The sequence below is a fragment of the Lathyrus oleraceus genome, chromosome 6 (assembly GCF_024323335.1).
Source record: "Lathyrus oleraceus cultivar Zhongwan6 chromosome 6, CAAS_Psat_ZW6_1.0, whole genome shotgun sequence".
Lineage (NCBI taxonomy): Eukaryota > Viridiplantae > Streptophyta > Magnoliopsida > Fabales > Fabaceae > Lathyrus > Lathyrus oleraceus.
In genome coordinates this window covers 360,882,112-361,147,313 of record NC_066584.1, presented here as the reverse complement: position 1 = coordinate 361,147,313, position 265,202 = coordinate 360,882,112, and the positions used below count along the sequence as shown (strand labels likewise).

General features: G+C 35.4%; 45 non-coding genes across 45 annotated transcripts; all 45 read left to right on the top strand.

Annotated features, from left to right (window-relative positions):
• The first annotated feature begins 74,957 nt into the window (after positions 1–74,957).
• Positions 74,958–75,031, top strand: TRNAN-GUU (transfer RNA asparagine (anticodon GUU)). The gene has a single exon. It is a non-coding gene; the product is annotated as a tRNA-Asn (tRNA).
• A 2,086-nt stretch (positions 75,032–77,117) lies between these two features.
• On the top strand, positions 77,118–77,191 carry TRNAN-GUU (transfer RNA asparagine (anticodon GUU)). The gene has a single exon. It is a non-coding gene; the product is annotated as a tRNA-Asn (tRNA).
• A 2,087-nt stretch (positions 77,192–79,278) lies between these two features.
• TRNAN-GUU (transfer RNA asparagine (anticodon GUU)) lies at positions 79,279–79,352 on the top strand. The gene has a single exon. It is a non-coding gene; the product is annotated as a tRNA-Asn (tRNA).
• Positions 79,353–81,437: 2,085 nt separating this feature from the next.
• Positions 81,438–81,511, top strand: TRNAN-GUU (transfer RNA asparagine (anticodon GUU)). Its single transcript has one exon. It is a non-coding gene; the product is annotated as a tRNA-Asn (tRNA).
• Positions 81,512–83,596: 2,085 nt separating this feature from the next.
• On the top strand, positions 83,597–83,670 carry TRNAN-GUU (transfer RNA asparagine (anticodon GUU)). The gene has a single exon. It is a non-coding gene; the product is annotated as a tRNA-Asn (tRNA).
• Positions 83,671–85,756: 2,086 nt separating this feature from the next.
• TRNAN-GUU (transfer RNA asparagine (anticodon GUU)) lies at positions 85,757–85,830 on the top strand. The gene has a single exon. It is a non-coding gene; the product is annotated as a tRNA-Asn (tRNA).
• Positions 85,831–87,923: 2,093 nt separating this feature from the next.
• Positions 87,924–87,998, top strand: TRNAN-GUU (transfer RNA asparagine (anticodon GUU)). The gene has a single exon. It is a non-coding gene; the product is annotated as a tRNA-Asn (tRNA).
• A 2,085-nt stretch (positions 87,999–90,083) lies between these two features.
• TRNAN-GUU (transfer RNA asparagine (anticodon GUU)) lies at positions 90,084–90,157 on the top strand. The gene has a single exon. It is a non-coding gene; the product is annotated as a tRNA-Asn (tRNA).
• Positions 90,158–92,250: 2,093 nt separating this feature from the next.
• Positions 92,251–92,324, top strand: TRNAN-GUU (transfer RNA asparagine (anticodon GUU)). The gene has a single exon. It is a non-coding gene; the product is annotated as a tRNA-Asn (tRNA).
• Positions 92,325–94,410: 2,086 nt separating this feature from the next.
• On the top strand, positions 94,411–94,486 carry TRNAN-GUU (transfer RNA asparagine (anticodon GUU)). Its single transcript has one exon. It is a non-coding gene; the product is annotated as a tRNA-Asn (tRNA).
• A 2,087-nt stretch (positions 94,487–96,573) lies between these two features.
• TRNAN-GUU (transfer RNA asparagine (anticodon GUU)) lies at positions 96,574–96,647 on the top strand. Its single transcript has one exon. It is a non-coding gene; the product is annotated as a tRNA-Asn (tRNA).
• Positions 96,648–98,735: 2,088 nt separating this feature from the next.
• TRNAN-GUU (transfer RNA asparagine (anticodon GUU)) lies at positions 98,736–98,809 on the top strand. The gene has a single exon. It is a non-coding gene; the product is annotated as a tRNA-Asn (tRNA).
• A 2,085-nt stretch (positions 98,810–100,894) lies between these two features.
• Positions 100,895–100,968, top strand: TRNAN-GUU (transfer RNA asparagine (anticodon GUU)). The gene has a single exon. It is a non-coding gene; the product is annotated as a tRNA-Asn (tRNA).
• A 2,085-nt stretch (positions 100,969–103,053) lies between these two features.
• TRNAN-GUU (transfer RNA asparagine (anticodon GUU)) lies at positions 103,054–103,127 on the top strand. The gene has a single exon. It is a non-coding gene; the product is annotated as a tRNA-Asn (tRNA).
• Positions 103,128–105,214: 2,087 nt separating this feature from the next.
• Positions 105,215–105,288, top strand: TRNAN-GUU (transfer RNA asparagine (anticodon GUU)). Its single transcript has one exon. It is a non-coding gene; the product is annotated as a tRNA-Asn (tRNA).
• A 2,085-nt stretch (positions 105,289–107,373) lies between these two features.
• On the top strand, positions 107,374–107,447 carry TRNAN-GUU (transfer RNA asparagine (anticodon GUU)). Its single transcript has one exon. It is a non-coding gene; the product is annotated as a tRNA-Asn (tRNA).
• A 2,086-nt stretch (positions 107,448–109,533) lies between these two features.
• TRNAN-GUU (transfer RNA asparagine (anticodon GUU)) lies at positions 109,534–109,607 on the top strand. Its single transcript has one exon. It is a non-coding gene; the product is annotated as a tRNA-Asn (tRNA).
• Positions 109,608–111,690: 2,083 nt separating this feature from the next.
• On the top strand, positions 111,691–111,764 carry TRNAN-GUU (transfer RNA asparagine (anticodon GUU)). The gene has a single exon. It is a non-coding gene; the product is annotated as a tRNA-Asn (tRNA).
• Positions 111,765–113,847: 2,083 nt separating this feature from the next.
• TRNAN-GUU (transfer RNA asparagine (anticodon GUU)) lies at positions 113,848–113,921 on the top strand. The gene has a single exon. It is a non-coding gene; the product is annotated as a tRNA-Asn (tRNA).
• Positions 113,922–116,004: 2,083 nt separating this feature from the next.
• Positions 116,005–116,078, top strand: TRNAN-GUU (transfer RNA asparagine (anticodon GUU)). Its single transcript has one exon. It is a non-coding gene; the product is annotated as a tRNA-Asn (tRNA).
• A 2,074-nt stretch (positions 116,079–118,152) lies between these two features.
• TRNAN-AUU (transfer RNA asparagine (anticodon AUU)) lies at positions 118,153–118,225 on the top strand. The gene has a single exon. It is a non-coding gene; the product is annotated as a tRNA-Asn (tRNA).
• A 786-nt stretch (positions 118,226–119,011) lies between these two features.
• On the top strand, positions 119,012–119,085 carry TRNAN-GUU (transfer RNA asparagine (anticodon GUU)). Its single transcript has one exon. It is a non-coding gene; the product is annotated as a tRNA-Asn (tRNA).
• A 2,077-nt stretch (positions 119,086–121,162) lies between these two features.
• Positions 121,163–121,236, top strand: TRNAN-GUU (transfer RNA asparagine (anticodon GUU)). The gene has a single exon. It is a non-coding gene; the product is annotated as a tRNA-Asn (tRNA).
• Positions 121,237–123,313: 2,077 nt separating this feature from the next.
• Positions 123,314–123,387, top strand: TRNAN-GUU (transfer RNA asparagine (anticodon GUU)). The gene has a single exon. It is a non-coding gene; the product is annotated as a tRNA-Asn (tRNA).
• Positions 123,388–125,471: 2,084 nt separating this feature from the next.
• Positions 125,472–125,545, top strand: TRNAN-GUU (transfer RNA asparagine (anticodon GUU)). Its single transcript has one exon. It is a non-coding gene; the product is annotated as a tRNA-Asn (tRNA).
• Positions 125,546–127,629: 2,084 nt separating this feature from the next.
• TRNAN-GUU (transfer RNA asparagine (anticodon GUU)) lies at positions 127,630–127,702 on the top strand. The gene has a single exon. It is a non-coding gene; the product is annotated as a tRNA-Asn (tRNA).
• A 2,083-nt stretch (positions 127,703–129,785) lies between these two features.
• TRNAN-GUU (transfer RNA asparagine (anticodon GUU)) lies at positions 129,786–129,859 on the top strand. Its single transcript has one exon. It is a non-coding gene; the product is annotated as a tRNA-Asn (tRNA).
• A 2,083-nt stretch (positions 129,860–131,942) lies between these two features.
• TRNAN-GUU (transfer RNA asparagine (anticodon GUU)) lies at positions 131,943–132,016 on the top strand. The gene has a single exon. It is a non-coding gene; the product is annotated as a tRNA-Asn (tRNA).
• Positions 132,017–134,100: 2,084 nt separating this feature from the next.
• On the top strand, positions 134,101–134,174 carry TRNAN-GUU (transfer RNA asparagine (anticodon GUU)). Its single transcript has one exon. It is a non-coding gene; the product is annotated as a tRNA-Asn (tRNA).
• Positions 134,175–136,260: 2,086 nt separating this feature from the next.
• TRNAN-GUU (transfer RNA asparagine (anticodon GUU)) lies at positions 136,261–136,334 on the top strand. Its single transcript has one exon. It is a non-coding gene; the product is annotated as a tRNA-Asn (tRNA).
• A 4,239-nt stretch (positions 136,335–140,573) lies between these two features.
• Positions 140,574–140,647, top strand: TRNAN-GUU (transfer RNA asparagine (anticodon GUU)). The gene has a single exon. It is a non-coding gene; the product is annotated as a tRNA-Asn (tRNA).
• A 2,085-nt stretch (positions 140,648–142,732) lies between these two features.
• TRNAN-GUU (transfer RNA asparagine (anticodon GUU)) lies at positions 142,733–142,806 on the top strand. The gene has a single exon. It is a non-coding gene; the product is annotated as a tRNA-Asn (tRNA).
• Positions 142,807–162,694: 19,888 nt separating this feature from the next.
• Positions 162,695–162,768, top strand: TRNAN-GUU (transfer RNA asparagine (anticodon GUU)). The gene has a single exon. It is a non-coding gene; the product is annotated as a tRNA-Asn (tRNA).
• A 2,088-nt stretch (positions 162,769–164,856) lies between these two features.
• TRNAN-GUU (transfer RNA asparagine (anticodon GUU)) lies at positions 164,857–164,929 on the top strand. Its single transcript has one exon. It is a non-coding gene; the product is annotated as a tRNA-Asn (tRNA).
• A 2,088-nt stretch (positions 164,930–167,017) lies between these two features.
• Positions 167,018–167,091, top strand: TRNAN-GUU (transfer RNA asparagine (anticodon GUU)). The gene has a single exon. It is a non-coding gene; the product is annotated as a tRNA-Asn (tRNA).
• Positions 167,092–169,180: 2,089 nt separating this feature from the next.
• On the top strand, positions 169,181–169,254 carry TRNAN-GUU (transfer RNA asparagine (anticodon GUU)). The gene has a single exon. It is a non-coding gene; the product is annotated as a tRNA-Asn (tRNA).
• Positions 169,255–171,860: 2,606 nt separating this feature from the next.
• TRNAN-GUU (transfer RNA asparagine (anticodon GUU)) lies at positions 171,861–171,934 on the top strand. The gene has a single exon. It is a non-coding gene; the product is annotated as a tRNA-Asn (tRNA).
• Positions 171,935–173,970: 2,036 nt separating this feature from the next.
• Positions 173,971–174,044, top strand: TRNAN-GUU (transfer RNA asparagine (anticodon GUU)). Its single transcript has one exon. It is a non-coding gene; the product is annotated as a tRNA-Asn (tRNA).
• Positions 174,045–221,872: 47,828 nt separating this feature from the next.
• Positions 221,873–221,946, top strand: TRNAN-GUU (transfer RNA asparagine (anticodon GUU)). Its single transcript has one exon. It is a non-coding gene; the product is annotated as a tRNA-Asn (tRNA).
• Positions 221,947–226,112: 4,166 nt separating this feature from the next.
• On the top strand, positions 226,113–226,186 carry TRNAN-GUU (transfer RNA asparagine (anticodon GUU)). The gene has a single exon. It is a non-coding gene; the product is annotated as a tRNA-Asn (tRNA).
• Positions 226,187–228,271: 2,085 nt separating this feature from the next.
• Positions 228,272–228,345, top strand: TRNAN-GUU (transfer RNA asparagine (anticodon GUU)). Its single transcript has one exon. It is a non-coding gene; the product is annotated as a tRNA-Asn (tRNA).
• Positions 228,346–230,424: 2,079 nt separating this feature from the next.
• On the top strand, positions 230,425–230,498 carry TRNAN-GUU (transfer RNA asparagine (anticodon GUU)). The gene has a single exon. It is a non-coding gene; the product is annotated as a tRNA-Asn (tRNA).
• A 2,085-nt stretch (positions 230,499–232,583) lies between these two features.
• On the top strand, positions 232,584–232,657 carry TRNAN-GUU (transfer RNA asparagine (anticodon GUU)). Its single transcript has one exon. It is a non-coding gene; the product is annotated as a tRNA-Asn (tRNA).
• A 2,087-nt stretch (positions 232,658–234,744) lies between these two features.
• Positions 234,745–234,818, top strand: TRNAN-GUU (transfer RNA asparagine (anticodon GUU)). The gene has a single exon. It is a non-coding gene; the product is annotated as a tRNA-Asn (tRNA).
• A 3,831-nt stretch (positions 234,819–238,649) lies between these two features.
• TRNAN-GUU (transfer RNA asparagine (anticodon GUU)) lies at positions 238,650–238,723 on the top strand. The gene has a single exon. It is a non-coding gene; the product is annotated as a tRNA-Asn (tRNA).
• Positions 238,724–265,202: the final 26,479 nt, after the last annotated feature.

Below are 265,202 nucleotides of genomic sequence, written 5' to 3'. Positions count from 1 at the left end.
TTGGAATTTTGATGAAAGAGTTATGGGCACTTGAAGTTGGACTTTTTTGCCTTTTAATGCATTTGGTCCAAAAGGACCTATAATGTTTTGCATTATCACATGTATTTCCTTTGAGATTTTGAAATTTTGTTAAACATAAAATTTTAATTAGACATCTTAAGCTTTCCAATGCATTTGATCCCACCTAAAAATCATAAAAAATTAATGAGTTATGTCCTTGGGAAGTTAACCCAAAATTAGGGTTTCAGTCAAAATGACCTATAATGTATTGGAATGGGAGATGACCTTCCAAGCTTCAAATCAATTTTTGGTGAACATGATAGTTTTTCATATTGTCCTTAAGAACATGTTTTCGTTTGGAATCATCTCCATTTGACCAACACATAAAACGTTAGGTCTCAGTGCATTTCAAAATAGTTAGATGAATTGACTGATCAACTTCTGAAGTCCATGCCTCATATCTTGATGAATTGATGATTGATGACACTCAAATAAGTTCAAATATGCATGAAATGATGAATTAAAGAACTTCCCTTGATTGTATTTGACCATGGGTTGAGGTTGCTTCAAGAGCAAGGCATTATGGTGCACAGATGAATTAGGGTTTCTCTAGGGAACAAACCTCAAACCCTTTGACTTGCTTTGATCAAAATGATGAATTGAGATGCTAGGGGGGGCATACTTGATGGATGAGAGCTTTGGGAACCATTACCATGCCTGTTATCATCTCCTCTTGACCTTATCATTGCACAAAAGATCTCCTAGAAGCTTTGGACCTTGTGATTGCTCAAGCTACAAACAAAAGATGTTAGTGACATATTTTTGTGCTTTTGGTTAGTAAACAAAATAATAAAAGCAATGATATACAATTCAAGCATGCTTGGTGATCTTAAACCACTCTCAAGAAGTCCCACCCAAAGGCAAAGGGAACCAAGATGCTAAGGATCCTTGAGGCAATGCAAATGCAATGTTATGATGCCATGAGGGATCTTAGGGACAAAATTAGGGTCTTACAGATGCCCCTATTTAAGGTCATTCTAGCCAGAGAAGTGAAGGTTAAAATCTTCGTCTCGACGGGGTAGAATGGGCTTAAATAATAACAAAGAGACGAATTTTGATCCCTAAGAGACCTCATGATACAGATGTATGCATGCAAAAATGGTAAAACTCTGTGGGGATATGCGTCCACAAAAGAAAAAGAAATCCGGAAAAACTAAAAATCCAAAGGAGTAATACACTCACTAGGGAGACAGAGACTCTGGGGGAGTAAAGGGTAAAGATGCGTGAGCAGGTCACGACTTGAGACTTGTTGAGAGACACGGAGAGAATCCATGAAATAAATCAATGGAAGGACTCGAGCCGACTCGAAAATGAATGTATTGGGGAATATGCCAATACATCCAAAGATTATCCGCAATGGATACTTCGGATGAAAATCCGGACTTAGGTGGGGAATGTCCACTAAGGACCCAGCTGAGGAAGCAACGGGATGAGGTATTACCGGTTACTAGGTAATAAGCTCAAAGAGACATGTGATCTGAACACTGGTATAAGGGTGAGAGAACAACATGCTCAGGAAGAATGAATATGTAAGACCGGTATGAGGGTGAGAGATATCAATCAACCAAACCATCTGAGGAAGACCTAGAAAGGTATATTTCAACTCAGGAAAATCTGACTCCACAGGGGACAAAAAGTCATAATAGGGAGCAGAAGGAAGGAACATCAGGGATGTCGGTTACCGGGCATATAATAGGTGACCAACCAAGGCGTGAATTGGGGAATATTCCCAAAACACTCATCAACCGAAAAGAGGGCAAAAAGCAAACTCGATTATGGGATGGACATTCGATTCCAAAACAGGGATGCGAATCTTACTCGACTGGGGAAGAACCAAAAGGCTTCGACCAAAGAGTGCATGAAATATATTATCTATTACCGTCAGAACGTAGATAATGTACTCGCATGGAATATTATCCCCAACCGGTTACTGGGTTAATAAAGGATAAATCGCCCGATAAAGAGAGGCCTCTGGATACCGAAACTAGGTATAGAATGATGATCAATCAAAGGGGAGTAACAAACATTACTGGCAACCGGTATATGAGAGATGACTTGCTGGGGATAAAATTTTCCTAATCAGAGCAATTATCCAAGAGAAAAAATATCAACACCGAATATTGGATAATGATAACTGTCAAGGAGGGGATTACATCTACCGGATACTGGGTAGAAAACCACGGAAGAGTAACCGTCATCGGTTAGGAGGAACAAGAAGGTTACCTCTGCAAAGGGGAGAAAATAGGGTTTATAACTACCGGTATGAGGGTAGAAAACCACAGACTCCGCCGAGGATAAGATGAATGATTACCGACTACTGAGCAATTATTCATTTATACCATGGAGAAACACAAGAAACAGTCTCAAGAGGCCAATTTAGGATCAAACAAAAAAGGCAAACTGAATCGAAACTCGTCCTAGTGAGGATATAACTCAACAGGGGAACCCATCCCAATATATATGTTGGGAGGAAGCGAAAACAACCGTTGTCCACGAGGATATAACTCAGTGGGGAATGTGGAAGGAAAGATAAACACTTTCTGCTTAATGGGCTGACTCTACATTGAGGGATCAGACACCAACATCTGCTTCGGGAATGTATTATCAACTAGCAGAGGAATAACAAACAAAGACATATGGCAAAAAATGTAATATGAATATCCGAATATTTGAAAATCATATGCACACATGCATGATTTATGTATGATGAATGCTGACAGACAAACATTTCTAACACAAACAGTTTCAAAGAATAAGCATACAAACATCCGGTACTACATCTCAAGAGAGAAAACCAGGTTCACCGGAGAGTATCCAATCTGCCGGGGATCAGAGATACCAGGAAGCAACAAAACCTCTACAGGGGATGAATCATCGGTCAATCCGGCTGGGGACAGGAGTTTATTGCACAGATAAAATCTGCCGTATAAGCACTTCTACTAGGGAGTCTATCCGAGGAGGTAAAGGGATTATGGGGATCAACCACCAAGTACCGTACCTACCAAGGAGATCACATCTACTGAGGAGGAAAGGTCGCTACTCCGCTGAAGGGGAGAGTGGTGAATATCTTAACAAGCATTCCACTCAGTAGGATAAACTACAAAAGGCTTTAGAGGAAAAAGATACAGTCATGCCAGGAATATGAACAAATGTCTTACCCTGTTGGAGATCATACCATCCTTGGGAGAGCACTGAGGATCTCCTAAGTATCCTTTCGTCATTGTGAATGTTCATTTTGTTTAAAAACAAGTTATGAAAAATTCGATTATTCAAAACAATGATATCTTCTCAATTAAAGCATGTGAAACGTTTGTTGAATAGAAACAAATAAGAGTGCAAATAATTGGATAAAAGGCTCAAATTTATTTGATGGAATGGTAGTCTGCAAATGGCAAGACTCCATAGATCTTTACAAGTTTGAAATTGGTGATATATATTGGAAAAGGGCTACGTTGAACATAATGACCATTTCTCCACCAATTCTGAATTCGATGTATTTGAAGCTTCGGTTGATGACGAATGAGGAAGAATCTCTGACGGGTGACAGTTGTAGAACAAAGTCTTGTCAGGATGCAGTTACTTGCCAAATCCCTAATTTTTTTTTGCCTAGATTGCCCCAGGATGAGGTACTCAATCTAGCGGGATACATATATTCCTCTTTTTTTTTTCATGTCTCTAACTTTTGCCTGGATCGCCCTTTCGGGTTTTCAATCCACCGAGACGCTCATTTTTTCCTAGGCCGCCCTTTCGGGTTTTCAACTTAGCGAGCTATTCTGTTTTTATTTCTAGGCGAAGTATTTCTTGACTGCATCTGAATTCACAGGACGAGTGAAATCCTCCCCATCCATAGTTGTAAGTATCAAAGCATCGCCTGAAAAGGCTCTCTTAACAACATATGGGCCTTCGTAGTTTGGAGTCCACTTGCCCCTGGAATTGGGCGCGAAAGACAAGACTTTCTTGAGCACAAGGTCACCTCCTCGGAACACACGAGGCTTGACCTTCTTATCAAAAGCTTTCTTCATTCTCTGCTGATATAACTGACCATGGCACATGGCAGTCAATCTCTTCTCTTCTATCAAGTTCAGCTGGTCATAACGACTCTGAACCCATTCAGCATCAGTCAACTTGGCCTCCATCAAGACTCTCATTGATGGGATCTCCACCTCTACTGGGAGTACAACCTCCATGCCGTAAACAAGAGAGAAAGGGGTTTCCCATGTTGAAGTGCGGACAGACGTACGATATCCATGCAAAGCAAATGGCAACATCTCATGCCAATCCTTATACGTGACAACCATCTTCTGGATAATCTTCTTGATATTCTTATTAGCAGCTTCAACAGCCCCATTCATCTTGGGTCTATAAGGAGAAGAATTATGATGGACGATCTTGAACTCACTACGCAGCTCTTTCATCATTTTGTTGTTCAAGTTAGATCCATTATCAGTAATGATCTTATCTGGCACACCATAACGGCATATGAGTTGATTCTTGATAAACTTCACGACCACCTGCCTGGTCACATTTGTATATGATGCTGCTTCAACCCATTTGGTGAAGTAATCAATTGCTACGAGAATAAATCTGTGTCCGTTGGACGCTTTCGGTTCTATCATGCCAATCATGTCAATTCCCCACATGGAGAAAGGCCAGGGTGATGAGATCACATTCAAAAGCGTCAGGAGAATATGGAACTTATCCGCATAAATCTGACACTTGTGGCATTTCTTCACATATTTGCAGCAGTCAGACTCCATTGTCAACCAATAGTAGCCTGCTCTCAACATCTTTCTAGCCATGGCATGTCCATTGGAATGAGTACCAAATGAACCCTCATGGACCTCAGTCATCAACAGGTCTGCTTCGTGTCTATCCACGCATCTGAGTAGCACCATGTCAAAATTCCTCTTATAAAGCACATCGCCATTGAGGTAGAAACTTCCTGATAATCTCCTCAAAGTGTTCCTATCTTTCACAGATGCCCCTGGCGGGTAAACCTGGTTTTGAAGGAAACACTTGATATCATAATACCACGACTTATCATCTTTCACCTCTTCTACTGCAAATACATGAGTTGGTCTGTCCAAGCATATTATAGTGATATTGGGGACTTCATTCCAAAGTTTTACCACAATTATTGAAGCAAGTGTAGCAAGAGCGTCTGCCATCCGATTCTCATCTCGAGGAATATGATGGAAGTCAACCTCAGTAAAGAACGTTGAAATCCTCCTCGCATAATCCCTATATGGAATGAGACCAGGCTGATTCGTTTCCCATTCACCTTTAATCTTATTGACAACGAGGGCCGAATCACCATAAACATCAAGATGCTTGATCCTTAGATCAATGCATTCCTCCAAACCCATAATGCAGGCCTCATACTCAGCCATATTATTTGTGCATTTGAAAGTTAGCCTTGCTATAAAAGGAATATGTGTGCCTTGAGGAGTAATAATCACTTCCCCAATACCATTTCCATACTGATTTACAGCGCCATCAAACACCATACTCCATCTGGAACCAGGCTCTGGCCCTTCATCGAGTGTAGGCTCATCGCAATCTTTCATTTTCAAATACAGAATCTCCTCATCTGGGAAGTCATACTGAACTGACTGATAATCCTCAATCGGCTGATGTGCCAAGTGGTCAGCTAAAATACTACCTTTAATAGCTTTCTGATCTCGATACTCAATATCATACTCAGATAACAACATTTGCCAACGGGCAATCCTTCCTGTTAAAGCAGGCTTCTCGAAGATATACTTGATTGGATCCATTCTGGATATCAACCAAGTCGTATGATTTATCATATACTGGCGTAAGCGCTTAGCAGCCCAAGCCAAAGCACAACATGTCTTCTCAAGCATTGAGTATCGAGACTCACAATCAGTGAACTTCTTGCTCAGGTAGTAAATAGCATATTCTTTCTTCCATGATTCGTCTTGCTGACCAAGGACACAACCCATTGAGTCTTCAAGAACAGTCAGATACATAATCAAAGGTCTTCCTTCCACCGGCGGAGACAGAATCGGAGGCTCAGACAGATACTCTTTAATACTGTCGAAAGCTTTCTGGAAATCCTCGGTCCAATCATGGGACTGATCTTTCTGGAGGAGCTTGAATATCGGTGCACACGTGGCAGTCATGTGGGATATGAATCTGGAAATATAATTCAAGCGGCCAAGAAAACCTCGGACTTGCTTCTCAGTTTTGGGCGCAGGCATCTCTTGTATTGCTTTGACCTTTGCAGGATCAACCTCAATACCTCTTTCACTGACAATAAAACCCAATAACTTGCCGGAACGGACTCCAAATGTACACTTGTTGGGATTCAGACGAAGCTTGTACTTCCTCAAACGCTGAAAAAGCTTCAACAAGTGCTCTACATGTTCAACTTCCGTTCTTGACTTAGCAATCATATCATCAACATACACCTCAATCTCCTTGTGCATCATATCATGAAACAAGGTGGTCATACCTCGTTGATACGTGGCTCCGGCGTTCTTCAAACCGAAGGGCATCACTCGATAACAAAATGTTCCCCAAGGTGTGATGAATGTTGTCTTCTCCATATCCTCAGGTGCCATTTTGATCTGATTATATCCGGAAAATCCGTCCATAAAGGAGAAGACATTGAATTTAGATGTATTGTCTACCAACATATAAATATGTGGTAGGGGAAAATCATCTTTCGGACTAGCTTTATTCAAGTCTCTATAGTCCACACACATCCGGACTTTTCCGTCTTTCTTAGGCATGGGCACAATATTGGCCACCCATTGAGGATATGTAGAAGTCACCAGAAACCCTACATTAATTTGCTTCTGAACTTCCTCTTTGATCTTTACTGCCATATCAGGATGAGTTCTTCTGAGCTTCTGCTTCACGGGCACGCACTCAGGTTTCAAGGGTAAGAAATGTTGCACAATATCAGTATCTAGACCGGGCATGTCTTCATATGACCAGGCGAAGACATCAACATATTCTCGTAGCAATTCAATCAACCCCTTCTTAACAGATTCTTCAAGGAGTGCCCCAATCTTCACTTCTCGCACACAATCTTCAGACCCCAAGTTGACTGTTTCCAGATTCTCGAGATGTGGCTGAATGATCTTCTCTTCATGCTCAAGTAGACGGGTAATCTCGTCAGGAATCTCTTCAACATCATCTTCCTCCGCCTCAAATACAGGGAATTCAAAGTTGGGAGATGGTGTTGGGTCATTATGTTCAATGGGTTTGATCAACCTGCATAATGATTTTGGATATGAAAAGCTTTAGAATTCAAACAAGGAAATCATTATGCAGATGAAAAGATTGATTTTATTTTTAGGTTTTATGTGATCACCAATTTCATGCAAAAAGCAAAAAGGGAAAATAATTGGAAAAACAAACATTTAACATGAATTTATTGAATGAAAATATCATTGTATTTATGCGCCAACAATGTCATGACTCCTCCTTTTGGCATGGGAGGAGGGTTTTTAAACACAATGAACATTACTTCGACTTATCGATAACTGTTGGAATATCCACAGCGACCCAATTACTGCAGATTCCCCCAGGGATGACGAAGTTGCTAGAATCCTCTTCGTCCTCTTCCAAAATGGCAGCAGCTTCCTCGCCTTGACTGGTGTGGATGAACCCTCCACTCTTGAAAAGTCCTTGCGTATTGAAAACCCCAGATGAGTAACCTATGCCAGCCCGGGATCTGTTGTCTTCTAGCTCAATCATTTTCCCTAAACCAGCAGTTGCACCACACTCAATGGACAACTTTGCATCTTTATAAGAAGCAAATGAAGGAGTTTTCTTCTCAATAGGCTCAGCAATAGACAAAGCTTGGAAAGGAGTTCCAACTTCATCCTCAGCATCTATGTATGAGAAGGAAGACAAGTGGCTAACCAGGAGAGCCTTTTCTCCTCCTACCACCACCAGTTTCTTATTCTTCACAAATTTCAGTTTTTGGTGTAGGGTGGATGTCACGGCACCTGCCTCGTGAATCCATGGTCTGCCTAAGAGACAGTTGTACGATGGGTGAATGTCCATAACCTGGAAGGTAATCTGGAAATCACTTGGTCCGATCTTGATTGGGAGATGAACTTCCCCAATCACAGTTTTGCGAGACCCATCGAAAGCCTTCACAACTACTCCACTCTGCCTCATGGGAGGCCCTTGATATGACAGTTTTGAGAGAGTGGATTTTGGCAATATGTTCAGTGATGACCCAGTGTCCACCAGCATATTGGACATGGCATCGTCTTTGCAATTCATAGATATATGTAATGCCAAGTTGTGGTCTCTTCCCTCCTCGGGGAGATCAGAGTCACAGAAACTCAAGTTGTTACAAGTAGTAATGTTCGCAACAATGCTATCGAATTGTTCTATCGTGACATCATGATCCACATATGCCACATCCAAAACCTTCTGCAGAGCCTCTCGGTGTGGTTCTGAATTTAGAAGCAATGATAGCACCGATATTTTGGATGGCGTTTGTAGAAGCTAGTCTACAACATTGTACTCACTTCTACTGATGAGCCTCAACATCTCATCACAGTTTTCTCTCACATTGCCACTCGGACAAACAGAAGTAGGAGCTATCAATGTAGGGGAGGGCTTAACAACAGGTGCTGGGTTCGGAGTGCTCACCGCATTCCCAATTGGGCGTTCAACAGAATCAGCATTAGCTTGGGGCTTGGGAGGTACTGAAAACACACGACCGCTGCGGGTCAAACCACTAACATCCGCAATGTTAACAACAGAGGAAGATGGCAAGGACACTTCTTTCCCACTTTCTACCGCGATAGCATTGTAATGATAGGGAATCGCCTTCTCAGAAGAATATGGTACTGGTCCGGTTGGCTTGATGGTCAAGGCAGGAGAGATCTTTTGCTTGCTACCATCATACTTGATGATAACAGGCTCGGGTATCTAGAACACCGGAGAAATTACGTTGACCTCGTCAGCATCTTCGTCAACATTTCTGTTTTGAAGGATCTTAATAACTCCTTCATCCAGCATTTCCTAAACATCTTTGCGCACCTGGCGACAACCTCTTTGATTGACAGAACAAACTCGGCATCTATCGTGGTCATGCTCATAATGACTATACTCACATAGCAAATGATGCATCTCGACCAGAGATTGTCGAATATGACTGACATATTTGACTTTGTACTTGCCAGGGCAGCCCTGGACCATGTTAACAGATTTCCCATGCTCGGGCAATGTGTTCTTCTTCACATTAGGACCTACGTCCTCGAAACACAGAATGCCACACCTCACAAGGTCTTGAACCTTGGTCTTTAAAGGGTAACAATTCTCCACGTCGTGGTCGGGAGCGCCAGAATGGTAAACACAGTGTAATTCGGGCTTATACCACCACTAGGGTTAGCAGGTATAGTCGGTGGGTCTCTCAGAGTAATCAACTTCCTCTCTATCAAAGAGGGATATAATTTTGCATACGTCATCGGAATAGGATCGAAGGTGACCCTTTTCCTTTCGTAACTCGTGCTGGTTTGATTACTGTTTCGAGGCTGGTAGGCTTGCTGTTGCGGACGATGCTGTTGATGCTGATATTGCGGATGTGGTTGCTGATTGTTGTTATGTTGCTGGTACTGCTGATTGTCTCTGAAAACAGGTGCTATATGAGCCACCTGGTGCTGGTTACCGGCGGGACGCACGGTCTTCCTCCTCACAGAGGGTCTTCTTGGTTTTACATGGGAGGTCACAACATGTGCCTCTCCATCTTTCTTCTTCACAAATGCCCCATAACGTTTGGCAGAAGAGCCTTCTTCTCTGGTTAGACGTCCTTCTCTAACCCCTTCTTCTAGACGCATCCCCATATTCACCATTTCGGTGAAGTCAGAAGGAGCGCTAGCAATCATCCGCTTATAATAAAAATAACTTAAGGTCTTCAAAAAGATCTTAGTCATCTCTTTATCTTCTAGCGGAGGCACGATCTGTGTTGCTAACTCTCGCCACCTCTGGGCGTACTCTTTGAACGTTTCCTTGTCCTTCTGGGACTTGGCCCTCAATTGATCCCTATCGGGAACCATATCCACATTGTACTTGTACTGCTTGACGAAGGCTTCGCCAAGATCATTGAAGGATCGGATGTTCGCACTGTCTAAACCCATGTACCAACGTAGAGCGGCACCGGACAGACTGTCCTGAAAGTAGTGGATGAGCAATTGGTCGTTGTCGGTCTGAGTCGACATCTTCCTGGCATACATGACCAGGTGGCTGAGAGGACAAGTATTTCCCTTGTATTTTTCAAAGTCAGGGACCTTGAATTTCACAGGGATCTTCACATTAGGAACCAAGCAAAGTTCGGCAGCAGACTTGCCGAAAAGATCCTTTCCTCTGAGAGTTTTCAATTCCTTGCGAAGCTCAAGAAATTGATTGTTCATAGCGTCCATCTTCTCATAAGCATTTGGGCCTTCAGACGGCTCAAAATGATAGATGGTGTCTTTGATTGACAGAACAAACTCGGCATCTATCATGGTCATGCTCATAGATGATGTTCCGATCGAAGAAGTTTCCGACGTTCAGGTCGAAGCACTTGTGGCACTCAGGCCAGTTTTCGGATGTTCAGATCGAAGAAGTTTCCGACTTTCAGGTTGAAGTACTTGTGGCACTCATGCCAGTTTTTCCGGTATTCAGACCGAAGTAGGCATTCAGGCCAGTCTCTCGGTGTTCAGATCGATATTAGTCATCTCATATTCCGGTGTCCAGTATTCAGATTGATGAGCGGCATTCAGGCCATGGTTCCTGTGTTACCATTTATTTTGGTATCCAGGTTAACATTCTTTTCGGTATTCAGACCGACTCTCACCGTACCAGACGAGTTTTTCTTTCAAGATCACCTCGTTGCCGATTCTGACAGGCATTGTTAATTATTTTCCCAGCGGAGTGCAAATTGTTCGTCTGTTCTTGGTATTCAATCACTCTTCACCTTGATCATCTGAAAGCCGAGGCTGTTCATATCGACAGGTTCACAGTGGATTGAATAGGGGCAGCTGTAACACCTTAAAATTTGCCCTCCTCTTCTTGGGACTAGTTTAGCATATTGCATTTCATATTTTAGGACATTAGGCATTGCATCTTTGCATATCATGTGAATATAATGAGGTCTTCCTCCAAAGTCTTTTTCAGAAGATAGAAAGGTTAAGAGATTCAAGCATGAGGGTCTTATTGAATTGGAGATCAATCATCTGAGGGTTGCTCTTCAATTAGGGTTTTCTTGGTTCCTCAAGGAGGTTGAGCATTATCTTATTGGCAAGGATATATCACCATCATCATGGTTATGTCATCATCAAGGGCTTCATGATTCATGCTCAGTTTCCTCTGGATTAGGGTTTTGACCACTGGTCAACCCTAATCAATTGCATTCTTCCAGTCAGGGCTTCTCAAGGAGATGAGGTATTTTTGGATGATGAGGATCACATGATCATTATATTGAGCTTACAAGGGCTAGGGTTTCATTTCTGAGCCAATTCCTCAAGCGGTAGAGGCCCAAAGTCATCAGTGCATTTTCAGGTCAACTGAGGCCTATATAGTCAACTGTGCAAGAACTGAGGGTTATGAGGTGGAGAAATGAGTTTCAACATCTCATTCATGTTAAAAAGAGGTTCATTTGTCATTACAAACATATATCTTGAAGATTTTGAAGTCAGATCAAAAGTTTCTAAAAATGGAAAGTGACCTGTAATTTCAAGTTTCAACTTGACTTTCCAACATCAAAGAAACTTCAAATGAATTTTTGGTGAACATGAAAGTTGAATATCTTTATCTCCTATTTTCAAAAAGTCCTATTTCATGGATTTATGATGAATGGTTAAGAAGTTATGGTCCAATGGTTGCAAAGTGTACATGGAACTTCAAAGTGCCATAACTTTTGACTCAAAACTCCAAATGAAGCCACTCTTTTTGCAAAATTATTGTCTTGACCTATGCTTTCCAAATCTATCATTGCATTGCATGAAAGAGGTTCACATGATCATGTGTTCATTCATATGCATTTTGGAGGGAAATTGGGGAATTTGAATTTGGTGCATCATACATGTTTAATTCCAATCCAATTATGTTCATGAAAGGACTTTAAGTGATTTTACACCTCCACATGCTACTGTTTACGTCCAAATTTTGCCATGCACCTCACATTTGCCATTTTTGGTCATACACCTCATTTTCACTAATCCTAATTAACTCATGCCTAATTTTGATTTGGATGTGATTAAGAGACCATATATAACTCAAATCATAACAGAATTTCAGATAATCACAATTTCTATATCTAGAATTTTCTCTTCCCTCCAAAATTCTCTCTCATTGAAATTCAAAATTTCTTCACACAAGGCATCAATTTCTCTGGATATTCTGGTTCAGCATGCATCATTTAGTAGGAATGGAGCATTGATTTGAAGAATTCCATCAAGATTTGTGCACATGAAGCTCATGAAGATGAACATGGAAGTTGAAAATTAATCAAGATCCAAGCCAATTCAAGAGCCAATTTGTGTACCAGACTTCACATCAAGGTTCATAGAAGAGAGCTGGATACTTTTGAGGCCTCAAATTCACCGTTTCGTCACTCTGTTCTTCAAGAGGTGTGAAATTCGATCCTCTTAATTATTTGTTTTATGCACATGATATTGTAGAGTTTACATTGCTGGTCATTCTGATATAAATTTTATTGAAAATGGATGCATATTGATTGAGTTACATGGATTTAAAGTTTGGTGCATGATTTTTCTTTTGCTCGATCCAAAGAATTTATGGAGAATTAGGATGTTTAAATGGTAGATTCGTGTTCTCCATTGAGAGATCTTTCGATCCATGTACTTGTTTTAAAATTCTGCAAAAAAAAAATGTGGCCACTGTAGCGCCACCGTTTCCACGAAGAAGACGGTGGAAACCACCGTCCCTGCACTGTAGCGCCGCCGTCTGATATGAATGCTAGGGTTTGCCTTATCATCTACCATGCGTGCGTCCTGTTGTCAAATTGTTTGGCTGTTGTTCTGTTGACTTATCCACGCGTACCTTGGACTGGTGATGTGGCTTTGCCACATCAATTAGTGAAACGGCCGTGTTTTGCTAAGTGAGTGTGTACATGGTTCGATTCTGGCTTCGTGCAATTGGAATTTTATTTTTCCCAGCGCTTGATTATTTTGAACATGGTTCGATTCTCCTCTCCAGCATTTTTCAAATTAACTTCACCATTTATTCTTTCCCTCCATTATTTTGACATGCATTTATTTGACATTTTAATTTTATTTCATCACATTTAAAAAATCATAACAAATAGAATAGTGATCCAAATTGAATGCATTTTTTCCTACATGTTCATCTTGATGTCTAGTATTTTATAATGTCCATTTCCTGATTTTATCATTTCTGGATTTTTTATGATAGCTGTTATTTGAACATGTGTGCAAATGTGACATGTTGTACCAATTGACTTGTGAAATGATCATACATTGTCCAATTGCCATGAAATTTGATATGTTAATTCCAAACATGTTGCTTGATTTTTGAGGCTTGTTTGTGAATTTTTAGCATTTTTCATTTCTGTTTTGGATACATGGATGTATGGTGTGACAATGTGTGTCACACATTTTGATGTTGATCTTGTTCATTTTCTTATACAGGCCAATTAGGCTTTTCTGATTCTAATTTTTTGCCTCATGCTTGTGTTAAACATGTTGATATCATATATAAATTTTCATGATCATTGGATGTGCTTATGATTTAATGTGCATTTTCTCATTTGAATGTCCAATTGTTGATCACATTGTGTGCCTTTGCCTTAGCCTGATCATTAAATGGATTTGCCTTATGATTTAGACCTGGTCCTTTTTAGGGCATGTTCTTACTTGAATAAATGTGCTTCATATTGAATATTGGTTGCTGTTTTGACTTTTTGCTTTGCCTTTGACCCTAGTCTTGGTACTAGTGGTTTGTACTCACCTTTTGAGCTTTGTATTTCAGGTTCAAGCATGTATCATTAATGATAGATGCAATCTCATGACTTGAGATGCAAATTTGCTTTATCCACTAACCTTTGTTGTGTTGTAGGTCACTTGGTGATGAAATCACTTGAGTTGTTGAGTTATTGACTTGCCTTGCGTGCATATTGGTTGTAACATTGTTGACTGTTTGTTGGATTTGTCTGAATGTGAATATTGACTTGTTTGACTTTCTTACAGGTACTTTAGTCGCTTTAGCTCATTTCTTGAGCTTTGCTTTGCTTGTGGTTGGCATACCACCTAGGTAATCAGCCTTCTAACTCCATGTAGTCTGGAAGCCCTGTCGTTTCTTTTGGCAGGCATTTGGCCGAAGTCCTCCTTAGGAGGCAATGACTATGTTTGTTTATATTTGCGCCAAAGACCTCCTTGTCGAGGCGTGTTGCTTGTTAAGTCCTCCTAAGTGAAGAGGAAATTGAAAGATAGAAGGGATTAACAATCAATCCCCTGTTAATCGTTGAGTCGTTCATTATGCTCGCACTACGTGCTGATGCTCTTGAACCTAACCCAAGATCCTTGTATATAGAGTCAGTCAAGTGGAGTAGGGTCCCTCATTCTGGACCCCCATGTTTTCATTGATTTAAAGCTCACCCAGGCCCGGGTTAAGAGCTATGAGGTCCAATCCTTATTACCTTTCATCTGCTCACCCTGACGGTCAATGTCAGTGGTTAAGAGCCTCATACACCCCTTCCAGTGTTGGCTTGTTTGTCGAGGTTGATATGACCCCTTGACTAAAGCCCAGCCTTGTATGAGCCGCTTGTTTGCATATAGTGTGTGATACCTGTTCACCTGTGATGTGTACTTGCTGTTTCAACTTGCTACCTGTGCGAGTTAGGTTCTGTTTAGATACCTCAACCTAGGGCTATTGTGGATTACATGACAACTATTAGGCTCGAGTTAGTCTCCCTTTTAGTTTGTTATTCCCCGGTCTCTGGTTAGGAGAAAGTTTCTCCCCTGTTAAGGGGAACTACGTCGCCCTGATTCTCATACCAGATGAGATACGTAGGCAGGAGATCGTGCGAGATCTCTCCGGGCACCCTTTTTATTTTTCAACCTTTTGTTTTTGTGCGTGTGTTTTGCTTGCAGCTATTAGGCTCGAGTTCCAGACTCCCTTTTAGTCTGTGTGTTCACCTTTTTCTTTTTGTGTGTGTTAGGAGTTGGATGTAACACCAGTGATTGGCATTTCGTTTCCTATTTGTGGTGTGCTTGGAGTCTGATGTAAGTCCAGCCATTGGCATTCGGTTTCCCGTTTGTTCGTTTTGTGTGGAGTTGGATGTAAGTCCATTGATTGGCATTCCGTTTCCTTGTTGAGTTTCTTTTGACGTCTCAGCGTCTTTGTGTTGTGTTTTGTTTCGGCGTGCGTTAGCCGAACTACGGTAGCTCTGATTCTCATTCCAGATGAGATACGTAGGCATGGGATGCGATATCCTAGCGAGCACGGTTCCCATTTCCCCGAACTACGTCGACTCTGATGTTTGTTTCTGACAAACTACGTTGTCCCAGGATGCGACATCCTGCCGAGTCCCCTTCCTCCGTCTTCTTTCTCCTGTTTATTCCAGTGTGTGTGTGCATTCTTTGAGCAGTTTATTAGCAACCTTATTCTATTCTTCTGAGCGTGGATCCCGTCGAGTACGACGGACGTGAGGGGTGCTAATACCTTCCCCTTGCCTAACCGACTCCCGATCCTTGCAATCTCTGGTCGTAAGACCGTTCCTTTCCCTTCTTCCGGTTTACTTCGAGCGTTTCCTTTCCCTCCTTTGGGATAAATAACGCACGGTGGCGACTCTGTGTCTTTTTCCGCCGGTTGTTTTTCGCGTTGCGACAGCTGGCGACTCTGCTGGGGACAAGAAGTTGACCTCTTGCTGGTCCATCTTCCCTAAGCGAGTCAATCCTAACGCTCTCTAGGATAGTTTTGGTTGCTTGTGCTGCTTTATTTATTGCATTTATGATTATTATACTGTGACTGTATATATTTGCATATATGTTTGCATGCATCATATTATCATTGTGCTGGACTCTGTGCAGGTTTGGTTCCTCTGATTTTGGGATGGGTGTTCTGAGTGGGGCTAAAACCCAGGCCCGAGTATACACCTAGGATTAGCGTGGTCTCATGTTGCCTCTCATGTTAGGTCAACATGTTTTTGGCGACGTGACATACCACAAGCCGAACGAGGTTCTTTTGAGAGAGCTCTTCCTTTGTGGAGTATCCACTTTGGTTGAGTTACCTCTTTTGAGTTGTTGACTTTGGTGACCGATCTTTCCCGGATCTTTGGTTTAGACGATCTTGTGAGAGCTACAACGGCACACCCGAAAGGGCAAACCCGTTGAGTGTCTTGTCCGATTGTCAAGACCATCATCCGCCTTAGGATGACCTGATTAGAATTCACCTGTGAGGGGAGGGTTGATTCTTGCAGATGCATGTTCTGATGGTGACTCTCTGATGGTGACTCTCTGATGGTGACTCTGGTTCAGTGTAATTATGGATATTTATTTCTGAGACGTCGGAGTTCTGTTCGTGGTATTTATCAGTGGGGATCCGTTTATTTCAGGATTCCCTGGGTTGATACAGATGATCATGTTGCTATCAAATCAGGGGTTCTCCAGTGATGATGGTGGTATATCCTCAGGTTCCGTTTATTTCGGAACTCTCAGGTTGGATTTATGGTTACTCCGTACCTCAGATGGTTGTGATCAGTTTCGAGACCGTAACTCAGTACAGTGGTTGTTCAGATGACTTGGAGGATGGCACAGTGCATTGCATTCATGCATCAGCATCATTCACATTTTGCATTTTTTCGCATCTAACTCATGTTTCTCCATATGCAGGGGACATTCTTGATTGAGATCCTGGTTGAGAGACTTCTTTGTTCCAAACATGAGGACCGGCTTGAAAGATGATGTTGTCTATAGTTTCTTCGACCCAGAGATTGATGTGCTGAGAGATATGATAGCATTGATTACACCTGACCGTGTGGGGATGTTCCGTGAGACTTATGGGGGTATTCTGAAGTTGGTTTTCAGGCTCACCGATGATGATAGGAGTGCCATCCATACTCTTCTCTAGTTTTATGACCCAGGTTTGAGATGTTTCGTCTTCTCGGATTACTTGTTGGGGCCTTTGATGGAGGACTATGTCAGTATCCTGGGTATTCAGATCAGAGACCAGATCCCATTCTATGTCACTAAGAGGTAACCTGATGTTGCTGAGATTTCTCGTGCTCTTTATTTGAGCCCAGAAGTGACTAAGGGGGGTTTGAAGGAGAAGGGAAAGTTTCCCGGTTTTCATTTGAGTTTCTTGGAGGCTAAAGCCAAGGAGCATGCTGTTTTGGGTAATTGGAGGGCCGTTTGTGCTTTGCTTGCTGTTAGCATTTATGGAATCATCCTGTTCCCTAACCAGAAGAACTTTGTGGATATTAATGCCATCCGGTCGTTTGCGCAGGGGAATCCTATTCCTACCATGGTTGGGGACGTTTATTACTCGGTCCATAACCGGAATGAGAAGCGGCGTGGGGGTTTGATTAGATGTTGTGCTCAACTGTTGTACAAATGGTTCATGGGGTATTTGCCTTCCAGAGGTTCCTTTGTCTTTCTTGATTCTACTGTCAAATGGTCAATCAGGTTGATGGGTTTGCGAGCCAAGGACATAGCTTGGACTCACAATGGTGTGGCTGGACGAGACTTCATTTACAGTTGTGGGAGTCTTCCCAATGTGCCTCTTATAGGAGTTCAAGGTTGCATTAATTACAACCCGGTGCTTCTTAGGAGACAAATGGGATTTTGCTGTGAAGGGTCCTCCCCTTGGGCGCGAGATTCAGGAGTCTTTCTACTTCCCGATTGAGGGTAATCAGCCAAAGTTGAGGCAAGTGTCTGATGAGTGGCGCGACATTCAGAGAAAGGGCAAGGTTCCTTTTGGTAAGGTTAATAGCATGTCTTTTCCTCTATTTGATGATTGGCTTAGAAAGAGGATTGAGCTCACGCATCTACCCTTTCCTGGGGGTGATCCTTGGTGTCCATTGATTAAGGGGCCATGTTCTTCTGTCAGTATGGAAGAATTCCTTTAGATGAAGAGAGAGAGGGATTAGCTGCAAGCAGAGAAGGCTGAGTTGGAGATGAGTGTTGCTAGGATTCAAATGGCTAATCAGGAGATCAAAGGGAAAATAGAAGACCAGGATAAGAGACATGCTCTGGAAGTGAAGCGCTTTGAGATAGACACCACCTTTTACCGCAAGATCAGCCAAGCTTTGGAGTCATCCACGAAGGAGCACGACATTACCAAGGAGAAGTTGGCTAGAGCTTTGAAGGTCATTGAGGATGAGAAGAGGAGACAAATCCTTGTGAAGACACAGAAGGAAGCTAGAGTCAAAGTTCTTGCCACAGAATCGGAAGCGGAGAAAACGAAGATTAGGGCTGAGAGAGATCATTATCTTGCTGAGAGGGACCATTATTTCTGACAGATGAAGATTCACCAGAAGGAGATAGGAAGACTGCAACAGGAGAACACTGAGCTCAGGTTCGCCGTGAAGTTTACCTAGATGGTTGATGATGCAGAGCCGTCTGTGGGACCTTCTTCAGTGTAGACTTTTGTTGTTATGTGTGGATTATCGTCAGGCCTTTTGACGGAATTCACTTGCTTGTATTTTCTTTCTGATTCTAGAGGATTGTAATTTGATTTGTATCAGCTTGATGTATAACTTTTGCACGTATGGTGCACTTTTGATATACAGTGGTTATTATCAGTTGATGATTGATCTTCAAGCTTTATTTGCTTTTTCTGCGCACTCACATGGCACACACATGGTTGGGTGATATCTTTGCTAAATCATAATTCTATGCTTTGTATGGTGAAACCAAATGACTGATGTCAGAATGTTGATGTCGGATTATTATCTGTCTCGATGAAGCCAGGATCGAAAGACAAAGTGTTCCTAATATGGATAGACATTGCATTCATGCATGAATCATAATAACTTGTCTTCTATTTTGCAGGTGCCGGTTTCTAACGTGCTTGATTGTTTCAGGAATCATTGCTCGCGCACGTAGAATAATTCCCTTGCACGTAGCCCGTCCACACAGATACCCTACCAGGCGCAACAAATCCAAGCTGATGGATCTACCCAACGCAGATATTCTCGAGTTGAAGGAGAAAATGGGTGAGCTGATAAACGTCATGCAAGGGTTTGCCTTGGGGAAGAAAGCACTTGCTGATAAGGTGGAAAAGCTCGAGCGGGCTTCGGCTGCCAACAGCGGTAATAATCAGGAGGGTGTGTCCAACAATGGTCTGGGTGGTTCTAAGGATGGAGGAGATCTCAGAAAGAAGACTACTGCTGGGGTGGTGATCAATAATGGTGGTGGTTTTGGTGTTGCTACAGGCGGTGGACCAGGTCCGGTGGGCAACAATCTGAAGGATAGTCTGTTTCCTCCTTTCTTTGGGGCTGAGGAGGATAGAGAGGAAGATCAGTTCTCCGTGCTGAATGAACAGTTTGGTCAATACGGTGTCCAACCACCAAACAAAGAAATTCAGGTGCTGGCGGAGAAGATTAGGGCTCTGGAAAGCTATGCTACTCCGGGGGTTGTCAACATGTCAAACATGGGGCTAGTTGAGGGGATTGTGATCCCGCAGAAGTTTAAAGCGCATGCGTTTGATAAATACAATGGGAGTTCTTGCCCGGAAACTCATCTCCAGGCTTTCGTCCGAAAGATTTCTGCTTATACAATGGACCAAAAGCTTTGGATGTACTTCTTCCAGGCCAACTTGTCTGGTGGGTCTCTAGAATGGTACACCAAATTGAGATCTTCGGATGTCAAGAGCTGGCAGGATCTTGGAGATGCATTCTTTAAACAGTATCAATTTAATGCTGACATGGCTCCTAGCCGTACCCAATTGCAAGGTATGTCTCAGAAGCCTAGTGAAGGGTTTAAAGAATATGCATAGAGATGGAGGGAGTTGGCGGCCAGAGTTCAACCTCCATTAGTAGATCGGGAGATGTCGGATCTGTTTATGGGTACCCTTCAGGGGACGTTTGCAGAAAGAATGGTAGGATGCCCGGTTACCAACTTTGCTGATATTGTAGTGGCTGGGGAAAGAATAGAGAGCTGGTTGAAGCTGGGAAAGATACAGGGTAGCGCTTCGTCGTCTGGATAGAAGAAGCCCTTTGGTAATGGCCAGCGGAAGAAGGAGGGTGACACAAGTGCTGTGTATGCCCAAAGAGGACAAGGTAGGGATTGTTACTACCAGCACACTACTGCAGTAACAATTCCTGCTGATAATCAATAACAGCAACAACAACAACCGCAACAACAACGACAGCCGTTTCAATAGAGACCGCAGAGGGCCGAGTATCAGGTGAGAGGGTGAATGACTGATCGTAAATTTGATAGGCCACCTATGACGTACTCATTCTTGCTGAAGAAATTGAAAGATTTGGGGTTGGTCCAGCTGAGGATGTTGGCTCCGTTGAGACATGATCAGAGGCCTGCCAACTATGATGAGAATGCTAAATGTGAATTCCACTCTGGTGCCCCTGGACACAATGTGGAGAATTATAAAGCTTTTAAGCATGTTGTCCAGGACCTGGTGGATTCTAAGGCCATCAATTTTGCACCATCTCCGAATGTGAACGCTAATCCCATGCCCGCGCATGGTCAGATGAGGGTGAATGCAATTTCTGAGGATAAGGGCCGAATCTGGGTGATGAGTGTAGATCAGTTGAAGACTCCATTGGCTGAGGTCAAGAGACAGTTGTTGAAGAATGGGGTCTTTCCGGGTTGTGGTGATTGCTGTGCTGCGTGCACTGTTGCCCCTAATGGGTGTGTTCTGCTGAGGGAGGCTGTCCAAGGAATGATGGATGAAGGAAGCCTCAGATTTGAGAAGGTTGGTTTGGAGAAGGAGGATGTCTCCACCATAACTATCTACTTTGATCCGGTCGATTTGTCAGCATTGACAGATGCGGCTCCAGTTACCATCACGGTACCTGGGCCTATTCCTTATGACAACGACGATGTTGTGCCATGGGATTATGGTGGAGAGGTTTACTGTAATGGAGAGAAGCAGGAAGAACAGGCTGCAGGTGAAACCACCGTTTCAAAGGTGGATAATGCCGGACCCAGTGGTTTCACTCGCAGTGGAAGGTTGTTTGCACCGGACACTTTGAGAAGTGGGGAGGGAGAAAAAGAAAAGAAAGATAAGGTCGAGGCTTTAGCCAGGGCGAGAGGGAAGCAGGTGGTGAGCGAGGATACTCTTGTGGCGACACCGGCGCCTGGTGGGTTGGAGAAAGAACTTGATGATGAGGATGAAGAATTTCTGAGGATCATCAAGAAGTCTGAGTATAAGCTTGTTGACCATCTGCAGCAAACGCCGTCTAAGATCTCAATCCTATCATTGCTGTTAAGCTCCGAGGGGCATAGGGAGGCTTTGTTGAAAATATTGAAAAGAGCCTATGTCCCGCAGGAGATAACGATCAATCAATTGGAGACAGTGGTGTCAAACGTCAATGCCAGCCATGGGCTGGGTTTCACTGATCTTGATTTGACTGTGGATGGGCGTAATCATAATAGGGCATTACACATTGCAATGGAGTGTAAAGGAGCAGTGCTTTCGCACGTGTTGGTGGATACCGTCTCATCACTCAATGTGTTGCCTAAGAAGGCCTTGGCAAAGCTGGACTGTGAAGGGTTGATCTTGAGGCCCACTGACCTGATTGTTAGAGCCTTTGATGGTTCGAAGCGGGCTGTGTTTGGGGAAGTGGAGCTCCCGGTGAAGATCGGGCCCGAGGTGTTTGAGTCTGTATTCTATGTCATGGATATTCAGCCGGCATACAGTTGCCTGTTGGGTCGACCATGGATACACGCTGCTGGGGCAGTAACTTCGACTTTGCACCAGAAATTGAAGTATATCTGGGACGGGCAGGTCATCACAGTTTGTGGGGAAGAAGATATCTTCGTCAGCCACCTATCATCGTTCAAATATGTTGAAATGGACGGTGAAATATTTGAGACGCCAAGTCAAGCGTTCGAAACCGTCAAGGTGGAGAATGCCCTTTTTGCTAAAGAAGAGAAGAAGTCGTCCATTTCTTTGTATAAACAGGCCGCCGAGGTGGTGAAGAATGGAGAAGCTCCAGGTTGGGGAAGGATGATGGATATTGTCGCCAAGAAAGACCGGTTTGGGGTTGGTTATCAGCCAGGCCGAGGCTCGTCTGGTCAGAGCAGAGGACGTCGCCAACCGTTCACGTTCACCATTGCTGGAATGCTAGATCCAGATCACATCTGTGCGGTGGGTGAAAAGATCGACAGTGACTGCGAGCTCGACTCGTGGATAAAACCGTGCGTACCAGGGATGGAGATCCAGAACTGGAAGGCCGAAAAGATCATCATTGTCACTCTACGTGAAGAGTAATATTTCCTATTTTTCAATTCTGACTGCATGAAAACCATACGTTTTGCCCGAAACGTAATGGTTCATTGTAAGGGCCACCTCATGTGTTTCATTTTGCAATATTTGCATCATTAATAAAAGGATGTTTTTTCATTAAAAGCGGCGTTCCCTGTTTTTCATTTATTTTTGCAGTTTAACAAAAAATAAAAATGGCAATGTTTGTTTTCATTTTCCTTCTTTTAATTTGCTTCGCTCCGGTTCTAAAGCAATGCATGAATCAACATTCATGCAGATGCGATGATTCTCCGGATTTCATTGATAACAATCCTGTTACACCCTCATATGACTTCGACAATCCGATCTATCATGCCGAAGAAGAAGGCGAAGAAGATTGTGAACTACCGGAGGAATTAGCCAGGTTGTTGAAGCAAGAGGAGAAGGTGATTCAACCGCACGAAGAGCAAGTTGTGGTTGTGAATCTGGGTACCGACGAGGTCAGGAAAGAAGTGAAAGTTGGGGCTGCTTTGGAGGCGAGTGTTAAGAGCAGAATGGTAGCCTTGTTGAAGGAGTATGTTGATATCTTCGCCTGGTCGTATCAAGATATGCCAGGGTTGGATACCGATATCGTTGTGCACAAGTTACCATTGAGAGCATATTGTCCTCCAGTGAAGTAGAAGTTGCGCAGAACTCGACCCGAGATGGCCATGAAAATTAAAGAAGAGGTACAGAAGCAGTTGGATGTTGGTTTCCTAGCTGTTACTAATTATCCACCTTGGGTCGCGAATATTGTGCCGGTCCCGAAGAAGGATGGGAAGGTGAGAATGTGTGTGGACTACCGGGATTTGAACAGAGCTAGTCCGAAGGATGATTTTCTGTTACCTCACATCGATGTGTTGGTAGATAATATAGCTCAGTTCTCGGTGTTTTCCTTCATGGATGGCTTTTCTGGCTATAATCAAATCAAAATGTCGCCAGATGATATGGAGAAAACAACGTTCATCACACCGTGGGGCACTTTTTGTTATAAGGTGATGCCATTCGGTCTCAAGAATGCTGGTGTCACGTATCAAAGGGCTATGGTGACTTTGTTTCATGATATGATTCATCATGAAATCGAATGCTATGTTGATGACATGATAGCAAAGTCCCAAACAGAAGAGGGGCATTTGGTAGATCTGGCCAAGCTGTTTGACCGGTTGAGATAATTCAGACTGAGGTTGAATCCGAATAAGTGCACTTTTGGAGTGCGGTCCGGTAAATTGCTGGGGTTTATTGTAAGCGAAAGAGGAATCGAGGTTGATCCTGCTAAAGTAAAAGCAATACGAGAAATGCCTGATCCGAGAACAGAGAAGGAGGTTCGTGGTTTCTTAGGTAGATTGAACTACATTTCACGGTTCATATCTCATCTAACAGCCACGTGTGAACCCATATTCAAGTTGTTGAGAAAAGATCAAACGGTCAGGTGGAATAATGATTGCCAAGCGGCATTTGAAAAAATAAAAGAATATTTGCAGGACCCTCTGATTCTGATGCCTCCTGTGGAGGGACGACTGTTAATCCTGTACTTGACAGTCCTCGAGGGGTCTATGGGGTGTGCATTGGGGCAGCATGACGAGTCTGGTCGAAAAGAGCATGCAATTTACTACCTTAGCAAAAAGTTTACCGACTGTGAAATAAGATATTCCCTGCTCGAGAAAACTTGTTGCGCTTTGGTATGGGCTGCTCGCCGATTGAGACAATATATGCTGGTTCATACCACTTTGTTGATTTCCAAGATGGATCCGATCAAGTATATATTTGAGAAGCCAACATTGACCAGACGGGTTGCGAGGTGGCAAATGATTTTGACTGAATATGATATTTAGTATACCTCTCAGAAGGCGATCAAGGGGAGTGTATTGTCTGATTACCTTGCCCAGCAACCAATTGATGATTATCAACCGATGAAGTTTGAGTTCCCTGATGAGGACATCATGTTTCTCAAATCGAAAGATTGTGAGGAACCAATCCCGGAGGAGGGGCCTGACCCTGAATCCGAATGGATTCTGATGTTTGATGGGGCCGTTAACGTGAATGGTAGTGGAGTTGATGCTGTTTTGGTTACGCCGAAAGGATCCCACATTCCTTTTGCTGCCAGGCTAACATTTGAGTGCACCAGCAACGTGGCTGAATACGAAGCTTGTATCTTGGGGATTGAAGAGGCGATTGATTTGCGGATTAAAAACCTTGTTATATATGGAGATTCAGCTTTGGTTGTGAACCAGGTTAACGGAAAATGGTATACGTATCAATCTCATTTAATTCCATACCGGGATTATACGAGAAGGTTGTTGACGTTTTTCACCAAGGTGGAATTACATCATGTGCCGAGAGAAGAGAATCCTTTAGCAGATGCTTTGGCTACTCTGGCTGCCTTGATTAAGGTGCAGTGGTGGAATCAGTTCCCTAATGTTGAGGTGGGACGTCTGGATAGACCGGCTTATGTGTTTGCTGTTGACACATCGCCTGATGATGAGAAGCCATGGTATTTTGATATCAAGCGCTATCTGGAAACTCAAGAATATCTTGAGGGAGCATCCAAGAAGGACCGAAAGACTCTGCGGAGGTTGGCCATGGTGTTCTATTTGAATAAGGATGGGGTTTTGTACAAGAGGAATTTCGATTGGGTTTTGCTCAGATGTGTCGATGACAGAGAAGCAAGCCAATTGATGAAAGAGGTACACGAGGGGTCGTTTGGTACCCATGCCAGTGGGAATGCAATGGTGAAAAAGCTGCTACGGGCTGGTTATTATTGGATGACAATGGAGGCCCAATGTTTCAATTTCGTGCGGAAGTGTCATAAATGCCAGATTTATGCTGATAAGGTGCACGTGCCTCCAAACCCGTTGAGTTTGATGTCGTCTCCGTGGCCGCTTGCTATGTGGGGCATTGATATGATCGGAAAGATTGAGCCTTTGGCTTTGAATGGGCACCGGTTCATATTAGTGGCTATCGATTACTTCACCAAGTGGGTGGAAGCAGCCTCTTATGCAAACGTGACGAAACAGGTTATTGCCAGATTTCTGAAAAAAGACATCATTTGCAGATATGGGGTTCCTGAGAGAATCATTACTAATAATGGTTCTAATCTCAACAATAGGATGATGGCAGAACTGTGTCGGGAGTTCAAAATCGAGCATCACAATTCTTCTCCTTATCGTCCGAAGATGAATGGGGCGGTCGAGGCAACCAATAAGAATATTAAGAAGATTGTGCAGAAGATGGTCGTGACCTATAAGGATTGGCACGAGATGTTTCCGTTTGCATTGCATGGGTATCGAACCTCGGTGCGTACATCTACTGGGGCAATGCCTTTCTCACTTGTGTATGGAATGGAAGCCGTGCTACCAGTTGAGGTTCAGATTCTGTCTTTGAGAGTCCTGATGGACGTGAAATTGCAAGAGGCTGAATGGGTAAGGACTCGGTATGAGGAGTTGAGCCTGATTGAGGAAAAGAGGCTGGCGGCCATTTGTCATGGGCAGTTGTACTAGCACTGGATGAAGCGTGCTTTTGACCGAAAGGTGCTACCTCGTGTGTATCACGTGGGAGATATGGTGTTGAAAAGGATCCTTCCTCCTCAGAACGATCGTAGGGGCAAGTGGACACCCAATTATGAAGGTCCATTCGTGGTCAAGAAGGTTTTCTCTGGCGGAGCCTTGTTGTTGACGACCATGGATGGCGAGGATTTTCCATCCCTTGTGAATGCGGACGCAGTTAAAAAATACTTCGTATAAGAGACCCGCTGGACGAAAAGAATAAATAGTCCAGGCAAAAATGGGCATCCCGGCGAACCGAAAAAAATAATGAAAAGGTTCGGGCAAAATTTAGGGATAAAAAAGAAAAAAAACTGTACACCCGGCAAGTCGAAAACCCCACAAGGGCGGCTTGGGAAAAAAAGGGTATCCCGGTGGACTGAAAACCCGAAAGGGCGGTCCAGGAAAAAGAGGGATTGAAACGAACAACTGCGTCTAGTATGATCGTTTGTATCTTTGGTTAAGACACCTGGAGAATTCCCGGCAGGGATCGGTCGGAAGCGTCTTGTTTAGAAGGCAGAAAGCACGGAGAGTCTGAGGACATATGGGGTGTAACCGAGTTGGAACTCGATGAGATCACGGGTTCACATTGCCATTAGGATAGATTTTCCTTTTATGCGCAATTACCTCTTTTCAGGAATTGCTTCCTTTGTATTGCTCAGTTAAGAGCCACCTTTTTCAATCAATAAAATGCATATTCAGTCAAATAATTTTGTTTTTGTTTTCATTACCGCTTTGATTGCAAAAACATCCGTTTATTTTGATAAAGAATCTTTGTATTTTGAGACATGGAGATCCCTTCCAATGCATGTTCATAAGATTGAGAACTTGAAATCTTATTCGGAAGGTTGAGTGACCTAGGTGTTGAAATTTTGGCACACCTGGGGCACGTTTTTATCTAACGATCTTTTGCAGGTGCTGTTAGATATTTTCACTCACTTGCAGGTTGTGATGTGAAGCTTTTGATAAAAGATCCCCGTGGAGTCCGATCAGGGACAAGGAGTTGAGAATGGTGAAAGGACGGCGAAGGACGTACGACGATCCTCGAGGATTAATCAAGAAGACTCTTCAAAGTCTGAAATAGAAAGTTGATACTTTGGTTTGATGGTGGATACCAGTGTTCGACGAGTCGGCAGGTGTTCCGTATCTCCCCCTAGCGGATTCGAGATCGTTGTTTTTTCCCCAGCAAGTCGAAGATTGTTGTTTTCCCCGCAGAGGGCATTGGTGGTTGTTTTCCCAGCGAAGTCCCCAAGAGGATCAAGTTTAATGGAGGTCATCCCTGGTGAGGGTTGTCTATTCCCCAGTAGCAGTGCTTTTCCCCAGTAGGGTGGAGATTGGAGCGATAGCAAGCCCTCAGCAGGGTGCCTCGAGCTCCCCAGTAGAGTCCCCTGAGGGGGATACTTTTTATGCATTCATCATTTAGATAAGCATAGCATATTGCATATCTAGTTCCGTAGCATTTCCATGGTTATGGAGCATTACGCTGAAAAAATTATCATGCATCAGCATTGCAAGCATAAGATAGTCTCAAGCCGTGGTTACCGTTCGAGAATCGGTTCTGCCAGCTAGAAGATGTTACTCTGAGGAGTTTAGCATCGTGTTGTTAAATCAACAATGTTCCCCAGTAGTGCGATACTGGAGGAAATTTCTGTCGGGCGGAGATGGAAATGATAATCAGAGAAGTTTTCGGGTTCAAGAAAAGGCAAAAATAATATAATAATCCCCAGCTGAGCGCAATTTGTTCGTTCACAGTGGATTAAGTAGGGATGGTATGCTCATGGCTTGTTATCCCCAGCATAGGTCGTTGGCCCGCGTGCCGCCTCATTTATCACGTTTCCTTATTTCTGCCGATGCTGACAGGCAAGAAGTTTTCCGATGTTCAGACCGAAGTAGGCATTCAGGGCAATCTCTCGGTGTTCAGACCGAAGTAGGCATTCAGGTAAAGTTCTTCCGATGTTCAGATCGAAGAAGTTTCTGATGTTCGGGTCGAAGCACTTGTGGCACTCATGCCATTTTTCCGATGTTCAGATCGAAGAAGTTTCCGACTTTCAGGTTGAAGTACTTGTGGCACTCATGCCAGTTTTTCCGGTATTCAGACCGAAGTAGGCATTCAGGCCAGTCTCTCGGTGTTCAGACCCATATTAGTCATCTCATATTCCGGTGTCCAGTATTCAAATTGATGAGCGGCATTCAGGCCATGGTTCCTGTGTTACCATTTATTTTGGTATCCAGGTTAACATTCTTTTCGGTATTCAGACCGACTCTCACCGTACCAGACGAGTTTTTCTTTCAAGATCACCTCGTTGCCGATTCTAACAGGCATTGTTAATTATTTTCCCAGCGGAGTGCAAATTGTCCGTATGTTCTTGGTATTCAATCACTCTTCACCCTGATCATCTGAAAGCCGAGGCTGTTCATATCGACAGGTTCACAGTGGATTGAATAGGGGCAGTTGTAACACCTCAAAATTTTCCCTCCTCTTCTTGGGACTAGTTTAGCATATTGCATTTCATATTTTAGGAGATTAGGCATTGCATCTTTGCATATCATGTGAATATAATAAGGTCTTCCTCCAAAGTCTTTTTCAGAAGATAGAAAGGTTAAGAGATTCAAGCATGAGGGTCTTATTGAATTGGAGATCAATCATCTGAGGGTTGCTCTTCAATTAGGGTTTTCTTGGTTCCTCAAGGAGGTTGAGCATTATCTTATTGGCAAGGATATATCACCATCATCATGGTTATGTCATCATCAAGGGCTTCATGATTCATGCTCAGTTTCCTCTGGATTAGGGTTTTGACCACTGGTCAACCCTAATCAATTGCATTCTTCCAGTCAGGGCTTCTCAAGGAGATGAGGTATTTTTGGATGATGAGGATCACATGATCATTATATTGAGCTTACAAGAGCTAGGGTTTCATTTCTGAGCCAATTCCTCAAGTGGTAGAGGCCCAAAGTTATCAGTGCATTTTCAGGTCAACTGAGGCCTATACAGTCAACTGTGCAAGAACTGAGGGTTATGAGGTGGAGAAATGAGTTTCAACATATCATTCATGTTCAAAAGAGGTTCATTTGTCATTACAAACATATATCTTGAAGATTTTGAAGTCAGATCAAAAGTTTCCAAAAATGGAAAGTGACCTGTAATTTCAAGTTTCCAAAAATGGAAAGATTTTGGTTCAATTTCAACTTGACTTTCCAACATCAAAGAAGCTTCAAATGAATTTTTGGTGAACATGAAAGTTGAAGATCTTTCTCTCCTCTTTCCAAAAAGTCTTATTTCATGGATTTATGATGAATGGTTAAGAAGTTATGGTCCAATGGTTGCAAAGTGTACTTGTGTCGCATTACGCGAAAAACCGGCGGGAAAACGAAACAACAGAGCCGCCATCGTGCGTTATTTATCCCAAAAGAGGGAAAGGAAACGCTTGAAGTAAACCTGGAAAGGAATGGTCTCACGACCAGAGATTGATGGGATCGGGAGCCGGTTATGCGAAGGGAAGGTATTAGCACCCCTACGCATCCGTCGTACTAGACGGGATCCACGCACAAAAGAATAGAAGAAAGGTTGCTAAAACTGCTAAAACTGCTCACAAACTGCAAACAAACACAGAAAGACGGAGGAAAAGGGAGAAACGAGACTCGGCAGGACATCACATCCTGGGCCTACGTAATCTGTCAGACACAGACATCAGAGTCGACGTAGTTCGGGGACAGGGGAAACGTGCTCGCTAGGATGTCGCATCCTATGCATACGTATCTTCTCTGACCGGAGAAGAATCAGAGCACTCGTAGCTCGGCTAACGCACGCCGAACAAAACACAGACAGGAAACCGACTGCCAATTGCTGGACTTACATCAGACTCCACACAAACAGGCAAACCTGGAAACCGAATGCCAATCGCTGGACTTACATCAGACTCCGAACCGACAAACACACACAGGAAACCAACTGCCAATCGCTGGACTTATGTCAGACTCCAACAAGCAAACAAGACACAGGAAACTAACTGCCAATCGCTGGACTGACGTCAGACTTCGAACCGACAAAGGGACTGAAAACAAAAAGGGCGCCCGGAGTGATCAGCTCATCTCCTGCCTACGTACCTCATCTGGTATGAGGATCAGGGCGACGTAGTTCCCCTACGCAGGGAAAAAGGACTAGCCTAACCAGATACAAAGGGAGACACAAACTACTAGGGAGACTACGACTCGAGCCTAGAAGTTATCATGCATACGATCCCTATGTTAAGGTTGCTATCTAACTTGCACAGGGAGCAAGCTATCCTAAACAGCACAGGCAAAGCAATCATTCACACAATTAGCACACACTATATACAAACAAAGTGGGCTCACACAAGGTTAGGCGGTGAAACACAAGCCAACTGGAGTCAGGTATGATTAGCTCTTAACCCTAACATTGAGAGTTAGGGTGAAGCAGGTGAAATGGGAAGTGAGGGTAAGACCTCACAGCTCTTATCCCTGGCCTGGGAGAGCTTCAGACAAATGAGAGTGTGGGAGTTCAGAAAGTTGGAACTCTTTTCCACATGTGACTGACACAACAAAGATCTTGGGCTATTATCCACAATGCATCAACACGAGGTGTGTGAGCAGGGTGAATGACACCCTGAATAGAAGGAGATGGATTGCACATCTCTTTTATCTGCCAATTTCCTCATAGAGGTCTTTTCCTGCTTGGCACAAAGATAAACAAACACCAGCATTGCCTCTTAAGGAGGGCTTCAGACAGGTGCCTGCCCAAGTAACAGGACAGGTCTTCCAGACTACATGAAGTCAGAGAGTTATACCTCAAATGGTTAAGCAACCAAGCAAAGCAAAATCAAGTTCAAAAGAACTCAAAGCAACTTATGTACCTGAAAAAATCTAACCCAATCAGTATACAAATCAAACAATCAAACAGACAGTCAATCACACAACCAGACAGATAAGCAAGCAATGCAACAAGGCAAGGCACAAGCCAATGAGCACAACACAAATAACTTGGCATCAACCTACAAAACAACTCAAAGTTAGTCAATATCAACCAATTAATCAACTCAAGAGAGTGAATCAATCCCATCATAGCAACGTGCTTCTTAACCTGAAATCAAATCTCAACTGTGAGTCACCAACCACTAGGTCAAGGCCTAGGGTCAAAGATGGAGCAAAAATCCAAAACAGAACATGAAATTCAACATGAATCAACCTCAATCAATCAAGAACATAATCCAAAAGGTCTCATATCAATAGCATTCACCAAATTCATTTCATGAACCAAACATAGCAAGGTATGCAAGTTGTAACCACATTGTGACATCAGAATGAACAAATGCACATTAATTCACAAATGATTCAAATAATCTTGAGAAAATTTATGAGTAAACAGAACATACAACATGAACATCACACAAAAAATTAGGAGCATTGGACAACATTAAGCATGGCAATCATATTGCATAAGTCAAGGCAAGCATAACAAGCACATGTGTGGCACAACTTGGCACACCAATTTAGCATAGGCCTAAAACAGAAATGAAACATGGTAAAAACCTCAAACCAAAGCCAAAACAATCTTCAACATGTCTAGAAATAGTGTGCAAAGTTTCATATCCATTGGATAAACCACAAGCATTTCACAATCAAATGAAGTTCAAGACAATTCAAAAGCTCACAAATGACCATCCACAATGAAAAATCTCAATTAAATCAGAAATCAATCCAAAAATTCCACCACAAATCATGATCAATCACAACATCCATAAGATGCATCATACAAAAAATCAAAGCAATTGAAGATCAATAGGCAAGGAAAATATATCAATCAAGTTGAACAAGCAAAGGTGTGACACACATTGTCACACCTACATTCACATGATCATAAATCAGCAACCACAAATGATTAAAATACCAAATCAACACCACAATGTCAAGCCAAGAGTCTACTTTCAACATGTAAAATTTCATGAGCAATGGATAAAATCTCAGCATTTCACAAAAGATATGGCAAGGCAATGCACAAGATGCACACGTGTTCACAAACCCTAGGCAAAATAATTTTCCAGCCAAGCACAATTTATGGAAAAATGATGATAAAATACTAGAAACAATAAGGAAGGCAATGCAAAAATCCTCATATTTTTTGGAGCATTATTTAATTATTTATGAATTTTGGAAGATGTAAAAAAAATAAAAAAGTGATAAAGCATAACTTATGAATATCATGGAGGGAAAAGGGAAAATATGAAATGCATTTGGAATAAGTGGCCTGAGCCAGAATCGAACAGAGGCCATATTTGAAATGTGGGAAGCGCGCTCAGCTGCAAAACGCAGCGTTTCATTAAACGCTGGTGATAGCCAATGGGAACGCGCGCATGGCAAAGGCATGCACCAATCAGAAGCGAGTTTCACAAACACATGCAAAAACTCATAAAACACAATCTAATGGATCAAACGCGTGCCTGGGAATTATTTTCATCATCTTCATCAAGTTCATCATGAACAGTGCATGGTCAAGAAAAAATTTCTCAGATTTCAAAGATAAGCACATCAATGGATAGATCTTTCAACACACAACACGAATCCAAGCATAGCTAAGGTTAAATCCACACATACAAGAAGAATCGAGCAAATATATTTTCATGCATGAACCTTTAACTTGACCTAACTCACTCAATTCTACACGAAATTTAATGATCTAAAGCTCAGATTAACCAGCATTGAAAGATGAACAACAATAGCACAATCATTTTAAGAAAGGAGAGATTCGATTTAGAACCTCTTGAAGAAGCAACTTTAGATTTCGTGTTGTTCAGGCTGTGTAATGCTTCCAATCTCTTCTAGAACACTTGTATGGATGATTAGATGAAGAATTAAGGCTCAATTGCACATGAATCCTCCAGAATTTAGATCTGCCATGGATGCTTCAAGAATACTTCAACCTTGCACGAATTCCTTTGGATCTTTCTTCAAACTTGCTCCATAATGCCTCCAGATGATGAATCAAGCAAGAAAAGTGCAATGTATTTGAAGAATTGGAAAGAAAAAAGTGAGAGAAAATTTGATAGGTTTTGATCCAAATCTGAAAAAGTGAATGTTGTTATGCAAAAACAGTTATGATTTGTGTTATATACTCCCTCCTAATCATGTTCTTAATCAGGTTTAAGCATTTGGTAATTGGATTAGCAAGATATGAGGTGCACATGCAAAATTGGATATCTCATCTCTATGCATGGAATCATGATGAGCAGTACACGAAAATGGCTTGAATTCACTTGAAATTTCATTTTAGAGCCAAATGCAATGCTAGAATGATCAAGCCATGCACCAAATTTGAACTTTAAAAATTCCCTCCAAAAATCAAGTGAATTGGCAAATGGTTATGTGCTCATAATTCATGAAATGCAATGCATGATTTGGAAAGTAGAAGTCAAAATATGAACAATGCAAAAAGAACCACTCAATTTGGCCTTTTGGTTTGAAAGTTATGCACATTTGAAGTTCAACCCACACTTGGCCAAGATTGATCCATATCTCTTCAACCACACGTGAGAAATTCATGATATTGGACTTTTTGGAAATGGGAGAGAAATATATTCAACTTTCATGTTGGACAAAATTTCATCTGAAGCTTTCTTGATGATGTAATATTGAGTTGAAAACCTTTCCATTTTTGGCAAATTCAAATTACAGGTCACCTGCTATTTTTGGAAAGTTTTGATCTGACCTCAAATTCTTCAATGTTGATGTTTGAAATGCCAAATGAGACTTGTATGGGCATGAATAAGGCATCTCTAACCATCTCCCACCCCCAAATCCATGGTTGAACTGACAGTTGACTTTTGTTGACTTTCTAGGGTTTCAGATGAATTGTACATTGACTGATGATCTTTGAGCCTTCAATCTTTGGCCAAATCACTTCAAAAGGATCCTTGGGTCATATGAACTCAATATACCAACCCTAGGGCTTTGATCTCATGGAGAATGCTCTTGCTTGCTTGCACAGTTGAATCTCCTAAGGCCAGTCTGACTGATGACTTAATGGACTATGCAATGAACAATGCAATGTTAATGCAATATTAATAACCTAAAATGAAAATGTATGTACAAAATGGGAGGTGCAAATTTGAGGTGCTACAACATGGAACTTCAAAGTGCCATAACTTTTGACTCAAAACTCCAAATGAAGCCACTCTTTTTGCAAAATTCTTGTCTTGACCTATGCTTTCCAAATCTATCATTGCATTGCATGAAAGAGGTTCACATGATCATGTGTTCATTCATATGCATTTTGGAGGGAAATTGGGGAATTTGAACTTGGTGCATCATACATGTTTAATTCCAATCCAATTATGTTCATGAAAGGATTTTAAGTGATTTTGCACCTCCACATGCTACTGTTCACGTCCAAATTTTGCCATGCACCTCACATTTGCCATTTTTGGTCATACACCTCATTTTCACTAATCCTAATTAACTCATGCCTAATTTTGATTTGGATGTGATTAAGAGACCATATATAACTCAAATCATAACAGAATTTCAGATAATCACAATTTCTAGATCTAGAATTTTCTCTTCCCTCCAAAATTCTCTCTCATTGAAATTCAAAATTTCTTCACACAAGGCATCAATTTCTCTACATATTCTGGTTCAACATGCATCATTTAGTATGAATGGAGCATTGATTTGAAGAATTCCATCAAGATTTGTGCACATGAAGCTCATGAAGATGAACATGGAAGTTGAAAATTAATCAAGATCCAAGCCAATTCAAGAGCCAATTCGTGTACCAGACTTCACATCAAGGTTCATAGAAGAGAGCTGGATACTTTTGAGGCCTCAAATTCACTATTTCGTTGTTCTGTTCTTCAAGAGGTGTGAAATTCGATCCTCTTAATTCTTTGTTTTATGCACATGATATTGTAGAGTTTTCATTGTTGATCATTCTATATAAATTTTATTGAAAATGGATGCATATTGATTGAGTTACATGGATTTAAAGTTTGGTGCATGATTTTTCTTTTGCTCGATCCAGAGAATTTATGGAGAATTAGGATGTTTAAATGGTATATTCGTGTTCTCCATTGAGAGATCTTTCGATCCATGTACTTGTTTTAAAATTCTGCAAAAAAAAATATGTGGCCACTGTAGCGCCACCGTTTCCACGAAGAAGACGGTGGAAACCACCGTCCCTGCATTGTAGCGCCGCCGTCTGATATGAATGCTAGGGTTTGCCTTGTCATCTGCCATGCGTGCGTCCTGTTGTCAAATTGTTTGGTTGTTGTTCTGTTGACTTATCCACGCGTACCTTGGACTGGTGATGTGGCTTTGCCACATCAATTAGTGAAACGGCCGTGTTTTGCTAAGTGAGTGTGTACACGGTTCGATTCTGGCTTCGTGCAATTGGAATTTTATTTTTCCCAGCGCTTGATTATTTTGAACATGGTTCGATTCTCCTCTCCAGCATTTTTCAAATTAACTTCACCATTTATTCTTTCCCTCCATTATTTTGACATGCATTTATTTGACATTTTAATTTTATTTCATCACATTCAAAAAATCATAACAAATAGAATAGTGATCCAAATTGAATGCATTTTTTCCTACATGTTCATCTTGATGTCTAGTATTTTATAATGTCCATTTCCTGATTTTATCATTTCTGGATTTTTTATGATGAGCTGTTATTTGAACATGTGTGCAAATGTGACATGTTGTACCAATTGAATTTTGAAATGCTCATACATTGTCCAATTGCCATGAAATTTGATATGCTGATTCCTAACATGTTGCTTGATTTTTGAGGCTTGTTTGTGCATTTTTAGCATTTTTCATTTCTATTTTGGATACATGGATGTATGGTGTGACAATGTGTGTCACACATTTTGATGTTGATCTTGTTCATTTTCTTATCCAGGCCAATTAGGCTTTTCTGATTCTAATTTTTTGCCTCATGCTTGTGTTCAACATGTTGATATCACATATAAATTTTCATGATCATTGGATGTGCTTCTGATTTAATGTGCATTTTCTCATTTGAATGTCCAATTGTTGATCACATTGTGTGCCTTTGCCTTAGCCTGATCATTAAATGGATTTGCCTTATGATTTAGACCTGGTCCTTTTTAGGGCATGTTCTTACTTGAATAAACGTGCTTCATGTTGAATATTGGCTGCTGTTTTGACTTTTTGCTTTGCCTTTGACCCTAGTCTTGGTACTAGTGGTTTGTACTCACCTTTTGAGCTTTGTATTTCAGGTTCAAGCATGTAGCATTAATGATAGATGCAATCTCATGACTTGAGATGCAAATTTGCTTTATCCACTAACCTTTGTTTTGTTGTAGGTCACTTGGTGATGAACTCACTTGAGTTGTTGAGTTATTGACTTGCCTTGCGTGCATATTGGTTGTAACACTGTTGACTGTTTGTTGGATTTGTCTGAATGTGAATATTGACTTGTTTGACTTTCTTACAGGCACTTTAGTCGCTTTAGCTCATTTCTTGAGCTTTGCTTTGCTTGTGGTTGGCATACCACCTAGGTAATCAGCCTTCTAACTTCATGTAGTCTGGAAGCCCTGTCGTTTCTTTTGGCAGGCATTTGGCTGAAGTCCTCCTTAGGAGGAAATGACTGTGTTTGTTTATATTTGTGTCAAAGACCTCCTTGTCGAGGCGTGTTGCTTGTTAAGTCCTCCTAAGTGAAGAGGCAATTGACAGATAGAAGGGATTAGCAATCAATCCCCTATTAATCATTGAGTCGTTCATTATGCTCGCACTACGTGCTGATGCTCTTGAACCTAACCCAAGATCCTTGTATATAGAGTCAGTCAAGTGGAGTAGGGTCCCTCATTCTGGACCCCAATGTTTTCATTGATTTAAAGCTCACCCAGGCCTGGGTTAAGAGCTATGAGGTCCAATCCTTATTACCTTTCATCTGCTCACCCTGACGGTCAATGTCAGTGGTTAAGAGCCTCATACACCCCTTCTAGTGTTGGCTTGTTTGTCGAGGTTGATATGACCCCTTGACTAAAGCCCAGCCTTGTATGAGCCGCTTGTTTGCATATAGTGTGTGATACCTGTTCACCTGTGATGTGTACTTGCTGTTTATTTGCTGTTTCAACTTGCTGCCTGTGCGAGTTAGGTTCTGTTTAGATACCTCAACCTAGGGCTATTGTGGATTGCATGACAACTATTAGGCTAGAGTCAGTCTCCCTTTTAGTTTGTTGTTCCCCGGTCTCTGGTTAGGAGAAAGTTTCTCCCCTGTTAAGGGGAACTACGTCGCCCTGATTCTCATACCAGATGAGATACGTAGGCAGGAGATCGTGGGAGATCTCTCCGGGCACCCTTTTTCTTTTTCAACCTTTTGTTTTTGTGCGTGTGTTTTGCTTGCAACTATTAGGCTCGAGTTCCAGACTCCCTTTTAGTTTGTGTGTTCACCTTTTTCTTTTTGTGTGTGTTAGGGGTTGGATGTAAGACCAGCGATTGGCATTCCGTTTCCTGTTTATGGTGTGCTTGGAGTCTGATGTAAGTCCAGCCATTGGCATTCGGTTTCCCGTTTGTTCGTTTTGTGTGGAGTTGGATGTAAGTCCATTGATTGGCATTCCGTTTCCTTGTTGAGTTTCTTTTGACGTCTCAGCGTCTTTGTGTTGTGTTTTGTTCCGGCGTGCGTTAGCCGAACTACGGTAGCTCTGATTCTCATTCCAGATGAGATACGTAGGCATGGGATGCGATATCCTAGCGAGCACGGTTCCCATTTCCCCGAACTACGTCGACTCTGATGTTTGTTTCTGACAAACTACGTAGGCCCAAGATGCGACATCCTGCCGAGTCCCCTTCCTCCGTCTTCTTTCGCCTGTTTATTCCAGTGTGTGTGCATTCTTTGAGCAGTTTATTAGCAACCTTATTCTATTCTTCTGAGCATGGATCCCGTCGAGTACGACGGACGTGAGGGGTGCTAATACCTTCCCCTTGCGTAACCGACTCCCGATCCTTGCAATCTCTGGTCGTAAGACCGTTCCTTTCCCTTCTTCAGGTTTACTTCGAGCGTTTCCTTTCCCTCCTTTGGGATAAATAACACACGGTGGCAGCTCTGTGTCTTTTTCCGCCGGTTGTTTTTCGCGTTGCGACAGCTCTGGGCAGCCAAGAATGACTCCATCAAGGCACTCAATCTGGCCACTTCCTCTTTCAGCTCACGGTTCTCTTGTTCCAGATGATCCATCAGTCTTGAAATGTTGGCTCTGGTGTAGTACCGGTGAGTCAGCTTATCTTCAAAATAAATGAAGAACACAGAGTTAGACCACAGGACAAGAAGCCGGGAACAAAACCTGCTTATGCACATGATGCATGCAATGCTTGTGCACATGATTTTTATTTTATTTTCAAAGGAACTTTAGGGTTCTATTTGCAAATTTTTGGAAATATTAAACATTTATCACATATGGAAACATCTCATCAAATAATATCGGGAAAAGAAGTACATCATCGTCAATCATATACAAGAGAAAAGGAAAATAATCATCCTATGAATCCCTAGAAACAATCATCTAAAGCTCGGGACACAGGGAGATAGGATGCACGAAGCCTCTTCACCTCCCTCTCGTAGGCTGCCTCCATATCTGCCTTCTCCTTGGCGAGTCAGTCGTACTTCCTTTTCCAAAACTTGGAAGACTAAGGAAGTAGGGAAGTCCATGCATCATCAGGATCATCAATAACCTGATGTTCGAGGAACTCTATCAAAGCATCCTTCTCCTTGATCTGCTGAAGAAACTCCTCCCTTTCACGGATCCAAGCATGTGATCGGTCTTCGTCTCTCAACTCCTCTACTCCTTGGTTAGGGAGGGTTGAAGGCCCAGCCATAACCAAAGGTGTAGGTCTCAGATACTCGTAAGGCATAAGATACTCAGACGCTCTCTTCCTAACCCAAGCAGTATAAGGCTCCATAGCAACACAATTCTTAGGACCCAAATCTTTCCTTCCTTTCCTATGAATCTTGCGCCAAGCGCGGACCATTCTGCCCTTCAAGCCTTGGGGATCTTTACCCTCCTGGAAGAACACACCCTCTAACAGAATGTTATTAGGTTTATCCTTTAGGGGGAACCCAAGCTGACGACGTGCCAAAACAGGGTTGTAGTTAATCCCACCACATGTACCAAGAAGAGGTACATTGGAGAATTCACCATAAGAGTCGATAATTTGCATGCCATCATACACGCGGTTGTACCAAGAGATATCATCATTAGTGAGAGACATAAGTCTCGTGGACCACCGTAGACATCCCTTGTTCTCCTTGAAGGCGACCGTCTGCGGTAAGCGAGAAATAAACCACTTATACAACAGAGGTAAATAGCATACAATGGCACCACCACCCTTTGCATTCCTCATATGCAAAGAGAAATAGGTATCACCCAACAGAGTCGGAACGAGATTAAGAGTAGAGAAAATCCTAATAGCGTTCACATCCACAAACTTGTCGATGTTGGGGAACAATACCAATCCATAAATGAGAAGTACAAATATGGCCTCAAAGGCATCCTCACTCATGGCCTTCCCATACACAATAGCTTGAGCGATGAGGAACTCAGAAGGGAGACCTTGAATTCCACCTTTGGTTGTCATATGAGCACCAACCAGAGATTCATCTATATGAAGCATACCAGCTATCTCTCGGGAAGTAGGAATACTCTCCAAGCCACTGAACGACAACTGGTCTAGAATAGGTATGCCCACAAGGTAGGCATACTCCTCAAGCGTAGGCAAAAGCTGAAAATCCGAAAACGTGAAACAACGGTACAAGGGATCATAAAACTGCACCAATACACTCATCAACCCTTCGTCCACTTGAGTAGTCAGAAGAGGAAGAAGCTTCCCAAAACGAGCCTTGAAATCCAAAGGATCTAATACATAGGATGTCAGATTCCTTAACTCTTTCAAATCTGGTTGTCTGAAACTATACTTCTTTGTATTCCTTCTTTGTCTTTCCATGTCTGAAAATTTGCAAATAAAACCCCCTTAAGTTCCTTGACAATTTTCTTCATTATTGATGATATGGATGCAAATGGGTGCATGAATGCATGAATGCAACATTCACACTCAAGGATCAAGCAAAGCACACCAAACAAAGGTCATGGGATAGATCATATTGTCCTTAATATCAATCATCCATTTTGGTGGATTATGGTTTACACCTTATCAACACCCAAGTTCCATTGATATTAAGGATATATGAACAGATCAACCATGAATCAAAGGTTTGTTGCGAGTCACGAGCATGGAGTCTCGGTTAAGAATCACCCAAAGGGAATGTACTAGGGTTAAACCTGACAATCATGTTCTACAAGAGGTCCCCATAGTCATCATCCCATCTTTCGGATATTATCGGAGAAACGACTACTCGTATTCCAAATATATTCTCAAGAGAGACTCTTATGAGTGTAGTATCGCGTACCAATCGTATCAAATCTTACACTTGAACGACTTTCGCACTACATCCTAAAAATAGGCCAAGATGGGCTTGGTAAACTAAGGTCCTTGGCTTCTAAGGTCTGTATTGGAAAGAGTAATGTCTAACCACAACTTACTTGTGTGACATTATTGATCCCAACATGACCTCCACCAAGTGAATGAACTTGCAAGTCAACTTGCTAAGGAATAACTCCACACAAGTCAACAAGACTACGCCATTCTCCTATCCTAAGTGCACTCGAGTCCGGGTATAGAACTCATCTCACAAAGATCACCAAGCATACAAGGAATTAATATCAAGCAATTCAATCATTACATACAATACAGTAATCCCAAATTGCACAAAAATATGTCACAAGACAATACAACACAACAAGCATGAAAAGTTGGCAAAACCCACTAGGCAAATGATCCCCAGCAGAGTCGCCACTTTTCTGTAGTGGGGTATTAGTTACCATTAGAGATATTGACTAAATCCAAGGTAAATCATACAAGTCGAGTCGCCACCGCACTTCTATTTATCGAAAGGAATGGTTAGAAAGCGAACAAAAACCTAAAAGTTTTAACAAAAACTAGTAAAAGAGAACAGAGATCTGGGTAAGGGGTTGGTTATGTAATGGGAAGGTGTTAGGCACTCAAAACATCCTAGGTACTCCTAGGGAGCCCTTTTCACACTTGTTGTAAGGTTGTTGTCTTGTGAAAATTTATTTGTGCAAACATGATTGAAGAGATGAGAAGAGAATATACAAGTTATTTTCATTTTGTGTTTGGATGGATAAACTCATTGCCTACGTACCATCTTATAAAAAGATTAGGATCAAAACCTCGTAGTTCGGGGTAAAAATCTCAAAAGAGTTGGTGAATTGAATGGTCCAAAAGCCTTAAGGTCTTTTGTTATAAAAGGGAGAAAACTCAACCAAACCACAAATCCACCATGTGAGGATAGCTTCAACATGCTAGTGAGGGGTTAACCCTATAATAAGCATGGAAGACTCATAGTCCATCACTAAGGATATAGGTGAGTATTATATCTACCACAAAGATAACTCAAACCTAATAGCTAAAGGTTATGAAAAGTTTGATTAAAGAAGTGGCCATTCGAACCACAAAAAGACATTTGAATGGGTTATGTTTACCAATTAGAAGTATATACAAAAATGGTCAAAGTTGACTTAAAGATTCAATTCAAAATAAGTGTTATGAAAAGAAAGTTTGAAAATCAAAAGCATAAGGCTTAGGTTTCTAATAGTTGAAAACAAAGGTTAAATGTTTGCACAAAGAGTTTTGGCTTGGGTTAGAGTGGGGAGAAGAAGAAGAATGGCTAAGTCCTAAGTAAAGCAAAAAGAGAAAGGATGAAGAAACAAAACCACAATGGAGTCCCTCTCTTGAGATCATATTGATGATCCAAGTAGCTCCCATCCTTTGGAACAAGCAATCACAAAAATAGTAAGCTCAAGCAATCAAACAAGTCTCTTAAGAGATCCTCAATGTATCTTGTATCTTTCACTTTGGATGAGCATGGCAATGGTACTTCAATTAAGCTTCTCATAGAATTCCCTTACACAAAACACACACATCAAAAGTTTCATGAAATAAACCAAGAATGGACAAGAGTGAGTTTAGAGATTTGGTCCTTCTACCCATCTTCATCATTAAGATACTTTTACTCCAATTTTGCATAGGGAAAGTCCTAGAAACTAAGCCCATTTGTCCATTTTTTGCATAGGGAAAGTCCTAAGATCTAAGTCCACTTCTTTGCATTTGGTTCTCAACAATCAAACAAAACACAAGCACAATAGTATATACACAATTATGTGCTCAAGTGAGCAAAGGGCAAATGGCATTAACATAAACATGTGCTCAAGTGAGCAAAGAGAAAAAAAAATGAATAATATGTACAAGAATGATAAATTGCATAAATGTAAAGTGCAAAAAGTAAATGTTAATGGTTAATGATTAGTGTTAGTAGTTAGTGTGCCATAAGGCAAATTTAGCGCTATGTTAAGCAATCGTAATTGGACTTATGTAGAAGTCACAACTATCTGAGGCCGGTCAATAATAATGTAGGCAACAACACAAGTTAGAAGTCTTGATTAGTGAACCAAGTTCCAACAACTTGCCATGTCAAAAAGAAAATGAGAATTGATCTTGTATTGGTTTAAGCCTTTTGCATGATTTAGAAAACAATCTATCCTTAATGCAAAGTCATTCACTTGATCAATTGATCAAGATGAATTAGATTTGAATCAAGGAAGATTAAGTCTCCCTAATCAATGCTAACTTATCAACCTTCAACTCATTGAGATCAAAGAGAAAGAAGAATGAGAAGAAGGAGATGGAGAATGGATAATGAAAATGGAAAGATCAAAATGCATCAAGTGAAATAAGATATACCAATCCATATGTATTGACCAAAGGACATTGAAAGTCAAAGTCAAACAATGATATATCAGAAATGAGATGAAGATTGGAGGTCAAACAAAAAGCAAAATATTTTTGGCATTTTTAATATTAAAATAAACTTGAATTAAAAATAATGGAAAGTTCAAACTTCAAAATCACTTCAAATCAACCTTGAAAGGTCCAAGTAATTTATCCCAAGTTCAACAAGGTCAAACAAAGTTTGACAAAAAATTTCAGCATTTTTAAAAGTCAGAAACTATTTTTAATCAATTAAAAATGGATAAAAACAACCTAATTGAACTAAAATCTCAAATAAATCTCAAATCAATTTAAAAATTGATGAGAATATTTTTCATAGATCCATCATCATTCAAATAGGTTAGGAAAATATTTTTGTATTTTTTGAATATAAAAAACTATTTAAAATGAATTAAAAATAACCAGAAAAGAGAAAATTCATAAAAAATATCAAATGATAAAATAAAAAATATTAAAAATCAGAAATAGAAACTAGAATTTATTTGGAGACTAATGCAATTGGTCCCATAATTTTTGGATAAAAAATGAGAGAGATATTGATTTTTGAAATAAAAGGGAATAAACAAAATAAAATCAGAAATTAGAAAATATGGAAAATCCTGGCCCGTTAGATCTCCTTTTATTAAATGACGTGGATGATCTGAAGGCAATGGCATGCGCGCGCATCATAGGACCAAGTCAATGCAACCACACATAGATTAAATAAAAGTCATAACAATCAAAGGCCAAGATCAAATCTGGAAAATGAATCCAAGGGTCCACAATGCATCTGGCATTGGGACGGCCACCGGAGCCACCTTCTTCTCCGGTGAGCTTGGATTTTCCGGCCAAAATTGCAGAGATCCAAAAGGCAACCAAAATGCACGATCCATACATCTTCAGAAAGCTGGGATGATGTACATCATCCCTGTACCACTCAATTCCACTCTAGATCTCTATATTGAGAGAAATCAGAGATGGAAGTTCTGTGGTGTTCATCATGAACTCAATGGATTTCAAAAACTAAATGCATAATCATGATGCCTCTATTGAGAGGGCTTTAGCCAACACAAGATCCAAGCAAATAGATCAACGGATGATGAGATTCGAAGAAAATACCAGTTGAAGAGTAAGCTTGATTTCTGGAAGCTTGAGCTCGATTCCTTGCTTGCTTTGCCAAAACAGAAAATCAATGAACTAAATGATGAAGGTTTAGAAGCTTTAGATCCAAAGATTCAACCAGATGTAGTTGAATTTTGGATCTGAAAAATTTGAAGAGAATGAAATTGCTTCTTTGGTGAGAGGTTGGGTTTTGATTTCTGCAGCAATTCAGGTTGAATCAGGTGTGTATTTTGAATGGAATAGGGTCTCTATTTATAGAGGAAATGGCAAGGAGAATGTGATCAAAGCTGTGTGCATGAATTTGGATAATCCTTGCATGGGCTTGCATGATCATGCACAAGGCCCAAAACCAAAGCCAAATGCAATCTGAAATCAAGCCAAGATGAAATGGACGTGTAATTTGAATGGCAAATGCTTGTGCATGGAAATTTGAAGTGTTATGCATAATTGAACCAAAAGCTTTTCCTCTTCGAAAATACCACTTGCCAAGCCCAAACATGATCATGTGAGTAATGGTTGGAAAGGTTTTGATGTAAGGAACAATTGTTATGTTGGGCCAAAAACTAATTGAGGTGTGGAAATTTGTGAATTTTGAGTTTAAAGTGTAATGTGCAAAACATGTCAAGGCAAAGTTTCTAAATTTGGCCAATGTTCAAGCCCTTTTGTTTTGATGATTCAAGCCTTAAATGAAAACATCTCCAACATCAAAGTTGTAGATCTTTTCAAGACAATCAAAATGGACTTAACGTTTGCAACATTTGGATTTTTGATGAAAGAGTTATGGGCACTTGAAGTTGGACTTTTTTGCCTTTTAATGCATTTGGTCCAAAAGGACCTATAATGTTTTGCATTATCACATGTATTTCCTTTGAGATTTTGAAATTTTGTTCAACATAATATTTGAAGTAGACATCTTAATCTTTCCAATGCATTTGATCCCACCTAAAAATAATAAAAAATTAATGAGTTATGTCCTTGGGAAGTTGACCCAAAATGAGGGTTTCGGTCAAAATGACCTATAATGTATTGGAATGGGAGATGACCTTCCAAGCTTCAAATCAATTTTTGGTGAACATGAAAGTTGTTCATATTGTACTTAAGAACATTTTTGCTTTTGGAATCATCTCTATTTGACCAACACATAAAACGTTAGGTCTCAGTGCATTTCAAAATAGTCAGATGAATTAACTGATCAACTTCTCAAGTCCATGCCTCATATCTTAGAAAAATCATAAAAACTTATTTACAAGTCCAAAAATTATGAGAATTTTTTTGATAGCTCCTAAATTCCCTCTAGTTTTTTATGAGCATGATATCACAAGTTGTGCATGGTAAAATGTTGACCTGGCCTATTGATCTTTGACTTGTGTGTATTTTTTACATGTTTTGCCATTTTCCTTGTGAAATGCTCATACATTTAAAGAAATTCCTGAAATTTTTTGTGCTCATTCTGGACATGTTGATGGTGATTTCCATGTAAATTTTGTGATTCTTGGATACCTGATGATTGAGATATGATTTTTTGAATCTAGGTGTGACAATTTGTGTCACACCTAGCTAGGTCAAATTCATGAATTTATTTGCATGACCTATGATTGTTGGATTGGATTGAAAATTTGCATGGATGATCATTGATATGTTGAGAGATCATGAGAATTTTTCTGGATTTTTCTATGGCATTTTCCATTTGATTGATATTTTTCTTCACTGTTGGTTCATTATGCAACCTTGTGTGACACATGTTTGTAAATCTCTTGTGAAATTCTCATATGGTATTGTATGGATGTGAAATTTGGTATGCTGATTATAGACACATTATAGGACATCACTATTTTGGTCCCATTCATTTCTTAAATGTTCTCACTGATTTATGAATTTTTGAAGTGAATGCATGTGTTGATACCTTGAATTGGCTTGAATAATTGTGTCTGGATTTCTTGATTTTCATTGGCCTAGTTCCTTTTGTCCAATTGAGCTGAAAATTGACATGCTATACCTTGAATTGGTCCTGTATAGGTGTGAATTATTTGAGGATTTTTGGAATTGTTTTGGTATGCTTTTGATTGAAGTTATTCTGTTTGGACATTGGATGTTGCATTTGACCTAGTTTGTGATGTTTTGGTCATGAAATGAATATGGTGAATGATATGAGCATGGGATCAATTGAATTTGCTTTCTATTTGCATTAATTTGGTTTTGGTTGAGAATTGTTTGCTGTTTAGAATTTTTTCTCCCTTTTGGACCCTAGGCTTGGCCTAGTGGTCTAGTTTCTCACATTTGGTGTGGATTTTCAGGATGAAATGCACAATGCTTAAGGAGATTGCTTCAAGGCAATTTGAATTGAGTTTGGTTGATGTTTATAAACTAACTTGACTTTGTTTTGTAGGTTGTGATGCTTGAGCTTGGGCTTATAGCTTGCACTTGTGTGCATTAACTTGTGTTGCTTGTACAGATTAACTGATTAACCATTTGCTGTTTATTGTTGGTTTGTCTGAGTACTGATGATACTTGATTGATTTCAGGTACATTTAGTCGCTTACAGTTCTTTAAGAACTTGCTTGCTGCTGCTTGGTTTTTAAACCACTTGAGGTAGGACTTCTATTCTTCATGTAGTCTGGAAGACCTGGCCTGTTACTTGGCCAGGCAACTGTCTGAAGTCCTCCTTAAGAGGCGATGTTTGTGGTTGTTTACATTTGTGCCAAGCAGGTGAAGACCTCTATGAGGCAATTGGTGGATCAAAGGGATATGCAATCTATCCCCCACTATTCTGTGAGTCGTCCCTCTGCTCACACGGCTGTGTGTTGATGCATTGGGACACAAACCCAAGATCTTGTGCCGTTGCACAATCGAGTCAGAGTCTTTGAGCGTAGAAGGGTCCCTCCATTCTGGACCCACGCTCCTTTGTCTGAAGCTCTCCCTGGTCAGGGATAAGAGCTGTGAAGTCTAATCTTCACTCACCTTTTCATCTGCTTCACCTTAGCCTCGTAATGGCAAGGTTAAGAGCGAATACTACCCATGTACAGATGACTTGCTTCGGCAGTCAAACCCATTGTTTGAGCCCACTTGACTGGTTATAGTGTGTGCTATGTGAATATTTGTTTGAAATGCTTGTTTTTATCTGTATGCTTGTATGCTTGCTTTCTTCCTGGATAGGATTAGCTTGCAGTTGCGCAAGTAGGTAGAAACCTGAACATAGGGTAATGATGCATGACAACACTAGGCTCGAGTCCAGCTCCCTGGTAGTGTGTCTTCCCTTGGTTTCTGGCTAGTTTTCTTTCCCTTGAGGGGAACTACATCGCCCTGATCCTCGTTCCAGACGAGGTATGTAGGCAGGAGGTCGTGCGAGACCTCTCCGGGCACTTTTTTTTCTTTTTGTGTGTGTTTACTTGTTATCTTCTTGCGTGTTTTGGTTCGGATGCCGACGTAAGTCCAGTGATTGGCGGTCGGGCTCCACGTTTGCCCTTTTGTGTGTGTCTTGGTTCGGATGCTGATGTAAGTCCAGTGATTGGCATTCAGGCTCCATGTTTGCCGATGTGTTTGTTTGGCGTGCGTGAGCCGAACTACGGCAGCTCTGATTCTCGTTCCAGACGAGATACGTAGGCATAAGATGCGACGTCCTATCGAGCTCTCTTCCCCTTAACCCCACCTGCGATCCCTGTGTGTGTGAGATGTTTTAGCAACCTTTTCTTTTCTTAGAGCGTGGATCCCGTCGAGTACGACGGACGTGAGGGGTGCTAATACCTTCCCCTTGCGTAACCGACTCCCTTACCCTTTCTCTTTGGTCGCAAGACCATTTCCTTTCCAGGTTTCTCTGAGCGTTTCCTTTCCCTATCTTGGGATAAATAACGCGCAGTGGCGGCTCTGTGTTGTGTTTTTATTTGAGTCCCGCCGGTTGTTTTTTCGCGGATGCGACAGCTGGCGACTCTGCTGGGGACCCATAGGATGTTGACCTGTGCTGGTCCATCTTCCCTAAGCGAGTCCTTCCTAGCGTTCTAGGATAGTTTAGGTTGCTTGTCTTGCTTTATTTATTGCATTTATTATTCTAACAGTGTCTATATTTGCATAAATATTTGCATGCATCATACTACCATGTTGCCGTCCTCTGTGCAGGTGGTTTCTCTGTTTGGGGTGGGTGTTCTGAGTGGGGCTAAAACCCAGGCCCGAGTATACACCTAGGATTAGCGTGGTCTCACGTCGCTCACATGCCGGTTGGGCACATTGTTGCGACGTGACATACCACAAGCCGGACGAGGTTCATCTGAGAAGTGCTCTTCCAGTGGGGTTTTCCACTTTGGTTGGGTTATCTCTTTTGGGCTGTTGACTCTGGTGACCGATCATTTCCCGGATCTTTGGTTTAGACGATCTCAGGAGAGCTACAATGGCACACCCGAAAGGGCAAACCCATTGAGTATCTCCGCCCGATTGTCGAGACTATTATCCGCCTTAGGATGACCTGTTTAGAATTTACCTGTGAGGGGAGGGTGATTCTTTCAGATGCATGTTCAGATGGTGACTTTTTGTTCCGTGGATCAGAGTCATATTTATAAGTCGGATTTATGGCCATTTCTTTCTGAGACGCCGGAGTGTTGTCCGAGTTATTTATCAGTGGGGATCCGTTTATTTCAGGATTCCCCGGGCCGATTTTATCAGTGGGGATCCGTTTATTTCAGGATTCCCCGGGCCGATTTTATCAGTGGGGATCCGTTTATTTCAGGATTCCCCGGGCCGATTCAGATGGGTATCTGCTCAGAGATTATATGATGATGATGATGTATCTGTCAGTTCCGTTTATTTCGGGACCCTTGAGTTGGATTTGTGGTTGCATGTTCCCTCAGATGGTTGTGATCGGTTCAGAGATCAGGGCTGTGACTCAGAGCAATAGATGATCAGATGACTTGGAGGATGGCCCAGTGTATTGCATACATCTGCATCATTCTCATTTTACATTCATCTGCATCGAACTACGTCTAGCCATATGGGGAGTATTATTGATTGAGAATCTGGTTGAGAGACATCTGGATGTCAAAATGTTATTGGTGAAATATTATCTGTCTCGATGAAACCAGAATCAAAGGACAGAAGCTTCCTCATATGGATAGACGTTGCATTCATGCATATTAACCTGTTTGCTGTTTTGCAGGAATCATTGCTCGTGCTCGCAGAACTGTACCTTTGCACTCAACTCGTCCTCACAGATACTTCACCAGACGCAATACTCCCAGAATAATGGATCTCCCAAACACAGATATCCTCGAGCTGAAGGACAAGATGACTGAGCTGATCAACATCATGCAGGGTTTTGCAGTTGGTCAGAAAGCTTTGGCTGACAAAGTTGAAAAGCTCGAGCGGGCTTCAGCTGCTAACAGTGTTGTTAATCTGGATGGTGTCTCCAATCAGGGGCTGGGTGGATCCAGAGACGGTGAAAAAAGAGCAACCGTAGGTATGGTGAACAACAATGCTGGTTTTGGTACTGCTGGTGGTCAGCCTGGGCCCGGTCTGGGGCATAATCTGAAGGATAGTCCGTTCCCGCCTTTCTTTGGGGTCGATGATGACAGGGAGGAGGACAGAGAGGCTGATCAGTTCTCTATGCTGAATGAGCCACTTGGGCAACATGGTGTCCAACCACAAAGCAAAGAGATTCAGTTGCTGGCAGAGAAGGTAAGGGCTCTGGAAAGCCACGCTACTCCGGGATTTTCAACATGTCCAACATGGGGCTAGTTGAGGGGATTGTGATCCCACAGAAATTCAAAGCGCCTGCATTTGACAAGTACAATGGGAGTTCTTGCCCAGAAACCCATCTCCAAGCTTTCGTTCGCAAGATTTCTGCGTACACGACGGATCAGAAGCTCTGGATGTACTTCTTCCAGGACAGTTTGGCCGGAGGATCTCTGGAATGGTACACCAAGCTAAAGTCTGCTGATGTCAAGAGTTGGCAGGATCTGGGAGATGCGTTCTTTAAACAATACCAGTTTAACGCTGACATGGCTCCTAGTCGTACCCAGCTGCAGGGTATGTCTCAGAAGTCAAGTGAGGGGTTTAAAGAATATGCTCAAAGATGGAGGGAGTTGGCTTCCAGAGTTCAACCTCCATTGGTTGATAGAGAGATGTCTGATCTCTTTATGGGTACCTTGCAAGGGGTTTTTGCTGAAAGAATGGTTGGATGCCCGGTTACCAACTTTTCTGATATTGTGGTGGCTGGAGAAAGAATTGAAAGTTGGCTGAAAATGGGGAAGATTCAAGGTAATGCTTCGTCATCAGCATCGAAGAAGCCCTTCGGAAATGGCCAAAGGAAAAATGAGGGTAATACCAGTGCGGTCTACGATCAGAGAGGACCCAGTAGGGATCGTTACTTCCAGCACACCGCTGCGGTAACTATTCCTGCTGACAATCAGCCTGCACAACAGCAACAGCAGCGTCAGCCATTCCAGCAGAGGTCTCAGAGGGTAGGATATCAAGTCCGGAGGAGGATGAGTGATCGGCATTTTGACAGGCCGCCTGTGACATACTCTTTCCTATTGAAAAAGTTGAAGGATCTAGGGCTGGTACAGTTGAGGACTTTGGCACCTATGAGACCTGATCAGAGGCCAGCCAATTTTGATGAAAATGTCAAATGTGAATTCCATTCGGGTGCTCCCGGGCACAGTGTAGAGGACTGCAAAACTTTTAAGCACGTAGTCCAAGACCTGGTGGATTCAAAAGCAATCAACTTTGCTCCATCTCCCAACGTTAATGCCAATCCCATGCCGGCACATGGTCAGGCGATGGTGAGTGCAATTGCTGAAGATTCGGATCACGCCTGTGGGATGGGTGAAGAGACTGATGGTAACTGCAAGTTTGATGGTTGGATAAAGCCGTGCGCACCAGGGATGGGAATCCAGAACTGGAAGGCCTAAAAAAGATCATCACTGTTACTCATTCGGAAGAGTAATGATTTCTGTTTTGATTTTATTTGCATGAAAGCCATACGTGTTGCCCGACACGTAATGGTTCATTGTAAGGGCCACCTCATGTTTCATTTGCGACATTTCTGCATCATTAATAAATGGATGTTTTTCAGTCAAAAAGCGGTGTTTCCTGTTTTTCATTTATTTTTGCAGTTTAAAAACAAATAAAAACGGCAATGTTTGTTTTCATTTTTCTCTTTTTTTTGATTTGTCTCGTTCCGAATTCAAAAAAAATAATTCTCCGGATCTCGTTGATAACAATTTGGTTACACCTCATATGACTTCGACAAACCAATCTATCATGCCAAAGAAGAAGGCGAAGAAGATTGTGATCTGCGGGATTAGCCAGGTTGCCGAAACAAGAGGAGAGGGTGATTCAGCCGCATGCGGAGCGGATTGAGATTGTTATTCCAAGCACCGCCGAGGTCAGAAAGGAAGCAAAAATTGGAGTCGTTTCAGAGGCGAGTCGAAGGTGGAACGGTAGCCTTGTTGAAAGAGCATGTGGATACCTTCGCCTGGGCGTGTCAGGGTACGCCAGGGACGGATACCGACATCGTTGTGCACAAGCTACCATGGGGAGAAGACTGTCCTCTAGAGAAGCAGAACGTCAGTGCCTGTATCAGAGAGCCATGGTGACTTTGTTTCATGATATGATTCATCATGAAGTTGAATGCTATGCTATGACATGATAGCAAAGTCCCAAACAGAAGAGGGGCATCTGGCAGATCTGGCCAAGTCGTTTGACCAGTGGAGATAATTCAGACTGAGGTTGAATTCGAATGAGTGCACTATCAGAGTGCGGTCCGGTAAGATGTTGGGGTTCATTGTAAGGGAGGAATCGAGGTTCATCCTGCTAAAAAATAAAAATAAAAAAAAAATAAAAAAATTAAGAAATGCCTGAACCGAGAATGAAAAGAGAGGTTCGTGGTTTCTTAGAAAGATTGAACTACCTGTCATGGTTCACATCTCATCTAACAGCCACGTGTGAACCCATATTCAGGATGTTGAAAAGAAAGATCAAACGGTCAGGTGAAATAATGATTGCCAAAGGGGCATTGAAAATAAAAGAAAAATTGCAGGAACCTCTGATTCTGATACTTCCTGTGGAAGGAGCAATTGTTAATCTGTACTTGACGGCCTTCGAGGGGTCTACGAGGTGTATTGGGTCAGCATGACGAGTCTTGTCGAAAAGAGCATGCAATTTACCTTAGCAAAAAGTTTACCGACTGTGAAACAATACATTCACTGTTCGAGAAAACTTGCTGTACTTTGGCATAGGCTGCTCGCCGACTGAGACAGTGTATGCTGATTCATACCACTTTGTGGATTTCCAAGATGGATCCGATCGAGTATGGGTTTGAGAATCCAGCATTGACCGGATGGGTTGTGAGAATGCAAAAGAATGTTGACTGATTTGTGATACTCCCAGGAAGCAATCAAGGGGTGTATTGCCTGATTACATCTCTCTGCAACCCATTGAGGATTGTCAACCGATGAAGTTTGAATTCCCTGATGAGGACATCTCGAGGTGCTCTAATCGAAAGATTGAGAGTAACCGATCCCGGAGGAGGGGCCTGACCCTGAATCCGAACGGATTCTGATGTCTGATGGGGAGGTTAAGGTGAATGAGCTTTTGCTGCCAGGATAACGTTTGAGTGCACTAACGATGGTGACTGAGTACGAAGTTCGTATCCTGGGTATTGATCCTCGGTACGCCTACTGGGGCAACTCCTTTCTCATTGGTATATGGAATGGAGGCTGTGTTACCTGTTGAAGTTCAGATTCCCTCTTTGAGAGTCCTGATGGACGTGAAATTGCAAGAGGCTGAATGGGTAAGAACCCGGTACGAAGAGTTGAGCCTGATTGAAGAAAAGAGGCTAGCGGCCATTTGTCATGGGCAGTTATACCAACAGCGGATGAAGCATGCTTTTGACAGAAAGGTACGACCTCGTGTATCACGTAGGTGATATGGTGCTGAAAAGGATCCTTCCTTCTCAAAACGATCGAAGGGGCAAGTGGACACCGGATTATGAAGGTCCATTCGTGGTCAAGAAGGTTTTCTCTGGTGGAGCCTTGTTGCTAACGACCATGGATGGCGAGGATTTTCCATCCCCTGTGAATGCGGACGCAGTTAAAATATACTTCGTATAATTGACCCGCTGGACGAAAAGAATAAAATAGTCCAGGCAAAAATGGGCATCCCGGCGAACCGAAAAAACAGAAAGAAAGGTTCGGGCAAAAATTAGGGATAAAAAATGAAAAATGTACACCCGACAAGTCGAAAACCTGAAAAGGCGACTTGGGCAAAAATGGGTATCCCGGTGGACTGAAAACCCGAAAGGGCGGTCCAGGCAAAAGAGGGATTGAAACGAACAACTGCGTCTGGCATGATCGTTTGCGCTTTGGTTAAAGCATCATGGATAATACCCGGTAGGGATCAGTCAGAATCGTTTTGTTCAGAAGGCAGAAAGCACGGAGAGTCTGAGGACATATGGGGTGTAACCGAGTTGGAACTCGATGAGATCACGGATTTCACATTGCCATTAGGATAGATTTTTCCTTTTATGCGCAATTACCTCTTTTCAGGAATTGCTTCCTTTGTATTGCTCAATTTGAGCCACACTTTTTCCAATCAATAAAATGCATATTCAGTCAAATAATTTTGTTTTTTGTTTTCATTACCGCTTTGATTGCAAAAACATCCGATTATTTTTGATAAAGAATCTTGCATTTTAAGACATACAGGTCCCTTCCAATGCATGTTTATAAGATTGAAAGCTTGAAATCTTATTCGGAAGGTTGAGTGACCCAAGTGTTGAAATCTTGACACGCCTGGGGCATGGTTTTATCTAAGGATCTCTTTTGCAGGTGCTGTTAGGTATTTTCACTCACTTGCAGGTTGTGATGTGGAAGCTTGTCGACAAAAACAAACCCCCAGGGAGTCCAGACAGGGACGAATGAATGTGAAGGGATGACGAAGAGACGTTGAGACGTACGACGATCCTTGAATGATAATCAAGAAGACTCTTCAAAATCGGAAGATTGGAAAGTCTGTGGAAATTCCCCGTAGGGTCCAAACAGGGACGAATGAATGGGTAAAGAAGCGATGAGAGACGTCGAGGCGTCCGACGACCTTTGATTAATCAAGAAGACTCTTCAAAGTCGGAAGATTGAAATTTCTGTATAAATCCCAGGAGTACGCTTTCCGTCGAGCGCGGAGCGATTGGGAATACAAGATGATGGAGCAGAAAAGGTCCAGACGAGTCTGGGAGTTCTCAAAAGTGGAAAGCTGATACAAGATTGGGAGGCGGATACCGTGGTTCGACGAGTCGACGGGTGTTCTATACCAACTTTTCTCATTTTCCCAGCGGGGTCCCCAAGCAGAATTAGAGGACCAACTCCCTAGCAGATCCAATGGTCTGCGGATCCCTTAGCCGAGTCGAGATGGTTATCCCCGGCAGGTAAATGGTGTTTCCTCAGCAGCCAGGCCAGAAGGTTGCTATTCCCCGAGTGGAGCGGGTTTCAGTGAAATATATCTCCAGCAGTGTTCATCCTACCAGTGGATTGGACAAGTTCCCGTAGCGGACGAATATCTGTATCCCCAGCTGAGTGTATCCTACGTGTGGATTGCATGGGTTGTCCCCAGCGGAGTGGCATTTGCTTCCCTAGCAGGGTCAGGATGGTTATCCCCAGCAGGTGTCAGATCAATGCTTCCCCAGTCGTCAGGCCTGGAGGTTGCTGTTTCCCCAGCAGAGCTATCTATGGGCGTTTCCCCAGTGAAGTCGACAGGTATCTGTGAGGGTTCCCGAAGCAGAGGTGGATGTATATCTCCAGCAAGTCAAAGACTGTTGTATCCCCACAGAGCGTTGGTGGTTCTTATCCCCAGCAGTTTCCCGAGCGGATGGGGTGCAAAGGAGGTTTTTCCCCAGCAAGGGTTACCTTTTCCCAGCATCGGTGCTATTCCCCAGCAGGGTGGAGTCGGAATATTGCCGAGTTCCTCAGCAGAGTGTCTCGAGTTCCTCAGCAGAATCCCTTGAAGGGGATACTTTTTATACATTCATCATGAAAAAAATAGCATAGCATGTTGCATAGAAAAATAATAAAGCGCGTAGCATTTCCATAATTATGGAGCATTGTGCAGAAAAAATCAATCATGCATCACATTGCAAGCACAAGCTAGTCTCAAGCCGTGGTTACCGTTTGAGAGGTGGTTTTATCAAACAGTGAAGGTGTTACTCCGAGGAGTCTAGCATCATGGTTTTAATCAAGGATATTCCCCAGTAGTGCGATATTGGAGGAAATGTTTCCGTCGGACAGAGATGGAAATAAAATCAGAGGACGTTACGCGATCAGCGCGATTCAAGCCGTGGTTACCGCTTGAGGATTGGTTTTGCCAGTCGGTGAAGATGTTACTCTGAGGAGTTTAGCATTGTGACGTTGGGTCAACGGTATTCCCCAGTAGTGCGATACTGGAGGAGATTTCTGTCGTGCGAGATGGAAGTTGGAAGATGTTTCTCTGAGGAGTTCAACATCGGGATTTTGGAGCAACAGAATCTACCGGTCATCAGTAAGTGTCTGGTCGAGTTTTCTTTGGTGTCAGTAAACATCATCATTCGATGTCCAGTAAACGTCGAGTTATTTCCCAGTCATTGTTTAATGTCTGGTCGATCATTGTTCGATGTCCTGTAAACATCATTATTCGATGTCCTGTAAACATCCTTGTTTGATGTCTTGTCAACATCATTGTTCGATGTCCTGTCAACATCTTTGTTCGATGTCTTGTCAACATCATTGTTTGATGCCTGTAAACATCATTGTTTGATGCCTGTAAACATCATTGTTTGATGCCTGTCAACATCCTTGTTTGATGTCCTGTCAACATCCTTGTTTGATGTCCTGTCAACATCCTTGTTTGATGTCCTGCCAACATCCTTGTTTGATGTCCTGTCAACATCCTTGTTTGATGTCCTGTCAACATCCTTGTTTGATGTCCTGTCAACATCATTGTTTGATGTCCTGTCCACATCATTGTTTGATGTCCTGTCAACATCATTGTTTGATGCCTGTCAACATCATTGTTTGATGCCTGTCAACATCATTCTTCGATGTCAAGTAAACATCATTGTTCGATGTCCAGTAAACGTCGAGTTTCTTCCCAGTCATCAGTAAGTGTCTGGTCGAGTTTTCTTTGGTGTCTGTCAACATCATTGATTCGATGTCCAGTAAATGTCGAGTTTCTTCCCGGTCATCAGTCAGGGCTGGGTTGGAGATGTTACTCTGAGGAGTTTAGCATCATGACGTCAGATCAGCAATGTTCCCCCAGTAGTGCGATATTGGAGGAAATGTTTTCGTCGGACAGAGATGGAAATAATATCAGAAGACGTTACGCGATCGGCGCGATTCCGGGGTTCAAATGAAGAAAGGGAAGTGTTGCGACATTTTCTGGAGATCGGGGTTCAATCGGAGAAGAGTATATGCTGAGGCATTTTCTGGGGTTCAAATGGAGATTGGAGTTGAAGATTGTATCCGGGATGAGGTCCTTAGGATTATATTCTGTTCATGTGTCACCTTAGACTCTGGCTGAGGCCAATGGAGGTCGTTATAGGTGTCTTCTGAGGAAGAGATACACATGCTACCTTCCTTTTGTGAAGGTATACCCTCTGACATGTCGCCCTCAGAGTGGTGTTTGGTGTTATTTCCGACGTTGCCAGCGGAATTATCACAAGAAGTTGGAGACGGGGTTCAATCGGAGAAAGGGAAATGTTGAGGCATTTTCTGGAGATGGGGTTCAAATGGAGAAAAGAAGATGTTGAGGCATTTTCTGGAGACGGGGTCCAAATGGAGAAAGGGAAATGTTGCGGCATTTTCTGGAGAATGGGGTTCACATTGGCGATCGCAAGTTATCGTCAGGCGAATGGGGTTCAAACTGGAGAATGGGGTTCATTATTTTGGCAAACAGGAGAACGGGGTTCAAATGCGGTGATCCGAGGATCATTGGCGCAAGAGAAAATTTCGGGGTTCAAGAAAAGCATAAAGAGAGAATAATAATCCCGAGCGGATGGGGTGTTCAGACCATAGTTATCCCTGCGTTACCATTTATTTTGGTATCCAGGTCGACGTTGCTGTTTCGGTGATCAAGCCGACTTTCTCCGTTCCAGACGGATTTTTGTTTCAGAGATTGTACTTCGCCGATTCTGACAGGCGTTGTTAATTATTTTCCCATCAGAGTGCAAATTGTTCGTCTGTTCTTGGTATTCAATCACTCTTCATCCTGATCATCTGAAAGTCGAGGCTGTTCATATCGACAGGTTCACAGTGGATTGAATAGGGGCAGCTGTAACACCTCAAAATTTGCCCTCCTCTCTTGGGACTAGCATTAACATATTGCATATCATTTTTAGGTCATTAGGCATTGCATATTGCATATCATGTGGTTACATTGTGCAAGTCATCCTCCCAAGTCTTGGTCAGAAGATGAGGAAGTCAAAGTGCAAGCTAGGGTTTTATTGGACTGGTCATTAATCATCTGAGGATGTGGAAGCTCAAATTAGGGTTTCGTGATTCTCAAAGGATATGGGTCTTCATCTTGATTACAATGATTCATCATCATCATCATGGTTTGATTTCATCAAGTGTTGAAGCAGATTCCTTGAGATTAGGGTTTTGACCACTGGTCAACCCTAATCAGTTGCATTGGGCCAATCAGGGCATGATCAGGAGATGAGGTCTATGAGGTATATGGGGATCATTATCTGATTTTGTTGAGATTATTGAGGCTAGGGTTTCATCCTTGGGCCATTTCATTAGAAGATTGGAGCTCAGATTGATCTATGCATTGCCAAATTCGTCTGTCAGTTGAAAAAGTCAACTGTGGTCAACTGTGCTTGATTTAAGGGATTTGGAGGTGAAAATGAGTTGGATACACTTCATTCATGTTGGAACAAGTGTTATTTGACATTTCAAAGCTCAAGAATGGAGAAAATCAAGTCAGGACAAAAATTGCCAAAAATAGAAAGTGACTTGTAATGGAAGTTTCCAAAAATGGAAAGTTTTTGACCTCAAAATTACATGTCCAAGGAAGCTTCAAATGAAAATTTGTTCAACATGAAAGTTGTAGATCTTGTTCTCACCTTTCCAAAAAGTCCAAGAACTTTAAAATCCCATGTATGGTTGGCAAGTTATGGTCCATTCAATTTCAAAAATGACCCATAATCAGAGGGGCATAACTTCCACATGGAGTGTCCAAATTGAGTGATCTTTTTATGTGCAAACTCCATTTGACATGTACTTTCATGGTGCATAATTGGAATTTATCAAAAATGGTCAATGCAAAAAGTCAATTTTCAAGTGTACAGTTAAAAATCCAGGGGCAAAATGGTCCAACTTGAGAAATAATGAGAATTTTGGAATGGGGATTTTTGCAACACCTCACAAATGATAAATAGAAATTGTTTGAATGGTCATAACATGTCAAGGTTCATTATTTGGTTAAGTCATTTTTGAACTTCACTTTAAAAATGCATAAAGTGGCATGACATGTGGAAAATGAAAATTACATGGCCAATCAAGGTGGGACCAATGCCAACTCATCATAACTGATATTTGGAGGGTGTGTGAGCTGTCATACAGCTGTCACAGGGCTTATGTGAAAAGACCATTTTGCCCTTGCTTAAGGAAATTGCATTTTTGCTAATCACATGTCATTTGGTTAATTGGATGATTAAGGATGGATTAAGCTGAGGTATTTAATCCTAATCATAACTAACTCTTGATCAGAATCACATTTCACAAGAAATTGCAACCAATTTTCCCTCCAATTCTCCAAATTTCTCAAGAACACACAAGAACAAAATTCCACAAAACTCTTCCAATTCTTCACCAATTCCGAAAATTCTTTTTGCTTCCTCCTCCAATCATCTTCCTCTTGGACTGTTTTGAGGAAATTGTGCAAAAGAACCTCCCATTCGTGACTGTCCAAGGCATGTGCATTCATGGAGTTTGGTGATTTTTTGCAATTGAGGCATTGCTGAGCTACCACAACTGTTCCAATCACCTTCCTGGACGTTGATTTTCACCTGTTTCACACGAACCAAAGCTGGAACGCGCGTAACCTCACACTGCCATCTCAAGGTACATGAAATTCGAATCTCATGATTCTTTGAAAGTCCATAGGCGTTTTGAAGTTCATTCCATGTAGATAATCATGATGTGCTTAGTTTTGATTATTATGAACTGTAGGAAGAGTTATGTTGATTTTAAGATTTGAATGTGAAACTTTAATTGATCGATCCGTGAGATATAGTGAGAGTTAGGCAAAATCGTTAGCATATCCTTAATGTACATGATAAGGCGATTCCAACGGTTATCCATTTGTGAATTTTGGTGATGAAATGAGCGAAACCGTTGCTGGACATGGAAGCTTGGACACGCGGTGAAGAAGATGATGAATTTCTGGAAATGTTCTTTGTTTGATCCGTCTTAGTGCAAGGCCAAATTCGAATTCATGTTTCCCGCAAAATCCAACCAATCGCATGCAGCCACCACATTAGTAAAACGCGGCGTTTTGGTCCCTGAGCGTTGGAATTACACAATTGCCATTAATTCATTTAATTTAAATATAACATTTAATAATTATTACATAATTCATTTAAATCTTAGAAAAATCATAAAAACTTATTTACAAGTCCAAAAATTATGAGAATTTTTTTGATAGCTCCTAAATTCCCTCTAGTTTTTTATGAGCATGATATCACAAGTTGTGCATGGTAAAATGTTGACCTGGCCTATTGATCTTTGACTTGTGTGTATTTTTTACATGTTTTGCCATTTTCCTTGTGAAATGCTCATACATTTAAAGAAATTCCTGAAACATTTTGTGCTCATTCTGGACATGTTGATGGTGATTTCCATGTAAATTTTGTGATTCTTGGATACCTGATGATTGAGATATGATTTTTTGAATCTAGGTGTGACAATTTGTGTCACACCTAGCTAGGTCAAATTCATGAATTTATTTGCATGACCTATGATTGTTGGATTGGATTGAAAATTTGCATGGATGATCATTGATATGTTGAGAGATCATGAGAATTTTTCTGGATTTTTCTATGGCATTTTCCATTTGATTGATATTTTTCTTCACTGTTGGTTCATTATGCAACCTTGTGTGACACATGTTTGTAAATCTCTTGTGAAATTCTCATATGGTATTGTATGGATGTGAAATTTGGTATTCTGGTTATAGACACATTATAGGACATCACTGTTTTGGTCCCATTCATTTCTTAAATGTTCTCACTGATTTATGAATTTTTGAAGTGAATGCATGTGTTGATACCTTGAATTGGCTTGAATAATTGTGTCTGGATTTCTTGATTTTCATTGGCCTAGTTCCTTTTGTCCAATTGAGCTGAAAATTGACATGCTATACCTTGAATAGGTCCTGTTTAGGTGTGAATTATTTGAGGATTTTTGGAATTGTTTTGGTATGCTTTTGATTGAAGTTATTCTGTTTGGACATTGGATGTTGCATTTGACCTAGTTTGTGATGTTTTGGTCATGAAATGAATATGGTGAATGATATGAGCATGGGATCAATTGCATTTGCTTTCTATTTGCATTAATTTGGTTTTGGTTGAGAATTGTTTGCTGTTTAGAATTTTTTCTCCCTTTTGGACCCTAGGCTTGGCCTAGTGGTCTAGTTTCTCACATTTGGTGTGGATTTTCAGGATGAAATGCACAATGCTTAAGGAGATTGCTTCAAGGCAATTTGAATTGAGTTTGGTTGATGTTTATAAACTAACTTGACTTTGTTTTGTAGGTTGTGATGCTTGAGCTTGGGCTTATAGCTTGCACTTGTGTGCATTAACTTGTGTTGCTTGTACAGATTAACTGATTAACCATTTGCTGTTTATTGTTGGTTTGTCTGAGTACTGATGATACTTGATTGATTTCAGGTACATTTAGTCGCTTACAGTTCTTTAAGAACTTGTTTGCTGCTGCTTGGTTTTAAACCACTTGAGGTAGGACTTCTATTCTTCATGTAGTCTGGAAGACCTGGCCTGTTACTTGGCCAGGCAACTGTCTGAAGTCCTCCTTAAGAGGCGATGTTTGTGGTTGTTTACATTTGTGCCAAGCAGGTGAAGACCTCTATGAGGCAATTGGTGGATCAAAGGGATATGCAATCTATCCCCCACTATTCTGTGAGTCGTCCCTCTGCTCACACGGTTGTGTGTTGATGCATTGGGACACAAACCCAAGATCTTGTGTCGTTGCACAATCGAGTCAGAGTCTTTGAGCGTAGAAGGGTCCCTCCATTATGGACCCACGCTCCTTTGTCTGAAGCTCTCCCTGGTCAGGGATAAGAGCTGTGAAGTCTAATCTTCACTCACCTTTTCATCTGCTTCACCTTAGCCTCGTAATGGCAAGGTTAAGAGCGAATACTACCCATGTACAGATGACTTGCTTCGGCAGTCAAACCCATTGTTTGAGCCCACTTGACTGGTTATAGTGTGTGCTATGTGAATATTTGTTTGAAATGCTTGTTTTGATCTGTATGCTTGTATGCTTGCTTTCTTCCTGGATAGGATTAGCTTGCAGTTGCGCAAGTAGGTAGAAACCTGAACATAGGGTAATGATACATGACAACACTAGGCTCGAGTCCAGCTCCCTGGTAGTGTGTCTTCCCTTGGTTTCTGGCTAGTTTTCTTTCCCTTGAGGGGAACTACATCGCCCTGATCCTCGTTCCAGACGAGGTATGTAGGCAGGAGGTCGTGCGAGACCTCTCTGGGCACTTTTTTTTCTTTTTGTGTGTGTTTACTTGTTATCTTCTTGCGTGTTTTGGTTCGGATGCCGACGTAAGTCCAGTGATTGGCGGTCGGGCTCCACGTTTGCCCTTTTGTGTGCGTCTTGGTTCGGATGCTGATGTAAGTCCAGTGATTGGCATTCAGGCTCCATGTTTGCCGATGTGTTTGTTTGGCGTGCGTGAGCCGAACTACGGCAGCTCTGATTCTCGTTCCAGACGAGATACGTAGGCATAAGATGCGACGTCCTATCGAGCTCTCTTCCCCTTAACCCCACCTGCGATCCCTGTGTGTGTGAGATGTTTTAGCAACCTTTTCTTTTCTTAGACTGTGGATCCCGTCGAGTACGAAGGACGTGAGGGGTGCTAATACCTTCCCCTTGCGTAACCGACTCCCTTACCCTTTCTCTTTGGTCGCAAGACCATTTCCTTTCCAGGTTTCTCTGAGCGTTTCCTTTCCCTATCTTGGGATAAATAACGCGCAGTGGCGGCTCTGTGTTGTGTTTTTATTTGAGTCCCGCCGGTTGTTTTTTCGCGGATGCGACACATTGTTGAAAGAGTATGTCGACATCTTTGCCTGGTCTTATCAAGATATGCCAGGGTTGGATACCGATATTGTTGTGCACAAGCTACCGTTAAGAGCAGATTGTCCTCCAGTAAAGCAGAAGTTGCGCAGAACTCGACCTGAGATGGCCATGAAGATCAAAGAGGAAGTGCAGAAGCAGTGGGATGCTGGTTTCCTTGCTGTCACTAATTATCCGCCTTGGGTCGCGAACATCGTGCCGGTCCCGAAGAAAGATGGGAAGGTGAGAATGTGTGTGGACTACCGGGATTTGAACAGAGCTAGCCCAAAGGATGATTTCCCATTACCTCACATTGATGTGTTGGTAGATAATAGAGCTCAATTCTCGGTGTTTTCCTTCATGGATGGCTTTTCTGGCTATAATCAAATCAAAATGTCGCCAGATGATATGGAGAAAACAACGTTCATCACACCGTAGGGCACTTTTTATTATAAGGTGATGCCATTTGGTCTCAAGAACGCCGGTGCTACTTATCAGAGAGCCATGGTGACTTTGTTTCATGATATGATTCATCATGAAATTGAATGCTATGTTGATGACATGATAGCAAAGTCCCAAATAGAAGAGGGGCATTTGGTAGATCTGGCCAAGTTGTTCGACCGGCTGAGACAGTTCAGACTGAGGTTGAATCCGAATAAGTGCACTTTCGGAGTGCGGTCCGGTAAATTGCTGGGGTTCATTGTGAGTGAAAAAGGAATCGAGGTTGATCCTGCTAAAGTAAAAGCAATAAGAGAAATGCCTGAACCGAGAACGGAGAAGGAGGTTCGTGGTTTCTTAGGTAGATTGAACTATATTTCACGGTTCATATCTCATCTAACAGCCACGTGTGAACCTATATTCAAGTTGTTGAGAAAAGATCAAACGGTCAGGTGGAATAATGATTGCCAAGCGGCATTTGAAAAAATAAAAGAGTATTTGCAGGAGCCTCCGATTCTGATGCCTCCTGTGGAGGGACGACCGTTAATTCTGTACTTGACGGTCCTCGAGGGGTCTATGGGGTGTGTATTGGGGCAGCATGACGAGTCTGGTCGAAAAGAGCATGCCATATACTACCTTAGCAAAAAGTTTACCGACTGTGAAACAAGATATTCACTGCTCGAGAAAACCTGTTGTGCTTTGGTCTGGGCTGCTCGCCGACTAAGGCAGTATATGCTTGTTCATACCACTTTGTTGATTTCCAAGATGGATCCAATCAAGTACATTTTTGAGAAGCCAGCATTAACCGGACGGGTTGCGAGGTGGCAAATGATTTTGACAGAATATGATATCCAGTATACCTCTTAGAAAGCAATTAAGGGGAGTGTATTGTCTGATTACCTCGCCCAATAACCCATTGAGGATTATCAACCGATGAAGTTTGAGTTCCCTGATGAGGACATCATGTTTCTCAAATCGAAAGATTGTGAGGAGCCAATCCCGGAGGAGGGGCCTGACCCTGAATCCGAATGGATTCTGATGTTTGATGGGGCCGTTAACGTGAATGGTAGCGGTGTTTGTGCTGTTTTGGTTACGCCGAAAGGATCCCATATTCCTTTTGCTGCCCGGCTAACATTTGAGTGCACCAACAACGTGGCTGAATATGAAGCTTGTATCCTGGGGATTAAGGAGGCGATTGATTTGAGGATCAAGAACCTTGTTATATATGGAGATTCAGCTTTGGTTGTGAATCAAGTTAATGGAAAATGGTATACGCATCAATCTCATTTAGTTCCATACCGGGACTATACGAGGAGATTGTTGATGTTTTTCACCAAGGTGAAGATGCATCATGTGCCTAGAGAAGAGAATCCATTGGCAGATGCTTTGGCTACTCTGGCTGCCTTGATTAAGGTGCAGTGGTGGAATCAGTTCCCCAGTGTTGAGGTGGGACGTCTGGATAGACCGGCTTATGTATTTGTTGTTGACACAGCGCCTGATGATGAGAAGCCGTGGTATTACGATATCAAGCACTATCTGGAGACTCAAGAGTATCCTGAGGGAGCATCTAAGAAGGACCGAAAGACTCTGCGGAGGTTAGCCATGGTGTTCTACTTGAATAAGGATGGGGTTTTGTACAAAAGAAATTTTGATTGGGTCTTGCTCAGATGTGTTGATGATAGAGAAGCAAGCCAATTGATGAAAGAGGTTCACGAGGGATCGTTCGGTACCCATGCCAGTGGGAATGCAATGGTGAAGAAGCTGCTGAGGGCAGGTTATTATTGGATGACGATGGAGGCCCAATGTTTCAATTTTGTGCGGAAGTGTCATAAATGCCAGATTTACGCTGACAAGGTGCACGTGCCTCCAAATCCATTGAGTTTGATGTCGTCTCCGTGGCCGTTCGCTATGTGGGGCATTGATATGATTGGGAAGATTGAGCCTACGGCTTCGAATGGGCACCGGTTTATATTAGTGGCTATTGATTACTTCACCAAGTGGGTGGAGGCAGCCTCTTACGCGAATGTGACGAAGCAGGTCGTTGCTAGATTTCTCAAGAGAGACATCATTTGCAGATATGGGGTTCCCGAGAGAATCATTACTGATAATGGTTCTAATTTGAATAATAAGATGATGGCAGAACTGTGCCGGGAATTCAAGATCGAGCATCACAATTCTTCTCCTTATCGTCCAAAGATGAATGGGGCGGTTGAGGCAGCCAATAAGAATATAAAGAAGATTGTGCAGAAAATGGTTGTGACTTATAAGGACTGGCATGAGATGTTGTCGTTTGCATTGCATGGGTATCGAACTTCGGTGCGTACGTCTACGGGGGCAACGCCTTTCTCACTTGTATATGGAATGGAGGCGGTGCTACCGGTTGAGGTCTAAATTCCCTCTTTGAGAGTCCTGATGGACGTGAAGTTGCAAGAGGCTGAATGGGTAAGGACCCGGTATGAAGAATTGAGCCTGATTGAGGAAAAGAGGTTGGCAGCCATTTGTCATGGGCAGTTGTACCAGCAGCGGATGAAGCGTGCTTTTGACCGAAAGGTGCGACCTCGGGTATATCACGTAGGTGATATGGTGCTGAAAAGGATCCTTCCTCCTCAAAACGATCGAAGGGGCAAGTGGACACCCAATTATGAAGGTCCATTTGTGGTCAAGAAGGTTTTCTCTGGCGGAGCCTTGTTGTTAACGACCATGGATGGCGAAGATTTTCCATCCCCTGTGAATGCGGACGCAGTTAAAAAATACTTCGTATAAGAGACCCGCTGGACGAAAAGAACAAAATAGTCCAGGCAAAAATGGGCATCCCGGCGAACCGAAAAAAAATGATGAAAAGGTTCGGGCAAAAATTAGGGATAAAAAGAAAAATTGTACACCCGGCAAGTCGAAAACCTGAAAAGGCGACTTGGGCAAAAAAGGGCATCCCGGTGGACTGAAAACCCGAAAGGGCGATCCAGGCAAAAGAGGGATTGAAACGAACAACTGCGCCTGGCATGATCGTTTGTACATCGGATATGACATGGATATTCCCTGGTGGGGATCAATCGGAAACGTCTTGTTCAGAAGGCAGGAAGCACGGAGAGTCTGAGGACATATGGGGTGTAACCGAGTTGGAACTCGATGAGATCACGGGTTCACATTGCCATTAGGATAGATTTTTCCTTTTGTGCGCAATTACCTCTTTTCAGGAATTGCTTCCTTTGTATTGCTCATTTGAGCCACACCTTTTCAATCAATAAAATGCATATTCAGTCAAATAATTTTGTTTTTTGTTTTCATTACCGCTTTGATTGCAAAAACATCCAATTGTTTTGATAAAGAATCTTTGCATTTTAAGACAGACAGGTCCCTTCCAATACATGTTTATAAGATTGAAGACTCAAAATCTTATTCGGAAGGTTGAGTGACCCAAGTGTTGAGATCTTGACACGCATGAGGCACGGTTTTATCTAACGATCTCTTTTGCATGTGCTGTTAGATCTTTTCACTCACTTGCAGGTTGTGATGTGGAAGCTTTTTATAAACAATCCCCATGGAGTCCAATCAGGGACGAATGGAGGGAGAAACGGTGAAAAGATGGCGAGAGACGTACGACGATCCTGGATATTAATCAAGAAGACTCTTCAAAGTCTGAAGATTGAAAAGTCTGTATAAATCCAAGGAGTTTGATCTCCGTAGAGTACGGAGAAGTCAAGAATACAAGGTGATGAATCAGAAAAGTCCAGACGAGTCTGGGAGTTCTCAAAATTGGAAAGCTGATAGTGGATTTAGACGGGGACTACCAAGGTTCGACGAGTCAACGGGTGTTCAGTATCAAAATTTCCTCATCTCCCCCAAGCAGAGTCGGGATAACTGATTCCCCAGCAGATTCAAGATCTGTGGCTTCCCTAGCAGGGTCAGGATGGTTATTCCCCAGCAGGTTGTAGATTGGTGTTTCCTCGGCAGCCAGGCCCGAAGGTTGCTATTTCCCAGCGGAGGTATCTGTTGGTAGTGGTATTTCCAAGCAGAGTCGGGATTTATATTTCCCAGCAAGTCAGAGACCGTTGTTTCCCCACAGAGCGCATTGGTGGATTCTTCCCCAGTGATGTCCCCAAGCAGATCGGGTACGGAGGAGGTTTTCCCCGGCAAGGGTTGCCTTTTCCCAGCAGCAGTGCTATTCCCCAGCAGGGTGGAGATCGGAGTGGTGGCGAGTTCCTCAGCAGAGTGCCTCGAGCTCCCCAGAGGAGTCCCTTGAGGGGGATACTTTCTATACATTCATCATGAAGAATAAGCATAGCATATTGCATAATAAATCGCGTAGCATTTCCATGATTATGGAGCATTACGCTGAAAAATCAATCATGCATCATTATTGCAAGCATAAGCTAGTCTCAAACCATGGTTACTGTTTGAGAGGTGGTTTCGCCCGAAGGTGAAGAGGTGCTCCGAGGAGTTTTGGTACCATGATTCTGAATCAAAGGTATTCCCCAGTAGTGCGATATTGGAGGAAGAGTTTCTGTCGGGCGGAGATGGAATGATAATCCAGGAAGTTTCGGGGTCCAAAAAGTACAGAAAAGAGAGAGAATAATCCCCAGCCAAGCGCAAAGTGTTCGTTGGCTAGGGTTGAATAGAGAATAGCCGGCTCGTGGTTTGTTATCCCCATCATGGGTCGTTGGCACGCGTGCCGCTTCATGTATCACTGTTCCTTTCTGCCGATGCTGACAGGCAAGACCAGTTTCCGGTATTCAGACCGAGATGGTATTCAGACCAAGTTCCGATTTTCAGATCGAAGAAGTTTCCAACAATCAGGTTGAAGTACTTGTGGCATTCAGACCAAGTTTCCGGTGATCAGACCGAGGTGGTATTCAGACCAAAGTTCCGATTTTCAGATCGAAGAAGTTTCCAACAATCAGGTTGAAGAACTTGTGGCACTCAGGCCGGTTTCCGATTTTTAGATCGAAGAAGTTTCCAACAATCAGGTTGAAGTACTTGTGGCATTCAGGCCAAGTTTCCGGTATCCAGACCGAAGTGGTGTTCAGACCAAAGCGGCGTTCAGGCCAGGCTTTTGGCGTCCAGGCCAATTTTCCGGTATTCAGACCGAGGCGGGTATTCAGACCGATTTGGCGTTCATGCCAGTTTCCGATTTTCAGATCGAAGAAACTTCTGAAGTTCAGATCGATGCAGCTTACGGCACTCAGGCCCGCTTTCCGGGATCCAGACCGAAGTGGTATCCAGACCAAAGCGGCGTTCAGGCCAGGTTTTTGGCGTTCAGGCAAATCTCCCGGTGGTCAGACCGACATTAATACTCTCATATTCCGATGTTCAGTATCCAGACTGACGAGTGGCGTTCAGGCCATGGTTATTCCTGTGTTACCATGTATTTTGGTATCCAGACAATATTTCTGTGCGGTGTTCAGGCCGACGTTCTCCGTGCCAGACGGATTCTTCTTTCGAGATTGCTTCTTTGCCGATTCTGACAGGCATTGTTAATTATTTTCCCATCAGAGTGCAAATTGTTCGTCTGTTCTCGGTATTCAATCACTCTTCACCCTGATCATCTGAAAGCCGAGGCTATTCATATCGACAGGTTCAAAGTGGATTGAATAGGGGCAGCTGTAACACCTCAAAATTTGCCCTCCTCTCTTGGGACTAGCTTAGCATATTGCATTTCATTTTTAGGACATTAGTCATTGCATCTTTGCATATCATGTGGAAACAATAAGCAAGTCATCCTCCTAAGTCTTGCTCAGAAGATGAAAAGGTCAAAAGATTCAAGCCTGAGGGTCCTATTGAATTGGTCACCAATCATCTGAGGGTTTGTGCTTCAATTAGGGTTTCTTGGTTCCTCAAGGAGATTGATCTTTATCTTGGTTGAAATGGTACATCATCATCATCATGGTCTTATCATCACCAAGAGATTCATTGTGCTTGATCAGGTTCCTTGAGATTAGGGTTTTGACCTCTGGTCAACCCTAATCAACTGTATTGTGCCAGTCAGGGTTTTGCAAGGAGATGGGGATCATCATATGCTTTTAATGAGCTTGTGTAAGCTAGGGTTTCATTTGGAAGCCATTTCATCAGGAGATTGGGGCTCAAATTCATCTATGCATGGCCAAGTCATCTATCAGCTGAAAAAGTCAACCAAAAGTCAACTGATGGATTTGAGGGTGGGAGATGGTTAGAAATACTTCATTCATGTCCATACAAGTCTCATTTGACATTTCAAACATCAACATTGAAGAAAATAAAATCAGGACAAAACTTTCCAAAAATAGAAAGTGACTTGTAATTCAAAATTGCCAAAAATGGAAAGGTTTTCTCCTCAAGATTACATCATCAAAAATGCTTCAAATGAAATTTTGTCCAACATGAAAGTTGTAGATCTTGTTCTCCCATTTCCAAAAAGTCCAAGAACATGAATTTCTCATGTATGGTTGAGAAGATATGGTCAAATCATGGTCAATGGAATTTGAACTTCACAAGTGCATAACTTTTGAACCAAAAGGCCAAATGAAGTGGTTCTTTTTGCAACATTTCTATCTTGACATGAGCTATCCAAATTATACATCATAAGCCATGCATTTTGATCATAAAAATATTTGAATTTCCATTTGAATTTTGGAGGGAAAATGGTAATTTGAAAAATATGCTTTGTTTTCACTTTCCACCAATTACATTTGCCTCCAAATATCATTTCATGTGGATTTCAAACCAAAATGTGCATTGTTTCATTGGCATGCATTACATGAGGGTGCATTTGCAAATTGGCCAAAACACTTGATTTCACTAATTACTTTGGCATTGCTTAATCATGATTAGTGTGCATCATTAACAGAACATATATATAGCCTAATCATAACAAAAACTTCATTAACACAACAGAATTCTCAGATCTAGATCAAAATTCACAAATCTCTTCAATTTTCTCTCTCACTTTTTCTACAAATTTCTCCACATACATTGCTATTTCCTTGATCAAATCATCACCTAGAAGTATAATTGAGCTGGATTGAAGCAAGATTCCAAGGTTTTCATGCGAATTTGGAACTGTTGAAGCATAAGCTCATCCATGGCAGTTTGATTTTCTGGACAAATCAAGCACGATTAACACTCAAGCATTCATCCAAATCATCATTCAAGAGTTGAAGAGCATCTGTTTCTACATTACAAGGCCTGAAAGCATCAAATCCAGTTCTGCACTTCAATTAAGGTTGGAATTCGATTCTCATGATTCTTGAAATTGATGTATGCATGTTATAGATCTTTCATTGGTGATTATGCTGCACTTTAGATCATTGAAATCCATGCTGAAATGACTTAGTTATGTTGATTTTAAGTTTGATGAATGAATGTTCTTTGGCTCGAATCTCTTGATGCATGTGGAGTTAGGTCAAATTGAGCTTAGATTCGTGTTGCTTGTTGGAAGATCTATCCAATGGTATAAGTTTTGTCAATTTCTGTGAACTTTTGTTCTTGAGCTCAAGAACACGTATGAACCTGTATGAATCCTAGGGTTTTTCGTTCCAGAAGGCTGTTTGATCCATGAGCGCGCGTACTTGCATGTTGTTTTGTGTTAATTGCCATGCATTGGTGGTTTTAAATCCAGCGTGGCTAAATGATTGGTTGATGTTGCTTCCCAGCGCCACATGTACTTAAGTGAAACGGCGCGTTTCACTTAAGAAGCGCCAAGTTCAAATTGCAACACACTTCGATTCCGGGGGCATACATTTTTCAAACCAGGCCTTTGCATTTTATTTCAATATTCCATCCATGTTCATACATGCTTCTTTCATGGTTTTTATTTTTTTCATTCATTCAAAAATCCATAACTCAATGAATAATGATCCAATTGGCATGGGATGTTTTGCATGATGTTCCTCATGATGTCTAGAATTTTATGAATATTTTTCCAGAAATTGTGCACGCATGAATTTTGTTTTGGCTTAGGGATTGTGTATGTATGTGTTTTCTTGACCTATCTTGCCAAAAGCTTTGTGAAATGATGAGATTTTATCCAATGCTCTTGAAACTTTGCATGCTTAAACTAGACACCTTAATGGTCATTTTGGTATAGAGTTTGCATTTTTCTCATTCCTGGTTGTTGAGTTATGATTTGTTTAATGTAGGTGTGACAATGTGTGTCACACCATTGCTTGCTCAACTTGTGGATTTTCTTTGCCATGCCAATTCAATGCCAAATAATCTGATTTTTGCATGATACTTCTTCTGGATGTTAGGTTTGATCATGAATTTTTATGGAATATTTGGAATGATTTCCAATTTGTTTGAGATTTTCCTTGCTGATTGGTCATGTTTGGACTTTTGATGAGTCATGAACTTAGATGATTTGTGAAATGCTTGATGTTTATCATATGAACTTGATATTTTGCACATTGATTCATGACACTTTGAAGTTTATTGTGGCTTTGATTGGATGCATTTATCATGTGTGGATTCTGTTTTAGGCTTGTGTGAAGTTGATGTATCAAATTGTGCCTCCTTTGAGCTTGTTTGTGCTTGCCTTTCCTTATGGAATTTATTTGCCATGCTTAAACTTGTCCAAATGCCTTGATTTTTGGTATGAGATCATGTGATGAATGCTGTTTAGCCATGATTTTTCTTAGGATTTATTGAATCATTTTTGAGTTGATGTGGATTGGTTCATTCTGTTTGCTTCAATGAGCTTTGAACTTGCATGCTTTACCATATTTGACTTTGTGAAATGAAATTGGTTGATGCTATTGATATAGGACTTTCTGGATGATTTTCTAATTTGATTGAACTTGATTTATGCCAATTTTCATGTTCTGTTTTGAATTATTTCTCCCTCTTTGACCCTAGGCCTTGTCCTAGTGGTTTGTGCTTATGTTTGAGTTTTGTTTTCAGGACAAGAAGCATATGGCCTTGAGGAGAGTGATTCATTTGCTTATTTGGATTGATATTTGATTGGTGTTGATTAAAATTGAGTTGTTTTGTAGGTGGATTAGCTCCTTTGAGTTGAGCTTGTGCCTTGCATCTTGATGCCTTGCTTGTTTGACTTTGTACAGTTAACTGTTGACTGTTGGATTGTCTGTTTGACTTTTGTTGATTGTATACTGATTGTGTTGGATTGTTTTCAGGTACCTTAGTTGCTATAGTTCTTTGAACTTTTCTTGGTTGCTTAACCATCTAGGTATAATTTCTTTGACTCCATGTAGTCTGGAAGACCTCTCCTGTTACTTGGGCAGACACCTGTCTGAAGCCCTCCTTAAGAGGCAATGCTTGTGATTGTTTATCTTTGTGCCAAGAAGGAAAAGTCCTTTGATAAGGCAATTGGCAGATAAAAGAGATGTGCAATCCATCTCCTGCTATTCAGTTGAGTCATCCCTTTGCTCGCACACCTTGTGTTGATGCATTGTGGATATTAACCCAAGATCTATGTTGAGCCAGTCATATGTGGATAGAAGAGTTCCTGCTTTCTGAACTCCCACACCTTCTATTTGAGTCAAGCTCTCCCAGGCCAGGGATAAGAGCTGTGAGGTCTTACCCTCACTTCCCATTTCATCTGCTTAACCCTAACTCTCAATGTTAGGGTTAAGAGCTAACATCACCCGATTACAGTTGGCTTGTGATTCACAGCCTAACCCTTGTGTGAGCCCACTTTGTTTGTATATAGTGTGTGCTAATTGTGTGTATGCTTGATTTGTTTGTCCTAATTAGGATAGCTTGCTGCCTGTGCAAGTTAGATAGGAACCTCAACCTAGGACCATTGTGGAATACATGATAACTATTAGGCTCGAGTCAGTCTCCCTTCTAGTTAGTCATTTCCCAGTCTCTGGTTAGGAGAAAGTTTCTCCCCTGTTAAGGGGAACTACGTTGCCCTGATCCTCATACCAGATGAGGTACGTAGGCAGGAGGTCGTACGAGATCTCTCCGGGCACCCTTTTTCTTTTTGTGTGTGTTTGCTTGACAGTTATTAGGCTCGAGTTCCCGACTCCCTATTAACTTGTTGTTGGTTAACCCTTCTTGTGTGTTAGGAGATGGATATAAGACCAGCAATTGGCATTCCGTATCCTATTGTTGTGTGCTTGGAGTCCGACGTAAGTCCAGCGATTGGCAGTTGGTTTCCAGTGTGGGTTTGTTTGGTTCGGAGTCTGATGTAAGTCCAGCGATTGGCATTCGGTTTCCATGTTTGCCTATTTGCGTGTGTTTTGTTTCGGCGTGCGTGAGCCGAACTACGGTAGCTCCGATTCTCATTCCAGATGAGATACGTAGGCATAGGATGCGATGTCCTAGCGAGCCCGTTCCCCTCTTCTCCCACCTGTGTTTGTTTCAGTGCGTGTGTGGTGTTTGTGAGCAGTTTTAGCAACCTTTTTCTTTCCTTTTGAGCGTGGATCCCGTCGAGTACGACGGATGCGTAGGGATGCTCATACCTTTCCTTCGCATAACCGACTCCCGATCCCTTCTCTCTTTGGTCGCAAGACCATGTCTTTCCCAGGTTTACTTCGAGCGTTTCCTTGCCCTTCTTTGGGATAAATAACGCACAGTGGCGGCTCTGTTTGTTTTGTTTTAGCCCGCCGGTTGTTTTTCGCGGATGCGACACTATCTTGTTGTTATTTATTGAAGAGATCATGTTTATGTCAATAGTAGGTTTAAAGATACATTTGTTGCAAATTTTTGACAAAACATTGATGATTATTTTCAAGTCTATTAGCTACTGAAACATGAGTTAGGTAAATTAGAATAAATAATAGATATTATAATGGTAGTTGTAATATCATAATTGGTTAAAATGTGTGAAAGTTAACCCTAATAATCATAAAGTTGGAGGTTCAATTCCCTATTCTCGCATTTTCAAAAAAAAAATCAATATTTAATTTTATCTTTTTGTCCTTCTAAGGAACTTCATAAATTTTTATACGTTAATTTTCAAAAGTTTATTACCATTAGCTAATTATGTTGTAGTTCTTTAATACGCCTAAATCGGCTATATATTATTAGCTCTCTTCAAGCTTCGTACTCCCTCCGGCCTTATTTATAAGCAAAAGTCTTCTAATTTTTTTGGCCTTAAATATAAGCAAATGTCAACAAATCTAGGTGCATTTAATGCCTTTATTCCAAAAGCTTCCCTGCATTAATTATTTAATATTGTTAGTAGAAAACAATTTATTTTTGGGGTATATTAGTAATTGTGTTGTCTCTCTCACATTAAATTAAGAAACGTAAATGCACTTAACTATATTTCTTAATAAGCGTAAAATTTGTCTTTTTTGGTTATAAATTAGGCTGGAGTAGTATATTATTAAAAACGCATACACTATTTAAATTTTGCGTGTTTTGTTTTAATCTCTGAAAATAAAACCTTTGCATTTTAAACAGTGTATCTGTTTTAACTAAATATGTTGACTCGGTTTTGTACCAATTGTCTTATTGTCACGCCACTTCACTTGAACTTAACATTTTTCTATCGAGAATTGATGGAAGAGACCAAATAGGATAACATAAGTGAAGTTAAGAGACTAACTTGTAACATTTTTTTAATTAAAGGACTAAAGAAGAATATTAAATTAAGATAAGGGAGTTTGTGATTAATTCTGTCAAAAAATGTGTTAAAATCATTGTTAAAGTGTCTTCAAGGTAAGGGTATTATCAATTTCCTCAAAGGGAAATTTATCTACCATTATTCAAGAATGTCCATGAAATCTTCAAATCATTGGAAAATAACTTATTTATTCTATGTCCTTTAAGAACAATACAACATCCCAACAACTGGAAGAAATACCAAAGCATGTGTGTAACATACATTTTTCGCTATATTTGTTTATGAATGTGAAATTAATATAATTTATAAATTACAATATGAAATATGGGTGTGGAGATTCATAAGATGTCTTGTATACGTGTCCGACTTCAAATCAACTTGGACGCTATCTTTAACATGAAATTCTATTATCTCCTTAAAAAATATCATCAATGCCAAATTGATGTTAAATTTATATTAACAAAAAACTTTGAAAACTAGTTTTTGGAACATTCTGTTACTATCCATTGGTTAGATCTTGTTGTTAGACATAGAAGATGTCATGTTTATGTCCATACTCAATTCAAAGATAAATACGTTGCAAGCTTTTGACATAGAGTTTATGCATACTCTCAAGTATGCGCGGTACTGAAATTTGAATAAATTAGATTAATATAAAGAAATCAAAATCAATATGTAAGCGTAGCTGGAATAGCTTAGTTGGTTAGAGCGTGTGGCTGTTAACCACAAGGTCGGAGGTTCAACCCCTCCTTCTAGCGTTTTCATTAATTTTAAATTATAACATTTTTTTAATGTTAAAATAATTTCTTAAGTCTTTTCAACGACATGAGAATTATCACTATCTCGGAGCACAAATAATAGATTATATTTCAAGAATCTTTAAATAAGCCTATAATTATTAAAACACAACTTACTTATTAATTACCTTATAAAATATCAATAGTTTGTCAATATATGTCAGAATTACACATGGGTTTGTCTAAGACACATTTTAAATATTATAATCTAGGAAACGATGTTCAAAATAATTCTTAAACTACAATACATTTTTGGAAGAAGATATCCACATGACATATTGATTGCATAGCCACATTGGACCAGCATGGACGATGTCTTTAGATTGGAAATCTATTAGGTATATAATAATTTTTCTTAAATATAAAAGTGATGTTTGAATTAGTTTGAATATTTATTTAAAAAAGAGTCGTTGAAATATCCAATTACTATCTTGTTGTTATTTATTGAAGAGATCATGTTTATGTCAATAGTAGGTTTAAAGATACATTTGTTGCAAATTTTTGACAAAACATTGATGATTATTTTCAAGTCTATTAGTTACTGAAACATGAGTTAGGTAAATTAGAATAAATAATAGATATTATAATGGTAGTTGTAATATCATAATTGGTTAAAATGTGTGAAAGTTAACCCTAATAATCATAAAGTTGGAGGTTCAATTCCCTATTCTCGCATTTCAAAAAAAAAATCAATATTTAATTTTATCTTTTTGTCCTTCTAAGGAACTTCATAAATTTTTATACGTTAATTTTCAAAAGTTTATTACCATTAGCTAATTATGTTGTAGTTCTTTAATACGCCTAAATCGGCTATATATTATTAGCTCTCTTCAAGCTTCGTACTCCCTCCGGCCTTATTTATAAGCAAAAGTCTTCTAATTTTTTTGGCCTTAAATATAAGCAAATGTCAACAAATCTAGGTGCATTTAATGTCTTTATTCCAAAAGTATTCCTGCATTAATTACTTAATATTGTTAGTAGAAAACAATTTAAGTGAGGGTATATTAGTAATTGTGTTGTCTCTCTCACATTAAATTAAGAAACGTAAATGCACTTAACTATATTTCTTAATAAGCGTAAAATTTGTCTTTTTTGGTTATAAATTAGGCTGGAGTAGTATATTATTAAAAACGCATACACTATTTAAATTTTGCGTGTTTTGTTTTAATCTCTGAAAATAAAACCTTTGCATTTCAAACAGTGTATCTGTTTTAACTAAATATGTTGACTCGGTTTTGTACCAATTGTCTTATTGTAACGCCACGTCACTTGAACTTAACATTTTTCTATCGAGAATTGATGGAAGAGACCAAATAGGATAACATAAGTGAAGTTAAGAGACTAACTTGTAACATTTTTTTAATTAAAGGACTAAAGAAGAAAATTAAATTAAGATAAGGGAGTTTGTGATTAATTCTGTCAAAAAATGTGTTAAAATCATTGTTAAAGTGTCTTCAAGGTAAGGGTATTATCAATTTCCTCAAAGGGAAATTTATCTACCATTATTCAAGAATGTCCATGAAATCTTCAAATCATTGGAAAATAACTTATTTATTCTATGTCCTTTAAGGACAATACAACATCCCAACAACTGGAAGAAATACCAAAGCATGTGTGTAACATACATTTTTCGCTATATTTGTTTATGAATGTGAAATTAATATAATTATAAATTACAATATGAAATATGGGTGTGGAGATTCATAAGATGTCTTGTATACGTGTCCGACTTCAAATCAACTTGGACGCTATCTTTAACATGAAATTCTATTATCTCCTTAAAAAATATCATCAATGCCAAATTGATGTTAAATTTATATTAACAAAAAACTTTGAAAACTAGTTTTTGGAACATTCTGTTACTATCCATTGGTTAGATCTTGTTGTTAGACATAGAAGATGTCATGTTTATGTCCATACTCAATTCAAAGATAAATACGTTGCAAGCTTTTGACATAGAGTTTATGCATACTCTCAAGTATGCGCGGTACTGAAATTTGAATAAATTAGATTAATATAAAGAAATCAAAATCAATGTGTAAGCGTAGCTGGAATAGCTCAGTTGGTTAGAGCGTGTGGCTGTTAACCACAAGGTCGGAGGTTCAACCCCTCCTTCTAGCGTTTTCATTAATTTTAAATTATAACATTTTTTAATGTTAAAATAATTTCTTAAGTCTTTTCAACGTCATGAGAATTATCACTATCTCGGAGCACAAATAATAGATTATATTTCAAGAATCTTTAAATAAGCCTATAATTATTAAAACACAACTTACTTATTAATTACCTTATAAAATATCAATAGTTTGTCAATATATGTCAGAATTACACATGGGTTTGTCTAAGACACATTTTAAATATTATAATCTAGGAAACGATGTTCAAAATAATTCTTAAACTACAATACATTTTTGGAAGAAGATATCCACATGACATATTGATTGCATAGCCACATTGGACCAGCATGGACGATGTCTTTAGATTGGAAATCTATTAGGTATATAATAATTTTTCTTAAATATAAAAGTGATGTTTGAATTAGTTTGAATATTTATTTAAAAAAGAGTCGTTGAAATATCCAATTACTATCTTGTTGTTATTTATTGAAGAGATCATGTTTATGTCAATAGTAGGTTTAAAGATACATTTGTTGCAAATTTTTGACAAAACATTGATGATTATTTTCAAGTCTATTAGTTACTGAAACATGAGTTAGGTAAATTAGAATAAATAATAGATATTATAATGGTAGTTGTAATATCATAATTGGTTAAAATGTGTGAAAGTTAACCCTAATAATCATAAAGTTGGAGGTTCAATTCCCTATTCTCGCATTTTCAAAAAAAAAATCAATATTTAATTTTATCTTTTTGTCCTTCTAAGGAACTTCATAAATTTTTATACGTTAATTTTCAAAAGTTTATTACCATTAGCTAATTATGTTGTAGTTCTTTAATACACCTAAATCGGCTATATATTATTAGCTCTCTTCAAGCTTCGTACTCCCTCCGGCCTTATTTATAAGCAAAAGTCTTCTAATTTTTTTGGCCTTAAATATAAGCAAATGTCAACAAATCTAGGTGCATTTAATGTCTTTATTCCAAAAGTATTCCTGCATTAATTACTTAATATTGTTAGTAGAAAACAATTTAAGTGAGGGTATATTAGTAATTGTGTTGTCTCTCTCACATTAAATTAAGAAACGTAAATGCACTTAACTATATTTCTTAATAAGCGTAAAATTTGTCTTTTTTGGTTATAAATTAGGCTGGAGTAGTATATTATTAAAAACGCATACACTATTTAAATTTTGCGTGTTTTGTTTTAATCTCTGAAAATAAAACCTTTGCATTTCAAACAGTGTATCTGTTTTAACTAAATATGTTGACTCGGTTTTGTACCAATTGTCTTATTGTAACGCCACGTCACTTGAACTTAACATTTTTCTATCGAGAATTGATGGAAGAGACCAAATAGGATAACATAAGTGAAGTTAAGAGACTAACTTGTAACATTTTTTTAATTAAAGGACTAAAGAAGAAAATTAAATTAAGATAAGGGAGTTTGTGATTAATTCTGTCAAAAAATGTGTTAAAATCATTGTTAAAGTGTCTTCAAGGTAAGGGTATTATCAATTTCCTCAAAGGGAAATTTATCTACCATTATTCAAGAATGTCCATGAAATCTTCAAATCATTGGAAAATAACTTATTTATTCTATGTCCTTTAAGGACAATACAACATCCCAACAACTGGAAGAAATACCAAAGCATGTGTGTAACATACATTTTTCGCTATATTTGTTTATGAATGTGAAATTAATATAATTTATAAATTACAATATGAAATATGGGTGTGGAGATTCATAAGATGTCTTGTATACGTGTCCGACTTCAAATCAACTTGGACGCTATCTTTAACATGAAATTCTATTATCTCCTTAAAAAATATCATCAATGCCAAATTGATGTTAAATTTATATTAACAAAAAACTTTGAAAACTAGTTTTTGGAACATTCTGTTACTATCCATTGGTTAGATCTTGTTGTTAGACATAGAAGATGTCATGTTTATGTCCATACTCAATTCAAAGATAAATACGTTGCAAGCTTTTGACATAGAGTTTATGCATACTCTCAAGTATGCGCGGTACTGAAATTTGAATAAATTAGATTAATATAAAGAAATCAAAATCAATGTGTAAGCGTAGCTGGAATAGCTCAGTTGGTTAGAGCGTGTGGCTGTTAACCACAAGGTCGGAGGTTCAACCCCTCCTTCTAGCGTTTTCATTAATTTTAAATTATAACATTTTTTAATGTTAAAATAATTTCTTAAGTCTTTTCAACGTCATGAGAATTATCACTATCTCGGAGCACAAATAATAGATTATATTTCAAGAATCTTTAAATAAGCCTATAATTATTAAAACACAACTTACTTATTAATTACCTTATAAAATATCAATAGTTTGTCAATATATGTCAGAATTACACATGGGTTTGTCTAAGACACATTTTAAATATTATAATCTAGGAAACGATGTTCAAAATAATTCTTAAACTACAATACATTTTTGGAAGAAGATATCCACATGACATATTGATTGCATAGCCACATTGGACCAGCATGGACGATGTCTTTAGATTGGAAATCTATTAGGTATATAATAATTTTTCTTAAATATAAAAGTGATGTTTGAATTAGTTTGAATATTTATTAAAAAAGAGTCGTTGAAATATCCAATTACTATCTTGTTGTTATTTATTGAAGAGATCATGTTTATGTCAATAGTAGGTTTAAAGATACATTTGTTGCAAATTTTTGACAAAACATTGATGATTATTTTCAAGTCTATTAGTTACTGAAACATGAGTTAGGTAAATTAGAATAAATAATAGATATTATAATGGTAGTTGTAATATCATAATTGGTTAAAATGTGTGAAAGTTAACCCTAATAATCATAAAGTTGGAGGTTCAATTCCCTATTCTCGCATTTTCAAAAAAAAAATCAATATTTAATTTTATCTTTTTGTCCTTCTAAGGAACTTCATAAATTTTTATACGTTAATTTTCAAAAGTTTATTACCATTAGCTAATTATGTTGTAGTTCTTTAATACGCCTAAATCGGCTATATATTATTAGCTCTCTTCAAGCTTCGTACTCCCTCCGGCCTTATTTATAAGCAAAAGTCTTCTAATTTTTTTGGCCTTAAATATAAGCAAATGTCAACAAATCTAGGTGCATTTAATGTCTTTATTCCAAAAGTATTCCTGCATTAATTACTTAATATTGTTAGTAGAAAACAATTTAAGTGAGGGTATATTAGTAATTGTGTTGTCTCTCTCACATTAAATTAAGAAACGTAAATGCACTTAACTATATTTCTTAATAAGCCTAAAATTTGTCTTTTTTGGTTATAAATTAGGCTGGAGTAGTATATTATTAAAAACGCATACACTATTTAAATTTTGCGTGTTTTGTTTTAATCTCTGAAAATAAAACCTTTGCATTTCAAACAGTGTATCTGTTTTAACTAAATATGTTGACTCGGTTTTGTACCAATTGTCTTATTGTAACGCCACGTCACTTGAACTTAACATTTTTCTATCGAGAATTGATGGAAGAGACCAAATAGGATAACATAAGTGAAGTTAAGAGACTAACTTGTAACATTTTTTAATTAAAGGACTAAAGAAGAAAATTAAATTAAGATAAGGGAGTTTGTGATTAATTCTGTCAAAAAATGTGTTAAAATCATTGTTAAAGTGTCTTCAAGGTAAGGGTATTATCAATTTCCTCAAAGGGAAATTTATCTACCATTATTCAAGAATGTCCATGAAATCTTCAAATCATTGGAAAATAACTTATTTATTCTATGTCCTTTAAGGACAATACAACATCCCAACAACTGGAAGAAATACCAAAGCATGTGTGTAACATACATTTTTCGCTATATTTGTTTATGAATGTGAAATTAATGTAATTTATAAATTACAATATGAAATATGGGTGTGGAGATTCATAAGATGTCTTGTATACGTGTCCGACTTCAAATCAACTTGGACGCTATCTTTAACATGAAATTCTATTATCTCCTTAAAAAATATCATCAATGCCAAATTGATGTTAAATTTATATTAACAAAAAACTTTGAAAACTAGTTTTTGGAACATTCTGTTACTATCCATTGGTTAGATCTTGTTGTTAGACATAGAAGATGTCATGTTTATGTCCATACTCAATTCAAAGATAAATACGTTGCAAGCTTTTGACATAGAGTTTATGCATACTCTCAAGTATGCGCGGTACTGAAATTTGAATAAATTAGATTAATATAAAGAAATCAAAATCAATGTGTAAGCGTAGCTGGAATAGCTCAGTTGGTTAGAGCGTGTGGCTGTTAACCACAAGGTCGGAGGTTCAACCCCTCCTTCTAGCGTTTTCATTAATTTTAAATTATAACATTTTTTAATGTTAAAATAATTTCTTAAGTCTTTTCAACGTCATGAGAATTATCACTATCTCGGAGCACAAATAATAGATTATATTTCAAGAATCTTTAAATAAGCCTATAATTATTAAAACACAACTTACTTATTAATTACCTTATAAAATATCAATAGTTTGTCAATATATGTCAGAATTACACATGGGTTTGTCTAAGACACATTTTAAATATTATAATCTAGGAAACGATGTTCAAAATAATTCTTAAACTACAATACATTTTTGGAAGAAGATATCCACATGACATATTGATTGCATAGCCACATTGGACCAGCATGGACGATGTCTTTAGATTGGAAATCTATTAGGTATATAATAATTTTTCTTAAATATAAAAGTGATGTTTGAATTAGTTTGAATATTTATTTAAAAAAGAGTCGTTGAAATATCCAATTACTATCTTGTTGTTATTTATTGAAGAGATCATGTTTATGTCAATAGTAGGTTTAAAGATACATTTGTTGCAAATTTTTGACAAAACATTGATGATTATTTTCAAGTCTATTAGTTACTGAAACATGAGTTAGGTAAATTAGAATAAATAATAGATATTATAATGGTAGTTGTAATATCATAATTGGTTAAAATGTGTGAAAGTTAACCCTAATAATCATAAAGTTGGAGGTTCAATTCCCTATTCTCGCATTTTCAAAAAAAAAATCAATATTTAATTTTATCTTTTTGTCCTTCTAAGGAACTTCATAAATTTTTATACGTTAATTTTCAAAAGTTTATTACCATTAGCTAATTATGTTGTAGTTCTTTAATACGCCTAAATCGGCTATATATTATTAGCTCTCTTCAAGCTTCGTACTCCCTCCGGCCTTATTTATAAGCAAAAGTCTTCTAATTTTTTTGGCCTTAAATATAAGCAAATGTCAACAAATCTAGGTGCATTTAATGTCTTTATTCCAAAAGTATTCCTGCATTAATTACTTAATATTGTTAGTAGAAAACAATTTAAGTGAGGGTATATTAGTAATTGTGTTGTCTCTCTCACATTAAATTAAGAAACGTAAATGCACTTAACTATATTTCTTAATAAGCGTAAAATTTGTCTTTTTTGGTTATAAATTAGGCTGGAGTAGTATATTATTAAAAACGCATACACTATTTAAATTTTGCGTGTTTTGTTTTAATCTCTGAAAATAAAACCTTTGCATTTCAAACAGTGTATCTGTTTTAACTAAATATGTTGACTCGGTTTTGTACCAATTGTCTTATTGTCACGCCACGTCACTTGAACTTAACATTTTTCTATCGAGAATTGATGGAAGAGACCAAATAGGATAACATAAGTGAAGTTAAGAGACTAACTTGTAATTTTTTTAATTAAAGGACTAAAGAAGAAAATTAAATTAAGATAAGGGAGTTTGTGATTAATTCTGTCAAAAAATGTGTTAAAATCATTGTTAAAGTGTCTTCAAGGTAAGGGTATTATCAATTTCCTCAAAGGGAAATTTATCTACCATTATTCAAGAATGTCCATGAAATCTTCAAATCATTGGAAAATAACTTATTTATTCTATGTCATTTAAGGACAATACAACATCCCAACAACTGGAAGAAATACCAAAGCATGTGTGTAACATACATTTTTCGCTATATTTGTTTATGAATGTGAAATTAATGTAATTTATAAATTACAATATGAAATATGGGTGTGGAGATTCATAAGATGTCTTGTATACGTGTCCGACTTCAAATCAACTTGGACGCTATCTTTAACATGAAATTCTATTATCTCCTTAAAAAATATCATCAATGCCAAATTGATGTTAAATTTATATTAACAAAAAACTTTGAAAACTAGTTTTTGGAACATTCTGTTACTATCCATTGGTTAGATCTTGTTGTTAGACATAGAAGATGTCATGTTTATGTCCATACTCAATTCAAAGATAAATACGTTGCAAGCTTTTGACATAGAGTTTATGCATACTCTCAAGTATGCGCGGTACTGAAATTTGAATAAATTAGATTAATATAAAGAAATCAAAATCAATGTGTAAGCGTAGCTGGAATAGCTCAGTTGGTTAGAGCGTGTGGCTGTTAACCACAAGGTCGGAGGTTCAACCCCTCCTTCTAGCGTTTTCATTAATTTTAAATTATAACATTTTTTAATGTTAAAATAATTTCTTAAGTCTTTTCAACGTCATGAGAATTATCACTATCTCGGAGCACAAATAATAGATTATATTTCAAGAATCTTTAAATAAGCCTATAATTATTAAAACACAACTTACTTATTAATTACCTTATAAAATATCAATAGTTTGTCAATATATGTCAGAATTACACATGGGTTTGTCTAAGACACATTTTAAATATTATAATCTAGGAAACGATGTTCAAAATAATTCTTAAACTACAATACATTTTTGGAAGAAGATATCCACATGACATATTGATTGCATAGCCACATTGGACCAGCATGGACGATGTCTTTAGATTGGAAATCTATTAGGTATATAATAATTTTTCTTAAATATAAAAGTGATGTTTGAATTAGTTTGAATATTTATTTAAAAAGAGTCGTTGAAATATCCAATTACTATCTTGTTGTTATTTATTGAAGAGATCATGTTTATGTCAATAGTAGGTTTAAAGATACATTTGTTGCAAATTTTTGACAAAACATTGATGATTATTTTCAAGTCTATTAGTTACTGAAACATGAGTTAGGTAAATTAGAATAAATAATAGATATTATAATGGTAGTTGTAATATCATAATTGGTTAAAATGTGTGAAAGTTAACCCTAATAATCATAAAGTTGGAGGTTCAATTCCCTATTCTCGCATTTTCAAAAAAAAAATCAATATTTAATTTTATCTTTTTGTCCTTCTAAGGAACTTCATAAATTTTTATACGTTAATTTTCAAAAGTTTATTACCATTAGCTAATTATGTTGTAGTTCTTTAATACGCCTAAATCGGCTATATATTATTAGCTCTCTTCAAGCTTCGTACTCCCTCCGGCCTTATTTATAAGCAAAAGTCTTCTAATTTTTTTGGCCTTAAATATAAGCAAATGTCAACAAATCTAGGTGCATTTAATGTCTTTATTCCAAAAGTATTCCTGCATTAATTACTTAATATTGTTAGTAGAAAACAATTTAAGTGAGGGTATATTAGTAATTGTGTTGTCTCTCTCACATTAAATTAAGAAACGTAAATGCACTTAACTATATTTCTTAATAAGCGTAAAATTTGTCTTTTTTGGTTATAAATTAGGCTGGAGTAGTATATTATTAAAAACGCATACACTATTTAAATTTTGCGTGTTTTGTTTTAATCTCTGAAAATAAAACCTTTGCATTTCAAACAGTGTATCTGTTTTAACTAAATATGTTGACTCGGTTTTGTACCAATTGTCTTATTGTCACGCCACGTCACTTGAACTTAACATTTTTCTATCGAGAATTGATGGAAGAGACCAAATAGGATAACATAAGTGAAGTTAAGAGACTAACTTGTAACATTTTTTTAATTAAAGGACTAAAGAAGAATATTAAATTAAGATAAGGGAGTTTGTGATTAATTCTGTCAAAAAATGTGTTAAAATCATTGTTAAAGTGTCTTCAAGGTAAGGGTATTATCAATTTCCTCAAAGGGAAATTTATCTACCATTATTCAAGAATGTCCATGAAATCTTCAAATCATTGGAAAATAACTTATTTATTCTATGTCATTTAAGGACAATACAACATCCCAACAACTGGAAGAAATACCAAAGCATGTGTGTAACATACATTTTTCGCTATATTTGTTTATGAATGTGAAATTAATGTAATTTATAAATTACAATATGAAATATGGGTGTGGAGATTCATAAGATGTCTTGTATACGTGTCCGACTTCAAATCAACTTGGACGCTATCTTTAACATGAAATTCTATTATCTCCTTAAAAAATATCATCAATGCCAAATTGATGTTAAATTTATATTAACAAAAAACTTTGAAAACTAGTTTTTGGAACATTCTGTTACTATCCATTGGTTAGATCTTGTTGTTAGACATAGAAGATGTCATGTTTATGTCCATACTCAATTCAAAGATAAATACGTTGCAAGCTTTTGACATAGAGTTTATGCATACTCTCAAGTATGCGCGGTACTGAAATTTGAATAAATTAGATTAATATAAAGAAATCAAAATCAATGTGTAAGCGTAGCTGGAATAGCTCAGTTGGTTAGAGCGTGTGGCTGTTAACCACAAGGTCGGAGGTTCAACCCCTCCTTCTAGCGTTAGCGTTTTCATTAATTTTAAATTATAACATTTTTTAATGTTAAAATAATTTCTTAAGTCTTTTCAACGTCATGAGAATTATCACTATCTCGGAGCACAAATAATAGATTATATTTCAAGAATCTTTAAATAAGCCTATAATTATTAAAACACAACTTACTTATTAATTACCTTATAAAATATCAATAGTTTGTCAATATATGTCAGAATTACACATGGGTTTGTCTAAGACACATTTTAAATATTATAATCTAGGAAACGATGTTCAAAATAATTCTTAAACTACAATACATTTTTGGAAGAAGATATCCACATGACATATTGATTGCATAGCCACATTGGACCAGCATGGACGATGTCTTTAGATTGGAAATCTATTAGGTATATAATAATTTTTCTTAAATATAAAAGTGATGTTTGAATTAGTTTGAATATTTATTTAAAAAAGAGTCGTTGAAATATCCAATTACTATCTTGTTGTTATTTATTGAAGAGATCATGTTTATGTCAATAGTAGGTTTAAAGATACATTTGTTGCAAATTTTTGACAAAACATTGATGATTATTTTCAAGTCTATTAGTTACTGAAACATGAGTTAGGTAAATTAGAATAAATAATAGATATTATAATGGTAGTTGTAATATCATAATTGGTTAAAATGTGTGAAAGTTAACCCTAATAATCATAAAGTTGGAGGTTCAATTCCCTATTCTCGCATTTTCAAAAAAAAAATCAATATTTAATTTTATCTTTTTGTCCTTCTAAGGAACTTCATAAATTTTTATACGTTAATTTTCAAAAGTTTATTACCATTAGCTAATTATGTTGTAGTTCTTTAATACGCCTAAATCGGCTATATATTATTAGCTCTCTTCAAGCTTCGTACTCCCTCCGGCCTTATTTATAAGCAAAAGTCTTCTAATTTTTTTGGCCTTAAATATAAGCAAATGTCAACAAATCTAGGTGCATTTAATGTCTTTATTCCAAAAGTATTCCTGCATTAATTACTTAATATTGTTAGTAGAAAACAATTTAAGTGAGGGTATATTAGTAATTGTGTTGTCTCTCTCACATTAAATTAAGAAACGTAAATGCACTTAACTATATTTCTTAATAAGCGTAAAATTTGTCTTTTTTGGTTATAAATTAGGCTGGAGTAGTATATTATTAAAAACGCATACACTATTTAAATTTTGCGTGTTTTGTTTTAATCTCTGAAAATAAAACCTTTGCATTTCAAACAGTGTATCTGTTTTAACTAAATATGTTGACTCGGTTTTGTACCAATTGTCTTATTGTCACGCCACGTCACTTGAACTTAACATTTTTCTATCGAGAATTGATGGAAGAGACCAAATAGGATAACATAAGTGAAGTTAAGAGACTAACTTGTAACATTTTTTTAATTAAAGGACTAAAGAAGAATATTAAATTAAGATAAGGGAGTTTGTGATTAATTCTGTCAAAAAATGTGTTAAAATCATTGTTAAAGTGTCTTCAAGGTAAGGGTATTATCAATTTCCTCAAAGGGAAATTTATCTACCATTATTCAAGAATGTCCATGAAATCTTCAAATCATTGGAAAATAACTTATTTATTCTATGTCATTTAAGGACAATACAACATCCCAACAACTGGAAGAAATACCAAAGCATGTGTGTAACATACATTTTTCGCTATATTTGTTTATGAATGTGAAATTAATGTAATTTATAAATTACAATATGAAATATGGGTGTGGAGATTCATAAGATGTCTTGTATACGTGTCCGACTTCAAATCAACTTGGACGCTATCTTTAACATGAAATTCTATTATCTCCTTAAAAAATATCATCAATGCCAAATTGATGTTAAATTTATATTAACAAAAAACTTTGAAAACTAGTTTTTGGAACATTCTGTTACTATCCATTGGTTAGATCTTGTTGTTAGACATAGAAGATGTCATGTTTATGTCCATACTCAATTCAAAGATAAATACGTTGCAAGCTTTTGACATAGAGTTTATGCATACTCTCAAGTATGCGCGGTACTGAAATTTGAATAAATTAGATTAATATAAAGAAATCAAAATCAATGTGTAAGCGTAGCTGGAATAGCTCAGTTGGTTAGAGCGTGTGGCTGTTAACCACAAGGTCGGAGGTTCAACCCCTCCTTTCTAGCGTTTTCATTAATTTTAAATTATAACATTTTTTAATGTTAAAATAATTTCTTAAGTCTTTTCAACGTCATGAGAATTATCACTATCTCGGAGCACAAATAATAGATTATATTTCAAGAATCTTTAAATAAGCCTATAATTATTAAAACACAACTTACTTATTAATTACCTTATAAAATATCAATAGTTTGTCAATATATGTCAGAATTACACATGGGTTTGTCTAAGACACATTTTAAATATTATAATCTAGGAAACGATGTTCAAAATAATTCTTAAACTACAATACATTTTTGGAAGAAGATATCCACATGACATATTGATTGCATAGCCACATTGGACCAGCATGGACGATGTCTTTAGATTGGAAATCTATTAGGTATATAATAATTTTTCTTAAATATAAAAGTGATGTTTGAATTAGTTTGAATATTTATTTAAAAAAGAGTCGTTGAAATATCCAATTACTATCTTGTTGTTATTTATTGAAGAGATCATGTTTATGTCAATAGTAGGTTTAAAGATACATTTGTTGCAAATTTTTGACAAAACATTGATGATTATTTTCAAGTCTATTAGTTACTGAAACATGAGTTAGGTAAATTAGAATAAATAATAGATATTATAATGGTAGTTGTAATATCATAATTGGTTAAAATGTGTGAAAGTTAACCCTAATAATCATAAAGTTGGAGGTTCAATTCCCTATTCTCGCATTTTCAAAAAAAAAATCAATATTTAATTTTATCTTTTTGTCCTTCTAAGGAACTTCATAAATTTTTATACGTTAATTTTCAAAAGTTTATTACCATTAGCTAATTATGTTGTAGTTCTTTAATACGCCTAAATCGGCTATATATTATTAGCTCTCTTCAAGCTTCGTACTCCCTCCGGCCTTATTTATAAGCAAAAGTCTTCTAATTTTTGGCCTTAAATATAAGCAAATGTCAACAAATCTAGGTGCATTTAATGTCTTTATTCCAAAAGTATTCCTGCATTAATTACTTAATATTGTTAGTAGAAAACAATTTAAGTGAGGGTATATTAGTAATTGTGTTGTCTCTCTCACATTAAATTAAGAAACGTAAATGCACTTAACTATATTTCTTAATAAGCGTAAAATTTGTCTTTTTTGGTTATAAATTAGGCTGGAGTAGTATATTATTAAAAACGCATACACTATTTAAATTTTGCGTGTTTTGTTTTAATCTCTGAAAATAAAACCTTTGCATTTCAAACAGTGTATCTGTTTTAACTAAATATGTTGACTCGGTTTTGTACCAATTGTCTTATTGTCACGCCACGTCACTTGAACTTAACATTTTTCTATCGAGAATTGATGGAAGAGACCAAATAGGATAACATAAGTGAAGTTAAGAGACTAACTTGTAACATTTTTTTAATTAAAGGACTAAAGAAGAATATTAAATTAAGATAAGGGAGTTTGTGATTAATTCTGTCAAAAAATGTGTTAAAATCATTGTTAAAGTGTCTTCAAGGTAAGGGTATTATCAATTTCCTCAAAGGGAAATTTATCTACCATTATTCAAGAATGTCCATGAAATCTTCAAATCATTGGAAAATAACTTATTTATTCTATGTCATTTAAGGACAATACAACATCCCAACAACTGGAAGAAATACCAAAGCATGTGTGTAACATACATTTTTCGCTATATTTGTTTATGAATGTGAAATTAATGTAATTTATAAATTACAATATGAAATATGGGTGTGGAGATTCATAAGATGTCTTGTATACGTGTCCGACTTCAAATCAACTTGGACGCTATCTTTAACATGAAATTCTATTATCTCCTTAAAAAATATCATCAATGCCAAATTGATGTTAAATTTATATTAACAAAAAACTTTGAAAACTAGTTTTTGGAACATTCTGTTACTATCCATTGGTTAGATCTTGTTGTTAGACATAGAAGATGTCATGTTTATGTCCATACTCAATTCAAAGATAAATACGTTGCAAGCTTTTGACATAGAGTTTATGCATACTCTCAAGTATGCGCGGTACTGAAATTTGAATAAATTAGATTAATATAAAGAAATCAAAATCAATGTGTAAGCGTAGCTGGAATAGCTCAGTTGGTTAGAGCGTGTGGCTGTTAACCACAAGGTCGGAGGTTCAACCCCTCCTTCTAGCGTTAGCGTTTTCATTAATTTTAAATTATAACATTTTTTAATGTTAAAATAATTTCTTAAGTCTTTTCAACGTCATGAGAATTATCACTATCTCGGAGCACAAATAATAGATTATATTTCAAGAATCTTTAAATAAGCCTATAATTATTAAAACACAACTTACTTATTAATTACCTTATAAAATATCAATAGTTTGTCAATATATGTCAGAATTACACATGGGTTTGTCTAAGACACATTTTAAATATTATAATCTAGGAAACGATGTTCAAAATAATTCTTAAACTACAATACATTTTTGGAAGAAGATATCCACATGACATATTGATTGCATAGCCACATTGGACCAGCATGGACGATGTCTTTAGATTGGAAATCTATTAGGTATATAATAATTTTTCTTAAATATAAAAGTGATGTTTGAATTAGTTTGAATATTTATTTAAAAAAGAGTCGTTGAAATATCCAATTACTATCTTGTTGTTATTTATTGAAGAGATCATGTTTATGTCAATAGTAGGTTTAAAGATACATTTGTTGCAAATTTTTGACAAAACATTGATGATTATTTTCAAGTCTATTAGTTACTGAAACATGAGTTAGGTAAATTAGAATAAATAATAGATATTATAATGGTAGTTGTAATATCATAATTGGTTAAAATGTGTGAAAGTTAACCCTAATAATCATAAAGTTGGAGGTTCAATTCCCTATTCTCGCATTTTCAAAAAAAAAATCAATATTTAATTTTATCTTTTTGTCCTTCTAAGGAACTTCATAAATTTTTATACGTTAATTTTCAAAAGTTTATTACCATTAGCTAATTATGTTGTAGTTCTTTAATACGCCTAAATCGGCTATATATTATTAGCTCTCTTCAAGCTTCGTACTCCCTCCGGCCTTATTTATAAGCAAAAGTCTTCTAATTTTTTTGGCCTTAAATATAAGCAAATGTCAACAAATCTAGGTGCATTTAATGTCTTTATTCCAAAAGTATTCCTGCATTAATTACTTAATATTGTTAGTAGAAAACAATTTAAGTGAGGGTATATTAGTAATTGTGTTGTCTCTCTCACATTAAATTAAGAAACGTAAATGCACTTAACTATATTTCTTAATAAGCGTAAAATTTGTCTTTTTTGGTTATAAATTAGGCTGGAGTAGTATATTATTAAAAACGCATACACTATTTAAATTTTGCGTGTTTTGTTTTAATCTCTGAAAATAAAACCTTTGCATTTCAAACAGTGTATCTGTTTTAACTAAATATGTTGACTCGGTTTTGTACCAATTGTCTTATTGTCACGCCACGTCACTTGAACTTAACATTTTTCTATCGAGAATTGATGGAAGAGACCAAATAGGATAACATAAGTGAAGTTAAGAGACTAACTTGTAACATTTTTTTAATTAAAGGACTAAAGAAGAATATTAAATTAAGATAAGGGAGTTTGTGATTAATTCTGTCAAAAAATGTGTTAAAATCATTGTTAAAGTGTCTTCAAGGTAAGGGTATTATCAATTTCCTCAAAGGGAAATTTATCTACCATTATTCAAGAATGTCCATGAAATCTTCAAATCATTGGAAAATAACTTATTTATTCTATGTCATTTAAGGACAATACAACATCCCAACAACTGGAAGAAATACCAAAGCATGTGTGTAACATACATTTTTCGCTATATTTGTTTATGAATGTGAAATTAATGTAATTTATAAATTACAATATGAAATATGGGTGTGGAGATTCATAAGATGTCTTGTATACGTGTCCGACTTCAAATCAACTTGGACGCTATCTTTAACATGAAATTCTATTATCTCCTTAAAAAATATCATCAATGCCAAATTGATGTTAAATTTATATTAACAAAAAACTTTGAAAACTAGTTTTTGGAACATTCTGTTACTATCCATTGGTTAGATCTTGTTGTTAGACATAGAAGATGTCATGTTTATGTCCATACTCAATTCAAAGATAAATACGTTGCAAGCTTTTGACATAGAGTTTATGCATACTCTCAAGTATGCGCGGTACTGAAATTTGAATAAATTAGATTAATATAAAGAAATCAAAATCAATGTGTAAGCGTAGCTGGAATAGCTCAGTTGGTTAGAGCGTGTGGCTGTTAACCACAAGGTCGGAGGTTCAACCCCTCCTTCTAGCGTTTTCATTAATTTTAAATTATAACATTTTTTAATGTTAAAATAATTTCTTAAGTCTTTTCAACGTCATGAGAATTATCACTATCTCGGAGCACAAATAATAGATTATATTTCAAGAATCTTTAAATAAGCCTATAATTATTAAAACACAACTTACTTATTAATTACCTTATAAAATATCAATAGTTTGTCAATATATGTCAGAATTACACATGGGTTTGTCTAAGACACATTTTAAATATTATAATCTAGGAAACGATGTTCAAAATAATTCTTAAACTACAATACATTTTTGGAAGAAGATATCCACATGACATATTGATTGCATAGCCACATTGGACCAGCATGGACGATGTCTTTAGATTGGAAATCTATTAGGTATATAATAATTTTTCTTAAATATAAAAGTGATGTTTGAATTAGTTTGAATATTTATTTAAAAAAGAGTCGTTGAAATATCCAATTACTATCTTGTTGTTATTTATTGAAGAGATCATGTTTATGTCAATAGTAGGTTTAAAGATACATTTGTTGCAAATTTTTGACAAAACATTGATGATTATTTTCAAGTCTATTAGTTACTGAAACATGAGTTAGGTAAATTAGAATAAATAATAGATATTATAATGGTAGTTGTAATATCATAATTGGTTAAAATGTGTGAAAGTTAACCCTAATAATCATAAAGTTGGAGGTTCAATTCCCTATTCTCGCATTTTCAAAAAAAAAATCAATATTTAATTTTATCTTTTTGTCCTTCTAAGGAACTTCATAAATTTTTATACGTTAATTTTCAAAAGTTTATTACCATTAGCTAATTATGTTGTAGTTCTTTAATACGCCTAAATCGGCTATATATTATTAGCTCTCTTCAAGCTTCGTACTCCCTCCGGCCTTATTTATAAGCAAAAGTCTTCTAATTTTTTTGGCCTTAAATATAAGCAAATGTCAACAAATCTAGGTGCATTTAATGTCTTTATTCCAAAAGTATTCCTGCATTAATTACTTAATATTGTTAGTAGAAAACAATTTAAGTGAGGGTATATTAGTAATTGTGTTGTCTCTCTCACATTAAATTAAGAAACGTAAATGCACTTAACTATATTTCTTAATAAGCGTAAAATTTGTCTTTTTTGGTTATAAATTAGGCTGGAGTAGTATATTATTAAAAACGCATACACTATTTAAATTTTGCGTGTTTTGTTTTAACCTCTGAAAATAAAACCTTTGCATTTCAAACAGTGTATCTGTTTTAACTAAATATGTTGACTCGGTTTTGTACCAATTGTCTTATTGTCACGCCACGTCACTTGAACTTAACATTTTTCTATCGAGAATTGATGGAAGAGACCAAATAGGATAACATAAGTGAAGTTAAGAGACTAACTTGTAACATTTTTTTAATTAAAGGACTAAAGAAGAATATTAAATTAAGATAAGGGAGTTTGTGATTAATTCTGTCAAAAATGTGTTAAAATCATTGTTAAAGTGTCTTCAAGGTAAGGGTATTATCAATTTCCTCAAAGGGAAATTTATCTACCATTATTCAAGAATGTCCATGAAATCTTCAAATCATTGGAAAATAACTTATTTATTCTATGTCATTTAAGGACAATACAACATCCCAACAACTGGAAGAAATACCAAAGCATGTGTGTAACATACATTTTTCGCTATATTTGTTTATGAATGTGAAATTAATGTAATTTATAAATTACAATATGAAATATGGGTGTGGAGATTCATAAGATGTCTTGTATACGTGTCCGACTTCAAATCAACTTGGACGCTATCTTTAACATGAAATTCTATTATCTCCTTAAAAAATATCATCAATGCCAAATTGATGTTAAATTTATATTAACAAAAAACTTTGAAAACTAGTTTTTGGAACATTCTGTTACTATCCATTGGTTAGATCTTGTTGTTAGACATAGAAGATGTCATGTTTATGTCCATACTCAATTCAAAGATAAATACGTTGCAAGCTTTTGACATAGAGTTTATGCATACTCTCAAGTATGCGCGGTACTGAAATTTGAATAAATTAGATTAATATAAAGAAATCAAAATCAATGTGTAAGCGTAGCTGGAATAGCTCAGTTGGTTAGAGCGTGTGGCTGTTAACCACAAGGTCGGAGGTTCAACCCCTCCTTCTCTAGCGTTTTCATTAATTTTAAATTATAACATTTTTTAATGTTAAAATAATTTCTTAAGTCTTTTCAACGTCATGAGAATTATCACTATCTCGGAGCACAAATAATAGATTATATTTCAAGAATCTTTAAATAAGCCTATAATTATTAAAACACAACTTACTTATTAATTACCTTATAAAATATCAATAGTTTGTCAATATATGTCAGAATTACACATGGGTTTGTCTAAGACACATTTTAAATATTATAATCTAGGAAACGATGTTCAAAATAATTCTTAAACTACAATACATTTTTGGAAGAAGATATCCACATGACATATTGATTGCATAGCCACATTGGACCAGCATGGACGATGTCTTTAGATTGGAAATCTATTAGGTATATAATAATTTTTCTTAAATATAAAAGTGATGTTTGAATTAGTTTGAATATTTATTTAAAAAAGAGTCGTTGAAATATCCAATTACTATCTTGTTGTTATTTATTGAAGAGATCATGTTTATGTCAATAGTAGGTTTAAAGATACATTTGTTGCAAATTTTTGACAAAACATTGATGATTATTTTCAAGTCTATTAGTTACTGAAACATGAGTTAGGTAAATTAGAATAAATAATAGATATTATAATGGTAGTTGTAATATCATAATTGGTTAAAATGTGTGAAAGTTAACCCTAATAATCATAAAGTTGGAGGTTCAATTCCCTATTCTCGCATTTTCAAAAAAAAAATCAATATTTAATTTTATCTTTTTGTCCTTCTAAGGAACTTCATAAATTTTTATACGTTAATTTTCAAAAGTTTATTACCATTAGCTAATTATGTTGTAGTTCTTTAATACGCCTAAATCGGCTATATATTATTAGCTCTCTTCAAGCTTCGTACTCCCTCCGGCCTTATTTATAAGCAAAAGTCTTCTAATTTTTTTGGCCTTAAATATAAGCAAATGTCAACAAATCTAGGTGCATTTAATGTCTTTATTCCAAAAGTATTCCTGCATTAATTACTTAATATTGTTAGTAGAAAACAATTTAAGTGAGGGTATATTAGTAATTGTGTTGTCTCTCTCACATTAAATTAAGAAACGTAAATGCACTTAACTATATTTCTTAATAAGCGTAAAATTTGTCTTTTTTGGTTATAAATTAGGCTGGAGTAGTATATTATTAAAAACGCATACACTATTTAAATTTTGCGTGTTTTGTTTTAATCTCTGAAAATAAAACCTTTGCATTTCAAACAGTGTATCTGTTTTAACTAAATATGTTGACTCGGTTTTGTACCAATTGTCTTATTGTCACGCCACGTCACTTGAACTTAACATTTTTCTATCGAGAATTGATGGAAGAGACCAAATAGGATAACATAAGTGAAGTTAAGAGACTAACTTGTAACATTTTTTTAATTAAAGGACTAAAGAAGAATATTAAATTAAGATAAGGGAGTTTGTGATTAATTCTGTCAAAAAATGTGTTAAAATCATTGTTAAAGTGTCTTCAAGGTAAGGGTATTATCAATTTCCTCAAAGGGAAATTTATCTACCATTATTCAAGAATGTCCATGAAATCTTCAAATCATTGGAAAATAACTTATTTATTCTATGTCATTTAAGGACAATACAACATCCCAACAACTGGAAGAAATACCAAAGCATGTGTGTAACATACATTTTTCGCTATATTTGTTTATGAATGTGAAATTAATGTAATTTATAAATTACAATATGAAATATGGGTGTGGAGATTCATAAGATGTCTTGTATACGTGTCCGACTTCAAATCAACTTGGACGCTATCTTTAACATGAAATTCTATTATCTCCTTAAAAAATATCATCAATGCCAAATTGATGTTAAATTTATATTAACAAAAAACTTTGAAAACTAGTTTTTGGAACATTCTGTTACTATCCATTGGTTAGATCTTGTTGTTAGACATAGAAGATGTCATGTTTATGTCCATACTCAATTCAAAGATAAATACGTTGCAAGCTTTTGACATAGAGTTTATGCATACTCTCAAGTATGCGCGGTACTGAAATTTGAATAAATTAGATTAATATAAAGAAATCAAAATCAATGTGTAAGCGTAGCTGGAATAGCTCAGTTGGTTAGAGCGTGTGGCTGTTAACCACAAGGTCGGAGGTTCAACCCCTCCTTCTAGCGTTTTCATTAATTTTAAATTATAACATTTTTTAATGTTAAAATAATTTCTTAAGTCTTTTCAACGTCATGAGAATTATCACTATCTCGGAGCACAAATAATAGATTATATTTCAAGAATCTTTAAATAAGCCTATAATTATTAAAACACAACTTACTTATTAATTACCTTATAAAATATCAATAGTTTGTCAATATATGTCAGAATTACACATGGGTTTGTCTAAGACACATTTTAAATATTATAATCTAGGAAACGATGTTCAAAATAATTCTTAAACTACAATACATTTTTGGAAGAAGATATCCACATGACATATTGATTGCATAGCCACATTGGACCAGCATGGACGATGTCTTTAGATTGGAAATCTATTAGGTATATAATAATTTTTCTTAAATATAAAAGTGATGTTTGAATTAGTTTGAATATTTATTTAAAAAAGAGTCGTTGAAATATCCAATTACTATCTTGTTGTTATTTATTGAAGAGATCATGTTTATGTCAATAGTAGGTTTAAAGATACATTTGTTGCAAATTTTTGACAAAACATTGATGATTATTTTCAAGTCTATTAGTTACTGAAACATGAGTTAGGTAAATTAGAATAAATAATAGATATTATAATGGTAGTTGTAATATCATAATTGGTTAAAATGTGTGAAAGTTAACCCTAATAATCATAAAGTTGGAGGTTCAATTCCCTATTCTCGCATTTTCAAAAAAAAAATCAATATTTAATTTTATCTTTTTGTCCTTCTAAGGAACTTCATAAATTTTTATACGTTAATTTTCAAAAGTTTATTACCATTAGCTAATTATGTTGTAGTTCTTTAATACGCCTAAATCGGCTATATATTATTAGCTCTCTTCAAGCTTCGTACTCCCTCCGGCCTTATTTATAAGCAAAAGTCTTCTAATTTTTTTGGCCTTAAATATAAGCAAATGTCAACAAATCTAGGTGCATTTAATGTCTTTATTCCAAAAGTATTCCTGCATTAATTACTTAATATTGTTAGTAGAAAACAATTTAAGTGAGGGTATATTAGTAATTGTGTTGTCTCTCTCACATTAAATTAAGAAACGTAAATGCACTTAACTATATTTCTTAATAAGCGTAAAATTTGTCTTTTTTGGTTATAAATTAGGCTGGAGTAGTATATTATTAAAAACGCATACACTATTTAAATTTTGCGTGTTTTGTTTTAACCTCTGAAAATGAAACCTTTGCATTTTCAAACAGTGTGTCTGTTTTAACTAAATATGTTGACTCGGTTTTGTACCAATTGTCTTATTGTCACGCCACGTCACTTGAACTTAACATTTTTCTATCGAGAATTGATGGAAGAGACCAAATAGGATAACATAAGTGAAGTTAAGAGACTAACTTGTAACATTTTTTTAATTAAAGGACTAAAGAAGAATATTAAATTAAGATAAGGGAGTTTGTGATTAATTCTGTCAAAAAATGTGTTAAAATCATTGTTAAAGTGTCTTCAAGGTAAGGGTATTATCAATTTCCTCAAAGGGAAATTTATCTACCATTATTCAAGAATGTCCATGAAATCTTCAAATCATTGGAAAATAACTTATTTATTCTATGTCATTTAAGGACAATACAACATCCCAACAACTGGAAGAAATACCAAAGCATGTGTGTAACATACATTTTTCGCTATATTTGTTTATGAATGTGAAATTAATGTAATTTATAAATTACAATATGAAATATGGGTGTGGAGATTCATAAGATGTCTTGTATACGTGTCCGACTTCAAATCAACTTGGACGCTATCTTTAACATGAAATTCTATTATCTCCTTAAAAAATATCATCAATGCCAAATTGATGTTAAATTTATATTAACAAAAAACTTTGAAAACTAGTTTTTGGAACATTCTGTTACTATCCATTGGTTAGATCTTGTTGTTAGACATAGAAGATGTCATGTTTATGTCCATACTCAATTCAAAGATAAATACGTTGCAAGCTTTTGACATAGAGTTTATGCATACTCTCAAGTATGCGCGGTACTGAAATTTGAATAAATTAGATTAATATAAAGAAATCAAAATCAATGTGTAAGCGTAGCTGGAATAGCTCAGTTGGTTAGAGCGTGTGGCTGTTAACCACAAGGTCGGAGGTTCAACCCCTCCTTCTAGCGTTTTCATTAATTTTAAATTATAACATTTTTTAATGTTAAAATAATTTCTTAAGTCTTTTCAACGTCATGAGAATTATCACTATCTCGGAGCACAAATAATAGATTATATTTCAAGAATCTTTAAATAAGCCTATAATTATTAAAACACAACTTACTTATTAATTACCTTATAAAATATCAATAGTTTGTCAATATATGTCAGAATTACACATGGGTTTGTCTAAGACACATTTTAAATATTATAATCTAGGAAACGATGTTCAAAATAATTCTTAAACTACAATACATTTTTGGAAGAAGATATCCACATGACATATTGATTGCATAGCCACATTGGACCAGCATGGACGATGTCTTTAGATTGGAAATCTATTAGGTATATAATAATTTTTCTTAAATATAAAAGTGATGTTTGAATTAGTTTGAATATTTATTTAAAAAAGAGTCGTTGAAATATCCAATTACTATCTTGTTGTTATTTATTGAAGAGATCATGTTTATGTCAATAGTAGGTTTAAAGATACATTTGTTGCAAATTTTTGACAAAACATTGATGATTATTTTCAAGTCTATTAGTTACTGAAACATGAGTTAGGTAAATTAGAATAAATAATAGATATTATAATGGTAGTTGTAATATCATAATTGGTTAAAATGTGTGAAAGTTAACCCTAATAATCATAAAGTTGGAGGTTCAATTCCCTATTCTCGCATTTTCAAAAAAAAAATCAATATTTAATTTTATCTTTTTGTCCTTCTAAGGAACTTCATAAATTTTTATACGTTAATTTTCAAAAGTTTATTACCATTAGCTAATTATGTTGTAGTTCTTTAATACGCCTAAATCGGCTATATATTATTAGCTCTCTTCAAGCTTCGTACTCCCTCCGGCCTTATTTATAAGCAAAAGTCTTCTAATTTTTTTGGCCTTAAATATAAGCAAATGTCAACAAATCTAGGTGCATTTAATGTCTTTATTCCAAAAGTATTCCTGCATTAATTACTTAATATTGTTAGTAGAAAACAATTTAAGTGAGGGTATATTAGTAATTGTGTTGTCTCTCTCACATTAAATTAAGAAACGTAAATGCACTTAACTATATTTCTTAATAAGCGTAAAATTTGTCTTTTTGGTTATAAATTAGGCTGGAGTAGTATATTATTAAAAACGCATACACTATTTAAATTTTGCGTGTTTTGTTTTAATCTCTGAAAATGAAACCTTTGCATTTGAACAGTGTGTCTGTTTTAACTAAATATGTTGACTCGGTTTTGTACCAATTGTCTTATTGTCACGCCACGTCACTTGAACTTAACATTTTTCTATCGAGAATTGATGGAAGAGACCAAATAGGATAACATAAGTGAAGTTAAGAGACTAACTTGTAACATTTTTTTAATTAAAGGACTAAAGAAGAATATTAAATTAAGATAAGGGAGTTTGTGATTAATTCTGTCAAAAAATGTGTTAAAATCATTGTTAAAGTGTCTTCAAGGTAAGGGTATTATCAATTTCCTCAAAGGGAAATTTATCTACCATTATTCAAGAATGTCCATGAAATCTTCAAATCATTGGAAAATAACTTATTTATTCTATGTCATTTAAGGACAATACAACATCCCAACAACTGGAAGAAATACCAAAGCATGTGTGTAACATACATTTTTCGCTATATTTGTTTATGAATGTGAAATTAATGTAATTTATAAATTACAATATGAAATATGGGTGTGGAGATTCATAAGATGTCTTGTATACGTGTCCGACTTCAAATCAACTTGGACGCTATCTTTAACATGAAATTCTATTATCTCCTTAAAAAATATCATCAATGCCAAATTGATGTTAAATTTATATTAACAAAAAACTTTGAAAACTAGTTTTTGGAACATTCTGTTACTATCCATTGGTTAGATCTTGTTGTTAGACATAGAAGATGTCATGTTTATGTCCATACTCAATTCAAAGATAAATACGTTGCAAGCTTTTGACATAGAGTTTATGCATACTCTCAAGTATGCGCGGTACTGAAATTTGAATAAATTAGATTAATATAAAGAAATCAAAATCAATGTGTAAGCGTAGCTGGAATAGCTCAGTTGGTTAGAGCGTGTGGCTGTTAACCACAAGGTCGGAGGTTCAACCCCTCCTTCTAGCGTTTTCATTAATTTTAAATTATAACATTTTTTAATGTTAAAATAATTTCTTAAGTCTTTTCAACGTCATGAGAATTATCACTATCTCGGAGCACAAATAATAGATTATATTTCAAGAATCTTTAAATAAGCCTATAATTATTAAAACACAACTTACTTATTAATTACCTTATAAAATATCAATAGTTTGTCAATATATGTCAGAATTACACATGGGTTTGTCTAAGACACATTTTAAATATTATAATCTAGGAAACGATGTTCAAAATAATTCTTAAACTACAATACATTTTTGGAAGAAGATATCCACATGACATATTGATTGCATAGCCACATTGGACCAGCATGGACGATGTCTTTAGATTGGAAATCTATTAGGTATATAATAATTTTTCTTAAATATAAAAGTGATGTTTGAATTAGTTTGAATATTTATTTAAAAAAGAGTCGTTGAAATATCCAATTACTATCTTGTTGTTATTTATTGAAGAGATCATGTTTATGTCAATAGTAGGTTTAAAGATACATTTGTTGCAAATTTTTGACAAAACATTGATGATTATTTTCAAGTCTATTAGTTACTGAAACATGAGTTAGGTAAATTAGAATAAATAATAGATATTATAATGGTAGTTGTAATATCATAATTGGTTAAAATGTGTGAAAGTTAACCCTAATAATCATAAAGTTGGAGGTTCAATTCCCTATTCTCGCATTTTCAAAAAAAAATCAATATTTAATTTTATCTTTTTGTCCTTCTAAGGAACTTCATAAATTTTTATACGTTAATTTTCAAAAGTTTATTACCATTAGCTAATTATGTTGTAGTTCTTTAATACGCCTAAATCGGCTATATATTATTAGCTCTCTTCAAGCTTCGTACTCCCTCCGGCCTTATTTATAAGCAAAAGTCTTCTAATTTTTTTGGCCTTAAATATAAGCAAATGTCAACAAATCTAGGTGCATTTAATGTCTTTATTCCAAAAGTATTCCTGCATTAATTACTTAATATTGTTAGTAGAAAACAATTTAAGTGAGGGTATATTAGTAATTGTGTTGTCTCTCTCACATTAAATTAAGAAACGTAAATGCACTTAACTATATTTCTTAATAAGCGTAAAATTTGTCTTTTTTGTTTATAAATTAGGCTGGAGTAGTATATTATTAAAAACGCATACACTATTTAAATTTTGCGTGTTTTGTTTTAACCTCTGAAAATGAAACCTTTGCATTTTGAACAGTGTGTCTGTTTTAACTAAATATGTTGACTCGGTTTTGTACCAATTGTCTTATTGTCACGCCACGTCACTTGAACTTAACATTTTTCTATCGAGAATTGATGGAAGAGACCAAATAGGATAACATAAGTGAAGTTAAGAGACTAACTTGTAACATTTTTTTAATTAAAGGACTAAAGAAGAATATTAAATTAAGATAAGGGAGTTTGTGATTAATTCTGTCAAAAAATGTGTTAAAATCATTGTTAAAGTGTCTTCAAGGTAAGGGTATTATCAATTTCCTCAAAGGGAAATTTATCTACCATTATTCAAGAATGTCCATGAAATCTTCAAATCATTGGAAAATAACTTATTTATTCTATGTCATTTAAGGACAATACAACATCCCAACAACTGGAAGAAATACCAAAGCATGTGTGTAACATACATTTTTCGCTATATTTGTTTATGAATGTGAAATTAATGTAATTTATAAATTACAATATGAAATATGGGTGTGGAGATTCATAAGATGTCTTGTATACGTGTCCGACTTCAAATCAACTTGGACGCTATCTTTAACATGAAATTCTATTATCTCCTTAAAAAATATCATCAATGCCAAATTGATGTTAAATTTATATTAACAAAAAACTTTGAAAACTAGTTTTGGAACATTCTGTTACTATCCATTGGTTAGATCTTGTTGTTAGACATAGAAGATGTCATGTTTATGTCCATACTCAATTCAAAGATAAATACGTTGCAAGCTTTTGACATAGAGTTTATGCATACTCTCAAGTATGCGCGGTACTGAAATTTGAATAAATTAGATTAATATAAAGAAATCAAAATCAATGTGTAAGCGTAGCTGGAATAGCTCAGTTGGTTAGAGCGTGTGGCTGTTAACCACAAGGTCGGAGGTTCAACCCCTCCTTCTAGCGTTTTCATTAATTTTAAATTATAACATTTTTTAATGTTAAAATAATTTCTTAAGTCTTTTCAACGTCATGAGAATTATCACTATCTCGGAGCACAAATAATAGATTATATTTCAAGAATCTTTAAATAAGCCTATAATTATTAAAACACAACTTACTTATTAATTACCTTATAAAATATCAATAGTTTGTCAATATATGTCAGAATTACACATGGGTTTGTCTAAGACACATTTTAAATATTATAATCTAGGAAACGATGTTCAAAATAATTCTTAAACTACAATACATTTTTGGAAGAAGATATCCACATGACATATTGATTGCATAGCCACATTGGACCAGCATGGACGATGTCTTTAGATTGGAAATCTATTAGGTATATAATAATTTTTCTTAAATATAAAAGTGATGTTTGAATTAGTTTGAATATTTATTTAAAAAAGAGTCGTTGAAATATCCAATTACTATCTTGTTGTTATTTATTGAAGAGATCATGTTTATGTCAATAGTAGGTTTAAAGATACATTTGTTGCAAATTTTTGACAAAACATTGATGATTATTTTCAAGTCTATTAGTTACTGAAACATGAGTTAGGTAAATTAGAATAAATAATAGATATTATAATGGTAGTTGTAATATCATAATTGGTTAAAATGTGTGAAAGTTAACCCTAATAATCATAAAGTTGGAGGTTCAATTCCCTATTCTCGCATTTTCAAAAAAAAAATCAATATTTAATTTTATCTTTTTGTCCTTCTAAGGAACTTCATAAATTTTTATACGTTAATTTTCAAAAGTTTATTACCATTAGCTAATTATGTTGTAGTTCTTTAATACGCCTAAATCGGCTATATATTATTAGCTCTCTTCAAGCTTCGTACTCCCTCCGGCCTTATTTATAAGCAAAAGTCTTCTAATTTTTTTGGCCTTAAATATAAGCAAATGTCAACAAATCTAGGTGCATTTAATGTCTTTATTCCAAAAGTATTCCTGCATTAATTACTTAATATTGTTAGTAGAAAACAATTTAAGTGAGGGTATATTAGTAATTGTGTTGTCTCTCTCACATTAAATTAAGAAACGTAAATGCACTTAACTATATTTCTTAATAAGCGTAAAATTTGTCTTTTTTGGTTATAAATTAGGCTGGAGTAGTATATTATTAAAAACGCATACACTATTTAAATTTTGCGTGTTTTGTTTTAATCTCTGAAAATAAAACCTTTGCATTTCAAACAGTGTATCTGTTTTAACTAAATATGTTGACTCGGTTTTGTACCAATTGTCTTATTGTCACGCCACGTCACTTGAACTTAACATTTTTCTATCGAGAATTGATGGAAGAGACCAAATAGGATAACATAAGTGAAGTTAAGAGACTAACTTGTAACATTTTTTTAATTAAAGGACTAAAGAAGAATATTAAATTAAGATAAGGTAGTTTGTGATTAATTCTGTCAAAAAATGTGTTAAAATCATTGTTAAAGTGTCTTCAAGGTAAGGGTATTATCAATTTCCTCAAAGGGAAATTTATCTACCATTATTCAAGAATGTCCATGAAATCTTCAAATCATTGGAAAATAACTTATTTATTCTATGTCATTTAAGGACAATACAACATCCCAACAACTGGAAGAAATACCAAAGCATGTGTGTAACATACATTTTTCGCTATATTTGTTTATGAATGTGAAATTAATGTAATTTATAAATTACAATATGAAATATGGGTGTGGAGATTCATAAGATGTCTTGTATACGTGTCCGACTTCAAATCAACTTGGACGCTATCTTTAACATGAAATTCTATTATCTCCTTAAAAAATATCATCAATGCCAAATTGATGTTAAATTTATATTAACAAAAAACTTTGAAAACTAGTTTTTGGAACATTCTGTTACTATCCATTGGTTAGATCTTGTTGTTAGACATAGAAGATGTCATGTTTATGTCCATACTCAATTCAAAGATAAATACGTTGCAAGCTTTTGACATAGAGTTTATGCATACTCTCAAGTATGCGCGGTACTGAAATTTGAATAAATTAGATTAATATAAAGAAATCAAAATCAATGTGTAAGCGTAGCTGGAATAGCTCAGTTGGTTAGAGCGTGTGGCTGTTAACCACAAGGTCGGAGGTTCAACCCCTCCTTCTAGCGTTTTCATTAATTTTAAATTATAACATTTTTTAATGTTAAAATAATTTCTTAAGTCTTTTCAACGTCATGAGAATTATCACTATCTCGGAGCACAAATAATAGATTATATTTCAAGAATCTTTAAATAAGCCTATAATTATTAAAACACAACTTACTTATTAATTACCTTATAAAATATCAATAGTTTGTCAATATATGTCAGAATTACACATGGGTTTGTCTAAGACACATTTTAAATATTATAATCTAGGAAACGATGTTCAAAATAATTCTTAAACTACAATACATTTTTGGAAGAAGATATCCACATGACATATTGATTGCATAGCCACATTGGACCAGCATGGACGATGTCTTTAGATTGGAAATCTATTAGGTATATAATAATTTTTCTTAAATATAAAAGTGATGTTTGAATTAGTTTGAATATTTATTTAAAAAAGAGTCGTTGAAATATCCAATTACTATCTTGTTGTTATTTATTGAAGAGATCATGTTTATGTCAATAGTAGGTTTAAAGATACATTTGTTGCAAATTTTTGACAAAACATTGATGATTATTTTCAAGTCTATTAGTTACTGAAACATGAGTTAGGTAAATTAGAGTAAATAATAGATATTATAATGGTAGTTGTAATATCATAATTGGTTAAAATGTGTGAAAGTTAACCCTAATAATCATAAAGTTGGAGGTTCAATTCCCTATTCTCGCATTTTCAAAAAAAAAATCAATATTTAATTTTATCTTTTTGTCCTTCTAAGGAACTTCATAAATTTTTATACGTTAATTTTCAAAAGTTTATTACCATTAGCTAATTATGTTGTAGTTCTTTAATACGCCTAAATCGGCTATATATTATTAGCTCTCTTCAAGCTTCGTACTCCCTCCGGCCTTATTTATAAGCAAAAGTCTTCTAATTTTTTTGGCCTTAAATATAAGCAAATGTCAACAAATCTAGGTGCATTTAATGTCTTTATTCCAAAAGTATTCCTGCATTAATTACTTAATATTGTTAGTAGAAAACAATTTAAGTGAGGGTATATTAGTAATTGTGTTGTCTCTCTCACATTAAATTAAGAAACGTAAATGCACTTAACTATATTTCTTAATAAGCGTAAAATTTGTCTTTTTGGTTATAAATTAGGCTGGAGTAGTATATTATTAAAAACGCATACACTATTTAAATTTTGCGTGTTTTGTTTTAATCTCTGAAAATAAAACCTTTGCATTTCAACAGTGTATCTGTTTTAACTAAATATGTTGACTCGGTTTTGTACCAATTGTCTTATTGTCACGCCACGTCACTTGAACTTAACATTTTTCTATCGAGAATTGATGGAAGAGACCAAATAGGATAACATAAGTGAAGTTAAGAGACTAACTTGTAACATTTTTTTAATTAAAGGACTAAAGAAGAATATTAAATTAAGATAAGGGAGTTTGTGATTAATTCTGTCAAAAAATGTGTTAAAATCATTGTTAAAGTGTCTTCAAGGTAAGGGTATTATCAATTTCCTCAAAGGGAAATTTATCTACCATTATTCAAGAATGTCCATGAAATCTTCAAATCATTGGAAAATAACTTATTTATTCTATGTCATTTAAGGACAATACAACATCCCAACAACTGGAAGAAATACCAAAGCATGTGTGTAACATACATTTTTCGCTATATTTGTTTATGAATGTGAAATTAATGTAATTTATAAATTACAATATGAAATATGGGTGTGGAGATTCATAAGATGTCTTGTATACGTGTCCGACTTCAAATCAACTTGGACGCTATCTTTAACATGAAATTCTATTATCTCCTTAAAAAATATCATCAATGCCAAATTGATGTTAAATTTATATTAACAAAAAACTTTGAAAACTAGTTTTTGGAACATTCTGTTACTATCCATTGGTTAGATCTTGTTGTTAGACATAGAAGATGTCATGTTTATGTCCATACTCAATTCAAAGATAAATACGTTGCAAGCTTTTGACATAGAGTTTATGCATACTCTCAAGTATGCGCGGTACTGAAATTTGAATAAATTAGATTAATATAAAGAAATCAAAATCAATGTGTAAGCGTAGCTGGAATAGCTCAGTTGGTTAGAGCGTGTGGCTGTTAACCACAAGGTCGGAGGTTCAACCCCTCCTTCTAGCGTTTTCATTAATTTTAAATTATAACATTTTTTAATGTTAAAATAATTTCTTAAGTCTTTTCAACGTCATGAGAATTATCACTATCTCGGAGCACAAATAATAGATTATATTTCAAGAATCTTTAAATAAGCCTATAATTATTAAAACACAACTTACTTATTAATTACCTTATAAAATATCAATAGTTTGTCAATATATGTCAGAATTACACATGGGTTTGTCTAAGACACATTTTAAATATTATAATCTAGGAAACGATGTTCAAAATAATTCTTAAACTACAATACATTTTTGGAAGAAGATATCCACATGACATATTGATTGCATAGCCACATTGGACCAGCATGGACGATGTCTTTAGATTGGAAATCTATTAGGTATATAATAATTTTTCTTAAATATAAAAGTGATGTTTGAATTAGTTTGAATATTTATTTAAAAAAGAGTCGTTGAAATATCCAATTACTATCTTGTTGTTATTTATTGAAGAGATCATGTTTATGTCAATAGTAGGTTTAAAGATACATTTGTTGCAAATTTTTGACAAAACATTGATGATTATTTTCAAGTCTATTAGTTACTGAAACATGAGTTAGGTAAATTAGAATAAATAATAGATATTATAATGGTAGTTGTAATATCATAATTGGTTAAAATGTGTGAAAGTTAACCCTAATAATCATAAAGTTGGAGGTTCAATTCCCTATTCTCGCATTTTCAAAAAAAAAATCAATATTTAATTTTATCTTTTTGTCCTTCTAAGGAACTTCATAAATTTTTATACGTTAATTTTCAAAAGTTTATTACCATTAGCTAATTATGTTGTAGTTCTTTAATACGCCTAAATCGGCTATATATTATTAGCTCTCTTCAAGCTTCGTACTCCCTCCGGCCTTATTTATAAGCAAAAGTCTTCTAATTTTTTTGGCCTTAAATATAAGCAAATGTCAACAAATCTAGGTGCATTTAATGTCTTTATTCCAAAAGTATTCCTGCATTAATTACTTAATATTGTTAGTAGAAAACAATTTAAGTGAGGGTATATTAGTATTTGTGTTGTCTCTCTCACATTAAATTAAGAAACGTAAATGCACTTAACTATATTTCTTAATAAGCGTAAAATTTGTCTTTTTTGTTATAAATTAGGCTGGAGTAGTATATTATTAAAAACGCATACACTATTTAAATTTTGCGTGTTTTGTTTTAATCTCTGAAAATAAAACCTTTGCATTTCAAACAGTGTATCTGTTTTAACTAAATATGTTGACTCGGTTTTTGTACCAATTGTCTTATTGTCACGCCACGTCACTTGAACTTAACATTTTTCTATCGAGAATTGATGGAAGAGACCAAATAGGATAACATAAGTGAAGTTAAGAGACTAACTTGTAACATTTTTTTAATTAAAGGACTAAAGAAGAATATTAAATTAAGATAAGGGAGTTTGTGATTAATTCTGTCAAAAATGTGTTAAAATCATTGTTAAAGTGTCTTCAAGGTAAGGGTATTATCAATTTCCTCAAAGGGAAATTTATCTACCATTATTCAAGAATGTCCATGAAATCTTCAAATCATTGGAAAATAACTTATTTATTCTATGTCATTTAAGGACAATACAACATCCCAACAACTGGAAGAAATACCAAAGCATGTGTGTAACATACATTTTTCGCTATATTTGTTTATGAATGTGAAATTAATGTAATTTATAAATTACAATATGAAATATGGGTGTGGAGATTCATAAGATGTCTTGTATACGTGTCCGACTTCAAATCAACTTGGACGCTATCTTTAACATGAAATTCTATTATCTCCTTAAAAAATATCATCAATGCCAAATTGATGTTAAATTTATATTAACAAAAAACTTTGAAAACTAGTTTTTGGAACATTCTGTTACTATCCATTGGTTAGATCTTGTTGTTAGACATAGAAGATGTCATGTTTATGTCCATACTCAATTCAAAGATAAATACGTTGCAAGCTTTTGACATAGAGTTTATGCATACTCTCAAGTATGCGCGGTACTGAAATTTGAATAAATTAGATTAATATAAAGAAATCAAAATCAATGTGTAAGCGTAGCTGGAATAGCTCAGTTGGTTAGAGCGTGTGGCTGTTAACCACAAGGTCGGAGGTTCAACCCCTCCTTCTAGCGTTTTCATTAATTTTAAATTATAACATTTTTTAATGTTAAAATAATTTCTTAAGTCTTTTCAACGTCATGAGAATTATCACTATCTCGGAGCACAAATAATAGATTATATTTCAAGAATCTTTAAATAAGCCTATAATTATTAAAACACAACTTACTTATTAATTACCTTATAAAATATCAATAGTTTGTCAATATATGTCAGAATTACACATGGGTTTGTCTAAGACACATTTTAAATATTATAATCTAGGAAACGATGTTCAAAATAATTCTTAAACTACAATACATTTTTGGAAGAAGATATCCACATGACATATTGATTGCATAGCCACATTGGACCAGCATGGACGATGTCTTTAGATTGGAAATCTATTAGGTATATAATAATTTTTCTTAAATATAAAAGTGATGTTTGAATTAGTTTGAATATTTATTTAAAAAGAGTCGTTGAAATATCCAATTACTATCTTGTTGTTATTTATTGAAGAGATCATGTTTATGTCAATAGTAGGTTTAAAGATACATTTGTTGCAAATTTTTGACAAAACATTGATGATTATTTTCAAGTCTATTAGTTACTGAAACATGAGTTAGGTAAATTAGAATAAATAATAGATATTATAATGGTAGTTGTAATATCATAATTGGTTAAAATGTGTGAAAGTTAACCCTAATAATCATAAAGTTGGAGGTTCAATTCCCTATTCTCGCATTTTCAAAAAAAAATCAATATTTAATTTTATCTTTTTGTCCTTCTAAGGAACTTCATAAATTTTTATACGTTAATTTTCAAAAGTTTATTACCATTAGCTAATTATGTTGTAGTTCTTTAATACGCCTAAATCGGCTATATATTATTAGCTCTCTTCAAGCTTCGTACTCCCTCCGGCCTTATTTATAAGCAAAAGTCTTCTAATTTTTTTGGCCTTAAATATAAGCAAATGTCAACAAATCTAGGTGCATTTAATGTCTTTATTCCAAAAGTATTCCTGCATTAATTACTTAATATTGTTAGTAGAAAACAATTTAAGTGAGGGTATATTAGTATTTGTGTTGTCTCTCTCACATTAAATTAAGAAACGTAAATGCACTTAACTATATTTCTTAATAAGCGTAAAATTTGTCTTTTTTGGTTATAAATTAGGCTGGAGTAGTATATTATTAAAAACGCATACACTATTTAAATTTTGCGTGTTTTGTTTTAATCTCTGAAAATAAAACCTTTGCATTTAAACAGTGTATCTGTTTTAACTAAATATGTTGACTCGGTTTTGTACCAATTGTCTTATTGTCACGCCACGTCACTTGAACTTAACATTTTTCTATCGAGAATTGATGGAAGAGACCAAATAGGATAACATAAGTGAAGTTAAGAGACTAACTTGTAACATTTTTTTAATTAAAGGACTAAAGAAGAATATTAAATTAAGATAAGGGAGTTTGTGATTAATTCTGTCAAAAAATGTGTTAAAATCATTGTTAAAGTGTCTTCAAGGTAAGGGTATTATCAATTTCCTCAAAGGGAAATTTATCTACCATTATTCAAGAATGTCCATGAAATCTTCAAATCATTGGAAAATAACTTATTTATTCTATGTCATTTAAGGACAATACAACATCCCAACAACTGGAAGAAATACCAAAGCATGTGTGTAACATACATTTTTCGCTATATTTGTTTATGAATGTGAAATTAATGTAATTTATAAATTACAATATGAAATATGGGTGTGGAGATTCATAAGATGTCTTGTATACGTGTCCGACTTCAAATCAACTTGGACGCTATCTTTAACATGAAATTCTATTATCTCCTTAAAAATATCATCAATGCCAAATTGATGTTAAATTTATATTAACAAAAAACTTTGAAAACTAGTTTTTGGAACATTCTGTTACTATCCATTGGTTAGATCTTGTTGTTAGACATAGAAGATGTCATGTTTATGTCCATACTCAATTCAAAGATAAATACGTTGCAAGCTTTTGACATAGAGTTTATGCATACTCTCAAGTATGCGCGGTACTGAAATTTGAATAAATTAGATTAATATAAAGAAATCAAAATCAATGTGTAAGCGTAGCTGGAATAGCTCAGTTGGTTAGAGCGTGTGGCTGTTAACCACAAGGTCGGAGGTTCAACCCCTCCTTCTAGCGTTTTCATTAATTTTAAATTATAACATTTTTTAATGTTAAAATAATTTCTTAAGTCTTTTCAACGTCATGAGAATTATCACTATCTCGGAGCACAAATAATAGATTATATTTCAAGAATCTTTAAATAAGCCTATAATTATTAAAACACAACTTACTTATTAATTACCTTATAAAATATCAATAGTTTGTCAATATATGTCAGAATTACACATGGGTTTGTCTAAGACACATTTTAAATATTATAATCTAGGAAACGATGTTCAAAATAATTCTTAAACTACAATACATTTTTGGAAGAAGATATCCACATGACATATTGATTGCATAGCCACATTGGACCAGCATGGACGATGTCTTTAGATTGGAAATCTATTAGGTATATAATAATTTTTCTTAAATATAAAAGTGATGTTTGAATTAGTTTGAATATTTATTTAAAAAAGAGTCGTTGAAATATCCAATTACTATCTTGTTGTTATTTATTGAAGAGATCATGTTTATGTCAATAGTAGGTTTAAAGATACATTTGTTGCAAATTTTTGACAAAACATTGATGATTATTTTCAAGTCTATTAGTTACTGAAACATGAGTTAGGTAAATTAGAATAAATAATAGATATTATAATGGTAGTTGTAATATCATAATTGGTTAAAATGTGTGAAAGTTAACCCTAATAATCATAAAGTTGGAGGTTCAATTCCCTATTCTCGCATTTTCAAAAAAAAAAAAATATTTAATTTTATCTTTTTGTCCTTCTAAGGAACTTCATAAATTTTATACGTTAATTTTCAAAAGTTTATTACCATTAGCTAATTATGTTGTAGTTCTTTAATACGCCTAAATCGGCTATATATTATTAGCTCTCTTCAAGCTTCGTACTCCCTCCGGCCTTATTTATAAGCAAAAGTCTTCTAATTTTTTTGGCCTTAAATATAAGCAAATGTCAACAAATCTAGGTGCATTTAATGTCTTTATTCCAAAAGTATTCCTGCATTAATTACTTAATATTGTTAGTAGAAAACAATTTAAGTGAGGGTATATTAGTAATTGTGTTGTCTCTCTCACATTAAATTAAGAAACGTAAATGCACTTAACTATATTTCTTAATAAGCGTAAAATTTGTCTTTTTTGGTTATAAATTAGGCTGGAGTAGTATATTATTAAAAACGCATACACTATTTAAATTTTGCGTGTTTTGTTTTAATCTCTGAAAATAAACCTTTGCATTTCAAACAGTGTATCTGTTTTAACTAAATATGTTGACTCGGTTTTGTACCAATTGTTTTATTGTCACGCCACGTCACTTGAACTTAACATTTTTCTATCGAGAATTGATGGAAGAGACTAAATAGGATAACATAAGTGAAGTTAAGAGACTAACTTGTAACATTTTTTTATTTAAAGGACTAAAGAAGAATATTAAATTAAGATAAGGGAGTTTGTGATTAATTCTGTCAAAAATGTGTTAAAATCATTGTTAAAGTGTCTTCAAGGTAAGGGTATTATCAATTTCCTCAAAGGGAAATTTATCTACCATTATTCAAGAATGTCCATGAAATCTTCAAATCATTGGAAAATAACTTATTTATTCTATGTCATTTAAGGACAATACAACATCCCAACAACTGGAAGAAATACCAAAGCATGTGTGTAACATACATTTTTCGCTATATTTGTTTATGAATGTGAAATTAATGTAATTTATAAATTACAATATGAAATATGGGTGTGGAGATTCATAAGATGTCTTGTATACGTGTCCGACTTCAAATCAACTTGGACGCTATCTTTAACATGAAATTCTATTATCTCCTTAAAAAATATCATCAATGCCAAATTGATGTTAAATTTATATTAACAAAAAACTTTGAAAACTAGTTTTTGGAACATTCTGTTACTATCCATTGGTTAGATCTTGTTGTTAGACATAGAAGATGTCATGTTTATGTCCATACTCAATTCAAAGATAAATACGTTGCAAGCTTTTGACATAGAGTTTATGCATACTCTCAAGTATGCGCGGTACTGAAATTTGAATAAATTAGATTAATATAAAGAAATCAAAATCAATGTGTAAGCGTAGCTGGAATAGCTCAGTTGGTTAGAGCGTGTGGCTGTTAACCACAAGGTCGGAGGTTCAACCCCTCCTTCTAGCGTTTTCATTAATTTTAAATTATAACATTTTTTAATGTTAAAATAATTTCTTAAGTCTTTTCAACGTCATGAGAATTATCACTATCTCGGAGCACAAATAATAGATTATATTTCAAGAATCTTTAAATAAGCCTATAATTATTAAAACACAACTTACTTATTAATTACCTTATAAAATATCAATAGTTTGTCAATATATGTCAGAATTACACATGGGTTTGTCTAAGACACATTTTAAATATTATAATCTAGGAAACGATGTTCAAAATAATTCTTAAACTACAATACATTTTTGGAAGAAGATATCCACATGACATATTGATTGCATAGCCACATTGGACCAGCATGGACGATGTCTTTAGATTGGAAATCTATTAGGTATATAATAATTTTTCTTAAATATAAAAGTGATGTTTGAATTAGTTTGAATATTTATTTAAAAAGAGTCGTTGAAATATCCAATTACTATCTTGTTGTTATTTATTGAAGAGATCATGTTTATGTCAATAGTAGGTTTAAAGATACATTTGTTGCAAATTTTTGACAAAACATTGATGATTATTTCAAGTCTATTAGTTACTGAAACATGAGTTAGGTAAATTAGAATAAATAATAGATATTATAATGGTAGTTGTAATATCATAATTGGTTAAAATGTGTGAAAGTTAACCCTAATAATCATAAAGTTGGAGGTTCAATTCCCTATTCTCGCATTTTCAAAAAAAAAATCAATATTTAATTTTATCTTTTTGTCCTTCTAAGGAACTTCATAAATTTTTATACGTTAATTTTCAAAAGTTTATTACCATTAGCTAATTATGTTGTAGTTCTTTAATACGCCTAAATCGGCTATATATTATTAGCTCTCTTCAAGCTTCGTACTCCCTCCGGCCTTATTTATAAGCAAAAGTCTTCTAATTTTTTTGGCCTTAAATATAAGCAAATGTCAACAAATCTAGGTGCATTTAATGTCTTTATTCCAAAAGTATTCCTGCATTAATTACTTAATATTGTTAGTAGAAAACAATTTAAGTGAGGGTATATTAGTAATTGTGTTGTCTCTCTCACATTAAATTAAGAAACGTAAATGCACTTAACTATATTTCTTAATAAGCGTAAAATTTGTCTTTTTTGGTTATAAATTAGGCTGGAGTAGTATATTATTAAAAACGCATACACTATTTAAATTTTGCGTGTTTTGTTTTAATCTCTGAAAATAAACCTTTGCATTTCAACAGTGTATCTGTTTTAACTAAATATGTTGACTCGGTTTTGTACCAATTGTCTTATTGTCACGCCACGTCACTTGAACTTAACATTTTTCTATCGAGAATTGATGGAAGAGACCAAATAGGATAACATAAGTGAAGTTAAGAGACTAACTTGTAACATTTTTTTAATTAAAGGACTAAAGAAGAATATTAAATTAAGATAAGGGAGTTTGTGATTAATTCTGTCAAAAAATGTGTTAAAATCATTGTTAAAGTGTCTTCAAGGTAAGGGTATTATCAATTTCCTCAAAGGGAAATTTATCTACCATTATTCAAGAATGTCCATGAAATCTTCAAATCATTGGAAAATAACTTATTTATTCTATGTCATTTAAGGACAATACAACATCCCAACAACTGGAAGAAATACCAAAGCATGTGTGTAACATACATTTTTCGCTATATTTGTTTATGAATGTGAAATTAATGTAATTTATAAATTACAATATGAAATATGGGTGTGGAGATTCATAAGATGTCTTGTATACGTGTCCGACTTCAAATCAACTTGGACGCTATCTTTAACATGAAATTCTATTATCTCCTTAAAAAATATCATCAATGCCAAATTGATGTTAAATTTATATTAACAAAAAACTTTGAAAACTAGTTTTTGGAACATTCTGTTACTATCCATTGGTTAGATCTTGTTGTTAGACATAGAAGATGTCATGTTTATGTCCATACTCAATTCAAAGATAAATACGTTGCAAGCTTTTGACATAGAGTTTATGCATACTCTCAAGTATGCGCGGTACTGAAATTTGAATAAATTAGATTAATATAAAGAAATCAAAATCAATGTGTAAGCGTAGCTGGAATAGCTCAGTTGGTTAGAGCGTGTGGCTGTTAACCACAAGGTCGGAGGTTCAACCCCTCCTTCTAGCGTTTTCATTAATTTTAAATTATAACATTTTTTAATGTTAAAATAATTTCTTAAGTCTTTTCAACGTCATGAGAATTATCACTATCTCGGAGCACAAATAATAGATTATATTTCAAGAATCTTTAAATAAGCCTATAATTATTAAAACACAACTTACTTATTAATTACCTTATAAAATATCAATAGTTTGTCAATATATGTCAGAATTACACATGGGTTTGTCTAAGACACATTTTAAATATTATAATCTAGGAAACGATGTTCAAAATAATTCTTAAACTACAATACATTTTTGGAAGAAGATATCCACATGACATATTGATTGCATAGCCACATTGGACCAGCATGGACGATGTCTTTAGATTGGAAATCTATTAGGTATATAATAATTTTTCTTAAATATAAAAGTGATGTTTGAATTAGTTTGAATATTTATTTAAAAAAGAGTCGTTGAAATATCCAATTACTATCTTGTTTTTATTTATTGAAGAGATAATGTTTATGTCAATAGTAGGTTTACAGATACATTTGTTGCAAATTTTTGACAAAACATTGATGATTATTTTCAAGTCTATTAGTTACTGAAACATGAGTTAGGTAAATTAGAATAAATAATAGATATTATAATGGTAGTTGTAATATCATAATTGGTTAAAATGTGTGAAAGTTAACCCTAATAATCATAAAGTTGGAGGTTCAATTCCCTATTCTCGCATTTTCAAAAAAAAAATCAATATTTAATTTTATCTTTTTGTCCTTCTAAGGAACTTCATAAATTTTTATACGTTAATTTTCAAAAGTTTATTACCATTAGCTAATTATGTGGTAGTTCTTTAATACGCCTAAATCGGCTATATATTATTAGCTCTCTTCAAGCTTCGTACTCCCTCCGGCCTTATTTATAAGCAAAAGTCTTCTAATTTTTTGGGCCTTAAATATAAGCAAATCTCAACAAATCTAGGTGCATTTAAAGCCTTTATTCCAAAAGTATTCCTACATTAATTACTTAATATTGTTAGTAGAAAACAATTTAATTGAGGGTATATTAGTAATTGTGTTGTCTCTCTCACATTAAATTAAGAAACGTAAATGCACTTAACTATATTTCTTAATAAGCGTAAAATTTGTGTTTTTTGGTTATAAATTAGGCTGGAGTAGTATATTATTAAAAACGCATACACTATTTAAATTTTGCGTGTTTGTTTTAACCTCTGAAAATGAAACCTTTGCATTTGAACAGTGTGTCTGTTTTAACTAAATATGTTGACTCGGTTTTGTACCAATTGTCTTATTGTCACGCCACGTCACTTGAACTTAACATTTTTCTATCGAGAATTGATGGAAGACCAAATAGGATAACATAAGTGAAGTTAAGAGACTAACTTGTAACATTTTTTTAATTAAAGGACTAAGAAGAATATTAAATTAAGATAAGGGAGTTGGTGATTAATTCTGTCAAAATGTGTTAAAATCATTGTTAAAGTGTCTTCAAGGTAAGGTATTATCAATTTCCTCAAAGGGAAATTTATCTACCATTATTCAAGAATGTCCAAGAAATCTTCAATCATTGGAAAATAACTTATTTATTCTATGTCCTTTAAGGACAATACAACATCCCAACAACGGAAGAAATACCAAAGCATGTGTCTAACATACATTTTTCGCTATATTTGTTTATGAATGTGAAATTAACTATAATTTATAAATTACAATATGAAATTGGAGTGGAGATTCATAAGATGTCTTGTATACGTGTCCGACTTCAAATCAACTTGGACGCTATCTTTAACATGAAATTCTATTATCTCCTTAAAAAATATCATCAATGCCAAATTGATGTTAAATTTATATTAACAAAAAACTTTGAAAACTAGTTTTGGAACATTCTGTTACTATCCATTGGTTAGATCTTGTTGTTAGACATAGAAGATGTCATGTTTATGTCCATACTCAATTCAAAGATAATACGTTGCAAGCTTTTGACATAGAGTTTATGCATACTCTCAAGTATGCGCGGTACTGAAATTTGAATAAATTAGATTAATATAAAGAAATCAAAATCAATGTGTAAGCGTAGCTGGAATAGCTCAGTTGGTTAGAGCGTGTGGCTATTAACCATAGGTCGGAGGTTCAACCCTTCCTTCTAGCGTTTTCATTAATTTTAATTATAACATTTTTTAATGTTAAAATATTTCTAAGTCTTTTCAACGTCATGAGAATTATCACTATCTCGGAGCACAAATAATATATTATATTTCAAGAATCTTTAAATAAGCCTATAATTATTAAAACACAACTTACTTATTAATTACCTTAAATAATCAATAATTTGTCAATATATTTCAGAATTAACTATGGTTTGTCTAAGACACATTTTAATATTATAATCTAGGAACCGATGTTCAAAATAGTTCTTAAACTACAATACATTTTTGGAAGAAGATATCCACATGACATATTGATTGCATAGCCACATGGACCAACATGGACGATGTCTTTAGATTGGAAATCTATTAGGTATATAATAATTTTTCTTAAATAAAAAGTGATGTTTGAATTAGTTTGAATATTTTATTAAAAAGAATCGTTGAAATATCCAATTACTATCTTGTTTTTATTTATTGAAGAGATAATGTTTATGTCAATAGTAGGTTTACAGATACATTTGTTGTAAATTTTTGACAAAACATTGATGATTATTTTCAAGTCTATTAGTTACTGAAACATAAGTTAGGTAAATTAGAATAAATAATAGATATTATAATGGTAGTTGTAATATCATAATTGGTTAAAATATGTGAAAGTTAACCCTAATAATCATAAATACGTTGCAAGCTTTTGACATAGAGTTTATGCATACTCTCAAGTATGCGCGGTACTGAAATTTGAATAAATTAGATTAAAATAAAGAAATCAAAATCAACGTGTAAGCGTAGCTGGAATAGCTCAGTTGGTTAGAGCGTGTGGCTGTTAACCACAAGGTCGGAGGTTTAACCCCTCCTTCTAGCGTTTTCATTAATTTTAAATTATAACATTTTTTAATGTTAAAATAATTTCTTAAGTCTTTTCAACGTCATGAGAATTATCACTATCTCGGAGCACAAATAATAGATTATATTTCAAGAATCTTTAAATAAGCCTATAATTATTAAAACACAACTTACTTATTAATTACCTTTATAATATCAATAGTTTGTCAATATATGTCAGAATTACATATGGGTTTGTCTAAGACACATTTTAAATATTATAATCTAGGAAACGATGTTCAAAATAATTCTTAAACTACAATACATTTTTGGAAGAAGATATCCACATGACATATTGATTGCATAGCCACATTGGACCAACATGGACGATGTCTTTAGATTGGAAATCTATTAGGTATATAATAATTTTTCTTAAATATAAAAGTGATGTTTGAATTAGTTTGAATATTTATTTAAAAAAGAGTCGTTGAAATATCCAATTACTATCTTGTTGTTATTTATTGAAGAGATCATGTTTATGTCAATAGTAGGTTTAAAGATACATTTGTTGCAAATTTTTGACAAAACATTGATGATTATTTTCAAGTCTATTAGTTACTGAAACATCAGTTAGGTAAATTAGAATAAATAATAGATATTATAATGGTAGTTGTAATATCATAATTGGTTAAAATGTGTGAAAGTTAACCCTAATAATCATAAAGTTGGAGGTTCAATTCCCTATTCTCGCATTTTCAAAAAAAAATCAATATTTAATTTTATCTTTTTGTCCTTCTAAGGAACTTCATAATTTTTATACGTTAATTTTCAAAAGTTTATTACCATTAGCTAATTATGTTGTAGTTCTTTAATACGCCTAAATCGGCTATATATTATTAGCTCTCTTCAAGCTTCGTACTCCCTCCGGCCTTATTTATAAGCAAAAGTCTTCTAATTTTTTTGGCCTTAAATATAAGCAAATGTCAACAAATCTAGGTGCATTTAATGTCTTTATTCCAAAAGTATTCCTGCATTAATTACTTAATATTGTTAGTAGAAAACAATTTAAGTGAGGGTATATTAGTAATTGTGTTGTCTCTCTCACATTAAATTAAGAAACGTAAATGCACTTAACTATATTTCTTAATAAGCCTAAATTTGTCTTTTTTGGTTATAAATTAGGCTGGAGTAGTATATTATTAAAAACGCATACACTATTTAAATTTTGCGTGTTTTGTTTTAACCTCTGAAAATGAAACCTTTGCATTTTGAACAGTGTGTCTGTTTTAACTAAATATGTTGACTCGGTTTTGTACCAATTGTCTTATTGTCACGCCACGTCACTTGAACTTAACATTTTTCTATCGAGAATTGATGGAAGAGACCAAATAGGATAACATAAGTGAAGTTAAGAGACTAACTTGTAACATTTTTTTAATTAAAGGACTAAAGAAGAATATAAATTAAGATAAGGGAGTTTGTGATTAATTCTGTCAAAAAATGTGTTAAAATCATTGTTAAAGTGTCTTCAAGGTAAGGGTATTATCAATTTCCTCAAAGGGAAATTTATCTACCATTATTCAAGAATGTCCAAGAAATCTTCAAATCATTGGAAAATAACTTATTTATTCTATGTCCTTTAAGGACAATACAACATCCCAACAACTGGAAGAAATACCAAAGCATGTGTGTAACATACATTTTTCGCTATATTTGTTTATGAATGTGAAATTAATGTAATTTATAAATTACAATATGAAATATGGGTGGAGATTCATAAGATGTCTTGTATACGTGTCCGACTTCAAATCAACTTGGACGCTATCTTTAACATGAAATTCTATTATCTCCTTAAAAATATCATCAATGCCAAATTGATGTTAAATTTATATTAACAAAAACTTTGAAAACTAGTTTTTGGAACATTCTGTTACTATCCATTGGTTAGATCTTGTTGTTAGACATAGAAGATGTCATGTTTATGTCCATACTCAATTCAAAGATAAATACGTTGCAAGCTTTTGACATAGAGTTTATGCATACTCTCAAGTATGCGCGGTACTGAAATTTGAATAAATTAGATTATATAAAGAAATCAAAATCAATGTGTAAGCGTAGCTGGAATAGCTCAGTTGGTTAGAGCGTGTGGCTGTTAACCACAAGGTCGGAGGTTCAACCCCTCCTTCTAGCGTTTTCATTAATTTTAAATTATAACATTTTTTAATGTTAAAATAATTTCTTAAGTCTTTTCAACGTCATGAGAATTATCACTATCTCGGAGCACAAATAATAGATTATATTTCAAGAATCTTTAAATAAGCCTATAATTATTAAAACACAACTTACTTATTAATTACCTTATAAAATATCAATAGTTTGTCAATATATGTCAGAATTACACATGGGTTTGTCTAAGACACATTTTAAATATTATAATCTAGGAAACGATGTTCAAAATAATTCTTAAACTACAATACATTTTTGGAAGAAGATATCCACATGACATATTGATTGCATAGCCACATTGGACCAGCATGGACGATGTCTTTAGATTGGAAATCTATTAGGTATATAATAATTTTTCTTAAATATAAAAGTGATGTTTGAATTAGTTTGAATATTTATTTAAAAAAGAGTCGTTGAAATATCCAATTACTATCTTGTTGTTATTTATTGAAGAGATCATGTTTATGTCAATAGTAGGTTTAAAGATACATTTGTTGCAAATTTTTGACAAAACATTGATGATTATTTTCAAGTCTATTAGTTACTGAAACATGAGTTAGGTAAATTAGAATAAATAATAGATATTATAATGGTAGTTGTAATATCATAATTGGTTAAAATGTGTGAAAGTTAACCCTAATAATCATAAAGTTGGAGGTTCAATTCCCTATTCTCGCATTTTCAAAAAAAAAAAAATATTTAATTTTATCTTTTTGTCCTTCTAAGGAACTTCATAAATTTTTATACGTTAATTTTCAAAAGTTTATTACCATTAGCTAATTATGTTGTAGTTCTTTAATACGCCTAAATCGGCTATATATTATTAGCTCTCTTCAAGCTTCGTACTCCCTCCGGCCTTATTTATAAGCAAAAGTCTTCTAATTTTTTTGGCCTTAAATATAAGCAAATGTCAACAAATCTAGGTGCATCTAATGTCTTTATTCCAAAAGTATTCCTGCATTAATTACTTAATATTGTTAGTAGAAAACAATTTAAGTGAGGGTATATTAGTAATTGTGTTGTCTCTCTCACATTAAATTAAGAAACGTAAATGCACTTAACTATATTTCTTAATAAGCGTAAAATTTGTCTTTTTTGTTTATAAATTAGGCTGGAGTAGTATATTATTAAAAACGCATACACTATTTAAATTTTGCGTGTTTTGTTTTAACCTCTGAAAATGAAACCTTTGCATTTTGAACAGTGTGTCTGTTTTAACTAAATATGTTGACTCGGTTTTGTACCAATTGTCTTATTGTCACGCCACGTCACTTGAACTTAACATTTTTCTATCGAGAATTGATGGAAGAGACCAAATAGGATAACATAAGTGAAGTTAAGAGACTAACTTGTAACATTTTTTAATTAAAGGACTAAAGAAGAATTTAAATTAAGATAAGGGAGTTTGTGATTAATTCTGTCAAAAAATGTGTTAAAATCATTGTTAAAGTGTCTTCAAGGTAAGGGTATTATCAATTTCCTCAAGGGAAATTTATCTACCATTATTCAAGAATGTCCAAGAAATCTTCAAATCATTGGAAAATAACTTATTTATTCTATGTCCTTTAAGGACAATACAACATCCCAACAACTGGAAGAAATACCAAAGCATGTGTGTAACATACATTTTTCGCTATATTTGTTTATGAATGTGAAATTATAATTTATAAATTACAATATGAAATATGGGTGTGGAGATTCATAAGATGTCTTGTATACGTGTCCGACTTCAAATCAACTTGGACGCTATCTTTAACATGAAATTCTATTATCTCCTTAAAAATATCATCAATGCCAAATTGATGTTAAATTTATATTAACAAAAAACTTTGAAAACTAGTTTTGGAACATTCTGTTACTATCCATTGGTTAGATCTTGTTGTTAGACATAGAAGATGTCATGTTTATGTCCATACTCAATTCAAGATAAATACGTTGCAAGCTTTTGACATAGAGTTTATGCATACTCTCAAGTATGCGCGGTACTGAAATTTGAATAAATTAGATTAATATAAAGAAATCAAAATCAATGTGTAAGCGTAGCTGGAATAGCTCAGTTGGTTAGAGCGTGTGGCTGTTAACCACAAGGTCGGAGGTTCAACCCCTCCTTCTAGCGTTTTCATTAATTTTAAATTATAACATTTTTTAATGTTAAAATAATTTCTTAAGTCTTTTCAACGTCATGAGAATTATCACTATCTCGGAGCACAAATAATAGATTATATTTCAAGAATCTTTAAATAAGCCTATAATTATTAAAACACAACTTACTTATTAATTACCTTATAAAATATCAATAGTTTGTCAATATATGTCAGAATTACACATGGGTTTGTCTAAGACACATTTTAAATATTATAATCTAGGAAACGATGTTCAAAATAATTCTTAAACTACAATACATTTTTGGAAGAAGATATCCACATGACATATTGATTGCATAGCCACATTGGACCAGCATGGACGATGTCTTTAGATTGGAAATCTATTAGGTATATAATAATTTTCTTAAATATAAAAGTGATGTTTGAATTAGTTTGAATATTTATTTAAAAAAGAGTCGTTGAAATATCCAATTACTATCTTGTTGTTATTTATTGAAGAGATCATGTTTATGTCAATAGTAGGTTTAAAGATACATTTGTTGCAAATTTTGACAAAACATTGATGATTATTTTCAAGTCTATTAGTTACTGAAACATGAGTTAGGTAAATTAGAATAAATAATAGATATTATAATGGTAGTTGTAATATCATAATTGGTTAAAATGTGTGAAAGTTAACCCTAATAATCATAAAGTTGGAGGTTCAATTCCCTATTCTCGCATTTTCAAAAAAAAAATCAATATTTAATTTTATCTTTTTGTCCTTCTAAGGAACTTCATAAATTTTTATACGTTAATTTTCAAAAGTTTATTACCATTAGCTAATTATGTTGTAGTTCTTTAATACGCCTAAATCGGCTATATATTATTAGCTCTCTTCAAGCTTCGTACTCCCTCCGGCCTTATTTATAAGCAAAAGTCTTCTAATTTTTTTGGCCTTAAATATAAGCAAATGTCAACAAATCTAGGTGCATTTAATGTCTTTATTCCAAAAGTATTCCTGCATTAATTACTTAATATTGTTAGTAGAAAACAATTTAATTGAGGGTATATTAGTAATTGTGTTGTCTCTCTCACATTAAATTAAGAAACGTAAATGCACTTAACTATATTTCTTAATAAGCGTAAAATTTGTCTTTTTTGGTTATAAATTAGGCTGGAGTAGTATATTATTAAAAACGCATACACTATTTAAATTTTGCGTGTTTTGTTTTAACCTCTGAAAATGAAACCTTTGCATTTTGAACAGTGTGTCTGTTTTAACTAAATATGTTGACTCGGTTTTGTACCAATTGTCTTATTGTCACGCCACGTCACTGGAACTTAACATTTTTCTATCGAGAATTGATGGAAGAGACCAAATAGGATAACATAAGTGAAGTTAAGAGACTAACTTGTAACATTTTTTTAATTAAAGGACTAAAGAAGAATATTAAATTAAGATAAGGGAGTTTGTGATTAATTCTGTCAAAAAATGTGTTAAAATCATTGTTAAAGTGTCTTCAAGGTAAGGGTATTATCAATTTCCTCAAAGGGAAATTTATCTACCATTATTCAAGAATGTCCAAGAAATCTTCAAATCATTGGAAAATAACTTATTTATTCTATGTCCTTTAAGGACAATACAACATCCCAACAACTGGAGAAATACCAAAGCATGTGTGTAACATACATTTTTCGCTATATTTGTTTATGAATGTGAAATTAATGTAATTTATAAATTACAATATGAAATATGGGTGTGGAGATTCATAAGATGTCTTGTATACGTGTCCGACTTCAAATCAACTTGGACGCTATCTTTAACATGAAATTCTATTATCTCCTTAAAAAATATCATCAATGCCAAATTGATGTTAAATTTATATTAACAAAAAACTTTGAAAACTAGTTTTTGGAACATTCTGTTACTATCCATTGGTTAGATCTTGTTGTTAGACATAGAAGATGTCATGTTTATGTCCATACTCAATTCAAAGATAAATACGTTGCAAGCTTTTGACATAGAGTTTATGCATACTCTCAAGTATGCGCGGTACTGAAATTTGAATAAATTAGATTAATATAAAGAAATCAAAATCAATGTGTAAGCGTAGCTGGAATAGCTCAGTTGGTTAGAGCGTGTGGCTGTTAACCACAAGGTCGGAGGTTCAACCCCTCCTTCTAGCGTTTTCATTAATTTTAAATTATAACATTTTTTAATGTTAAAATAATTTCTTAAGTCTTTTCAACGTCATGAGAATTATCACTATCTCGGAGCACAAATAATAGATTATATTTCAAGAATCTTTAAATAAGCCTATAATTATTAAAACACAACTTACTTATTAATTACCTTATAAAATATCAATAGTTTGTCAATATATGTCAGAATTACACATGGGTTTGTCTAAGACACATTTTAAATATTATAATCTAGGAAACGATGTTCAAAATAATTCTTAAACTACAATACATTTTTGGAAGAAGATATCCACATGACATATTGATTGCATAGCCACATTGGACCAGCATGGACGATGTCTTTAGATTGGAAATCTATTAGGTATATAATAATTTTTCTTAAATATAAAAGTGATGTTTGAATTAGTTTGAATATTTATTTAAAAAAGAGTCGTTGAAATATCCAATTACTATCTTGTTGTTATTTATTGAAGAGATCATGTTTATGTCAATAGTAGGTTTAAAGATACATTTGTTGCAAATTTTGACAAAACATTGATGATTATTTTCAAGTCTATTAGTTACTGAAACATGAGTTAGGTAAATTAGAATAAATAATAGATATTATAATGGTAGTTGTAATATCATAATTGGTTAAAATGTGTGAAAGTTAACCCTAATAATCATAAAGTTGGAGGTTCAATTCCCTATTCTCGCATTTTCAAAAAAAAATCAATATTTAATTTTATCTTTTTGTCCTTCTAAGGAACTTCATAAATTTTTATACGTTAATTTTCAAAAGTTTATTACCATTAGCTAATTATGGTAGTTCTTTAATACGCCTAAATCGGCTATATATTATTAGCTCTCTTCAAGCTTCGTACTCCCTCCGGCCTTATTTATAAGCAAAAGTCTTCTAATTTTTTTGGCCTTAAATATAAGCAAATCTCAACAAATCTAGGTGCATTTAATGCCTTTATTCCAAAAGTATTCCTGCATTAATTACTTAATATTGTTAGTAGAAAACAATTTAATTGAGGGTATATTAGTAATTGTGTTGTCTCTCTCACATTAAATTAAGAAACGTAAATGCACTTAACTATATTTCTTAATAAGCGTAAAATTTGTCTTTTTTGGTTATAAATTAGGCTGGAGTAGTATATTATTAAAAACGCATACACTATTTAAATTTTGCGTGTTTTGTTTTAACCTCTGAAAATAAAACCTTTGCATTTTGAAACAGTGTGTCTGTTTTAACTAAATATGTTGACTCGGTTTTGTACCAATTGTCTTATTGTCACGCCACGTCACTTGAACTTAACATTTTTCTATCGAAAATTGATGGAAGAGACCAAATAGGATAACATAAGTGAAGTTAAGAGACTAACTTGTAACATTTTTTTAATTAAAGGACTAAAGAAGAATATTAAATTAAGATAAGGGAGTTTGTGATTAATTCTGTCAAAAAATGTGTTAAAATCATTGTTAAAGTGTCTTCAAGGTAAGGGTATTATCAATTTCCTCAAAGGGAAATTTATCTACCATTATTCAAGAATGTCCAAGAAATCTTCAAATCATTGGAAAATAACTTATTTATTCTATGTCCTTTAAGGACAATACAACATCCCAACAACTGGAAGAAATACCAAAGCATGTGTGTAACATACATTTTTCGCTATATTTGTTTATGAATGTGAAATTAATATAATTTATAAATTACAATATGAAATATGGGAGTGGAGATTCATAAGATGTCTTGTATACGTGTCCGACTTCAAATCAACTTGGACGCTATCTTTAACATGAAATTCTATTATCTCCTTAAAAAATATCATCAATGCCAAATTGATGTTAAATTTATATTAACAAAAAACTTTGAAAACTAGTTTTTGGAACATTCTGTTACTATCCATTGGTTAGATCTTGTTGTTAGACATAGAAGATGTCATGTTTATGTCCATACTCAATTCAAAGATAAATACGTTGCAAGCTTTTGACATAGAGTTTATGCATACTCTCAAGTATGCGCGGTACTGAAATTTGAATAAATTAGATTAATATAAAGAAATCAAAATCAATGTGTAAGCGTAGCTGGAATAGCTCAGTTGGTTAGAGCGTGTGGCTGTTAACCACAAGGTCGGAGGTTCAACCCCCCTTCTAGCGTTTTCATTAATTTTAAATTATAACATTTTTTAATGTTAAAATAATTTCTTAAGTCTTTTCAACGTCATGAGAATTATCACTATCTCGGAGCACAAATAATAGATTATATTTCAAGAATCTTTAAATAAGCCTATAATTATTAAAACACAACTTACTTATTAATTACCTTATAAAATATCAATAGTTTGTCAATATATGTCAGAATTACACATGGGTTTGTCTAAGACACATTTTAAATATTATAATCTAGGAAACGATGTTCAAAATAATTCTTAAACTACAATACATTTTTGGAAGAAGATATCCACATGACATATTGATTGCATAGCCACATTGGACCAGCATGGACGATGTCTTTAGATTGGAAATCTATTAGGTATATAATATTTTTCTTAAATATAAAAGTGATGTTTGAATTAGTTTGAATATTTATTTAAAAAAGAGTCGTTGAAATATCCAATTACTATCTTGTTGTTATTTATTGAAGAGATCATGTTTATGTCAATAGTAGGTTTAAAGATACATTTGTTGCAAATTTTTGACAAAACATTGATGATTATTTTCAAGTCTATTAGTTACTGAAACATGAGTTAGGTAAATTAGAATAAATAATAGATATTATAATGGTAGTTGTAATATCATAATTGGTTAAAATGTGTGAAAGTTAACCCTAATAATCATAAAGTTGGAGGTTCAATTCCCTATTCTCGCATTTTCAAAAAAAAATCAATATTTAATTTTATCTTTTTGTCCTTCTAAGGAACTTCATAATTTTTATACGTTAATTTTCAAAAGTTTATTACCATTAGCTAATTATGTTGTAGTTCTTTAATACGCCTAAATCGGCTATATATTATTAGCTCTCTTCAAGCTTCGTACTCCCTCCGGCCTTATTTATAAGCAAAAGTCTTCTAATTTTTTTGGCCTTAAATATAAGCAAATGTCAACAAATCTAGGTGCATTTAATGCCTTTATTCCAAAAGTATTCCTGCATTAATTACTTAATATTGTTAGTAGAAAACAATTTATTGAGGGTATATTAGTAATTGTGTTGTCTCTCTCACATTAAATTAAGAAACGTAAATGCACTTAACTATATTTCTTAATAAGCGTAAAATTTGTCTTTTTTGGTTATAAATTAGGCTGGAGTAGTATATTATTAAAAACGCATACACTATTTAAATTTTGCGTGTTTTGTTTTAATCTCTGAAAATAAAACCTTTGCATTTTGAACAGTGTGTCTATTTTAACTAAATATGTTGACTCGGTTTTGTACCAATTGTCTTATTGTCACGCCACGTCACTGGAACTTAACATTTTTCTATCGAAAATTGATGGAAGAGACCAAATAGGATAACATAAGTGAAGTTAAGAGACTAACTTGTAACATTTTTTTAATTAAAGGACTAAATAAGAATTGTAAATTAAGATAAGGGAGTTTGTGATTAATTCTGTCAAAAAATGTGTTAAAATCATTGTTAAAGTGTCTTCAAGGTAAGGGTATTATCAATTTCCTCAAAGGGAAATTTATCTACCATTATTCAAGAATGTCCAAGAAATCTTCAAATCATTGGAAAATAACTTATTTATTCTATGTCCTTTAAGGACAATACAACATCCCAACAACTGGAAGAAATACCAAAGCATGTGTGTAACATACATTTTTCGCTATATTTGTTTATGAATGTGAAATTAATATAATTTATAAATTACAATATGAAATATGGGAGTGGAGATTCATAAGATGTCTTGTATACGTGTCCGACTTAAAATCAACTTGGACGCTATCTTTAACATGAAATTCTATTATCTCCTTAAAAATTATCATCAATGTCAAATTGATGTTAAATTTATATTAACAAATAACTTTGAAAACTAGTTTTTGGAACATTCTGTTACTATCCATTGGTTAGATCTTGTGTTTAGACATAGAAGATGTCATGTTTATGTCCATACTCAATTCAAAGATAAATACGTTGCAAGCTTTTGACATAGAGTTTATGCATACTCTCAAGTATGCGCGGTACTGAAATTTGAATAAATTAGATTAATATAAAGAAATCAAAATCAATGTGTAAGCGTAGCTGGAATAGCTCAGTTGGTTAGAGCGTGTGGCTGTTAACCACAAGGTCGGAGGTTCAACCCCTCCTTCTAGCGTTTTCATTAATTTTAAATTATAACATTTTTTAATGTTAAAATAATTTCTTAAGTCTTTTCAACGTCATGAGAATTATCACTATCTCGGAGCACAAATAATAGATTATATTTCAAGAATCTTTAAATAAGCCTATAATTATTAAAACACAACTTACTTATTAATTACCTTATAAAATATCAATAGTTTGTCAATATATGTCAGAATTACACATGGGTTTGTCTAAGACACATTTTAAATATTATAATCTAGGAAACGATGTTCAAAATAATTCTTAAACTACAATACATTTTTGGAAGAAGATATCCACATGACATATTGATTGCATAGCCACATTGGACCAGCATGGACGATGTCTTTAGATTGGAAATCTATTAGGTATATAATAATTTTTCTTAAATATAAAAGTGATGTTTGAATTAGTTTGAATATTTATTTAAAAAAGAGTCGTTGAAATATCCAATTACTATCTTGTTGTTATTTATTGAAGAGATCATGTTTATGTCAATAGTAGGTTTAAAGATACATTTGTTGCAAATTTTTGACAAAACATTGATGATTATTTTCAAGTCTATTAGTTACTGAAACATGAGTTAGGTAAATTAGAATAAATAATAGATATTATAATGGTAGTTGTAATATCATAATTGGTTAAAATGTGTGAAAGTTAACCCTAATAATCATAAAGTTGGAGGTTCAATTCCCTATTCTCGCATTTCCAAAAAAAAGTTAAATATTTAATTTTATCTTTTTGTCCTTCTAAGGAACTTCATAAATTTTTATACGTTAATTTTCAAAAGTTTATTACCATTAGCTAATTATGTTGTAGTTCTTTAATACGCCTAAATCGGCTATATATTATTAGCTCTCTTCAAGCTTCGTACTCCCTCCGGCCTTATTTATAAGCAAAAGTCTTCTAATTTTTTTGGCCTTAAATATAAGCAAATCTCAACAAATCTAGGTGCATTTAATGCCTTTATTCCAAAAGTATTCCTGCATTAATTACTTAATATTGTTAGTAGAAAACAATTTAATTGAGGGTATATTAGTAATTGTGTTGTCTCTCTCACATTAAATTAAGAAACGTAAATGCACTTAACTATATTTCTTAATAAGCGTAAAATTTGTCTTTTTTGGTTATAAATTAGGCTGGAGTAGTATATTATTAAAAACGCATACACTATTTAAATTTTGCGTGTTTTGTTTTAACCTCTGAAAATGAAACCTTTGCATTTGAACAGTGTGTCTATTTTAACTAAATATGTTGACTCGGTTTTGTACCAATTGTCTTATTGTCACGCCACGTCACTGGAATTTAACATTTTTCTATCCAGAATTGATGCAAGAGACCAAATAGGATAACATAAGTGAAGTTAAGAGACTAACTTGTAACATTTTTTTAATTAAAGGACTAAAGAAGAATATTAAATTAAGATAAGGGAGTTTGTGATTAATTCTGTCAAAAATGTGTTAAAATCATTGTTAAAGTGTCTTCAAGGTAAGGGTATTATCAATTTCCTCAAAGGGAAATTTATCTACCATTATTCAAGAATGTCCAAGAAATCTTCAAATCATTGGAAAATAACTTATTTATTCTATGTCCTTTAAGGACAATACAACATCCCAACAACTGGAAGAAATACCAAAGCATGTGTGTAACATACATTTTTCGCTATATTTGTTTATGAATGTGAAATTAATATAATTTATAAATTACAATATGAAATATGGGAGTGGAGATTCATAAGATGTCTTGTATACGTGTCCGACTTCAAATCAACTTGGACGCTATCTTTAACATGAAATTCTATTATCTCCTTAAAAATATCATCAATGCCAAATTGATGTTAAATTTATATTAACAAAAACTTTGAAAACTAGTTTTTGGAACATTCTGTTACTATCCATTGGTTAGATCTTGTTGTTAGACATAGAAGATGTCATGTTTATGTCCATACTCAATTCAAAGATAAATACGTTGCAAGCTTTTGACATAGAGTTTATGCATACTCTCAAGTATGCGCGGTACTGAAATTTGAATAAATTAGATTAATATAAAGAAATCAAAATCAATGTGTAAGCGTAGCTGGAATAGCTCAGTTGGTTAGAGCGTGTGGCTGTTAACCACAAGGTCGGAGGTTCAACCCCTCCTTCTAGCGTTTTCATTAATTTTAAATTATAACATTTTTTAATGTTAAAATAATTTCTTAAGTCTTTTCAACGTCATGAGAATTATCACTATCTCGGAGCACAAATAATAGATTATATTTCAAGAATCTTTAAATAAGCCTATAATTATTAAAACACAACTTACTTATTAATTACCTTATAAAATATCAATAGTTTGTCAATATATGTCAGAATTACACATGGGTTTGTCTAAGACACATTTTAAATATTATAATCTAGGAAACGATGTTCAAAATAATTCTTAAACTACAATACATTTTTGGAAGAAGATATCCACATGACATATTGATTGCATAGCCACATTGGACCAGCATGGACGATGTCTTTAGATTGGAAATCTATTAGGTATATAATAATTTTTCTTAAATATAAAAGTGATGTTTGAATTAGTTTGAATATTTATTTAAAAAAGAGTCGTTGAAATATCCAATTACTATCTTGTTGTTATTTATTGAAGAGATCATGTTTATGTCAATAGTAGGTTTAAAGATACATTTGTTGCAAATTTTTGACAAAACATTGATGATTATTTTCAAGTCTATTAGTTACTGAAACATGAGTTAGGTAAATTAGAATAAATAATAGATATTATAATGGTAGTTGTAATATCATAATTGGTTAAAATGTGTGAAAGTTAACCCTAATAATCATAAAGTTGGAGGTTCAATTCCCTATTCTCGCATTTTCAAAAAAAAATAATATTTAATTTTATCTTTTTGTCCTTCTAAGGAACTTCATAAATTTTTATACGTTAATTTTCAAAAGTTTATTACCATTAGCTAATTGTTGTAGTAGTTCTTAATACGCCTAAATCGGCTATATATTATTAGCTCTCTTCAAGCTTCGTACTCCCTCCGGCCTTATTTATAAGCAAAAGTCTTCTAATTTTTTTGGCCTTAAATATAAGCAAATGTCAACAAATCTAGGTGCATTTAATGCCTTTATTCCAAAAGTATTCCTGCATTAATTACTTAATATTGTTAGTAGAAAACAATTTAATTGAGGGTATATTAGTAATTGTGTTGTCTCTCTCACATTAAATTAAGAAACGTAAATGCACTTAACTATATTTCTTAATAAGCGTAAAATTTGTCTTTTTTGGTTATAAATTAGGCTGGAGTAGTATATTATTAAAAACGCATACACTATTTAAATTTTGCGTGTTTTGTTTTAACCTCTGAAAATGAAACCTTTGCATTTTGAACAGTGTGTCTATTTTAACTAAATATGTTGACTCGGTTTTGTACCAATTGTCTTATTGTCACGCCACGTCACTGGAACTTAACATTTTTCTATCGAAAATTGATGGAAGAGACCAAATAGGATAACATAAGTGAAGTTAAGAGACTAACTTGTAACATTTTTTTAATTAAAGGACTAAAGAAGAATATTAAATTAAGATAAGGGAGTTTGTGATTAATTCTGTCAAAAAATGTGTTAAAATCATTGTTAAAGTGTCTTCAAGGTAAGGGTATTATCAATTTCCTCAAAGGGAAATTTATCTACCATTATTCAAGAATGTCCAAGAAATCTTCAAATCATTGGAAAATAACTTATTTATTCTATGTCCTTTAAGGACAATACAACCTCCCAACAACTGGAAGAAATACCAAAGCATGTGTCTAACATACATTTTTCGCTATATTTGTTTATGAATGTGAAATTAATATAATTTATAAATTACAATATGAAATATGGGAGTGGAGATTCATAAGATGTCTTGTATACGTGTCCGACTTCAAATCAACTTGGACGCTATCTTTAACATGAAATTCTATTATCTCCTTAAAAAATATCATCAATGCCAAATTGATGTTAAATTTATATTAACAAAAACTTTGAAAACTAGTTTTTGGAACATTCTGTTACTATCCATTGGTTAGATCTTGTTGTTAGACATAGAAGATGTCATGTTTATGTCCATACTCAATTCAAAGATAAATACGTTGCAAGCTTTTGACATAGAGTTTATGCATACTCTCAAGTATGCGCGGTACTGAAATTTGAATAAATTAGATTAATATAAAGAAATCAAAATCAATGTGTAAGCGTAGCTGGAATAGCTCAGTTGGTTAGAGCGTGTGGCTGTTAACCACAAGGTCGGAGGTTTAACCCCTTCTTTTAGCGTTTTCATTAATTTTAAATTATAACATTTTTTAATGTTAAAATAATTTCTTAAGTCTTTTCAACGTCATGAGAATTATCACTATCTCGGAGCACAAATAATAGATTATATTTCAAGAATCTTTAAATAAGCCTATAATTATTAAAACACAACTTACTTATTAATTACCTTATAAAATATCAATAGTTTGTCAATATATGTCAGAATTACACATGGGTTTGTCTAAGACACATTTTAAATATTATAATCTAGGAAACGATGTTCAAAATAATTCTTAAACTACAATACATTTTTGGAAGAAGATATCCACATGACATATTGATTGCATAGCCACATTGGACCAGCATGGACGATGTCTTTAGATTGGAAATCTATTAGGTATATAATAATTTTTCTTAAATATAAAAGTGATGTTTGAATTAGTTTGAATATTTATTTAAAAAAGAGTCGTTGAAATATCCAATTACTATCTTGTTGTTATTTATTGAAGAGATCATGTTTATGTCAATAGTAGGTTTAAAGATACATTTGTTGCAAATTTTGACAAAACATTGATGATTATTTTCAAGTCTATTAGTTACTGAAACATGAGTTAGGTAAATTAGAATAAATAATAGATATTATAATGGTAGTTGTAATATCATAATTGGTTAAAATGTGTGAAAGTTAACCCTAATAATCATAAAGTTGGAGGTTCAATTCCCTATTCTCGCATTTTCAAAAAAAAAAAAAATATTTAATTTTATCTTTTTGTCCTTCTAAGGAACTTCATAAATTTTTATACGTTAATTTTCAAAAGTTTATTACCATTAGCTAATTATGTTGCAGTTCTTTAATACGCCTAAATCGGCTATATATTATTAGCTCTCTTCAAGCTTCGTACTCCCTCCGGCCTTATTTATAAGCAAAAGTCTTCTAATTTTTTTGGCCTTAAATATAAGCAAATCTCAACAAATCTAGGTGCATTTAAAGCCTTTATTCCAAAAGTATTCCTGCATTAATTACTTAATATTGTTAGTAGAAAACAATTTAATTGAGGGTATATTAGTAATTGTGTTGTCTCTCTCACATTAAATTAAGAAACGTAAATGCACTTAACTATATTTCTTAATAAGCGTAAAATTTGTCTTTTTTGGTTATAAATTAGGCTGGAGTAGTATATTATTAAAAACGCATACACTATTTAAATTTTGCGTGTTTGGTTTTAACCTCTGAAAATGAAACCTTTGCATTTTGAACAGTTTGTCTATTTTAACTAAATATGTTGACTCGGTTTTGTACCAATTGTCTTATTGTCACGCCACGTCACTGGAACTTAACATTTTTCTATCGAAAATTGATGGAAGAGACCAAATAGGATAACATAAGTGAAGTTAAGAGACTAACTTGTAACATTTTTTTAATTAAAGGACTAAATAAGAATTGTAAATTAAGATAAGGGAGTTTGTGATTAATTCTGTCAAAAAATGTGTTAAAATCATTGTTAAAGTGTCTTCAAGGTAAGGGTATTATCAATTTCCTCAAAGGGAAATTTATCTACCATTATTCAAGAATGTCCAAGAAATCTTCAAATTATTGGAAAATAACTTATTTATTCTATGTCCTTTAAGGACAATACAACATCCGAACAACTGGAACAAATACCAAAGCATGTGTGTCACATACATTTTTCGCTATATTTGTTTATGAATGTGAAATTAATATAATTTATAAATTACAATATGAAATATGGGAGTGGAGATTCATAAGATGTCTTGTATACGTGTCCGACTTCAAATCAACTTGGACGCTATCTTTAAAATGAAATTCTATTATGTCCTTAAAAAATATTATCAATGCCAAATTGATGTTAAATTTATATTAACAAAAAACTTTGAAAACTAGTTTTTGGAACATTCTGTTACTATCCATTGGTTAGATCTTGTTGTTAGACATAGAAGATGTCATGTTTATGTCCATACTCAATTCAAAGATAAATACGTTGCAAGCTTTTGACATAGAGTTTATGCATACTCTCAAGTATGCGCGGTACTGAAATTTGAATAAATTAGATTAATATAAAGAAATCAAAATCAATGTGTAAGCGTAGCTGGAATAGCTCAGTTGGTTAGAGCGTGTGGCTGTTAACCACAAGGTCGGAGGTTCAACCCTTCCTTCTAGCGTTTTCATAATTTTAAATTATAACATTTTTTAATGTTAAAATAATTTCTTAAGTCTTTTCAACGTCATGAGAATTATCACTATCTCGGAGCACAAATAATAGATTATATTTCAAGAATCTTTAAATAAGCCTATAATTATTAAAACACAACTTACTTATTAATTACCTTATAAAATATCAATAGTTTGTCAATATATGTCAGAATTACACATGGGTTTGTCTAAGACACATTTTAAATATTATAATCTAGGAAACGATGTTCAAAATAATTCTTAAACTACAATACATTTTTGGAAGAAGATATCCACATGACATATTGATTGCATAGCCACATTGGACCAGCATGGACGATGTCTTTAGATTGGAAATCTATTAGGTATATAATAATTTTCTTAAATATAAAAGTGATGTTTGAATTAGTTTGAATATTTATTTAAAAAAGAGTCGTTGAAATATCCAATTACTATCTTGTTGTTATTTATTGAAGAGATCATGTTTATGTCAATAGTAGGTTTAAAGATACATTTGTTGCAAATTTTTGACAAAACATTGATGATTATTTTCAAGTCTATTAGTTACTGAAACATGAGTTAGGTAAATTAGAATAAATAATAGATATTATAATGGTAGTTGTAATATCATAATTGGTTAAAATGTGTGAAAGTTAACCCTAATAATCATAAAGTTGGAGGTTCAATTCCCTATTCTCGCATTTTCAAAAAAAAATCAATATTTAATTTTATCTTTTTGTCCTTCTAAGGAACTTCATAAATTTTTATACGTTAATTTTCAAAAGTTTATTACCATTAGCTAATTATGTTGTAGTTCTTTAATACGCCTAAATCGGCTATATATTATTAGCTCTCTTCAAGCTTCGTACTCCCTCCGGCCTTATTTATAAGCAAAAGTCTTCTAATTTTTTGGCCTTAAATATAAGCAAATGTCAACAAATCTAGGTGCATTTAATGCCTTTATTCCAAAAGTATTCCTGCATTAATTACTTAATATTGTTAGTAGAAAACAATTTAATTGAGGGTATATTAGTAATTGTGTTGTCTCTCTCACATTAAATTAAGAAACGTAAATGCACTTAACTATATTTCTTAATAAGCGTAAAATTTGTCTTTTTTGGTTATAAATTAGGCTGGAGTAGTATATTATTAAAAACGCATACACTATTTAAATTTTGCGTGTTTTGTTTTAACCTCTGAAAATGAAACCTTTGCATTTTGAACAGTGTGTCTATTTTAACTAAATATGTTGACTCGGTTTTGTACCAATTGTCTTATTGTCACGCCACGTCACTGGAACTTAACATTTTTCTATCGAAAATTGATGGAAGAGACCAAATAGGATAACATAAGTGAAGTTAAGAGACTAACTTGTAACATTTTTTTAATTAAAGGACTAAAGAAGAATATTAAATTAAGATAAGGGAGTTTGTGATTAATTCTGTCAAAAATGTGTTAAAATCATTGTTAAAGTGTCTTCAAGGTAAGGGTATTATCAATTTCCTCAAAGGGAAATTTATCTACCATTATTCAAGAATGTCCAAGAAATCTTCAAATCATTGGAAAATAACTTATTTATTCTATGTCCTTTAAGGACAATACAACATCCCAACAACTGGAACAAATACCAAAGCATGTGTCTAACATACATTTTTCGATATATTTGTTTATGAATGTGAAATTAATATAATTTATAAATTACAATATGAAATATGGGAGTGGAGATTCATAAGATGTCTTGTATACGTGTCCGACTTCAAATCAACTTGGACGCTATCTTTAACATGAAATTCTATTATCTCCTTAAAAAATATCATCAATGCCAAATTGATGTTAAATTTATATTAACAAAAAACTTTGAAAACTAGTTTTTGGAACATTCTGTTACTATCCATTGGTTAGATCTTGTTGTTAGACATAGAAGATGTCATGTTTATGTCCATACTCAATTCAAAGATAAATACGTTGCAAGCTTTTGACATAGAGTTTATGCATACTCTCAAGTATGCGCGGTACTGAAATTTGAATAAATTAGATTAATATAAAGAAATCAAAATCAATGTGTAAGCGTAGCTGGAATAGCTCAGTTGGTTAGAGCGTGTGGCTGTTAACCACAAGGTCGGAGGTTCAACCTTTTCTTTTAGCGTTTTCATTAATTTTAAATTATAACATTTTTTAATGTTAAAATAATTTCTTAAGTCTTTTCAACGTCATGAGAATTATCACTATCTCGGAGCACAAATAATAGATTATATTTCAAGAATCTTTAAATAAGCCTATAATTATTAAAACACAACTTACTTATTAATTACCTTATAAAATATCAATAGTTTGTCAATATATGTCAGAATTACACATGGGTTTGTCTAAGATACATTTTAAATATTATAATCTAGGAAATGATGTTCAAAATAATTCTTAAACTACAATACATTTTTGGAAGAAGATATCCACATGACATATTGATTGCATAGCCACATTGGACCAGCATGGACGATGTCTTTAGATTGGAAATCTATTAGGTATATAATAATTTTTCTTAAATATAAAAGTGATGTTTGAATTAGTTTGAATATTTATTTAAAAAAGAGTCGTTGAAATATCCAATTACTATCTTGTTGCTATTTATTGAAGAGATCATGTTTATGTCAATAGTAGGTTTAAAGATACATTTGTTGCAAATTTTTGACAAAACATTGATGATTATTTTCAAGTCTATTAGTTACTGAAACATGAGTTAGGTAAATTAGAATAAATAATAGATATTATAATGGTAGTTGTAATATCATAATTGGTTAAAATGTGTGAAAGTTAACCCTAATAATCATAAAGTTGGAGGTTCAATTCCCTATTCTCGCATTTTCAAAAAAAAAAATATTTAATTTTATCTTTTTGTCCTTCTAAGGAACTTCATAACTTTTTATACGTTAATTTTCAAAAGTTTATTACCATTAGCTAATTATGTTGTAGACCTTTAATACGCCTAAATCGGCTATATATTATTAGCTCTCTTCAAGCTTCGTACTCCCTCCGGCCTTATTTATAAGCAAAAGTCTTCTAATTTTTTTGGCCTTAAATATAAGCAAATCTCAACAAATCAAGGTGCATTTAATGCCTTTATTCCAAAAGTATACCTGCATTAATTACTTAATATTGTTAGTAGAAAACAATTTAATTGAGGGTATATTAGTAATTGTGTTGTCTCTCTCACATTAAATTTAGAAACGTAAATGCACTTAACTATATTTCTTAATAAGCGTAAAATTTGTCTTTTTTGGTTATAAATTAGGCTGGAGTAGTATATTATTAAAAACGCATACACTATTTAAATTTTGCGTGTTTTGTTTTAACCTCTGAAAATGAAACCTTTGCATTTTGAACAGTGTGTCTATTTTAACTAAATATGTTGACTCGGTTTTGTACCAATTGTCTTATTGTCACGCCACGTCACTGGAACTTAACATTTTTCTATCGAAATTGATGGAAGAGACCAAATAGGATAACATAAGTGAAGTTAAGAGACTAACTTGTAACATTTTTTTAATTAAAGGACTATAAGAAGAATATTAAATTAAGATAAGGGAGTTTGTGATTAATTCTGTCAAAAAATGTGTTAAAATCATTGTTAAAGTGTCTTCAAGGTAAGGGTATTATCAATTTCCTCAAAGGGAAATTTATCTACCATTATTCAAGAATGTCCAAGAAATCTTCAAATCATTGGAAAATAACTTATTTATTCTATGTCCTTTAAGGACAATACAACATCCCAACAACTGGAACAAATACCAAAGCATGTGTCTAACATACATTTTTCGATATATTTGTTTATGAATGTGAAATTAATATAATTTATAAATTACAATATGAAATATGGGAGTGGAGATTCATAAGATGTCTTGTATACGTGTCCGACTTCAAATCAACTTGGACGCTATCTTTAACATGAAATTCTATTATCTCCTTAAAAATATCATCAATGCCAAATTGATGTTAAATTTATATTAACAAAAAACTTTGAAAACTAGTTTTTGGAACATTCTGTTACTATCCATTGGTTAGATCTTGTTGTTAGACATAGAAGATGTCATGTTTATGTCCATACTCAATTCAAAGATAAATACGTTGCAAGCTTTTGACATAGAGTTTATGCATACTCTCAAGTATGCGCGGTACTGAAATTTGAATAAATTAGATTAATATAAAGAAATCAAAATCAATGTGTAAGCGTAGCTGGAATAGCTCAGTTGGTTAGAGCGTGTGGCTGTTAACCACAAGGTCGGAGGTTTAACCCCTTCTTTTAGCGTTTTCATTAATTTTAAATTATAACATTTTTTAATGTTAAAATAATTTCTTAAGTCTTTTCAACGTCATGAGAATTATCACTATCTCGGAGCACAAATAATAGATTATATTTCAAGAATCTTTAAATAAGCCTATAATTATTAAAACACAACTTACTTATTAATTACCTTATAAAATATCAATAGTTTGTCAATATATGTCAGAATTACACATGGGTTTGTCTAAGACACATTTTAAATATTATAATCTAGGAAATGATGTTCAAAATAATTCTTAAACTACAATACATTTTTGGAAGAAGATATCCACATGACATATTGATTGCATAGCCACATTGGACCAGCATGGACGATGTCTTTAGATTGGAAATCTATTAGGTATATAATAATTTTTCTTAAATATAATAGTGATGTTTGAATTAGTTTGAATATTTATTTAAAAAAGAGTCGTTGAAATATCCAATTACTATCTTGTTGTTATTTATTGAAGAGATCATGTTTATGTCAATAGTAGGTTTAAAGATACATTTGTTGTAAATTTTTGACAAAACATTGATGATTATTTTCAAGTCTATTAGTTACTGAAACATGAGTTAGGTAAATTAGAATAAATAATAGATATTATAATGGTAGTTGTAATATCATAATTGGTTAAAATGTGTGAAAGTTAATCCTAATAATCATAAAGTTGGAGGTTCAATTTCCTATTCTCGGATTTTAAAAAAAAAAAAACAATATTTAATTTTATCTTTTTGTCCTTCTAAGGAACTTCATAAATTTTTATACGTTAATTTTCAAAAGTTTATTACCATTAGCTAATTATGTTGTAGTTCTTTAATATGCCTAAATCGGCTATATATTAATAGCTCTCTTCAAGCTTCGTACACCCTACGGCCTTATTTATAAGCAAAAGTCTTCTAATTTTTTTGGCCTTAAATATAAGCAAATGTCAACAAATCTAAGTGCATTTAATGCCTTTATTCCAATAGTATTCCTGCATTAATTACTTAATATTGTTAGTAGAAAACAATTTAATTGAGGGTATATTAGTAATTGTGTTGTCTCTCTCACATTAAATTAAGAAACGTAAATGCACTTAACTATATTTCTTAATAAGCGTAAAATTTGTCTTTTTTGGTTATAAATTAGGATGGAGTAGTATATTATTAAAAACGCATACACTATTTAAATTTTGCGTGTTTGGTTTTAACCTCTGAAAATGAAACCTTTGCATTTTGAACAGTGTGTCTATTTTAACTAAATATGTTGACTCGGTTTTGTACCAATTGTCTTATTGTCACGCCACGTCACCGGAACTTAACATTTTTCTATCAAAATTTGATGGAAGAGACCAAATAGGATAACATAAGTGAATTTAAGAGACTAACTTGTAACATTTTTTCAATTAAATGACTAAAGAAGAATAGTAAATTAAGATAAGGGAGTTTGTGATTAATTCTGTCAAAAAATGTGTTAAAATCATTGTTAAAGTGTCTTCAAGGTAAGGGTATTATCAATTTCCTCAAAGGGAAATTTATCTACCATTATTCAAGAATGTCCAAGAAATCTTCAAATCATTGGAAAATAACTTATTTATTCTATGTGCTTTAAGGACAATACAACATCCCAACAACTGGAAGAAATACCAAAGCATGTGTGTAACATACATTTTTCGCTATATTTGTTTATGAATGTGAAATTAATATAATTTATAAATTACAATATGAAATATGGGAGTGGAGATTCATAAGATGTCTTGTATACGTGTCCGACTTCAAATCAACTTGGACGCTATCTTTAACATGAAATTCTATTATCTCCTTAAAAATATCATCAATGCCAAATTGATGTTAAATTTATATTAACAAAAACTTTGAAAACTAGTTTTTGGAACATTCTGTTACTATCCATTGGTTAGATCTTGTTTTAGACATAGAAGATGTCATGTTTATGTCCATACTCAATTCAAAGATAAATACGTTGCAAGCTTTTGACATAGAGTTTATGCATACTCTCAAGTATGCGCGGTACTGAAATTTGAATAAATTAGATTAATATAAAGAAATCAAAATCAATGTGTAAGCGTAGCTGGAATAGCTCAGTTGGTTAGAGCGTGTGGCTGTTAACCACAAGGTCGGAGGTTCAACCCCTCCTTCTAGCGTTTTCATTAATTTTAAATTATAACATTTTTTAATGTTAAAATAATTTCTTAAGTCTTTTCAATATCATGAGAATTATCACTATCTCGGAGCACAAATAATAGATTATATTTCAAGAATCTTTAAATAAGCCTATAATTATTAAAACACAACTTACTTATTAATTACCTTATAAAATATCAATAGTTTGTCAATATATGTCAGAATTACACATGGGTTTGTCTAAGACACATTTTAAATATTATAATCTAGGAAACGATGTTCAAAATAATTCTTAAACTACACTACATTTTTGGAAGAAGATATCCACATGACATATTGATTGCATACCCATATTGGACCAGCATGGACGATGTCTTTAGATTGGAAATCTATTAGGTATATAATAATTCTTCATAAATATAAAAGTGATGTTTGAATTAGTTTGAATATTTATTTAAAAAAGAGTCGTTGAAATATCCAATTACTATCTTGTTGCTATTTACTGAACAGATCATGTTTATGTCAATAGTAGGTTTAAAGATACATTTGTTGCAAATTTTTGACAAATTATTGATGATTATTTTCAAGTCTATCAGTTACTGAAACATGAGTTAGGTAAATTAGAATAAATAATAGATATTATAATGGTAGTTGTAATATCATAATTGGTTAAAATGTGTGAAAGTTAACCCTACTAATCATAAAGTTGGAGGTTCAATTCCCTATTCTCACATTTTCAAAAAAAATTAAATATTTAATTTTATCTTTTTGTCCTTCTAAGGAACTTCATAAATTTTTATACGTTAATTTTCAAAAGTTTATTACCATTAGCTAATTATGTTGTAGTTCTTTAATACGCCTAAATCGGCTATTTATTATTAGCTCTCTTCAAGCTTCGTACTCCCTCCGGCCTTATTTATAAGCAAAAGTCTTCTAATTTTTTTGGCCTTAAATATAAGCAAATGTCAACAAATCTAGGTGCATTTAATGCCTTTATTCCAAAAGTATCCCTGCATTAATTACTTAATATTATTAGTAGAAAACATTTTAGTTGAGGGTATATTAGTAATTGTGTTGTCTCTCCCACATTAAATTAAGAAACGTAAATGCACTTAACTGTATTTCTTAATAAGCATAAAATTTGTATTGTTTGGTTATAAATTAGGCTGGAGTAGTATATTATTAAAAACGCATACACTATTTAAATTTTGCGTGTTTGGTTTTAACTTCTGAAAATGAAATCTTTGCATTTTGAACAGTGTGTCTATTTTAACTAAATATGTTGACTAGGTTTTATACCAATTGTCTTATTGTCACGCCATGTCACCGGAACTTAACATTTTTCTATCGAAAATTGATGCAAGAGACCAAATAGGATAACATAAGTGAAGTTAAGAGACTAACTTGTAACATTTTTTTAATTAAAGGACTATAGAAGAATATTAAATTGAGATAATGGAGTTTATGATTAATTCTGTCGAGAAATGTGTTAAAATCATTGTTAAAGTGTCTTCAAGGTAAGGGTATTATCAATTTCCTCAAAGGGAAATTTATCTACCATTATTCAAGAATGTCCAAGAAATCTTCAAATCATTGGAAAATAACTTATTTATGCTATGTCCTTTAAGGACATTACAACATTCCAACAACTGGAACAAATACCAAAGCATGTGTCTAACATACATTTTTCGCTATATTTGTTTATGAATGTGAAATTAATATAATTTATAAATTACAATATGAAATATGGGAGTGGAGATTCATAAGATGTCTTGTATACGTGTCCGACTTCAAATCAACTTGGACGCTATCTTTAACACGAAATTCTATTATCTCCTTAAAAAATATCATCAATGCTAAATTGATATTAAATTTATATTAACAAATAACTTTGAAAACTAGTTTTTGGAACATTCTGTTACTATCCATTGGTTAGATCTTGTGTTTAGACATAGAAGATGTCATGTTTATGTCCATACTCAATTCAAAGATAAATACGTTGCAAGCTTTTGACATAGAGTTTATGCATACTCTCAAGTATGCGCGGTACTGAAATTTGAATAAATTAGATTAATATAAAGAAATCAAAATCAATGTGTAAGCGTAGCTGCAATAGCTCAGTTGGTTAGAGCATGTGGTTGTTAACCACAAGGTCCGGGTTCAACCCCTCCTTTTAGCATTTTCATTAATTTTAAATTATAACATTTCTTAATGTTAAAATAATTTCTTAAGTCTTTTCAACGTCATGAGAATTATCACTATCTCGGAGCACAAATAATAGATTATATTTCAAGAATCTTTAAATAAGCCTATAATTATTCAAAATAATTCTTAAACTACAATACATTTTTGGAAGAAGATATCCACATGACATATTGATTGCATACCCATATTGGACCAGCATGGACGATGTCTTTAGATTGGAAATCTATTAGGTATATAATAATTCTTCATAAATATAAAAGTGATGTTTGAATTAGTTTGAATATTTATTTAAAAAAGAGTCGTTGAAATATCCAATTACTATCTTGTTGTTATTTATTGAAGAGATCATGTTTATGTCAATAGTAGGTTTAAAGATACATTTGTTGTAAATTTTTGACAAAACATTGATGATTATTTTCAAGTCTATTAGTTACTGAAACATGAGTTAGGTAAATTAGAATAAATAATAGATATTATAATGGTAGTTGTAATATCATAATTGGTTAAAATGTGTGAAAGTTAACCCTAATAATCATAAAGTTGGAGGTTCAATTCCCTATTCTCGCATTTTCAAAAAAAAAATAATATTTAATTTTATCTTTTTGTCCTTCTAAGGAACTTCATAAATTTTTATACGTTAATTTTCAAAAGTTTATTACCATTAGCTAATTATGTTGTAGTTCTTTAATATGCCTAAATCGGCTATATATTATTAGCTCTCTTCAAGCTTCGTACTCCCTCCGGCCTTATTTATAAGCAAAAGTCTTCTAATTTTTTTGGCCTTAAATATAAGCAAATGTCAACAAATCTAGGTGCATTTAATGCCTTTATTCCAAAAGTATTCCTGCATTAATTACTTAATATTGTTATTAGAAAACAATTTAATTGAGGGTATATTAGTAATTGTGTTGTCTCTCTCACATTAAATTAAGAAAGGTAAATGCACTTAACTATATTACTTAATAAGCGTAAAATTTGTCTTTTTTGGTTATAAACTAGGCTGGAGTAGTATATTATTAAAAACGCATACACTATTCAAATTTTGCGTGTTTGGTTTTAACCTCTGAAAATGAAACCTTTGCATTTTGAACAGTGTATCTATTTTAACTAAATATGTTGACTCGGTTTTGTACGAATTGTCTTATTGACACGCCACGTCACCGGAACTTAACATTTTTCTATCGAAAATTGATGCAAGAGACCAAATAGGATAACATAAGTGAAGTTAAGAGACTAACTTGTAACATTTTTTTAATTAAAGGACTATAGAAGAATATTAAATTAAGATAATGGAGTTTATGATTAATTCTGTCGAGAAATGTGTTAAAATCATTGTTAAAGTGTGTTCAAGGTAAGGGTATTATAAATTTCCTCAAAGGGAAATTTATCTACCATTATTCAAGAATGTCCAAGAAATCTTCAAATCATTGGAAAATAACTTATTGATTCTATGTCCTTTAAGGACAATACAACAAGCCAACAACTGGAACAAATACCAAAGCATGTGTCTAACATACATTTTTCGCTATATTTGTTTATGAATGTGAAATTAATATAATTTATAAATTACAATATGAAATATGGGAGTGGAGATTCATAAGATGTCTTGTATACGTGTCCGACTTCAAATCAACTTGGACGCTATCTTTAACATGAAATTCTATTATCTCCTTAAAAAATATTATCAATGCCAAATTGATGTTAAATTTATATTAACAAAAAACTTTGAAAACTAGTTTTTGGAACATTCTGTTACTATCCATTGGTTAGATCTTGTTGTTAGACATAGAAGATGTCATGTTTATGTCCATACTCAATTCAAAGATAAATACGTTGCAAGCTTTTGACATAGAGTTTATGCATACTCTCAAGTATGCGCGGTACTGAAATTTGAATAAATTAGATTAATATAAAGAAATCAAAATCAATGTATAAACGTAGCTGGAATAGCTCAGTTGGTTAGAGCATGTGGCTGTTAACCACAAGGTCAGGGTTCAACCCCTCCTTTTAGCGTTTTCATAAATTTTAAATTATAACATTTTTTAATGTTAAAATAATTTCTTAAGTCTTTTCAACGTCATGAGAATTATCACTATCTCGGAGCACAAATAATAGATTATATTTCAAGAATCTTTAAATAAGCCTATAATTATTAAAACACAACTTACTTATTAATTACCTTATAAAATATCAATAGTTTGTCAATATATGTCAGAATTACACATGGGTTTGTCTAAGACACATTTTAAATATTATAATCTAGGAAACGATGTTCAAAATAATTATTAAACTACAATACATTTTTGGAAGAAGATATCCACATGACATATTGATTGCATAGCCACATTGGACCAGCATGGACGATGTCTTTAGATTGGAAATTGTTGAAAGAGTATATCTTTGGCAAATATTTTTGTATCGTATCCACAGAGATTGGGTAATATTACCGCCGTTCTATAATTCAAATGTTATAAGTTTAGAAAGTAACAGGGTTGTTTTGTTTGGAAAAATATCTTGTTAATAAATGTTAACAAAAACTATTAAGTGGTTTTAGACAAATATAAAAGCTTGGCAAGATTGGAGTTCACTATTTCAAATATCTATGATTCCCGATGATAAATAATTAGATTCAAGATTATTGATGATGTTCAAATATCCTCTCAAAGTCATTTATGTCTAAATGATATCGTGATAGTTACTATATTGATCCTTAGACGATCTCTCCACCTAACTATCAATATAGCACCTTTAATGTTCAATATCAAAGAATAGTAATGAATAAATCTATCTCTACAACTTATTCACTACTTGAAAATCTGTTTTATGTCTAAACTCGAGTAATCTCTCTCGACAACTACTCAAATCTGGTTTTCAACTAAAAGCAAAAACAGTAATCAATACATCAACAATCTCTATCTCATATATAAATCAAAGTGAATACATAGACAGATGAGAATAGCTACTACCTCCAATCTTGACAAAAGGGAGTTTAGCTCCTCATCACCATTGTTACAAAGCAGAAGGTTTTTAGAAGAAAAACTTTGTTTTCTCTATTGCAAAAGCTCTACAGCACAATGTGTGAATGAATGGAATAATGTTTTTCAAAACCTAGGTTAAACTATTTTGTCTCTACCAAAAAGGTTGACATTTCCCTAATTGGACATTGTCATCTGCAGCAGAAAAGCACTTCCCAGGCAGACATCAAAATGGCAATCACTTTTTCTGCACAGCAGCACCTTTGACCCTTGGTCAGCTTGCTGGATTCGCAGCCTTCGCGGCGCGAACTGTTGCTTTCCCAGCTTCCTTGTTTGGCAAGCTTCCTCCAAAATGCCATGTTGAAACCAAGGTCTTGCTTATCCATAATTCTACACAACTAACAAAAAATGTGAAATAACTATTCAAAACAAAATAAATTAAACCTAATTGCATTTATACAAATTAATGAAGATAAAAGTGTGTAATTACATCAAAACTTGGTAAAAGGGACCAATAAAATGGTATAAAAAGTAGTACTAATTGGTCCCTAACAACTCTCCCCAACTTAGCATTTTGTTTGTCCCTAAACAAAAGTGTCCACCCTTACAACCAAAGTCATGACACAAAAGATTTAAACAAGAATTCATCAAGGACATTCAAATGGTTCAAAAGCGTTTGGCTTTTTCTCAATTCACTTATCTCAACTCTAGACAAAACATAAATAAGGGAAATGGTAAAGTGCAAAAATCATTCCAAGGATTTCAAAGTCATACATGTCAAAATTGAATCAAACTTACGCACACATCAATATTGATGAATAACATGAAGGGTTACTTTCACTCATCCAAGCAGTTAAATCAACAACAACTCAAATCATGCGGTTATCACAACAAGTACCAAATCATGTGAAAAATGAGAATCAAGAGGTCTTTCAAGGTTGTAATGTGGTTTAGGTTACAAGAAAGGATATGATTAAGAGAATTCAACAAAGTTGTCTATCCTAAGGGAGCATTCCAAAGATTCACTCTACACAAATTCCTTTTCTTTGATCCCTATCTTTTTCTTTTTCTTTTTCTTTTCAAATCCACACAACCATGAGCATTTCCTTTCCTTTTCTTTTTCTAATTTTTTTCTATGCTCTATGGTTCCAAGGGTGATTTCTTTTCTTGTTTCTTTTCATATTTTTACCCTTTCAAAGAAACTCACTTTTCCAAGTTCTAATCAACTTTTCACTTTACTCTCCCCAACTTTAGATTTCAAAACAAATTTATTCAATAATGCTCCCTACTTAGACATAAGCAAAAGGCAAAATTATGCAAACAACTCGGTTTGAGGTTTCAACTGACACGAAAGAAATTAGGATTCATTTATTCCACAATTTTCAATTGATTTTACAATGATCAATCAAATAAATCCTAACAAGCTCAAAGGGGGTTAACTAAGGATTACTCCTCACAAGGTTCGTTGATTTAAGCTTTTTGGTCAAGTGGTTTTTCTCACAAAAAATGCCTCTATCATATTCAAAATTTCACACAACATTAGATTGATGCATGATTTAGCATGATAAGAATGAGTCAAAATAATGCTCGGTTTCCCGCTTTTTTTAGTGTACAATGGAAAGCTTCCTCACAAATGGTTAAGTCCTATTTTGATTCACAATGACATATACTTCAATGGAATTATGAACTGAAATTTTGCACACACCATTAAACTACTCATGTTAAGTCTAGAAAGCGATAAAGTGTACCTTGAAATGCCGACACTAATTCTTATCATCACCACTTGAAGTATCCTATGCTTCTTTCTTTGCGAACAATTCTTGGTTGCTTTAGGCTTGACTTAAGCGTAAGAACAATTAAATAGAACTGTTGGTAGACCAATTTGATTAAAAACGCACTTAAATTTCAAAAAGTACTCATGCAATTATAAAAATACTAAAGAAAAATTAAAGTGCTAAGATAAAGTCATGGTGAACTAGAGCCACCAAAAAGTACATTACAAAATTCCCAAAAATAAAAACAGAATTAGCAAAAAGAAACTCAAACAAACAAACAATACTCTCAAAACTCCACAAATTCAATCCTCCTCCTCTTCATCACCACCTACACTTCCGAGAACATCTTCCATCTCCTCATTTGGGTCAGCACTACCTCCTGCACCCCCCATAAAATTTGGCCTGCCCAAAGGCCAATTAGCATAAGCTGCATAATCAGCTTGCGATGGAAAAGTTCGGGCCTCTGGTGCCAGAAACGTGTTCTGGAACTGCTGTTGCATGGCATCAAAAAGAAATGATTGAGACCTCCTGGAGGCCTCAAAGTTCTCACAGCAGTAGTTGGCAAAAGCCATCTGATCAAAACCTGGGGTACTCTGAGGTTGAGGTTGAGGTCGGGATCTGGCTCTGGCTCGAGAGGAAGAAGTACCAGCTGCATCAGTCTTTTCATTCGGGTTTTGCAGAAACCTGTTCAAATAAGCGTCACTGATCACACTAGTGATCGAGAAGTGTACTTCCTCAGGGATGTGAACATTGGCCCTACGGCACAGTCCCATGATGAGTCCTGGATAGGCTAGCACACCAGCTTTGCCCCCGAAATTGGTTCCGCTTAACACTATCTTCCTCAATTCTCCTGAAATGAGGGCTGCAACATCCACTGTCTTCCCGATCATGATGCAGTACAAAAGACAACCGACATCCATAGGAATTGTGGTGGTGTGGCTTCTTGGTCTGATATTGGTTAACAGTAGCACCAAAAAAGCCCTAGCATCCAAATTGAAATTTTCTCTCTTCCACAATTTCGGATGCCCTTGGTCATTCACTTCAAAAGATTTTCCACGGAGACATAAGGTGGCATTGACTTCTTCCAGATTCCACCTGTTGGCTACCTCCATGACACTGTACTCACAGCTCTCGCCCTCTCCAAGAGTTAAGGGGTGGCCTAGATAGGAATTAATGTCATCCCTTCCAAATGAAACAATCTTTCCCCTTACCCTGGATCGGTAAATGAAGGTCGTACCCTCCTCGCGATGCATCGCATTCGCATAGAATTCTCTGACAAGGTCGTAGTTGATTGCGGCTTCCGGCTCGCATAACTTCATCCATTTCCTTTGCTCAAAAGCCTCAACCACTCTGTGATACACCCCAGTTGGAGCCAGGCGGATAAACCGTTCAGGTAAAATGGTTCTCTTGACAAGGCTTTCAAAGCGTGCTTCGTGTTCCTCACTGATGAACCTTCGGATAGCACGGGCCTGAGGAGGTGCCATGGTCTTAGTTCTCTTAGACATCTGCAATCAAAACCAGCACAACCACAAAACACATATGACAGCATTAGTCAACAATCAAAAAGAAAATGGCTGCTGGAATTCATAGTTCGCGGCGCGAACCCTGCGATTTCAGGAAATCCCCAAAGCTTCCTAGGGTTTCACCATTGAGGGATTAAACACATCCAACCAGCCAAAATACTCAACCCTAACCTAATCCTATTCTAATTCACACATGCATAGCGATTCCAAACAGTATTCACAGAGAAATTCGATTTCTAACCAACCCTAACTTGAAAAACCCAAAAAGGTATTGGAAAAGAGAAAATGAAGATTACATACCTTTTGAATCTCTACACTTGCTAAAGAAGAAGATTGGAAGAGTGGAAAACTGAAAAATGTTGAGAAATGGTGGGATTTTGGGATTGGGGTGAAAGCGCGGCAAAGGGATTTGAAATGAGGAAGGTTTGAAATGAAAAGGAATTGACCTAAACAGTATTTAAATGATTTTTGTCCCGCAAAGTTCGCGGCGCGAACAGGAAGTCGCGGCGCGAACTGCATAAAACAGAACCAATTAAAATTTTTTCATTCAGTTCGCGGCGCGAACTGCAAAAAACAGAACCCACTCAAATTTATTCATTCAGTTCGCGGCGCGAACAGGAGGTCGCGGCGCGAACTGCAAAAAACAGAACTTCAAAATTTTAAAACTTCAACAGAGCTAAAAATCACAAAACAGAGAAATTTAAAATGCACACTAACAACGTTGGGTTGCCTCCCAACCAGCGCTTTGTTTAACGTCGTTAAGAGCTCGACGGTACCTCAATTAGCTTGATCCAGATAAGGAAAGGACACACACATCACGGTTTATGTCACCGCTATGATAGACTTTCAGTCTTTGACCATTGACAGTCCAGCTTTCTTGCGACTTTGGGTCCTCTATCACAATGGCTCCATAATTCCGTACTTCCTTGACAACAAATGGTCCGTCAGACCATTTAGACTTCAATTTACCCGGAAACAACTTCAACCTTGAGTTAAAAAGCAATACCATCTGGCCAACATGAAACTCTTTGTGGCGGACCTTCCCATCATGGTATGCTTTTGTCTTCTCCTTGTACAGCTTATTAGAATGGTAAGCATCGTTCCTTAGTTCCTCTAACTCATGGAGTTGACCTTTCCTTCTCTCTCCAGCTAGAGTGGAGTCGAAGTTCAAGAACTTAAGAGCCCATAATGCTCTATGCTCCATTTCAACTGGAAGATGACAAGTCTTCCCATACACCAGTTGAAACGGAGTCAGCCCAATAGGTGCTTTGTAAGCAGTGCGATATGCCCACAAAGCCTCATCTAGTTTTAAGGACCAATCCTTTCTTGAGTTCGAAACTGTTTTCTCAAGTATCCGTTTGATTTCCCGGTTTGAAACCTCAGTTTGACCGTTCGCTTGTGGGTGGTAAGGAGTGGTCACCTTATGCTTTACACCATAATGTTGCAGAACTTTTTCTAAGGGTGTATTGCAGAAGTGTGAGCCTCCATCACTCACCAACACTCGAGGCACACCAAAACGTGAGAATATGTTCTTCTTTAAAAATTTGATCACAGTTTTGGCATCGGCCTTGGGTGAGGCACTTGCTTCCACCCACTTCGAAACATAATCAACAGCTACTAAGATGTACTCATTAGAGAAAGAAGAGGGGAATGGGCCAACGAAATCAATACCCCAACAATCAAAAACTTCTACTTCTAGCATGTTGGTTAGAGGCATTTCATCCCGTTTTCCTATTCCACCACTCCGTTGGCATGCATCACAACTCTTCGCATGTTCGTGCGCATCTTTGAATAAAGATGGCCAATAAAAACCCGATTGGAGTACTTTAGTGGCTGTTCTCAAACCACTATAGTGACCTCCATACGGAGAGTTGTGACAGTGCCACAGAATGTCTCTTGATTCTTCCATTGTTACACACCTTCTCAAAATATTGTCTGCCCCTACTTTAAAAAGGTAAGGGTCATCCCAGACATAATATTTTGCATCAGCTAAGAATTTCCTTCTTTGATTGCAAGTGAGGTCTTCTGGTGTTAAACCAGTTGCTTTGTAGTTAGCAAAATCAGCAAACCATGGCCTCACTTGAATCGCATAGAGTTTTTCATCTGGAAATTCTTCTCTCACCTCTTCTTCTTTGTTTGTAATTTCTACATTGACCAAACGAGACAAATGATCTGCTACCAAGTTCTCGGAACCTTTTTTATCCCTAATCTCTAGATCAAACTCTTGTAATAAAAGGATCCAACGAATAAGCCTTTGTTTTGAATCCGGCTTGGTAAGCAGATATTTTATTGCAGAATGGTCAGTGTAGATTACAACTCTTGAACCAATCAAATAAGCTCTAAATTTTTCCAATGCATATACTATGGCTAGTAATTCTTTTTCAGTTGTTGCGTAATTAACTTGGGCGTCATTCAACACCTTACTAGCATAGTGTATGGCATGGAAAACTTTATCGCTTCTTTGTCCTAACACCGCACCCACTGCATAATCGCTAGCATCACACATGAGTTCAAAATCAAGATTCCAGTTTGGTGCTACGATTATTGGTGCGGTGATCAACTTTTGTTTCAAATCTAAGAAGGCTTTAAGACATGACTCATCAAAAAGAAAAGGCGTACCTTTGTTGAGTAAATTACTCAATGGCTTTGCGATCTTTGAGAAGTCTTGTATGAATCTCCGGTAGAACCCGGCATGTCCTAGAAAGCTTCTTATTCCTTTGATGTTAGTTGGAGGTGGCAGCTTTTCAATAACCTCCACCTTGGCCTTGTCCACCTCTAGCCCTTCAGAAGAAATCTTGTGACCAAGTACTATACCCTCAGTGACCATAAAATTGCATTTTTCCCAGTTGAGCACTAGGTTGGTCTCCACGCATCTCTCCAGAACTACATCAAGGTGCTTTAAACACATTTCAAAAGATGATCCATAAACAGAAAAATCGTCCATGAACACCTCAATGCATTCTTCTATCAAGTCTGAAAAGATAGCTTGCATACACCGTTGAAATGTGGCCGGTGCGTTACATAATCCAAAAGGCATTCTTCGGTAGGCAAAGATGCCAAAAGGACATGTAAAAGCTGTTTTCTCATGGTCTGCCGGATTTACTGAAATTTGATTATACCCCGAATATCCGTCCAAGAAACAGTAGAAATTTTTGCCGGCGAGCCGCTCCAACATTTGGTCCATGAAAGGTAGTGGGAAATGATCTTTCCTTGTGGCTTGGTTCAACCTTCTATAGTCGATGCACATCCTCCACCCTGTCACTGTTCTCGTCGGAATCAACTCATTTTTATCGTTTTTGATCACCGTCATTCCGCCTTTCTTGGGGACCACTTGTACCGGACTCACCCATGCACTATCAGATATGGGATAAATCATTCCTGCTTCTAAAAGTTTGACAACTTCTTTCCGAACCACCTCTTTCATTGATGGATTCAAACGCCTCTGAGGTTGCGCAACCGGTTTGAAATTTTCCTCCATCATTATCTTGTGCATGCAATATGCTGGACTAATACCCTTCAAATCGGATAAAACCCACCCTATCGCACCTTGGTTCTTTTTCAATACTTGAATCAACTTATCTTCCTCTTGCGTGGACAATGTGTTGCTTATAATCACTGGTTTGGTACACTCATCTCCAAGAAACACATACTTCAAATGTGCCGGAAGCATCTTCAATTCTAACTTTTGCTCTTCAGTTTCCTTCTTTGCATCCAAATCTTCCACTAATTCTTCTTGATAGGCCAGCTCACCACAAGATTCTAGCTCGTGCAACATCGCTTCGATCTCTCGTTCCTCATTGTCAGTTAACACATTGTATGCTCCGATAAGGGATCTTTCCAAAGGATTAGAAATATGGATTTGATTCACGACCTCCACTACTTCCTCTTCACTTGCATCAATTCGAAAAGAATCATGCTTGTCAGTTGGATGTTTCATTGCTTCGAAAAGGTTAAAAGTCACCTCTTCATCTTGCACTCTAACCTTCATAAGCCCATCATCTATGTCGATCATCATCCGAGCGGTCTTCATAAAAGGTCTTCCAAGGATTAAAGGTACATCGCGATCCTCATCCATCTCTACTATTACAAAATCCACCGGAAACAAAAATTTGTCCACTTTTACGAGCATGTCTTGGGCAATTCCGTATGGTGAGGTTGTAGACTTGTCTGCTAGTTGTAGGGTCATTCTTGTTGATTTAATCTCCACATTTCCCAATTGTTTGACAATAGAAAGGGGAATTAAATTTATACTAGAGCCCAAATCTATCAAACCGTTCCCAACGTATGTGCTTCTAATGGTTACCGGTAGAACAACCCGGCCCGGGTCGGACTCCTTCCTAGGTAAAGTCTTCTGGATGATTGCGCTACACCGTGCATCAAGAATGATGGTCTCATCTTCCACATGTCGCCTTTTCTTGGTAAGAATGTCTTTCATAAATTTAGCATACCGTGGCATTTGTTCTAATGCATCAGCAAATGGAATGTTGATTTGGAGTTGCTTGAAGATGTCCATGAACCGTGCATAGTGCCTAGCATTGTCTCTCCTTGATGGAGCATGTGGATAGGGTAGATGTTGAGTTGGAATGACATTCACTCCCTTCTCAGATTTCTTCTTTTTCTTTGATTCAGCATCTTTTTTTCCTTCTAAATCAGTCTGCACAGCAGTGGGCAAAACCTGCTCTTTTCGCGGCGCGAAGGTGGTTCGCGGCGCGAACTGAGCATTTCCAGAAGCATTTTCCCTTGCACCAACTATATCTGTTTCTTCCAGCATCCCATCAGTGGTGTTCTCTTCTACAATTCCTTCACCTTTTTCACTTACCAACGCTTTACCGCTCCTTGTGACGACTGCTTTGCAATGCTCCTTTGGATTTGGTTGAGTGTTAGCAGAGAAAGAAGGCCCTGCATTTTGTTCCGACAGCTGCTTCGCGAGTTGGCCTACTTGATTTTCCAGATTTTTAATTGCCGCCTCGTTACTCTTCTGATTTGCCATAGAAGCTTGCATGAATTGTTGAAGAGTGTCTTCTAGCTTGGAATTTCCTCCTTGCGACTGCTGACCTTGAGAGTTTGGTTGTTGGTAAGGGCTTTGCTGTTGATAATTCTGATTGTTGAACCTTGACGGTTGGTAGCCTTGGTTGTTTCTTGGTTGATAGCCTTGATTGTTAGGCTGTTGTCTTTGATATCCCTGGTTTTGGTTGTTCACATAACTGACTTCTTCTTGAGGTGGAGGACAAAAACCAGTAGGATGATCCCCTTGGCATAACTCGCAACATGCTACTTGATGCTGAACTTGAAACCCTTGAATCTCTTTTATTTGCTGTGGAAGCTTGGCCATTTGTTGAGTAAGAAGCTCCACTTGTTGAGAGAGTAGCTTGTTTTGTGCAAGGATGGCATCATTGGTATTCAACTCTAAAACTCCAGGCTTACGTTGTGAAGGGCTTCGATCATGTTGACCTTGATGATCATTACGGGCCATCCGTTCAATAATGACTTTAGCTTCTTCCGCAGTTTTTGATATAAGCGAACCACCCGCGGTGGCGTCCAGAAGTGTCTTATGGGTTGATTGGAGACCATTCAAAAAGATATGGATTTGAGTAAGCTCATCAAAACCATGTCCCTTACACTTCCTCAACATTGATTTGAATCTCTCCCAAGCTTCATTTAGAGATTCGTTTCCTCCTTGAGTGAATACCGCTATAGCCGTCTTGGCTTCCATGAATCGGGATTGAGGGAAGTATCTTTCTAAGAACTTTTCTTCTAACAAGTTCCAATCCGTCATCACTCTTGATTCTTGATCAAGGTACCACTCCTTTGCCTTTCCCACTAAGGAGTGTGGGAACATCCTTTTGAATAACGTTTCTTCACCCGCTTCGTCTATTCCCGTAGAACCCGCAATCTCATAGAATTTGATGAGATGGGTATACGGATCTTCGTGATCCATTCCGGTGAATGGAGTTGCATAGAGAAGTTGGAGGATTCCGGTCTTCATCTCCGTATTCCTTCCTCCACGGGCAAATTGAGCATTCCTTCTTGGACTATTAGCGGACATTTCGGTACGATTATCCTCCGCCATGTTTCCTTCACAAGCCTCTACAACCACTTCTTCGATTGGAACAAGTGCGGAAGTAGATGCTTCTTCTCTCCGGTTCCTCTCTTCGGCTAGTTTCCTTCTTCTTCGTGTTTTGCTATTGAGCTTCCGAAGTGTTCTTTCAATTTCAGGATCGAATTGAAGTTGCTCCTCGGTTGCTTTTCCTCGCATGCACTAGAATCTACAAAACTAACAAACCAAGTGAAACAAAAGAGGGATAGTAATAAACGTAACACAACTTAAAACAAAGAATTATTGCAATGCTTGTAATATCGACACCAATCCCCGGCAACGGCGCCAATTTGTTGAAAGAGTATATCTTTGGCAAATATTTTTGTATCGTATCCACAGAGATTGGGTAATATTACCGCCGTTCTATAATTCAAATGTTATAAGTTTAGAAAGTAACAGGGTTGTTTTGTTTGGAAAATATCTTGTTAATAAATGTTAACAAAAACTATTAAGTGGTTTTAGACAAATATAAAAGCTTGGCAAGATTGGAGTTCACTATTTCAAATATCTATGATTCCCCGATGATAAATAATTAGATTCAAGATTATTGATGATGTTCAAATATCCTCTCAAAGTCATTTATGTCTAAATGATATCGTGATAGTTACTATATTGATCCTTAGACGATCTCTCCACCTAACTATCAATATAGCAACCTTTAATGTTCAATATCAAAGAATAGTAATGAATAAATCTATCTCTACAACTTATTCACTACTTGAAAATCTGTTTTATGTCTAAACTCGAGTAATCTCTCTCGACAACTACTCAAATCTGGTTTTCAACTAAAAGCAAAAACAGTAATCAATACATCAACAATCTCTATCTCATATATAAATCAAAGTGAATACATAGACAGATGAGAATAGCTACTACCTCCAATCTTGACAAAAGGGAGTTTAGCTCCTCATCACCATTGTTACAAAGCAGAAGGTTTTTAGAAGAAAAACTTTGTTTTCTCTATTGCAAAAGCTCTACAGCACAATGTGTGAATGAATGGAATAATGTTTTTCAAAACCTAGGTTAAACTATTTTGTCTCTACCAAAAAGGTTGACATTTCCCTAATTGGACATTGTCATCTGCAGCAGAAAAGCACTTCCCAGGCAGACATCAAAATGGCAATCACTTTTTCTGCACAGCAGCACCTTTGACCCTTGGTCAGCTTGCTGGATTCGCAGCCTTCGCGGCGCGAACTGTTGCTTTCCCAGCTTCCTTGTTTGGCAAGCTTCCTCCAAAATGCCATGTTGAAAAGCTTCCTTGTTTGGCAAGCTTCCTCCAAAATGCCATGTTGAAACCAAGGTCTTGCTTATCCATAATTCTACACAACTAACAAAAAATGTGAAATAACTATTCAAAACAAAATAAATTAAACCTAATTGCATTTATACAAATTAATGAAGATAAAAGTGTGTAATTACATCAAAACTTGGTAAAAGGGACCAATAAAATGGTATAAAAAGTAGTACTAATTGGTCCCTAACAGAAATCTATTAGGTATATAATAATTTTTCTTAAATATAAAAGTGATGTTTGAATTAGTTTGAATATTTATTTAAAAAAGAGTCGTTGAAATATCCAATTACTATCTTGTTGTTATTTATTGAAGAGATCATGTTTATGTCAATAGTAGGTTTAAAGATACATTTGTTGTAAATTTTTGATAAAACATTGATGATTATTTTCAAGTCTATTAGTTACTGAAACATGAGTTAGGTAAATTAGAATAAATAATAGATATTATAATGGTAGTTGTAATATCATAATTGGTTAAAATGTGTGAAAGTTAACCCTAATAATCATAAAGTTGGAGGTTCAATTCCCTATTCTCGCATTTTCAAAAAAAAAAATCAATATTTAATTTTATCTTTTTGTCCTTCTAAAGAACTTCATAAATTTTTATACGTTAATTTCAAAAGTTTATTACCATTAGCTAATTATGTTGTAGTTCTTTAATACGCCTAAATCGGCTATATATTATTAGCTCTCTTCAAGCTAACGTACTCCCTCCGGCCTTATTTATAAGCAAAAGTCTTCTAATTTTTTTGGTCTTAAATATAAGCAAATCTCAACAAATCTAGGTGCATTTAATGCCTTTATTCCAAAAGTATTCCTGCATTAATTACTTAGTATTGTTAGTAGAAAACAATTTAATTGAGGGTATATTAGTAATTGTGTTGTCTCTATCACATTAAATTAAGAAACGTAAATGCACTTAACTATATTTCTTAATAAGCGTAAAATTTGTCTTTTTTGGTTATAAATTAGGCTGGAGTAGTATATTATTAAAAACGCATACACTATTTAAATTTTGCGTGTTTGGTTTTAACCTCTGAAAATAAAACCTTTGCATTTCAAACAGTGTATCTGTTTTAACTAAATATGTTGACTCGGTTTTGTACCAATTGTCTTATTGTCACGCCACGTCACTTGAACTTAACATTTTTCTATCGAGAATTGATGGAAGAGACCAAATAGGATAACATAAGTGAAGTTAAGAGACTAACTTGTAACATTTTTTTAATTAAAGGACTAAAGAAGAATATTAAAATAAGATAAGGGAGTTTGTGATTAATTCTGTCAAAAAAATGTGTTAAAATCATTGTTAAAGTGTCTTCAAGGTAAGGGTATTATTCAAGAATGTCCATGAAATCTTCAAATCATTGGAAAATAACTTATTTATTCTATGTCATTTAAGGACAATACAACATCCCAACAACTGGAAGAAATACCAAAGCATGTGTGTAACATACATTTTTCGCTATATTTGTTTATGAATGTGAAATTAATGTAATTTATAAATTACAATATGAAATATGGGTGTGGAGATTCATAAGATGTCTTGTATACGTGTCCGACTTCAAATCAACTTGGACGCTATCTTTAACATGAAATTCTATTATCTCCTTAAAAAATATCATCAATGCCAAATTGATGTTAAATTTATATTAACAAAAAACTTTGAAAACTAGTTTTTGGAACATTCTGTTACTATCCATTGGTTAGATCTTGTTGTTAGACATAGAAGATGTCATGTTTATGTCCATACTCAATTCAAAGATAAATACGTTGCAAGCTTTTGACATAGAGTTTATGCATACTCTCAAGTATGCGCGGTACTGAAATTTGAATAAATTAGATTAATATAAAGAAATCAAAATCAACGTGTAAGCGTAGTTGGAATAGCTCAGCTGGTTAGAGCGTGTTGCTGTTAACCACAAGGTCGGAGGTTCAACCCCTCCTTCTAGTGTTTTCATTAATTTTAAATTATAACATTTTTTAATGTTAAAATAATTTCTTAAGTCTTTTCAACGTCATGAGAATTATCACTATCTCGGAGCACAAATAATAGATTATATTTCAAGAATCTTTAAATAAGCCTATAATTATTAAAACACAACTTACTTATTAATTACCTTATAAAATATCAATAGTTTGTCAATATATGTCAGAATTACACATGGGTTTGTCTAAGACACATTTTAAATAATATAATCTAGGAAACGATGTTCAAACTAATTATTAAACTACAATACATTTTTGAAAGAAGATATCCACATGACATATTGATTGCATAGCCACATTGGACCAGCATGGACGATGTCTTTAGATTGGAAATCTATTAGGTATATAATAATTTTTCTTAAATATAAAAGTGATGTTTGAATTAGTTTGAATATTTATTTAAAAAAGAGTCGTTGAAATACCCAATTACTATCTTGTTGTTATTTATTGAAGAGATCATGTTTATGTCAATAGTAGGTTTAAAGATACATTTATTGCAAATTTTTGACAAAACATTGATGATTATTTTCAAGTCTATTAGTTACTGAAAGATGAGTTAGGTAAATTAGAATAAATAATAGATATTATAATGGTAGTTGTAATATCATAATTGGTTAAAATGTGTGAAAGTTAACCCTAATAATCATAAAGTTGGAGGTCCAATTCCCTATTCTCGCATTTTCAAAAAAAAATCAATATTTAATTTTATTTTTTTGTCCTTCTAAGGAACTTCATAAATTTTTATACGTTAATTTTCAAAAGTTTATTACCATTAGCTAATTATGTTGTAGTTCTTTAATATGCCTAAATCGGCTATATATTATTAGCTCTCTTCAAGCTTCGTACTCCCTCCGGCCTTATTTATAAGCAAAAGTCTTCTAATTATTTTTGGCCTTAAATATAAGCAAATCTCAACAAATCTAGGTGCATTTAATGCCTTTATTCCAAAAGTATCCCTGCATTAATTTCTTAATATTGTTAGTAGAAAACAATTTAATTGAGGGTATATTAGTAATTGTGTTGTCTCTCTCACATTAAATTAAGAAACATAAATGCACTTAACTATATTTCTTAATAAGCATAAAATTTGTCTTTTTTGGTTATAAATTAGGCTGGAGTAGTATATTATTAAAAATGCATACACTATTTAAATTTTGCGTGTTTTGTTTTAACGTCTGAAAATAAAACCTGTACATTTTAAAGAGTGTATCTGTTTTAACTAAATATGTTGACTCGGTTTTGTACCAATTGTCTTATTGTCACGCCACGTCACTGGAACTTAACATTTTTCTATCAAAATTTGATGGAAGAGACCAAATAGGATAACATAAGTGAAGTTAAGAGACTAACTTGTAACATTTTTTTAATTAAAGGACTATAGAAGAATATTAAATTAAGATAATGGAGTTTATGATTAATTCTATCAAGAAATGTGTTAAAATCATTGTTAAAGTGTCTTCAAGGTAAGGGTATTATCAATTTCCTCAAAGGGAAATTTATCTACCATTATTCAAGAATGTCCAAGAAATCTTCAAATCATTGGAAACTAACTTATTTATTCTATGTCCTTTAAGGACAATACAACATCCCAACAATTGGAACAAATACCAAAACATGTGTCTAACATACATTTTTCGATATATTTGTTTATGAATGTGAAATTAATATAATTTATAAATTACAATATGAAATATGGGAGTGGAGATTCATAAGATGTCTTGTATACGTGTCCGACTTCAAATCAACTTGGACGCTATCTTTAACATGAAATTCTATTATCTCCTTAAAAAATATCATCAATGCCAAATTGATGTTAAATTTATATTAATAAAAAACTTTGAAAACTAGTTTGGAACATTCTGTTACTATCCATTGCTTAGATCTTGTTGATAGACATAGAAGATGTCATGTTTATGTCCATACTCAATTCAAAGATAAATACGTTGCAAGCTTTTGAAATAGAGTTTATGCATACTCTCAAGTATGCGCGGTACTGAAATTTGAATAAATTAGATTAATATAAAGAAATCAAAATCAATGTGTAAGCGTAGCTGGAATAGCTCAGTTGGTTAAAGCATGTGGCTGTTAACCACAAGGTGGGAGGTTCAACCCCTCCTTTTAGCGTTTTCATAAATTTTAAATTATAACATTTTTTAATGTTAAAATAATTTCTTAAGTCTTTTCAACATCATGAGAATTATCACTATCTCGGAGCACAAATAATAGATTATATTTCAAGAATCTTTAAATAAGCCTATAATTATTAAAACACAACTTACTTATTAATTACCTTATAAAATATCAATAGTTTGTCAATATATGTCAGAATAGACATGGGTTTGTCTAAGACACATTTTAAATATTATAATCTAGGAAATGATGTTCAAAATAATTCTTAAACTACAATACATTTTTGGAAGAAGATATCCACATGACATATTGATTGCATAGCCACATTGGACCAGCATGGACGATGTCTTTAGATTGGAAATCTATTAGGTATATAATAATTTTTCTTAAATATAAAAGTGATGTTTGAATTAGTTTGAATATTTATTTAAAAAAGAGTCGTTGAAATATCCAATTACTATCTTGTTGTTATTTATTGAAGAGATCATGTTTATGTCAATAGTAGGTTTAAAAGATACATTTGTTGCAAATTTTTGACAAATTATTGATGATTATTTTCAAGTCTATCAGTTACTGAAACATGAGTAAGGTAAATTAGAATAAATAATAGATATTATAATGGTAGTTGTAATATCATAATTGGTTAAAATGTGTGAAAGTTAACCCTCTTAATCATAAAGCATAAAGTTGGAGGTTCAATTCCCTATTCTCGCATTTTCAAAAAAAATTAATATTAATTTTATATTTTTGTCCTTCTAAGGAACTTCATAAATTTTTATACTTAATTTTCAATAGTTTATTACCATTAGCTAATTATGTTGTAGTTCTTTAATATGCCTAAATCGTCTATATATTATTAGCTCTCTTCAAGCTTCGTACTCCCTCCGGCCTTATTTATAAGCAAAAGTCTTCTAATTTTTTTGGCCTTAAATATAAGCAAATCTCAACAAATCTAGGTGCATTTAATGCCTTTATTCCAAAAGTATCCTTGCATTAATTTCTTAATATTGTTAGTAGAAAACAATTTAATTGAGGGTATATTAGTAATTGTGTTGTCTCTCTCACATTAAATTAAGAAACATAAATGCACTTAACTATATTTCTTAATAAGCGTAAAATTTGTCTTTTTTGGTTATAAATTAGGCTGGAGTAGTATATTATTAAAAAACGCATACACTATTTAAATTTTGCGTGTTTTGTTTTAACGTCTGAAAATAAAAACCTGTACATTTTAAAGAGTGTATCTGTTTTAACTAAATATGTTGACTCGGTTTTGTACCAATTGTCTTATTGTCACGCCACGTCACTGGAACTTAACATTTTTCTATCGAAAATTGATGGAAGAGACCAAATAGGATAACATAAGTGAAGTTAAGAGACTAACTTGTAACATTTTTTTAATTAAAGGACTATAGAAGAATATTAAATTAAGATAATGGAGTTTATGATTAATTCTATCAAGAAATGTGTTAAAATCATTGTTAAAGTGTCTTCAAGGTAAGGGTATTATCAATTTCCTCAAAGGGAAATTTATCTACCATTATTCAAGAATGTCCAAGAAATCTTCAAATCATTGGAAACTAACTTATTTATTCTATGTCCTTTAAGGACAATACAACATCCCAACAACTGGAACAAATACCGAAGCATGTGTCTAACATACATTTTTCGATATATTTTTTTATGAATGTGAAATTAATATAATTTATAAACTACAATATGAAATATGGGAGTGGAGATTCATAAGATGTCTTGTATACGTGTCCGACTTCAAATCAACTTGGACGCTATCTTTAACATGAAATTCTATTATCTCCTTAAAAATATCATCAATGCCAAATTGATGTTAAATTTATATTAACAAAAACTTTGAAAACTAGTTTGGAACATTCTGTTACTATCCATTGCTTAGATCTTGTTGATAGACATAGAAGATGTCATGTTTATGTCCATACTCAATTCAAAGATAAATACGTTGCAAGCTTTTGAAATAGAGTTTATGCATACTCTCAAGTATGCGCGGTACTGAAATTTGAATAAATTAGATTAATATAAAGAAATCAAAATCAATGTGTAAGCGTAGCTGGAATAGCTCAGTTGGTTAGAGCATGTGGCTGTTAACCACAAGGTTGGAGGTTCAACCCTCCTTTTAGCGTTTTCATAAATTTTAAATTATAACATTTTTTAATGTTAAAATAATTTCTTAAGTCTTTTCAACGTCATGAGAATTATCACTATCTCGGAGCACAAATAATAGATTATATTTCAAGAATCTTTAAATAAGCCTATAATTATTAAAACACAACTTACTTATTAATTACCTTATAAAATATCAATAGTTTGTCAATATATGTCAGAATACACATGGGTTTGTCTAAGACACATTTTAAATATTATAATCTAGGAAATGATGTTCAAAATAATTCTTAAACTACAATACATTTTTGGAAGAAGATATCCACATGACATATTGATTGCATAGCCACACTGGACCAGCATGGACGATGTCTTTAGATTGGAAATCTATTAGGTATATAATAATTTTTCTTAAATATAAAAGTGATGTTTGAATTAGTTTGAATATTTATTTAAAAAAGAGTCGTTGAAATATCCAATTACTATCTTGTTGTTATTTATTGAAGAGATCATGTTTATGTCAATAGTAGGTTTAAAAGATACATTTGTTGCAAATTTTTGACAAATTATTGATGATTATTTTCAAGTCTATCAGTTACTGAAACATGAGTTAGGTAAATTAGAATAAATAATAGATATTATAATGGTAGTTGTAATATCATAATTGGTTAAAATGTGTGAAAGTTAACCCTCTTAATCATAAAGCATAAAGTTGGAGGTTCAATTCCCTATTCTCGCATTTTCAAAAAAATTAAATATTTAATTTTAATTTTTGTCCTTCTAAGGAACTTCATAAATTTTATACTTTAATTTTCAATAGTTTATTACCATTAGCTAATTATGTTGTAGTTCTTTAATATGCCTAAATCGTCTATATATTATTAGCTCTCTTCAAGCTTCGTACTCCCTCCGGCCTTATTTATAAGCAAAAGTCTTCTAATTTTTTTGGCCTTAAATATAAGCAAATCTCAACAAATCTAGGTGCATTTAATGCCTTTATTCCAAAAGTATCCTTGCATTAATTTCTTAATATTGTTAGTAGAAAACAATTTAATTGAGGGTATATTAGTAATTGTGTTGTCTCTCTCACATTAAATTAAGAAACATAAATGCACTTAACTATATTTCTTAATAAGCGTAAAATTTGTCTTTTTTGGTTATAAATTAGGCTGGAGTAGTATATTATTAAAAACGCATACACTATTTAAATTTTGCGTGTTTTGTTTTAACGTCTGAAAATAAAACCTGTACATTTTAAAGAGTGTATCTGTTTTAACTAAATATGTTGACTCGGTTTTGTACCAATTGTCTTATTGTCACGCCACGTCACTGGAACTTAACATTTTTCTATCGAAAATTGATGGAAGAGACCAAATAGGATAACATAAGTGAAGTTAAGAGACTAACTTGTAACATTTTTTTAATTAAAGGACTATAGAAGAATATTAAATTAAGATAATGGAGTTTATGATTAATTCTATCAAGAAATGTGTTAAAATCATTGTTAAAGTGTCTTCAAGGTAAGGGTATTATCAATTTCCTCAAAGGGAAATTTATCTACCATTATTCAAGAATGTCCAAGAAATCTTCAAATCATTGGAAACTAACTTATTTATTCTATGTCCTTTAAGGACAATACAACATCCCAACAACTGGAACAAATACCGAAGCATGTGTCTAACATACATTTTTCGATATATTTTTTTATGAATGTGAAATTAATATAATTTATAAACTACAATATGAAATATGGGAGTGGAGATTCATAAGATGTCTTGTATACGTGTCCGACTTCAAATCAACTTGGACGCTATCTTTAACATGAAATTCTATTATCTCCTTAAAAAATATCATCAATGCCAAATTGATGTTAAATTTATATTAACAAAAAACTTTGAAAACTAGTTTGGAACATTCTGTTACTATCCATTGCTTAGATCTTGTTGATAGACATAGAAGATGTCATGTTTATGTCCATACTCAATTCAAAGATAAATACGTTGCAAGCTTTTGAAATAGAGTTTATGCATACTCTCAAGTATGCGCGGTACTGAAATTTGAATAAATTAGATTAATATAAAGAAATCAAAATCAATGTGTAAGCGTAGCTGGAATAGCTCAGTTGGTTAGAGCATGTGGCTGTTAACCACAAGGTTGGAGGTTCAACCCCTCCTTTTAGCGTTTTCATAAATTTTAAATTATAACATTTTTTAATGTTAAAATAATTTCTTAAGTCTTTTCAACGTCATGAGAATTATCACTATCTCGGAGCACAAATAATAGATTATATTTCAAGAATCTTTAAATAAGCCTATAATTATTAAAACACAACTTACTTATTAATTACCTTATAAAATATCAATAGTTTGTCAATATATGTCAGAATACACATGGGTTTGTCTAAGACACATTTTAAATATTATAATCTAGGAAATGATGTTCAAAATAATTCTTAAACTACAATACATTTTTGGAAGAAGATATCCACATGACATATTGATTGCATAGCCACACTGGACCAGCATGGACGATGTCTTTAGATTGGAAATCTATTAGGTATATAATAATTTTTCTTAAATATAAAAGTGATGTTTGAATTAGTTTGAATATTTATTTAAAAAAGAGTCGTTGAAATATCCAATTACTATCTTGTTGTTATTTATTGAAGAGATCATGTTTATGTCAATAGTAGGTTTAAAAGATACATTTGTTGCAAATTTTTGACAAATTATTGATGATTATTTTCAAGTCTATCAGTTACTGAAACATGAGTTAGGTAAATTAGAATAAATAATAGATATTATAATGGTAGTTGTAATATCATAATTGGTTAAAATGTGTGAAAGTTAACCCTCTTAATCATAAAGCATAAAGTTGGAGGTTCAATTCCCTATTCTCGCATTTTCAAAAAAAATTAAATATTTAATTTTATATTTTTGTCCTTCTAAGGAACTTCATAAATTTTTATACTTTAATTTTCAATAGTTTATTACCATTAGCTAATTATGTTGTAGTTCTTTAATATGCCTAAATCGTCTATATATTATTAGCTCTCTTCAAGCTTCGTACTCCCTCCGGCCTTATTTATAAGCAAAAGTCTTCTAATTTTTTTGGCCTTAAATATAAGCAAATCTCAACAAATCTAGGTGCATTTAATGCCTTTATTCCAAAAGTATCCTTGCATTAATTTCTTAATATTGTTAGTAGAAAACAATTTAATTGAGGGTATATTAGTAATTGTGTTGTCTCTCTCACATTAAATTAAGAAACATAAATGCACTTAACTATATTTCTTAATAAGCGTAAAATTTGTCTTTTTTGGTTATAAATTAGGCTGGAGTAGTATATTATTAAAAACGCATACACTATTTAAATTTTGCGTGTTTTGTTTAACGTCTGAAATAAAACCTGTACATTTTAAAGAGTGTATCTGTTTTAACTAAATATGTTGACTCGGTTTTGTACCAATTGTCTTATTGTCACGCCACGTCACTGGAACTTAACATTTTTCTATCGAAAATTGATGGAAGAGACCAAATAGGATAACATAAGTGAAGTTAAGAGACTAACTTGTAACATTTTTTTAATTAAAGGACTATAGAAGAATATTAAATTAAGATAATGGAGTTTATGATTAATTCTATCAAGAAATGTGTTAAAATCATTGTTAAAGTGTCTTCAAGGTAAGGGTATTATCAATTTCCTCAAAGCGAAATTTATCTACCATTATTCAAGAATGTCCAAGAAATCTTCAAATCATTGGAAACTAACTTATTTATTCTATGTCCTTTAAGGACAATACAACATCCCAACAAACGGAACAAATACCGAAGCATGTGTCTAACATACATTTTTCGATATATTTTTTTATGAATGTGAAATTAATATAATTTATAAATTACAATATGAAATATGGGAGTGGAGATTCATAAGATGTCTTGTATACGTGTCCGACTTCAAATCAACTTGGACGCTATCTTTAACATGAAATTCTATTATCTCCTTAAAAAATATCATCAATGCCAAATTGATGTTAAATTTAAATTAACAAAAAACTTTGAAAACTAGTTTGGAACATTCTGTTACTATCCATTGCTTAGATCTTGTTGTTAGACATAGAAGATGTCATGTTTATGTCCATACTCAATTCAAAGATAAATACGTTGCAAGCTTTTGAAATAGAGTTTATGCATACTCTCAAGTATGCGCGGTACTGAAATTTGAATAAATTAGATTAATATAAAGAAATCAAAATCAATGTGTAAGCGTAGCTGGAATAGCTCAGTTGGTTAGAGCATGTGGCTGTTAACCATAAGGTCGGAGGTTCAATCCCTCCTTTTAGCGTTTTCATAAATTTTAAATTATAACATTTTTTAATGTTAAAATAATTTCTTAAGTCTTTTCAACGTCATGAGAATTATCACTATCTCGGAGCACAAATAATAGATTATATTTCAAGAATCTTTAAATAAGCCTATAATTATTAAAACACAACTTACTTATTAATTACCTTATAAAATATCAATAGTTTGTCAATATATGTCAGAATACACATGGGTTTGTCTAAGACAGTAATCAATACATCAACAATCTCTATCTCATATATAAATCAAAGTGAATACATAGACAGATGAGAATAGCTACTACCTCCAATCTTGACAAAAGGGAGTTTAGCTCCTCATCACCATTGTTACAAAGCAGAAGGTTTTTAGAAGAAAAACTCTGTTTTCTCTATTGCAAAAGCTCTACAGCACAATGTGTGAATGAATGGAATAATGTTTTTCAAAACCTAGGTTAAACTATTTTGTCTCTACCAAAAAGGTTGACATTTCCCTAATTGGACATTGTCATCTGCAGCAGAAAAGCACTTCCCAGGCAGACATCAAAATGGCAATCACTTTTTCTGCACAGCAGCACCTTTGACCCTTGGTCAGCTTGCTGGATTCGCAGCCTTCGCGGCGCGAAGGAAGTTCGCGGCGCGAACTGTTGCTTTCCCAGCTTCCTTGTTTGGCAAGCTTCCTCCAAAATGCCATGTTGAAACCAAGGTCTTGCTTATCCATAATTCTACACAACTAACAAAAAATGTGAAATAACTATTCAAAACAAAATAAATTAAACCTAATTGCATTTATACAAATTAATGAAGATAAAAGTGTGTAATTACATCAAAATTTGGTAAAAGGGACCAATAAAATGGTATAAAAAGTAGTACTAATTGGTCCCTAACAGAAATCTATTAGGTATATAATCATTTTTCTTAAATATAAAAGTGATGTTTGAATTAGTTTGAATATTTATTTAAAAAAGAGTCGTTGAAATATCCAATTACTATCTTGTTGTTATTTATTGAAGAGATCATGTTTATGTCAATAGTAGGTTTAAAGATACATTTGTTGTAAATTTTTGACAAAACATTGATGATTATTTTCAAGTCTATTAGTTACTGAAACATGAGTTAGGTAAATTAGAATAAATAATAGATATTATAATGGTAGTTGTAATATCATAAATTTGTTAAAATGTGTGAAAGTTAACCCTACTAATCATAAAGTTGGAGGTTCAATTCCCTATTCTCGCATTTCCAAAAAAAAAAATTATTTAATTTTATCTTTTTATCCTTCTAAGGAACTTCATAAATTTTTATACGTTAATTTTCAAAACTTTATTACCATTAGCTAATTATGTTGTAGTTCTTTAATACGCCTAAATCGGCTATATATTATTAGCTCTCTTCAAGCTTCGTACTCCCTCCGGCCTTATTTATAAGCAAAAGTCTTCTAATTCTTTTGGCCTTAAATATAAGCAAATGTCAACAAATCTAGGTGCATTTAATGCCTTTATTCCAAAAGTATCCCTGCATTAATTACTTAATATTATTAGTAGAAACAATTTAATTGAGGGTATATTAGTAATTGTGTTGTCTCTCCCACATTAAATTAAGAAACGTAAATGCACTTAACTATATTTCTTAATAAGCATAAAATTTGTATTTTTTGGTTATAAATTAGGTTGGAGTAGTATATTATTAAAAACGCATACACTATTTAAATTTTGCGTGTTTTGTTTTAACCTCTGAAAATAAAACCTGTACATTTTAAAGAGTGTATCTGTTTTAACTAAATATGTTGACTCGGTTTTGTACCAATTGTCTTATTGTCACGCGACGTCATTGGAACTTAACATTTTTCTATCGAGAATTGATGCAAGAGACCAAATAGGATAACATAAGTGAAGTTAAGAGACTAACTTGTAACATTTTTTTTAATTAAAGGACTAAAGAAGAATATTAAATTAAGATAAGGGAGTTGGTGATTAATTCTGTCAAAAAATGTGTTAAAATCATTGTTAAAGTGTCGTCAAGGTAAGGGTATTATCAATTTCCTCAAAGGGAAATTTATCTACCATTATTCAAGAATGTCCAAGAAATCTTCAAATCATTGGAAAATAACTTATTTATTCTATGTCCTTGAAGGACAATACAACATCCCAACAACGGGAAGAAATACCAAAGCATGTGTGTAACATACATTTTTCGCTATATTTGTTTATGAATGTGAAATTAATATAATTTATAAATTACAATATGAAATATGGGAGTGGAGATTCATAAGATGTCTTGTATACGTGTACGACTTCAAATCAACTTGGACGCTATCTTTAACATGAAATTCTATTATCTCCTTAAAAATTATCATCAATGCCAAATTGATGTTCAATTTATATTAACAAAGAACTTTGAAAACTAGTTTTTGGAACATTCTGTTACTACCCATTGGTTAGATCTTGTGTTTAGACATAGAAGATGTCATGTTTATGTCCATACTCAATTCAAAGATAAATACGTTGCAGGCTTTTGACATAGAGTTTATGCATACTCTCAATTATGTGCGGTACTGAAATTTGAATAAATTAGATTAATATAAAGAAATCAAAAACAACGTGTAAGCTTAGCTGGAATAGCTCAGTTGGTTAGAGCGTGTGGCTGTTAACCACAAGGTCGGAGGTTCAACCCCTCCTTCTAGCGTTCTCATTTTAAATTATAACATTTTTTAATGTTAAAATAATTTCTTAAGTCTTTTCAACGTCATGAGAATTATCACTATCTCGGAGCACAAATAATAAATTATATTTCAGGAATCTTTAAATAAGCCTATAATTATTAAAACACAACTTACTTATTAATTACCTTATAAAATATCAATAGTTTGTCAATATATGTCAGAGTTACACATGGATTTGTCTAAGACACATTTTAACACATTTTTGGAAGAAGATATCCACATGACATATTGATTGCTTAACCACATTGGACCAGCATGGACGATGTCTTTAGATTGGAAATCTATTAGGTATATAATAATTTTTCTTAAATATAAAAGTGATGTTTGAATTCGTTTGAATATTTATTTAAAAAAGAGTCGTTGAAATATCCAATTACTATCTTGTTGTTATTTATTGAAGAGATCATGTTTATGTCAATAGTAGGTTTAAAGATACATTTGTTGCAAATTTTTGACAAAACATTGATGATTATTTTCAAGTCTATCAGTTACTGAAACATGAGTTAGGTAAATTAGAATAAATAATAGATATTATAATGGTAGTTGTAATTACATAATTGGTTAAAATGTGTGAAAGTTAACCCTAATAATCATAAAGTTGGAGGTTCAATTCCCTATTCTCGCATTTTCAAAAAAAAATCAATATTTAATTTTATCTTTTTGTCCTTCTAAGGAACTTCATAAATTTTTATACGTTAATTTTCAAAAGTTTATTACCTTTAGCTAATTATGTTGTAGTTCTTTAATATGCCTAAATCGGCTATATATTATTAGCTCTCTTCAAGCTTCGTACTCCCTCCGGCCTTATTTATAAGCAAAAGTCTTCTAATTTTTTTGGCCTTAAATATAAGCAAATGTCAACAAATCTAGGTGCATTTAATGCCTTTATTCCAAAAGTATTCCTGCATTACCTACTTAATATTGTAAGTAGAAAACAATTTAATTGAGGGTATATTAGTAATTGTGTTATCTCTCTCACATTAAATTAAGAAACGTAAATGCACTTAACTATATTTCTTAATAAGCATAAAATTTGTCTTTTTTGGTTATAAATTAGGCTGGAGTAGTATATTATTAAAAACGCATACACTATTTAAATTTTGCGTGTTTTGTTTTAACCTCTGAAAATAAAACCTGTGCATTTTAAAGAGTGTATCAGTTTTAACTAAATATGTTGACTCGGTTTTGTACCAATTGTCTTATTGTCACGCGACGTCATTGGAACTTAACATTTTTCTATCGAGAATTGATGCAAGAGACCAAATAGGATAACATAAGTGAAGTTAAGAGACTAACTTGTAACATTTTTTTTAATTAAAGGACTAAAGAAGAATATTAAATTAAGATAAGGGAGTTGGTGATTAATTCTGTCAAAAAATGTGTTAAAATCATTATTAAAGTGTCTTCAAGGTAAGGGTAATATCAAATTCCTCAAAGGGAAATTTATCTACCATTATTCAACAATGTCCAAGAAATCTTCAAATCATTGGAAAATAACTTATTTATTCTATGTCCTTTAAGAACAATACAACATCCCAACAACGGGAAGAAATACCAAAGCATGTGTCTAACATACATTTTTCGCTATATTTGTTTATGAATGTGAAATTAATATAATTTATAAATTACAATATAAAATATGGGAGTGGAGATTCATAAGATGTCTTGTATACGTGTCCGACTTCAAATCAACTTGGACGCTATCTTTAACATGAAATTCTATTATCTCCTTAAAAATTATCATCAATGCCAAATTGATGTTAAATTTATATTAACAAATAACTTTGAAAACTAGTTTTTGGAACATTCTGTTACTATCCATTGGTTAGATCTTGTGTTTAGACATAGAAGATGTCATGTTTATGTCCATACTCAATTCAAAGATAAATACGTTGCAAGCTTTTGACATAGAGTTTATGCATACTCTCAATTATGCGCGGTACTGAAATTTGAATAAATTAGATTAATATAAAGAAATCAAAAACAACGTGTAAGCTTAGCTGGAATAGCTCAGTTGGTTAGAGCGTGTGGCTGTTAACCACAAGGTTGGAGGTTCAACCCCTCCTTCTAGCGTTTTCATTAATTTTAAATTATAACATTTTTTAATGTTAAAATAATTTCTTAAGTTATTTCAACATCATGAGAATTATCACTATCTCGGAGCACAAATAATAGATTAATATTCAAGAATCTTTAAATAAGCCTATAATTATTAAAACACAACTTACTTATTAATTACCTTATAAAATATCAATAGTTTGTCAATATATGTCAGAATTACATATGGGTTTGTCTAAGACACATTTTAAATATTATAATCTAGGAAACGATGTTCAAAATAATTCTTAAACTACAATACATTTTTGGAAGAAGATATCCACATGACATATTGATTGCATAGCCACATTGGACCAGCATGGACGATGTCTTTAGATTGGAAATCTATTAGGTATATAATAATTTTTCTTAAATATAAAAGTGATGTTTGAATTAGTTTGAAAATTTATTTAAAAAAGAGTCGTTGAAATATCCAATTACTATCTTGTTGCTATTTATTGAAGAGATCATGTTTATGTCAATAGTAGGTTTAAAGATACATTTGTTACAAATTTTTGACAAAACATTGATGATTATTTTCAAGTCTATCAGTTACTGAAACATGAGTTAGGTAAATTAGAATAAATAATAGATATTATAATGGTAGTTGGAATATCATAATTGGTTAAAATGTGTGAAAGTTAACCCTACTAATCATAAAGTTGGAGGTTCAATTCCCTATTCTCGCATTTTCAAAAAAAAAAAAATATTTAATTTTATCTTTTTGTCCTTCTAAGGAACTTCATAAATTTTTATATGTTAATTTTCAAAAGTTTATTACCATTAGCTAATTATGTTGTAGTTCTTTAATACGCCTAAATCGGCTATATATTACTAGCTCTCTTCAAGCTTCGTACTCCCTCCGGCCTTATTTATAAGCAAAAGTCTTCTAATTTTTTTGGCCTTAAATATAAGCAAATGTCAACAAATCTAGGTGCATTTTATTAGAAGTAATTCATATTTATTAGTTGTACTATTTTCTTAGCCCCTAAGTTTGTTAGAGGGTATTTTAGTATTTTATCCTATTCTAGTAACCCTAGTTTTAGCTTATAAATAGGGTGGGAATCATTGTAACTTTTATCATGTTTTGTAACCGTCATTCTCTTAATAGAATATTTCCGTTCATCATTTATTCTACCTTTGCACCAACAATTGGTATCAGAGCTCCGGTTCGGATTCATTGGGAAACACGGGAAACACGAGTTAACGTGAGGTCTTGTGTGTTTGATTTTGATTCTTAGATTCGTGTTGAATCTTGAACAAAATCTGATCAGAATTTTAATTCTGTGGGTTGGAAAACACTGTGTGAGAAATCTGAGTGTACTGTGCAAGGTAGAAAGATGAACGGAAACGGCAACTTGAACACCAAACTTCCAGTATTTGACGGTAAAAACTGGAATCGTTGGATGATCCAAATGCGTGTACTGTTCGGTGCTCAAGATGTTCTAGATCTTGTCACTGATGGTTATGTTCCGGTAGCAGCAGATGCGACAGATGACCAGAAAAACGCGCAGAAGGAAGTAAGGAAGAAGGATCAGAAAGCATTGTTCTTCATTCATCAATGTGTTGATGTAAATGTGTTTGAGAAGATTGCAGATTCAACGACAACAAAGGTTGCGTGGGACACACTGGTTAGATGTTATGGTGGTGACGCATCAGTGAAGAAGGTGAAGCTTCAGTCCTTGAGAAAGCAATATGAGAATCTCAACATGAAGAATAATGAGAAAGTTTCTGAATACATCTCCAGAGTGATTCTGATCACTAATGAGATGAAAGCGTGTGGAGAAACTCTTTCTGAAGAAACAATCATGGAGAAGGTATTGAGATCCCTTACCTCTCAATTTGATTACATTGTGGTAGCAATAGAACATTCCAAAGATCTGAGCACCATGAGAATTGAAGAGCTGCAGAGCAGTCTAGAAGCGCAAGAGTTGCGTTTGACTGAGAGAACTTCTGAAAGGGAAGTAGAGCAGCAGGCTCTGAAAGCAACTTCTGATAGGAGGTATCAGAAGCAGTCAGAAGCCAGGAGAAGATCTGATGGTGGTCAGAAGTCAGAAAGCTCAACCTCTGATAGACAAAAGAATGCTCAGAAGGGAAAAGAGAAGTATGACAAGAAGAAGATCCAATGTTACTGTTGTAAGAAGTTTGGTCACTTTGCTAGAGACTGTTGGTCAAACAAGAAGAGAAAATCAGAAGAAGCAAATATAGCCAGAAGTTCTAATGACGAATTTGTGCTATTGATGGCCTCTGAATCTGATGATATGGATCTGATAGACTGGTGGTATATGGACACTGGCTGTTCAAATCATCTTACTGGAAACAAGAAATGGCTGGTTGACTTTGACTCTGAAAAGAGGACAAAGATCAGATGTGCTGATGACAAATATCTTAATGACGAAGGTATGGGAAATGTCAGAGTGATTCTGAACAATGGGAAAACAACATTGATTCAAAACGTGTGGTATGTACCTGGCATCAGAAGCAATCTGATGAGTGTGGGACAATTAATTGAGAAAGGTTTTTCAGTTACCATGAAGGACAATCTTCTGAAGCTGTATGACTGCAATCAGAAGTTGATTATGGAGTCAGAACAGGGAAGGAATAGAACATTCAAGGTGAATGTCAGAACTGCAGACTCAGAATGTCTTAGTGCAACAAGTGCTGAGAAAGAGAGTGAGCTGTGGCACAGAAGATTTGGTCATTTGAATTTGAAAAGCTTAAAACATCTGAATTCAAAGAAGTTGGTACATGGAATTCCTGCAATTAAGAAGCCTGAAAAGTCATGCAAAGTTTGCATGGAAGGAAAATAACCACGATTGCCATTTGCGTCAGAAACTGCTCCAAGAGCAAAACATGCCTTGGGAGTTGTACATTCTGATGTGTGTGGTCCATTTCCAGTAGCATCGATTGGAGGGAATAAATACTTTGTGTTATTTGTTGATGAATTCACAAGAATGACATGGGTATCCCTTATTAAGTTTAAACACGAGGTGTTTGATGAATTCAAGAAGTTCAGAATGAAGGCTGAGAATCAGAGTGGTCAGAAGTTGAAGATTCTTAGAACTGACGGTGGAGGTGAGTATAACTCCAAAGAGTTCCAGAAGTTCTGTGAGGAGAATGGAATTGAGCATGAGGTTACTGCTCTTTATACCCCTCAACACAATGGTCTTGCTGAAAGAAGAAACCGCACTTTGCTTGATATGGTGAGAAGCATGCTAAAGGAGAAGAAACTTCCTCAGAAGCTCTGGGGAGAAGCTGTTGCCACAACAACGTATGTACTCAACCGATGTCCTACGAAGAAGTTGAAGGAAATAGTTCCAATACAGAAGTGGACTGGAGATAAGCAAAGTATTAGTCATCTGATGGTGTTTGGTTCTATTTGCTATAAACATGTTCTAGAAGCCAGAAGACAGAAGCTGGATGATAGAAGCAAAGTGATGATTCTGATAGGGTACCACAGTACAGGTGCATACAAGCTCTATTGTCCAGAAACCAATAAAATTGAATTCAGCAGAGATGTGATTGTGAAGGAATCAGAATTTTGGAATTGGGATAAGTCTCAATCTGATTCTGATGTTAGAACTTCTGAAGAAAGGTCAGAATTAAGAATTTCTGAAGTTGGAGCAAACTCTAACGTTGATTCTGATTCTGATAGTGATTCTGACTCTGGAGAAGACTCAGAAGATGAAGGTGACTCTGATGATCCAGACTCTAATGGTAATCCAGATTCTGGTGGCAATTCAGACTCTGGAAATATGTCAGACCCTGAAGATGATCAAAGCTCTGGAGGAAGTCAACCATCTGAAGCTAGAAACTCTGAAGCTCAAGACTCTGAACAAGTTCAGAGACCACAAAGAATCAGAAACATCCCCAGAAGATATGCAGAATTTGACATGCTGCAAGACACTGAAGTAGACTCTGAAGGAGAAGTTATTCAGTGCGCCATGTTAGTAGACTCTGAACCCATAAGTACATAAGAGGCTCTTAAGCAGAAGCTCTGGCTGAAGGCCATGAAAGAAGAACTTGATGCTATAGAGAGAAACAAGACTTGGAAGCTGACAGAACTTCCAAAAGACAAGAAAGCCATCAGCGTCAGATGGGTTTTCAAGCAGAAGTTAAAGCCAGATGGTTCAATTGGCAAACATAAAGCAAGGTTGGTAGCCAGAGGATTTCTACAGAAACCTGGGCTGGATTACTCTGAAGTGTTTGCACCTGTAGCAAGACATGAAACAATCAGAATGGTGATTGCAATAGCTGCTAACAGGAATTGGCCTCTGATGCATTTAGATGTAAAATCTGCATTTCTGAACGGTCCATTAGAAGAAGAAGTTTACGTGTCACAACCTCCTGGATTTGTGAAAAAGAATCAGGAAGGGGTGGTGTACAGATTATACAAAGCTCTATATGGATTGAAACAAGCACCCAGAGCTTGGAATCAGAAGATTGATTCATTTTTCAAGAAGCAAGACTTTCAGAAATGTGAGATGGAGTACGGTGTCTATGTTCAGCATACTTCTGAAGGAAATATGACTCTGGTATGTTTATATGTTGATGATATACTGCTGACTGGAAGTTCTGAACAGGAGATAGCCAAGTTCAAGAAAGTTCTGATGAATGAATTCGAAATGACTGATCTAGGCAAAATGACATACTTTCTAGGGATGGAGTTCAGATATTCTGAGAAAGGTATTATTTTGCATCAGCTCAAGTATGAATTAGAACTTCTGAAGAGATTTAATCTGAAGAATTGTAAAATTGCTGTCACACCTTCTGATACAAATCAGAAACTGGATTCTGACTCTGATGGAAAGGATGTGGACGCTACAACCTTCAAACAGTTGGTTGGTTCTCTGAGGTATTTGTGCAATACCAGACCTGATATTTGCTATTCAGTTGGGATGGTTAGTAGGTTCATGAGTAAACCTAAGTGGTCCCATTATCAAGTTTCTGTCAGGATTCTGAGGTATATCAAGGGAACTCTGAAGTATGGAGTATTATTTCCTTCTGGAAGAAAGGATGAGTCAGAACTTCTGAGTTATTCAGATTCTGATTGGTGTGGAGACAGAGTTGACAGAAGAAGTACGTCTGGGTACTTATTCAAATTTCTGGGAGGTCCCATTTCTTGGTATTCCAAGAAGCAACCTGTTGTGGCGTTGTCAACTTGTGAAGCTGAATACATTGTAGATGTTGTTACTGCATGCCAAGCTGTGTGGATTCTGAATCTATTGCAGGATCTGAAGATTAAAGTAAACAAACCTCTGAAGCTGATGATTGACAACAAGTCTGCAATCAATCTTGCCAGAAACCCAGTGTTGCATGGGAGAAGCAAGCACATTGAGACCAAGTATCATTTTCTGAGACATCAAGTTCATAGGGGAGTGTTAGAAGTTGTACACTGCAACACTCAGAAACAGTTGGCAGATGTTCTGACGAAAGCTATCAAGACTGATCAATTTATCAGATTAAGGGATGGAATTGGTGTTACAAGTTTTGAGGGAATATGAATTAAGGGATGGTATTAGAAGTAATTCATATTTATTAGTTGTACTATTTTCTTAGCCCCTAAGTTTGTTAGAGGGTATTTTAGTATTTTATCCTATTCTAGTAACCCTAGTTTTAGCTTATAAATAGGGTGGGAATCATTGTAACTTTTATCATGTTTTGTAGTCGTCATTCTCTTAATAGAATATTTCCGTTCATCATTTATTCTACCTTTGCACCAACACATCTAATGCCTTTATTCCAAAAGTATCCCTGCATTAATTACTTAATATTGTTAGTAGAAAAGAATTTAATTGAGGGTATATTAGTAATTGTGTTGTCTCTCTCACATTAAATTAAGAAACGTAAATGCACTTAACTATATTTCTTAATAAGCATAAAATTTGTCTTTTTTGGTTATAAATTAGGCTGGAGTAGTATATTATTAAAAACGCATACACTATTTAAATTTTGCGTGTTTTGTTTTAACCTCTGAAAATAAAACCTGTGCATTTTAAAGAGTGTATCAGTTTTAACTAAATATGTTGACTCGGTTTTGTACCAATTGTCTTATTGTCACGCGACGTCATTGGAACTTAACATTTTTCTATCGAGAATTGATACAAGAGACCAAATAGGATAACATAAGTGAAGTTAAGAGACTAACTTGTAACATTTTTTTAATTAAAGGACTAAAGAAGAATATTAAATTAAGATAAGGGAGTTGGTGATTAATTCTGTCAAAAAATGTGTTAAAATCATTGTTAAAGTGTCTTCAAGCACTACGCCAAAAACTGGAATAGACAGCGCCCCTTAGAGGGCGCTTTATTACAAAAGCGCACTCTAAAGTGAAGAGAAAAAATAAGGAGCATACTATTGGAATAGACAGCGCACTTTAGAGGGCGCTTTTGTAACAAAGCGCACTCTAAAGTGAAGCGAAAAAATAATGAGGAAATGGAGGGACACCAATAGAGGACGCTTTATTGAAAGCGCCCTCTAAGGGTAACCTTAGAGGGCGCTTGTAAAAAAGCACTCTCTATGTCCATGTACATTTCCAGTTTATAAGGCGCTTTTGGAAAGCCTTAGAGAGCGCTTTTAGAAGCGCCTTCTTAGGCCCCCTTTAGAGGGCGCTTTTGTAACAAAGCGCCCTCTAAAGTGAAGCCAAAAAAATAAATAATGAGGAAATGGAGGGACAACAATAGAGGGCGCTTTAGTGAAAGCGCCCTCTAAGGTTACCCTTAGAGGGCGCTTTTAAAAAAGCTCTCTCTAAGTCCATGTACATTTCCAGTTTAGAAGGCGCTTTTGGAAAGCCTTAGAGAGCGCTTTCAGAAGCGCCCTCTTAGGCCCCCTTTAGAGGGCGCTTTTTTTACAAAAGCGCCCTCTAAGGTCCCCTTTAGTAAACATTAAAATTATAACATATACTGCATGTCTCTTTATTTTCCCTCTCTATAAGCTATTTCGTTTACGTAACTGGGTTTTCTCTCTACTGCGATTACTCTCTACTGCGATTACTCTCGTCCTCCGTTCGTTCTCCCTCCCTCACCGTCATCGTCATCGTCGTCGTCGCCTTTTTCTGCTGCTGCGTTCACGTTCACTGAGTTATCTGCGTCCACCGTCACTGTTCACTTTCTTCTCCATCGTTACCGTCACCTTGAAGGTATTTCTCTTCTCCATCGTTACCGTTCACTTTCTTCATGTGTTTGATTAGGGCATTTTCTAAACTTAGTTTTACATTTTGTGCATTATGTTGATTAATGTTGTTTAGGGCAAACTGAGTTTTTTATTTCTGATTGAAAACTGATATCATTTGAAGTGTGTTTGAGCTTGTGCTTGGAAGTTTGATGATTATGGATGCAAGTTTATTCATGTTCCAAACTGTCGCATCCGCGAAAAACAACCGGCGGGCTGAAACAAAAAAACAACACAGAGCCGCCACTGCGCGTTATTTATCCCAAGATAGGGAAAGGAAACGCTCAGAGAAACCTGGAAAAAGCATGGTCTCGCGACCAAAGAGAAAGGGTAAGGGAGTCGGTTACGCAAGGGGAAGGTATTAGCACCCCTCACGTCCGTCGTACTCGACGGGATCCACGCTCTAAGAAAAGAAAAGGTTGCTAAAACATCACACACACACACACCGAAGACAACACAGGAGGGGTTAAGAGGAAGAGAGCTCGATAGGACATCGCATCCTATGCCTACGTATCTCGTCTGGAACGAGAATCAGAGCTGCCGTAGTTCGGCTCACGCACGCCAAACAAACAAACACAAATACAGGCAAACTGGGAGCCTGAATGCCAATCACTGGACTTACATCAGCATCCGCACCAAAACACACACAAGAAGGCAAACGTGGAGCCCGACCGCCAATCCCTGGACTTACGTCGGCATCCGAACCAAACACACACAAGAAGATAACAAGCAAACACACACAAAAAGAAAAAAAAGTGCCCGGAGAGACCTCGCACGGTCTCCTGCCTACATACCTCGTCTGGAACGAGGATCAGGGCGATGTAGTTCCCCTGAAAGGGAAAGAAACTCTAGCCAGAAACCAAGGGGAAGACACACTACCAGGGAGCTGTACTCGAGCCTAGTGTTATCATGCATCATTACCCTACATTGTGGTTTCTACCTACTTGCACAACAGCAAGCTAATCCTATCCAGGAAAGAAGCAAGCATACAAGCATACAAAACAAAACAAGCATCTCAAGCAAATATTCACAAAGCACACACTATATCCAGTCAAGTGAGGCTCAAACAATGGGTTTGACTGCCTAGGCAAGTCATCTGTACAGGGGTAGTGTTAGCTCTTAACCTTGCCATTGAGAGGCTAAGGTGAAGCTGATGAGAGGTGAGTGAAGATCAGACTTCACAGCTCTTATCCCTGATCAGGGAGAGCTTCAGACAAAGGAGCGTGGGTCCAGAATGGAGGGACCCTTCTACGCTCAAGACTCTGACACAACTGTACAAAGTACAAGATCTTGGGGTTGTGTCCCAATGCGTCAACACAGTGGTGTGAGCAGAGGGGCGACTCAACTGAATAGCGGGGGATAGATTGCATATCCCTTGGGTTCCGCCAATTGCCTCATAGAGGTCTTCACCTGCTTGGCACAAAAGTAAACAATCATAAACATCGCCTCTTAAGGAGGACTTCAGACAGTTGCCTGGCTAAATAACAAGCCAGGTCTTCCAGACTACATGAAGTATAGAGATTCTACCTCAACTGGTTTAAAAAACCAAGCAGCAGCAAGCAAGTTCTTAAAGAACTGTAAGCGACTAAATGTACCTGAAATCAATCAAGTATCATCAGTACTCAGACAAACCAACAATAAACAGCAAAAGTCAATCTATACAGACAACACAAGTTAATGCACATAAGTGCAAGCCATGAGCTCAAGCTCAAGCATCAAACCTACAACACAAAGCCAATGTTAGTTCACAACATCAAACAAAACTCAATTTAATCAACTTGCACTTTTTCTTTAAGCCTTTTTGCATTTCAACCTGAAAATCCAAACCAAATGTGAGAAACTAGACCACTAGGCCAAGCCTAGGGTCCAAAGGGGATAAAAAAATCAAAACAGCAAGTGCAAACCAACCAAAATCACATTCAAACAAATTAGAAGCAAATGCAATTGGTCCCATGCTCATATCCTTCACCATTATCATTTTATGTACAATTTAACATCAAACATGCAATTTGCCACTCCAAATGACCAAACAGAACTAACTCAATCAAAAGCATATCAAAACAATTCAATTAATTCCACAAAAATTCACACCTAAACAGGACACATTCAATGTATAACATGTCAATTTTCAGCTCAATTGGACAAAAGAAAGTAGGTCAATGAAAATCAAGAAGTCCAGACACATTTATACAAGCCAATTCAAGGCATCAACACAAGCATCATCTTCCATAAATCATAAAACAGTGACAACATATTAGAAATGAATGGGATTAAAACCATGATGTCCTATAATGTGTCTACAATGCTCACACCAAATTTCATCTTCATCCAATACCATATGAGAATTTCACAAATGAAATGCCAACATGTGCCACACAAATTCACAAAATGAGCATACAGAGAAGAAAATTATCAATCAATTAGAAAATGCCATCCACAATTCCAGAAAAATTCTCATGTAATCTTGACATATCAATGTTCATTCATGCAAAAAATTGGAGCAATTAAACATTCCTAAGCTAGGCAAATAAAATCAGAAAGTTGACCTAGCTAGGTGTGACACAAATTGTCACACCTCTACTCAAAAAATCATATCTAATCAACTAGAGATCCAAAATTCACAAACTATACATGGAAATCACCATCAGTATGTCCAAAATAAGCACAAAAATTTTCATTCATTTATTTGCAAGCATGAGTATTTCATGAGGGATATGGCAAAGCATACAAAAATGTGACACATTTCACAAACCCTAAGCCAATCATTTTTCTATACATGCAAAAAATCCACAAAAATAACCATAAAATTCTACACATCATCATGAAAATAATGCAAAAAGTCTCACTCAATTTGGATAAAAAATGAGCTCTCTATGATTTATTGAAGTTCTTGTAACAAAATTGAAAATGAAATGAAAAACAAAATAGAAATAATAATTAATAATTAAATCCAGTGGCATTTTTGCAATTTTCAATGGTCCAGGCAAAACGACGCCGTATCAGCTAGCGGCCAGGAAATGTTTCTATTGGTCAAAACCGGCGGTAAACGCGATTCAAAACAAGGCAATGGATATTGTGGATCAAACAGCACTATTCACCTTGTTCTTCACAGGAAATTTCCAGAAAAATGCAGAAATTCAAGAACGATGAAACTCAACCAAAATCAACAAATGTATAGCCATTGGAACCGTCCTTCCATGTAGATTCCAAATATGTAACTCAAATCTCCTAATTCTTAACACACACTCGGGATCGATCGATTAAAGTTATGAACACAAATCTTCAAATCACAATATCTCTCTCTACAGTCAATCATTCCAAAAACTACACATATCATGATGATCTACAATGCATGATCTTTCAAAAGCATATGATAATTTAAGAAATGGTGAAATTCGAATTCACGCACCTTGGAAATGGCAGCAACGATTCTTGATGATTCTTCGAGCCAAAACCAAAAACAGATGAAGGAGAAGGTTGAGGAAGTTGAATGCCACGCTTAGCTTGATCCAAAACAGCTCCACGTGTGAGAAATCTCAATTTGCCATAGTTGAGCTCATGATGAACAATCGAGGTTCTTGAAGATTCTTGCAACAAATCACCAAAATAGTTGGAGAAGAAGATATGTGGAGCACGAATCAAGAAGAATCAAGCAATTTGGGTGAGAAACGATGGAGAAATCTTGAAAAATGTTGATGAAGATTCTTGAAGAATTGAGAGAAAATGGAGGGAAAGTTGGTTAGGTTCTTGAGAATTGTGATTATCATCAACATTCTGTTATGATTAGAACTTTATACTTCACCTTAATCACTCTCTTAATCACCAATTAGCAAAAACTCATGTGATTAGCATAATGTGAAATTTAAGTGAGAGTTCCAAAATGCCCTTGCCAAATATTGAACCATGACAGCTCATGACAGCTCAAACAACTTCTATTTGGCATTTGTGATGTGTTGCAAAAATCCTCATTCCAAAATTCCATGTATTTCTCAACTTGGACCATTTTGCCCTTGGATTTTAATTAGTGCACTTGAAAATTGACCTTTTGCATTGACCATTTTTGATGAATTTTGATTATGCACCATGAAAGTACATGTGAAATGGAGTTTGCTCATAAAAAGATCACTCATTTTGGACACTCCATGTGAAAGTTATGCCACTTTGATTATAGGTCTTTTTTGAAATTGAATGGACCATAACTTGCCAACCCTACATGGGAATTTCAAGTTCTTTGACTTTTTGGAAAGGTGAGACCAAGATCTACAACTTTCATGTTGAACAAATTTTCATTTGAAGCTTTTTTGGACATGTAATTTTGTGGTCAAAAACTTTCCATTTTTGGAAACTTCCATTACAAGTCACTTTCTATTTTTGGCAATTTTTGTCCTGACTTTATTTTCTTCATTCTTGAGCTTTGACATGTCAAATAATACTTGTTTCAACATGAATGAAGTGTATCCAACTCTCCCCTACCTCCAAATCCAAAAAATCAAGCACAGTTGACCACAGTTGACTTTTTCAACTGATAGATGAATCTGGCAATGCACTGATCAATCTGAGCCCCAATCTTCTGATGAAATGGCTCGAGGATGAAACCCTAGCCTCCATAAGCTTAATAAAATCATGAAATGATCCCCATATCCATCATAGACCCCATCTCCTTGCCATGCCCTGATTGGCCCAATGCGACTGATTAGGGTTAACCAGTGGTCAAAACCCTAATCTCAAGGTATCTGATCAATCTTCTGAATCCTCTGGATGATATCAAGACCATGATGATGATGATGTATCAATGCAACCAAGATCAAGACCAATCTCCTTGAGAATCAAAAACCCTAACTCATAGCCCAATCCTCAGATGGCTAATGATCAGTCAATAAAACCCTAGCTTGCACATAACCTCTCCATCTTCTGATCAAGACTTAGGAGGATAACTTGCACAATGTAACCACATGATATGCAATATGCAATGCCTAATGACCTAAAAATGATATGCAATATGTTATGCTAGTCCCAAGAGAGAAGGGCAAATTTTGAGGTGTTACAGCTGCCCCTATTCAATCCACTGTGAACCTGTCGATATGAATAGCCTCGGCTTTCAGATGATCAGGGTGAAGAGTGATTGAATACCAAGAACAGACGAACAATTTGCACTCTGATGGGAAAACAATTAACAACGCCTGTCAGAATCGGCAAAGAAACACAATCTTCTGAAAGAATCCGTCCGGTACGGAGAAAGTCGGCCTGATCACCGAAAAGCGTCGACCTGGATACCAAAATAAATGGTAACGCAGGGATAACCATGGTCTGAACACCACACATCCGCTGGGGATTTTTATTATCTCTTTTTTATGCTTTTCTTGAACCCCGAAATTTGTTCTTCTTTGTGATAATTCCGCTGACAACGTCGGAAATAACACCAATCACCACTCTGAGGGCTACATATCAGAGGGTACACCGTCCACCAGACACTGACTGATGACTGGGAAGAAACTCGACGTTTACGTGACATCGAACGATGATGTGTACTGACACCAAAGAAAACTCGACCAGACACTTACTGATGACTGGGAGAAAACTCGACGTTTACTGGACATCGAACAATGATGTTGACAGGCATCAAACAAGGATGTTGACTGGACATCGAACAATGATGTTGACAGGACATCAAACAATGATGTTGACAGGACATCGAACAATGATGTTGACAGGACATCGAACAATGATGTTGACAGGACATCAAACAATGATGTTGACAGGACATCAAACAATGATGTTGACAGGACATCGAACAATGATGTTTACAGGACATCAAACAATGATGTTGACAGGACATCAAACAATGATGTTGACAGGACATCGAACAATGATGTTTACAGGACATCGAACAATGATGTTGACAGGCATCAAAGAATGATGTTGACAGGACATCAAACAATGATGTTGACAGGACATCGAACAATGATGTTTACAGGACATCGAACAATGATGTTGACAGGCATCAAAGAAAGCTCGACCAGACACTAACTGATGACTGGGAAATACTGTTGCTCCAAACTCACAATGCTGAACTCCTCGGAGTATCGTCTTCACTGTCCGGCAAAACCAAATCTCAAGCGGTAACCACGGCTCGAGTCGCGCTGATCGCGTAACATTTCTATCTCTGTCCGATGGAAAAGTTTCCTCCAGCATCGCACTACTAGGGAATATTGCTGATCTGACGTCATGATGCTAAACCCATCAGAGTAACATCTTCCAACCTCTGTCGAAACCACCTCTCAAACAATAACCACATCTTGAGACTAGCCTATGCTTGCCATGATGCATGATTGGCTTTTTCTGCGTAATGCTCCATAATTATGGAAATGCTACGCGATTTATTTTTCTATGCAACATGCTATGCTATTTTTCATGATGAATGTATAAAAGGCATCCCCCTCAAGGGACTCTTCTGGGGAGCTCGAGACACTCTGCTGAGGAACTCGTCAATACTCCGATCTCCACCCCTCTGGGGAATAGCACTGATGCTGGGAAAAGGTAAACCTCGCTGGGGAAGAACCCCCTTTACACCCAATCCGCTCGGGAAACTGCTGGGGATAAGAACCACCAACACTCTGTGGGGATACAACAGTCTTTGACTTGCTGAGGATATCAATCCCGACTCTGCTTGGAGAAACCCTCACAGATATCTGGCAACTTCACTGGGGAAATGCTCACAGATAGCTCTGCTGGGAAACAGCAACCTCCAGGCCTGGCGACTGGGGAAGCATCGATCTGACACCTGCTGGGGATAACCATCCTGACCCTGCTAGGGAAGCAAATGCCACTCCGCTGGGACAACCCATGCAATCCATAGGTAGAATCAACCTAGCTGGGGATGCAGATATCAGTCTGCTACGGAAACTCATCCAATCCACTGGTAGGATGAACACTGCTGGAGATATATTTCATTGAAACCCGCTCCACTCGGGGAATAACAACCTTCAGGCCTGGCTGCTGAGGAAACACCGTTTTCAACCTGCCGGGGATAATCATCATGGCTCAGCTAGGGGATCCACAGACCTTGGTGTAGCACCTCAAATTTGCACCCTACCTTTTGTACATTCATTTCATATTAGGTCATAACATAACATAGGCCACTGCATAACATTGCATTGTCCATTTGCCCAAGTGCAAGCTCAGCTGACCGATTGGGTCAAACTGATCAGGAGAATCAGTCAAACAAGCAAGCATGTGCTATTTTCATTGAGACAAAGCCCTAGGGTGGATTTATCAAGCTCATATGGTCTAAGGATCATTGTGAAGTGATTTGGCCAAAGATTGGATGCTCAGAAGTCATCAGTCATTGTTCAGTCAACCAGAAACCCTAGAAAGTCAACGGTGGTCAACTGTGCCTGATTTTATGGATTGGAAGGTGTGAGATGGTTTGAAGGGCCTCATTCATGTCCATACAAGTCTCATTTGACATATCAAAGACCAAGGTTGAAGATTTGGAGGTCAGACAAGAAGTTTCCTAAAATGGCAGGTAACCTGTAATTTCAGCTGCCCAAAATGGAAACTTTTTCTCCTCAAAATTACTTCATCATACAAGCTTCAAATGGAATTTTGTCCAACATGAAAGTTGAAGATCTTGATCTCACCATTCCAAAAAGTCCAAGAACTTGAAATTCCCATGTGTGGTTAGCAAGATATGGTCCAGTCATTTTCCAAAAATGCCCGAAATCAAAGTGGCATAACTCTCACCTGGAGTGGCCAAATTGGATGGTTTTTCTTTGAGCAAATCACATTTAATGTGTACTTTCATAATCCATCATCACATTTTGCCAGAAGCATTCACACAAAAAGGTCAATTTTCAAGTGCACTAATTAAAATCCAAGGGCAAAATGGTCCAATTTGAGAAATATTTGGAATTTTGAAATGAGGCTTTTTGCAACACTTTCTAAATATCATTTGTGACTTGTTTGAACCAAATTTGGACAGAAAATCAGCTGCATTAACCAAGGGCATTTTGGCCACACTTGAAAATTGCACATTAACACTAATCATGTACATTTTGCTAATCTTAATTAATTTGTGATTAAGCATTGGTATAAATAGATAATTGCAACTGTATTCATTAAGCACTAATCATTTTTTCAGATCCAAACAGAAAAACTCAAAAATTCTCTCACTTTTTCTCCATTGTTCATAAATTTTTTTTCTCAATTTCATCAAAATTCACCATTGTTCTTGGAAGTTTTTGCTTGAATCTTCATGTGTAGGTACCGTTGAAGTTCTGTTTGAAGGAATCGAAGCAAGAAACCGCACCATTTCCAACTGTTGCAAAAGCTCATTCTCACATGGCAGCTGGTAAATCTTCATGATCCGAGCACTTGCGAGCTGATAATTCTTCGTCATTCACCTCATACATCATCAATCGTGATCTGTTTTCAAGAATCGAGGCCAAAAACACGCTGAATCTCCAACTGCACTCCAAGAAGGTGAAATTTCGAACTCGTTAATTCACGCAATTGTTGTATGCATCTTGTAGTATGTTGAACGTAGAGTAGTTTGCCATTCGAATCATGCGATTTCATTGAGTATTCATGGAGATATTCGGATTTAAAGATTGTGCATCAAAGCTTTTCTTGCTTGGATCTTTATACATGTTAACCTTTAGACATAATCGTTGCCATATTCATAATCTACACTGAGAGACGAAGAGAACGGTATATAGCATGCGTATTATCGTCGAAAAAAGTTCGTAACCGAAGTCGGCGTTGAAGAAGCGATGAACGCGCGAAGAAGATGAAATTCTGGAAATATTTCCGTGTTTGATCCTGTACTTGTGCTTGCCATTTCGAAATTGTGTTTCCCTCTTGTTCCAGCCAACCAGAAGCTGCCACGCATTAAATTGCTACAGTACCGCGTTCTGCACATAATTACGGAACTGCCACTGCTGTAGATTAATTCAATTAATTCATTATTATAACTTAAATAAATATCTCAATAAATATTACAAAACTTAAAAAATTCATAAAAAATTCAATTTAAATCCAAATTAGGTGGGACTTTTTTTGTTAGTTTCCAAATTTTATCTACTTTTTTTTAGGCATAGTAGTGTAAGTTGTGCCTGGTAAAATTTTGGAATGGTACATTGATCTTTGACATGTGTGACATAATTGTATGTTTTGCCATTTTAATCACCAAATACTCATACATTATCCAAAATTAATGAAATTTCATATGATGATTCTTGACGCATTTCTGGAGATTTTGGTATATCATTTGTAATTTTTAGACCTCTGGATTGGTAGATATGATTTATTCTTTTTGAGTGTGACAATATGTGTCACATTATGATATGCTGAGTTCATGAATTATTTTTCCATGCTTCCCCTAGGCCTATGGCCCTGATTTTTTTGCATGAGATGACATGTATATGTTAACTTTCAACATGAATTTTTGTGGATTTAATTGGTCCCTTTTCTAATTGATTTGGATTTTTGATTGCTGTTTAGCATCTTTGGGTTGTTTCTTGTGTAACAAACTTTACATGTGTTGTTGAATGCTCATACTATATCATATGAATGTGAAATTTGATGGAGTGATTCATAACATGTTTAGGAGTAGTTTGGCTTTGGTCCCATCAATTTCTTAATTGTTTTCACTGTTTGGCATGTGATTCAAGTTAATGCTCATTTTGTTACCATGTGTTGGCTTGCATAATTGTGTCTGGATTTCTTGATTTTCATTGACCTAATTTCTTTTGTTCAATTGAGCTGAAAATTGACATGCTATACCTTGAATGTGTCCTGTTTAGGTGTGAATTTTTGTGGAATTAATTGAATGGTTTTGGTATGCTTTTGAGTGAGATAGTTCTGTTTGGTCAATTGAAGTTGTAAATTGCATGATTGATGTTAAATGATGCATAAAATGAATATGGTGAATGATATGAGCATGGGATTAATTGAATTTGCTTTTGAATTGTTTTAATGTGATTTTGGGTGAATATTACTTGCTGTTTAGAATTTTTTATCCCTTTTGGACCCTAGGCTTGGCCTAGTGGTCTAGTTTCTCACATTTGGTTTGGATTTTCAGGTTTAAAGTGCAAAAGGCTTAAGGAGAGAAATGGAAATTGAAAATTGAATTTGTTTGATGTTGTCCACTAACATGTCTTTGTTTTGTAGGGATTGATGCTTGAGCTTGAGCTTATAGCTTGCACTTGTGTGCATTAACTTGTGTTGCTTTGTACAGATTAACTGATTAACAATTTGCTGTTTACTGTTGGTTTGTCTGAGTACTGATGATACTTGATTGATTTCAGGTACATTTAGTTGCTTACAGTTCTCTAAGAACTTGCTTGCTGCTGCTTGGTTTTTAAACCATTTGAGGTAGGACTTCTATTCTTCATGTAGTCTGGAAGACCTGGCCTGTTACTTGGCCAGGCAACTGTCTGAAGTCCTCCTTAAGAGGCGATGTTTGTGGTTGTTTACATTTGTGCCCAAGCAGGTGAAGACCTCTATGAGGCAATTGGCGGAACTCAAGGGATATGCAATCTATCCCCCGCTATTCTGTTGAGTCGTCCCTCTGCTCACACGGCTGTGTGTTGATGCATTGGGACACAAACCCAAGATCTTGTGCTGTTGCACAATCGAGTCAGAGTCTTGAGCGTAGAAGGGTCCCTCCATTCTGGACCCACGCTCCTTTGTCTGAAGCTCTCCCTGGTCAGGGATAAGAGTTGTGAAGTCTAATCTTCACTCACCTTTCATCAGCTTCACCTTAGCCCCTCAGTGGCAAGGTTAAGAGCTAACCTTTGCAGACTACCATTCCATCACATCGATTTGAGCTTTTACCCCATTATTTGCACTCTTATTTGTTTCAACTCAACAAATGTTTTGCATGTTTTAATTGATAAAGTATCATTGTTTTCAAAATAAACAAAATTTTTCACAAAATTGTTCTTAAACAAAGTGAACATTCACAATGATGAAAGGATACCTAGGAGACCCGCAGTGCTCTCCCAAGGGTGGTATGATTACCGACGGGTAAGTCAGTCGTTCGTATCTCGAGCATAACTGTATCTTTGTCCTGTAGAACCTTTTCATGGTCTCTCCTCAGCGAGGTTGCTCAGTGCAGTGTTGGTTGAAGTTGTTCATCTTCACGTCCCCGACAGTGCAACATGTTTTCTCCAAGTCTCTGTTAGCCCTATGGTGGGGCATCCCTAATAGAGTGCTGTTTGAGCCCTATCGTGGGGCATCCCCAGCAAGGTTGTTGTTTTGGACATTATCGTGGGCCAGTTCTCAAGCAGTAGGTGTACTGAAGACTTCAATTTTCGTCTCTCCAGCAGAGCAGTCTTCTCCTCTCCCTGGCACGGATGCTTTTCTGCAACGATTCGGTATTTGGAGGATTGACGTCTCAGTATTCCGTCATTTTCTCAGGTAGGTCCTCAGCAGAGTGGTTGACATGAGGAACTTCATCGATGCCTATCTATTTTCACCAGAGATCTGGCTGATTCTTGGTATCTCTGTTCTCCAGCATGAGTGAGAAGTCAGTGCTCTCCCTACAGAGTTTTCATCAAGCAGATTTCCTCAGTAGAGTCTCCCCACAGAGTGGAGTATTTGATCAGTGGGCTCCCTAGCGGGGTTTTCATTCACTTTGCATTTTGCATGTAGTGATCATTGCATCCTCAAATCGCGTAGCATTTCCATTCATAATGGAGCATTACGCCATAGAAAAATTCAAACATATGCATTCATGTGTTAACCCGATCAGACCGTCTCCCCGGCAGAGGCAGCTTCTTGTTCGACGTCTGTACAGCGCTTTCGCTACAGTTGCTCCTGACGGCACTCAGGATTGGTACCCCCAGAGAGGTTTATTTCCTCATCCGTTGGTGAAAGAAAAACCTGGTTCTACCCAGTAGCCTCCTAGTAGATGTGGGTGTGTCTGATCTCTCCATGTAGAGTCTACCCCTTAAGCAGAAAGTGTCCATCCTTTCCTGCCATTTCCCCACTGAGATACATCCTCGTGGATGACGGTTGCTTCCGTTCCCTCCCTAATGGGATGGGTTTTCCCTATTGAGTTCTTTCCTCATTAGGATGAGTCTTGATTCAGTTTGCCTTTTTGGATCGATCCTAAATTGGCTTCTTGTTGACTGTCTCTTGTGTTGCCCTGGGGCATGAATGAATAGTGGCTCACTAACCGGTACTCATTCATCTTATCCTCAGCGGAATTTGTGGGCTTCTACCTACAAACCGGTAGTTGTAAGTCCTATCTTTGTGGTTTTCTATCCAACCGGTAGTTGTAAAATCCCACTTTCATCCCCTTGGTGGAGTTAACCCTGTGTGCTCATCCTATCGATGACTGGTTACTTTCCCATGGTTTTCTACCTACAAACCGGTAGATGTAATCCCCTCTTTGAAGTTATCAGTACCCAGTTGGCGGTATTGATAGTCTTGTCCCCTCTGGATACCTGCCTTGATCAAGCAGTATTGTCCCCAGTGGGTTTCTCACTTCCCTTTGGATATTTGCTCCGAGTTGGCAACTTTATCCTCTTTTGATTGGTCATCTTTGCATACCTATTCCTGGTACCCGATGCCTTTCTTTTCGGTTGATTTATCCATTTAACAACCTGCAACCCGACTATGGATAATCTTCCATGCGAGATTATTATCTACGTTTTGACGGCTATAGATAATATGTCTCATGCACTCTCTGGTCAGTCTTTTGATTGTTTCCTCCAGCAGAGTAAGATTCGTATTCCTTGTGGAATCGAATTTCCATCCTTTAACAAGTTTGCTTTCGCTCTCTTCAGGATGATGTCGGTCGATTTATCCATTTTACAACCTGCAACCCGGTTATGGATAATCTGCCATGCGAGGTTATTATCTACGTTTTGACGGCTATAGATAATATATCTCATGTGCTCTTGGGTCGAAGTCGTCCTCCCCAGTCGAGTAAGATTCGTATTCCTTGTGGAATCGAATTTCCATCCTTTAACAAGTTTGCTTTCGCTCTCTTCAGGATGATTTCGGTCGTTTTATCCATCTAACAACCTACAACCCGGTTATGGATAATCTTCCATGCGAGTCTATTATCTACGTTTTGACGGCTATAGGTAATCTGTCTCACGCGCTCTTGGGTCGAAGTCGTTCTCCCCAGTCGAGTAAGATTCGTATTCCTTGTGGAATTGAATGTCCATCCTCTAACAAGACTGTTTTTCTAGCCCTCTTCAGGATGTTGAGTGTTTTTGAACACAAACCAATTCACGCTTTGGTCGGTCACCTGTTTTCTGCCTACAACCCAGCATCCTTGGTGTTCCTTCCTGTCTACTCTCTGTCATGACCTTGATCCCCAGTGATTTTCCTCCTCTCCGTTGGTGTCGATAAACGTCGAGTTTTTCCCCATCATCCATTGATGATTTGGTTGTGTTCGCTCTCCCTAGAAGAGTACTCCTCTCCGTTGGTGTCGATAAACGTCGAGTTTTTCCTATGCGTAGCGTATAGTTGATATCTTTCCCCACAGGGTCTTCCCCAGTTGAACCTCCTCTCCGTTGGTGTCGATAAACGTCGAGTTTTTCCTAGTCGTCCGATGATGTCTAGTTGCTTATTCCCCGCAGATCATTCATTAATGACTGTTGATTCCCCTCAGAGTTTCCTCCTCTCCGTTGGTGTCGATAAACGTCGAGTTTTTCCTATTCGTCCTATGACGTCTAGTTGTACCCTTCCCCAAGTGGATTTACCTCCCCGTTGGTTTCGATAAACGTTGTGTTTTTCTCATTCGTCCGATGACGTCTGATTGTATACCCTATTCCCAGTCATTCATTAATGTCTGGTTGATTTCCCAGCCAGAATCCCCAGTAGACGTCCTATTTGGTGTCCGGTTGTGGTCTCCCTTTCGTCCTATGACGTCTGGCTGAGTTTTCTCCTTCTCCGTTGGTGTCGATAAACGTTGAGTCTCCCTTTCGTCCTATGACGCCTGGTTGAGTTTTCTCCTTCTCCGTTGGTGTCGATAAACGTTGAGTCTCCCTTTCGTCCTATGACGTCTGGCTGAGTTTTCTCCTTCTCCGTTGGTGTCGATAAACGTTGAGTCTCCCTTTCGTCCTATGACGTCTGGCTGAGTTTTCTCCTTCTCCGTTGGTGTCGATAAACGTTGAGTCTCCCTTTCGTCCTATGACGTCTGGCTGAGTTTTCTCCTTCTCCGTTGGTGTCGATAAACGTTGAGTCTCCCTTTCGTCCTATGACGTCTGGTTGAGTTTTCTCCTTCTCCGTTGGTGTCGATAAACGTTGAGTCTCCCTTTCGTCCTATGACGTCTGGTCGAGTCTTCCCATTCATCCTATGATGTCTGGTTACCTCTCCGTTGGTCTTGGTAAACGTTGAGTCTTTCCCATTTCGTCCGTTGACGTATGGTTGTATCACTATCCTTCCAGTCATTCATTAATGATTGGTTACCTCTCCGTTGGTCTTGGTAAACGTTGAGTTTTTCCCCATTACGTCCGCTGACGTATGGTTGTATCCTTTCCTGGTTATCCCCAGTAGAGTTGAGTTACCTCTCCGTTGGTTTTGGTAAACGTTGAGTGTTTCCTAGTTGTCCGTTGGCATCTAGTTGAGATGATTTCTGTTCCCATTCATCGTGTGTCGATGTCTGGATGTGCTTTACCCTGAAAAGAAAGAAGAAAACAAAAAAAAAATCCCAGCAGTGTGCAAATTTCTACGGTACTTGGTATTCAATCCCTGTTTACCCTGAAAGTCTGACAGCCGTTGCTCTCATCCATTCGGGTTCCCAGTTGATTGAATAGGGGCAGCTGTAGCACCTCAAATTTGCACCCTACCTTTTGTACATTCATTTCATATTAGGTCATAACATAACATAGGCCACTGCATAACATTGCATTGTCCATTTGCCCAAGTGCAAGCTCAGCTGACCGATTGGGTCAAACTAATCAGGAGAATCAGTCAAACAAGCAAGCATGTGCTATTTTCATTGAGACAAAGCCCTAGGGTGGATTTATCAAGCTCATATGGTCTAAGGATCATTGTGAAGTTATTTGGCCAAAGATTGGATGCTCAGAAGTCATCAGTCATTGTTCAGTCAACCAGAAACCCTAGAAAGTCAACAGTGGTCAACTGTGCCTGATTTTATGGATTGGAAGGTGTGAGATGGTTTGAAGGGCCTCATTCATGTCCATACAAGTCTCATTTGACATATCAAAGACCAAGGTTGAAGATTTGGAGGTCAGACAAGAAGTTTCCTAAAATGGCAGGTGACCTGTAATTTCAGCTGCCCAAAATGGAAACTTTTTCTCCTCAAAATTACTTCATCATACAAGCTTCAAATGGAATTTTGTCCAACATGAAAGTTGAAGATCTTGATCTCACCATTCCAAAAAGTCCAAGAACTTGAAATTCCCATGTGTGGTTAGCAAGATATGGTCCAGTCATTTTCCAAAAATGCCCGAAATCAAAGTGGCATAACTCTCACCTGGAGTGGCCAAATTGGATGGTTTTTCTTTGAGCAAATCACATTTAATGTGTACTTTCATAATCCATCATCACATTTTGCCAGAAGCATTCACACAAAAAGGTCAATTTTCAAGTGCACTAATTAAAATCCAAGGGCAAAATGGTCCAATTTGAGAAATATTTGGAATTTTGAAATGAGGCTTTTTGCAACACTTTCTAAATATCATTTGTGACTTGTTTGAACCAAATTTGGACAGAAAATCAGCTGCATTAACCAAGGGCATTTTGGCCACACTTGAAAATTGCACATTAACACTAATCATGTACATTTTGCTAATCTTAATTAATTTGTGATTAAGCATTGGTATAAATAGATAATTGCAACTGTATTCATTAAGCACTAATCATTTTTTCAGATCCAAACAGAAAAACTCAAAAATTCTCTCACTTTTTCTCCATTGTTCATAATTTTTTTCTCTCAATTTCATCAAAATTCACCATTGTTCTTGGAAGTTTTTGCTTGAATCTTCATGTGTAGGTACCGTTGAAGTTCTGTTTGAAGGAATCGAAGCAAGAAACCGCACCATTTCCAACTGTTGCAAAAGCTCATTCTCACATGGCAGCTGGTAAATCTTCATGATCCGAGCACTTGCGAGCTGATAATTCTTCGTCATTCACCTCATACATCATCAATCGTGATCTGTTTTCAAGAATCGAGGCCAAAAACACGCTGAATCTCCAACTGCACTCCAAGAAGGTGAAATTTCGAACTCGTTAATTCACGCAATTGTTGTATGCATCTTGTAGTATGTTGAACGTAGAGTAGTTTGCCATTCGAATCATGCGATTTCATTGAGTATTCATGGAGATATTCGGATTTAAAGATTGTGCATCAAAGCTTTTCTTGCTTGGATCTTTATACATGTTAACCTTTAGACATAATCGTTGCCATATTCATAATCTACACTGAGAGACGAAGAGAACGGTATATAGCATGCGTATTATCGTCGAAAAAAGTTCGTAACCGAAGCCGGCGTTGAAGAAGCGATGAACGCGCGAAGAAGATGAAATTCTGGAAATATTTCCGTGTTTGATCCTGTACTTGTGCTTGCCATTTCGAAATTGTGTTTCCCTCTTGTTCCAGCCAACCAGAAGCTGCCACGCATTAAATTGCTACAGTACCGCGTTCTGCACATAATTACGGAACTGCCACTGCTGTAGATTAATTCAATTAATTCATTATTATAACTTAAATAAATATCTCAATAAATATTACAAAACTTAAAAAATTCATAAAAAATTCAATTTAAATCCAAATTAGGTGGGATTTTTTTTGTTAGTTTCCAAATTTTATCTACTTTTTTTTAGGCATAGTAGTGTAAGTTGTGCCTGGTAAAATTTTGGAATGGTACATTGATCTTTGACATGTGTGACATAATTGTATGTTTTGCCATTTTAATCACCAAATACTCATACATTATCCAAAATTAATGAAATTTCATATGATGATTCTTGACGCATTTCTAGAGATTTTGGTATATCATTTGTAATTTTTAGACCTCTGGATTGGTAGATATGATTTATTCTTTTTGAGTGTGACAATATGTGTCACATTATGATATGCTGAGTTCATGAATTATTTTTCCATGCTTCCCCTAGGCCTATGGCTCTGATTTTTTGCATGAGATGACATGTATATGTTAACTTTCAACATGAATATTTATGGATTTAATTGGTCCCTTTTCTAATTGATTTGGATTTTTGATTGCTGTTTAGCATCTTTGGGTTGTTTCTTGTGTAACAAACTTTACATGTGTTGTTGAATGCTCATACTATATCATATGAATGTGAAATTTGATGGAGTGATTCATAACATGTTTAGGAGTAGTTTGGCTTTGGTCCCATCAATTTCTTAATTGTTTTCACTGTTTGGCATGTGATTCAAGTTAATGCTCATTTTGTTACCATGTGTTGGCTTGCATAATTGTGTCTGGATTTCTTGATTTTCATTGACCTAATTTCTTTTGTCCAATTGAGCTGAAAATTGACATGCTATACCTTGAATGTGTCCTGTTCAGGTGTGAATTTTTGTGGAATTAATTGAATGGTTTTGGTATGCTTTTGAGTGAGATAGTTCTGTTTGGTCAATTGAAGTTGTAAATTGCATGATTGATGTTAAATGATGCATAAAATGAATATGGTGAATGATATGAGCATGGGATCAATTGCATTTGCTTTTGAATTGTTTTAATGTGATTTTGGGTGAATATTACTTGCTGTTTAGAATTTTTTATCCCTTTTGGACCCTAGGCTTGTCCACTAACATGTCTTTGTTTTGTAGGGATTGATGCTTGAGCTTGAGCTTATAGCTTGCACTTGTGTGCATTAACTTGTGTTGCTTTGTACAGATTAACTGATTAACAATTTGCTGTTTACTGTTGGTTTGTCTGAGTACTGATGATACTTGATTGATTTCAGGTACATTTAGTTGCTTACAGTTCTTTAAGAACTTGCTTGCTGCTGCTTGGTTTTTAAACCATTTGAGGTAGGACTTCTATTCTTCATGTAGTCTGGAAGACCTGGCCTGTTACTTGGCCAGGCAACTGTCTGAAGTCCTCCTTAAGAGGCGATGTTTGTGGTTGTTTACATTTGTGCCCAAGCAGGTGAAGACCTCTATGAGGCAATTGGCGAAACTCAAGGGATATGCAATCTATCCCCCGCTATTCTGTTGAGTCGTCCCTCTGCTCACACGGCTGTGTGTTGATGCATTGGGACACAAACCCAAGATCTTGTGCTGTTGCACAATCGAGTCAGAGTCTTGAGCGTAGAAGGGTCCCTCCATTCTGGACCCACGCTCCTTTGTCTGAAGCTCTCCCTGGTCAGGGATAAGAGCTGTGAAGTCTAATCTTCACTCACCTTTCATCAGCTTCACCTTAGCCCCTCAATGGCAAGGTTAAGAGCTAACCTTACCCCGATACAGAGGCTTGTTTGTTGAGGTTGATATGACCCCTCGACTAAAGCCTAGCCCTGATGTTTGAGCCCCTTGTTGGTGTGATTATTTCATGCTGTATATGTTTGTGTGGTGTGATTGTATCCCCTAGGTTTGCTAGACTCCGCGTAGTCTCGTTTGCATGACAATTAAGGTAGCACGGTTCCTTCGTATAGGACTTCCTTTCTTGCTTGAGCTTTCCTAAAACACAAACAAACATTATCCTCTCTTAAGGATACGTCAACTCCTTCTACTACAGGTGAGTAAGTCTCCAAAGGTCGAGCATCCGGTAGATTGCGTAGTGACGTTGTCCACCTAAAAAACACAAACCAACAGGAATAGTTTAGCCGAACTACGGCATCTCTGATTCTCATGTCCAGATGAGATACGTAGGCACGAGATGCGATGTCTTGTCGAGTTTGACTAACAACTAACACTAATTCTTTTCTCTCGCCCTCGTTGCGATTGAGACCTTCCCCTTCTCTTGCCCTAGTTGCAATCGAGACCCTTCTTCTTCCTGTGTGGGTGTTAGGAGGTGGATGTAAGCCCAGCGATTGGCATTCCACATCCTGTGTCTTGTTGTGTGCTTGGAAGCTGATGTAAGTCCATCGAGTGGCGTTCGGGTTCCAGTGTGGGTTTGTTTGGTTCGGATGCTGATGTAAGTCCAGTGATTGGCATTCAGGCTCCACGTTTGCCTTTGCCTGTGTTTGTTTGAGTGCGTGTCAGCCGAGCTACGAATGCTCTGATTCTCCTTCGTCCTAAGGAGATACGTATGCATAGGATGCGACATCCTAGCGAGCATGTGTCGTTTCCCCAGTCCGAACTACTTTGACTCTGATGTCTATGCCTGATAGACTAAGTAGGCCCAGGACGCGATGTCCTGCCGAGTCAGTCTTGTCTGTAATCTTGTGTCTCTTTCAGCCAGTGTGTGTGTTTGAGCAATGTTTTAGCAACCATTTTCCTTTCTATTGTGCGTGGATCCCGTCGAGTACGACGGATGCGTAGGGGTGCTAATACCTTCCCTTCGTATAACCGACTCCCGATCCCATTCTCTTTGGTCGCGAGACCATGCTTTTTCCAGGTTTACTCTGAGCGTTTCCTTTCCCTCTTTTGGGATAAATAACGCACGGTGGCGGCTCTGTTGTTCTTTTTTCCCGCCGGTTTTTCGCGTAATGCGACACTTGGATCTGCTGGGGAGTTAGCCCTCACAACTCTGCTTGGGGACTTAGCTGGGAAATGAGAAAAGTTGGTACAGAACACCCGTCGACTCGTCGAACCACGGTATCCGCCTCCCAATCTCGTATCAGCTTTCCACTTTTGAGAACTCCCAGACTCGTCTGGACCTTTTCTGCTCCATCATCTTGTATTCCCAACCGCTCTGTGCTCGACGGAAAGCGAACTCCTGGGGACTATACAGACTTTCAATTTTCCGACTTTGAAGAGTCTTCTTGATTAATTCCAAAGGTCGTCGGACGTCTCAACGTCTCTTCGTCGCTTCTCTACCCATTCATTCGTCACTGATTGGACCCTGCGGGGAATTTCCACAGACTTTCCAATCTTCCGACTTTGAAGAGTCTTCTTGATATCATTCAAGGATCGCCGTACGTCTCAACGTCTCCTCGTATTCCCTTCATATTCTTTCGTCCCTGATTGGACTCCCTGGGGATTTGTTTTGTCAAAGCTTCCACATCACAACCTGCAAGTGAGTGAAAAATATCTAACAGTTCCTGCAAAACAGATCGTTAGATAAAACCGTGCCCCAGGCGTGTCAAGATTTCAACACTTGGGTCACTCATCCTTCCAAATAAGATTTCAAGTTCTCAATCTTATGAACATGCATTGGAAGGGACCTGTATGTCTTAAAATGCAAGATTCTTTATCAAAAATATCTGGATGTTTTTGCAATCAAAGCGGTACTGAAAAACAAAAACAAAATTATTTGACTGAATATGCATTTTATTGATTGGAAAAGTGTATGGCTCAAATTGAGCAATACAAAGGAAGCAATTCCTGAAAAGAGGTAATTGCGCACAAAAGGAAAAATCTATCCTAATGGCAATGTGAAACCCGTAATCTCATCGAGTTCCAACTCGGTTACACCCCGTATGTCCTCAGACTCTCCTTACTTTCTGCCTTCTGAACAAAACGATTCCAATCGATCCCTACCGGGTATTATCCATGATGCTTTAACCAAAGCGCAAACGATCATGCTGGACGCAGTTGTTCATTTCAATCCCTCTTTTGCCTGGACCGCCCTTTCGGGTTTTCAGTCCACCGGGATACCCCTTTTTGCCCAAGCCGCCCTTTCAGGTTTTCGACTTGCCGGGTGTACATTTTTTCATTTTATATCCCTAACTTTTGCCCGAACCTTTCTTTCTGTTTTTTGGTTCGCCGGGATGCCCATTTTTGCCTGGACTATTTTATTCTTTTCGTCCAGCGGGTCTCTTTACACGAAGTATTTTTTTAACTGCGTCCGCATTCACAGGGGATGGAAAATCTTCACCATCCATGGTCGTTAGTAACAAGGCTCCGCCAGAGAAAACCTTCTTGACCACGAACGGACCTTCATAATTGGGTGTCCACTTGCCCCTACGATCTTTTTGAGGAGGAAGGATCCTTTTCAGCACCATATCACCTACGTGATACACACGAGGTCGTACTTTTCTGTCAAAAGCACACTTCATCCTTTGTTGGTATGACTGCCCATGACAGATGGCTGCCAGCCTCTTTTCCTCAATTAGGCTCTCTGAGTGAGAAAGGCGTTTGCCCCAGTAGACGTACGTACCGAAATACGGCACCCAGAATACCAACTTCGTACTCAGTCACCATCGTTGGTGCATTCAACTGTTATCCGGGCAACGAAAGCTTATCGACCTTAACCTCCCCATCAGACATCAGAATCCGTTCGGATTCAGGGTCAGGCCCCTCCTCCGGGATCGGTTCCTCATAATCTTTCGATTAGAGCACCTCGAGATATCCTCATCAGGGAACTCAAACTTCATCGGTTGATAATCCTCAACGGGTTGCGGGGCGATGTAATCAGACAATACACTCCCCTTGATTGCTTTCTGAGAGGTATATCGAATATCGTATTCAATCAAAATCATTGGCCCTTTCGCAACCCGTCCGGTCATTGCTGGCTTTTTCAGAAATCTACCTGATCAGATCCATCTTGAAATCCACAAAGTGGTATGAACCAGCATATACTGTCTCAGTCGGCGAGCAGCCTATGCCCAAGTACATCAAGTTTTCTCGAACAGTGAATGTATTGTTTCACAGTCGGTAAACTTTTTGCTAAGGTAAATTGCATGCTCTTTTCGACAAGACTCGTCATGCTGACCCAATACACCTCGTAGACCCCTCGAAGGCCGTCAAGTACCAGATTAACAATTGCTCCTTCCACAGGAGACATCGGAATCAGAGGTTCCTGCAACTTATTCTTTTATTTTTCAATGCCCCTTGGCAATCATTATTTCACCTGACCGTTTGATCTTTTCTGTTCTTGAATATAGGTTCGCACGTGGCTGTTAGGTGAGATGTGAACCATGACATGTAGTTCAATCTACCTAAAAAACCACGAACCTCTCTTTTTTTTCTCTCGGTTCAGGCGTTTCTCTTATTTTTCTTCTATTTTTTTTTTTATTTTTTTTATTTTTTTTTATACGGGACCAATCTCGATTCCTCTCTTACAATGAACCCCAACATCTTACCGGACCGTACTCTGATAGTGCACTTATCTGAATTCAACCTCAGTTTGAATTGCTTCCACCTACCAAATAGCTTGGCCAGATCCGCCAGATGTGCCCCTCTTCTGTCTGGGACTTTGCTATCATGTCATCAACATAGCATTCGATTTCATGATGAATCATATCATGAAACAAAGTCACCATGGCTCCCTGATACAGGCACTGGCGTTCTGCTCCTTTAGAGGACGGTCTCCTTTCCATGGTAGCTTGTGCACAACGACACCGGTATCCGACCCTGGCATATCCTGACATGACCAGGCGAAGGCATCCACATGCTTTTCCAACAAGGCTACCATTCTGCTCTCGACTCGCCTCTGAAGCGGCCCCAATTTTCACTTCTTTTCTGACCTCGGCGGCGCTTGGAATAACAATCTCAACCTGCTCTTCATGCGGTTGAATCACCTTCTCCTCTTGTTTCAACAATCTGGCTAATTCCAGCAGATCACAATCTTCTTCGCCTTCTTCTTCGGCATGATAGATCGGTTTGTCGAAGTCATATGAGGTGTAACCAAATTGTTATCAGCGAGATCCGGAGAATTATCTTTGAATTCGGAACAAGACAGATCAAAAAAAGGAAAAATGAAAACACTGCCATTTTTATTTGATTTAAACTGCAAAAATAAATGAAAAACAGGGAACACCACTTTTTGACTGAAAAACATCCATTTATTTATGATGCAGAAATGTTGCAAAATGAAACATGAGGTGGCCCTTACAATGAACCACTACGTTTCGGGCAAAACGTATGGCTTTCATGCATATAAGACTGAAAACAGGAAAAATATTACTCTTCCAGACGAGTAACAGTGCTGATCTTTTCAGGCTTTCCAGTTCTGGGCTTCCATCCCTGGTACGCACGACTTTATCCAACCATCAAACTTGCAGTTACCATCAGTCTCTTCACCCATCCCACAGGCGTGATCCGAATCTTCAGCAATTGCACTCACCATTGCCTGACCATGTGCCGGCATGGGATTGACATTAACATTCAGAGATGTTGCAAAATTAATGGCCTTGGAGTCTACCAAATCCTGGACAACATTCTTGAATGCTCTACAGCCCTCAATGTTATGCCCCGGTGTTCCAGAATGAAATTCGCACTGGGCGTTCTCATCATAGTTAGGAGGCCTCTGATCTGATCTCATCGGAACCATCGCCCTCGGCTGCACCAACCCAAGATCCATCAGCTTTTTGAACAGAACAGCGTATGTCACAGGCGGCTTGTCAAAATGGCGATCAACCCCTTTTCCTCTCACTTGATACCCAGCTCTCTGTTGAGGTGGCTGACGTTGCTGTCGTGCTGACTGATTACCAGCAGGGATGGGTACCGCAGCAGTGTGCTGGTAGTAACGATCCCTACCGTGTCCTCTCTGGGCATACACAGCACTTGATTCTCCCTCATTCTTCCTTTGGCCATTTCCGAAGGGCTTCTTCGATCCTGATGACGAAGCATTACCACCCTGGATCTTCCCCATTCTTAGCCAACTTTCAATTCTCTCCCCAGCCACCACAATGTCAACAAAGTTAGTGACGGGACAACCCACCATTCTTTCAGCAAATGCCCCCTGCAGGGTACCCATGAAGAGATCAGACATCTCTCTGTCCACCAGTGGAGGTTGCACTCTGGCAGCCAACTCCCTCCACCTTTGCGCATACTCTTTAAACCCTTCACTTGACTTCTGAGACATACCCTGCAGCTGGGTACGACTAGGAGCCATATCAGCGTTGAACTGATACTGCTTAAAGAAGGCATCGCCAAGATCCTGCCAGCTTTTGATGTCAGCAGATTTCAGCTTGGTATACCATTCCAGGGATCCTCCGGACAGACTGTCCTGGAAGAAATACATCCAGAGCTTCTGATCTGTCGTATAGGCAGAAATCTTGCGAACGAAAGCTTGGAGGTGGGTTTCCGGGCAGGAACTCCCATTGTATTTGTCAAATGCAGGCGCTTTGAACTTCTGTGGGATCACAATCCCCTCAACTAGCCCCATGTTTGACATGTTGACAAATCCCGGAGTAGCATGGCTTTCCAGAGCCCTTACCTTCTCTGCCAGTAACTGAATTTCTTTGCTCTGTGGTTGGACACCATATTGACCAAATGGCTCGTTGTGCATGGAGAACTGATCAGCTTCTCGGTCTTCCTCTCTATCATCATCAGCCCCAAAGAAGGGAGGAAAAATGCTATCTTTCATATTATGCCCCAGACCGGGCCCACCACCAGTAGCAGCACCAAATCCACCAGCATTGTTATTCACCATACCTACGGTTGCTCTCTTTTCATCGTCTCTGGATCCACCGAGCCCCTGGTTGGAGACACCATCCAGGTTAACCCCACTGTTTGCTGCTGAAGCCCGCTCGAGCTTTTCAACTTTGTCAGCCAAAGCTTTCTGACCAACTGCAAAACCCTGCATGATGTTGATCAGCTCATTCATTTTATCTTCCAGCTCGAGGATATCTGTGTTTGGGAGATCCATTAGTCTTGGAGTATTGCGTCTGGTGAAGTATCTGTGAGGACGGGTTGAGTGCAAAGGTACAGTTCTACGAGCGCGAGCAATGATTCCTGCAAAACAGCAAACAGGTTAATATGCATGAATGCAACGTCTATCCATATGAGGAAGATTCTGTCCTTCGATCCTGGTTTCATCGAGACAGATAAAATTTTTGACAATAGCATTCTGACATCAGGATGTCTCTCAACCAGATTCTCAATCCATAAAACTCCCCATATGAATAGACGTGGGTTGGGTGCAGATGAATGCAAAATGAGAATGATGCATGAATGCAATGCATTGCCATCCTCCCAAGCCATCTGATCATCTGTTGCACTGAATCGCAGCCCTGATCTTTGAACCGATCACAACCATCTGAGGTACTGATTCACCATAAATCCAACTCAAAGGTTCCGAAATAAACGGAAGACAGATACATCATCATCATCATCTGACAATCTCTGAACAGATACCCACAACCTCCGAATCGGCCCGGGGAATCCTGAAATAAACGGATCCCCACTGATAAAATCGGCCCGGGGAATCCCGAAATAAACGGATCCCCACTGATAAATAACTCGGACAGCACTCCGGCGTCTCAGCAATAAATGCCCATAAATCCGACTTATAAATATGACTCTGATCCACGGAACCAATAGTCACCATCTGAGTCACCATCAGAACATGCATCTGAAAGAATCACCCTCCCCTCACAGGTAAATTCTAATCAGGTCATCCTAAGGCGGATAGTAGTCTCGACAATCGGGCAGAGATACTCAATGGGTTTGCCCTTTCGGGTGTGCCATTGTAGCTCCCTTAAGATCGTCTAAACCAAAGATCCGGGAATGATCGGTCACCGGAGTCAATAGCTCAGAAGAGATAACTAAACCAAAGTGGAGTATTCCACAATGGAAAGCTCTCCAATGAACCTCGTCCGGCTTGTGGTATGTCACGTTGCAACAATATACTAATATAGCAAATGAGGAACGTGAGACCACACTAATCCTAGGTGTATACTCGGGCCTGGGTTTTAGCCCCACTCAGAACACCCACCCCAAACAGAGGAACCACCTGCACAGAGGACGGCAACATGATAGTATGATGCATGCAAATATTTATGCAAATATATACACTGTTAGAATAATAAATGCAATAAATAACACAAAACAAGCAACCTAAACTATCCTAGAACGCTAGGAAGGACTCGCTTAGGGAAGAGGGACCAGCATAGGTCGACATCTTATGAATCCCCAGCAGAGTCGCCAGCTGTCGCATCCGCGAAAAACAACCGGCGGGCTGAAACAAAAAAACAACACAGAGCCGCCACTGCGCGTTATTTATCCCAAGATAGGGAAAGGAAACGCTCAGAGAAACCTGGAAAAAGCATGGTCTCGCGACCAAAGAGAAAGGGTAAGGGAGTCGGTTACGCAAGGGGAAGGTATTAGCACCCCTCACGTCCGTCGTACTCGACGGGATCCACGCTCTAAGAAAATAAAAGGTTGCTAAAACATCACACACACACACACCGAAGACAACACAGGCGGGGTTAAGAGGAAGAGAGCTCGATAGGACATCGCATCTTATGCCTACGTATCTCGTTTGGAACGAGAATCAGAGCTGCCGTAGTTCGGCTCACGCACGCCAAACAAACAAACACAAATACAGGCAAACTGGGAGCCTGAATGCCAATCACTGGACTTACATCAGCATCCGCACCAAAACACACACAAGAAGGCAAACGTGGAGCCCGACCGCCAATCCCTGGACTTACGTCGACATCCGAACCAAACACACACAAGAAGATAACAAGCAAACACACACAAAAAGAAAAAAAAGTGCCCGGAGAGACCTCGCACGGTCTCCTGCCTACATACCTCGTCTGGAACGAGGATCAGGGCGATGTAGTTCCCCTGAAAGGGAAAGAAACTCTAGCCAGAAACCAAGGGGAAGACACACTACCAGGGAGCTGTACTCGAGCCTAGTGTTATCATGCATCATTACCCTACGTTGTGGTTTCTACCTACTTGCACAACAGCAAGCTAATCCTATCCAGGAAAGAAGCAAGCATACAAGCATACAAAACAAAACAAGCATCTCAAGCAAATATTCACAAAGCACACACTATATCCAGTCAAGTGAGGCTCAAACAATGGGTTTGACTGCCTAGGCAAGTCATCTGTACAGGGGTAGTGTTAGCTCTTAACCTTGCCATTGAGAGGCTAAGGTGAAGCTGATGAGAGGTGAGTGAAGATCAGACTTCACAGCTCTTATCCCTGATCAGGGAGAGCTTCAGACAAAGGAGCGTGGGTCCAGAATGGAGGGACCCTTCTACGCTCAAGACTCTGACACAACTGTACAAAGTACAAGATCTTGGGGTTGTGTCCCAATGCGTCAACACAGTGGTGTGAGCAGAGGGGCGACTCAACTGAATAGCGGGGGATAGATTGCATATCCCTTGGGTTCCGCCAATTGCCTCATAGAGGTCTTCACCTGCTTGGCACAAAAGTAAACAATCACAAACATCGCCTCTTAAGGAGGACTTCAGACAGTTGCCTGGCTAAATAACAAGCCAGGTCTTCCAGACTACATGAAGTATAGAGATTCTACCTCAACTGGTTTAAAAAACCAAGCAGCAGCAAGCAAGTTCTTAAAGAACTGTAAGCGACTAAATGTACCTGAAATCAATCAAGTATCATCAGTACTCAGACAAACCAACAATAAACAGCAAAAGTCAATCTATACAGACAACACAAGTTAATGCACATAAGTGCAAGCCATGAGCTCAAGCTCAAGCATCAAACCTACAACACAAAGCCAATGTTAGTTCACAACATCAAACAAAACTCAATTTAATCAACTTGCACTTTTTCTTTAAGCCTTTTTGCATTTCAACCTGAAAATCCAAACCAAATGTGAGAAACTAGACCACTAGGCCAAGCCTAGGGTCCAAAGGGGATAAAAAAATCAAAACAGCAAGTGCAAACCAACCAAAATCACATTCAAACAAATTAGAAGCAAATGCAATTGGTCCCATGCTCATATCCTTCACCATTATCATTTTATGTACAATTTAACATCAAACATGCAATTTGCCACTCCAAATGACCAAACAGAACTAACTCAATCAAAAGCATATCAAAACAATTCAATTAATTCCACAAAAATTCACACCTAAACAGGACACATTCAATGTATAGCATGTCAATTTTCAGCTCAATTGGACAAAAGAAAGTAGGTCAATGAAAATCAAGAAGTCCAGACACATTTATACAAGCCAATTCAAGGCATCAACACAAGCATCATCTTCCATAAATCATAAAACAGTGACAACATATTATAAATGAATGGGATCAAAACCATGATGTCCTATAATGTGTCTACAATGCTCACACCAAATTTCATCTTCATCCAATACCATATGAGAATTTCACAAATGAAATGCCAACATGTGCCACACAAATTCACAAAATGAGCATACAGAGAAGAAAATTATCAATCAATTAGAAAATGCCATCAACAATTCCAGAAAAATTCTCATGTAATCTTGACATATCAATGTTCATTCATGCAAAAAATTGGAGCAATTAAACATTCCTAAGCCAGGCAAATAAAATCAGAAAGTTGACCTAGCTAGGTGTGACACAAATTGTCACACCTCTACTCAAAAATTCATATCTAATCAACCAGAGATCCAAAATTCACAAACTATACATGGAAATCACCATCAGCATGTCCAGAATAAGCACAAAAATTTTCATTCATTTATTTGCAAGCATGAGTATTTCATGAGGGATATGGCAAAGCATACAAAAATGTGACACATTTCACAAACCCTAAGCCAATCATTTTTCTATACATGCAAAAAATCCACAAAAATAACCATAAAATTCTACACATCATCATGAAAATAATGCAAAAAGTCTCACTCAATTTGGATAAAAAATGAGCTCTCTATGATTTATTGAAGTTCTTGTAACAAAATTGAAAATGAAATGAAAAACAAAATAGAAATAATAATTAATAATTAAATCCAGTGGCATTTTTGCAATTTTCAATGGTCCAGGCAAAACGACGCCGTACCAGCTAGCGGCCAGGAAATGTTTCTATTGGTCAAAACCGGCGGTAAACGCGATTCAAAACAAGGCAATGGATATTGTGGATCAAACAGCACTATTCACCTTGTTCTTCACAGGAAATTTCCAGAAAAATGCAGAAATTCAAGAACGATGAAACTCAACCAAAATCAACAAATGTATATTGGAACCGTCCTTCCATGTAGATTCCAAATATGTAACTCAAATCTCCTAATTCTTAACACACACTCGGGATCGATCGATTAAAGTTATGAACACAAATCTTCAAATCACAATATCTCTCTCTACAATCAATCATTCCAAAAACTACACATATCATGATGATCTACAATGCATGATCTTTCAAAAGCATATGATAATTTAAGAAATGGTGAAATTCGAATTCACGCACCTTGGAAATGGCAGCAACGATTCTTGATGATTCTTCGAGCCAAAACCAAAAACAGATGAAGGAGAAGGTTGAGGAAGTTGAATGCCACGCTTAGCTTGATCCAAAACAGCTCCACGTGTGAGAAATCTCAATTTGCCATAGTTGAGCTCATGATGAACAGTCGAGGTTCTTGAAGATTCTTGCAACAAATCACCAAAACAGTTGGAGAAGAAGATATGTGGAGCACGAATCAAGAAGAATCAAGCAATTTGGGTGAGAAACGATGGAGAAATCTTGAAAAATGTTGATGAAGATTCTTGAAGAATTGAGAGAAAATGGAGGGAAAGTTGGTTAGGTTCTTGAGAATTGTGATTATCATCAACATTCTGTTATGATTAGAACTTTATACTTCACCTTAATCACTCTCTTAATCACCAATTAGCAAAAACTCATGTGATTAGCATAATGTGAAATTTAAGTGAGAGTTCCAAAATGCCCTTGCCAAATATTGAACCATGACAGCTCATGACAACTCAAACAACTTCTATTTGGCATTTGTGATGTGTTGCAAAAATCCTCATTCCAAAATTCCATGTATTTCTCAACTTGGACCATTTTGCCCTTGGATTTTAATTAGTGCACTTGAAAATTGACCTTTTGCATTGACCATTTTTGATGAATTTTGATTATGCACCATGAAAGTACATGTGAAATGGAGTTTGCTCATAAAAAGATCACTCATTTTGGACACTCCATGTGAAAGTTATGCCACTTTGATTATAGGTCTTTTTTGAAATTGAATGGACCATAACTTGCCAACCCTACATGGGAATTTCAAGTTCTTGGACTTTTTGGAAAGGTGAGAACAAGATCTACAACTTTCATGTTGAACAAATTTTCATTTGAAGCTTTTTTGGACATGTAATTTTGTGGTAAAAAACATTCCATTTTTGGAAACTTCCATTACAAGTCACTTTCTATTTTTGGCAATTTTTGTCCTGACTTTATTTTCTTCATTCTTGAGCTTTGACATGTCAAATAACACTTGTTTCAACATGAATGAAGTGTATCCAACTCTCCCCTACCTCCAAATCCAAAAAATCAAGCACAGTTGACCACAGTTGACTTTTTCAACTGATAGATGAATCTGGCAATGCACTGATCAATCTGAGCCCCAATCTTCTGATGAAATGGCTCGAGGATGAAACCCTAGCCTCCATAAGCTTAATAAAATCATGAAATGATCCCCATATCCATCATAGACCCCATCTCCTTGCCATGCCCTGATTGGCCCAATGCGACTGATTAGGGTTAACCAGTGGTCAAAACCCTAATCTCAAGGTATCTGATCAATCTTCTGAATCCTCTGGATGATATCAAGACCATGATGATGATGATGTATCAATGCAACCAAGATCAAGACCAATCTCCTTGAGAATCAAAAACCCTAACTCATAGCCCAATCCTCAGATGGCTAATGATCAGTCAATAAATCCCTAGCTTGCACATAACCTCTCCATCTTCTGATCAAGACTTAGGAGGATAACTTGCACAATGTAACCACATGATATGCAATATGCAATGCCTAATGACCTAAAAATGATATGCAATATGTTATGCTAGTCCCAAGTGTAACACCTCAAAATTTGCCCTCCTCTCTTGGGACTAGCATAACATATTACATATCATTTTTAGGTCATTAAGCATTGCATATTGCATATCATGTGGTTACATTGTGCAAGCCATTCCCCCAAGTCTTGATCAGAAGATAGGAGGTCATGTGCAAGCTAGGGTTTCATTGGACTGGTCATTAATCATCTGAGGATGTGGAGGTCCAAATTAGGGTTTTGTGGTTCTCAAGGAGATTGATCTTGGTCTTGTTTGAAGTGATACATCATCATCATGATGGTCTTGTATTATCCAGAAGATTCAAGAAGATTGATCAGATACCTTGAGATTAGGGTTTTGACCACTGGTCAACCCTAATCATCTGCATTGGGCCAATCAGGGCATGGCAAGGAGATGGGGTCTATGATGGATATGGGGATCATTCCATGGTTTTATTGAGCTTATTGAGGCTAGGGTTTCATCCTTGAGCCATTTCATCAGGGAATTGGGGCTCAATTTGATCTATGCATTGCCAAATTCATCTGTCAATTGAAAAAGTCAACTGTGGTCAACTGTGCATGATTTAATGGATTTGGAGGTGGGAGAGAGTTGGATACACTTCATTCATGTTGAAACAAGTGTTATTTGACATGTCAAAGCTCAAGAATGGAGAAAATAAAGTCAGAACAAAAATTGCCAAAAATAGAAAGTGACTTGTAATGGAAGTTTCCAAAAATGGAAAGTTTTTGACCTCAAAATTACATGTCCAAGGAAGCTTCAAATGAAAATTTGTTCAACATGAAAGTTGTAGATCTTGGTCTCACCTTTCCAAAAAGTCCAAGAACTTGAAATTCCCATGTATGGTTGGCAAGTTATGGTCCATTCAATTTCAAAAATGACCCATAATCAGAGGGGCATAACTTCCACATGGAGTGTCCAAATTGAGTGATCCTTTTATGTGCAAACTCCATTTGACATGTACTTTCATGGTGCATAATTGGAATTCATCAAAAATGGTCAATGCAAAAAGTCAATTTTCAAGTGTACAGTTAAAAATCCAGGGGCAAAATGGTCCAACTTGAGAAATAATGAGAATTTTGGAATGGGGATTTTTGCAACACCTCACAAATGCAAATTGAAAATGGTTTGAACTGGCATAACATGTTGAGGTTCATTATTTGGTCAAGTCACTTGTGAATTGCATTTGAAAATTATACCATTTGCCATGACATAGTGAAAATCAAAATTACACAACCAATGACCATGGGACAAGTTGCAACACATCATAACTGATATTTAGAGAATGTGTGAGCTGTCATACAGCTGTCATGGGCCCCATTGTGAAATGGCATTTTTGCCCTTGCTTAGTAAAATCACATTTTGCTAATCATATGTCATTTGGCTAATTGGTGATTAATGAGGTGATTAGAGCTGGAGTATATATCACTAATCATAACTAACTTTGGATCAGAATCACATTTCACAAGAAATTGTAACCACTTTTCCCTCCAAATTCTCCAAAAGCTCAAGAACAAACATCAAAGAAAATTGGATCAAACTCTTCCAATTCTTCACCAAATCGTGTGATTCTTTTTGCTGCCATCTCCATTCATCTTCTTCTTCAACTGTTTTGGAAAAGCAACATCAAGATCCTCACCAATCTCGACTGTCCAAGTAATGCTCAACCATGGCATTTGAAGATTTCTTGCACTAGGAGCAAATTCGAGCCAAGCTAAGCACTACATTCACCTTCCCTATCATCAAGCTTGAACTGTTTTGGATCAACACGCGCCAAGGCTTCAAGATTCATCACTGACTTCGAATTAAGGTGCCAAATCGAACCTCATGATTTCCTTAATTGTTGTATGCGTTTTATAGAGTGTTCAACATAGATAATTGTGATGCCTTTAGTTTTTGAAATGGATGATTGTAGAGAGAGATATTTCGATTTGAAGTTGTGATGCCAAAACCTAATTCGTTCGATCCAAGAGATTTAGGAAGAATTAGGCAAAATCATGTGCATATTCGTGATCCTCTTGTTTAGACCTTTCCAACGGATATCTATTTGTGGATTTTGGTTGAACTTTGATGTTCTTGTGTTCTTGAACAATTCTGGAAAAACGATGATGAAGATGATGAATTTCTGGAAATTTGCCTTGTTTGATCCATTTGATTGCCTTGCCGTTTTCAAATTCTGTTTAGCGCCAAGATCTGGCCAATTACACGCTGCCAGCGAAAAAATGAAAACGCTGCGTTTTGCATCCGGCCAGGCTTAATTACAACTTTGCCATTGGATCATTTAATTTAATAAAACACTTAAATAATTATTACATAATTCATTCAATCTTAGAAAATTCATAAAAAAATATTGACTAGTCCAAAAATTATGAGGATTTTTTTGATAGCTCCCAAATTCCCTCTAGCTTTTCATAGGCATGGTTTCATAAGTTGTGCATGATAAAATGTTGACCTGGCCTATTGAACTTTGACTTGTGTGTATTTTTTACATGTTTTGCCATTTTCAATGTGAAATGCTCATACATTTAAAGAAATTCCTGAAATTGTTTGTGCTCATTCTGGACATGTTGATGGTGATTTACATATAAAGTTTGTGATTTTTGGATACCTGAGGAGTGAGATATGATTTTTTGAATCTAGGTGTGACAATTTGTGTCACACCTAGCTAGGTCCACTTTCTGAATTTATTTGCATGACCTATGATTGTTGGATTGAATTGAAATTTTGCATGGATGATTATTGATATGTTGAAATGTTATGTGAATTTTTCTGGATTTTTTCTATGGCATTTTCAATTTGATTGATATTTTTCTTCTCTGATGGTTCATTGTGCAACCTTATGTGACACATGTTTGTATATCTTGTGTGAAATTCTCATATGGTTTTGGATGAATGTGAAATTTGGTGTGCTGATTGTAGACACATTATAGAACATCACTGTTTTGGTCCCATTCATTTCTTAATTGTTCTCACTCTGTTATGAATTTTTGAAGTGAATGCATGTGTTGATACCTTGAATTGGCTTGAATAATTGTGTCTGGATTTCTTGATTTTTATTGATCTAGTTCCTTTTGTCCAATTGAGCTGAAAATTGACATGCTATACCTTGAATAGGTCCTGTTTAGGTGGGAATTATTTGAGGATTTTTGGAATTGTTTTGGTATGCTTTTGATTGAAGTTATTCTGTTTGGACATTGGATGTTGCATTTGACCTAGTTTGTGATGTTTTGGTCATGAAATGAATGTGGTGAATGATATGAGTATGGGATCAATTGCATTTGCTTTCTATTTGCATTAATTTGGTTTTGGTTGAGAATTGTTTGCTGTTTAGAATTTTTTCTCCCTTTTGGACCCTAGGCTTGGCCTAGTGGTCTAGTTTCTCACATTTGGTGTGGATTTTCAGGATGAAATGCATAATGCTCAAGGAGAATGCTTCAAGTCAATTAAATTGAGATTGTTGGATGTTTTGAACTAATTTGACTTTGTTTTGTAGGTTGTGAAGCTTGAGCTTGAGCTTATAGCTTGCACTTGTGTGCATTAATCTGTGTTGCTTAATCTGTATAGTCTGACTGATTAACATTTGCTGTTTATTGTTGTTTGTCTGAGTACTGATGATACTTGATTGATTTCAGGTACATTTAGTTGCTTACAGTTCTTTAAGAACTTGCTTGCTGCTGCTTGGTTTTTAAACCACTTGAGGTAGGACTTCTATTCTTCATGTAGTCTGGGAGACCCGGCCTGTTACCTGGCCGGGCAATTGTCTGAAGTCCTCCTTAAGAGGCAATGTTTGTGGTTGTTTACATTTGTGCCAAGCAGGTAAAGACCTCTAAGAGGCAATTGGTGGATCAAAGGGATATGCAATCTATCCCCCACTATTCTGTGAGTCGTCCCTCTGCTCACACGGCTGTGTGTTGATGCATTGGGACACAAACCCAAGATCTTGTGCTGTTGCACAATCGAGTCAGAGTCTTTGAGCGTAGAAGGGTCCCTCCATTCTGGACCCACGCTCCTTTGTCTGAAGCTCTCCCTGGTCAGGGATAAGAGTTGTGAAGTCTAATCTTCACTTACCTTTCATCTGCTTCACCTTAGCCTCGTAATGGCAAGGTTAAGAGCGAATAATACCCATGTACAGATGACCTGCTTCGGCAGTCAAACCCATTGTTTGAGCCTCACTTGATTGGTTATAGTGTGTGCTTTGTGAATATTTGTTTGACATGTTTGCTTGAATTGTTTGGATTGATTGTATGCTTGTATGCTTGCTTTCTTCCTGGATAGGATTAGCTTGCAGTTGTGCAAGTAGGTAGAAACCTGAACATAGGGTAATGATGCATGACAACACTAGGCTCGAGTATAGCTCCCTGGTAGTGTGTCTTCCCTGGGTTTCTGGCTAGATTTTCTTTCCCTTTCGGGGGAACTACATCGCCCTGATCCTCGTTCCAGACGAGGTATGTAGGCAGGAGACCGTGCGAGGTCTCTCCGGCCACCTTTTTTCTTTTTTTTTTGCGTGTGTTTGCTTGTTATCTTCTTGCGTGTGTTTAGGTTCGGATGCCGACGTAAGTCCAGTGATTGGCGGTCGGGCTCCCCGTTTGCCTTCTGGTGTGTGTTTTGGTTCGGATGCTGATGTAAGTCCAGTGATTGGCATTCAGGCTCCATGTTTGCCGATGTGTTTGTTTGGCGTGCGTGAGCCGAACTACGACAGCTCTGATTCTCGTTCCAGACGAGATACGTAGGCATAGGATGCGACGTCCTATCGAGCTCTCTTCCCCTTAACCCCACCTGTGTTGTCTTAGCGTGTGTGTATGATGTTTGTCTGTTTATTTTAGCAACCTATTCTTTCTTTTAGAACGTGGATCCCGTCGAGTACGACGGACATGAGGGGTGCTAATACCTTCCCCTTGCGTAACCGACTCCCTTACCCTTTCTCTTTGGTCGCGAGACCATTTCCTTTCCAGGTTTCTCTGAGCGTTTCCTTTCCCTATCTTGGGATAAATAACGCGCAGTGGCGGCTCTGTGTTGTTTTTGTTTCAGCTCGCCGGTTGTTTTTCGCGGATGCGACACCAAGAGAGGAGGGCAAATTTTGAGGTGTTACACAAACACCATAAGTTTGCATTGGTCTTTTGCATGCAGTAGGTGTGTGTGAGTTTGTATTCAATAATGATAAAAAAAAAGAGTTTAGATTGTTGTAACATGAGAGAAATGGAAGGTATATGAATGTGTTCACGTATTGAATCATTGTCTTACTTGGGTCTTATTGAATCATTTCTATATTACAGATAAAATGGCTAACCAAGACGATACCCATGACGCGAATGGATCACGTAACAATGTTGAAAAAGAAATCAAACGAGGATTGACTGTTATGAAGTCAATCATTCGTGCAAGAGACAAGGGTGTAAAATTTGAAGTACATTGGAGTGCTGAAGACCAACTAATTGAGCCTAACGGTTCAATGTTGGCAAGTTACATTGGTTTCCTTGTTCGACAACATATTCCGATTACATGTGATAATTGGAGAAGTCCGGACTTGAAGGTTGGCAAAGAAAAAATATGGTCCGAGATACAGGTACTTACCATATATTGTTATATGTTTTTTTGTTGACTATTTGTTGACCATATATTGTTATAATATTACTTTATAATAACACACTCCATGTGTATGTTTTTTAGAGATCCTTTCACATCGATGAAAGCCGGCAAAAATATTGTATTCAATTGGCCGGAAAAAGACTCTGAGGATTTCGATCCTTTTTGTCCAACAAATTTCTCAAGGATGAGGAAGGAAAATTTGTTGAAGCAGAACGGCCAATGAAGTATGCCGAGATTATTTCAGCCGATGAATGGGATAACTTTGTCGCCAAACGAAGAAACGAAAAATTTCATGTAATGTCTATTAATTATGGTATTATACAATTGTTAAGTTACTTGGTTCTAATATGCCTTAAACTTTTTTATCCAGGAAGTAAGCGACAAAAATCGGAAAAGGGCATCAAAACCCGCGTATCCGTACAAAAAAGGGCGTACGGGATATGCACGGTTACAACAAAGAATTGTGAGTATATTCAAATGCTATGAGCTTATACATTGTCACAATATGTTATAATTGATGATCTTATAATCTAATTCAATGTGTAGCTAGCCGAGGAGAAAAGTGACGCAACATCTCTTCCGGAGCACGTATTATGGAAGGCTGCTCGGGTTGGGAAGGATGGGGCTGTCGTTGAAGCGGTCCAAAATGTTTATGACGAATGTGTAAGTATATGTAACATTATTTCTTTAATTATATCGAAAATTTTGTTAGACATATAATTCATTTTTAATCTCCTCTAATAATATTTCAGGAGACTTTATCCCAAACCTTACCTTCAACCGAGGTCCAGGATTGCAGGAGCGTACTTAGTCGAGTACTAAATGTTCCTGAGTATTCCGGTCGTGTGAGGGGTAAGGGTTTTGGTGTGACTCCGTCGTCATTTTATAAAAAACCAAAAACAAAAAATCCTACCAACAAAGAGGTGATGGAGACCTTGGCGGAGTTAAGGGCACAAGTACTCCAACTGCAAAACGAGAATGCAAGGTATAGAGAGGAAAGGTGCGCCTCCGAGGCAAAAGATACTAGTGACCGAGCTAGTATCAATTGTCAACCGAAATTTCCCGAGGTAATTATATATGTTATTATGAAATTAAAATAGCACTTTTTTACTTGACACATATACACGTTAACAATAACATTTATTATTGGTTTAGGGCATTTCACCTTGTCAGCTGTATCTATTGTCACCAACTTATCGCATGGTTGGCAAGGGAAAAGTGCACAACACTTCGGGTGAATTACTTCACCATAATCCCCTCCCGGTGGGATATATGAAAGTTTCGGTTGACCTTGTATTAGATACCGACGCGCTTCTACCATTACCTGACGTTGTTTCAGAGACAACGTTGATGCGAGAAGCAGTCGGATCCTTTGTTGGATGGCCGTCAGATCTAATTTTCCCAGATGCCGAGGTATATATGTTCTAAATGATTATGAATATTTAGTATTCACATTTCAATTCAGCTACAATTATGATATTTAATCAATCCTTATTACATGGTAATGTTAGACTCCTACAAGACCCACGCATAAAGCTGGTAAAGGGATTTCAAGACGCATCGAGTCGGTTGCATCTCAAAAAGAGGTACAAATATATATACCCATTGAATTATATACGCAACGATTCTGTTGCATCACAAAAAGTCATGATTTAATTTATATGAATTTTTAGGTTCCCGGTCGAAAGTTGAAAAAAGCTGGTAACGATATTCCTCCAACGACGTCCGGGACAAAATCTCAAATTATGATGCGTCTTGCGAAAATGGTGGAAGAGTCCGATATTATACACGGCGCCATCCGTAGTGTAGATTTTGATGAAGGTGTTTTCGGATTTGCTCATTCCGAAATAATTGCAAAGGAGGACATGCAACAACTTTTTGAACACGAAGAATTGGGCATCGCTGTCATTCATACATACATATGGTACTTCGATCAATCTATTATTTACTTAGTTGAACAATTTATTTACACATTTCAATGAGTAGTCTAATGTTTATTATGTTTCTATTTAAGGTATATGTATGTAACATTGATGCGGGGAACTGAATTGTGTAACCGATTCAATTTTATTGCTGCTTCCCGTATCAACACAACGCTTATAACGAAAAATCCAACATCCGTAAAGAATGAACTAGTCGATAGATTCATGGCGGCCGGCGATAATACTACACCCAATTTGTATTTTTTACCATTTAATTCTGGCAACGGGTTAGATTTTCTTTCTAATAATTTCGTTATAATCTATGTATATCTTTTACGTAGAAAATTTTCATGCATCTAAATTTTTGTTTTATTTTATAGTGGTCACTGGGTGTTGGTTGCTATGGATCTTTCGAGACTAATTGTATATTATCTCGATTCATTATCGGGTGATTGGAGTAAATATCCGAGTATGAAGAAGACGGTTGACGCGTAAGTGAAATTCCCCTAAATACTCGTGTGTATTTGTATATTTAATTATGTCTGTCAGATTGATCTCAATATACGTTTTTATTTTGTTAGGGCAATACTAAAATTTAGATCGAAAAAGAATTACCGCAATAGGAAGGACATTACCTGGGTCAGAGTTCAGGTATATATTAAGTATCTTATTTTTGCTTATAATAGTGTTTGTTTTTTTGCTTATAATAGTGTTTGTAAGAAATTAACTATATATATATATATATTGTTTGTTTTTCTGTGTAGTGTCCTCAGCAAAATAATTCGGTCGATTGCAGATTTTTTGTATTGAGATTTATGAGAGATATCATTGCGTTGAATCGTATAGACATCCCAAAAATGGTATGGAATAATAACTTAGGGTTTATTTTAATATTATCGGATATTTCATCTAATTTGTTACTAAATCATGAATATGTTTTATTCTCTTAATTGTAGTACTTTGAGGAATACAAATCTTACTCAAGAGCTCATTTGGATGAAATGAAGGATGAATTGTGTCAATTCATTGTTGATCAAAGAATCATATAGCTAGGTTGTATATTGTTGTACATATATGTATGGAATGTTGTTGTTGTATGCTGTTGTTGTATATATGTTGTATATTGTTGTTGTACTTTTACTAAATCATGAATATGTTGTTGTATATTGTTGATCAAAGAATCATATATTAATGTTGTATATATGGAGGATTAATGTTGTATATAAATGGATTCATGTTGTATATATCAATGGATTAATGGTGTATAACATTGGATTAAAGGATGAAATCAATATGAATTTTACACTTTTGCAGCATGCGAACAGGTTACCAATTAAATATCCACTGTTTTTCAAACAAATTTTTTTAAAATAACTAACACTTTAGAGGGCGCTTTCTGTAGGAAGCGCCCTCTAAACACTTTACATTGACAACTTTAGAGGGCGCTTTGTCCAGAAATCGCCCTCTAAACACTTTACATTGACAACTTTAGAGGGCGCTTTTTCCTGAAAGCGCCCTCTAAACACTTTACATTGACAACTTTAGAGGGCGCTTTTTCCAGAAAGCGCCCTCTAAGGTGTCCCTTTATAGACCACTCAAGAGGGCGCTTTTTTCTGAAAGCGCACTATAATGTGGCCCTTAAAGGGCCACTTTAGACATCGCTTTCTCCAGGAAAACAAAGCGCTGTCTTTACCTATGCCAGCGCCACTTTAGAGGGCGCTTAAAAGCGCTGTTATAAGCCAAAATAAGCGCCCTCTTTTCCCTTATTTGGCACAGTGAAGGTAAGGGTATTATCAATTTCCTCAAAGGGAAATTTATCTACCATTATTCAAGAATGTCCAAGAAATCTTCAAATCATTGGAAAATAACTTATTTATTCTATGTCCTTTAAGGACAATACAACATCCCAACAACGGGAAGAAATACCAAAGCATGTGTCTAACATACATTTTTCGCTATATTTGTTTATGAATGTGAAATTAATATAATTTATAAATTACAATATGAAATATGGGAATGGAGATTCATAAGATGTCTTGTATACGTGTCCGACTTCAAATCAACTTGGACGCTATCTTTAACATGAAATTCTATTATCTCCTTAAAAATTATCATCAATGCCAAATTGATGTTAAATTTATATTAACAAATAACTTTGAAAACTAGTTTGTGGAACATTCTGTTACTATCCATTGGTTAGATCTTGTGTTTAGACATAGAAGATGTCATGCTTATGTCCATACTCAATTCAAAGATAAATACGTTGCAAGCTTTTGACATAGAGTTTATGCATACTCTCAAGTATGCGCGGTACTGAAATTTGAATAAATTAGATTAATATAAAGAAATCAAAATCAACGTGTAAGCGTAGCTGGAATAGCTCAGTTGGTTAGAGCGTGTGGATGTTAACCACAAGGTCGGAGGTTCAACCCCTCCTTCTAGCGTTTTCATTAATTTTAAATTATAACATTTTTTAATGTTAAAATAATTTCTTAAGTCTTTTCAACATCATGAGAATTATCACTATCTCGGAGCACAAATAATAGATTATATTTCAAGAATCTTTAAATAAGCCTATAATTATTAAAACACAACTTACTTATTAATTACCTTATAAAATATCAATAGTTTGTCAATATATGTCAGAATTACATATGGGTTTGTCTAAGACACATTTTAAATATTATAATCTAGGAAACGATGTTCAAAATAATTCTTAAACTACAATACATTTTTGGAAGAAGATATCCACATGACATATTGATTGCATAGCCACATTTGACCAGCATGGACGATGTCTTTAGATTGGAAATCTATTAGGTATATAATAATATTTCTTAATTATCAAAGTGATGTTTGAATTAGTTTGAATATTTATTTAAAAAAGAGTCATTGAAATATCCAATTAATATCTTGTTGCTATTTATTGAAGAGATCATGTTTATGTCAATAGTAGGTTTATAGATACATTTGTTGCAAATTTTTGACAAAACATTGATGATTATTTTCAAGTCTATCAGTTACTGAAACATGAGTTAGGTTAATTAGAATAAATAATAGATATTATAATTGTAGTTGTAATATCATAATTGGTTAAAATGTGTGAAAGTTAACCCTACTAATCATAAAGTTGGAGGTTCAATTCCCTATTCTCGCATTTTCAAAAAAAATTAAATATTTAATTTTATCTTTTTGTCCTTCTAAGGAACTTCATAAATTTTTATACGTTAATTTTCAAAAGTTTATTACCATTAGCTAATTATGTTGTAGTTCTTTAATACGCCTAAATCGGCTATATATTATTAGCTCTCTTCAAGCTTCGTACTCCCTCCGGCCTTATTTATAAGCAAAAGTCTTCTAATTTTTTTGGCCTTAAATATAAGCAAATGTCAACAAATCTAGGTGCATTTAATGCCTTTATTCCAAAAGTATTCCTGCATTAATTACTTAGTATTGTTAGTAGAAAACAATTTAATTGAGGGTATATTAGTAATTGTGTTTTCTCTCTCACATTAAATTAAGAAACGTAAATGCACTTAACTATATTTCTTATAATAAAATAATTGTCTTTTTGGTTATAAATTAGGCTGGAGTAGTATATTATTAAAAACGCATACACTATTTAAATTTTGCGTGTTTGGTTTTAACCTCTGAAAATGAAACCTTTGCATTTTGAACAGTGTGTCTATTTTAACTAAATATGCTGACTCGGTTTTGTACCAATTGTCTTATTGTCACGCCACGTCACTGGAACTTAACATTTTTCTATCGAAAATTGATGGAAGAGACCAAATAGGATAACATAAGTGAAGTTAAGAGACTAACTTGTAACATTTTTTTAATTAAAGGAATAAAGAAGAATATTAAATTAAGATAATGGAGTTTATGATTAATTCTGTCAAAAAATGTGTTAAAATCATTGGTAAAGTGTCTTCAAGGTAAGGGTATTATCAATTTCCTCAAAGGGAAATTTATCTACCATTATTCAAGAATGTCCAAGAAATCTTCAAATCATTGGAAAATAACTTATTTATTCTATGTCCTTTAAGGACAATACAACATCCCAACAACTGGAACAAATACCAAAGCATGTGTCTAACATACATTTTTCGCTATATTTGTTTATGAATGTGAAATTAATATAATTTATAAATTACAATATGAAATATGGGAGTGGAGATTCATAAGATGTCTTGTATACGTGCCGACTTTAAATCAACTTGGACGCTATCTTTAACATGAAATTCTATTATCTCCTTAAAAAATATCATCAATTCCAAATTGATGTTAAATTTATATTAACAAAAAACTTTGAAAACTAGTTTTTGGAACATTCGGTTACTATCCATTGGGTAGATCTTGTTGTTAGACATAGAAGATGTCATGTTTATGTCCATACTCAATTCAAAGATAAATACGTTGCAAGCTTTTGACATAGAGTTTATGCATACTCTCAAGTATGCGCGGTACTGAAATTTGAATAAATTAGATTAATATAAAGAAATCAAAATCAATGTGTAAGCGTAGCTGGAATAGCTCAGTTGGTTAGAGCGTGTGGCTGTTAACCACAAGGTCGGAGGTTCAACCCCTCCTTCATTTTAAATTATAACATTTTTTAATGTTAAAATAATTTCTTAAGTCTTTAAATAAGCCTATAATTATTAAAACACAACTTACTTATTAATTACCTTATAAAATATCAATAGTTTGTCAATATATGTTAGAATTACATATGGGTTTGTCTAAGACACATTTTAAATATTATAATCTAGGAAACGATGTTCAAAATAATTCTTAAACTTCAATACATTTTTGGAAGAAGATATCCACATGACATATTGATTGCATAGCCACATTGGACCAGCATGGATGATGTCTTTAGATTGGAAATCTATTAGGTATATAATAATTTTTCTTAAATATAAAAGTGATGTTTGAATTAGTTTGAATATTTATTTAAAAAAGAGTCGTTGAAATATCCAATTACTATCTTGTTGCTATTTATTGAAGAGATCATGTTTATGTCAATAGTAGGTTTAAAGATACATTTGTTGCAAATTTTTGACAAAACATTGATGATTATTTTCAAGTCTATTAGTTACAGAAACATGAGTTAGGTTAATTAGAATAAATAATAGATATTATAATGGTAGTTGTAATATCATAATTGGTTAAAATGTGTGAAAGTTAACCCTTTTAATCAAAAAGTTGGAGGTTCAATTCCCTATTCTCGCATTTTCAAAAAAAAAAATCAATATTTAATTTTATCTTTTTGTCCTTCTAAGGAACTTCATAAATTTTTATACGTTAATTTTCAAAAGTTTATTACCATTAGCTAATTATGTTGTAGTTCTTTATTATGCCTAAATCGGCTATATATTATTAGCTCTCTTCAAGCTTCGTACTCCCTCCGGCCTTATTTATAAGCAAAAGTCTTCTAATTTTTTTGGCCTTAAATATAAGCAAATGTCAACAAATCTAGGTGCATTTAATGCCTTTATTCCAAAAGTATTCATGCATTAATTACTTAGTATTGTTAGTAGAAAACAATTTAATTGAGGGTATATTAGTAATTGTGTTTTCTCTCTCACATTAAATTAAGAAACGTAAATGCACTTAACTATATTTCTTAATAAGCGTAAAATTTGTCTTTTTTGGTTATAAATTAGGCTGGAGTAGTATATTATTAAAAACGCATACACTATTTAAATTTTGCGTGTTTGGTTTTAACCTCTGAAAATGAAACCTTTGCATTTTGAACAGTGTGTCTATTTTAACTAAATATGCTGACTCGGTTTTGTACGAATTGTCTTATTGTCACGCCACGTCACTGGAACTTAACATTTTTCTATCGAAAATTGATGGAAGAGACCAAATAGGATAACATAAGTGAAGTTAAGAGACTAACTTGTAACATTTTTTTAATTAAAGGATTAAAGAAGAATATTAAATTAAGATAATGGAGTTTATGATTAATTCTGTCAAAAAATGTGTTAAAATCATTGTTAAAGTGTCTTCAAGGTAAGGGTATTATCAATTTCCTCAAAGGGAAATTTATCTACCATTATTCAAGAATGTCCAAGAAATCTTCAAATCATTGGAAAATAACTTATTTATTCTATGTCCTTTAAGGACAATACAACATCCCAACAACTGGAACAAATACCAAAGCATGTGTCTAACATACATTTTTCGCTATATTTGTTTATGAATGTGAAATTAATATAATTTATAAATTACAATATGAAATATGGGAGTGGAGATTCATAAGATGTCTTGTATACGTGTCCGACTTTAAATCAACTTGGACGCTATCTTTAACATGAAATTCTATTATCTCCTTAAAAAATATCATCAATTCCAAATTGATGTTAAATTTATATTAACAAAAAACTTTGAAAACTAGTTTTTGGAACATTCTGTTACTATCCATTGGTTAGATCTTGTTGTTAGACATAGAAGATGTCATGTTTATGTCCATACTCAATTAAAAGATAAATACGTTGCAAGCTTTTGACATAGAGTTTATGCATACTCTCAAGTATGCGCGGTACTGAAATTTGAATAAATTAGATTAATATAAAGAAATCAAAATCAATGTGTAAGCGTAGCTGGAATAACTCAGTTGGTTAGAGCGTGTGGCTGTTAACCACAAGGTCGGAGGTTCAACCTCTCCTTCTAGCGTTTTCATTAATTTTAAATTATAACATTTTTTAATGTTAAAATAATTTCTTAAGTCTTTTCAACGTCATGAGAATTATCACTATCTCGGAGCACAAATAATAGATTATATTTCAAGAATCTTTAAATAAGCCTATAATTATTAAAACACAACTTACTTATTAATTACCTTATAAAATATCAATAGTTTGTCAATATATGTCAGAATTACATATGGGTTTGTCTAAGACACATTTTAAATATTATAATCTAGGAAATGATGTTCAAAATAATTCTTAAACTACACTACATTTTTGGAAGAAGATATCCACATGACATATTGATTGCATAGCCACATTGGACCAGCATGGACGATGTCTTTAGATTGGAAATCTATTAGGTATATAATAATTTTTCTTAAATATAAAAGTGATGTTTGAATTAGTTTGAATATTTATTTAAAAAAGAGTCGTTGAAATATCCAATTACTATCTTGTTGCTATTTGTTGAAGAGATCATGTTTATGTCAATAGTAGGTTTATAGATACATTTGTTGCAAATTTTTGACAAAACATTGATGATTATTTTCAAGTCTATCAGTTACTGTAACATGAGTTAGGTAAATTAGAATAAATAATAGATATTATAATGGTAGTTGTAATATCATAATTGGTTAAAATGTGTGAAAGTTAACCCTACTAATCATAAAGTTGAAGGTTCAATTCCCTATTCTCGCACTTTCAAAAAAAATTAAATATTTAATTTTATCTTTTTGTCCTTCTAAGGAACTTCATAAATTTTTATACGTTAATTTTCAAAAGTTTATTACCATTAGCTAATTATGTTGTAGTTCTTTAATACGCCTAAATCGGCTATATATTATTAGCTCTCTTTAAGCTTCGTACTCCCTCCGGCCTTATTTATAAGCAAAAGTCTTCTAATTTTTTTGACCTTAAATATAAGCAAATGTCAACAAATCTAGGTGCATTTAATGCCTTTATTCCAAAAGTATCCCTGCATTAATTACTTAATATTGTTAGTAGAAAACAATTTAATTGAGGGTATATTAGTAATTGTGTTGTCTCTCTCACATTAAATTAAAAAACGTAAATGCACTTAACTATATTTCTTAATAAGCATAAAATTTGTCTTTTTTGGTTAAAAATTAGGCTGGAGTAGTATATTATTAAAAACGCATACACTATTTAAATTTTGCGTGTTTTGTTTTAACCTCTGAAAATAAAACCTGTGCATTTTAAAGAGTGTATCTGTTTTAACTAAATATGTTGACTCGGTTTTGTACCAATTGTCTGATTGTCACGCCACATCACTGGAACTTAACATTTTTCTATCGAAAATTGATGGAAGAGACCAAATAGGATAACATAAGTGAAGTTAAGAGACTAACTTGTAACATTTTTTTAATTAAAGGACTAAAGAAGAATATTAAATTAAGATAAGGGAGTTTGTGATTAATTCTGTCAAAAAATGTGTTAAAATCATTGTTAAAGTGTCTTCAAGGTAAGGGTATTATCAATTTCCTCAAAGGGAAATTTATCTACCATTATTCAAGAATGTCCAAGAAATCTTCAAATCATTGGAAAATAACTTATTTATTTTATGTCCTTTAAGGACAATACAACATCCCAACAACTGGAAGAAATACCAAAGCATGTGTGTAACATACATTTTTCGCTATATTTGTTTATGAATGTGAAGTTAATATAATTTATAAATTACAATATGAAATATGGGAGTGGAGATTCATAAGATGTCTTGTATACGTGTCCGACTTCAAATCAACTTGGACGCTATCTTTAACATGAAATTCTATTATCTCCTTAAAAATATCATCAATGCCAAATTGATGTTAAATTTATATTAACAAATAACTTTGAAAACTAGTTTTTGGAACATTCTGTTACTATCCATTGGTTAGATCTTGTGTTTAGACATAGAAGATGTCATGTTTATGTCCATACTCAATTCAAAGATAAATACGTTGCAAGCTTTTGACATAGAGTTTATGCATACTCTCAAGTATGCGCTGTACTGAAATTTGAATAAATTAGATTAATATAAAGAAATCAAAATCAACGTGTAAGCGTAGCTGGAATAGTTCAGTTGGTTAGAGCGTGTGGCTGTTAACCACAAGGTCGGAGGTTCAACCCCTCCTTCTAGCGTTTTCATTAATTTTAAATTATAACATTTTTAATGTTAAAATAATTTCTTAAGTCTTTTCAACGTCATGAGAATTATCACTATCTCGGAGCACAAATAATAGATTATATTTCAAGAATCTTTAAATAAGCCTATAATTATTAAAACACAACTTACTTATTAATTACCTTATAAAATATCAATAGTTTGTCAATATATGTCAGAATTACATATGGGTTTGTCTAAGACACATTTTAAATATTATAATGTAGGAAACGATGTTCAAAATAATTCTTAAACTACACTACATTTTTGGAAGAAGATATCCACATGACATATTGATTGCATAGCCACATTGGACCAGCATGGACGATGTCTTTAGATTGGAAATCTATTAGGTATATAATATTTTTTCTTAAATATAAAAGTGATGTTTGAATTAGTTTGAATATTTATTTAAAAAAGAGTCGTTGAAATATCCAATTACTATCTTGTTGATATTTATTGAAGAGATCATGTTTATGTCAATAGTAGGTTTAAAGATACATTTGTTGCAAATTTTGACAAAACATTGATGATTATTTTCAAGTCTATCAGTTACTGAAACATGAGTTAGGTAAATTAGAATAAATAATAGATATTATAATGGTAGTTGTAATATCATAATTGGTTAAAATGTGTGAAAGTTAACCCTACTAATCATAAAGTTGGAGGTTCAATTCCCTATTCTCGCATTTTCAAAAAAAATTAATATTTAATTTATCTTTTTGTCCTTCTAAGGAACTTCATAAATTTTTATACGTTAATTTTCAAAAGTTTATTACCATTAGCTAATTATGTTGTAGTTCTTTAATACGCCTAAATCGGCTATATATTATTAGCTCTCTTCAAGCTTCGTACTCCCTCCGGCCTTATTTATAAGCAAAAGTTTCTAATTTTTTGGCCTTAAATATAAGCAAATGTCAACAAATCTAGGTGCATTTAATGCCTTTATACCAAAAGCATCTCTGCATTAATTACTTAATATTGTTAGTAGAAAACAATTTAATTGAGGGTATATTAGTAATTGTGTTGTCTCTCTCACATTAAATTAAAAAACGTAAATGCACTTAACTATATTTCTTAATAAGCATAAAATTTGTCTTTTTTGGTTAAAAATTAGGCTGGAGTAGTATATTATTAAAAACGCATACACTATTTAAATTTTGCGTGTTTTGTTTTAACCTCTGAAAATAAAACCTATGCATTTTAAAGAGTGTATCTGTTTTAACTAAATATGTTGACTCGGTTTTGTACCAATTGTCTTATTGTCACGCGACGTCACTGGAACTTAACATTTTTCTATCGAAAATTGATGGAAGAGACCAAATAGGATAACATAAGTGAAGTTAAGAGACTAACTTGTAACATTTTTTTAATTAAAGGACTAAAGAAGAATATTAAATTAAGATAAGGGAGTTTGTGATTAATTCTGTCAAAAAATGTGTTAAAATCATTGTTAAAGTGTCTTCAAGGTAAGGGTATTATCAATTTCCTCAAAGGGAAATTTATCTACCATTATTCAAGAATGTCCAAGAAATCTTCAAATCATTGGAAAATAACTTATTTATTTATGTCCTTTAAGGACAATACAACATCCCAACAACTGGAAGAAATACCAAAGCATGTGTGTAACATACATTTTTCGCTATATTTGTTTATGAATGTGAAGTTAATATAATTTATAAATTACAATATGAAATATGGGAGTGGAGATTCATAAGATGTCTTGTATACGTGTCCGACTTCAAATCAACTTGGACGCTATCTTTAACATGAAATTCTATTATCTCCTTAAAAATTATCATCAATGCCAAATTGATGTTAAATTTATATTAACAAATAACTTTGAAAACTAGTTTTTGGAACATTCTGTTACTATCCATTGGTTAGATCTTGTGTTTAGACATAGAAGATGTCATGTTTATGTCCATACTCAATTCAAAGATAAATACGTTGCAAGCTTTTGACATAGAGTTTATGCATACTCTCAAGTATGCGCGGTACTGAAATTTGAATAAATTAGATTAATATAAAGAAATCAAAATCAACGTGTAAGCGTAGCTGGAATAGTTCAGTTGGTTAGAGCGTGTGGCTGTTAACCACAAGGTCGGAGGTTCAACCCCTCCTTCTAGCGTTTTCATTAATTTTAAATTATAACATTTTTTAATGTTAAAATAATTTCTTAAGTCTTTTCAACGTCATGAGAATTATCACTATCTCGGAGCACAAATAATAGATTATATTTCAAGAATCTTTAAATAAGCCTATAATTATTAAAACACAACTTACTTATTAATTACCTTATAAAATATCAATAGTTTGTCAATATATGTCAGAATTACATATGGGTTTGTCTAAGACACATTTTAAATATTATAATGTAGGAAATGATGTTCAAAATAATTCTTAAACTACACTACATTTTTGGAAGAAGATATCCACATGACATATTGATTGCATAGCCACATTGGACCAGCATGGACGATGTCTTTAGATTGGAAATCTATTAGGTATATAATATTTTTTCTTAAATATAAAAGTGATGTTTGAATTAGTTTGAATATTTATTTAAAAAAGAGTCGTTGAAATATCCAATTACTATCTTGTTGATATTTATTGAAGAGATCATGTTTATGTCAATAGTAGGTTTAAAGATACATTTGTTGCAAATTTTTGACAAAACATTGATGATTATTTTCAAGTCTATCAGTTACTGAAACATGAGTTAGGTAAATTAGAATAAATAATAGATATTATAATGGTAGTTGTAATATCATAATTGGTTAAAATGTGTGAAAGTTAACCCTACTAATCATAAAGTTGGAGGTTCAATTCCCTATTCTCGCATTTTCAAAAAAAATTAAATATTTAATTTTATCTTTTTGTCCTTCTAAGGAACTTCATAAATTTTTATACGTTAATTTTCAAAAGTTTATTACCATTAGCTAATTATGTTGTAGTTCTTTAATACGCCTAAATCGGCTATATATTATTAGCTCTCTTCAAGCTTCGTACTCCCTCCGGCCTTATTTATAAGCAAAAGTTTTCTAATTTTTTTGGCCTTAAATATAAGCAAATGTCAACAAATCTAGGTGCATTTAATGCCTTTATACCAAAAGCATCTCTGCATTAATTACTTAATATTGTTAGTAGAAAACAATTTAATTGAGGGTATATTAGTAATTGTGTTGTCTCTCTCACATTAAATTAAAAAACGTAAATGCACTTAACTATATTTCTTAATAAGCATAAAATTTGTCTTTTTTGGTTAAAAATTAGGCTGGAGTAGTATATTATTAAAAACGCATACACTATTTAAATTTTGCGTGTTTTGTTTTAACATCTGAAAATAAAACCTATGCATTTTAAAGAGTGTATCTGTTTTAACTAAATATGTTGACTCGGTTTTGTACCAATTGTCTTATTGTCACGCGACGTCACTGGAACTTAACATTTTTCTATCGAAAATTGATGGAAGAGACCAAATAGGATAACATAAGTGAAGTTAAGAGACTAACTTGTAACATTTTTTTAATTAAAGGACTAAAGAAGAATATTAAATTAAGATAAGGGAGTTTGTGATTAATTCTGTCAAAAAATGTGTTAAAATCATTGTTAAAGTGTCTTCAAGGTAAGGGTATTATCAATTTCCTCAAAGGGAAATTTATCTACCATTATTCAAGAATGTCCAAGAAATCTTCAAATCATTGGAAAATAACTTATTTATTCTATGTCCTTTAAGGACAATACAACATCCCAACAACTGGAAGAAATACCAAAGCATGTGTGTAACATACATTTTTCGCTATATTTGTTTATGAATGTGAAGTTAATATAATTTATAAATTACAATATGAAATATGGGAGTGGAGATTCATAAGATGTCTTGTATACGTGTCCGACTTCAAATCAACTTGGACGCTATCTTTAACATGAAATTCTATTATCTCCTTAAAAATTATCATCAATGCCAAATTGATGTTAAATTTATATTAACAAATAACTTTGAAAACTAGTTTTGGAACATTCTGTTACTATCCATTGGTTAGATCTTGTGTTTAGACATAGAAGATGTCATGTTTATGTCCATACTCAATTCAAAGATAAATACGTTGCAAGCTTTTGACATAGAGTTTATGCATACTCTCAAGTATGCGCGGTACTGAAATTTGAATAAATTAGATTAATATAAAGAAATCAAAATCAACGTGTAAGCGTAGCTGGAATAGTTCAGTTGGTTAGAGCGTGTGGCTGTTAACCACAAGGTCGGATGTTCAACCCCTCCTTCTAGCGTTTTCATTAATTTTAAATTATAACATTTTTTAATGTTAAAATAATTTCTTAAGTCTTTTCAACGTCATGAGAATTATCACTATCTCGGAGCACAAATAATAGATTATATTTCAAGAATCTTTAAATAAGCCTATAATTATTAAAACACAACTTACTTATTAATTACCTTATAAAATATCAATAGTTTGTCAATATATGTCAGAATTACATATGGGTTTGTCTAACACACATTTTAAATATTATAATGTAGGAAACGATGTTCAAAATAATTCTTAAACTACACTACATTTTTGGAAGAAGATATCCACATGACATATTGATTGCATAGCCACATTGGACCAGCATGGACGATGTCTTTAGATTGGAAATCTATTAGGTATATAATATTTTTCTTAAATATAAAAGTGATGTTTGAATTAGTTTGAATATTTATTTAAAAAAGAGTCGTTGAAATATCCAATTACTATCTTGTTGATATTTATTGAAGAGATCATGTTTATGTCAATAGTAGGTTTAAAGATACATTTGTTGCAAATTTTTGACAAAACATTGATGATTATTTTCAAGTCTATCAGTTACTGAAACATGAGTTAGGTAAATTAGAATAAATAATAGATATTATAATGGTAGTTGTAATATCATAATTGGTTAAAATGTGTGAAAGTTAACCCTACTAATCATAAAGTTGGAGGTTCAATTCCCTATTCTCGCATTTTCAAAAAAAATTAAATATTTAATTTTATCTTTTTGTCCTTCTAAGGAACTTCATAAATTTTTATACGTTAATTTTCAAAAGTTTATTACCATTAGCTAATTATGTTGTAGTTCTTTAATACGCCTAAATCGGCTATATATTATTAGCTCTCTTCAAGCTTCGTACTCCCTCCGGCCTTATTTATAAGCAAAAGTTTTCTAATTTTTTTGGCCTTAAATATAAGCAAATGTCAACAAATCTAGGTGCATTTAATGCCTTTATACCAAAAGCATCTCTGCATTAATTACTTAATATTGTTAGTAGAAAACAATTTAATTGAGGGTATATTAGTAATTGTGTTGTCTCTCTCACATTAAAATTAAAAAACGTAAATGCACTTAACTATATTTCTTAATAAGCATAAAATTTGTCTTTTTTGGTTAAAAATTAGGCTGGAGTAGTATATTATTAAAAACGCATACACTATTTAAATTTTGCGTGTTTTGTTTTAACATCTGAAAATAAAACCTATGCATTTTAAAGAGTGTATCTGTTTTAACTAAATATGTTGACTCGGTTTTGTACCAATTGTCTTATTGTCACGCGACGTCACTGGAACTTAACATTTTTCTATCGAAAAATTGATGGAAGAGACCAAATAGGATAACATAAGTGAAGTTAAGAGACTAACTTGTAACATTTTTTTAATTAAAGGACTAAAGAAGAATATTAAATTAAGATAAGGGAGTTTGTGATTAATTCTGTCAAAAAATGTGTTAAAATCATTGTTAAAGTGTCTTCAAGGTAAGGGTATTATCAATTTCCTCAAAGGGAAATTTATCTACCATTATTCAAGAATGTCCAAGAAATCTTCAAATCATTGGAAAATAACTTATTTATTCTATGTCCTTTAAGGACAATACAACATCCCAACAACTGGAAGAAATACCAAAGCATGTGTGTAACATACATTTTTCGCTATATTTGTTTATGAATGTGAAGTTAATATAATTTATAAATTACAATATGAAATATGGGAGTGGAGATTCATAAGATGTCTTGTATACGTGTCCGACTTCAAATCAACTTGGACGCTATCTTTAACATGAAATTCTATTATCTCCTTAAAAATTATCATCAATGCCAAATTGATGTTAAATTTATATTAACAAATAACTTTGAAAACTAGTTTTTGGAACATTCTGTTACTATCCATTGGTTAGATCTTGTGTTTAGACATAGAAGATGTCATGTTTATGTCCATACTCAATTCAAAGATAAATACGTTGCAAGCTTTTGACATAGAGTTTATGCATACTCTCAAGTATGCGCGGTACTGAAATTTGAATAAATTAGATTAATATAAAGAAATCAAAATCAACGTGTAAGCGTAGCTGGAATAGTTCAGTTGGTTAGAGCGTGTGGCTGTTAACCACAAGGTCGGATGTTCAACCCCTCCTTCTAGCGTTTTCATTAATTTTAAATTATAACATTTTTTAATGTTAAAATAATTTCTTAAGTCTTTTCAACGTCATGAGAATTATCACTATCTCGGAGCACAAATAATAGATTATATTTCAAGAATCTTTAAATAAGCCTATAATTATTAAAACACAACTTACTTATTAATTACCTTATAAAATATCAATAGTTTGTCAATATATGTCAGAATTACATATGGGTTTGTCTAACACACATTTTAAATATTATAATGTAGGAAACGATGTTCAAAATAATTCTTAAACTACACTACATTTTTGGAAGAAGATATCCACATGACATATTGATTGCATAGCCACATTGGACCAGCATGGACGATGTCTTTAGATTGGAAATCTATTAGGTATATAATATTTTCTTAAATATAAAAGTGATGTTTGAATTAGTTTGAATATTTATTTAAAAAAGAGTCGTTGAAATATCCAATTACTATCTTGTTGATATTTATTGAAGAGATCATGTTTATGTCAATAGTAGGTTTAAAGATACATTTGTTGCAAATTTTTGACAAAACATTGATGATTATTTTCAAGTCTATCAGTTACTGAAACATGAGTTAGGTAAATTAGAATAAATAATAGATATTATAATGGTAGTTGTAATATCATAATTGGTTAAAATGTGTGAAAGTTAACCCTACTAATCATAAAGTTGGAGGTTCAATTCCCTATTCTCGCATTTTCAAAAAAAATTAAATATTTAATTTTATCTTTTTGTCCTTCTAAGGAACTTCATAAATTTTTATACGTTAATTTTCAAAAGTTTATTACCATTAGCTAATTATGTTGTAGTTCTTTAATACGCCTAAATCGGCTATATATTATTAGCTCTCTTCAAGCTTCGTACTCCCTCCGGCCTTATTTATAAGCAAAAGTCTTCTAATTTTTTTGGCCTTAAATATAAGCAAATGTCAACAAATCTAGGTGCATTTAATGCCTTTATTCCAAAAGTATCTCTGCATTAATTACTTAATATTGTTAGTAGAAAACAATTTAATTGAGGGTATATTAGTAATTGTGTTGTCTCTCTCACATTAAATTAAAAAACGTAAATGCACTTAACTATATTTCTTAATAAGCATAAAATTTGTCTTTTTTGGTTAAAAATTAGGCTGGAGTAGTATATTATTAAAAACGCATACACTATTTAAATTTTGCGTGTTTTGTTTTAACATCTGAAAATAAAACCTGTGCATTTTAAAGAGTGTATCTGTTTTAACTAAATATGTTGACTCGATTTTGTACCAATTGTCTTATTGTCACGCGACGTCACTGGAACTTAACATTTTTCTATCGAAAATTGATGGAAGAGACCAAATAGGATAACATAAGTGAAGTTAAGAGACTAACTTGTAACATTTTTTTAATTAAAGGACTAAAGAAGAATATTAAATTAAGATAAGGGAGTTTGTGATTAATTCTGTCAAAAAATGTGTTAAAATCATTGTTAAAGTGTCTTCAAGGTAAGGGTATTATCAATTTCCTCAAAGGGAAATTTATCTACCATTATTCAAGAATGTCCAAGAAATCTTCAAATCATTGGAAAATAACTTATTTATTCTATGTCCTTTAAGGACAATACAACATGCCAACAACTGGAAGAAATACCAAAGCATGTTGTAACATACATTTTTCGCTATATTTGTTTATGAATGTGAAATTAATATAATTTATAAATTACAATATGAAATATGGGAGTGGAGATTCATAAGATGTCTTGTATACGTGTCCGACTTCAAAATCAACTTGGACGCTATCTTTAACATGAAATTCTATTATCTCCTTAAAAATTATCATCAATGCCAAATTGATGTTAAATTTATATTAACAAATAACTTTGAAAACTAGTTTTTGGAACATTCTGTTAGTATCCATTTGTTAGATCTTGTGTTTAGACATAGAAGATGTCATGTTTATGTGAAATTCTGGTGTAGTCAGAATTCAGATGTTCTACTCCAAGTCATGACATCTGATCTAACATTGTAACTAATACAGCAAGACAGTTATTAACCACTGTACTAATATGCACACGTTCACAGATGTCACGATATCTCATTCTATGTCACCCTAGAATGGATGAACACCTGGTTCTGTGCATCAGGAAGAAAGACTCAACAGAGATCAATCCTAGCACTCACTTCTGTTGTTTTCTTACACAGTTATCAGCATGATGTCTTACTGTTGATTTTGGACATCATCTGTTACATTGTTCCAGTGTGTTTGTCTTTTACTTGTATTTCCTGAATTAAAGGTTGAACACGTTAATCTAATTTCCACTTATTAGATTGCTAACAACTAGGCTATTTGTTAGGTTCATTAATTGTAGGTTAGTAGTTGGTTTCCTGGATTTTAGCTCAGCTGTTGAATCCCTGAAGAATAGCCTGAGAAAAATACTGAAACAGAAAAACCAATCATCCTACACTTTAGCACATGCTGTTGGGAATGAATGTCACAACATTCAGTTCGACAGCCAGAACATATGCTGATTCTGTTATGTTCCTGGAAACGGACTGTGCTAAGTTTGCAGTACTGTAAAAGACCAACTAGTCTCTACTTCAGTATCAGCTTTCAGTATCAACTGTCAAAACATCCAGTTTGACAGTTTCACAATGATCCTTCGGCCAGGTCTGTTATCCTTGAAAAGAACAGACTTAAATAAATACTGAACTGAAATTAACCTGCTTATTATTCAGTATACGCTGTCACTGATGAATGTTACAACATTCTGATTGACATTCAAACAGAAGGCTATATACCAGATCTGTTATCATCTTGATAAGCTGACTGGAATACCAGCTGAGTTATGACAGTAATAAAAACACATGCAGAAGGAAAACAAACACAGGAAATTGTTAACCCAGTTCATTCCAACATGACCTACATCTGGGGGCTACCAAGCCAGGAAGAAGATCCACTATTAGCAGTATTAATTCAGAGTTAAACTCCCCCATTTACAACTCTTCACTTAATCCCTACCCAATGCAATCTATACCTAGGAACTCCTAGATAGAAACCTCCAGTTTCCATTCCTATCACTACAAATACAATGTAATGTTAACACACCTTGAACTTGCTTCACAGCTTCATTCAAGAACAAAATCACTCTTGCCTACAGGCTTTGAGTTACAAATACTCTCAGCTTTGACCACTAAGAAACACATGGTAACCTTCCCACAGATTGGGAGGTTTACCTCACACACACCCCTAAAAATTCATTCTAAGAGGCTTACAAAAACTAGGTTACAATATGCTATTTATAACCTAATCAACTATTGGATTTGGGCCTTCAGAAATCGCAGCAAACTTTTTCTTTGCTGTTACAAATACAGCAGAAAATTTCTGCTACAAACAAGGTCTTCAATCCTAAAATCTCTCCATATATATCTCCTTATTTTGAGCCTATATATCTTCTGATTGAGTCTTTAAAACCTCCACATGGGAGTTGGGATATTCACCAAATATCCTCACTAATCCCAGAATATATACTGAATTAATTAATTCAGTTTTCTACACATGTGCGATGTCACAGGCATGATGTCGTGACATCGTACATGACATGTTGGTCCAGATGTTGAACTTCTTCAACCCAACATATTAAAACAACAGAGGTGATTACATTATTTGTTTTACAAAATTAATGTCAATCCTAAGGTATTAACATTATGTCCATACTCTATTCAAAGATAAATACGTTGCAAGCTTTTGACATAGAGTTTATGCATACTCTCAAGTATGCGCGGTACTGAAATTTGAATAAATTAGATTAATATAAAGAAATCAAAATCAACGTGTAAGCGTAGCTGGAATAGCTCAGTTGGTTAGAGCATGTGGCTGTTAACCACAAGGTCGGAGGTTCAACCCCTCCTTCTAGCGTTTTCATTAATTTTAAATTATAACATTTTTTAATGTTAAAATAATTTCTTAAGTCTTTTCAACGTCATGAGAATTATCACTATCTCGGAGCACAAATAATAGATTATATTTCAAGAATCTTTAAATAAGCCTATAATTATTAAAACACAACTTACTTATTAATTACCTTATAAATATCATTGTTAAAGAATGTGTTAAAATCATTGTTAAAGTGTCTTCAAGGTAAGGGTATTATCAATTTCCTCAAAGGGAAATTTATCTACCATTATTCAAGAATGTCCAAGAAATCTTCAAATCATTGGAAAATAACTTATTTATTCTATGTCCTTTAAGGACAATACAACATCCCAACAACGGGAAGAAATACCAAAGCATGTGTCTAACATACATTTTTCGCTATATTTGTTTATGAATGTGAAATTAATATAATTTATAAATTACAATATGAAATATGGGAGTGGAGATTCATAAGATGTCTTGTATACGTGTCCGACTTCAAATCAACTTGGACGCTATCTTTAACATGAAATTCTATTATCTCCTTAAAAAATATCATCAATGCCATATTGATGTTAAATTTATATTACAAAGAACTTTGAAAACTAGATTTTGGAACATTTTGTTACTATCCATTGGTTAGATCTTGTGTTTAGACATAGAAGATGTCATGTTTATGTCCATACTCAATTCAAAGATAAATACGTTGCAAGCTTTTGACATAGAGTTTATGCATACTCTCAAGTATGTGCGGTACTGAAATTTGAATAAATTAGATTAATATAAAGAAATCAAAATCAACGTGTAAGCGTAGTTGGAATAGCTCAGTTGGTTATAGCGTGTGGCTGTTAACCATAAGGTTGAAGGTTCAACCCCTCCTCCTAGCGTTTTCATTAATTTTAAATTATAACATTTTGTAATGTTGAAATAATTTCTTAAGTCTTTTCAACGTCATGAGAATTATCACTATCTCGGAGCACAAATAATAGATTATATTTCAAGAATCTTTAAATAAGCCTATAATTATTAAAACACAACTTACTTACTAATTACCTTATAAAATATCAATAGTTTATCAATATATGTCAGAATTACATATGGGTTTGTCTAAGACACATTTTAAATATTATAATCTAGGAGACGATGTTCAAAAAAATTCTTAAACTACAATACATTTTTGGAAGAAGATATCCACAGGACATATTGATTGCATAGCCACATTGGACCAGCATGGACGATGTCCTTAGATTGGAAATCTATTAGGTATATAATAATTTTTCTTAAATATAAAAGTGATGTTTCAATTAGTTTGAATATTTATTTAAAAAAGAGTCGTTGAAATATCCATTTACTATCTTGTTGCTATTTATTGAAGAGATCATGTTTATGTCAATAGTAGGTTTAAAGATACATTTGTTGCAAATTTTTGACAAAACAATGATGATTATTTTAAAGTCTATTAGTTACTGAAACATGAGTTAGGTAAATTAGAATAAATAACAGATATTATAATGGTAGTTGTAATATCATAATTGGTTAAAATGTGTGAAAGTTAACACTAATAATCATAAAGTTGGAGGTTCAATTCCCTTTTCTCGCATTTTCAAAAAAAAATTAATATTTAATTTTATCTTTTTGTCCTTCTAAGGAACTTCATAAATTTTTATACGTTAATTTTCAAAAGTTTATTACCATTAGCTAATTATGTTGTAGTTCTTTAATATGCCTAAATCGGCTATATATTATTAGCTCTCTTCAAGCTTCGTACTCCCTCCGGCCTTATTTATAAGCAAAAGTCTTCTAATTTTTTTGGCCTTAAATATAAGCAAATGTCAACAAATCTAGGTGCATTTAATGCCTTTATTCCAAAAGTATCCCTGCATTAATTACTTAATATTGTTAGTAGAAAACAATTTAATTGAGGGTATATTAGTAATTGTGTTGTCTCTCTCACGTTAAATTAAGAAACGTAAATGCACTTAACTATATTTCTTAATAAGCGTAAAATTTGTCTTTTTTAGTTATAAGTTAGGCTGGAGTAGTATATTATTAAAAACGCATACACTATTTAAATTTTGCGTGTTTGGTTTTAAGCTCTGAAAATGAAACCTTTGCATTTTGAACAGTGTGTCTATTTTAACTAAATATGTTGACTCGGTTTTGTACCAATTGTCTTATTGTCACGCCACGTCCCTGATCGGTCACCATTTCCATTGAATTCCCACCGTTAATCCGACATATTTTCATCACTTTGGTAAGATTTATGTTTGTTTATAGTTGCTTCAGAGTCATTTATCATGTTTTGTTGGTTTGGTATCGTATTGCATTTGATTACAAGTTTATGTCAAAAAAAGATCTCTTTTACGCTTCGTTTGGTAGTGTTATTGTTACAGGCCATTGCATAGGTTTAAAAGCATTAATCGTGAAGTTATGGATACTCAGAAAGGCAAAAATATGAAGAGACAGCAGGTCAACACGGGCACCCGTGTGCTACAACACTGCCCATGTTGTTGGCCAGGCAGAGCAAAATGGGAGAAGAAAAACAGAGATCAACACGGGCACCCGTGTGGTGACACACGACCGTGTTGTTTAAAACAGTGCATTAACACGGGCACCCGTGTGGAGGAACACGGCCCGTGTTGTTGCCTCTATAGCTTGTTTTGAAGATAATTATTATGGAGAGCAACACAGGCACCCGTGTGTACACACACGGCCCGTGTTGTTGGGCGCGGCTTGGAAACCCCAACTTTTGTTTTATGGACCTATTCTGCTCATTAAGGGTAGTTTGGACCTTTTGCTTGGAGGAGATTCATCTGAAGCTATAAGAAGGCTTGGAAGAGAAAGGAGAAAACACTTTTTGACGTACGTAAAGAAACATTGCACTGGAGAAGATAGCTACTACGGAGGATTCGAAGACGGCGAGATTCAAGGGCATCACCCACTGAAGATCAAAATCTCCTATACTATGAGTTCTTTGAATACTATGAGAGGCTAAACCCCCTATGTTAGGGGGGTGGTCCTGATTTGATCGTATCTTATGAATTTGAACAAATGATTTCCTTATTACTATGTTACTTATTTCAATTCAATTGTGTGATGTTATTATGCATTTGTATCGGACAAATACAAATTTATCTATGACTATCAATAACAGGATTGTGATTGTTAGGGTTTTCACACAATTAGGTTTATGATTGCATCATCTAGGACTAGTAACTTTTGTGAACCACCGCAAACCTTGATATTGTTTATGATTAAAACCAATGATTAATTAAATGGACATTTGAGTAAGAATTGGTAGTTTAATAGTTTCTTCCTTACGGACTTAAGGAAGAACATTCTGAGGTTAGGTAATTGAATGTGTCATATGTATTAAGGAAACCTTGACTGAATTCATAACTGGTTAAATCAACCACTTCCCCTAGCATGCTTTAACTTAATTAATTACATTTTTACTGTCTTTTGTGTTTATTGCTGAAATTCCTAAAACAACCAAACCATTATATTTTATTCTGATAGAATCAAAGTTAAATAAGCATTTCCTACGCAATCCCTGAGATCGATACTTGGAAATAAAATTCCTTATTACTACATCGATAAAAATAGTACACTTGCTATTTTTTCGACCAAGTTTTTGGCGCCGTTGCCAGGGATTGCCAAAATACATATTTTAATTTCTATTCTATCGAAATTGTATTGCTCGCCAACCAAAATTTTATCTGTGACATATTTGTTATTCAATTCTAATCTTTGTCTAACTTGTTTATGCGAGGTAAGGCCTCAGCAGATTTTCCTTTTGACGCAGATCCAGAAAGAACTCTTCGCGCTAGACTAAGACAAGCTAAGAGAGAGAAACTGGAATTAGCAGAGAAAGCGGAGGGGGAAGTTATTTCAGTGCACTCAGAGAATTCAGATTCAGACGCGGAAACAATTCCTGAAATCATGGTTGCTAATCCACCACCACCAGAGAGACTCCTCGGTGACTATGGTGGAACCAACACCCCGGGTGGTCGTATGACAATTGTCAACCAACCGGTTAATGTAGAACAATTTCAGCTGCATCCCAACACCATTAATCAACTCGAAAGACGGTCCTTTTCTGGAAGAGTGAATGAAGATGCCAACAAGCATTTGCAAAGGTTTTTAACTATGAGCACAACACTGAAAATTCCTGGACATAACGAAGAAGCAATCAGACTTCGTATGTTCCCATTCACTTTAGCAGATGAAGCCGAAGAGTGGTTCTATTCCTTACCTGCTGGTAGTATCACTACATGGGAGCAAATGGAAACAACATTCTTGCAGGAGTATTTTCCCGCATCTGTGTCATTGCGAAAAAGATATGAGATCCTAAACTTCAAGCAGAAGGATGGTGAGTCACTAGGAGATGCCTACAAAAGATTCAAGAGAATCCTAGTGGCTTGTCCTACTCACAACATGGATGAAACTGAACAGATGAAAATGTTTGTCAATGGTCTTCGAATTCAAACAAGACAAATCCTTGATTCAGCAGCTGGTGGCTCAGCTAACTTTGCAACAGCCACCGGTGTGAAGAAGATAATTGAAGCTATTGCCTCGAACGAACATTTGGAGCTATATGATAGGGTGTCAAGCAAATCTGCAGTTATTGACTTAAAGCTTGAAACAAACAAACAGGTGAAAATTGAAGAAGCTGTTGCTGCGGAGGTAGAGAAAAGGTTGAAAGCACTAAACATAGGTGCTCAGAAAGTGGCTCAAGTGCAACAGGCACCGAATGATGTGTGTGGCATTTGTAATGGACCACACAATATTGTTCATTGCTTTTCTACACCGCAGCAGATAGAAGATATAAAGTTTTTAAAGCAAAACAATCCTTACTCCAACACATACAATCCGGGGTGGAAGAATCATCCCAACTTTGCATGGAAAGATCAGAAAGGGAACGTGCAACAACAGGCACAGGGTCAATATCAAAATCAATATCAGCAACAACAACAATAGGTCCCTAAGAAGGCAGATTGGGAGATCGCAATTGAAAAGATGGCAACTCACAACATCCAATTCCAAGAGGAGACCCGAAATAATCAGAAGAACGCTACAACATCTATTAAAAATCTTGAAATTCAGATGGGTCAAATTGCTCAACAGTTAGCCTCCAATTCCCAGGTACCTGGCACGCTTCCCAGTGGGACAGTTGTTAATCCCCGTGATCAAAGTCACATTAAAGTCGTAGTCACCAGAAAAGGAAAAGCTAAGGAACAACAAGTTGACGAACAGGTCGAAGATGGGTTGTTGGAAGTTGACTTGGAGATTAGAGAAGAGCCAAAACAAACTGAAGAAGTGGTGGTGAATCCAGCAAGCCAGCAAGAGAAACAAAAACCAAAGATCTGTCTTCCTTTTCCTACAAGAACAAAGAAGAAAGATCTCCATGAGAAAAACTTTGAGAAGTTCTTAGAATTATTCAAGAAGCTCGAGATCAACATACCTTTTGCTGAAGCTCTGGAACAGATGCCGATTTATTCCAAATTCATGAAAGACATCATATCGAAGAAAAGATCGATTGATGGTGAGCCAGTCATGCTAACTGAAACTTGTAGTGCTATTTTGCAGGGTCTAAAAATTCCGGTGAAGAAAAAAGATAGAGGTGCAGTCACTATTCCTTGTACCATTGGAGACAGATCATTCATAAAGGCACTGATCGATTTGGGAGCAAGTGTTAGTCTAATGCCCCTCTCGATTTACAAAAAACTCGAGTTAGGGGAAGTGCAAGACACTCGCATGACACTGCAGTTTGCGGATCATTCCATGAAGAGACCCTACGGTATAGCAACAGATGTTCTAGTGAAGATTGATAAATTTGTTTTCCCGGTGGATTTTGTGATACTCGAGATGCCAGAAGATGAGGAAATCCCTCTCATATTGGGAAGACCTTTTCTTGAAACTGGAAGATGTATGATAGATATTGAGGAAGGAACCATGACCCTAAAAGTCTATGATGAAAAGCTAAAAATTGATGTGAGAGATACAATGAAATTCAAGGATGATGAAGGTACGAGTAAAAGTATTGAAGTGTTGGATACAGTATTTGCTCAATCTATGCAGATTACAACACCCCAGCTTCCCTTGGAAAGAGTTTTGAGTCTATCTATCATTGAGGATACTGAAGGAATTGATGAGAAGGAATCTGAAGTGGTGTCGATGTTAAAAGCACAACCGCCTTGGGTTCATTCCCGACCACAATGGTGGGAAGAGCTTCGACCTCAAACATCTCCGGGATCAAAGCAAGATATAAAAAAGGGGATGGAGTTGAAACAATTACCAGAACACCTCAAATATATCTTTCTGGACAATGAAGAAAAATGTCCAGCAATCATCAATTCCGGTTTGAGAGAGATCCAGGAAGAAGAGCTAATCAAAGTACTCAAGAAATACAAGAGTGATATTGGATGGGCGATGGACGATTTGAAAGGAATCAGCCTGACAATATGCATGCACAAGATTTTGATGGAGGATGATCAGAAACCGGTCGTCCAACCTCAAAGAAGACTGAACCCAGCTATGAAAGAAGTCGTTCGCAAGGAGGTTGTTAAACTTTTAGATGCAGGGTTGATTTACCCAATATCTGACAGTGCGTGGGTGAGCCCAATCCATGTGGTACCGAAGAAGGGAGGGACAACTGTGATAAAAAATGAGAAAAATTAGTTGACCCCCACCCGTACAGTAACAGGTTGGAGGGTTTGCATTGACTATAGAAGACTTAACACTGCAACCGGGAAGGACCATTTTCCCTTACCTTTTATCGATCAGATGTTGGAGAGATTGGCAGGTCATGATTTCTATTGTTTTCTGGATGGGTACTCAGGGTACAACCAAATTGCTGTGGCACCTGAGGATCAAGAGAAAACAGCGTTCACATGTCCGTATGGAATCTTTGCTTATAGAAGAATGTCGTTTGGGTTGTACAACGCACCAGCAACATTTCAAAGGTGTATGACATCCATATTTTCCGATATGCTCGAGAAGCATATGGAGGTGTTTATGGATGATTTTTCGGTTTTTGGATCTTCTTTTGAAAATTGTTTGTATAATCTATCACTTGTGCTGGAAAGATGTCAACAAACCAATCTGATCCTGAATTGGGAGAAGTGTCATTTCATGGTGAGAGAAGGGATAGTTCTTGGCCATAAAATTTCCCATAAAGGAATAGAGGTTGACAAGGCAAAAGTGGAAGTGATCGCCAATCTCCCTCATCCTGTGAATGAGAAAGGTATACGGAGTTTCTTGGGACATGCAGGATTCTATTGTAGGTTCATCAAAGATTTCTCTAAGATCGCAAAACCGTTGACTAGCCTGCTTGTGAAGGATGCTCCGTTTCTGTTTGACAAAAAGTGCAACGAAGCCTTCGATACTCTGAAAAATAAATTGGTGTCTGCTCCTATAGTGATCTCGCCTGACTGGTCTCTACCCTTTGAGATAATGTGCGATGCGAGCGACATAGCAGTAGGGGCAGTCTTGGGGCAAAGAAAAGACAAACTCCTCCACGTCATCTACTATGCTAGCCATGTGTTGAATCCAGCCCAGATGAATTATGCAACCATAGAGAAGGAGTTACTGGCTGTGGTTTATGCCTTTGACAAATTTCGGCAATACTTGTTGGGAACAAAGGTAATTGTTTATACTGACCATGCTGCTTTGAAATATCTTTTTTCTAAACAGGACTCGAAGCCAAGGCTGCTCAGATGGATCTTGCTGTTGCAAGAATTTAACCTTGAAATTTGAGACAAAAAGGGGTGTGAAAACACCGTTGCTGACCACCTATCTCGAATGTCCCCGATTAAAGAGAAGGAAGAAGAACGTCCCATAAAGGACGAGTTTATAGATGAAAGAATCCTCGCGGTGGTGGGTGTTCCTTGGTTTGCTGACTACGCAAACTACCTGGTGGGTGGTATAATTCCTGACGACTTTGATTATAACAAAAAGAAAAAGTTTCTTCATGATTGCACGTTCTATTTGTGGGACGAACCATTCTTGTATAAGAAAGGGGTAGACGGACTAATTCGTCGATGTGTCCCTAAGGAAGAACAAAATGAAGTCTTAAAGGCATGTCATGACTCAGATTATGGGGGACACTTTAGTGGAGACAGGACAGCCGCAAAAGTCCTCTAATTAGGGTTGTACTGGCCTACGTTGTTTAAGGATGCCCAAGTCGTTGTGAAGGAATGTGACAGATGCCAACGGACAGGAAATATTTCTAGGAGGAATCAGATGCCTCAAAAGGGCATGCTCGAAGTGGAATTATTTGATGTTTGGGGGATAGACTTTATGGGGCCATTTCCACCCTCATTTGGAAAAAATTATATTCTGGTGGCTGTGGACTATGTCTCCAAATGGGTGGAAGTCGTTGCCCTTCCTTCTAATGATGCGAGAGTAGTGGTAAACTTTCTCAAACAAAACATCTTCTCAAGGTTTGGTGTGCCTAGAGCACTTATCAGTGATGAAGGAACACATTTCTTGAATAAGCTCATGGAGAACTTATTGAAGAAATATAATGTGAAGCACAAGATTGCCACACCGTATCATCCTCAAACGAGTGGGCAAGTTGAAGTGTCTAATCGGCAAATTAAACAGATTTTGGAAAAGACAGTGAGTGCTTCAAGAAAAGATTGGGCGATCAAATTAGATGACGCGTTATGGGCGTACCAAACCGCTTTCAAAACCCCAATTGGCATGTCTCCGTATCAACTGATTTATGGTAAGGCGTGTCATCTTCCTCTGGAATTAGAGCACAAAGCCTTTTGGGCATCCAAGTTCTTAAATTATGGTCTTGCAAAAGCCGGTGAATCCCGAATTCTTCAACTTCACGAGTTAGAAGAATTTCGTAATCAGGCATATGAGAATGCAAAGATGTACAAAGAGCAAACACGGAAGTGGCATGATCAGAGAATCCTCAAGAAAGATTTCTGGGAAGGACAACTGGTATTGTTGTTCAATTCGAGGCTCAAGTTGTTTCTTGGGAAATTGAAATCAAGATGGTCCGGGCCATTTGTCGTGCATAAGGTCTCTCCCCACGGAGCAATAGAGATTAAGAACCAAAACAATGGGGATATATTCAAGGTGAATGGCCAGAGGCTGAAGCCCTATTACATAGGCCAAGAGTCTGGATTGATTGACCATGTGCGCCTCGCCTAATGAGGTGGACAACCGTCGAGCCATGCGACGTTAAACGAAGCGCTTCGTGGGAGGCAACCCACGTGTTCGATTGTTAACTTATTTTGTTTTTTTTCTTTTCTGTGTGTGTGTGAAACATTTTTGCAGGTAAGGAGTGGAACTTGGAGAGTATAGTCATAATCACCTCTCAGCGAAAGGATACCATACATATGAAGCATAACAGAATTCAGAAATTGAGGAAAACAGGTCATCCACACGGACACCTGTGTGGTGACACACGACCCGTGTTGTGCTGCAAGAGGGAATACTGGGCATCCACACGGCCACCCGTGTTGTGACACACGGCCGTGTTAATTAAAACAGTGGATTAACACGGGCGCCCGTGTGCAGGAACACGGCCGTGTTAATTAAAACAGTGAATTAACACGGGCGCCCGTGTGCAGGAACACGACCGTGTTGTTCTTAACGGGTTGATTTTTGAAATTTTGTGATTTTGGGCACTTTTAATGTTGGGACCCACTTGATATTAAATCTCTTCCCCACCACTTACTCTCACTTTTTCTGATTTTTTGAAAGCTTCTCTCTCCAATTTCCTCCATTGTTAACCTAGCCTCCACCCTTTAAGCTCTACTTTTCTCATAGCTCCACTCACTTTTACCTCATCTCACCTTCACAAAAATTGTTCCTCTCGCCGTCCTCTACATAGTGACAGTGGCGGTTTTCACTAATATGTTCTTTGGATTTTGAGAATTTTGTTTCAGGTACCATTATGCCCCCAAAGCGTATAAGCAAGGAGAAGGATGTAGCCACGTCTTCTCGGCCGAAGCAACGGGCTAGACGCTCTACGAATCCTCATGGCATTTTGTTTGAACAACCGAATCATCAAGAGAGGTACGTGACTCTCGCTAAACGTAAGCTCATTCCGACACGATATATGTGTGATGCTACACTGGATGAGTTAGGTTTAAAGGAAGAGGTGCACCGCATGTTTCACAACATCGGTATGTTAGAATTCATGCAATTTGAAGCACCAACCTTCGCTCGTATCACACTTGAATTCTTAAGTACGGTTGAGTTTAAGATGAGGAAAAGGTGGACAGGTTCGGAGATGGAATTTTATGGTCAAATTACTTTCCGCTTGTTCGATGAAGATCACGAGTTATCTGTTGAGGAACTTAGGAGTATTCTGAGACTCCCGGTATCTGGACCCGGAACCCCTCCAGACACTTTTTCAGCAATTGATTTCTGGAGGGCTATTACAGGTAAAACTGGCTATAACCCTTGCTCGGGAAAAGCTTCTGGGATTCATAACCCTTGCTTCAGATATGCACAAAAAGGGTTAGCCTACACCTTATTCGGACGGGGTGATAATACCGGGGTCACTGCTAAGAGAGAGTTATTTTTTCTTCATTGCATGGCCCACAATGAGCGAATCAATGCAGCGGCTTTCGCCGCTAATAACTTGAAGCAAGTTGGCCACGCAACTACCGGTGATATTTCTGTGGGTGGTATGATCACGCAGATTGCGGGCCACTTTGGGTATGATCAACTCTTGCTGGAAGAAACTGCAGTGATGGGAAAGACTAAGATCGACATGCACACTCTAGTAAACCAGCAAATGATTACCATCAGGCCAACTCATTACTCTCTGGTGATTCACAATGTGGAAGTGCTCGCACTACCAGCACCTGGTTCCATTAGCATTGCCAATGTTGCTAACTGGTTGTATACAGGTTCAGCCCCATCGGTAGGGGAAAATGCTCAGTTTGACCATGACCTTTCAGGTGAGGAAATGGAAGAAGATGAGAGACCAGCTACCCATGGTATTCCACCCCCACATGATTCGAGCCTACATGATGAAGGATCCTTTTTTATGTCTCAGGACCAGTGGGGTTGGCTCCAAACTGAGATGGGAACTCTCCGCACCGAGCAAACCAGACAAGGTGCGGAATTAGACAGACAGGGTGTGGAACTGTTCCGACAAGGGACAGTCATGGATGACATGCAAGCCATGATGCAACGTCTGATGTTGCATTTCCCGCACGATCCTCCGCCTCCTCCACAACAGTGATCACTGTAAGTCCCCTTCGTTTTTGAATTTAAACATTAAGGTCAATGTTTAGTTCAAGTGTGGGGGGGTTTTCTCCTTTCATGTTTTAATTCTCTTTCAATTTGTTTTGTTTTTGTTATGTTATCGTTATGTTAGTGTGTTTGTTTGTTTTCTTTTCTTTTGGACTTACTGTGTGTACAGAGTGATGAGAAACGGTTGGACGAGCCCGGGATCAATGGTAGTGGATGAATGACACCCCTCAAACTTAAGTTGATAAGGCACCTCGGAAGTTGATGCAACCTTGAGAAAATAAAGTCGGACACAATTTGGGGACACCGGACCAAGAGAGAGGTATGGAAAAACCAAGTCAGAAAAGAACCACATAACAGGAGGAGGCTTCAGAGCTTGCAAAGCTAACCAACATGGTGAGATCACAAAAAGCCAAACACTAAATATCAGCATGAGAGTTCAGCCAGGTATGACTCTATCACTCTGATTTTGCGTATGTTCTTTTGACACGTCACATCATGACAACACACACTGAGGCAAGTTGTTTGTTTAGCCAGGGCCTTTCTAGCCATCCCTATCTGTATGTTTCCCTTCGTGAACCCCGTTAAGCCTTAGCCATTTTATTCATCGTAAACCCCCTGTTAGCTATTAATCATTTTATTCATCATAAACCCCCTGTTAACTATTAATCATTCAAATTTTTTCCCATTACTCGGTATGATTGTTGTGAATTGCAAGATGTGCATAAAACTAAGTTTGGGGTGGAAATCTTGAAAGAGAGGGCAAGTGCATAATGAGAGATCATACAAAAAGAAAATAGTATGTATGTTCCTTAAAAAAAAGAAAGAAAAAAAAAAGAAAAAAAAGAAAAACAAAAGAGAAAAAATGCACTTGCCGAGACTTAAGACTCTAACACCTATAAAATGCTCGAAAATTTGAGTAGAAAAAGAGTCAAAAGAGTGAAATTAACCCCCAGAGTATACGTGATGCACGAGAAAAAGAGAAAGAAAAATCACACAACATGACTGCCGAGTTCAAAACCCTTTGTTATCCAATTTTTTGTTTATCCCACCGTACCCAAGCCCCGTTACAACCCAAAAAGACCTCGTAAAGTGTGTGGAATCTGCTGTTGTCGTGACATTAGAATGTATTCAAATTTAAGAGTTTGGTATTGCATACTGTGCTGTGAGTGTACACCCCTAACCAGGAGAGAAGTTGTGAGTGTGTGAAAAGCTTGCAGGTGACGAGGCTTCTGATGTGGGAATGTGGCAAATTGCCTGAGTCGGAGATACCTGAAACTCGATTAGAAGGGAATAACACAAATTGTGAAAGACTAGGTTGCATTGTGGAAAAGGAATTCGTGGGTGACCTTGTTTGGACTCAATACATCACTTGAGGACAAGCAATGAGACGAGTTTGGGGTTGTGATCGGTCACCATTTCCATTGAATTCCCACCGTTAATCCGACATATTTTCATCACTTTGGTAAGATTTATGTTTGTTTATAGTTGCTTTAGAGTCATTTATCATGTTTTGTTGGTTTGGTATCGCATTGCATTTGATTACAAGTTTATGTCAAAAAAAGATCTATTTTACGCTTCGTTTGGTAATGTTATTGTTACAGGCCATTGCACAGGTTTAAAAGCATTAATTGTGAAGTTATGGATACTCAGAAAGGCAAAAATATGAAGAGACAGCAGGTCAACACGGGCACCCGTGTGCTATAACATTGCCCGTGTTGTTGGTCAGGCATAGCAAAATGGGAGAAGAAAAACAGAGATCAACACGGGCACCCGTGTGGTGACACACGACCGTGTTGTTTAAAACAGTGCATTAACATGGGCACCAGTGTGGAGGAACATGGCCCGTGTTATTGCCTCTGTAGCTTGTTTTGAAGATAATTATTATGGAGAGCAACACGGGCACCCGTGTGTACACACACGGCCCGTGTTGTTGGGCGCGGCTTGGAAACCCCAACTTTTGTTTTGTGGACCTATTCTGCTCATTAAGGGTAGTTTGGACCTTTTGCTTGGAGGAGATTCATCTGAAGCTATAAGAAGGCTTGGAAGAGAAAGGAGAAAACACTTTTTGACGTACACAAAGAAACATTGCACCGGAGAAGATATCTACTACGGAGGATTCGAAGACGGCGAGATTCAAGGGCATCACCCATTGAATATCAAAATCTCCTAATTCTTTGTAATGTTTAATTTCTATACTATGAGTTGTTTGAATACTATGAGAGGCTAAACCCCCTATGTTAGGGGGGTGGTCCTGATTTGATCGTATGTTATGAATTTGAACAAATGATTTCCTTATTACTATGTTACTTATTTCAATTCAATTGTGTGATGTTATTATGCATTTGTATCAGACAAATACAAATTTATCTATGACTATCAATAACAGGATTGTGATTGTTAGGGTTTTCACACAATTAAGTTTATGATTGCATCATCTAGGACTAGTAACTTTTGTGAACCACCGCAAACCTTGATCTTGTTTATGATTAAAACCAATGATTAATTGAATGGACATTTGAGTAAGAATTGGTAGTTTAATAGTTTCTTCCTTACGGACTTAAGGAAGAACATTCTGAGGTTAGGTAATTGAATGTGTCATATGTATTAAGGAAACCTTGACTGAATTCATAACTGGTTAAATCAACCACTTCCCCTAGCATGCTTTAACTTAATTAATTACATTTTTACTGTCTTTTGTGTTTATTGCTGAAATTCCTAAAACAACCAAACCATTATATTTTGTTCTGATAGAATCAAAGTTAAATAAGCATTTCCTACGCAATCCCTGAGATCGATACTTGGAAATAAAATTCCTTATTACTACATCGGTAAAAATAGTACACTTGCTATTTTTTTGACCAGTCACTGGAACTTAACATTTTTCTACCGAAAATTGATGGAAGAGACCAAATAGGATAACATAAGTGAAATTAAGAGACTAACTTCTAACATTTTTTTAATTAAAGGACTAAAGAAGAATATTAAATTAGGATAAGGGAGTTTGTGATTAATTCTGTCAAATTTTTTGTTAAAATCATTGTTAAAGTGTCTTCAAGGTAAGGGTATTATCAATTTCCTCAAAGGGAAATTTATCTACCATTATTTAAGAATGTCCAAGAAATCTTCAAATCATTGGAAAATAACTTATTTATTCTATGTCCTTTAAGGACAATACAACATCCCAACAACTGGAAGAAATACCAAAGCATGTGTGTAACATACATTTTTCGCTATATTTGTTTATGAATGTGAAATTAATATAATTTATAAATTACAATATGAAATATGGTAGTGGACATTCATCAGATGTCTTGTATACGTGTCCGACTTCAAATCAACTTGGACGCTATCTTTAACATGAAATTCTATTATCTCCTTAAAAAATATCATCAATGCCAAATTGATGTTAAATTATATTAACAAAAAACTTTGAAAACTAGTTTTTGGAACATTCTGTTACTATCCATTGGTTAGATCTTGTTGTTAGACATAGAAGATGTCATGTTTATGTCCATACTCAACTCAAAGATAAATATGTTGCAAGCTTTTGACATAGAGTTTATGCATACTCTCAAGTATGCGCGGTACTGAAACTTGAATAAATTAGATTAATATAAAGAAATCAAAATCAACGTGTAAGCGTAGCTGGAATAACTCAGTTGGTTAAAGCGTGTGGCTGTTAACCACCAGGTCGGAGGTTCAACCCCTCCTTCTAGGGTTTTCATTAATTTTAAATTATAACATTTTTTAATGTTAAAATAATTTCTTAAGTCTTTTCAACGTCATGAGAATTATCACTATCTCGGAGCACAAATAATAGATTATATTTCAAGAATCTTTAAATAAGCCTATAATTATTAAAACACAACTTACTTATTAACTACCTTATAAAATATCAATAGTTTGTCAATATATGTCAGAATTACATATGGGTTTGTCTAAGACACATTTTAAATATTATAATCTTGGAAACAATGTTCAAAATAATTCTTAAACTACAATACATTTTTGGAAGAAGATATCCACATGACAAATTGATTGCATAGCCACATTGGACCAGCATGGACGGTGTCTTTAGATTGGAAACCTATTAGGTATATAATAATTTTTCTTAAATATAAAAGTGATGTTTGAATTAGTTTGAATATTTATTTAAAAAAGAGTCGTTGAAATATCCAATTACTATCTTTTTGCTATTTATTGAAGAGATCATGTTTATGTCAATAGTAGGTTTAAAGATACATTTGTTGCAAATTTTTGACAAAACATTGATGATTATTTTCAAGTCTATTAGTTACTGAAACATGAGTTAGGTAAATTAGAATAAAAAATAGATATTATAATGGTAGTTGTAATATCATAATTGGTTAAAATGTGTGAAAGTTAACCCTAATAATCATAAAGTTGGAGGTTCAATTCCCTATTCTCGCATTTTAAAAAAAAATTCAATATTTAATTTTATCTTATACGTTAATTTTCAAAAGTTTATTACCATTAGCTAATTATGTTGTAGTTCTTTAATATGCCTAAATATGCTATATATTATTAGCTCTCTTCAAGCTTCGTACTCCCTCCGACCTTATTTATAAGCAAAGGTCTTCTAATTCTTTTGGCCTTAAATATAAGCAAATGTCAAAAAATCTAGGTGCATTTAATGCCTTTATTCCAAAAGTATCCCTGCATTAATTATTTAATATTGTTAGTAGAAAACAATTTAATTGAGGGTATATTAGTAATTGTGTTGTCTCTCTCACATGAAATTAAGAAACTTAAATGCACTTAACTATATTTCTTAATAAGCATAAAATTTTGTCTTTTTTGGTTATAAATTAGGCTGGAGTAGTATATTATTAAAAACGCATACACTATTTAAATTTTGCGTGTTTTGTTTTAACCTCTGAAAATAAAACCTTTTCATTTTAAACAGTGTGTCTGTTTTAACTAAATATGTTGACTCGGTTTTGTACCCATTGTCTTATTGTGACGCCACATCACTGGAACTTAACATTTTTCTATCGAGAATTGATGGAAGAGACCAAATAGGATAACATAAGTGAAGTTAAGAGACTAACTTGTAACATTTTTTTAATTAAAGGACTAAAGAAGAATATTAAATTAAGATAAGGGAGTTGTTGATTAATTCTGTCAAAAAATGTGTTAAAATCATTGTTAAAGTGTCTTCAAGGTAAGGGTATTATCAATTTCCTCAAAGGGAAATTTATCTACCATTATTCAAAAATGTCCAAGGAATCTTCAAATCATTGGAAAATAACTTATTTATTCTATGTCCTTTAAGGACAATACAACATCCCAACAACTGGAACAAATACCAAAGCATGTGTCTAACATACATTTTTCGCTATATTTGTTTATGAATGTGAAATTAATATAATTTATAAATTACAATATGAAATATGGGAGTGGAGATTCATAAGATGTCTTGTATACGTGTCCGACTTCAAATCAACTTGGACGTTATCTTTAACATGAAATTCTATTATCTCCTTAAAAAATATCATCAATGCCAAATTGATGTTAAATTTATATTTAAAAAAAACTTTGAAAACTAGTTTTTGGAACATTCTGTTACTATCCATTGGTTAGATCTTGTTGTTAGACATAGAAGATGTCCTGTTTATGTCCATACTCAATTCAAAGATAAATATGTTGCAAGCTTTTGACATAGAGTTTATGCATACTCTCAAGTATGTGCGGTATTTAAATTTGAATAAATTAGATTAATATAAAGAAATCAAAATCAATGTGTAAGCGTAGCTGGAATAACTCAGTTGGTTAGAGCGTGTGGCTGTTAACCACAAGGTCAGACGTTCAACCACTCCTTCTAGTGTTTTCATTAATTTTAAATTATAACATTTTTTAATGTTGAAATAATTTCTTAAGTCTTTTCAACGTCATGAGAATTATCACTATCTCGGAGCACAAATAATAGATTATATTTCAAGAATCTTTAAATAAGCCTATAATTATTAAAACACAACTTACTTATTAATTACCTTATAAAATATCAATAGTTTGTCAATATATGTCAGAATTACATATGGGTTTGTCTAAGACACATTTTAAATATTATAGTCTAGGAAACGATGTTCAAAATAATCCTTAAACTACAATACATTTTTGGAAGAAGATATCCACATGACATATTGATTGCATAGCCACATTGGACCAGCATGGACGATGTCTTTAGATTGGAAATCTATTAGGTATATAATAATTTTTCTGAAATATAAAAGTGATGTTTGAATTAGTTTGAATATTTATTTAAAAATGAGTCGTTGAAAAATCCAATTACTATCTTGTTGCTATTTATTGAAGAGATCATGTTTATGTCAATAGTAGGTTTAAAGATACATTTGTTGCAAATTTTTGACAAAACATTGATGATTATTTTCAAGTCTATTAGTTACTGAAACATGAGTTAGGTAAATTAGAATAAATAATAGATATTATAATGGTAGTTGTAATATCATAATTGGTTAAAATGTGTGAAAGTTAACTGTAACAACCTGTATAGTATATATCTAGAATAATATCATACAAGTGTTAATAATTGGTACTGATCCAACATAAGTGCCTAATGGAATCAATATATATATACATGTCCAAACTAATTACATCAATGGAACATGTTATACAATAATGCCTAAACAATAAAAATCTAAGAACTATGTGCAATATCTTCATTGCACACAACTCCACAGTGGAAGATCAAGATAAACAGCATCCCTTGAAACATCCATAACAACTTATCATAGATTCAACCTGTAAGGATTACCTGAAAAATAACAACAATAATGGAATGAGATAATAATCTCAGTGAGTTCTCCTATCCTATGGGTCCACTCGGCTCTACAGGGTTTCTAATCAAAATTCAACTCATATCCAACTCAAGTCAACAAGGAACAAAGACTTGAGCAATGGGGAACTAACTCGCAATTGTATGGAAACATGTACCTGAGTTCTCATACCTCAACCACGATCATTATTCAAATCACGAAACATTAATTCCCGAACGGACTTACGTCTAAGCCAGGCCCGGTTCATGCATGCTCGTATGGTTCGACTTTCGCGGTGGATATCGGGTCCTCTATGAGGCTTAATCCCCAGTTCAAGCGACCGTCACCCGTATGGGACTCTAATCCACCTAGGGTATCTTTCACCGTATGGGACTCTAACCCACATAGGTGTCCACCTTTCCCCCATGTCCGCCATGGTTGGGGCTCAAACCCAATTGAGGCTCGAATCATTGGTCCCACATCCCAATGCTTACACGTCTAAGCATACCAATAGAGATGTGTACCATCACAGAAAAACACACATTCTTAATACATGATTGGTTTCACAAATCATCGGTTCCACGAACCATAATAAAATTCATCAATCACTGGTAATTGTATTCACCACAATACACAACAATAACATGGCATGTTCCATACAATGCGTTTCATTCTCAATCATGACAACAATTCGTCCGCGACCTCACATAAGCGTCGTACGAATGAATACTGTATTCTCATACATATCACACATGTCCCATAACCTAGATTATATTTCTAAGTTATTAATCAAGTTATTCTCCTAGGTTTCCTCACTCATCTTTGTAAGGTTTTTAATCATGTTATTTCACAATCAAACATATCAACAATGTTTAGCATCCATCATAATATAATTCATAGAATTTGTAAATCACATGATATACTAATACATGGTATCATAATAATAGTCTTTTTCGTTATCTTACTAACGCATCCGTCCGCATCCAAAACGGAGTTATAACCCTCAATTAATTCATTAATCTATCTTAATCAAGATTTAGATTAACATTTATTCATTGCATAAGTATTCAACAACCACATATTTGGCCTAGTGGTAAGGCTTGTACAATTCCAAGGAGGTCCCGGATTCGAACCCCATATGTGAAAAAATACAAAGGAATCAAAAAATAGAAAGTTTAAACAATTGATTGGTTCACGAAAAATTTCCAGATTTTTAAAACAGATTTCTATCATGATTTGTCTAATATTATACAACCCTAACTTTTCCGGCCTTATTTATAAGCAAAAGTCTTCTAATTTTTTGGCCTTAAATATAAGCAAATGTCAACAAACTAGGTGCATTTAATGCTTTTATTCCAAAAGTATCCCTGCATTAATTACTTAATATTGTTAGTAGAAAACAATTTAATTGAGGGTATATTAGTAATTGTGTTATCTCTCTCACATGAAATTAAGAAACGTAAATGCACTTAACTATATTTCTTAATAAGCGTAAAATTTGTCTTTTTTGTTTATAAATTAGGCTGGAGTAGTATATTATTAAAAATGCATACACTATTTAAATTTTGCGTGTTTGGTTTTAACCTCTGAAAATAAAACCTTTGCATTTTAAACAGTGTGTCTCTTTTAACTAAATATGTTGACTCGGTTTTGTACCAATGTCTTATTGTCACGCCACGTCACTGGAACTTAACATTTTTCTATCGAGAATTGATGGAAGAGACCAAATAGGATAACATAAGTGAAGTTAAGAGACTAACTTGTAACATTTTTTTAATTAAATGACTAAAGAAGAATATTAAATTAAGATAAGGGAGTTGCTGATTAATTCTGTCAAAAAATGTGTTAAAATCATTGTTAAAGTGTCTTCAATGTAAGGGTATTATCAATTTCCTCAAAGGGAAATTTATCTACCATTATTCAAAAATGTCCAAGGAATCTTCAAATCATTGGAAAATAACTTATTTATTCTATGTCCTTTAAGGACAATAGAATATCCCAACAACTGGAACAAATACCAAAGCATGTGTCTAACATACATTTTTCGCTATATTTGTTTATGAATGTGAAATTAATATAATTTATAAATTACAATATGAAATATGGGAGTGGAGATTCATAAGATGTCTTGTATACGTGTCCGATTTCAAATCAACTTGGACGCTATCTTTAACATGAAATTCTATTATCTCCTTAAAAAATATCATCAATGCCAAATTGATGTTAAATTTATATTTAAAAAAAACTTTGAAAACTAGTTTTTGGAACATTCTGTTACTATCCATTGGTTAGATCTTGTTGTTAGACATAGAAGATGTCCTGTTTATGTCCATACTCAATTCAAAGATAAATATGTTGCAAGCTTTTGACATAGAGTTTATGCATACTCTCAAGTATGTGCAGTATTTAAATTTGAATAAATTAGATTAATAAAAAGAAATCAAAATCAATGTGTAAGCGTGTAACACCTCAAAATTTGCCCTCCTCTCTTGGGACTAGCATTATCATGTTGCATATCATTTTTAGGTCATTAGGCATTGCATATTGCATATCATGTGGTTACATTGTGCAAGTCATCCTCCCAAGTCTTGATCAGAAGATGAGAAAGTCAAAGTGCAAGCCTAGGGTTTTATTGACTGATCATTGGCCATCTGAGGATTGGGCTGTGAATTAGGGTTTCATGATTCTCAAAGGATATTGGTCTTCATCTTGATTACAATGATACATCATCATCATGGTTTGATTTCATCATCAAGTATTGGGTCAGCATTCCTTGTGATTAGGGTTTTGACCACTGGTCAACCCTAATCAGTTGCATTGGGCCAGTTAGGGCATAATCAGGAGAGGGGGTTTGTGATGGCTATGGGGTTCATTATGTGGTTATATTGTGCATATTGAGGCTAGGGTTTCATCCTTGAGCCATTTCATCAGGGGATTGGAGCTCAATTTGATCTATGCATGGCCAAATTCATCTATCAGTTGAAAAAGTCAACTGTGGTCAACTGTACATGATTTGATGGATTTGGAGGTGGAAATGAGTTGGATACACTTCATTCATGTTGGAACAAGTGTTATTTGACATCTCAAAGCTTAAGAATGGAGAAAATCAAGTCAGGACAAAAATTGCCAAAAATAGAAAGTGACTTGTAATAGAAGTTTCCAAAAATGGAAAGTTTTTGACCTCAAGACCACGTGTCCGAGGAAGCTTCAAATGAAAATTTGTTCAACATGAAAGTTGTAGATCTTGTTCTCACCTTTCCAAAAAGTCCAAGAACTTGAAAATCCCATGTATGGCTGGGAAATTATGGCTCAGTGGATTTCAAAAATGACCCATAATCAGGAGGCCATAATTTCCACATGGTTTGTCCAAATTGCAAGTTCTTTATATGCACAAACTCCATTTGACATGTACTTTCATGGTGCATAATTGTATTTTCTCAAAAGTGGCCAATACAAAAAGTCAAATTTCAACTGGACAGTTAAAATGGACCAGGGGCAAAATTGTCCAACTTGTGAAATAATTGGAATTTTTGAGTGGGGATTTTTGCAACACTTCATAATTGGCATTTGAAAGTTGTGGGAATCATCATAACATGGCAAAGGCTTGTGGTTTGAAAATTGACTTGTAAAATGAAATTGCAAAATTGGACACATAACCATTCACATGTGATTTCCAAAATACACATCCAATGAGAGTGAAACAAGTTGCAACAGCTCACACATGTCATTTAGAGAGTGTGTGAGCTGTCCATGAGGTGGCAATGAGCTGGCATGGAAAGGACCATTTTGCCCCTAAGCTTGAATTAACACTTTTGCTAATCAATTCCATTTGGTTAATGATTGTGATTAAGCTTGGATTAAGGTGGCATATATAATCCTAATCACATTCTAATCATAACAGAATAACACACTTCCCAAAATCAGATCTGAAATTCAACCAATTCTCTCAATTCCTCAAGAACACCAAAACCAAAATTGACCAAAACTCTGTGAATTCTTGATCAATTCTCGAATTTCTTGTTGTGTTGATCTTGCATCATCGTCATCTCCATCTGTTTGTGGTTTTCACCATCAATCAAGCTCCAAAACTCAACTGTCCAAAGTGCACTCTTCCATGGTGAATCAAAGTTTCGAGCATTAGGAGCAACATCGACCGAATTCAAGCACTCTACTCACCTTCCACAACCTTCTACTCCATCTGTTTGAGGTTGAATCACGCGAAGAACACCAATAGCTTCACTGCCATGGCCAGGTGTGTAAAAATCGAATCTCACGAATTGCTTAATTGTTGTATGTGTTTGAAAGCTCGTTTCATGTAGAATCCAATGATATGCGTAGCTTTGATTATGATGCAACGTAGGTTAAGAAATCTTGATTTGAAAGTATGTTGTCAAACCCTAACTTCGTCGATTCGTGAGATTTAGATAGAATTAGGATGATTCGTGATGATATTTGAGATCCTGAGAGTGAGACCTTTCCAACGGTTATTCGTTTGTCCATTTTCATTGAGATTTGAGCAAAACCACTTTTGGATATGGAGGTTGAGTCGCGTGAGGAAGAGAGTGAAATTTCTGAAAAATTACTGTTTGATCCAAAATCCTGTTTGAAAATTTGAATAACTTGTTTACCGCTCCCGCGTTCATGTATTTACAACATTGCCACTGTAAAATCCAATTTAATTTAATTAATTAAAATAATTATTAAAAATTCATAAACACTTTAAAAAATTCATAAAAAATGTTTTAAAAATCAGAATAATATGTGGATTTTTTTGTTGACTTCCTAATTCCCTGTAGAATTTTATTGACCTATTGATTGAAGTTGTGCATGGTAATATTTGTGTTTGACTTAGGTTTGTTTCACATGTGCTATATTTGATACATTCTACCATTTTGATTGGGAAATTCTCATATTCTAAAATAAATGCCTGAAAATTTTTGTGGTAATTGTAGGCTGGTTGATGTTTATTTCCATGTACACTTTGTGAATTTTTGATTCCTGGTGATTGAGTTATGAATTTTGGAACTTAGGTGTGACAATTTGTGTCACACCTCATTATGTCAACTTGCTGGATTTATTTGAGTGACTTAGACTTGGTGAAATGATGTGAAATTTTACATGGAGATTCATTAACATGTTAAGATGCTATGTGAATTTTTGTGGAATTTTATGTGGCATTTTCAATTTGATTGCTATTTTTCATCTCTGTTGGTCAAATGTGCAAGCTTGTGTGACATGTGTTTGAAATATCCTTGTGAAATGCTCATATGGTATTGAATGATCATGAAATTTGGTATGATAGTTGTAGACACATGATGTGACATCCCTGTTTTGGTCCCACTCATTTCTTTACTGTTTTCATTGACTTGTGAATTTTTGAAGTGAATGCATGTGTTGATGTTGTGATTTGGAGCATAAAATTGTGTCTGTTTTTGTTGATTTTCATTGACATGGTTCCCTTTGACCAATTAAGCTGAAATTTGGTGTGCCATACCTTGATTAGGTCCTGTTTAGGTGTAAATTATTTGAGGATTTTTGGAATTGTTTTGATATGGATTTGAATGCAATAGTTCTGTTTGGATGTTTGGTGTTCCATTTGAACTAGTTTGATTTGTTTTGTGCATAAAATGAATATGATGAATGATATGGACGTGGGACTAATTGTGTTGGCTCTTGTTTGACATTAATTTGACTTTGGTTGGATATCCCTTGCTGTTTAGGAATTTTTCTTGCCTTTGGACCCTAGGCTTGGCCTAGTGGTCTAGTTTCTAACATTTGATTGATTTTTCAGGATGAAAAGGTGCAATGTGTGTGGAGAATGATCCAAGTCAATTCAATTGATGTTGTTTGATGTTTGTACACTAACATAACTTTGTTTTGTAGGTTGTGAAGTTTGGGCTTAAGCTCATAGCTTGCCTTTGTTGTGCATTAGTTTGTATAGTCTGACTGATTAATACTTGCTGTTTATTTTTGTATGTCTGAGTACTAACTGTGTTTGACTGTTTCCAGGTACTTTTAGTTGCTCAGTTCCTTGTGAACTTTTGCTTTGCTTTGCTTAAGCAACTTGCATTGAGGTATAACTTCCTAACTTCATGTAGTCTGGAGACCCGGTCCGTTATTTGACCGGGCAAACTGTCTGAAGTCCTCCTTAAGAGGCAATGTTTGTGATTGTTTGATATTGTGCCTAAGCAGGTAAAGTCCTTAATCAAGGCAATTGGTGGAAGGTAGGGATATGCAATCTATCCCCCACTATTCAGTTGAGTCTTCTCCTTGCTCCCATTACATGGTTGTAGCATTGAGATCACAAGCCCAAGATCTTGTGCAGTGCACATTGTGTCAGAGTCTCTGAGTATAGAAGGGTTCCCCCATTCTGGACCCATGCTCATTTGTCAGAAGCTCTCCCTGGTCAGGGATAAGAGCTGTGAGGTCTGATCCTCACTTCACCTTTCATCTGCTTCACCTTAGCCTCGTAATGGCAAGGTTAAGAGCAAACACAGCCCGTACAGATGACTTGCTGAGACAGTCAAACCTATTGTGTGAGCCCACTTGTTTGGTTATAGTGCGTGCTATGTGGATATCTGTTTGAGATGCCTGTTCTCATTTGATGTATGCTTGAATTATTTTGTATGCTTGTATGCTTGCTTCTTTCCTGGATAGGAGTAGTTTGCTTATGCAAGTAGGATAGAAAACTGAACTTAGGGTAACGATGCATGACAACACTAGGCTCGAGTCCAGCTCCCTGGTAGTGTGTCTTCCCCTGGTTTCTGGTTAGTGATTCAGTCCCTTTCAGGGGAACTACATCGCCCTGATCCTCGTTCCAGACGAGGTATGTAGGCAGGTGGTCGTGCGAGACCACTCCGGGCAACCTTTTTCTTTTTTGTGTGCGTTTACTTGTTATCTGACTGTGTGTTTTGGTTCGGATGCCGACGTAAGTCCAGTAATTGGCTGTCGGGCTCCACGTTTGCCGGGTTTTTGTGTTTTGGTTCGGATGCTGACGTAATTCCATCCAGTGGTTGTCGGGCTCCATGTTTGCCACCCTTGCTTGTTTGTATGTTTTGTGTTGTTTGGCGTGCGTAAGCCGAACTACAGTGGCTCTGATTCTTGTTCCAGACAAGATATGTAGGCATAGGATGCGACGTCCTATCGAGCTCCCTTCTCTTAACCCCACCTGCGTTCCCTGTGTGTGTGTGTGATGTTTAGCAACCTTTTCTTTTCTTAGAACGTGGATCCCGTCGAGTACGACGGACGTGAGGGGTGCTAATACCTTCCCCTTGCGTAACCGACTCCCTTACCCTTTCTCTTTGGTCGCAAGACCATTTCCTTTCCAGGTTTCTCTGAGCGTTTCCTTTCCCTATTTTGGGATAAATAACGCGCAGTGGCGGCTCTGTGTGTGTTTTGTTTTTAGCTCGCCGGTTGATTTTCGCGGATGCGACAGCTGACGACTCTGCTGGGGACTCCGATGTAGACCTATGCTAGTCCATCTTCCCTAAGCGAGTCTCTCCTAGCGTTCTAGGATAGTTTAGGTTGCTTGTTTTGTGTTATTTATTGCATTTATTATTCTAACCAATGTATATATTTGCATTAAATATTTGCATGCATCATTCTATCATGTTGCCGTCCTCTGTGCAGGTGGTTCCTCTGTTTGGGGTGGGTGTTCTGAGTGAGGCTAAAACCCAGGCCCGAGTATACACCTAGGATTAGTGTGGTCTCACGTTCCTCAATTGCTAAATCAGCATATTGTTGCAACGTGACATGCCACAAGCCGGACGAGGTTCATCTGATAGTGCTTTCCATTGTGGAATATTCCACTTTGGTTGAGTTACGTCATATGAACTGTTGACTCTGGTGACCGATCATTTCCCGGATCTTTGGTTTAGACGATCTTAAGGGAGCTACAATGGCACACCCGAAAGGGCAAACCCATTGAGTATCTCTGCCCGATTGTCGAGACTATTATCCGCCTTAGGATGACCTGATTAGAATTTACCTGTGAGGGGAGGGTGTTTCTTTCAGATGCATGTTCAGATGGTGACTCAGATGGTGACTAATGGTTCAGTTGATCAGAGTCCTATTTATAAGTCGGATTTATGGTCATTTATTACGGTGACACCGGAGTGCTGTCAGTGATATTTATCAGTGGGGATCCGTTTATTTCAGGATTCCCCGGGCCGTGTTATTTATCAGTGGGGATCCGTTTATTTCAGGATTCCCCGGGCCGATTCAGATGATGATGGGTATCTGCTCAGAGATTGGTGATGGTGATGATGATGATGTGTCTGTCTTCCGTTTATTTCGGAACCCGTGGGTCAGATTTGTGGTTACAGTTTCCTCAGATGGTTGTGATCAGTCCAGAGATCCGAGTTGTGGTTCAGAGCAACAGATGATCAGATGACTTGGAGGATGGCAATGCATTGCATTCATTCATCTGCATCATTCTCAGTTTGCATTCATCTGCA